The sequence below is a fragment of the Thalassophryne amazonica genome, chromosome 4 (genome assembly GCF_902500255.1).
Source record: "Thalassophryne amazonica chromosome 4, fThaAma1.1, whole genome shotgun sequence".
Taxonomy (NCBI): domain Eukaryota; kingdom Metazoa; phylum Chordata; class Actinopteri; order Batrachoidiformes; family Batrachoididae; genus Thalassophryne; species Thalassophryne amazonica.
This window is the reverse complement of record NC_047106.1, coordinates 29,123,975-29,398,720: the sequence shown is the minus strand read 5'-3', so window position 1 is coordinate 29,398,720 and position 274,746 is coordinate 29,123,975. Positions and strand designations below refer to the sequence as shown.

The window sequence follows — 274,746 nt, the reverse complement described above, 5'->3', positions numbered from 1 at the left end:
AGGGAGTCTTCCCAAGGGATCAGTAAAGTTTGATCTAATCTATCTAATCTCACAGCAGGAAGCCTGGATTGACCATGTTGGGTGGAGGCTGATACAGGACCTGTGTCTTCAGGTTGATGCGAAGACCAAGTTTATTGTAGACTACCTTGACAGTTTCAAGGATTTTCTAAAGACCTTGTTCCATAAAGGGATAACACACTGTTGTCATTGGTGTACTGGAAGTCCAGGAGTGAAGCGGTAGTGATTTAATTCTTGGCTCTGTCGGCTCAGCTGAAGAGCATTTCATCCATTTAGTAGCATGCAGCTGAACACCCTTCATCAACGGTGACTGTTAAAGTATTTCCAGTACATTAGACATGCTCGTATGCAGCCTAACAGAGTAATATTGGCACACTGTGTGAAGGGCCGCTCTCAACGTTTATCGTAGTTCTACACCATGATCGTGATACACTGATTATTATTATCCTCATCTGTTGACAAGTGAAATTTGTGTTGTGGGTGCGTGTGTGTGTGTGTGTGTTGGGGGGGGGGGGGGGGGGGCAAGGTTATGTATTTGTCTACAAATAGACACTCAGTTGGCAATTTAGGCATACCTAAAAACAAATGCACCCCTGTAGAAATGAAGGTACACTTTGAAAAATCTGTACCACCAGCCCACCACTGGTGATTACAAAATCAAAGCAATTAGGAACAAGCCTAGCATTAAGGAAAGTCGACATGTGCCACTTGATCCAGATCTGCATCAGAGATAATGCCTTCTTTTCTTATTGGTATAAGCCCCACACCTCCACCAAGTTTAATTCAAATTGGTTAATAGTTTTTGTCTAATCGTGTTAAGTATCAGAAAAAAAATGCTGTTGATCACATACTGTTCCACTATACTGTACTGCAGGTGAATATTCGGTCCTTGTACTTTTGGATCTGTCTGCAGGTTTTGACAGTGTTGATGGTGTTTTAATTGAGACATTAAGGACATGGGTGGGCATTTCTGGGTCAGCCCTAGATTGGTTTTTATCCTATCGCTCCAACAGGAGTTTATCAGTTGCTGCAGCTAAATATATGTCCTCTTCTGCCATTGTGTCCTGTGGTGTGCCCCAAGGTTCCGTTCTGGGACCTATTCTATTTGCATTGTACTTGCTCCCACTTGGACACATTTTGAGTTCTTTTAATGATGTCTCTTATTATTGTTATGTAGATGACATACAGCTGTATGTCTCCTTTACTCCACAAAATGTTTGTAGGGTATCTGTTCTTCAAAACTGTATTAATGTAATTAAAAAACATGGATGGCTGCTATTTGTCAATACAGCAAAAACTGAAGTCCTTGTTTGTGCCCCTGAGGAGTTTGTTCCCTCAGTGATGAAGAACCCTGGCTGTCTCCAATTTTGTTCACTCAGCAGTCAGAAATTTGGGTGTTACATTTGACCGGACTCTCATATTTGACGCACACGTTACCCATCTTGTGCAATCATGCTTCTTTCATTTACAGATCATTGCCCACCTTAGAAACATTGTGTCTCAAGCTGAGCTGGAACAGATCATTTATGCCATTATTTGTTCATGTCTTGATTACTGTAATTCACTATTCCCTAGCCTCACTGGACCACCTACAAATGGTCCAGAATGTGGCTGCAAGGCCCCTTACAATGTCATCTAAGTGGTCTCATGTAACACCCATTCTGTCCTCTGTGCAATGGCTCCCAATTCAGTTCAGACTGCAATTTAAAATAGTGGTGATGACTTTTAGAGCTATGCAAGGTCAAATGCCACTTTACATCAGTGAACTCTTGCACCCTTATGTGACAAGCAGGTATCTGAGGTCCTCGGACCAGAACCTGTTGGTTGTACCAAGGTCAAGGTAAAGGAGACAGTGCATTTGAGGTTATGGCTCCCAAACTGTGGAATGCTCAGACACTAAACCTATGTTCTGTGGACTCTGCTGGAACCTTTAAGGAGAAGCCTGGAGCTTCTCCTTAAAGGCTTGTACAGGCTTGCTTTTAAATAGTTTTATGTTATTGCTGTTTTTAGTTTGTGCATTTTTTTTATTTCTGTGTTTCTTAAATTATGTGAAGCACTTTGTTGTTTTATCTTGAAAGGTGCTATACAAATAACTTTACTAACTTATTTAGTACTGATTGATCCTTGGTGGCGGGAATAACAAATGAGAAATGTATAACACATATATCTGAATAATACTTTCTTGAAAGCAGCTGCAAATTGTTTAAAATCAACAAAAGCAAAACACATTAAAAACACAAAAAAGTAGGTGTCTAAAACTCAGAATCAACATGAACATAAGAAAACAGTCTAAAATTACAACCATAAGTCCAGAATCAGAACAACAGACCTCGAGTGCTGCCAAGACAGACTATTTTTCCAGTTTCATTCAACAGTAATAAGCACACTCCTAAATTTTCAAGACTGTGGTAGTCAGTCTTCTAACTTTTGGAATTTATAAACTCAAGAAGTTCTGGATTGTTAGAATGATAAATAGGAAATATTATATTTATCTATGCCAGAGTGTCCCTCTGAAATATGAAGGAGCAACAGTGATTCAAGATCGGCTGTGTCAGTTTTTGATGTTGTGTGTTTACAGAATCTGTCAGTGGTTAGAGCTGTGAAATGTACGGCCTATTTTCTAGATTCAATGCAGACTTGGCATGTTCAAGATCTCTGGGCATTATTTGAAATTTCAGTGGTGAATATTGTTACTATATTATATATACGAGGGCTGTCAATAAAGTAACGGTCCTTTTTATTTTTTTCAAAAACTATATGGATTTCATTCATATGTTTTTACGTCAGACATGCTTGAACCCTCGTGCGCATGCGTGAGTTTTTCCACGCCTGTCGGTGACATCATTCGCCTGTGAGCACTCCTTGTGGGAGGAGTCATCCAGCCCCTCGTCGGAATTCCTTTGTCTGAGAAGTTGCTGAAGACTGGCGCGTTGTTTGATCAAAATTTTTTCTAAACCTGTGAGACCACATCGAAGTGGACACGGTTCGAAAAATTAAGCTGGTTTTCAGTGAAAATTTTAACGGCTGATGAGAGATTTTGAGGTGGATTCTGTCGCTTTAAGGACTTTTCACGGTGCGAGACGTCACGCAGCGCTCTCAGGCGGCGTCAATCAGCCTGTTCAAGCTGAAAACCTCCACATTCAGGCTCTATTGATCCAGGACGTCGGGAGAGAACAGAGAAGTTTCAGAAGAAGTCGGTTTCAGCAGTTTATCCGGATATTCCACTGGTTAAAGGAAAAACACCTCCGTGTGATAACCATGTGTAAAATCCAGGCGGCTTTGATGGCTTTCAGTGGAGTGAGTATATGAGAATTGTTTAACAGGCAGGACAGTGTCCAACTTGTCCTTAAGGCTTTCACAGAGGTGTGTTTTTCCTGTGGCGGAGCGTCGCGGCGGCTGCGTCCTGACGCGCGGACCCGTCCGCACGTCTTTCATTAAAAAAATCTCCTTTAACAGTGGAATATCCGGATAAAATGCTGAAACCGACTTCTTCTGAAACTTCTTTTGATCAAACAATGCGCCAGTCTCTCAGCAACTTCTCAGACAAAAGGAATTCCGACGAGGGGCTGACTCCTCCCACAAGGAGTGCTCACAGGCGAATGACGTCACCGACAGGCATGGAAAAACTCACGCATGCGCACGAGGGTTCAAGCATGTCTGACGTAAAAACATATGAATGAAATCCATATAGTTTTTGAAAAAAATAAAAAGGACCGTTACTTATTGACAGCCCTCGTATATATATATATATATATATATATATATATATATATATTATATATATATATATATATATATATATATATATATATTGTTATTATATTGGCACAGTTTCTCTGGGTTGAAAATTGCCACAGTAAGACTTCTGCTTAAGAAACCTAACTTAGATCCACAGATACCATCAAATTAGAGGCCTGTTTCTAGTAGGTAAATTCCTTTGGCTAATCTCTTATTCACTCTGGGTTATCACAACAGTCTGGATGGATCAGCATATTTGGCACATGTTGTATGCCCGATCCTTTTCTTGATGCAACTCCACATGACATGGAGAATGGGCAGGTTCTCAGTTCTAGGTCCAATATTTCTCTCTATGTAGCAGCTCTTAGCCAGATTATTCATTGACGTGGGATTAATTTTCAATATTATGCCATGGAGACACCAATGTACATACCTGCTGTTGCAAGTAATATTTCGAATGTTGCAAAACAGAAGGCTTGTCTGACGGCAGTGAGATGTGGATATCTATCTTTTTTTTCTGAACAATCACTCATCTTCAACTGTTTATCCAAGATCACGTCACAGGAACTTCTGACCATTTATCTTAAGTTTACCTTTGATATGATAATGCATCTTGCCATAGAGCAAAAACTGTGAAAACATTCCTTTCAAAAAGACACATAGGGTCAGTGTCATGGCCTGCAAATAGTCCGGATCTTATCCAATTGAAAATCTTTGGTGGAAGTTGAAGAAAAATGGTCCATGACAAGGCCTCCAACCTGCAAAGCTGATCTGGCAACAGAAATCAGAGAAAGTTTGAGCCAGATTGATAAAGAGTACTGTTTGTCACTCATTAAGTCCATGCCTCAGAGACTGCAAGCTGTTATAAAAGCCAGAGGTGGTGCAACAAAATACTAGTGATGTGTTGGAGCGTTCTTTTGTTTTTCATGATTCCATAATTTTTTCCTCAGAATTGAGTGATTCTATATTTTTTTTCCCTCTGCTTGGTCTAAAAAAGTAACCGTTACTGACTGCCACAATTTTTTTTCCTGATTTCTTATAGTGTTTCTTAAAGCCAGAAAGTTGCCATTTGAAATGACTTTAGTTTTGTGTCATGTCTGTGATCTGCTTTTTTTCTACAAAATTAAACAACTGAATGAAAAGGTGCAGTTTTATCACACAGCACAATGCCACAGATGTCGCAAGATTTGAGGGAGCGTGCAATTGGCATGCTGACAGCAGGAATGTCAACCAGAGCTGTTGCTCGTGTATTGAATGTTCATTTCTCTACCATAAGCCGTCTCCAAAGGCGTTTCAGAGAATTTGGCAGTACATCCAACCAGCCTCACAACCGCAGACCACGTGTAACCACACCAGCCCAGGACCTCCACATCCAGCATGTTCACATCCAAGATTGTCTGAGACCAGTCACTCGGACAGCTGCTGAAACAATCGGTTTGCATAACCAAAGAATTTCTGCACAAACCGTCAGAAACGGTCTCAGGAAAGCTCATCTGCATGCTCGTCGTCCTCATCGGGGTCTCGACCTGACTCCAGTTCGCCGTCGTAATCGACTTGAGTGGGCAAATGCTCACATTCGCTGGCATTTGGCACATGGGGGGAGAGGTGTTCTCTTCACGGATGAATCCCGATTCACACTGTTCAGGGCAGATGGCAGACAGCGTGTGTGGCGTTGTGTGGGTGAGCGGTTTTGTGATGTCAATGTTGTGGATCGAGTGGCCCATGGTGGTGGTGGGGTTATGGTATGGGCAGGCATCTGTTATGGACTAAGAACACAGGTGCATTTTATTGATGGCATTTTGAATGCACAGAGATACCGTGACGAGATCCTGAGGCCCATTGTTGTGCCGTACATCCAAGAACATCCCCTCATGTTGCCATAGGTATTAAAGGCACTGCGCTGCGGTGGTTTGAATCATATTTGTCTAATAGATTACAATTTGTTCATGTAAATGGGGAATCTTCTTCACAGACTAAAGTTAATTATGGAGTTCCACAAGGTTCTGTGCTAGGACCAATTATATTCACTTTATACATGCTTCCCTTAGGCAGTATTATTAGACGGTATTGCTTAAATTTTCATTGTTACGCAGATGATACCCAGCTTTATCTATCCATGAAGCCAGAGGACACACACCAATTAGCTAAACTGCAGGATTGTCTTACAGACATAAAGACATGGATGACCTCTAATTTCCTGCTTTTAAACTCAGATAAAACTGAAATTATTGTACTTGGCCCCACAAATCTTAGAAACATGTGTCTAACCAGATCCTTACTCTGGATGGCATTACCCTGACCTCTAGTAATACTGTGAGAAATCTTGGAGTCATTTTTGATCAGGATATGTCATTCAAAGCGCATATTAAACAAATATGTAGGACTGCTTTTTTGCATTTACGCAATATCTCTAAAATCAGAAAGGTCTTGTCTCAGAGTGATGCTGAAAAACTAATTCATGCATTTATTTCCTCTAGGCTGGACTATTGTAATTCATTATTATCAGGTTGTCCTAAAAGTTCCCTAAAAAGCCTTCAGTTAATTCAAAATGCTGCAGCTAGAGTACTGACGGGGACTAGAAGGAGAGAGCATATCTCACCCATATTGGCCTCTCTTCATTGGCTTCCTGTTAATTCTAGAATAGAATTTAAAATTCTTCTTCTTACTTATAAGGTTTTGAATAATCAGGTCCCATCTTATCTTAGGGACCTCATAGTACCATATCACCCCAATAGAGCGCTTCGCTCTCAGACTGCAGGCTTACTTGTAGTTCCTAGGGTTTGTAAGAGTAGAATGGGAGGCAGAGCCTTCAGCTTTCAGGCTCCTCTCCTGTGGAACCAGCTCCCAATTCAGATCAGGGAGACAGACACCCTCTCTACTTTTAAGATTAGGCTTAAAACTTTCCTTTTGCTAAAGCTTATAGTTAGGGCTGGATCAGGTGACCCTGAACCATCCCTTAGTTATGCTGCTATAGACGTAGACTGCTGGGGGGTTCCCATGATGCACTGTTTCTTTCTCTTTTTGCTCTGTATGCACCACTCTGTATTTAATCATTAGTGATCGATCTCTGCTCCCCTCCACAGCATGTCTTTTTCCTGGTTCTCTCCCTTAGCCCCAACCAGTCCCAGCAGAAGACTGCCCCTCCCTGAGCCTGGTTCTGCTGGAGGTTTCTTCCTGTTAAAAGGGAGTTTTTTCCTTCCCACTGTAGCCAAGTGCTTGCTCACAGGGGGTCGTTTTGACCGTTGGGGTTTTACATAATTATTGTATGGCCTTGCCTTACAATATAAAGCGCCTTGGGGCAACTGTTTGTTGTGATTTGGCGCTATATAAAAAAATTGATTGATTGATTGATTGATGTTGCAGCAGGATAATGCACGGCCCCATGATGCAAGGATCTGTACACAATTCTTGGAAGCTGAAAATGGCCCCATTCTTGCATGGCCGGCATACTCACTGGACATGTCACCCATTGAGCATGTTTGGGATGCTCTGGACCGGTGTATACGACAGCGTGTACCAGTTTCTGCCAATATCCAGCAACTTCGCACAGCCATTGAAGAGGAGTGGACCAACATTCCACAGGCCACAATTGACAACCTGATCAACTCTATGCGAAGGAGATGTGTTGCACTGCAGAGGGCAAATGGTGGTCACACCAGATACTGACTGGTATCCCCCCCCAATAAAACAAAACTGCACCTTTCAGAGTGGCCTTTTATTGTGGGCAGTCTAAGGCACACCTGTGAGGTGGGATGGATTATCTCAGCAAAGGAGAAGTGCTCACTATCACAGATTTAGACTGGTTTGTGAACAATATTTGAGGGAAATGGTGATATTGTGTATGTGGAAAAAAGTTTTAGATCTTTGAGTTCATCTCATACAAATTGGGAGCAAAACCAAATATATATACTGTATAAAGAAACAATACATGTGGATTACATTGATAGCATCTCTCTAGGCATGCTGACAAAACTCTTAACGTCAACAAATAGCACAACCTGTTTATTTGATCCTATACCAACAAAACTGTTTAAGGACCTGTGGCCCACTGTTGGGCTGACTGTGCTGGAAATTATTAATCTCTCATTAACTTCTGGATCTGTTCCTAAATGTTTCAAATCTGCAGTGATTAAACCATTGCTTAAGAAACCTAATCTTGACCTTAGTGTATTGAAAAATTATAGGCTGATATCAAATCTATCATTTTGCACTAAAATTCTGGAAGAAGTGATTTCACGGCAGCTTGAGGACAACCTTACTGAGAATAAACTTTTGAGCCACTGCAGTCTGCTTTTAGAAAATATCATTCCACAGAGACAGCATTTACTAAAGTGGTGAATGATCTTCTGCTTGCAGTGGATTTGAACACCACTATGGTTCTGGTGCTGTTGGATCTCAGTGCTGTGTTTGATACCGTGGATCACCATATTCTACTCGATAGGCTGGAAAATCATTTTGGGATTACTAGGAGTGCTCTTTCATGGTTGACATCATACCTGCCCAGTCGTTCTCACTGAGTTTTGTACAATAACACTACCTCTAACCTTTTCTTCCTTTATATAGCACCCCTTGGGCATATATTGCAGTGTTTTGGGATTACCTTTCACTGTAATGCTGATGATACTCAGTTATACATGCCGATAACTGTTGGTAATCTCATTCACATAAAATCCTTAGAAGATTGCCTTGCAGCAGTGAGAAGCTGGATGTCTCGCAACTTCCTACTTTTAAACTCTGATAAGACTAAATGGTTCTGATGGTTCTTAGTCCACTGAGACTGAAATGATGGTTCTTAGTCCAGTGAGACTGTTGTGTGGGCCGCCAGAAGAGGAGGTACTGCTGGCCCACCACCAGAGGGCGCCCTGTCTGGAGTGCGGGCTCCAGGCACCAGAGGGCGCAGCCGCCTCACAGGAGCAGCCAGGGTGACAGCTGTCGCATCACCTGCAACAGCTGTTACCAATCATCTGATCGGCAGGAGTATATCAGCAGGACGACGTCTCCACCTCTTTGCCGAGATATCGTTTCTACCGAGAAGGTAATAATCTCAGCTGACTGCTTGACAGTAACTTTTGTGATTTTTGTGAGTGATTGCAGAACTTTCCAACGAGAGGTGGAGGCAGCTTACCTGCCGTTCGGATTCCTGGGTGCGAAAACCGCCCTCCTTTAATTGTTCTTTATTCCTCGCCAGCAGTACCAGGTCCGACACGCGGAGGCAGTGGCCACCTGGGAATTCGGGACATGGCGGCTCCAGTATTCCCGGGGTCTGGTGGCGGAGGAAACCGTGTGGTTCCGGTTCTACTTTGGAGAGGCGTCTCCTATCTTCGAGCCTGCCCACACGACACCTGTGTGAATTTGACTTTGTCCATTGTTGTAATCTGTTGTACTTGTTGTGCATATTCACAACAGTAAAGTGTGTTATTTGACCTATTCCATTGTCCGTTCATTTGCGCCCCCTGTTGTGGGTCCGTGTACTTACACTTTCACAACAGGATATCTCGGCCAACGTCATGGACCCCGTGGGGCGTCAACCGGCTGTTGAACGGCCAATGGAAGAACAGGGCGCACTGGCGTCCACAGGAGGAATGATCGGTGAGTTGCAGCGGATCCTCACCGCTTTCACGGCTCGGTTGGATTTAATGACCGAGCAGAACGTCCTCCTTAACCGCAGGGTGGAGGCTCTCGCCGCGCAGGTGGAAGCGCGCCCTCAGGGCGCTGCTGCGGCTCTCCCTCCTGTCGACCCTGTGCGTAACAGTGACGTTCCACAGGTCGTTCAACGACCCCTCCCACCTTCCCCTGAAGCATACATAAGCCCTCCAGAGCTGTACGGGGGTTGTGTGGAGACATGCGCGGACTTTCTTATGCAGTGTTCACTCGTCTTCGCACAACGTCCCGTCATGTACACGACTGATGCTAGTAAGATAGTTTATGTAATTAATCTGCTTCGCGGCAAGGCACGCGCTTGGGCTACAGCGCTTTGGGAGCAAAATTCACGGCTCCTTCTGACATATGATGGGTTTGTGAGGGAGTTCAGAACAGTGTTCGATCATCCAAATAGAGGAGAGACTGCTTCAGCTGTGCTGTTGTCAATGAGACAGGGGCGCCGGAGCGCAGCTGTTTATGCAGTCGACTTCCGCATCGCGGCTGCGAGGTCCGGCTGGAATAACACTGCCCTCCGCGCCGCCTTCGTAAACGGACTGTCGTTGGTCCTGAAGGAGCTCCTGGTGGCCAAGGACGAACCGCGGGATTTAGACGGGCTTATTGATCTCGTTATATGATTAGACAATCGGTTAGAGGAACGCCATCGGGAGCGAGGCGAAGGACGTGACCGGATACGCGCCGCCCCTCTCCCTTCCGGGTTCGAAAAGGGGCCACCCTCCCCATGCTCCACAGCCGCAGCGCTTTGTGGGGCAACAGCTCCTCTTGTTGACGTTGTTAGGGAAACGCACAGGGCCAAAATGGGGAGGCTGATCCGTGGAGAGTGTTTTCTCTGCAGCTCAACAGAGCACACACAGAGAGACTGCCCCAAACGGCCAAAACGTCAACACTCGCCCTTAGAGACTGGGCTAAGGGGGGGTCAAGACATTCAAGTGAGACACACACAAATTGCCACACGACTCCCAGTCACAATCCTGAGCGGGGATTTAACCCTTCAAGCCCGAGCACTGGTGGACACGGGGTCAGAAGGGAATCTGCTAGACAGCAGATGGGCAAAGGAGGTAGGGCTCCCTCTGGTGGCGCTTCCTACGCCATTGCAGGTGCGGGCACTAGATGGCACCCTCCTCCCTTTACTCACACACAAGACACCACCAGTAACTCTGGTGGTGTCTGGAAACCACCGGGAGGAGATTGAGTTTTTTGTAACTCCTTCTACCTCCCGTGTGATTTTGGGCATCCCATGGATGTTAAAGCACAATCCCCGGATCGATTGGCCGTCTGGGGTGGTGGTTCAGTGGAGCGAAGCCTGCCATCGGGTGTGTTTAGGATCCTCGGTTCCTCCCGGTTCCCAGGCTAAGGAGGAGGTCAAAGTCCCTCCCAATTTGACGGCAGTGCCGGTTGAGTACCACGATCTTGCTGACGTCTTCAGCAAGGATCTGGCACTCACCCTTCCCCCGCACCGTCCGTACGATTGTGCCATTGATTTGGTTCCAGGCGCTGAGTTCCCGTCCAGCAGGCTGTACAACCTCTCACGACCTGAGCGCGAATCAATGGAGACCTACATCCGGGACTCATTAGCTGCCGGGCTGATCCGGAACTCCACCTCCCCAATGGGGGCAGGTTTCTTTTTTGTGGGCAAGAAAGATGGCGGACTTCGTCCATGTATTGATTACAGGGGGCTGAATGAGATTACGGTTCGCAACCGATACCCGTTGCCATTATTAGATTCCGTGTTCACCCACCTGCATGGAGCCAAAATCTTTACTAAGCTGGATCTTAGAAATGCGTATCACCTGGTTCGGATCCGGAAGGGAGACGAATGGAAGACCGCATTTAACACCCCGTTAGGTCACTTTGAGTACCTGGTCATGCCGTTCGGCCTCACAAATGCCCCCCGACGTTCCAAGCATTGGTTAATGATGTCTTGCGGGATTTCCTGCACCGATTCGTCTTCGTATATCTAGACGATATCCTCATCTTTTCTCCGGATCCTGAGACTCATGTCCGGCATGTACGTCAGGTCCTGCAGCGGTTGTTGGAGAACCGGCTGTTTGTGAAGGGCGAGAAGTGCGAGTTTCACCGCACGTCTTTGTCCTTCCTGGGCTTCATCATCTCCCCCAACTCCGTCGCTCCTGATCCGGCCAAGGTTGCGGCGGTGAGAGACTGGCCCCAACCCACTAGCCGTAGGAAGCTGCAACAGTTCCTCGGCTTTGCAAATTTTTACAGGAGGTTCATTAAGGGGTATAGTCAGGTAGTTAGCCCCCTGACAGCCCTGACCTCACCAAAAGTCCCCTTCACCTGGTCGGATCGTTGCAATGCCGCGTTCAAGGAGTTGAAACGGCGCTTCTCGTCTGCACCCGTTCTGGTGCAGCCCGATCCTAGTCGCCAGTTAGTGGTTGAAGTGGACGCCTCGGACTCAGGGATAGGAGCTGTGCTTTCCCAGAGCGGGAGGACCGATAAGGTCCTTCACCCGTGTGCCTATTCTTCCCGCAGGTTGACCCCGGCCGAACGGAACTATGACGTCGGCAATCGAGAACTCCTTGCGGTGAAAGAGGCTCTTGAAGAGTGGAGACATCTGTTGGAGGGAACGTCCGTGCCATTCACGGTTTTCACTGACCACCGGAACCTGGAGTATATCAGGACCGCCAAGCGGCTGAACCCCAGTTAAGCCCGCTGGTCACTGTTCTTCGGCCGTTTTGACTTCCGGATCACCTACCGTCCCGGGACCAAGAACCAGAAATCGGATGCCTTGTCCCGGGTACATGAAGATGAAGTCAAAACGGAGTTGTCGGATCCACCGGAACCCATCATCCCGGAGTCCACTATCGTGGCCACCCTCACCTGGGACATAGAGAGAACCGTCCAGGAGGCCCTGGCACGAAGCTCGGACCCCGGGACTGGGCCGAAGAACAAACTCTACATCCCACCAGAAGCTAGGGCTGCAGTCCTGGACTTCTGTCACGGCTCTAAGCTCTCCTGTCATCCAGGGGTGCGAAAAACCATGGCAGTTGTCCGGCAGCGCTTCTGGTGGGCGTCCCTAGAGGCCGACGTCCGGGATTATATCCAGGCCTGCACCACCTGCGCCAGGGGCAAGGCTGACCATCGCAGGGCTTCGGGACTGCTCCAGCCACTGCCCGTGCCCCATCGCCCCTGGTCCCACATCGGCCTGGATTTTGTCACGGGCCTCCCGCCGTCCCAGGGCAACACCACCATCCTCACGATAGTGGACCGATTCTCCAAGGCGGCCCACTTCGTGGCCCTCCCGAAGCTCCCGACGGCCCAGGAGACAGCGGACCTCCTGGTCCACCACGTCGTCCGGCTGCATGGGATACCATCGGACATCGTTTCGGATCATGGTCCCCAGTTCTCCTCGCAAGTCTGGAGGAGCTTCTGCCGGGAACTGGGGGCCACGGTGAGTCTCTCATCCGGGTATCATCCCCAGACCAACGGGCAAGCAGAACGGGCCAATCAGGAGGTGGAGCAGGCCCTGCGTTGCGTGACAGCCGCGCACCCGGCGGCCTGGAGTACCCATCTGGCCTGGATTGAGTACGGCCATAACAGCCAGGTGTCGGCAGCCACCGGCCTCTCCCCTTTCGAGGTGTGTCTGGGGTACCAACCTCCTTTGTTTCCGGTGGTTGAGGGAGAGGTCGGTGTGCCCTCGGTCCAGGCCCACCTACGGAAGTGCCGTCGGATGTGGCGTGCCACCCGTTCTGCCTTGCTGAAGGCCCGGATGAGGACAAAGGCCCATGCAGACCGTCGGCGGACCCCGGCCCCTACGTACTGGCCAGGGCAGGCAGTGTGGTTGTCTACAAAGGACATACCCCTTCAAGTGGACTCCCCCAAACTGCAGGACCGGTCCGTTCAAGATCATCAAGGTACTCAGTCCAGCCGCAGTGAGGCTTCAGCTTCCGGCCTCACTGCGGTCCATCCCGTTTTCCACGTGTCCCGGATTAAGCCCCATCACACCTCACCCCTCTGTACTCCCGGTCCGGCACCACCTCCTGCCCGGATCATCGATGGCGAGCCAGCTTGGACTGTGCGCCGGCTCTTGGATGTCCGTAGGATGGGCCGGGGCTTCCAGTATTTGGTGGACTGGGAGGGGTACGGACCTGAAGATCGCTCCTGGGTGAAGAGGAGCTTCATCCTGGACCCGGCCCTCCTGGCCGATTTCTACCGCCGCCACCCGGACAAACCTGGTCGGGCGCCAGGAGGCGCCCGTTGAGGGGGGGGTCCTGTTGTGTGGGCCGCCAGAAGAGGAGGTACTGCTGGCCCACATCATACCTGCCCAGTCGTTCTCACTGAGTTTTGTACAATAACACTACCTCTAACCTTTTCTTCCTTTATATAGCACCCCTTGGGCATATATTGCAGTGTTTTGGGATTACCTTTCACTGTAATGCTGATGATACTCAGTTATACATGCCGATAACTGTTGGTAATCTCATTCACATAAAATCCTTAGAAGATTGCCTTGCAGCAGTGAGAAGCTGGATGTCTCGCAACTTCCTACTTTTAAACTCTGATAAGACTAAATGGTTCTGATGGTTCTTAGTCCACTGAGACTGAAATGATGGTTCTTAGTCCAGTGAGACTGTTGTGTGGGCCGCCAGAAGAGGAGGTACTGCTGGCCCACCACCAGAGGGCGCCCTGTCTGGAGTGCGGGCTCCAGGCACCAGAGGGCGCAGCCGCCTCACAGGAGCAGCCAGGGTGACAGCTGTCGCATCACCTGCAACAGCTGTTACCAATCATCTGATCGGCAGGAGTATATCAGCAGGACGACGTCTCCACCTCTTTGCCGAGATATCGTTTCTACCGAGAAGGTAATAATCTCAGCTGACTGCTTGACAGTAACTTTTGTGATTTTTGTGAGTGATTGCAGAACTTTCCAACGAGAGGTGGAGGCAGCTTACCTGCCGTTCGGATTCCTGGGTGCGAAACCGCCCTCCTTTAATTGTTCTTTATTCCTCGCCAGCAGTACCAGGTCCGACACGCGGAGGCAGTGGCCACCTGGGAATTCGGGACATGGCGGCTCCAGTATTCCCGGGGTCTGGTGGCGGAGGAAACCGTGTGGTTCCGGTTCTACTTTGGAGAGGCGTCTCCTATCTTCGAGCCTGCCCACACGACACCTGTGTGAATTTGACTTTGTCCATTATTGTAATCTGTTGTACTTGTTGTGCATATTCACAACAGTAAAGTGTGTTATTTGACCTATTCCATTGTCCGTTCATTTGTGCCCCCTGTTGTGGGTCCGTGTACTTACACTTTCACAACAGAGACATCAGCATCAATTTGACCAGATAATGCTTAGCCTAGGCTCGTGTGTCATACATCACACTGACAAAGTGAGGATCCTTGGGGTAATTTTTGGTCATACGTCATCCTTTGACCTCCACATTAGAGATATTACTGCTTTCTTCCACCTGCGAAATATATCAAATTCATCCTATCTTCGTTTATGGCTGATGCTGAGACCCTGATCCATGCATTTATCTCTTTTAGATTGGACTACTGCAATGTTCTATTTTCTGGTTTTCCGCAGTCCAGCATTAGGGCTCTCCAATTGGTTCAAAATGCTGCTGTCAGACTTTTGACACGAAGCAGAAAGTTCAACCACATTACACCCATTTTGGCATCTCTTCACTGGCTTCCTGTCCCTGTGAGATCAGATTTTAAGGTTCTGCTCCTAGCCTATAAAACTGTTCATGGGCTGGCACCTCCCTACCTAGCTGACCTAAATAAACCCTACGTACCGGCCTGGACTTTGCGTTCTTAGGGTGCAGGACTACTTTGTGTCCCTAAGGTGAATAAGAAGTCTGCGGGTCACAGAGCTTTCTCTTATCATGCCCCTGTTCTGTGGAATGATCTCCCTGCATCAATAAAACAGTCAGATAGTGTAGAGACTTTCAAGTCCAGACTTAAGATGCTCTTATTTTCCCTTTTGTATGGCTAGCATACTGGCATACTATGTTACTATGCTTTTTACACTTTTAAATTAATTTCATTCGGAAACGGAGCATGCTGCAGCCTCAGCTTTATTTAAATTATCGGTCTTTTAGTGAAGCTTAGGGCGAGTGGCCGGCGATCACCTTATTTTTTTTGTTTTTCTTGTTTAATGCTGACAAATTATACTGTATTTCTTGTCTTTCTGATGCCTGATCCTGTTTTTTGTCTCTGTCTTTGAGGTGCAGCTCCATCCAGAGATGAGTGTGTCTGTTTCTAAAACCCTCCTGTCCTGTGCACCAACAACATTTCCTGTATATTCGTTTTGTGAATTGTTATGTAATTTGTGTCTGTAGCATGGCCCAAGCAGAGGGTCACCCCTTTGAGTCTGGTCTGCTTGAGGTTTCTTCTTCAAATCATCAGAAGGAGTTTTTCCTTATCACTGTTGCCTGTGTACTTGCTCTGGGGGTTGGTAAGGTTAGACCTTACTTGTGTGAGCCGCCTTGATTCTTCTTTGTTGTGATCAGTGATCAGTAATCAGATTAAAGTTACTTCTTCAAGTCACTGTGCGTTACTATTATTTTTGCACTGTGGGTCGATAGCAGCATTAACCGTATAAAGCCCACCCTGTGAAATAATTGTCAGAAAATTCTAATTTTTTGAAACAAGAGTCTTTATTGGACCTTTTAACAAACCAGCCAAAAAAAACAAAAAAACAAAACCTTTTTGCATATATGAGTTTTTATTTGTATCATATTTGCTCCATTGGGCGTTCTAGCATAAAAACATCCATTTTAAATCCAGAGCAAACATAACATTTCAAACCTATAAAATGCTGCATTTTCTTAGGGAAATTACTGTGGATCACTTGGCCCTCTGATGCATAAGATACTGACATCTGGTGGTTTGTCTGTGCACTACAAGTATCTCAATGTATACGATGGGTTTTTTGGGGAGAAAATATCACACTGATGAAGCAGACATCTCAGAAAATCCTGTATCAAATATGATACACTTGGCATTATAGGGTTAAACTTGGTCCGTGGGCAGGAGGTTGGGGTTCGACTGCACTGAGCTTTGCAAAGACATTTTTATGCTTTTTTTTCTCCTTTATTTAGAATTCTGAGCTGAGCCACTCCGTATCTGCGTGCTAAAAACAGCTGATCCTCCGCGACTTGTCAACAACTAACACTATTTTCCACTCAAATGCACCTAAACTCTCTTTCTGAGGACCACACGATGTGAAAACACAATAAAACTTTCTTACCTGTAAATCTGGTCATGTTTTCTGCATAAATAAATGTTATCCATTCTTTGTGCTCAAATGCCAAAGCAGGGGCAAATCCAGATGGAATGGGGGCGTGGGGCAGGGATGTGGCCCCCCCCCCACACACACACAGCACCCCTAGATTAAAGGTTTGAAGCCTTCTTTTACTACAACTACTAATACTACTTATAATAATAATAATTTCGACAATTAAAATGTTTAGACAGAATTTAAATGTTAGAAAAATGTTAGAAAGAATTTAATAGTTACATTTATAAACAATGTAGGTTGGAAATTGCAAGTTTTATGGTTACAGTGCTGTCAACAGTTAAATATGAGGTCAAGAAAGGGGTCTTTATTTTACTTTTTATAAAACAAGTATTTATTTTCATTGAAGTCAAGAAAGGGTGACTATAAAGTGAGTTTTGGCCAAACAGGTATCATTGTCATGTTGAGGTGGCAGAGGGTTGTTGTGGGCAGCTGGGGAAAGTAACTAAAAAGTAACTAGTAATCTAACTTAGTTACTTTTACAATTGAGTAATCAGTAAAGTAACTAAGTTATTTTTTCAAGGAGTAATCAGTAATCAGTAATTGGATTACTTTTTCAAAGTAACTGTGGCAACACTGGTTGTGATTTGGCACTGTATGAATAAAATAAATTGAACTGAAATTCTGTCTACAGATGATGCTGACACATTAATTCATGCCTTTGTATCTCCAAGAATTGACAAACATTTTGTTTTTTTCTGGCTTGATGTGTGTTAGCATTAGAAATCTCCAGGTGACGGTTGATATGTGTATGACCCCTCACTCGTTCACACACTTTTTCTCTTCCTGGGCCAGCGGTGTTTTTAAATTCATAAATTTTTATGCTTTTTTAGTAACTATGCAATGACTATGAACAAGTAAGAAATAAAAGCCTTCTTTGGCTTGTTCTTATAGCTGCTAACGTGCAGGTGCCTCAATAGGGGGTGTGTGTATGTGTTGTAGTGCCGTAGAGCAGTTAGTCTTTCTTGCGAGACACAAGACACTCACTCAGAGGACACCAGGTCAGCGGCCCTCAAGTTGCAAGGCTGGTTTTCTACTACAAGATGATTGGTGGGAAAGAAAGAGTCACCATTCTCCCCAAATCAAGTCATCTAACCATTACAATTTCCCCAGATTGTATCATTAATGTTAAAATATTGCATAGTTCCACTGTAAAACATATTTTCTAGTGTTTATGATTGCTTAACTGGTTGTGGCATCATTTTATTAAATTTTTCTGTTAGCAATTTAAAATGAGCTGCACGCTTTATTTTGCGATGTTTGATTTGTGTTTGCATTTATTTGCAGTGTGCCAACGAGATTTGCATGTGCATTTGGATTATGTCCAACAGCCATTGTGTTTAATAATTCACAAATCTAACATTTAAAAGCATTAAAAAGAATTCTAGAACATAAAAAAATGTGCAGTTCAGCATACATTTTATTATTTTTTTTATGTATACGTCACTCTTTTTTGGCTGTTTTACAAGCTGGAAAATGAACAAAAACTCAAAGGTGGCAGTAAATGTTGCATTAGTACAGCTGCTAATTAAAATGATTCAGTAGCTATTATATGGAAAGATGCCGTGCCAACATATAGTACGTGTCAGATGGGTTTGGTGCTGGTCCAGTATGTCAGTGTGGGAAATTCTCCCCTGAGGTTTTGTAATGAGAATCCTTTGTTTCACACAGAGTGGCAGCAGATCTGTAAATAGAAACGGGTGGCTCTGTTCCAATCCATCCCACGTAAATCACACAGTAAAAAGATTACTTGTGATAAACTGCATTATGACATGTCACGACAACATGACACCCGTCAGAGGAACAGGTTAGATGCTCCGTGTGACGGTGACGGTAGAGGTGCTAATAGCGTTTTTTCTTCTTTCCTCTGTGTCCTGTGAGAATTTGAGTCTGATAGCTTTTGCTGAGGGCCAAACAGGGGAGACCATTAAGCTGTGTCACCAGGTACACCTCATCAGTCAAACACTCCCTGAAGGGGGGGTGGGGGGCAAACCCCCCTCTGATTCTGCTGGTATACATTATAAAAAGAGGAGGATAAAAGAAATCAGGATACTTTATGTACCAGACGGGTAAATGAGTGAGCAAGTCAGGTGGAATCTTTTCAGTCCACCTTAAAAGTCCTTAAAATACAACTTTTAAAGACTAATTTGTAACTCTTCATGAAGGTTGGGCTTTTCAACAGTGTTATTGTTTTGACAGCATCATTTTGACTAAAATATTACTTAGTTCTAGTCATAACTATTCATCTGAATTGTTTTAGTTCACAAAATATATGAGTTTACCTTATTTCCTTGATTAAAAGCCTGACCTTGAATCAGGGCCCGCCTCATTTATTAACCGGGTCCAATCTTCATCTGAAAAAATGAACGCCGGGCATTATGTGCATTAAAATGGATTACATTTGGTCGAGTTACTCTTTTTCTAAGTCCGCTGTGGAGTGGTGACTTAAAATCCTAAAGTCTGATTCATGATTTTACAACTCCCCAAGTCCGTAGCCACCCAGAGACATGGACGTGGCCCTTTTGAAGTTGGTGGGCGTCATAATGCTGGAATAGTAGGAGGTGCGACGTGACAGCACCAGTTCTTTATATCATCATCATCAACGTCCAAACCAACGTTACCGGTACATGCAATTTCCCTCCAAGAATTGCGAGTCATTTGACAGTCTTTCTAGTTTTTTGACTCCGTGTTGTAAAGTTCGTCATATTTGTGGTCTTGTCTGCCAAACCTTCCTCAGTTTGATCCATGGTTGAAATGTAATTGATGTGCACACAGCAAAACCTTTAAATCTGAGGGGAGAGGAAGGAGTGAAACCAGAAAAAAAGTGACTAATCACAGCCCTTGTGGTCTCCGTTGTTTGGGAGGTGCACATCAGGCTACAGAGAGGGTTTGCAGTGATGCATATGGCTCTGATCTGAAGCAGTTGTCTTTGGTTTGACACACCCAGGTATATGTGTGAAACTTAACAACATATTACAGTGCAGGTAGCAAGCGGCATTTTGTTTAAATATTGCTGGCCTTGAATATAAAGGCCTGCCTCTTTTACGTGCTGGCTCTGAGCACAGTTTGGAAAAAAATAAACACTGGGGCGTTTAATCAAGGACATGCAGCAGTCAACTAAATCTCCTGTACATTTGATAGTATTTGAGGTGATTCATTTGGGTTATTGTCATGTGATGGTAGGTGGTGTTTAGGCAGGTTGAAGGAAGCAGAGTCAGTGCTGACGTTAAACCTGGTGTTGCGTGTGGGGGCGCTGGCTCACCTGTCTTCATTAGCAATGCCTGCGTGAAGAGTCTTTGCTTTAGAAATGGTGAAACGCCTCCGTTGTGTGCACCACCACAGACATTTTCATATGTATTTATACTTTCTAAAACTGATCCTCCATTGTTGAGAGTGGGCTGGTTGCCTGGAACGAAGTGTGTAATTTTTGAGGAGTTTTGTTGGTCAGAGAGAAACACTGTAATGATGAGTGGAGCTGGTGGTCAGTCCCCCCCCCCCCCCCCCCCCCCCCCCACACACACACTTTCCCCAACAGGCAGGTAAGTCTCTTCCAGGTAAGGACAGGTCATGCTCAAGTTAAAATGCAAGATGCAGGGAGAGACACTAAGTTACGGGCTAGCTAGCATAGCAGTAGGTCTACTGGCTAGGAGGCTAATGTAGCAACATAAGATGGGCATAAGTGCCTCCACAGATGTTGCACTAATTGAATAATTAAAACAAGCTCCACATGAGACAGAAGCTGAACCTTTGTCCCTGAGGACAATCTGTATTATATAATGGCTGAGTGGATCCTTGTCATTTGATTGGTGCATTGTATGTCACATGACATGGATTAATTCATCCCATTTGTCTTGCATTGCATTTAGAGTGCAGCTTGGTTCCATTTAGAGTGCAAATTTGGTTCCATACATTTGGTACCATTGCACTCTGCACGCACGCGCGTACGTCCTTGTGCACGCACGCACACGTGACTGTGCACGCACATGTGGGCGCGCGTGTGCACGCGTACATGTGCACGAGCACGTGCGTGCTCACACACAGTCGCACATGCACGCTCCCACACACGTGCGCACGCACAATGCGCAGGGGCACACACGCACACACAAAACAATTCCACTGTGCTGTCTGGAGGTTGTTAGCAGGAAGAAAGAAACAAAAGCTGTACTCATTTCTAACGTGATTTTTTTTTTTTTTTTTTTTTGCTGCACTGAGGACGTACACAGTCGACCGAGCCGGTTGTGTGTGTGCGCGTGCGCAGGGGACAATGACACAATGATTTGATTGAGCTAACTGATGCTGCTTGTAACATACACACACACACACACACACACACACACACACACACACACACACACACACACACACACACACACACACACACACACACACACACACACACACACACACACACAATCCACTCCACTGCTGTCTGGATGCATGAAGACCTGTTCACATGAAACGCTGAGGTGATTTTTGCCTGGACTGAAGAACAACACAAAATCTCTTTTTTTTCTTTTTTTTTTTATGGAAGTCCAAACTCAGTGCACAGCATCACTGGACTACACGTTACAGTGGAACATAAAAATGTAAGTCCATTTTCTGTTGTTTATAAATTAATAAAATATCAAATGACAAGGATCTATTTTAGCCATTATATAAAACAATCAATCAATCAATCAATCAATTTTTTTATATAGCGCCAAATCACAACAAACAGTTGCCCCAAGGCGCTTTATATTGTAAGGCAAGGCCATACAATAATTATGTAAAACCCCAACGGTCAAAATGACCCCCTGTGAGCAAGCACTTGGCTACAGTGGGAAGGAAAAACTCCCTTTTAACAGGAAGAAACCTCCAGCAGAACCAGGCTCAGGGAGGGGCAGTCCTCTGTTGGGACTGGTTGGGGCTGAGGGAGAGAACCAGGAAAAAGACATGCTGTGGAGGGGAGCAGAGATCGATCACTAATGATTAAATGCAGAGTGGTGCATACAGAGCAAAAAGAGAAAGAAACAGTGCATCATGGGAACCCCCCAGCAGTCTACGTATATAGCAGCATAACTAAGGGATGGTTCAGGGTCACCTGATCCAGCCCTAACTATAAGCTTTAGCAAAAAGGAAAGTTTTAAGCCTAATCTTAAAAGTAGAGAGGGTGTCTGTCTCCCTGATCTGAATTGGGAGCTGGTTCCACAGGAGAGGAGCCTGAAAGCTGAAGGCTCTGCCTCCCATTCTACTCTTATAAACCCTAGGAACTACAAGTAAGCCTGCAGTCTGAGAGCGAAGCGCTCTATTGGGGTGATATGGTACTACGAGGTCCCTAAGATAAGATGGGACCTGATTATTCAAAACCTTATGAGTAAGAAGAAGAATTTTAAATTCTATTCTAGAATTAACAGGAAGCCAATGAAGAGAGGCCAATATGGGTGAGATATGCTCTCTCCTTCTAGTCCCCGTCAGTACTCTAGCTGCAGCATTTTGAATTAACTGAAGGCTTTTTAGGGAACTTTTAGGACAACCTGATAATAATGAATTACAATAGTCCAGCCTAGAGGAAATAAATGCATGAATTAGTTTTTCAGCATCACTCTGAGACAAGACCTTTCTGATTTTAGAGATATTGCGTAAATGCAAAAAAGCAGTCCTACATATTTGTTTAATATGCGCTTTGAATGACATATCCTGATCAAAAATGACTCCAAGATTTCTCACAGTATTACTAGAGGTCAGGGTAATGCCATCCAGAGTAAGGATCTGGTTAGACACCATGTTTCTAAGATTTGTGGGGCCAAGTACAATAAGTTCAGTTTTATCTGAGTTTAAAAGCAGGAAATTAGAGGTCATCCATGTCTTTATGTCTGTAAGACAATCCTGCAGTTTAGCTAATTGGTGTGTGTTCTCTGGCTTCATGGATAGATAAAGTTGGGTATCATCTGCGTAACAATGAAAATTTAAGCAATACCGTCTAATAATACTACCTAAGGGAAGCATGTATAAAGTGAATAAAATTGGTCCTAGCACAGAACCTTGTGGAACTCCATAATTAACTTTAGTCTGTGAAGAAGATTCCCCATTTACATGAACAAATTGTAATCTATTAGACAAATATGATTCAAACCACCGCAGCGCAGTGCCTTTAATGCCTATGGCATGCTCTAATCTCTGTAATAAAATTTTATGGTCAACAGTATCAAAAGCAGCACTGAGGTCTAACAGAACAAGCACAGAGATGAGTCCACTGTCCGAGGCCATAAGAAGATCATTTGTAACCTTCACTAATGCTGTTTCTGTACTATGATGAATTCTAAAACCTGACTGAAACTCTTCAAATAGACCATTCCTCTGCAGATGATCAGTTAGCTGTATTACAACTACCCTTTCAAGAATTTTTGAGAGAAAAGGAAGGTTGGAGATTGGCCTATAATTAGCTAAGATAGCTGGGTCAAGTGATGGCTTATTAAGTAATGGTTTAATTACTGCCACCTTAAAAGCCTGTGGTACATAGCCAACTAACAAAGATAGATTGATCATATTTAAGATCGAAGCATTAAATAATGGTAGGGCTTCCTTGAGCAGCCTGGTAGGAATGGGGTCTAATAAACATGTTGATGGTTTGGATGAAGTAACTAATGAAAATAACTCAGACAGAACAATCGGAGAGAAAGAGTCTAACCAAATACCGGCATCACTGAAAGCAGCCAAAGATAACGATACGTCTTTGGGATGGTTATGAGTAATTTTTTCTCTAATAGTTAAAATTTTGTTAGCAAAGAAAGTCATGAAGTCATTACTAGTTAAAGTTAAAGGAATACTCAGCTCAATAGAGCTGTGACTCTTTGTCAGCCTGGCTACAGTGCTGAAAAGAAACCTGGGGTTGTTCTTATTTTCTTCAATTAGTGATGAGTAGAAAGATGTCCTACTTTTACGGAGGGCTTTTTTATAGAGCAACAGACTCTTTTTCCAGGCTAAGGGAAGATCTTCTAAATTAGTGAGACGCCATTTCCTCTCCAACTTACGGGTTATCTGCTTTAAACTACGAGTTTGTGAGTTATACCACGGAGTCAGGCACTTCTGATTTAAAGCTCTCTTTTTCAGAGGAGCTACAGCATCCAAAGTTGTCTTCAATGAGGATGTAAAACTATTGACGAGATACTCTATCTCACTTACAGAGTTTAGGTAGCTACTCTGCACTGTGTTGGTATATGGCATTAGAGAACATAAAGAAGGAATCATATCCTTAAACCTAGTTACAGCGCTTTCTGAAAGACTTCTAGTGTAATGAAACTTATTCCCCACTGCTGGGTAGTCCATCAGAGTAAATGTAAATGTTATTAAGAAATGATCAGACAGAAGGGAGTTTTCAGGGAATACTGTTAAGTCTTCTATTTCCATACCATAAGTCAGAACAAGATCTAAGATATGATTAAAGTGGTGGGTGGACTCATTTACTTTTTGAGCAAAGCCAATAGAGTCTAATAATAGATTAAATGCAGTGTTGAGGCTGTCATTCTCAGCATCTGTGTGGATGTTAAAATCGCCCACTATAATTATCTTATCTGAGCTAAGCACTAAGTCAGACAAAAGGTCTGAAAATTCACAGAGAAACTCACAGTAACGACCAGGTGGACGATAGATAATAACAAATAAAACTGGTTTTTGGGACTTCCAATTTGGATGGACAAGACTAAGAGTCAAGCTTTCAAATGAATTAAAGCTCTGTCTGGGTTTTTGATTAATTAATAAGCTGGAATGGAAGATTGCTGCTAATCCTCCGCCCCGGCCCGTGCTACAAGCATTCTGACAGTTAGTGTGACTCGGGGGTGTTGACTCATTTAAACTAACATATTCATCCTGCTGTAACCAGGTTTCTGTAAGGCAGAATAAATCAATATGTTGATCAATTATATCATTTACCAACAGGGACTTAGAAGAGAGAGACCTAATGTTTAATAGACCACATTTAACTGTTTTAGTCTGTGGTGCAGTTGAAGGTGCTATATTATTTTTTCTTTTTGAATTTTTATGCTTAAATAGATTTTTGCTGGTTATTGGTGGTCTGGGAGCAGACACCGTCTCTACGGGGATGGGGTAATGAGGGGATGGCAGGGGGAGAGAAGCTGCAGAGAGGTGTGTAAGACTACAACTCTGCTTCCTGGTCCCAACCCTGGATAGTCACGGTTTGGAGGATTTAAGAAAATTGGCCAGATTTCTAGAAATGAGAGCTGCTCCATCCAAAGTGGGATGGATGCCGTCTCTCCTAACAAGACCAGGTTTTCCCCAGAAGCTTTGCCAATTATCTATGAAGCCCACCTCATTTTTTGGACACCACTCAGACAGCCAGCAATTCAGGGAGAACATGCGGCTAAACATGTCACTCCCGACATGAGAAAACTACAGAGTCCGACATTGTTTTTGCAAAGTTACACACCGATTCAATGTTAATTTTAGTGACCTCCGATTGGCGTAACCGGGTGTCATTACTGCCGACGTGAATTACAATCTTACCAAATTTACGCTTAGCCTTAGCCAGCAGTTTCAAATTTCCTTCAATGTCACCTGCTCTGGCCCCCGGAAGACAATTGACTATGGTTGCTGGTGTCGCTAACTTCACATTTCTCAAAACAGAGTCGCCAATAACCAGAGTTTGATCCTCGGCGGGTGTGTCGTCGAGTGGGGAAAAACGGTTAGAAATGTGAACGGGTTGGCGGTGTACACGGGGCTTCTGTTTAGAACTACGCTTCCTCCTCACAGTCACCCAGTCGGCCTGCTTTCCCGGCTGCTCGGGATCTGCCAGAGGGAAACTAACGGCGGCTAAGCTACCTTGGTCCGCACCGACTACAGGGGCCTGGCTAGCTGACGAATTTTCCATGGTGCGGAGCCGAGTCTCCAATTCGCCCAGCCTGGCCTCCAAAGCTACGAATAAGCTACACTTATTACAAGTACCATTACTGCTAAAGGAGGCCGAGGAATAACTAAACATTTCACACCCAGAGCAGAAAAGTGCTGGAGAGACAGGAGAAGCCACCATGCTAAATCGGCTAAGAGCTAGTAGCTACGCTAAGCTAGCGGATTCCTAAAAACACGCAAAGTGAATAATGTGTAAATAATTTAGAGGTGATTCAGCAGAGGGAGTGCTTTAGTTAAGGCACGTAAAGATTACACTGGGAAACAAATCGTAATCTAGATAACTAGATCAATCTAACTGCGCAGATTAAACAGCTAACAGATACAGAAAGACACCGCTGTGCTCCGGAACAGGAAGTGATACAATACCGCAGTGAGAGCCAACCACCAGTAGAGGCAAACAAATAATAATGTTTTTACATTCTTTCAATGGAAGGAATATTTAATTCGGTGAAAGCTGGAACACACCATTCAACGTACCACTGACCTCATAAACATTCATTATTTGTATGACAGAACATTAATTAAGGTAAATACCTCCACTACAGAGCCAAAGGTGCAGCTCCAATTTAAAAAACAGAGTAGGACTAAAGCCATCAGAGAGGTGATACATGCCCTGTGTGCACACAGTGACACCACCTCCTCATTTTTCACTCTCTAAATGTAACGATTTTCTTTCTTTCTTTCAGACCAAAGTTGACAACATCTACAGTTCTCTCAGTCTCTCCACCTCCCATTCAACTCCACCACCTGACTTGTCTCCTCACAGCTCCACTCCAGTTCTCCTCCATTTCCTCAGCTGATTTATTCAAACTGTTCAACGGCATCAAAACTCCCACCTGCACCCAAGAACCCATTCCTTCTTCTTTCCTCAAAACATGTTTTCCAATAATCTCTCCTCTGATCACAGCCATAATAAACTCTTCACTTTCCTCAAGTACTGTACAGTTATTGTCATGGGTTCTGGCTTGAGTCTCTCAAGCTGGCAGCTATCACCCCCATAATAAAAAAAACCTGGCCTTGACACTGATAATCCCAGTAATTTCTGACCTATTTCCAATTTACCATTTCTGTCTAAAATCCTTGAGTGTGTCATAGCTGCACAATTCAAACACACTTAAACTCCATCAGTTTATTTGAACCTTTCCAATCCGGCTTCAGACCAAAACACAGCACACAAACAGCTCTACTTAAAGTCACAAATAACCTCCTTCTCATCCTCCTGGACTTCACCGCTGCATTTGACACCATCAGCCACTCCAGCCTCCTCTTCCGCCTCAAGAACACCCTAAACATCACTGGACTGAAGTCTTACCTACATCCATATAAACAACTTCTGGTCCCCATTGCTTCTCTGTTAGAAGGTGTCCCTCAAGGTTCAGTGCTGTTCATTATCTACATACTTACCCTCGGTAACATCATCTGCTGCCATGGTCTCCACTTTCACTGCTATGCTGATGATATACAACTGTACATCTCCACAAAATCAATAAACACCACAACACAGTCCACACTCACTCACTGCCTTACAGAAATCAAAACCTGGATGAATCACAACTTTCTCAAATTTAACAGTGCCAAAACAGACATCATCATAATTGGACCCAAAAACATCATTAAATCTGCACACAACGTCACTCAGCACACTGACAACACCACTCTGTCACCGTCCCTCTCATCCGACACCTTGGTATATTTACTTTGATCCTCAGCTCACCTTCGAACACCACATTAAACAAATCACTCGGATTGCTTTCTTTTGTCTCAAAAACAATGCTAATCTCCGCCCGTCCATTTCATTTTCCTCAGCTGGAACTCTCATTCATGCTTTCATCACTTCCAGAATCGATTATTACAATAACATCCTCTATAGCATTCCATCCAAATCACTCAACAAACTTCAATACATTCAGACCTCTGCAGCCCGCATTCTCACTCACACCCACTCACATGAACACATGACCCCAGTCCTTCAGAACCCCCACTGGCTCCCTGTTCCTAACCGCATCCAATTCAAAGCCCTTTACAATCTGGCCCCTCTCTCCATACCTCACTGACCTGTTCATCACCACATTCCACCTTTTGTCCCTCTCCTGTAGGACCAATCTCTGAACCTGGTGTGAGAGAGCCTTCTCCATTGCCACCCCCACCCTCTGGAACTCACTGCCCCAACAGCTCCGCGACTGGCCAGACCTCCCCATTTTCAAGAAAGGACTCAAAACCCACCTGTTCAGATCTGCTTTTAATATTTGAATTGATTGTTTTTATCCAGTTTTATGGTGATTTAAATTGTACTGTACAGCGTCTTTGAGTGTTTTGAAAAGTGCTTTATAAATAAAATGTATTACAATTATTATTATTATTATTTGCTGGATTATGGAAACTTAATTTCATGATGTCTTTGGGATGTTATCGCAACATCACTCATAACATTCATTCATTTTCTAAACCTGCTTATTTCTGTTAAAGTCATGGGTGGCTGGAGCCTGTCCCAGAGGTCACTGGTCAAAAGATGTGTACAACCTCAACAGGCCGCCAGCCAATCACAGAGCCAGCACACACAGACAGACAAACACTAACCTGCATGTCTTTGGAAGTTTTGCATCACCTCCATATCCCTACTCTCATGGACTGTCAGGGCCCAGCGGTCAGAGCATTCGATGATCGTGCAAAAGGTCACTAGTCTGAATCCCATTTAGACCAATGGCTGGAAAGCGAGGAGGCGGGTGCCACCTTTCCCATCAGGCTATGTGACTACCTTAACCTTAACCTTGAACTTTGACCACTCTGCTCCAAACATTAATGATCAGGAGATGCTCTGTCAAGGAATAATCTTAGGACGCTTGGTGAAATCCGCTCACACACATGGAATTACAACATTCTGCACTACCGCTAGTGTGCAGGGTACCAAACACTACATACAGGGTACCAAACACTACATACAGGGTACCAAACACTACATACAGGAACCCAAACACTCATATCTGCATTTTTCATCCAGATCCAGCCCAGCTTTGTCAATACAATCAAGATAATGCTGGAGGATGATGATGAGGTTTTCAGTATTTGTTCACTGTATCACCAGCAGCATCTTGTATAAGAAAAATAAGTATGTCACAAAGCTGTCTGATATTTGATCAGCAAAATTCAAATTTTACACAAAATGTTTGTCTTCTCAACATGATATGAAAGCAGCTGCTATTTCACGTGATTTGATGTCATTTTTATGCACACTAACTGACATTAATAATAAATATGCTTTTGTTTGTTGGACTATTTTTAGTTGGTGTTGGTGTTTGTTTGAACAGTGCTAAGGCCCTGGGAAATCTGCTTCGGGCGTTCAACTCATTCACATTCATTACACCTGGAAACTGCTAAATCCAAATGCAGATCATTAGGTAGCCACCAAACAACTCGGCTGCAGCAGGTTCAGCCTCACTCACAGTAAACAACATCATTCAAACTGCAACTCGGCTGTAAAGAGGAAAAAACGAAACAAAAAATAGATTTTAAAATCATTCATGAGTGTAGACACACGGCAAACACTTGTGACATTCTTGTGGTACATTACAGGGTCTCATATCTTTTATTGGCCTTTTGTGTGTATGTGTGTATTTTAAACATACATTTCATGAGAGGTCAAGTAGCAGAGCAGTGTAGCATGCATCACATTTCTATTTCAGGCATATAATAACATTTAATCTCTTCAGATAAAAGAATGTACAGCAAATAATAATAACATGATTTAAATAATCAGTATAGAAAATTGCAAATATGTGGATATTGGCATCATCACATGATACTGCAATTAAAACATTTTGTGTTGCGCACACGTTCCAATCAGGATGGTTACAAGTAGAGCCCAACCAATGTTTTTTTTTCTTTGGTGGGGGGGATACTGACATTGGGAGTAAAAAAGAATATATAATGACAAGATATCTCCTGATATATACATAAAATGACAATGATTCCTAACATTTCATTATCAAACCCTTATCACAAACAAAAATAGCTGAGACTTGATGTTTTAATCCATCACAGCAATCCCTCGGTAGTGAGGAAGATCGTCAAGTGCGGGAGGATGCAGAAAAAAATCTACATCCAGGGTCAATCTTGAGGTGCCTGTTGCATCCAAACAAACACACAGTCCTTGACAGATCCTTAGCCTAGTCTGATGGCTGGGATATCTCAGATGATCTGGGTCTGAGGACCTGCTGCAGTCTTCATCCACCTTCACAACTGTTGGGTTACAATGCATCACCTCCTCCACTTGGTTACCATAATGGTCACGGGGCACACAAGGTCTCCACCTTATTTCATTATTTAACTATAAATATAACCAACAACTGGGCAGCATGGTGGATTAGTGGTTAGCACTGTTGCCTTGCAGTGAGAAGGTCATGGGTTCAATTCCCACCTGTGCCCTGTCTGTGTGGAGTTTGCATGTTCTCTCCATGTTTGCGTGGGTTCTCTCTGGGTGCTCCAGATTCCGGATTAAAAACTTTAAAATTCTCCGTAGGTGTGCATGTGGGAGTGAACGTGTTTGTTTGTCTATATGTGGCTGTACCCCGCCTCGCACTCTGAGTGCTGGGATAGGTTCCAGTCCCCCACGATCCTTAATTGGACTAAGCGGTTGAAGATGAGTGAGTGTATAACAAACAGCCAACCAACATACAGTGAGGAAAATAAGTATGTGAACAACCTGTGATTTTGCAAGTTCTCCCACTTAGAAATCATGGAGGGGTCTGAAATTTTCATCTTAGGTGCATGTCCACTGTGAGAGACATAATCTAAAAAAAACAAAAAAAAAAAACAAAACAAAAAAAAAATCCGGAAATCACAATGTATGATTTTTTTAATTTATTTGTATGTTACTGCTGCAAATAAGTATTTCAACACCTGTGAAAATCAGTGTTAATATTTGGTACAGTAGCCTTTGTTTGCAATTACAAAGGTCAAACATTTCCTGTAGTTTTTTACCAGGTTTGCACACATTGCAGCAGGGATTTTGGTCCACTCCTCCATACAGATCTTCTCCAAATCTTTCAGGTTTGGAGTTTCAGCTCCCTCCAAAGATTTTCTACTGAGTTCAGGTCTGGAGACTGGCCAGGCCACTCCAGGATCTTGAAATGCTTCTTACGGAGCCCATCCTTAGTTGCCCTGGCTGTGTGTTTGGGGTCATTGTCATGCTGGAAGACCCAGCCATGACCCATCTTCAATGCTCTTACTGAGGGAAGGAGGTTGTTTGCCAAAATCTCGCAATACATGACCCCATCCATCATCCCTTCAATATGGTGCAGTCGTCCTGTCCCCTTTGCAGAAGAGCACCCCCAGAGTATGATGTTTCCACCCCCATGCTTCACGGTTGGGATGGTTTTCATGGGGTTGTTCTCATCCTCTAAACATGGTAAGTGGAGTTGATTCCAAAAAGCTCTATTCTGGTCTCATCTGACCACATGACCTTCTCCTATGCCTCCTCTGGATCATCCAGATGGTCACTGGTGGACTTCAAATGGGCCTGGACATGTGCTGGCTTGAGCACGGGGACCTTGCTGCCCTGCAGGATTTTAAACTATGACAGTATCATGTGTTACTAATGTAATCTTTGTGACTGTGGTCCCAGCTCTCTTCAGGTCATTGACCAGGTCCTCCTGTGTAGTTCTGAGCTTTCTCAGAATCATCCTTACCCCACAAAGTGAGATCTTGCATGGAATCCCAGACCGAGGGAGATTGACAGTCATCTTGTGTTTCTTCCACATTCTAATAAATAATCATAACAGTTGTTGCCTTCTACCAAGCTGCTTGCCTGTTGTCCTGTAGCCCATCCCAGCCTTGTGCAGGTCTACAATTTTGTCCCTGGTGTCCTTAGACAGCTCTTTGGTCTTGGCTATAGTGGACAGGTTGGAGTATGATTGACTGAGTGTGTGAACAGGTGTCTTTTATACAGGTAACAAGTTCAAACAGGTGCAATTAATACAGGTAAAGAGTGCAGAATAAGAGGGCTTCTTAAAGAAAAATTAACAGGTCTGTGTGAGCCAGAATTCTTGCTGGTTGGTAGGAGTTCAAATACTTATTTGCAGCAGTAACATACAAATAAGTTATAAAAAAAATCATACATTGTGATTTCCGGATTTTTTTTAGATTATGTCTCTCACAGTGGACATGCACCTAAGATGAAAATTTCAGACCCCTCCATAATTTCTAAGTGGGAGAACTTGCAAAATCACAGGGTGTTCAAATGCTTATTTTCCTCACTGTATATCGCACTGCAGTCAGTCACACTGGCAGTGACTGTGTCGCATCGCTCAGTGTTTGCATAAAATAGATTTCTCATGTATTTTGGCCCAATCTAACTAGTGGCACAGAAACCACGTGTCCCTTATCATTGTCAAACACCCACTCTGATTGAAAATGAACAGCAGTTAGTTCCTTTGCCTCTGTCTCTTGTGGCTAATGTAACCAAGGGGTGATGTGGTCCCAGCAATGCTTGATAGCAATGTAATGTCAGAGCACCCTTTGATGGACAGACCATGCTATGACACCATTTCCAACAATCAAAGGTTTTTTTTCTGCATTTATTCAGTAAAATAAAAGTTTATTTTTGGCAAAAATAAGGCTGATACTGATATGTTCATGAAAGGCTCATATGGGCCGGTATTATCGGCCAACTGATATATCAATCGGGCTCTAGTTAGGAGCTCTTGTGTGTCTGTTTTAATTCTGCAATGAACACTGATATCTAGAAGAGCTGCAGGAAATGTATATTGTCCAAAGATAAAATGCGCACACACAAAAAAATAGCAAGTTTGCAATTTGTATGTGCATCATGTACATAGATGGATCCTTACATTACAAACACAATGATTTGTAGAGAACAATGTCACATTTTTCTTTTTCACCATTAAACATGTTGTCGCTATAGACAATTGTTGTTTTACATTCAATGATTTGGAGAACACGACTCCACAAATAATTCACATATGAGCCAACATGCCTTTCTGTCTGTTTTGCAGCCGCCCAGTTCTTTCAGCTTGCAAAAATTTGTTTCTCCTTGTTGCGTTTTCCCAAACAGGATGAGGTATTTGCCAGAAAAGATCACTCTCTTCATCAGTCTGATCAGATTCTACACTTCAACAGTGCAGGATCTTAATGAATGCTTTTCTGAACTCGATGTTAAAGGTGGTGTATATGATGGGATTTACAGCGCTATTCACGTATCCCAGCCATGTGAAAGCATTATACATCTCAGCAGGGACTTTGCATTTTGTGCAGTGGGTGTTCAAGATATGCGTAATGAAAAACGGCAGCCAGCATATGATGAACACACCTAAGGAGTCAGAAAAAGACAAATATTAGTGAAGCGCAGATGAGCAGTATAAAGGAAAGTCTGTTTCATTAGATACTCAAATGTGGGCGTTACACTGGCCACCACTGATCATAACTTTTTCCTGCTGTTGCATCATTGCTGGACTTGTCATTTCCACATTGAGTTGTTTATTTAACTAGAATTCATTGATCAAGCTCACAAAATGATGCATCGCTCTGCAATACTAGTAGCTTACATGTATTTTATGTCAGTGGTGGTAAGTCTTTTATGATGAAATAATTTAATTAACAAACTGGTCAACCTCAGCACATGTTAAATAATGACAAATAATTTGTATTAAAAACAAGTTCCGTTAACTCCCCTTGAAGACATCAAAATGGAAGTATTTTCCTTCATCAATAGTTTCACATTGCAATATTATTTAGTGATGAATGTTATTTCAAAAGCATTAAATAAAATGTTGCACATTAGGTTTTAGTTGTGAACAGGAGACAAACATTCACTTTGAGTGATTTATTTTGTTTTTTGTTTAGTGAAGCTATCAAGCTAGCTCAGCTTAATAAATATTGCTCATTAAGCTAGCTAGTTAGGCTAGTTAGCATCCTTGGTGTTTGTGAGCACATAATGTGTGTGCAGCAGCTGACTTTGTTATTTTAACTTTGCAGTTGTGGTCATATAATTATATATGCTAATTAGTGTGATGGAGGCCAGCAAAAGTCGCTGTGCTTGTGGTAGTCAGTAGGCCTCACTCCCCCAGCAGCCAAAGCATACTCTGGCCATTCAGAGCCCGGGTTTTAGCCGACTGGTCAGAGCGTCCACCTCCCATGCCGGAAATCATGAGTTTGCGTCCCGAAGAGAGCAAATGAGAGGCGTCAAATACAGCGCAGACCAAGCCGCTACATTAGCTCAACATTGTCGATATACTAGCCGCACTGCAACAATGCAAATATGATCCTCTATACTAATATATTTGATTTCAATTTGTGACAGAATGTTGTGTTTGGATTATGCTGAGCTTTTTACAGTCATTTATTAATAAAACATTTCCTTTCCTAAAAGATTTGACAGAATGCATAAAATAAAAAATTAGCATGATACCTTAAAAAAGCCTTAATATTATCAGTTATCAAGTTGTTCATAACCCACGATAGGCGAAATCCGCAAAGTAGTCAGTGTTATTTTTTACAATTACTGTAGATGTTTTAAGGCTGTAAAACCCCTCACTACACACTTTATACACTTTTCTCAAACAGGCATTAACATTTTCTCACTTTTCTCTCCTGTGTAAACACTCAAAGTTCAAACCTTAGTTGAAAAAAAAATAGAACGTTTTCCTGTAAATAATTATTATGGCTTTTAGAACTAACGAATTTAATTTTAACGATCAACCTACGAGGTTGGACACGTAAGAAATTATTAATAGTGACTCACCAGTATGTCACAGTTCCTCTGACCACTCCGCTTTCCGGATTGGCTGATTACTGAGGTGGTATGAAAAATATTACCCGTCCGCGAAAAGGGTGTATTGCTATTTATTATTCTTTAGTGTTTTATCCAATCATATTGGCGTATCATTTATAGGTATATGATAAGTAATTATATTCTATAGAAAAGTATTATTATTTTGTGTCTACTCATGTACTATATGGTGTATGTGATCATTCATTTAATTGTAATATTATTAAGTTGAAATAGAAAAACAGATGGCGTATGGCCGACATACCAAGGACGATGGCTAACATCTGAGTCGCCTTCTTCTCCTTCTGCTGGGAAATCTTCCTCTTGCTCATACCCCTCACGGAGGTCTGGGTTTTACCATTAGGTAAGGCCTGCGTCTGGAAGGCTTTGGCTACAACAGGCGCTGGATCCCTCACCACTTCTTTGGCGGGGTCTCCATTTCTTTCTGATCTTGCGTCGTCAGGAGGCGTCGGGGGCGTGGAGGTGGGGCTCGCGTTGGATTTGTTGGGCATCAGTGGTGGGTGGCTGGTGGCTGGCGTATCTCCGAGAGCACAGTGAGGCTGCGGCTTGTGTTTCTGGCTGCTGCCACTGTTCAGCTCATCCAGCTCCATATCTTCCCCCTCAATGGCTCCATCTTTGATGAAAATCTTTAATGAAAATAGAAGCATGGATGTGAATATGAAAGAGGTGTCAGACTAAAGACTAAAATGTGAGCTAATGAATACCTAAGTTATGCTTCAGTCATCCTTCGGTGTGGACTTTGTGTGTTCACAGCAGCAGAAAAGGAACTCTTTAAGGATTTTTTTTATTTCTTTTTGGAGTGCAAATGCAAGGTGACGGCTTGTGCCAAATATTGAACAGGCAAAACAAATTCTCCTTCAGGGAATCGGACTACTGAGAGGAAAAGAAAGTCTGAACAAAATAAAAAGAATGAAAACTCACCACTTTCTTCTTCTTGCCAGGAAAAACCCCATTAGACTTAATATTCATGGTGCAAAGTTGCACATCTTCAGGATGAGTGCACTTATCCTGGAATGAAAACAGCTGTGTTGGTTAAAAAGAGCGATAGGAGTCAATCAACTGCCAACTAAAAAGTCCTGCTGCCCACCGCACTGTACACAAAGATAAAACTGAGAAAAACATTTAATGCCAGCAGCTGTACAGATCTTCTTCTTTTTTTTTTTTGTTTAGTTTAATGAGCTTAAGGACATCAGTTGAGTCAACTTTGAGCCTGCACTTCTCCCATCCCCGAAAAAACCTGCGACTCAAGAGTGCATAAAGGAACGTGACAAAACTGAAACTAACAAAAGAAAAAGGAATGCGAATGCCGACCATGACATTTTAAACAAAATCCAAATGAACCATGCAAACGTGCGTGTACGTATGCACACAGCCTTTCCAGCCACAGACGGCTGGAACGTGCGTAAAGTAGTTGATAAAATGTTCTTTCCACGATTGTTTCTCTATAACAATGTTGCTTTTCATCTCACACATGGACAAGTCATGTTCAGCTCATCGGATCTTTAGTTATTGATCCGTTCAGATATCATCAACGTTCGTGCAAGACATTGGACGAAGTTGGATGACAGTCAAACAGAATGTTGACGGTATGGAAACTACGCAAACGACGAGGAACCGTCAAGACAGAAAGCAAAGCGGTATATGGATGAACTGAAGTTTTCACTGGAATTCGGTCACATTTTTCAACAGTTTGAAAATTCTGATGAATGTGGCAGCTACAGGAACAAAGCTGGACAACAGTTAAACGATGTCTCCGAAAGTCAACGTAAGTCCAGATTTCTTGTTTCGTTCTGGCTTCGGTGTCCTTCGTTAGTGTCGTGTGACCGGGGCTTTACATTGCAACCGACACTCTTATGTTGTGTACTTTTAAGGAGAAGTTGGAAATGTTTTATTTTTCACCAAAATGCCAATATATGGATATAGTCAAAAAGCTTACCTTCTGCTCAACATAAAGAGACCAAGCACAGCACTCTATGATGCTATGATTATGTCAAATAAGCTGGATACGTAAGGGCCGTCTTCACCTTTTTCGTGACGTAACAATCTGGGGTGACTTAAATTTTAAAATTCTTCTCTGTAATTACTCAGCAGTGCAGGATTTGATTGATTGGGTCCTGTCTATATTTTATGAAGTTGTCTTCGCGTTGGACCTTATTTTGTATAATGAACCATTGATAAACCTCATGTAATCTTATGTGATAATTCTGAAAGTCTCCTTAAATAATTCATGGATTTACTGCTTGTTTAACATGTTTGAACATTAAGCAGTTTTTAGCTTTTGAATGTATTTCAAATTAACAAGCTGTCATAAATATTGCTTAATTCTACACTTTCCCCCCCAGTGGACAGCTGCCATCAATTTTACTAAACTCAACTGAAAAATTCAGTGGATGTGTAATTTTATGGACTATGCCCTCCTAATTTGCCAATATGCTGCTGTATGAGCTCATTTAAGTAGTTTTATGTACATGTCCACGAAAACCCAAGTAAAGTTGTGCACTGCAACGCTTACAGCGAATCTGAAAAGTAGAGAACTTCACTTTTTTAACATTTTGTTATGTTACAGCTTTATTCCAAAATGGAGTAAATTCATTTTTCCCTCAAAATTCTATTCCCAACACCCCATAATGACAGTATAAACAGTATTTTTTTAATGTTTGCAAATTCACACTCTTTGCTTAGTAATTTGTTGATGTACCCCTTTGGCAGCAATTATAGCCTTAAGTCTTCTTGAATATTAATGTAAAAGCTTGGTGCACCGATCTTTAGGCTGTTTTGTCCATTCCTCTTTGCAGCACCTCTCAAGCTCCATCAGGCTGGTTGGGGAGCATTGGTGCACAGCGATTTTCATGTCTCTCCAGAGATGTTCAATCGTATTCAGGTCCAGGCTCTGGCTGGACTACTCAAGAACATTCACAGAATTGTCCTGAAGCCACTCCTTTGATATCTTGGATGTGTGCTTAGGGTCACTGTCCTGCTGAATGATGACCTGTCACCCTAGTCTGAGGTCAAGAGCACTCTGGAGCAGGTTTTCATCCAGAATGTCTCAGTACATTGCTGCATTAATCTTTCCCTCAATCCTGATTAGTCTCCCACCATCATGCTTCACTGTAGGGATGGTGCCTGGTTTCCTCCAAACATGACACCTGTCATTCATGCCAAAGAATTCAACCTTTGTCTCATCAGACCAGACAATTTTGTTTCTCATGGTCTGAGAGTCTTTCAGGTGCCTTTTGGCAAACTCCAGGTGGGCTGTCATGTGCCTTTTACTAAGAAGTGTCTTCCGTCTGACCACTCTACCATACAGGCCTGATTGGTGGATTGCTGCAGAGATGGTTGTCCTTCTGGAAGGTTCTCCTTTTTCCACAGGGAATGCTGGAGGTCTGACACAGTGACCATTGGGTTCTTGGTCACCTCCCTGACTAAGGTCCTTCTCCCCCGATCACTCAGTTTAGACGGGTGGCCAGCTCTAGGAAGAGTCCTGGTGGATCCAAACTTCTTCTGTTTATGGATGATGGAGGCCACTGTGCTCATTGGGACCTTCAAATAGCAGAAATGTTTCTGTACCCTTCCCCACATTTCTGCCTCGAGACAATCCTGTCTCAGAGGTCTACAGACAATTCCTTTGATTTCATGCTTGGTTTGTGCTCTGACATGCACTGTCAACTGTTTTATATATAGACAGGTGTGTGCCTTTCCAAATAATGTCTAATCAACTCAGTTTACCCCAGGTGGACTCCAATTAAGCTGTAGAAACATCTCAAGGATGATCAGTGGAAACAGGATGCACCTGATCTCAATTTGTATCTTCATGGCAAAGACTGTGAATACTTATGTACGTGATTTCTTTCTTTCTTTCTTTCTTTTTTAATAATTTTGCAAAAATGAAAAAAAAAAAAACTTTTTTCTCATTGTCATTATGGGGTATTGTGTGTCGAATTTTAAGGAAAAAAATTTTATTGCCCTACAGGGGGATACAGCTGCAAATGTCTTGGATGTAAGTAATCCTCTACTGTTTGAGTTTGTGATTTTACTGAGAGGAAATCAATCTTTTTCATGTTGGTACATCACACACTGTCATTGATCACTGTTAGAACATTACTGATCAGAGTTTCAAAAAGAAAATAAATGAACTCAAAAAGCAACAGATTTACTCCACGTTCTGTGATGCCATTTATTTTTCAACCGTCTGAAGCACTAAGAGGAGGACAGAATGACAAAGGCATTGACTTTATATCCAACAGTGCTGTAAAGTGGAACCATGTTGCTGCATTCGCTCACCTTCAGGGAATTGGTCACATCGGGGTCGGCAGCCTGAAAGACGCGCTGCTTTGGTTTGGTGTTGACACGTTTCCTTCGCTTCCTCAGCACCACATAAATTTGCACATAAACCAGCAGTGTGACGATGAAGGGGACATAGAAGGACACGATGGAGGAGTACACCACAAAGGCCGGGTTGGCGATCACACAGAGAGATTCATCACGAGTAGCTGGAGAGACGAGCACATCATCAATATCAGATGTGAGCCACGTGACTCCTGTGAGGCTTCTGCGGTAAACGGCGGCACCTCCTGTGCCTCCGTCTTACAAATCAAGAGCTGCTCTGCCATTGAGAAGCATATCTATTCTGAGCTTCAGCTCCTCTGGGGGTCATTCACACAGTCGCTATTACATCAAACCTGATTTCCACTTTCGTCAAATAACCCTCATTTTATGGCTGCTGCCACTGGCTTTCCATCTGCCCCGGAGATCACGTCATCCTAATTTTCCCCTCGCACACGTTGGCTGTTAATTTTCGATTTGAGCGATTCACATTTAAAGCTGAGGTCAATTTGCTACAGCAGCTGCTTTACTTTCCTTTTCGCACAGGACCACATGCTGAGATGACACTGCTGAAACAAGAACATCGCTTTCAGAATCTTGACTGAAGACCAGAAACTAAGTTCATTTAAATAAAAACTCACACTACACAGCTGCTGCTGTTGGCACTGAGGCGGATAGCTACTAAACATTAGGCGTCTTATTGACCTGCAGACCATGTCTATATTGTGTTTGTAGGGTCCATAGAACATCCCTGAGATGTCTGATGTTTAGTGGGTAGTGTGTTTGTCGACGGGGTTAACTGACTTTACTGTCCCACACTCTGCCACTCTACAGTCGTTTGATTAAAGTATGTTTAAGAAGGTACTCATCCCTCTGCCAAAACCCAACAGTCTGTCTGTCTTAGTTTATCTTTTTGTTTATGAAATATCTCAAAGTTATGACGGTTATGATCTGCCTCATGGGAAGATCAGGTCATGTCTGGGAGCAGGCACTTGTGCCACGTCATTGCATTCCACACACTATGGAACCATCTCTGGTCCAGGATGGTAATCGCTGAGGCAGACTACCAGTCCCTCGATCTGCCACAGATAGGTGGAAAGTGGGCATTTTTGAAACGGAGTGGCTATACACCCAACCATTGATTCAATAAAGTAAATACGCGCACATATACGCCCAACCACAACCGACCAATGAGGGCACTTGTAAGCTCACTTCTGGTTTCAATGCCGGAGAGAAAAAAAGGCAGATATTTTCTTGCCGGCTGGGGGAGGGTTCACAGCCCGTGGAGGGGCTGTGATCTAAAACGGTTCTGTTTGGCTCATCACACCCAGGGAACAGTGTCAAACTAACACCATCTTACAGCCAACAAGCAGCATTTTGTTCAAAATCTGTTTTGTCGTTAACAGGCTTCCGTTCAAAATACTTATGAAGTTTGTCTGTTTTGATCCATTGCGGTGTTTTTGCAGTAATTAAAGACGGCGCCGTTAAATGTGTCAAACATACGCCACAATAGAGCCTTAAAAAGTGGTGTAAAAAAACGTAGTTTAGATGCACCAAATGTGTCAAATACACGATCACGGTTGAGCAAATAAGATAAGACATTATATTTATCTGCCCAATGGTTGTGCATGTAATGTTCAATGTATGACTTATCTGCCCAACGGTTGGACGAATAAGGTAAGACATTATATTTATCTGCCCAACGGCTGGGCATGTAATGTTCAATGTATGACTTATTTGCCCAACGGTTGGACGAATAAGGTAAGACATTATATTTATCTGCCCAACGGTTGGGCATGTAATGTTCAATGTATGACTTATCTGCCCAACGGTTGGACGAATAAGGTAAGACATTATATTTATCTGCCCAACGGTTGGGCATGTAATGTTCAATGTATGACTTATCTGCCCAACGGTTGGACGAATAAGGTAAGACATTATATTTATCTGCCCAACGGTTGGTCATTTAGCCTTTGCCTTTTTGAAATGCTCTATAGCTGACATTAACAATACTCCAGTACTCCTCATCTGAGTTTTTCAAAGTAACCTCATTTCACACAAAGTAATTCCAGCATTATCTTGCTCCAAAAACATGTAGTCGTCAGCTCAGGTCGCTAGTTAGCATCAAAGTTCCACCACCATGCAGTCTTGGAATGGAATCTTGGAGTCTTGGAGAATGGAGTCTTGGTCTTTCAGTGTCAATAAGGCAGTCTGATACTCTGGAGACATTCAAGTCAAGACTCAAGACACATCTATTTCATCAGTGCTATGGTTAGGGCGTTGCATTCTTTTTAAATTCTTTTCAAATTTTATTCTTTGTGTTTTTTAAATTTGTTGTTTTTAAGTCATTATAAACTGTTTTTGAACTGTTAGTGTGAAGCGTCTTGGGGCGACGCTGTCGTGAGTTGGCACTTTTATAAACTAAATAATTGAATTGAAATTGTAATCACAAGGACCCTGAATAAATAGTGATTCTCAGGGTGAGCTGAAAGATTGTTGGTGTCAATTAGAACACTTTATTTGATGTTGGTTACCCTTTGACACCTTATGGTCTAGTGTATGTGTTTGTTTGCCTAAAATAAAAGTTAATACTCCAAGGTCGAGGATCAGGTTATTGACCGACTGATTGGATTATTATTATTAACCACTGAGTGATAGGGATCATTTTCATCACTTTAATCTATATTTCCAATGACAGTATATTCCTCAGAGTTACATGTAAATTATGCTCAATTCTGCCCTATTTCTCCTGTAACATTAGGTCCATCTGGGACCTGACCTGGGTTGTAGAATTTGTCAAATATTGATGACCAGTCTGAAATGGGTAACTTCAAGTGGTATGGCCTTCACATGAATTAGTACTACAAGCAACTTCATAATTGTACGTAAAATAGGCTGTTATATTCATTTCTCCTTCAAGGCCACTCATTCATCTTCTACAGCTTAGTCCAATTAAGGGTCGCGAGGCGGTCATAGAAAGCGAGGTGGGGTACACCCAGGACAGGACACCAGTCTGACGCAAGGCCACAAACAGACAAACAAACACAGACACACCTACGGACAATTTAAAGATTCCGATACACCTAACCCGCATGTCTTTGGATGTGGGAGGAAACCGGAGCACCCGGAGGAAACCCACGCAAACACGGGGAGAACATGCAAACTCCACACAGAAAGGCCAGGGGAATTGAACCCACGACCTTCTCGCTGTGAGGCAACAGTGCTAACCACTAAGCCACTGTGCTGCCCCGCCAGTGCAACATCTGGATTGTAAATGGAGTTTTTTGTTTGAATGTCAAATTGTGCATCATTGAAAGAAGGTTTTAAAATCCTTCTCAAGTATATAACGCAGAGGAAGGCATGACCTTGTGACTGTCAGGATGGAGTGAGTCATCTGGATTTCCTGGGTGGAAATCCATGTGTCCATAGCTGCCATATGTAGGAGCTGAGTTTTGGGTTGCTGTTGTTGGATTTGCCACCACAGATAGGAAACAGTTAAAAGTCCATATATGTTGCTGAAGCCACATTACAGGACAGCCATTATAGAGGATTGCTGAATTTCAAAGGGAAACCTCAGAACCTGGCCATCTTCTGCTAAAAACCCATAATCTGAACCTGAATTTACTGTTATCCCTCATTGAAGGTCCTGTTCTGTGGAAAAAAACCTATCTATGTGGCTCAGGCCAGCTCATCATAGTTATCATTTTGAACTAAGTTTCACATTGTGGTATGAAATAAGAGCTTTACTGGGACCATTAGGTCTATAAGCCTTCGGAAAATGTAATTGTGTTTCCGTAGCAGGTATTCACCTCGCAGGGACTCTGAATGGGCAGTGACATTTGAACATTCTGATTGGATAGTGTAATATTAAAATATGGACAAGAATAGCAGTAGGTATGTTTTTTACTGAACCGTGCTCGGAGTGTACAGCACAGTGCACGCGTGGTAAAGTATATGCTGTACCCCGTAGGAGATTTGCACACGAATAACCCAGCACAGCCAGTTTAGTCACAGCTGATGAACAAGTCTTGTTTGTGAAGGCAAAGGTGCATTTGTGTGCTTTCTCCTCACCTGTGTTATTCAGGCCAAACAAAACAGGGCATGATATGGCGAACGACAGCACCCATACCACCGAGATCATTACTGTGACCCTTCTCCTGGAGCTGTAGCGAGTGTTGTACAGCATCGGCATGGCAACCGCAGTGTAGCTGTCAGAGAAAAAGACACTTTTCATAGAAGTGCAGACATTTCACTTTTTATGAAACAGCAGGGAAAATATGACGAGACGTCAGTTCATGTGTCATAAATGTTTATTGCATCTAACTCATAGTCCCTTTTTAGTTTTCTTTGTTAATAATTTTAATTTGTTCTCTTAAAATAAAACAGATCATAACAGTAGAAATACCTACACAGTGATCCCAAAGGTCTGTTTAAGTGATCTTTTTCATTAGATTTGTTTAAAATAATTACCTGGTAAGTGCTTATTGGGCACCTGGATTAAAACAACTTGTCTACAGACATCTAATAAATTATTCTAATGTATGTAAATGAACAAATTAGCTCTTGTTAGGAAGAACAGAGGCTTGAACTCATAACACTATTTCTTTTGTTTTCTTCTCATTTTAAAAATCCTTCAGCGCTGTCTCAATTACCAATGTAATTCACTGGAAGTGGCTGGAGCTTTTGCATGTCATATAGATATCTGTAGCATTACGGCTGCATGGTTATCTATTTAAAAAAAAAATCACTAATTGGGTATTCAACTTGACATTACGCAATGAGCATGTATTCATGGAATACATTGTTTTCTCAAAAGTGAACTGAGGAGACTCATTTTTGAGTCAGTTCTACTGACGTTCGATGCCACCGATTTGCCTTTCCAATCTGATAGCGAGGAAAATTCAGGCTGGTATCGGCGATACTGAGCCGATACCGATACTTTGCACTGAATGTATGTAATCGCTCCAAATACCCTACAATAAGGGGATACGAACACTTGCTGTTTTATAACACTGATTGACTCAAATTGAAATTGCCAGTAAAATATTTAATCAAATAAATAAATGCAAAAATAATCGCACGTTTGTCAATACCTAATTTTTAAAATATTCATTTAAACAGTTAAAGCAAAGTAGATTGACTGTAAATAACAATTTTTATCCATCTTTTCTAAAATATATTTTTCTTAGTTCATCGTTGCTGTTTTATTACCTAGTCTATGTAATCCACTTTAAATGATCAGTTAAGGAAGGAAACCTTACCTGAATAAATCTTGGCTTTTTTGCCGATGTGAGATTATTTAATGTATTATTACTCCATGCTGAACTATTTGTTGAAGCATGTATTTGTATTTAGTTACTTATTTCATAACCATATTTATATTATGAACATAACCTTTATAAACATAACTCCTTTTGTACTCTGCCATTGTGTCAGAGTACACGCTGAGACTGAGTGACTGACTGACTGAGCAGCGTGCCGCTGCGCTTACATATTACTCACTTACCCAGGTGGAAGAAAAAGTCGTTCCCACCAACCGTGTGCCATTTAGACAATATCTCAATAGTTTAGTTACTTTCCACTGTGTTCCTGTTAATATTATACATTACTACAAATGACCGAAGTATCAAAAGTATCAATATTTTTATTTGAGAATCAATTTTAAAAAAGATCTGGTATCGGAGGTATCATTTTTCAGTATCGATCCACACATCATTAGTCATTTCCAAGCTAACATGGAAAGCTTACAGTGACTGGGCTGCTGCTAACTAGCACATCCAGCCCCAATAATATATGGAAAATTATGTGAAGTGAATGGATTGTTGCCACCTATTACCCTCATAACCTAGAATGCAAACTTTACCAATCTGTTTTTGAAAGAGATTTTCCTTTGGCTAATGCAACCTAGCGTCGCATAGGTAGCTAATATGTTAGAGTTACCACTTTCTAAGTTGCCTTCAACTTCCACCAGGTTGACACAAAAGTACTTCTTGCTCTTCAACTTTCAACAGCTACAGCAAAGACATACAGTGGGGAAAATAAGTATTTGACCCCCTGTCAGTTTTGCAGGTTTTCCCACCTACAAAGAATGTAGAGGTCTGTAATTTTTATCGTAGGTACACTTCAACTGTGAGAGACAGAATCTAAAAAAACATCCAGAAAATCACATTGTATGATTATTAAATAATTAATTTGCATTTTATTGCATTAAATAAGAATTTGACCCCCTAGAAAAACAGAGCTTAACAATTGGTACAGAAACATTTGTCTGCAGTTACACAGGTCAAACATTTCCTGTAGTTCTTGACCAGGTTTGCACACATTGTAGCAGGGATTTTGGTTCACTCCTCCATACAGATCTTCTCCAAATCTTTCAGGTTTGGAGTTTCTTCTCCCTCCAAAGATTTTCTATAGAGTTCAGCTCTGGAGACTGGCCAGGCCATTCCAGGACCTTAAAATGCTTCTTACCCCTCCTTAGTTGCCCTGGCTGTGTGTTTGGGGTCATTGTCATGCTGGAAGACCCAGCCATGACCCATCTTCAATGCTCTTACTGAGGTAAGGAGGTTGTTTGCCAAAATCTCGTAATACATGACCCCATCCATCCTCCCTTCAATACGGTGCAGTTGTCCTGTCCCCTTTGCAGAAGAGCATCCCCAAAGTATGATGTTTCCACCCCCATGCTTCACGGTTGGGATGGTTTTCTTGGGGTTGTTCTCATCCTTTAAACATGGTAAGTGGAGTTGATTCCAAAAAGGTCTATTCCGGTCTTATCTGACCACATGACCTTCTGTCATGTCTCCTCTGAATCATCCAGATGGTCACTGGTGAACTTCAAATGGGCCTGGACATGTGCTGGCTTGAGCAGGGGGACCTTACTGCCCTGCAGGATTTTAAACCATGACAGCATCATGTGTTACTAATGTAATCTTTGTGACTGTGGTCCCAGCTCTCTTCAGGTCATTGACCAGGTCCTCCTGTGTAGTTCTGAGCTTTCCCAGAATAATTCTTACCCCACAGAGTGAGATCTTGCATGGAATCCCAGACCAAGGGTGATTAAGAGTCATCAGTTGTCTTCTACCAAGCTGCTTGCCTGTTGTCCTGTAGTCCATCCCAGCCTTGTGCAGGTCTACAGTTTTGTCCCTGGTGTCCTTAGACAGCTCTTTGGACTTGGTGGACAGGTTGGAGTGTGATTGATTGAGTGTGTGAACAGATGTCTTTTATACTGGTAACAAGTTCAAACAGGTGCAGTTAATACAGGTAAAGAGTGCAGAATAAGAGGGCAAAGAAAAATTAACAGGTCTGTGTGAGCCAGAATTCTTGCTGGTTGCTAGGTGTTCAAATACTTATTTGCAGCAGTAACATACAAATAAATTATAAAAAAAATCCTACATTATGATTTCCGGATTTTTTTTAGATTATGTCTCTCACAGTGGACATGCACCTAAGATGAAAATTTCAGACCCCTCCATGATTTCTAAGTGGGAGAACTTGCAAAATCACAGGTTGTTCAAATGCTTATTTTCCTCACTGTATATCACACTGCAGTCATACTGGCAGTGACTGTGTCGCATCGCTCAGTGTTTGCATAAAATATCCATCCATCCATCCATTTTCTTTTGCTTTATCCGGAGTCGGGTCGCGGGGGCAGCAGCTCAAGCAAAGCCGCCCAGACCTCACGATCCACACACACCTCCTCCAGCTCCTCCGGAGGAACCCCAAGGCGTTCCCAAGCCAGCCGAGAGATGTAGTCCATCCAGCGTGTCCTGGGTCTTCCCCGGGGCCTCCTCCCTGTGGGACGTGCCCGGAACACCTCTCCAGCGAGGCGTCCAGGGGGCATCCGGAAAAGATGCCCGAGCCACCTCAACTGACTCCTTTCGATGTGGAGGAGCAGCGGCTCGACTCCGAGCTCCTCCCAAGTGACCGAACTCCTCACCCTATCTCTAAGGGAGCGCCCAGCCACCCTGCGGAGGAAACTTATCTCGGCCGCTTGTACTCGCGATCTCGTTCTTTCGGTCATGAGCCAAATCTCATGACCATAGGTGAGGATCGGAATGTAGATTGATCGGTAAATCGAGAGCTTTGCCCCCCTACTCAGCTCTCTGTTCACCATGACGGTCCGATACAGCAACCGCATCACTGCAGATGCTGTACCGATCCGTCTATCGATCTCACGCTCCATCCGTCCCTCACTTGTGAACAAGACCCCGAGATACGTAAAGTCCTCCACTTGAGGCAAGGACACTCCACCGACCTGAAGAGGGCAAAGCACCTTTTTCTGGTCGAGAACCATGGCCTCGGATTTGGAGGTGCTGATTTTCATCCCGGACACTTCACACTCAGCTGCAAATCGCCCCAGTGCACGCTGAAGGTCCTGATTTGACGAAGCCAACAGAACCACATCGTCCGCAAACAGCAGAGACGAGATTCTGTGGTTCCCAAACCAAACACCCTCTACACCCTGGCTGTGCCTAGAAATTCTGTCCATAAAAATAATGACCAGAACCGGTGACAAAGGGCAGCCCTGGCGGAGGCCAACGTGCACTGGAAACAAGTTTGACTTACTACCGGCAATGCGAACCAAGCTCCTGCTGCGGTTGTACAGGGACCGGATAGCCCTTAGCAAAGGACCCCGGAGCACTCCCCACAGGGTGCCCCGAGGGACACGGTCGAATGCCTTCTCCAGATCCACAAAACACATGTGGACTGGTTGGGCAAACTCCCATGAACCCTCGAGCACCCGATGGAGCATGTAGAGCTGGTCCAGTGTGCCGCAACCAGGAAGAAAACCACACTGCTCCTCCTGAATCCGAGGTTTGACCATCGGTCGAATTCTCCTCTCCAGTACTCTGGAATAGACCTTACCGGGGAGGCTGAGGAGTGTGATCCCCCTATAGTTGGAACACACCCTCCGGTCCCCCTTCTTAAACAGAGGGACCACCACCCCAGTCTGCCAATCCAGAGGCACTGTCCCCGATCGCCACGCGATGTTGCACAGGCGTGTCAGCCAAGACAGTCCCACAATATCCAGAGACTTAAGGTACTCAGGACGGATCCACCCCAGGAGCCTTGCCACCGAGGAGCTTTCTAACCACCTCGGTGACTTCGGCCTGGGTAATGGATGAGTCCGCCTCCGAGTCCCCAGTCTCTGCTTCCTCTTCGGAAGACATGACGATGGGATTGAGGAGATCCTCGAAGTACTCCTTCCACTGCCCAACAACATCCCCAGTCAGGGTCAACAGCTCCCCACCCGCACCGTAAACAGTGCTGGTGGAGAGCTGCTTCCGCCTCCTGAGGCGTCGGACGGTTTGCCAGAATCTCTTCGAGGCCGACCGATAGTCCTCCTCCATAGCCTCCCCGAACTCCTCCCAGACCCGAGTTTTTGCCTCTGCGACCGCACGGGCTGCGGCACGCTTGGCTTGCCGGTACCTGTAAGCTGCCTCTGGGGTCCCACCTACCAACAAAGATAAGTAGGACTCCTTCTTCAGCTTGACGGCATCCCTTACGTCCGGTGTCCACCACCGGGTTTGGGGATTGCCGCCACAACAGGTACCAGAGACCTTGCGACCACAGCTACAAGCAGCCGCATCGACAATGGAGGTGGAGAACATGGTCCACTTGGACTCCATGTCTCCAACCTCCCCCGGGATCTGAGAGAAGCTCTCCCGGAGGTGGAAGTTGAAGACCTCACTGACAGAAGGTTCTGCCAGTCGTTCCCAGCAGACCCTCACGATACGTTTGGGCCTGCCAGGTCTTACCGGCTTCCTACCCTCCCAGCGGATTCAACTCACCACCAGGTGGTGATCAGTCGACAGCTCTGCCCCTCTCTTCACTCGAGTGTCCGAGACACGTGGCCGAAGGTCAGATGATATGACTACAAAGTCGATCATCGACCTCCGGCTCAGGGTGTCCTGGTGCCACGTGCACTTATGGACACCCTTGTGCTCGAACATGGTGTTCGTGATGGACAAACTGTGACTAGCACAGAAGTCCAACAACTGAACACCACTCGGGTTCAGATCGGGGAGGCTGTGCTTCCCGATCACCCCCCTCCAGGTCTCACTGTCGCCGCCCACGTGGGTGTTGAAATCCCCCAGGAGAACAATGGAGTCCCCAGTCGGAGCGCTATCTAGTACCCCTCCCAGGGACTCCAGGAAGGTTGGGTACTCTGCACTGCTGCTCGGCCCGTAGGCCAAGACAACGGTGAGAGACCTGTCCCCGACCTGAAGGCATAGGGACGCGACCCTCTCGTTCACCGGAGTGAACTCCAACACTTGGCGACTGAGCTGGGGAGCAATAAGCAATGCGACCCCAGCTCTCCGCCTCTCCCCGTGGGCTACGCCAGAAAAGTGAAGCATCCAGCCCCTCTCCAGGAGTTGGGTACCAGAGCCCAAGCTGTGCGTGGAGGTGAGCCCGACTATCTCTAGTCGGTATCTCTCAACCTCCCACACAAGCTCAGTCTCCTTCCCCCCTAGCGAGGTGACATTCCACGTCCCAACAGCCAGGGGCTGTGAGCATGGACCGGGCCGCCGGGCCACCCGCCCTCGACCGCCACCCAATCCTCTCTGCATAGTGCATAAAATAGATTTCTCATATATTTTGTCCCAATCTAACTAGCGGCACAGCAACCACATGTCCCTTATCATTGTCAAACACCTACTCTGATTGAAAATGAACAGCAGTTAGTTCCTTTGCCTCTGTCTCTTGTGGCTAATGTAACCAAGGGGTGATGGGGTCCCAGCAATGTATTAGCATTGTAATAGCATTGTAATGTCAGAACACCCTTTGCTGGACAGACCATGCTATGACACCATTTCCAACAATCAAAGGTTTTTTCTGCATTTATTCAGTAAAATAAAAGTTTATTTTTGGAAAAAATAAGGCTGATACTGATATGTTCATAAAAGGCCCATATGGGCCGGTATTATCAGCCAACTGATATCTCAATCGGGCTCTAGTTAGGAGCTCTTGTGTGTCTGTTTTAATTCTGCATTGAACACTGATATCTAGAAGAGCTGCAGGAAATGTATATTGTCCAAAGATAAAATGCGCACACACAAAAAAATAGGAAGTTTGCAATTTGTATGTGCATCATGTACATAGATGGATCCTTACATTACAAACACACAGTCATCTTGTGTTTCTTCCACTTTCTAATAAATAATCATAACAGCTGTTGTCTTCTACCAAGCTGCTTGCCTGTTGTCCTGTAGTCTATCCCAGCCTTGTGCAGGTCTACAGTTTTGTCCCTGGTGTCCTTAGACAGCTCTTTGGTCTTGGCTATGGTGGACAGGTTGATTGAGTGTGTGAACAGGTGTCTTTTATACAGGTAATAAGTTCAAACAGGTGCAATTAATACAGGTAAAGAGTGCAGAATAAGAGGGCTTCTTAAAGAAAAATTAACAGGTCTGTATGAGCCAGAATTCTTGCTGGTTGGTAGGGGGCCAAATACTTATTTGCTGCAGTAACATACAAATAAATTATTAAAAAAATCACACATTGTGATTTCCGGATTTTTTGTTTTTTTTAGATTATGTCTCTCACAGTGGACATGCACCTAAGATGAAAATTTCAGACCCCTCCATGATTTCTAAGTGGGAGAACTTGCAAAATTGCAGTGTGTTCAAATACTTATTTTCCTCACTGTATATCATGTAAAAACATATGACAGGAAGTCTAGCGGGCAATGTAGTACATTAAGTTTCCTGTTCTCACGGAGGCAAGCAGGCAAAAATCAATGGACGCCTGTGATTATCTTAACCTCTCTTCGGGGTATATTGTTGGGTTTTCCCATTGAATTAATGCATGACTGAATGCTTCTGGCAACAGTTTAACATTTTCAAAAGCAAAATGTTTGTCATCAGATTGTTCGTGGCAGTGAACTGGACCTTTGCAAATACAAGCTTTGTGCTGTCAGCTGCACTCTGCATGAAGAGGTGCGACTGTGAGGCCGTGTTATCCTCCCGATGTCTCACAGGAAAGACATGCTCACTGAACCTAGGTACATTAGTTGACCTTATTAGTGAGCCAGCTACGAGCAACAGCTCTTTACCATTTGTGATGTGGAAATCAATTTCCTCTAATTATGTTTGAACGACTACATGCAAATCCGACAGGTGGGTTAGACTTTTCAATGACTGCTTTGTACCAATTTGTCCATTAAAACACATAAGGGAAGTCGAGATAAGACAGAAGTGATATTACTGATGATATTCTATCTATTGATTTGGGAGGAAGACGCATTACTGCAGATTGGTTTCCATGTGTAGAAATCGATAGATAGACTGAAAGCTTTCCGAATCCAAGTGGGCAAATGTGTTGTTACAGCAGCTCCCTTTGGTTGCCAAACAAGCCACAAAAAACAGTTAATGTGCAGGTTAAGTAGTATGTAAATAATAAATACAAGAGGCCTATCTTCCATCTGGAAGTGTTCTTGCAAGCTTCTACCTTTTAATGCCCAGCACTGTATCAATAGCAAGCTGAATTGTACAAAGTTTTGTACCTATGGGCGTGCTTTTCTTAAAATAAGGTGGGGACTATTGCTGTGCAGGTGTGTGGATGTCACCGGTCACAAAAAAAACATGGTGTAAGGTCCAGCACTCTGCATATGTGCTATTTAAATAGCAGCGTCATTACTTAGCAGCACAGTGGTACAAGTGGTGAGTATGCACAACTCCAAACTAGTACATCTCCAGTTTGAGGTCAACCATGACCCATTCTTCCTGTACAGGTCCATTTCAAAATATTATTATTGTTTGGAAAACATTCTTTTTTTTTTCTTCTGACTTGAATCTTCGACTGGACTGGGTTGCTTGACGCGAGGACGTTTCGCTTCAAATCGCAGAAGCTTCCTCAGCTAAAATTCTTGCTCTGGTAGTCTGACTTCTGTCTTGACTCTTGTAGAGAAGAATAATAGACAGCACAAAAGCTGGAATTTTAAACCTAACCAGACCCCTCCTACTGAGAGGCAGACTGCTATCAGCTAGTGACTAAACAATTGCTCTAATTAGCACCTACTGTGCTCTTGTTAGCACCCTCCTAATGACAGGGCAGCTGTCCCTCCTAACGATGGGACTGACGCCTCTCCTAACAACTCTCCTGATGATGTGAATGACTCATTACCATGATATTGGTCAGTGTGAGTGGGTTTTCTGTAAACCCCTATCTGGAGCTGCCTGTTCTCTTCAATCTTAACATCAGAGTCCAAGAAGGCTAAATGGTTGTTTCTGGCATCCTCACGTGTGAACTTGATATTGGAGTCCACCAAGTTCTGGCTTGAGTAACTCACTTTCTCCAGTTAAAACTAGAGTTGCATCAGAAAGGGCATCCGGCATAAAACTTGTGCTAACTACCAATGCGGGTCTGGCTGTATCCACTGTGGCAACCTTGAACACAATCAATGTCTCTGTCTGGGTCAGTCCACACAACCACAGTCATAAGGAAGACTGTTAACTTGACAATACCCCAGAAGACAGTTACTGGCACCCTCCACAAGCAGGGTAAGCCACAGAAGGCCATTGCTGAACAGACTGGCGTTTGCAGTGTGCTGTATCAAAGCATATGTGGTTGTAAAAATGCACAAGCGTCAGGGATGACTGCAGCCCTGAGAAGACTGTGAAGCAATGCCAATTCAAGAATTTGAGGGAGCTTCAAAAGGAGTGAACTGACAGAGCATCCATGCACAGGCGTGTCCAGGAAATGGGCTTCAAGTGTTACATTCCTAGTGTCAAGCTACTGCTGAACCAGAAAAAATGTCAGATGCATCTTACCTTGACTAAGGAGGAAAAGAACTGGGCAGTTGCTCAGTGGTCCAAAGTCCTTTTTTTCTGATAAAGGTAAATTTGCATGTCATTTGGAAATCAAAGTCATATAGTCTGGACTTCAAGCAGCTTGGATTCTGTGCCATTCTGCTCTTTCTCCAGTGTGAACTTTCCACAGTCATTGATGATTGCGGTGCCATGTCATCTACTAGTGTACACTGTGTTTGATCAAGTCCAAAGTTAACGCAGTCATCTACCAGGAGATTTTTAGAGCATGTCATCCTTTCTGTTTCCAGCAGGACTTGTCACTTACCCACAGTGCCAAAACTACAATTAACTTTTTTTTCTGACCACAGTATTATTGTACTTGCTTGCATCCATATACAACCCCCCATAGAGAATCTATGGGGGATTGTCAAGAGGAAGATGAGAGACACCAGACCCAACAATACAGATGAGATGAAAGCTGCTATCAAAATAACCTGTGCTTCCAAAACACCTCAGAAGTGCCACAGGCCAGTCGTATCCATGCCAAGCTGCACTGATGCAGTAATTCATTCAAAATGTGCCCCAAGCATGTATTGAGTGCATAAATAAACATATTTTTCCAAAGGCTGACATTTTTGGATTGTAAAACCTTTTTGTATTGAACTTATTAAATATTCTAATATTTTGGAGATTGTAGAAGAATTTTTAGGTCATTATTTGAACTATGATGAACTATCAAGTGTCCTGATCCCAACTGTATGTCCTCTGGTTGAACTAGCAGGTGTTCAACCCAAAAAAAAGGGGCTCTATTAGTCATTCAGTCTGTCAGGGGCTTTCCAAGGCCTGTTAGGTGCTTTCCCGCAGGCCACGTGCGAGGGGCCTCGGGCCAGCTGCACCTGTGGCTGAGGCCACATGTGGGGGGCCTCAGGCCAGCTGCACCTGTGGCTGAAGGTCTTTTAAAAAAAATCAGTTGTAAATCCTTCACGTTTTAATGGGAGCGTTTGTCACATTGAAATAATGGCCTAACACCTGCTTAGGGTTCACTAGAGGACGCTTCCAATAGAAAACCATGTCTTGGGAATGAAATAAATAAAAAAGTCGAAGGAGGAGCGATGCCCGCAGGTCTCCAATAAATAGATGAGCGCGGTTGTCATATTCAGTCTCTCTAGAGGACTCAGTTTGTCTAAGCTCTGTGTCAAAGGCTTAAATAAACTTAAAAACTCTGTGCATTTTATCTTGCTTAAGGCTGAATTATTCTAAAGTGTTGTGTCCTTTTCTAGCATATCACTTGCAATTAGTTTGTGTTATCTAAAAGACGACATCCCGAGAAGACTAAAGACGAGCCACGACAGAACTTGGCGAGCCAGCTTCAGGAGGGTCCAGGGGCATTCCGGCAGCCTGGGGCAGTCCAGCTCATCCCTCCAGACCGTAAATAACAGTGATCACGACTAAAAGGTAAGCAGAAACCTTTTGTAACTTCTGCACGATCTGGAGGAGTGAGTCGGGATTTCCGCCCAAGTTGACAGGTGATATTTTTAATTGCCTCTTACCCAAAAGAACTGTTGGGAAAGTGTAGGAACACGGACCCACAACAGGGGGCGCAAATGAACGGACAATGGAGAAAGTCAAATCACAAAGTTTTACTGTTGTGAATTCACACAACAAACACAACAGATTACAAATACAGCAGTAACCGAATTCCAAAGGTGTCGTGTGGGCAGGCTCGACGATAGGAGACATCTGTCCGAGTCGAACCGGAACCACCCGATTTCCTCTGCCACCGAACCCCGGGGATACTGGAGCCGCCAAGTCCCGAACCCCAGGTGGCCACTGCCTCCGCTCGTCGGATCCGGTACTGCTGGCAAGGAACAGAAACAGTCAGGTGTGGGTGCGGCTGCACCCAGCAACACACAGGGTGGAACACCACCTCCACCTCTTGTCAGGAAAACACTAAAGTGCAGGAGTGTGAGTACTTATCCAAATACTGTTTCCTGCTGCTCTTCTCTCTCTCTGTATAAAGGCAAAAGGTAATTAAGGTTGATATAATCGGCTGGATACGTTACCTCCTTGGTAAAGCGATATCTCGGCAATGAGGTGGAGATGCCGTCCTGCTGATATACCTCCCTGTTGATTGATATCAGCTGTCTCGTCTCAGGTGATGGGTGACAGCTGTCACCCTGGCTGCTCCTGTGAGGCGACAGTGCCCTCTGGTGCCTGGAGCCCGCACTCCAGACAGGGCGCCCTCTGGTGGTGGTGGGCCAGCAGTACCTCCTCTTCGGCGGCCCACACAACAAGAACCTGGACTAAGAAAATTGATAAGAAACTAAAAAAAGATAAGATTGAAAATTATCAGGCCTTGTAGATAAAATGCTCAGAAGGTGTGTGTGTTCCCGGGAAAAAGAATGTCTGTGTGAGTGAAAGGTCAGGAATGTTCATGAACTCTGGTGCGGAAAAGAGTGCATGGAGAATTAACCTGGATGCTTGGAGAATAATTGGTGTTGAAATTCGTTACTAACGTGCCGGCTGATAGCATGCGCTGTAGGGGTTAATTTAGGGGAGTATACTGACAAATAGATACAAGGTAATACAAGGTTATTTAAAGAGTTTAACAGAGACTGAAGTGAAATAAGTGAGAAAAAGAGTTTAACAGAGAATACATGCAGAGGAAGCACAAGATAAGCGCCTGAGGGGGCGCAGTAGAAATACTGTACGTGATAAAAAGAGAAAAGTGCAAAGTAGCACAGCTGACAGTAAGTAAAAGAGCTCAATAAAGGACATCATTTTTTAAGAAAAGAGAAAAACTATAAAAAAAATAAAATAAATAGAGAGTTAGTGCAGAATACATGAGAATTAATGAAGCAGAAAATAGTGCAGTAAGGCACCAAATACACGCTTGTGGGGCGTGGGAGAAGAATAAGTAATTAAGTACACAGTAATATGAGTTTTTTATAAGAAAAGAAAAAGAGAGTATTTTCAGTGCAAAGGCACATTAAGCTCAGGAGGAGCTCAGTAAGTGAAGAAAAAAGTAGAAGAAAGTGCAGAAAGGCACAGGATACGCACGCGAGGCACGGTAAGGCGTAGAAATAAATGAAATATTGTATGCTCAGAGAGGAGCTGGTGAAAAATAATATATTACGCACAGGATACGCACGCGAGGCGCGGTAAGGCGTAGAAGTAAATGAAATATTGTACGCTCAAAGAGGGCTTGTAAAAAAAATAATATACTCAACAAAAATATAAACGCAACACTTTTGGTTTTGCTCCCATTTTGTATGAGATGAACTCAAAGATCTAAAACTTTTTCCACATACACAATATCACCATTTCCCTCAAATATTGTTCACAAACCAGTCTAAATCTGTGATAGTGAGCACTTCTCCTTTGCTGAGATAATCCATCCCACCTCACAGGTGTGCCATATCAAGATGCTGATTAGACACCATGATTAGTGCACAGGTGTGCCTTAGACTGCCCACAATAAAAGGTCACTCTGAAAGGTGCAGTTTTGTTTTATTGGGGTGGGATACCAGTCAGTATCTGGTGTGACCACCATTTGCCTCATGCAGTGCAACACATCTCCTTCGCATCATCCGTGAAGAGAACACCTCTCCAAGGTGCCAAACGCCAGCGAATGTGAGCATTTGCCCACTCAAGTCGGTTACGACGACGAACTGGAGTCAGGTCGAGACCCCGATGAGGACGACGAGCATGCAGATGAGCTTCCCTGAGACGGTTTCTGACAGTTTGTGCAGAAATTCTTTGGTTATGCAAACCGATTGTTTCAGCAGCTGTCCGAGTGGCTGGTCTCAGACGATCTTGGAGGTGAACATGCTGGATGTGGAGGTCCTGGGCTGGTGTGGTTACACGTGGTCTGCGGTTGTGAGGCTGGTTGGATGTACTGCCAAATTCTCTGAAATGCCTTTGGAGACGGCTTATGGTAGAGAAATGAACATTCAATACACGAGCAACAGCTCTGGTTGACATTCCTGCTGTCAGCATGCCAATTGCACTCTCCCTCAAATCTTGCGACATCTGTGGCATTGTGCTGTGTGATAAAACTGCACCTTTCAGAGTGGCCTTTTATTGTGGGCAGTCTAAGGCACACCTGTGCACTAATCATGGTGTCTAATCAGCATCTTGATATGGCACACCTGTGAGGTGGGATGGATTATCTCAGCAAAGGAGAAGTGCTCACTATCACAGATTTAGACTGGTTTGTGAACAATATTTGAGAGAAATGGTGATATTGTATATGTGGAAAAAGTTGTAGATCTTTGAGTTCATTTCATACAAAATGGGAGCAAAACCAAAAGTGTTGCGTTTATATTTTTGTTGAGTGTATATGAAGTTGCTGGCAGCGCTGGAGAAGCTGTCTAACGTGAAGAAGAGATACATGCTTAAACAGAACACATTGGTGTTAAGTGAATAAAAAGGTTGTTTAAAGCCGCGGAGTAAAGGGTGGCAGAAGTCTAGATAGAGATATATAGAAAGTTGTTTTTAATCATTTTTGTGTATAAAGCTTTTGAAAATTGGTGTGTGGGAGAGTAAAAGTAAGCGGGGAGTTGCAGGCAAAGCTGTGAGGGCTTGCAGGCTGGCTGACATACAAGATTAATGTAAAGAGTACGAGAAGGAGGAGGCGTTTAGACCCAACAGGAGGACTTGGGAGGTGCATGACAGGCAAAGAGAAAAAGTGAGAAACAGAGACAGTGGGGAAAAAAAGACAGGAGAAGAGACTGCTATGTAAATACAGAGAAGGTAGATATTATTTCAAAGAAAGAAAACTAATAAACAAACATAGCAGAAAAAGACGAGAAGCAGAAAGTTAAAAAATTAGAAGGAAAATAGAAAGTCGGGAGCAAAGACATTAGGAAGTGTTAGGGTTGTAAGAGGAGTAAAGAAATAAAATTGGTTATAAATCAAAAGAGTTAAAGCTTAGATTATAGTGAAAAAGCTGACAGACTGATCAATGCTTGGGACAGTCATTGATGGGAGACTTAAGTGATGATGAAATAATACTCCCAGAACATTACTTGACTGACGGAGACATCGAAACCCAGGGAATCAGGACACATTTTTGGCTGGAAAGGACCTATTTTGACAGTGTAGGAGCAGAACATTGGCAGGACGAACAAGAGATCAATCAGAAATTATGGCAGATTACTAAGGTAATCAATCTGAAGCAAAAGAAAGAACAATTCCCTCTAATTAATTGGGAGCTGCTGATAAGACGTCTGTGGCATCAGGGTTTAACCCCGTGGCTGGAGCTGCTTTGTGCTGATCCTAATAAAGAAATTAGCATACCATTAAATCATTTAATAACACTGCCAACCGATCCAGGTGAAGAACTGTTTCCTAGGTTGACTCTGACTGTGGTCCCAAGGAAGGTTCGGTGGGAAACAGGTAAATTTTCGTATTTAGTTAAAGAAAAAGAAGACGGGCATAACAGTTGGAAATTTAATCCTTTTAAGGGTTTAAAATACAAAACAGGTGTTACAGCCGGCAAGTTATTGGTCTGGATCAGGACAGCCCCTGAGGGACTACCAGAACACCATAGAAACACCTCACATAGCGTTTGTCAGGGTTACATGGGTAACTCTCAAGGTCAAGGTCGGGAAAGTACCCCGCTAGACTTAGTACTAAGAAAATATCCAGGAAAACGCACTAAGGCCAACCAATGTATGAGAAAGTGGCACAAAAGGTCACATGGGGGCAGGCAATGGCCTTTGGTGGGATCATTTGATCTGGTGATGTGTGAAGCAGTTGCGGTAGAAATACAGAAAAAAGAAATTAAAGATCAGCAGAAGAACGTAAATAACAACAAAAAACGCACTGAAGAAAAAGAAGTTTTGGCCTTGTTCAAGCAGGAAGCGCAGAGGCTACAGCAGAAAAGAGAAAAAATGACAGAGGAAAGATCCAAAGACACTAAAGCCAGTGCACCGAGCTGGGAAGCAGAGCCACCCCCATATAAACGTCATGATATGGGAAAGACAGCTGGACAATTTGTATTAGGAACTCGTGAAGAGGACCAAGGCATGGATGTGGAGGGCAAATTCACACTGACACTAAAAGCTCGAGAGCCACAAGGAGACAGGTCCTCAGTCTGTCAAATGGATCATACAAGGTCTCCAAGTCCGAAAGTAAGTGGTCGCTCACCACGACCAGCAGGGGGGGCCACAAATAACAGTGACACGGAGGCATACGAGGATAAAGAGAGAGACCTGAAGGCTCCGCCTGCACATCGAGGTCCACTGAAAACCGTCCCCTCCCACCATAAGTCAGCCGACTGGACCTTCACAGGCTATAGAGGCTCCGAAGAGTGGCACAAGAGCTTCTGTGACACACTGGATCTGGCCAGAAGAGATAATGAAGAACTAGCTGAGCAGCTTCGGCTAGCGAAGGAAAGAATACAAAGACATAGGGACGCCGAGGAAAGAAGAATATTACAACAATCGACGCCCAATCAAGGGAATCACATTATAGAGCCACCCACCCGAAAAATTTCTGGTGAGATCGTCATTGAGAGTGCAAAAGAGGCCCGACTCAGGCAAAGACAACAATGTGTAGCCAAAGACATAGCGGCTTTAGAACAGAATATAACCGACTGGATGGACTGCCTGGAACCAGTCAGTCGCACTCGATCTGGAAGACAGTATGGAGCCCCCACAGAAGAAGAGGAGGACGAAGACCTCATATGCCCATTGGTGGTTAGAAATGGTCATCATGTGTATACCCCATGGAGCTGGACAGACATGGTGGGGCTGGCCAACAGGCTGCCAGACATCACCCAAGGAGCTGGGAGATGGATAACTGCCTTAGAAGAAGGCACTGCAGGGGTAACCTTGTCTTTAGGTGACATAAAAGCCTTGCTAATGCATGTCATGGGAAAACATGACACTGAAGAATTAGCAGGAAAGGTTGGACTAACACAAATGATGGGCACTAATCAAGATGATGAAGTCCCCTTTAATCGCTATAGAAACTCCATGTGGGAAGGACTGAGAAGAAAGTACCCTGAGGTCTTGGATCCCTCTAAATTGGATGATGAGGAGTGGACACCTGAAGAGTGCCCAAAGAAGTTCCTGCACCGATTGCAGAAGAGATGGGCGGAGGAAACAGGAAATGCATGGAACCATTCTCCAGCAACTGAAATCCTGTTTAAAATAACTGTAAAAAAGGCTCTACCAGATGAGGTTCAGAAAGCCCTAGATGGAGTCGTGGGACTATCAAAAATGAATTGGGCTTTATACTCTGAGCATATTTGTCACCATCTTGAAATCTACAAGAAAGAAAAACAAAAAGAAGAAGATGCAGCAAAATCCCTGACGAAAAAATTGGTGCAGATGCAGTTGGGAGAGCTAACCAAAGTCAAGAAAGAAAAAACAAAGACCCAGGCACCAATGATGACCCCTGTTCCTTCTGAGTCGGCAAGCACAGGCCCTACGGCAAACACTGCTGCCACCATACAGGCACCTGTGGTAACAGCCACACAGAGCCCCCAAGGAGCAGCAGGAAGCACTCCTACAGGAGAAGTCTCAGCACCAGTGGAGCATCACTATCACTACCATAGCACTGGCACACCCGGAAATGGACCCACCTACAGTCATGGGTGGAGAGGAGAGTCACGGAACTTTCAAGGTCAAAGAGGAGGGTGGCGAAGAGGATCTCGCCAACCTTCATTTGGAAGCAGATTCCAGAACTCAGCTCCCAGGAACAGTCAAGCGGGACCGCCTATGGGACCAACACCCCCAATAGGGGATCAACCCTCTAATGAGTGTTGGAGCTGTGGACAACCTGGACATCGAATGAGAAATTGTCCGGCCCGACCTTGGGTTGGACCCTCTGCCTATTGCCAATAGGGGGGCCTAGAGAAGACAGAGGGGGAAACGGTGGCATTGGCTATTTCGATGATACCTAAGGAAGAGCCAACCGTCACTGTTAATGTACAAAACAGAGATTTCCCTTTCATGGTGGATACAGGGGCAACATACTCTTGCATAGGGAAAATGGGCGCTCATCTCCCCCTCTCTGGGTCTGTAATTAAGACCATCGGCTTCTCTGGGAAAACTCAAATAATACCGTTTACACGCCCACTTCCTGTAACGATTGCAGGAAAAACAATTGAAGCACCCCTGTTATACTCACAAAATACACCTGTGAATTTGCTGGGAAGAGACATTTTATGTAAGCTACAAACCCAGATAGTGTGTACCCATCAAGGACTGCAAATACACTTTCCTGACAAAGCACTCACCAACATTATGGTGCTTATGGACATGGAAAACAAGGTCCGAACTGTGCAACCCATGGTATACTGGCTGAAGTTACAACCAGAAAATTCAAATCTTCAACTGGAATGGGAAAAATGGAAGCCCTGGGCAGAACAACACTATGAAGCAGTATATACACCTAGTTTACCTTTACATGTCACCCTGATGTTCGATGCCAAACAAGAACAAACTGACTATGCATGCTGCTGGGATGCATTGATGAATCAACAGCTGTTTCACATAACCACCACAGAAATTTATTTAGGCCCCCAAGGGGCCGCAGCTTCTGTCAAGCTAACTTCAGCTGAACAACAATGGTATCAAGTGCCGAATGCCACGCCTCATGTGACCCTTTTAGTCTCTGAAAAGCACGAATCCCATGACCTAGGTCCAATGGTAAAGACAGCCTCAGAAGTTGAAGAATGGCAAAACATGGAAAGTCCACAAGTACATCTGTCAAAAGACCAGCAGTTTATACGAATTAATTTAAAAGTAAATGATGAGGCTATAGCTCAAAAAGTGGAGCTCAATCCTAGACCAGAGGGACAGATGGTGTTATCGGCCCAACAAGAGAAATTGTTAGAGCAAATACCACCAGTGGTGTGGTCCAAAAGCAAAACAGATGTAGGACTAGTAAAAACAGCCTTACCAGTAAAAATAAAAGTAAAACCGGGAGCAAAACTGCCTCACCAAAGGCAGTATCCATTAAAACCTCAGGATATTGAAGGCATAAAACCAGTAATTAAGGGATTAATGGCAGCTGGAGTTTTAATAAAAACTGCAAGCCCATGCAATACTCCTATCTACCCTATCCCTAAAAACAATACCAAAGAGTATCGGCTGGTACATGATCTGCGTCCTATCAATGCAATTATAGAAATGGATGCACCTATAGTACCTGATCCGCATACTATACTATCAAGCATCCCTGCTGGAGCAAAATGGTACACAGTAATCGATCTGTGTTCAGCCTATTTCAGTGTGCCTGTGCACCCAGACTCACAACATTTGTTTGCATTCACATTTCTGGGACAACAGCTAACGTATACACGGCTACCTCAGGGACTGAACCTGTCCCCAGCCATCTTTAACAAAGTCCTGGCTGAAAATTTACAACACCTTGACATACCCAGTACATTGGTGCAATATATGGATGATCTCCTTATTGCATCAGAGACTCAAGAACAGTGTGAAAAAGATTCATTAACTGTATTGCATGCATTGGCAGATGGAGGTCATAAAGTAAGTAAGGACAAATTGCAGTTCTGCAAACAACAAGTAGAATACTTGGGAAGACAGTTGTGTGGGACCACGCGATGTATAGCCCCAAGCCAAGTGGAGGCTATAATCAAGGCTCCCAAACCCCAAACAGTGGGACAGATGTTTTCATTCCTTGGGATGGCAGGGTACAGTCGGCCGTGGATTTGTGATTATGCTATAAAAACTGCACCTTTGCGTGCCATGATTAGAGCAGTGGGGCAAACAAGCAATGCAGCTCTCCTTGTCTGGACAGATGAGGCAACGGGAGCTTTTGAGGCCCTAAAAACAGACATGCAATCTGCTCCCGCGTTAGGTAACCCAGATTATGGGAAACCTTTCCATTTGTATGTTACTGAAAAAACTGGATATGCATGTGCTGTACTAATGCAGGAAACAAATGAAGGAAAACAACCATTGGCCTATTATAGTACAAAGCTTGACAACATTGAAACAGGATTGCCACCATGCTATCAGGGTCTAGCAGCAGCTGCCTTTGCATTTCAAAAAGCATCATCCATAATCATGGGACATGCAGTAACGTTGTACACGTCGCATCAGTTACATGCCCTGCTAACCAGTCAACGTTTTGTCTTAACACAAGCTAGACGCACTGGATATGAAGTTGTGTTGTCCGCTCCAGAAATAACAATACAACGTTGTCACACGGTGAATCCCGCCACCAAATTGACCACACCGTTAGATGGTACTCCACATAACTGTGTGGCAGAGACAGAGAAATTTTTGAGAGCCAGAGAACATTTGTATAATCACGCCATAGATGCAGATCTAACCCTGTTCGTGGATGGCTCATGCTTTCGGGATGCCGCGGGATTGCATGCGGGTATGGGGATAGTTAAACTAAACACGGATGGCGAGACCTTTGAATTACTGGAGTCCCAAGGAATTGATCAGCCTTGTTCCGCCCAACTGGCAGAAATCAAAGCCTTAACTATGGCTTGCCAGATAGCTAAAGATCAACGTGTTAATATCTACATAGACTCAGCCTACGCTTATGGCGTATGTCATGTACATGCAAACATTTGGAAACAAAGGGGATTCCTGAGAGCAGATGGCACCCCTGTCACTCATGGAGAAGCGTTTTCCCAACTGTTACAAGCTCTCCAATTACCGTCTGAGGTAGCCATCATTAAATGTGCAGGTCATCAAAAGAATAATAATATCATAGCTCAAGGTAACAACCTAGCAGATGACGCAGCTCGCAAAGGAGCACAAGGAGAAAATATGTTTCCCCTGCTAACCATCCAAGATTGTGCCCCACTGGTTTCACTTGACGCACTGATAGTGGCTCAAAGTAGGGCCAGTGGAGAAGAAAAACGAATGTGGGTTAAACGAGGCGCTATTGAGACACGCAGTCAGGGGCCAGCGGACAAGCTGTGGCGCAGTAGTCATGGACATTTTGTGTTACCCACCAATTTATTACGACATGCAATCATTTGGGCCCACGGACCCGATCATTGTTCGCGAGTCCAAATTATGAACAAACTAAAAGCTGTCTGGTGGTCACCATATATGGCAGCTACAGTGGACCGTTTGTTGAATGAGTGTGAGGTATGTGCACAGTACAATGTCCAGAAATCATTCACAGCCCCTTTAGCCCACATTCCGGTCCCTGATGGGCCATTCAGACATCTTATGATGGATTTCATAGACATGGGAGCTGAAAATCGAGTTAAACGAATGAGAGATGTTTTGGTAGTGATATGCAGATTCAGCCGATGGATTGAGGCAGTAGCCTCTGCAAATCAAGACCATAAAACGGTAGCCAAATTCTTGTGCCGAGATGTCTTTCCAAGATTTGGCATTCCAGATACTATCTCATCTGACAACGGTAGGGCTTTTGTAGCCAAGGTTACACAAGAAACAATTGGGTATCAAACAGAAGTTTGGGTGTGTTTATCACCCCCAATCAAATGGGGCGGTGGAACGGGCTAATGGCATTTTAAAGAACAAACTAGCAAAAATCATAGCAGACAGCAATGGCAAACTAACCTGGCTGGATGCGTTGCCGCTTGCTTTATTGTCAATGCGCTCACAAACTAACCGACTAACCCATTTGACACCATTTGAAGCTCTTACAGGTCGGCCGATGCCTATTCCATACCTGAGAGGACCCTACGAAGGACCATCGCTGGAGCAGCTACAAGACGAATGGCATAATTATCTGAGACAGTTAACCCAAATACACAAAACTATCTTTTTGCAGGTCAAAGGTGCTACAGAAGACAGAGAAGCAGAGATTCCACTCGAAAATCAGAGCATCCAGCCTGGTGATCTGGTTTACGTCAAGGTGTTCAAAAAGAAGTGGGACAGGCCCCGCCGAGAAGGTCCTTTTAAAGTTATTCTTGCCTCACGTACAACAGTCAAAGTAGACGGTAAGGACACTTGGTTTCATTTAAACCACTGCTGTAGGGTTGGTGGCCCAGCGCCCCTGCGGCCTTGGCAAGCTCGTCTTGGCAGAGCCGCCGGGCCAAGGGGGGAAGCAAGAGAAGCCAGAGACCCTACAGCAGCACCGAGGGACGGCCACGCCTCCCTGCAGCCAGAAGAAGCACCGAGGGAAGGCCACGCCTCCCTGCAGCCAGGCGAACACCAGCCAAGGCGCTCACAGAGACTGATTGAACAAAGACGACGCACAGCTTCAGAGAGTAGTGGATCCCTGCCAGATAGAGCAGCGACAGACTCAGATGCAGACTCAGAAACAACTGGAGACGCAGGCCAACAGACAGACAGAAATACAGACCGACAGATAGACAGGCCACAGGAGACATCAGACTCGGACAGCAACTCAGTAGATTTACCGACAGAAGAACCGCAGGAAGTACAACCCAGACAAAGCACAGATACACCACACATCTCTAGTGACAGCTCATCTAGTGACGGCTCACTCAGTAGCACATCTAGTAGCACATCTCAACAGTCATCAGAGCAATGATTAAGGAATTATTCAAGGGATTGACAATACTACTGGTGGTCAGTATGGGAGAAAATAGACATCCAAAACATACAACGGACTGTGCCGTGGCCATGGCCGCAATAGCAGCTAAACAAGGCATTCTAAACACAGGAAAAACATATAATTTGGTATACATTAAATCAAAGCCTACAAGAACATAGGAATACAGGGAAAGCTGGGGGATTACATATTAGGCGAAGCCATTAGCATCAAATGTGAAGAGGAGGGAACACTCAACATAGAGGTAATTTGTGATAAAGGAGGATGCAGGGAAACCAAGCAAGACGTAACTGTTACAGTACATGAAGCCACAAAATGGGTAAAAATCAAACCAAGGAAAAAGAGGACAATTAGAAGCCAAGAAACAAGCAGTCACTTAGGGAGATGGGATCCCAGTACAGACCTAGCCCGCACACAAGGGTTGAAGACCAATTTATTTTACCAATGGTTGAAATTTTCGGCTAGGCAGATCAGTGAAAAGCCTTGCATAGCCTGTCACCGGAAAGGTGTGATACCTCAGGATAAACCCCTACCTGATATCAACAACTGTTATAGGAGCCCCCAACATAACTCAGACCAAGCAGAATGCTATACACAATGTGTTATGAAAATGGCAGTAGGTGATGAAAAATATGCTGCCGACAGTAAACTTTGTCCAGTGCCTCTAAGTACAGAAGGAACCGTTCCACCTATGATTAAAATAGAGAAAGGGATGATACACCCATTCTGTATAGCTAAAGGCTTAGTAGCACAATACATAAGTGATTGGCAGGTAGGGACGACCCAGCCAAAACACCACATACAGTGTATGCAAAAGCAGCAAGAATACAAACCGGCCAAAACAGCATGGAACATTACCGTCTGTCACACCCTGCCAGCAGCAGGCATACAGTGTGAACAAATAGTACCGGCCACAGGGGGGTCTGTAATTGGACTGAATCTCACCCATGCTTAATGGTTATCTACTCCAAATTTAGCTAAGGGAACGGTACCCTTAGCTGACATCTTTTGGATATGCGGACAAAGAAGGAAACTCCTGTCATCGCTGTCCCCTAATTGGAAAGGCCTTTGTGCTCCTGTGATGCTCACAGGAGCTATAACAGTAATTGAAATGCCAAATTCAATACAACCCATGCCACAGAAACTTCGTAAGAAAAGAGGAATAATGATGTTTAAAACAGACTACAACATCACAGTAAGAAACGGGATACCAGAAGGGATACCCCGACAATTAGAAGCCATAGACAGTAGCAGAGTTAAAGCAGATGAAGACGCGGATAAATGGGGATGGGCATTGGTGCTGTTCGGGGTTACTCCAAAAGTCCGTTCTAGGTTCCAGGAGGTGCAGTGGATTAATTACTTGTGGTATAATCAGCAAAGATACCTGAACTGGACATTGGCAGCAGTAGGAGCCTTAACCGAACAACTGCACGCCACCTCGCTAATAACAATGCAAAATAGATTAGCTATCGAGATGATGATGGCTGATGAACAAGGAGTTTGTATTATGATCAAAGCCACCGAATGTTGCACAGCTATTCCCATGCGTACAGGGGAAGACGGAAATTTGACAGAGCTCTTAATCACACTTGAAGAGATGCAACAGGAACTGTTAAGTAACTCCATAGGAGGGAGAAATGAAACTGACGATTCTGGATACATTGTAGGGAATGGAATGAATATTGGCCCACTATTTTCACTGTTTGGGACTCTAAGGAGAGGGTGGATATCATGGAAAGACTGGTTATACCAGATAGGTGTAGTCTTGGCACTAACAGGGGTGGCGGTCTTGCTGGTAATATGTTGTGGTATTCCCTTGATAAAATTTCTGGTCAATAAATTGATTTCATCCACAGTAGGACAGCTCCCACTGTTAGCCATCCGAGCCCTGGAAGAAAGCACAAACGAAACAGACAGAGAACCAGAATATATGGAAATGGATGAAATACCAATTATCCTCCCCGACAGCCCCCAGCTCCCTAATATTGTGGCGTATACCCCAGATAGGGAGGACTGGGATGGACTGTGCTTGGTGATATTGTAGACGAGGAAGAAGACATGCACGCACATTTACATTCACACACATGCACCCACAAAAATGAGGGATAGGATAGACAATATCTGAAAGAATGACATGGAGCTGTAATAATGAACGTATATGTATATTACTAGGACACAGGAGTATGGCTGAGAGACCAGACTCCCCTGATCAGGGACCTATGCCTGATCTGCCTCTATCAAGTCTGATTGGACTCTCAGAACTGTTTGGAGAAGAGGATATACAGGAGGGATGGTCGAGACACGATTGGTCGCCACAGCCGCCTTCCATCCAGCAGCTAAACCAGTTGGCAACAGAAGGATCTTCATCGTTCCAGCACCTGGCGATGACACCTTCACAGAATCTGCCTGCAGCAAGAGTCGGCCCGAGGACTCCACCATCACCTGAAGGACCCTTTGGACTCAGGAACACACCCCTTCCGCAGATGCCATGGAGACAGTCACATGTGCCAGTGGCAACGATACCCTCCAGGGGAGGCAGCCAAGGTCGGCCATATGCAGCAACTGCCCGAGTGCATCCTAGACCCAATTCACTGCTAGGACCTGTCCCCAGCTTTCCACCCCCAAGGCAGGAGAGATATTCTGATCAGCCCAGTACCTCTGGAGGAGGATCAGCAGGGGTGGACCTTAGTCGAACTCACCCACCAGGACAGAGGGGAGCTTTGTACAGGCTGCTAAATGCCCAGAGTGTCCCAACCACTTGCCTGTGCGACATCAACAATACTCCCCCCACACACGAAATGCCTTCCCCCTTGTACTTCCTGTCCCCTGGACTGCACAACCTTAATCTGGTCATGGTCACCCCACTGGACATGGCAATCTTGGTTCGAGAGCTTCGTCTTCCACAAGAGTCTGTTCCAAAAACCTTGGAGCAGCTCCTGCCCCTCACAAATCACATTCCCCATGGGCTATTTGAGGAAATTTGAGGCTAGCAGCGGCTACATCCGTGGCTGGCGGCGGAGGCATCGGTGGAGGCGGTTCATCCAGGCCGAGGCATCGGTGGCGGCGATACATCCAGGCCCGAGGCGTCGGCTACATCCGAGGTTAACAGCGGCTACGTCCGAGGCTAGCAGCGGAGGCATCGGTGGAGGCGGTTCATTCAGGCCCGAGGCATCGGTGGCGGCGATACATCCAGGCCCGAGGCGTCGGCTACATCCGCGGCTAGCAGCGGCTACATCCAGGGCTGGCGGCGGCTACGACCGTGGCTGGGGCGGCTGTGAACGAGGTTAGCAACGGGGAGGGTTGGGGTGCGGCTACCGGACCTGTGGTGGTGGAGGCTACTGGTGAGAATTGTTTTTGTAATCAATAGTGGCCATACTGAGCCACGACAGTCGGCATGGCACCACCCAGGAAAACAGATAAACTCGAGGAAGATATAGAGGAGATAAAGACCTCATTAAACCATATATCAAAAGACATGTCTAATCTAGACAAACTGATGGTGGAAATTAAAGAACTCCAAAATCTGGTTAAAGAGAAGGACAAGATCATTAAGAAACTTGAGCAACGTGTAGATGAACTTGAACAATTTACTAGAAAAGATGACGTTATAATATCTGGACTAGAAACAAGGCATCGGACATATGCAAGGGTGGTGGATTCTGGTGTAGCCAGTGGGGAGGATGCACCACCTGAAGAAAGACAATCATTGGAACAACAAGTTACAAACTTTTTATATCAAAAAGGTGTTGTCATCCATCAAGATACAATATCAGACTGTTATACTATTCCAACTAAAGATAGAAAAAATAAACTATCTAACATTGTTATACGATTTACAAGCAGAAAATATAAATATGAGTTATTAAGACAGGCAAAGAATTTGAAAGGAACGAGTGTCTATATAAATGAGCATCTAACAAAAAAAATGCAGATATTGCTAGGGAAGCAAGACTACTAAGAAAACAGAAACATATTGTTGCTACATGGGTCTGGAATTGTAGGGTGTGGATTAGAGTGAAAGAAGGAACAAACGGTATACAAATCAAAAACATGGAGGACCTTACGAAATACAGACCTGAATAGACAATCAAATATAACATCTGTTGGTAATTGGACCAACAAAAAATCAGATCAAACATGGAAACAGAGGATAAAATATATGACATAGACACTAATATTGATGAAAGTATATTTGACTTAAAAACGATTGGTTGTGAGTATTATACAGTAGAACAGCTGAATAGTGAAAAAATTGCAGAAGATACCCTGTCACTCATACATATAAACAGTCGAAGCTTGTATTGTAAAATGTCACAAATAAAAGATTATTTAAATCAGTTTAAAAATAGATTTAGTATTGTTGCAATCACTGAATCTTGGCTTAAAGATGATCTCATGGATGAAGTTCAAATGGAGGGATATGAGCTGTATTTTGTAAACAGAAGATATAAAAAAGGCGGTGGTATTGCTCTGTATACAAAAACAGATCTGATGTGTACAATTGTTGAAGAAATGACAATTATGAATGATGTCATAGAAATTGTAACAGTGGAACTTGTACATGAAACATCTAAGAATATTTTAGTTAGTTGTGTATACAGAGCACCAGATTCTTGTGTTGTGAAATTTACAGATAAAATAATTGAATTATTCCATCAAATTAAAAACAAAACGCTTTTTATGTGTGGGGACTTTAATATTAACATAGAAAGCTCCAGCTGCCAAAGATCAAGTGATTTTGTGAATACAATGTATAGTTTGGGGTTATTCCCCTTGATAACAAAACCAACCAGAATTACATCGCAAAGTGCAACGGTAATTGATAATATATTTACAAACAGAACAGATGAAATTATCAAGAATGGGATCTTCATGACAGATATTAGCGACCATTTACCAATTTTTTCAATATTTAAATATAAAAATAGGTACAACAAAAAAACTGATATAAACTTTAAAAGAGATAAGTCAGTAAAAGCCTTAGAGGCATTAAAATATGACCTTAAAAATCAAAACTGGGAAGAAGTTTATGTCAGTGATGTTAATGTAGCATATAACTCATTTATGAAAATATTGATGAAATCATACAATAAAAATTGTAAATTAATTGAAATTAGTAAGAAAAGAGTAAATAAACCATGGCTGACAAAGGGAATAAAAAATGCTTGTGCAAAGAAAAACTATTTATACAGGTGCTTTTTAAAATTGCAAACAAAGGAATCAGAACATAAATACAAAAAATATAAAAATAAACTATTAACAATAATTAGGAAACAAAAAAAAGATTATTACAGTGAAAAACTAAATAAGAGTAAAGATAATATGAGGGTAACATGGGGAATTATAAAAAGTGTGATTGACAGTGATGGAACGAAAGAAACTATTCCAAATTACTTTGTTAAGGAAAATAAAGAGATATATGATATAAAAGAAGTTGCAAATGGGTTTAATGATTATTTTTCAAATGTAGGGTCAAGTCTGGTGGGAAATAAACCAATAATAGAAGATAAATTATGTACATTGGTAAATACGGTCAATAGTATTTTCCTGGACAATGTGGAAAAAGATGAAATAAGAAATATTGTAAAAAACTGTGTAAGCAAAAGATCAACTGACCATGAAGATTTAGACATGATGACTGTAAAAAGTATAATAGAAATTGTTATTGAACCATTTACTTATATTTGTAATCTGTCTCTGTCAACTGGGGTTTTTCCAGATGAAATGAAAATTGCTAAGGTAGTCCCATTATATAAAAATGGAGACAAACATAATTTTTCTAATTACAGGCCAGTATCATTGCTTCCACAGTTTTCTAAAATTATGGAAAAAGTTTTTGTAACAAGATTGGATAAATTTATTGAGAAACATCATATTTTAAATAATGCTCAGTATGGATTCAGAACAAAACATTCGACAGCTATGGCAATTATGGAACTAATAGAGAAAATATCAACAACAATAGATAATAAGGATTATTTTGTAAGTATTTTTATTGACCTGAAAAAGGCTTTTGATGTTATAGACCACTCAAGATTGCTCCACAAGTTACAACAATATGGAATAAGAGGTGTTGCACATCAGTGGGTAAAAAGCTACTTAGAAAATAGAAAACAGTTTGTTCAGATAAATAATACCAAATCAGAATTGTGTAACATTATTTATGGAGTACCACAAGGATCGGTACTTGGACCCAAACTGTTTATTTTGTATATCAATGATTTTGTGAATGTATCCAATGTGCTTGGCAGCATTTATTTGCTGATGATACAACGCTGTTTTACTCTGGATCAGATATACAGGAAGTAGCACAAGTGATAAATACAGAGTTGGAAAAAGTTAAACATTGGTTTGATATAAACAGATTGTCACTAAATATTAATAAGACAAATTTCATATTGTTTAATGATAGAGCGAAAGAAAATAATGTGTCATTACAAATAGATGGAATGGATATACAAAGGGTAAAAGAAATGAAATTTTTAGGAGTCATGATTGATGAAGATCTTACATGGAAGTCACACATAAATTACATAAAAGGAAAAATAGCGAAAGCCATTGCTGTTTTGCATAAAGTAAAATATTCATTAAATAGTTATGGTTTATTAACATTGTACAATTCATTGATTGTCCCATATTTAACTTACTGTGTAGAAATCTGGGGATCAACATATACAACCTATATACAACCTTTATTTATTTTGCAGAAAAGAGCTTTAAAAGTGATTAGTAACAGTGGTTTTAGAGATTCATCTAATCCATTGTTTATTAAGTATAGGGTACTTAAATTTCATGATTTAGTTGATTTGAAAATATTACAAACGATGTACCAAGTTAATAAAAATACTTTACCAACAAACATTCAAAATATGTTTGAAAAAAGAGTAAGTAGTTATAAATTGAAAGGAATAGAAGTCTTTAAAAAACCAAGATTTAGAACCAAAGTAAAGGAAAGGAGTATTGCAGTAAATGGTGTCAAATTATGGAACAATCTTAATAAAGAAATTAAAGAATTAAGGTCGCTTAAATTATTTAAAAAACATATTAAATTAGATGTATTAAGTAAGTATGAAACTATGAAGTAAGTCAGTGGGCTGCAAGAAAGTCAAAAAAAAAAAAAGTAAACTGTTAATAATGTTTGGAGTGTCTTAAGTTTAAATGTAACCTGTCAGTGATGTAATCTATTAATTAATGGTCATAATTATGAAATGGGTCAGTGGTATGTGACAAGTTAAAGAAATGCAATCTGTTAAATAATGTTGACTATGATGCTGTATATTGAAAGATTGTATTGTTAAAAGGGGCAGAAATCATAAGACTTGTTCTTCTTTCTGCTCCTTTTCATTCTGGTATTGTGGTGCTTTTGTTTTTTGCTTTTCTGTTTTTCTTTTAAATGAATGAAATAAATATTAAAGAAGAAAGAAGAAGAAAAATCATGCCACAACTGAGTCAGACAGCTGCATACCTGTTAAGGATACACCGTGACAATGCCAACATCTCTTGTGCTCAGGAGGGCCTCCATACTCAACTGTGTGGTCTTCAGTCTAGTATGGACATGCTAGCCAGCATGATGGAGCATATGGAAAGGGAACAGCTATGGCTGGCCACCACCACCCTGAATGTGGGCAAGAATTCTCTGGGGGCACTGTACAACCTGGCCAAGCAGCACAAGGAGCTGGAAAGATCCATCAGAGAACTGCACGACTGTCTGAAAGCCAGAATTCCTGATCCTTCCCCCACTACCCCTGAAAGGCCAACCTCCCCATATTCCCCAACTTCTCCCAAAACTTCAGATGCTGAGTAAATGCTGAGGAGCGCGGACTGACGTAATGGCACTGAAAACGGACGATGACCTTGGTTCTTGAGTTTGAATTACGGACTGGTTTCAGAAATCTGAGTGTAAATAAAAATAAAAAAAAAACACAAAGAAGGATATATGTTAGTAACGAAGGTCGGGTAAATGTCTGTCCTTACCATCATCTGCATAACACAGATAAAGCTAAATGCATACACATAGATATCACATTGCAAAGTTATAAAAAGGGGACCCTTACATGGCGTGTTTGTAGATTTAGTAGTAAAGATGCACCATAGGGACCCCTTTTTCTTAAATTATAGCATGCCTCAAGAGACATGCATCGCCTAAATTTGGCGTCTGGCCAAAAATGGCATTAGAAAACAAGCTGAAAAAAGAAGAAAAACAAAGTGGAGAATGTTGAGAAATGGCCTATAATGAAAACCATTATATTATATGATTGACTAAGGCAAATGACTTAAGGACGGACATGAAGGGAAACCATTTATGGTGTTTATCATTTAACTAGACATAGCTGCGCTAACCTTAGAATAGTTTCTTGATTGGTTGACTAAATAGTGGTAACGTAGGGGTTATTTGATGCATTTAAATAATAAATGTGTGACGCTTTAACAAAATAATATGTAGAACCAAGTATAATGGGTTGGAGCCTCTGGTTGAGTGAGACAATAGATGCCAGAAGATGATTGGTTGCACTGATGTCAATGTAAAGCCTTTACTTTGCCATGATTAAGAGGTTGCTGTAACTTGTTTTATGTGGCCATTTTAAGTGCCTTGAATTACACCAAAACTCAATGTTTGAATGTCACCTTGCGTTGATATAATCCAGCTAATTGATCACCTTGTGCCTTAGTATGTAGGTTCACCTGCACTTCAATATATTTACCGTGTGAAGTATCACTTATATTCATATCCGCACCAGAGTTATCAGTAATGCGAGTGATGTGTTTTTCTTTTTTATTGCAATGCACAAGTGAGGATGTCTTGTCAGTAAACAACCCAAGAGTATAGTTGATGTAATGGGACTCTTTCGAGTCCCAGAGGAGGGACTGTAGAAGAATTTTTAGGTCCTTATTTGAACTATGATGAACTATCAAGTGTCCTGATCCCAACTGTATGTCCTCTAGTTGAACTAGCAGGTGTTCAACCCCCCCAAAAAGGGCTCTATTAGTCATTCAGTCTGTCAGGGGCTTTCCAAGGCCTTTTAGGTGCTTTCCCGCAGGCCACGTGCAAGGGGCCTCGGGCCAGCTGCACCTGTGGCTGAGGCCACGTGCGGGGGGCCTCAGGCCAGCTGCACCTGTGGCTGAAGGTCTTTTAAAAAAAATCAGTTGTAAATCCTTCACGTTTTAATGGGAGCGTTTGTCACATTGAAATAATGGCCTAACACCTGCTTAGGGTTCACTAGAGGACGCTTCCAATAGAAAACCATGTCTTGGGAATGAAATAAATAAAAAAGTCGAAGGAGGAGCGATGCCCGCGGGTCTCCAATAAATAGATGAGCGCGGTTGTCATATTCAGTCTCTCTAGAGGACTCAGTTTGTCTAAGCTCTGTGTCAAAGGCTTAAATAAACTTAAAAACTCTGTGCATTTTATCTTGCTTAAGGCTGAATTATTCTAAAGTGTTGTGTCCTTTTCTAGCATATCACTTGCAATTAGTTTGTGTTATCTAAAAGACGACATCCCGAGAAGACTAAAGATGAGCCACGACAAGATGTAGGCCATAATTAGCAAAATTTCAAATTAAAAATGCATCTAGAACTGGTGTGCCCATCCAGTCAATCACGATCGATCATCGATCAGTCTGAGTTCCAGGCTGAGTTCCAGTCGATCGCATGAAAAAAAAATCTGTCCCTGAACCCATCATAACATTATAATGGACTGATGCAGAAGTTGGCAGCAATGCACCAATAAGGATGCTGGCTGCTGTTAAATGCCATAGAAGAAGAAGAGCCCTTGCTCTTCTTCTTCTATGGCAGAGGATGTGGAGGAGACAAAAATTCAAAATTATGATTTTCATTCAGAGCAGGAGGAGGATTATTTTTCATTTATTCAAATGGCAAATCCATCTGTCCTATCTGCAATGTAAATGTAGCTTTACTGAAGAAAGGAAATATGGAGTGGCATTTCAAGACGATTCACAAGCGCTATGATGCAAACTTCCTGGCTAAATCACTTCTGTGCACCTGAAAAGTCCTTGAATTGAAAAGTCAGTGAGCAACACAACAGTCCATAAATATGGAAGATGTGATGGATATGGCTATCAAGATTGCATGTTCTGTATGGGCCAAGAGTCCGAGGACACATTTATACTGTGAACAGCTGGAGGAGACGTGCAGAACACACACATCTGCTGCTTGCACACAGAAGTAAATTTCTGGAATGGTTTTCTGAATTGTTGCCTGAAATTAAAGAATTCCTGAAACATTCAAACCATGCTGAATATGCACAGCTAGAAGGCAGTCAGTGGCTCTTGGATTTAGCCTTTCTTACTGATCTGACTGACAGCTTCGTGAACACATTTAAAAGGACGTTACACATGCTATCAAGCAGGCTGCAACAGTGTGATCTGTGGAACTTTTCACACATGGACACAGAACTTACGTGGCAGGGCAAAGACTGGGCGGAGCTTGAGAGTGCATGTTACAATGACCAAGTGCAGAGCATCTTGTCAGAATTTCACAGGCGCTTTACTGACTTTGCATCCACTGAGCCTGTTGTCAGTTTTCTCAGTTTTCTATTTGGGGAAAATGTAGATGTGGATTATATAAAGTCCAAAGTGGTATCATTCTTCAACCTGGATATCTGTGCTATTGAGAATGAGATCCTCACACTGAAAAATGGCATTAAGTTCAAATTCAGAGCAACACATGGCATGAAATGTCCAATTCTGGAATCTAATGCAGAAGCAGAAGTACCCCAAACTCAGACTGCACTTTTTGGATCATCATATTTGTGTGAGTCTGCCTTTTCACATACAATATGAAAATCATCAAGTCAAAATACAGATCCACCATGACTGATGACTTACCTTGTGGCCTGCTTACAGCTGGCACTCAGCTCCTACAGTCCTGACTATGAGAGACAAGCTTCCTCCTCTCAATGCCAGAAGTCCCACTAAGATAGGCAACAACGTTTTCAACTTGAGGCCAGTCCTAGGCCTTCTTGTGCTTATTCTGGAAAGCAGGCCGACTGGGTGACTGTGAAGAGGAAGCGTAGCCCTAAACAGAAGCCCTGTGTACACCGCCAACCCATTCACATTTCTAACCATTTTTCCCCACTCAACGACACACCCGCCGAGGATCAAACTCTGGTTATTGGCGACTCTGTTTTGAGAAATGTGAAGTTAGTGACACCAGCAACCATAGTCAATTGTCTTCCGGGGGCCAGAGCAGGCGACATTGAAGGAAATTTGAAACTGCTGGCTAAGGCTAAGCGTAAATTTGGTAAGATTGTCATTCACGTCGGCAGTAATGACACCCGGTTACGCCAATCGGAGGTCACTAAAATTAACATTGAATCGGTGTGTAACTTTGCAAAAACAATGTCGGACTCTGTAGTTTTCTCTGGGCCCCTCCCCAATCGGACCGGGAGTGACATGTTTAGCCGCATGTTCTCCTTGAATTGCTGGCTGTCTGAGTGGTGTCCAAAAAATGAGGTGGGCTTCATAGATAATTGGCAAAGCTTCTGGGGAAAACCTGGTCTTGTTAGGAGAGACGGCATCCATCCCACTTTGGATGGAGCAGCTCTCATTTCTAGAAATCTGGCCAATTTTCTTAAATCCTCCAAACCGTGACTATCCAGGGTTGGGAACAGGAAGCAGAGTTGTAGTCTTACACACCTCTCTGCAGCTTCTCTCCCCCTGCCATCCCCTCATTACCCCATCCCTGTAGAGACGGTGCCTGCTCCCAGACCACCAATAACCAGCAAAAATCTATTTAAGCATAAAAATTCAAAAAGAAAAAATAATATAGCACCTTCAACTGCACCACAGACTAAAACAGTTAAATGTGGTCTATTAAACATTAGGTCTCTCTCTTCTAAGTCCCTGTTAGTAAATGATATAATAATTGATCAACATATTGATTTATTCTGCCTTACAGAAACCTGGTTACAGCAGGATGAATATGTTAGTTTAAATGAGTCAACACCCCCGAGTCACACTAACTGCCAGAATGCTCGTAGCACGGGCCGAGGCGGAGGATTAGCAGCAATCTTCCATTCCAGCTTATTAATTAATCAAAAACCCAGACAGAGCTTTAATTCATTTGAAAGCTTGACTCTTAGTCTTGTCCATCCAAATTGGAAGTCCCAAAACCCAGTTTTATTTGTTATTATCTATCGTCCACCTGGTCGTTACTGTGGGTTTCTCTGTGAATTTTCAGACCTTTTATCTGACTTAGTGCTTAGCTCAGATAAGATAATTATAGTGGGCGATTTTAACATCCACACAGATGCTGAGAATGACAGCCTCAACACTGCATTTAATCTATTATTAGACTCTATCGGCTTTGCTCAAAATGTAAATGAGTCCACCCACCACTTTAATCATATCTTAGATCTTGTTCTGACTTATGATATGGAAATTGAAGACTTAACAGTATTCCCTGAAAACTCCCTTCTGTCTGATCATTTCTTAATAACATTTACATTTACTCTGATGGACTACCCAGCAGTGGGGAATAAGTTTCATTACACTAGAAGTCTTTCAGAAAGCGCTGTAACTAGGTTTAAGGATATGATTCCTTCTTTATGTTCTCTAATGCCATATACCAACACAGTGCAGAGTAGCTACCTAAAGTCTGTAAGTGAGATAGAGTATCTCGTCAATAGTTTTACATCCTCATTGAAGACAACTTTGGATGCTGTAGCTCCTCTGAAAACGAGAGCTTTAAATCAGAAGTGCCTGACTCTGTGGTATAACTCACAAACTCGCAGCTTAAAGCAGATAACCCGTAAGTTGGAGAGGAAATGGCGTCTCACTAATTTAGAAGATCTTCACTTAGCCTGGAAAAAGAGTCTGTTGCTCTATAAAAAAGCCCTCCATAAAGCTAGGACATCTTTCTACTCATCACTAATTGAAGAAAATAAGAACAACCCCAGGTTTCTTTTCAGCACTGTAGCCAGGCTGACAAAGAGTCACAGCTCTATTGAGCCAAGTATTCCTTTAACTTTAACTAGTAATGACTTCATGACTTTCTTTGCTAATAAAATTTTAACTATTAGAGAAAAAATTACTCATAACCATCCCAAAGACGTATCGTTATCTTTGGCTGCTTTCAGTGATGCCGGTATTTGGTTAGACTCTTTCTCTCAGATTGTTCTGTCTGAGTTATTTTCATTAGTTACTTCATCCAAACCATCAACATGTCTATTAGACCCCATTCCTAACAGGCTGCTCAAGGAAGACCTACCATTATTTAATGCTTCGATCTTAAATATGATCAATCTATCTTTATTAATTGGCTATGTACCACAGGCTTTTAAGGTGGCAGTAATTAAACCATTACTTAAAAAGCCATCACTTGACCCAGCTATCTTAGCTAATTATAGGCCAATCTCCAACCTTCCTTTTCTTTCAAAAATTCTTGAAAGGGTAGTTGTAAAACAGCTAACTGATCATCTGCAGAGGAATGGTCTATTTGAAGAGTTTCAGTCAGGTTTTAGAATTCATCATAGTACAGAAACAGCATTAGTGAAGGTTACAAATGATCTTATGGCCTCAGACAGTGGACTCATCTCTGTGCTTGTTCTGTTAGACCTCAGTGCTGCTTTTGATACTGTTGACCATACAATTTTATTACAGAGATTAGAGCATGCCATAGGTATTAAAGGCACTGCGCTGCGGTGGTTTGAATCATATTTATCTAATAGATTATAATTTGTTCATGTAAATGGGGAATCTTCTTCACAGACTAAGGTTAATTATGGAGTTCCACAAGGTTCTGTGCTAGGACCAATTTTATTCACTTTATACATGCTTCCCTTAGGCAGTATTATTAGACGGCATTGCTTAAATTTTCATTGTTACGCAGATGATACCCAGCTTTATCTATCCATGAAGCCAGAGGACACACACCAATTAGCTAAACTGCAGGATTGTCTTACAGACATAAAGACATGGATGACCTCTAATTTCCTGCTTTTAAACTCAGATAAAACTGAAGTTATTGTACTTGGCCCCACAAATCTTAGAAACATGGTGTCTAACCAGATCCTTACTCTGGATGGCATTACCCTGACCTCTAGTAATACTGTGAGAAATCTTGGAGTCATTTTTGATCAGGATATGTCATTCAAAGCGCATATTAAACAAATATGTAGGACTGCTTTTTTGCATTTACGCAATATCTCTAAAATTAGAAAGGTCTTGTCTCAGAGTGTTGCTGAAAAACTAATTCATGCATTTATTTCCTCTAGGCTGGACTATTGTAATCCATTATTATCAGGTTGTCCTAAAAGTTCCCTGAAAAGCCTTCAGTTAATTCAAAATGCTGCAGCTAGAGTACTAACGGGGACTAGAAGGAGAGAGCATATCTCACCCATATTGGCCTCTCTTCATTGGCTTCCTGTTAATTCTAGAATAGAATTTAAAATTCTTCTTCTTACTTATAAGGTTTTGAATAATAAGGTCCCATCTTATCTTAGGGACCTCATAGTACCATATCACCCCAATAGAGCGCATCGCTCTCAGACTGCAGGCTTACTTGTAGTTCCTAGGGTTTGTAAGAGTAGAATGGGAGGCAGAGCCTTCAGCTTTCAGGCTCCTCTCCTGTGGAACCAGCTCCCAATTCAGATCAGGGAGACAGACACCCTCTCTACTTTTAAGATTAGGCTTAAAACTTTCCTGTTTGCTAAAGCTTATAGTTAGGGGTGGATCAGGTGACCCTGAACCATCCCTCAGTTATGCTGCTATAGACTTAGACTGCTGGGGGGTTCCCATGATGCACTGAGTGTTTCTTTCTCTTTTTGCTCTGTATGCACCACTCTGCATTTAATCATTAGTGATTGATCTCTGCTCTCTTCCACAGCATGTCTTTTTCCTGGTTCTCTCCCTCAGCCCCAACCAGTCCCAGCAGAAGACTGCCCCTCCCTGAGCCTGGTTCTGCTGGAGGTTTCTTCCTGTTAAAAGGGAGTTTTTCCTTCCCACTGTCGCCAAGTGCTTGCTCACAGGGGGTCGTTTTGACTGTTGGGGTTTTTACGTAACTATTGTATGGCCTTGCCTTACAATATAAGGTGCCTTGGGGTAACTGTTTGTTGTGATTTGGCGCTATATAAATAAAATTGATTGATTGATTCTTTGCACTATGCAAATTTACTTCAATAATGCATTATTATTGTTCAATCTTTGTCTTTGTGCCAGAAAATTGTGTTATTATATTGGTGCACAATAAAGTTTGATAGTGCACGATGTTGGTAGATATGACCTAACTCTGTTATATAGGAGGCTTGATTCTTCTTTCAGCCAATCTCAATCAGGTAATAATAATAGTAAAGTAATGATATATTTTTCTGGCTCTTGTAGTGTAATGTAAACCCTCAGTTCATGAGCCTCAAACTTGCAGTTTGAGCATGTCCGTTTCCTGTTCATAATCACGGGTTTTGCTAATGTGATGCTTTCAGCCGCTGACTTTAATTAAATGTGTGAGCAGGAACCAAACCTCACATTGACATTTTAAAGTGAACCGACCAGACGGCACTTTCATGAAGCAAATCTCAATCTGACAGCAGCTTTCACACTTCAGCACATGCATTCGGCTCTTACAAACACTTTCCAGCTGGTAAAAACAGCCACAGTGTGGCACAAAGCCAGCAAATAAGCCAATTTTTTTTCAGCTGCACCTATATGACAGTTTTGCGACTATAAAACAAACACCTGCACAAAGCTGACTTCTCGTACTTACTGTAAATAAAGGCAACAAAAATATAAATGCGATTAAGAATGAATATGGCTAAGTGTTTTAATAGTCTTGTTTGTAAGTTAATTAGAAGGCATTAGGAATGAAATGTGGTTCTTATTTGTTTGTAAGTTGAGGGTCATGCTGGACATTTCCAGACCGCTGTGTAATTAGAACATAAACATGAGGTGTGGCCACATTAAATGATGTGATCGAAATGCAGACAAAAATATCGTTTCAGTCCAAAGACGAGGATATGTGATGGTACACAAGCTGCTGATATTGATTATCTGTAGAAGCAATAAAAGGCTGTGGACCCACATTTTCTGTAATTGCCAAATGCAAACCTTTTACCAAACCCGGGGTGGGGGTGGGGTTAGGGTTACTTCAGGGTCTATCCCCTGAAGCATCCATTTCCTGCAGCCAGGTGTAAGGTGGGTGCCCCCTTGGTAATGTTTTTTTCTGAGGAGTTAATTATCATTGTCGCTGAACACCAGCGGAAAGAGGTTGGGGAGGCAGGAAAGAAAAAGCCAACAGAATGTCACTATTCTCTCAAAGAATTAAGCTTTTCTGAGATCCTCTGGTGGGTTCACATGGAAGGGGGGAAATCAATCAATCAATCAATCAATCAACTTTATTAATCCCACAAGGGGCAATTTCATTTGAGCAGTCCGTTTAAGAAAAAATAAAATAACAATATATAACAACAATAAAACTAATAAAAAAACAAATAAAACAGACTTAAGAAGTTAAAATGAGTAGCAAGAATAAATAAATAAAAACATGGCAGACCTACGGAGCATTTAAAAGTCAAATTGCCGAAGGTATAAACGACTTTAAAAACCAGTTGGTTCTACACACCGGGGATGCATAACGGTGTCCTAAAGGAAGCAGAGAAAACTCTCCTAAAAGAACATGACCTGACATGGACAAGATGATTTCAGCCTTCCAGAGGATCTGTTGATTACAAAAAGAGTGTAAGTCTTTTTGCTGGATGGCTGTTAACAGGCAGTGTGCATTCCGTGGTATAACTCCATGGTATATGTTGTGTGGGCCGCTGAAGAGGAGGTACTGCTGGCCCACCACCACCAGTCGGCGCCCTGCTTGGAGTGCGGGCTTCAAGCATGAGAGGGCGCCGAGACAGAGAGTGACAGCTGTCACTCATTTACACCAGCTGTCACCAATCACCTGCAGCTCTACAAAAGCCGGATCATTACTCCACCTCCTCGCCGAGAAATCTACTACCGTCAAAGGTAATCTTCTCTGCTGTATCTAACGATATTATTATCATTATTATTCTGCTTTGCAGCCGTGTTCCTGCGTCTCAGTCCCTGCTGGAGTGGTATACAGTGAGAGTCAGCGACATCCTCGCCTCTCACTCCTCCTAAGGAAGCGACTGACAGGAGCTGCACGTTTGTTCTTTATTGGAGGTGGAGGTTCTCCCTCCCGAAGGAACTAGTTCCAAGGATTACTGGGTGTGTGGATACACACTCACCTTAACTGTTTTGTCATCTTCTGCCAGCAGTACCAGGGTCTGCAACAGAAGACGGTGACCACCTGGGGACTCAGGACTTGGCGGCTCCGGTGTTCTTCAGGCCGTTGGTGGTGGAAGCTGTGTGGGTCCCGGCTCTCAGATCGCCAGAGGTCTCCTATCTTCGAGCCTGCCCGCACGTCACCTTGTGTACAATTGGCACTATCTGTATCTGTATTTAGTTGTGCGATTCACAACATTAAATTGTTACTCTTTGTCTTATCCATTGTCCGTTCTTTTGCGCCCCCTGTTGCGGGTTCATGTTACGACCCTTTCCCAACAGGATTTCTCAGCCATTCGTCATGGATCCCGAGTGGCGTCAAGCACAGCTTGAACAGCCAATGGGAGAACAAGGAGCGCAGGCGTCAGCAGGAGGCGTGGTAAGTGATCTGCAGCAAATCCTTACCGCTTTCACCGCTCAGTTAAATCTGGTAACCGAGCAAAATGCAGTCCTCAATCGGAGGGTGGAGGCTCTCACCGCCAGAGTGGAAGCGCGCGACTCGAGCGCTGCTGCAGTAACTCCTCCTGCTGGCTCTGGGCCACGTACAGACGTTCCACTGGCCGTTCAACAAACCCCCCCACCGTCCCCTGAAGCTTACATAAGCCCTCCAGAACCGTACGGAGGCTGTGTCGAAATGTGCGCAGACTTCCTAATGCAGTGTTCGCTCGTTTTTTCACAGCGTCCAGTTATGTACGCATCAGATGCCAGCCGGGTGGCTTATGTGATTAATTTGCTTCGAGGTGAGGCACGCGCTTGGGCTACGGCGCTTTGGGAACAGAATTCGTGGCTCCTGACGTCATACGCTGGGTTTGTATGGGAATTCAAACAGGTGTTTGATCATCCCAACAGAGGCGAGACCGCCTCGAGCGTGCTGCTGTCAATGAGACAGGGGCGCCGAAGCGCAGCTGATTATGCAGTCGACTTCCGCATTGCGGCTGAGAGGTCCGGCTGGAATGATGTTGCGCTCCGCGCCGCCTTCATAAGCGGACTGTCTCCAGTACTGAAGGAGCATTTATTGGCTAAGGACGAACCGCAAGACTTCGATGGGCTTGTCAGTTTGGTTATACGCTTAGACAACCGGTTGAGTGAACACCGTCGGGAGCAGGCCGGGGGGCGTGGTCGGGCTCAAGCCGTCCGTCTCTCCTCCGGGTCCGAAAGGGTGTCGTCTTCCCCACATTCCACTGCCAGAGGGCTCCGTGTGGCAACAGCTCCCCCTGCTGACGAAGCTATGGACACGAGCAGGGCCAAATTAAAACCTAATATCAGACAAAAGAGACTGGCCCGCGGGGAGTGTTTTTTCTGTGGCTCTTGTGAGCACATGTTAAAAGACTGCCCCAAACGATCAAACTCCAACGCCCATCCTTAGGAACTGGGTTAAGAGTGGGTCATAATATTTACACAGAGAAAACCCATAAATCAGCACGAATCCCAGTAACAGTCCTGTATGGGGATTTAACCATTCATGCCCCAGCACTGGTAGACACGGGGTCAGAAGGGAATCTGCTGGACAGCAGATGGGCTAGGGAAGTAGGGCTTCCTCTGGTGGCCCTGCCTTCACCATTGAAGGTACGAGCACTAGATGGCACTCTACTCCCGTTGATTACACATCAGACACAGCCAGTAACCTTGGTTGTGTCTGGGAATCACAGGGAGGAGATTGTGTTTTATGTAACACCTTCTACCTCCCGAGTGATTCTGGGATTTCCATGGATGGTGAAGCACAATCCCCGGATTGATTGGCCGTCTGGGGTGGTGACGCAGTGGAGCGAAACCTGCCACCGGGAGTGTCTTGGATCCTCGGTTCCACCCGGAATCACAGCTAAAGAGGAGGTCAAAGTCCCCCCCAATCTGACGGCGGTGCCCGAGGTGTACCACGATCTTTCTGACGTCTTCAGCAAAGATCTGGCACTCACTCTTCCCCCGCACCGACCGTACGATTGTGCCATTGATTTGATTCCGGGCGCTGAGTACCCGTCCAGTAGATTGTACAACCTCTCACGTCCGGAATGCGAATCGATGGAGACCTACATCCGGGACTCCTTAGCCGCCGGGTTGATTCGGAACTCCACCTCCCCGATGGATGCGGGTTTCTTTTTTGTGGGTAAAAAAGACGGCGGACTCCGTCCATGCATTGTCTACAGAGGGATGAACGAGATTACGGTTCGCAATCGATACCCGTTGCCCCTGTTAGATTCGGTGTTCACGCCCCTGCATGGAGCCAAAATGTTCACCAAACTTGATCTTAGGAATGCGTACCACCTGGTTCGGATCCGGAGGGGAGACGAATGGAAGACGGCATTTAACACCCCGTTAGGTCATTTTGAGTACCTGGTCATGCCGTTCGGTCTCACTAACGCCCCCGCGACGTTCCAAGCATTGGTTAATGACGTTTTGCGGGACTTCCTGCACCGGTTTGTCTTCGTATATCTGGATGATATACTCATCTTTTCTCCGAACCCTGAGTCTCATGTCCAGCATGTACATCAGGTCCTGCAGCGGTTACTAGAAAACCGGTTGTTTGTGAAGGGCGAGAAGTGTGAGTTCCACCGCACTTCTTTGTCCTTCCTGGGGTTCATCATCTTCTCCAACTCCGTCGCCCCGGATCCGGCCAAGGTTGCGGCGGTGAGAGATTGGCCCCAACCAACAAGCCGTAGGAAGCTGCAACATTTCCTCGGCTTTGCAAATTTCTATCGGAGGTTCATTAAAGGGTACAGTCAGGTTGTTAGCCCCCTGACTGCCCTGACCTCCACTAAAGTCCCCTTCACTTGGTCGGATCGGTGCAAAGCCGTGTTTAGGGAGTTGAAACGCCGGTTTTCGTCTGCACCAGTTCTGGTGCAGCCTGACCCTACTCGCCAGTTCATAGTGGAGGTGGACGCCTCTGACTCAGGGATAGGAGCCGTTCTGTCCCAGAGCGGGGAGTCCAACAAGGTTCTCCATCCATGTGCCTACTTTTCCCGCAGGTTGACCCCCGCAGAATGCAACTATGACGTGGGCAATCGGGAACTCCTCGCGGTTAAGGAGGCTCTTGAAGAGTGGAGACACCTGTTGGAGGGAGCTACGGTGCCTTTCACGGTTTTCACGGACCATCGGAACCTGGAGTACATCCGGACCGCCAAGTGGCTGAACCCCAGGCAAGCCCGCTGGTCCCTGTTCTTTGGACGCTTTGACTTCCGGATCACCTACCATCCCGGGACTAAAAACCAACGATCCGACGCACTGTCCCGGGTGCACGAAGAGGAAGCCAAGGCCGAGTTGTCAGACCCCATCGAGACCATCGTTCCCGAGTCCACTGTCGTGGCCACCCTCACATGGGACGTGGAGAAGACCGTCCGGGAGGCCCTGACCAGGAACCCGGACCCGGGGAACGGTCCAAAGAACAGACTTTACGTCCCACCAGAGGCCAGGGCTGCCGTCTTGGACTTCTGCCACGGATCCAAGTTCTCCTGTCATCCCGGGGTGCGTAGGACCGTGGCAGTAGTCCAGCAGCGCTTCTGGTGGGCGTCACTGGAAGCCGACGTCCGGGACTATGTCCAGGCCTGCACCACCTGTGCCAGGGGCAAGGCAGATCATCACAAGATCAGGGGCCTCCTCCAGCCCCTGCCTGTGCCTCATCGCCCCTGGTCTCACATCGGCCTGGACTTCGTTACGGGCCTCCTGCCGTCCCAGGGTAACACAGTCATCCTCACGATAGTGGACCGGTTCTCCAAGGCGGCCCACTTCGTGGCCCTCCCGAAGCTCCCGACGGCCCAGGAGACAGCAGACCTCCTGGTCCACCACGTCGTGCGTCTGCATGGGATACCAGCAGACATCGTTTCGGATCGTGGTCCCCAGTTCTCCTCGCAAGTCTGGAGGAGTTTTTGTAAGGAACTGGGGGCCACCGTGAGTCTCTCGTCTGGGTATCACCCACAGACGAACGGCCAGGCAGAGCGGGCGAACCAGGAGTTGGAGAAGGCTCTCCGCTGCATAACCTCCGCGCATCCGGCGGCTTGGTGTGACCATCTGGCCTGGATCGAGTACGCCCACAACAGCCAGGTCTCGTCTGCTACCGGCCTCTCCCCTTTCGAGGCGTGTTTGGGGTATCAGCCCCCTTTGTTTCCACTTGTGGAGGGAGAGGTCGGGGTCCCCTCGGTCCAGGCCCACCTGCGAAGGTGCCGCCGGGTGTGGCGGACCGCCCGTTCTGGCCTGTTGCAGGCCCGGACGAGGGCTAAGGCCCATGCAGATCGCCGGCGTTCCCCGGCCCCTGTATACCAGCCTGGGCAGGAGGTGTGGTTGTCTACCAAGGACATCCCACTGCAGGTTGAATCACAGAAGCTCAAAGACCGGTTCATCGGACCCTTCTCTATACTCAAGATCCTCAGTCCGGCCGCAGTGAAGCTGAAACTCCCAGCTTCACTGCGGGTTCACCCAGTTTTTCATGTCTCTAGGTTAAAGCCATACCATGCCTCACCACTCTGCACTCCTGGACCCGTACCACCTCCTGCCCGTATCATCGACGGGGAGCCGGCATGGACTGTTCGTCGGCTCCTGGACGTCCGTCGGAAGGGCCGGGGATTTCAATATCTGGTGGACTGGGAGGGGTACGGACCCGAAGAACGCTCCTGGGTGAATAGGAGCTTCATCCTGGACCCGGCCCTCCTGGTCGATTTCTACCGCCGACACCCGGACGAGCCTGGTCGGGCACCAGGAGGCGCCCGTTGAGGGGGGGGGTCCTGTTGTGTGGGCCGCTGAAGAGGAGGTACTGCTGGCCCACCACCACCAGTCGGCGCCCTGCTTGGAGTGCGGGCTTCAAGCATGAGAGGGCGCCGAGACAGATAGTGACAGCTGTCACTCATTTACACCAGCTGTCACCAATCACCTGCAGCTCTACAAAAGCCGGATCATTACTCCACCTCCTCGCCGAGAAATCTACTACCGTCAAAGGTAATCTTCTCTGCTGTATCTAACGATATTATTATCATTATTATTCTGCTTTTTGTCATCTTCTGCCAGCAGTACCAGGGTCTGCAACAGAAGACGGTGACCACCTGGGGACTCAGGACTTGGCGGCTCCGGTGTTCTTCAGGCCGTTGGTGGTGGAAGCTGTGTGGGTCCCGGCTCTCAGATCGCCAGAGGTCTCCTATCTTCGAGCCTGCCCGCACGTCACCTTGTGTACAATTGGCACTATCTCTATCTGTATTTAGTTGTGCGATTCACAACATTAAATTGTTACTCTTTGTCTTATCCATTGTCCGTTCTTTTGCGCCCCCTGTTGCGGGTTCGTGTTACGACCCTTTCCCAACAGTATAACTCACAAGCTCGCAGCTTAAAGCAGATAACCCGTAAGTTGGAGAGGAAATGGCGTCTCACTAATTTAGAAGATCTTCACTTAGCCTGGAAAAAGAGTCTGTTGCTCTATAAAAAAGCCCTCTGTAAAGCTAGGACATCTTACTACTGATCACTAATTGAAGAAAATAAGAACAACCCCAGGTTTCTTTTCAGCACTGTAGCCAGGCTGACAAAGAGTCAGAGCTCTATTGAGCCGAGTATTCCTTTAACTTTAACTAGTAATGACTTCATGACTTTCTTTGTTAATAAAATTTTAACTATTAGAGAAAAAATTACTCATAACCGTCCCAAAGACATCGTTATCTTTGGCTGCTTTCAGTAATGCTGGTATTTGGTTAGACTCTTTCTCTCCGATTGTTCTGAGTTATTTTCATTACTCACTTCCTCCAAACCATCAACATGTCTATTAGACCCTATCCCTTCCAGGCTGCTCAAGGAAGCCCTACCATTAATTAATGCTTCGATCTTAAATATGATCAATCTATCTTTATTAGTTGGCTATGTACCACAGGCTTTTAAGGTGACAGTAATTAAACCATTACTTAAAAAGCCATCACTTGACCCAGCTATCTTAGCTAATTATAGGCCAATGTTCAACCTTCCTTTTCTCTCAAAAATTCTTGAAAGGGTAGTTGTAAAACAGCTAACTGATCATATGCAGAGGAATGGTCTATCTGAAGAGTTTCAGTCAGGTTTCAGAATTCATCATAGTACAGAAACAGCATTAGTGAAGGTTACATGATCTTCTTATGGCCTCAGACAGTGGACTCATCTCCGTGCTTGTCCTGTTAGACCTTAGTGCTGCTTTTGATACTGTTGACCATAAAATTTTATTACAGAGATTAGAGCATGCCATAGGTATTAAAGGCACTGCGCTGCGGTGGTTTGAATCATATTTATCTAATAGATTACAATTTGTTCATGTAAATGGGGAGTTTTTTTCACAGACTAAGGTTAATTATGGAGTTCCACAAGGTTCTGTGCTAGGACCAATTTTATTCACTTTATACATGCTTCCCTTAGGCAGTATTATTAGAAAGCATTGTTTAAATTTTCATTGTTACGCAGATGATACCCAGCTTTATCTATCCATGAAGCCAGAGGACACACACCAATTAGTTAAACTGCAGGAATGTCTTACAGACATAAAGACATGGATGACCTCTAATTTCCTGCTTTTAAATTCAGATAAAACTGAAGTTATTGTACTTGGCCCCACAAATCTTAGAAACATGGTGTCTAACCAGATCCTTACTCTGGATGGCATTACCCTGACCTCTAGTAATACTGTGAAAAATCTTGGAGTCATTTTTGATCAGGATATGTCATTCAATGTGCATATTAAGCAAATATGTAGGACTGCTTTTTTACATTTGCGCAATATCTCTAAAATTAGAAAGGTCTTGTCTCAGAGTGATGCTGAAAAACTAATTCATGCATTTATTTCCTCTAGGCTGGACTATTGTAATTCATTATTATCAGGTTGTCCTAAAAGTTCCCTGAAAAGCCTTCAGTTAATTCAAAATGCTGCAGCTAGAGTACTGACGGGGACTAGAAGGAGAGAGCATATTTCACCCATATTGGCCTCTCTTCATTGGCTTCCTGTTAATTCCAGAATAGAATATAATATTCTTCTTCTTACTTATAAGGTTTTGAATAATCAGGTCCCATCTTATCTTAGGGACCTCTTAGTACCATATCACCCCAATAGAGCGCTTCGCTGTCAGACTGCAGGCTTACTTGTAGTTCCGAGGGTTTTTAAGAGTAGAATGGGAGGCAGAGCCTTCAGCTTTCAGGCTCCTCTCCTGTGGAACCAGCTCCCAATTCGGATCAGGGAGACAGACACCCTCTCTACTTTTAAGATTAGGCTTAAAACTTTCCTTTATGCTAAAGCTTATAGTTAGGGCTGGATCAGGTGACCCTGAACCATCCCTTAGTTATGCTGCTATAGACTTAGACTGCTGGGGGTTTCCCATGATGCACTGTTTCTTTCTCTTTTTGCTCTGTATGCACCACTCTGCATTTAATTATTAGTGATTGATCTCTGCTGTCTTCCAAAGCATGTCTTTTTCCTGATTCTCTCCCTCAGCCCCAACCAGTCCCAGCAGAAGACTGCCCCTCCAAGAGCCTGGTTCTGCTGGAGGTTTCTTCCTGTTAAAAGGGAGTTTTTCCTTCCCACTGTTGCCAAGTGCTTGCTCATAGGGGGTCGTTTTGACCGTTGGGGTTTTTCTGTGATTATTGTATGGCTTTTGCGTTGCAATATAAAGCGCCTTGGGGCAACTGTTGTGATCTGGCGCTATATAAATAAAATTGATTTGATTTGAACAGCAGCAGCACCTACTTTACATTTTGTTGAGATGTTAACACACTTCATAGTGTCTTGTGGTATAAAACAGTCAATTTTCAGTTTGTATATCCAACAGCAGCTATATTAATTTTGTTGTTGGGATTTCCAGCAAGAATGTCCAAGGTTTGTTTCTGATCTGGTCCTTTCTGTGAGGAGTTTGCATGCTCTCCCCATTTTTGTGTGGGTTCCCTCTGGGAGCGCCAGCTTCCACCCACTTCCAAACACATGCAGGTTATGTGAACAGCTGACTTTACATTGGCCATAGGTGCAAGTGTCTGTGTTTGCCTATATGTGTCAGCCCTGTAACAGACTTCCAGCCTGTCCAGAATGTACACCACCTCTTGCCCAATGACAACTGGGATAGTCTCCAGCCCCGCTGTCACCCTTAATTTGAATAAGTGGCTTCAGAAAATGGATGAATGTTATGATTTCCCCATGATGTCATGACGGATAGAAGCATCGAGCAATGGAAAATAATTGTTTTAAGACACATGCTAATTATTGGAATTGGAAAATAAGTATGTATTTAGTATTTTATGAAAATTATAGGCAACAAGCGTGTTGCCTGTGGGGATTCACAGACTCTAGATTGGGTAGTGTTTATAAAATACTAGGTAGCTGACATTTTTCAATGGTGGTAATAAATTAAGCAATGAGTTGATTCCTTAGACCTCAACAATTTTTAGAAGAGGAATTCAACCCTTTTATTTTGTGTTAATTATGTAGTTTTTAAGGTTAATTTACTGTTTTAATGTATTTATAAATTGTTTAGGTTGCTGTTATCATATACACACTATTGTTGTTTTGTTGTTGTTATTATTATTATGATGATTTTATTACTTCTGTTTTGTCATTAGATTTTTAAATGGACCACAATGGAAATAAGTGTTTTCACTTTCTTGTGTCATCCATGTATTTTTAACATATTTACAATTTTATGCACTTACACTTACGCTTTCAATATAAAGATGATTTTACTGCCCCCTGCTGGAAAGACATGCGAGTCCAAAATGTAATTAGCAATGTTAGCTAATATTCGTAGCTTCTCTAAAACTATTAGTCCTAATCAGTGTTCTGTCTTGGCGCCATTCATCCTTGACCCAAAAAAACATAAGCATGCAAAACAGCAAATGCCAGGGGAGGTAATGGCCTAGTGGTTAAGCGTTGGGCTTGAGACCAGAGGATCCTCGGTTCAAATCTCAGTCTCACCAGAAAATCACTAAGGGCCCTTGGGCAAGGTCCTTCATCCCCTAGTTGTTCCCGATGTGTAGTTGGTATCCTTGCATGGCAGCAGCCTGACATCTGGGTGAATGTGACGCATTATTGTAAAGCACTTTGAGCATCTGATACAGATAGAAAAGTGCTATATAAATATATAAATGTGCAATATAAATGCAGTCCATTTACCATTTAATACCAGCACTGCTGCTGTAAGCAAGTGGTTTTAATTTAACAAAGAAACACAGTGGCTGAAGACCTTAAAACCTAAACATTTCACTCATGGTACCAACATGAAACTTTAGTCACTCATGGTAATAGCAACATGCGACTTATCTAAACTGACAAAACCAAATGAGTTACAAAAACACAATAAATCAATAACACTAACACACTAACATAAACGAACATAAACCACAATAACATGCAAAACCTCAAAACCCTGCATCCATTGTTTATAACACGGACTTGCTTTTGTTCTCCGCCATTGTGTCTTCATCCCGACGCGCGAATGCCTCCACACATCTTTCATTACAAAATCTCCTGTAACAGTGGAATCTGACGAAAAATGGCTGATGTCCACCTTTTCTGCCATTTCTCTGGTAGTCACACGACATCCCGGATCAATACAGCCTTCACTTTGGAAATGATCTGGTCATTTCAGCCTGTTGATGGCCGCTCAAAGCGCGGCGTGCCGTCAGCTGCTGTGGGCCATCTTTAATCCGGTTGTAATGCTCCTTAATCTGTGTGATGCCCATAGGATTTTCACCGAAAGCCATCTGAATTTTCTGAATGGTTTCCACCTGGCTGTCTCACACAGTTTCTTGAAAAATTTGATGCAGCGCTGCTCCAGCCATTCAGACATTTTCCTGACAATGAAAATCCGACGAGAGGGGTGGACCAGTGCTCACTCAAAGCCTGCCCACAGGCGAATGACGCAACCGACAGGCGTGAAAAAACTCACGCATGAACACGAAGGTTCAAGCTTGGCTGATGCAAGCGCACATGATTCAAATCCATATGGTTTTTGCAAAAAATAAAAAGGTCGGATACTTTTCTAACAGACCTCGTATGTTCGCCGTCATCTGCTGATATCCGCAACTGACAGGGATTTTTGGCTTGGCAGCGGACTGGGGCAGTGTGTAAAATGGATATTTTTTGTGCCCCTTATGTTCACATCACAAGCTAAAATAAGTTTTAGCGACTGCATACAGATTGGCCACGAATAAAGCATTTTTTTAGCGCATCTGATTTGCATCCGCCGCAAATCAGATGCAAAATCTGAGTTGCGGCGGATGCAAATCAGATGCGCTGTGTTCACAGCTGGACACCGTTCTTTGTTCTACCGGCTGCCACGCGCTCTACGCTGGATGCTGCGGACATAAAATAATTATTTTGTGGCGGATTACTCATTTTATTCTGCACATTGGCTGTTGAAAACAGCTCTAATCACCTCCTGAATCACAGAGGAAGCTGCAGCTGGGCCGTTCACGCGCGCGTGCAAAGGATTACTTTGGGAAACATTTGTCAAGCATTACAGTACAGAGTTATATTCACAAAACCTGAGGTTATCCTTGTCCAGAAGCAGAGTATACTTATTTGGACTTGGAGGTGAGGCATCTGGGTTGAACCATCACATAGTGGAAATGTGTATTGTGGTCACATGACTCAGTACTCCAGATCTGTTATTGGAAGAAAGGGATGCCATATTGTTCAGACCAGGCATGAAAACCAACATCCAAAACTAGGGATGTCCCGATCAGGTTTTTTGGCCCCGATCCGATTCCGAGTCATCTGATTTTGAGTATCTGCCGATACCGACGCATCTCACGCCTCTGACGCTTCTGATGCGTGAAAGGCCCATTAATCTGCAATAATAGCATGAAATAGCGCTGATCAAAATAATGAGGAAAAAAATCTATATCGGATTCCTGATTGGGATGCAACGTCCGATTTCGATCAAGTCTGAAACCATGTGATCGGGCCCTATTTCTGATCACGTGATCGGATCCGGACATCCCTATCCAAAATATTATCAGCAATAAGTGCAAAACCCAGGGTCTGTCATGGTATGGAGTTATGTCAGTGCCCTTGGCAAAGGTAAAAGTAAGTCCCTTCGGCTGCTCCCTTGTTTGCACTCGGGGTCACCACAGCAAATCCAAGGTGGATCTGCATGTTGAATTGGCACAGGTTTTACACCGGATGCCCTTCCTGACGCAACTCCACATTACATGGAGAAATGTGGCAGGGGTGGGATTTGAACCCGGAACCTTCTGCACTGAAACCAAGCGTTTTAACCACTTGGCCACCATCTAGGCAATTCCATGAGACTGTTATGTTATTACCACTTTCAATGGTCCTGCTGTGCATCAGTGGAACACAAATTGGCTAGATCTATTTCCCAAGACTGATATGATGCATACTGGTATATCAGAAACATATTTCTTCAGTCGTACCACTAAAACATGTCTGAGATTCCAAAGTAGGTTGCATAACATCATACTGATACTGATTAGAGCACACATTGGATTTTTAAAAAAATCCCATCATGCCTGCCATGTTTCCTCCTGAAATCATTTTTCAAAAATGCTTTCTGTGATTGTTTTCTTGGCTGTTTTAACATGACCCAGGTTCTATTTTATTACTATATATATACGAGGTCTATTAGAAAACTATCCTACCTTTTTATTTTTTAAAAAAACTATATGGATTTGAATGACGTGTGATTACACCAATCATGCTTGAACCCTCGTGCGCATGCGTGAGTTTTTTCACGCGTGTCGGTGATGTCATTTCCCTGTGGGCAGGCCTTGAGTGAGATGTGGTCCCGCCCTCTTGGCTGAATTCCTTTGTTTCACACGCTGCTCGAAACGGCACGCGTTGCTTTATCAAAATTTTTCTGGACCTGTGAGGAATATCCGAGTGGACACTATTCGAGAAATTAAGCTGGTTTTCGGTGAAAAGTTTAACGGCTGATGAGAGGTTGTGGAGTTTCTTTCGCTTTAAGGACAGCTCACAAAGCGGATCAGCATGGCGCGGTCTGAGGTGGCGTCCGTCTTGCTGTTTTGAGCTGAAAACATCCTAATTTAAGGCTTAATTCACCCAGGACGTCGTCAGAGAACAGAGAAGCTTCAGAAGAAGTCGGCATGAGGACTTTATGCGGACATTCCACTGTTTAAGGACATTTTTTAATGAAAGACGTGCGCGCAAATTGGCCGAGTTGTTTCCGTGACGACTCGGCAAATCTGTGTGCGCTGCGACAGGAAAAACACCTCCGTGTTGAAAACCATTTGTAAAATTCAGGCGGCTTTTGAAGGCTTTCAACAAGTGAGTAACTGAGAAATTGTTTAACAGCTTGGGCATGTTCCAACTTGCCCATTAAGGTTTCCAACGGAGGTGTTTTTCCTGTCGCGACCCCCCGCGGTCGGGTCCGGCCCGACATGCGACTCTGCCCGCACGTTCTTTTATTACAAAATGTCCGTTAACAATGGAATGTCCGAATAAACTCCTCATGCCGACTTCTTCTGAAAGTTCTCTGACAACTTCCTGGGTCAACAGAGCCTGAAATGTGGAAATTTTCAACTTGAAACGGCGAGACGCTGCCGCCTCGAAGCGTAGATCGCCGTCAGGCACCGTGGGCCGTCCTTACGGCGACACTACGAGACCAAAATCTCTCATCAGCCGTTAAAATTTTTACAGAAAACCAGCTGAATTTATCGAATGGTGTCCACTCAGTTGTGCCTTACAGTTTTGAAAAAATTTTGATCAAACAAAGCAGTAGTCTCTGAGCCATTCCTAAACAATGAAAAATGACGAGAGGGTGGACGACTCCTCACTCAAAGACTGCCCACAGGCGAATGACGTAACCGACAGGCGAGAAAAAACTCTTGCATGCCCACGAGGGTTCAAGCATGTCTGATGTAATCACACGTGATTCAAATCCATATGGTTTTTGAAAAAAATAATAAGGTCGGATACTTTCTAATAGACCTCGTATATATATATATATATATATATATATATATATATATATATATATATATATATATATATATATATATACACACACACACACACACACACACACACACACACACACACACACACACACACACACACACACACACACACAGTGGGGTAAAAAAGTATTTAGTCAGTCCCTGATTGTGCAAGTTCTCCAACTTAGAAAGATGAGAGAAGTCTGTAATTTTCATCTTAGGTACACTTCAACTGTGACAGACAAAATGAGAAAAAAAAATCCAGAAAATCACATTGTAGGATTTTTAAAGAATTTATTTATAAATTATGGTGGAAAATAAGTATTTGGTCACCCACAAACAAGCAAGATTTCTGGCTCTCACAGACCTGTAACTTCTTCTTTAAGAAGCTCTTCTGTCCTCCACCTGTTACCTGTATTAATGGCACCTGTTGGAACTCATTATCTGTATAAAAGACACCTATCCACAGCCTCAAACAGTCAGACTCCAAACTCAACCATGGCCGAGACCAAACAGCTGTCGAAGGACACCAGGAAGAAAATTGTAGATGTGCACCAGGCTGGGAAGAGTGAATCTACAATACTAGTCAAGCGGGTTGGTGTGAATAAATCAACTGTGGGAGCAACTGTAAGAAAATGGAAGAATTACAAGAGCATTGATAATCTCCCTCGATCTGGGGCTCCATGCAAGATGTCATCCTGTGGGGTCAAAATGATCATGAGAACAGTGAGCAAAACTCCCAGAACTACACGGAGGGATCTGATGAATGACCTGCAGAGAGCTGGGACCAAAGTAACAAAGGCTACACACTACACTGAAAAAAGAGAATGTTTGTACCAACTTAAAAAAGTGTTGCAATTTGTAAAAACCTCAATGAATTAAATTGTTTGAACTTAAGTTTGTAAGTTAGAGTTGATTTAACTTTCAAACTTAAGTTTAAACAACTTAATTCATTCAGGTTTTTACAAATTGTAACACTTTTTAAAGTTGGTTCAAACATTCTCTTTTTTCAAACATTCTCTTTTTTCAGTGTACTCAGAAAGGGACAGGCTGTTGGGAAGGTGTCGTAGCACGGACCCACAACAGGGGGCGCAAATGAACGGACAATGAATTAAGCCAAAAAGTAATAATTTAATGTTGTGATGATACACAACGAAATACACAAAATTAGCAAAGTCAATTGACACCAGGTGACGTGTGGGCAGGCTCGAAGATAGAAGACCCCCGACGAGAGAGAAGCCGCGTCCCACACGGCTTCCACCACCAACGGTCTGAAGAACACCGGAGCCGCCAAGTCCCGAGTCCCCAGGTGGCCTCTGTCTTCGGCTGTCGACCCTGGTACTGCTGGCAGAAAGCAGAGACAAGATGAATGAGTGTGAGTCCGCACACTCAGTAATCCACAGTCTGCACACAGTTAGGAGGGAGCACCTCCACCTCCAATCACACACTCGTGCAGCTCCTGGTTAACCACTTATCTGGTTTGGGGTGTGAGGCGAAGCCGTCGCTGTCACACCAAACGCCAATCCCACAGACAAGGCAAAACACCAGGAAAACGGCTGCAACAGAAGTTCAGATTATTACACAACGTATTAGTCAGCAGAGAAATTACCTCTTCAGTAGTCGATTTCTCGGCGAGGAGGTGGAGCTGCAGTCCGGCCTTTATGGTGACGATGATGATGATGATGAACGAGTGACAGCTGGTGCAGAGGATGAATGACAGCTGTCACTTCTTCTGGGTCTGGCGCCCTCTCGTGCTTGGAGCCCGCACTCCAAGCAGGGCGCCCTCTGGTGGTGGTGGGCCAGCAGTACCTCCTCTTCAGCGGCCCACATAACAGGACCCCCCCCTCAACGGGCGCCTCCTGGCGTCCGACCAGGCTTGTCCGGATGTCTCGTGTAGAAATCGGCCAGGAGGGCCGGGTCCAGGATGAAGCTCCACTTCACCCAGGAGCGTTCTTCAGGTCCATACCCCTCCCAGTCCACCAGATATTGGAACCCCCGGCCCTTACGACGGACGTCCAGGAGCCTGCGGACTGTCCAGGCAGGCTCCCCGTCAATGAGCCGGGCAGGAGGCGGCGTAGGTCCCGGAGCACAGAGGGGTGAGGTGTGGTGTGGCTTCAGACGGGAAACATGAAAAACAGGGTGAATCCGCAGTGAAGCCGGGAGTTGGAGCTTCACTGCGGCCGGGTTGATGATCTTGAGGATACGAAATGGACCAATGAACCTGTCTTTCAGTTTTGGGGAGTCAACACAAAGAGGGATGTCCTTGGTCGAGAGCCACACCTCCTGCCCGGGCTGGTATGTGGGGGCCGGGGAACGCCGGCGGTCCGCATGGGTCTTGGCCGTCGTCCGGGCCTTTAACAGGGCAGAGCGGGCGGTCCGCCACACCCGGCAGCACCTTCTGAGGTGGGCCTGGGCCGAGGGCACACCGACCTCTCCCTCCACCAGCGGGAACAATGGGGGCTGGTACCCCAAACATGCCTCAAAAGGGGAGAGGCCAGTAGCAGACGAGACTTGGCTGTTATAGGCATACTCGATCCAGGCCAGATGGTGACTCCAGGCCGCCGGGTGCGCGGAGGTGACGCAGCGAAGGGCCTGTTCCAACTCCTGGTTAGCCCGCTCTGCCTGGCCGTTTGTCTGGGGGTGGTACCCGGACGAGAGACTCACGGTGGCCCCCAGCTCCTTACAGAAACTCTTCCACACCTGCGAAGAGAACTGGGGACCACGATCTGATACGATGTCCAATGGTATCCCATGCAGCCGCATGACGTGGTGGACCAGGAGGTCTGCCATCTCCTGGGCCGTCGGGAGCTTCGGGAGGGCCACGAAGTGGGCTGCCTTGGAGAACCAGTCCACTATCGTGAGAATAACGGTGTTGCCCTGGGACGGCGGGAGGCCCGTGATGAAGTCCAGGCCAATGTGAGACCAGGGGCGATGAGGCACCGGCAGGGGTTGGAGGAGTCCCGAGGTCCTCCGATGGTCTACCTTGCCCCTGGCGCAGATGGTACAGGCCTGGACGTAGTCCCGGACGTCAGTTTCCAGGGACGCCCACCAGAAGCGCTGCTGGACTACTGCCACAGTCCTACGCACTCCGGGATGACAGGACAGCTTGGACCCGTGACAGAAGTCCAATACGGCAGCTCTTGCTTCTGGTGGGACGTACATTCTGTTCTTGGGGCCGGTCCCCGGGTCCGGGCTCCTTGCCAGGGCCTCCCGGATGGTCTTCTCCACCTCCCAGGTGAGGGAGGCCACGACAGTGGACTCGGGGATGATGGTCTCGGTGGGGTTCGACAGCCCCGCTTTGGCTTCTTCTTCATGCACCCGGGACAATGCTTCTGATTTTTAGTTTTTGGTCCCGGGGCGGTACGTGATCCGGAAGTCAAAGCGCCCGAAGAACAGAGACCAGCGGGCTTGCCTGGGGTTCAGCCGCTTGGCGGTCCGGATGTACTCCAGGTTCCGATGGTCCGTGAAAACCGTGAAAGGCAACGATGCCCCCTCCAGCAGGTGTCTCCAATCTTCAAGAGCCTCCTTCACCGCGAGGAGCTCCCGATTGCCGACGTCATAGTTCCGTTCAGCTGGGGTCAACATGCGGGAAAAATAGGCACAAGGATGGAGAACCTTATCAGCCTCCACGCTCTGGGACAGCACGGCTCCTATCCCTGAGTCAGAGGCGTCTAATTCCACTATGTACTGGCGATCAGGATCAGGCTGCACCAGAACTGGTGCAGTCGAGAACCGACGTTTCAACTCCTGGAACGTGGCTTCGCACCGATCCGACCAGGTGAAGGGGACCTTGGTGGAGGTCAGGGCAGTCAGGGGGCTAACTACCTGACTGTAGCCTTTAATGAACCTCCTGTAGAAATTTGCAAAGCCGAGGAACTGCTGCAATTTCCTGCGGCTTTTTGGTTGGGGCCAATCTCTCACCGCCGCAACCTTGGCCAGATCAGGGGTGACGGAGTTGGAGGAGATGATGAACCCCAGGAAGGACAAAGAAGTGCGGTGGAACTCACACTTCTCGCCCTTCACAAACAGCTGGTTCTCCAACAACCGCTGTAGGACCTGACATACATGCTGGACATGGGTCTCAGGGTCCGGGGAAAAGATGAGTATATCGTCCAGATATACGAAGACGAACCGATGCAGGAAGTCCCGCAAGACGTCATTTACCAAAGCTTGGAACGTCGCGGGGGCGTTAGTGAGGCCAAATGGCATGACCAGGTACTCAAAGTGACCTAACGGGGTATTGAATGCCGTCTTCCATTCGTCTCCCTTCCGGATCCGAACCAGGTGGTACGCGTTTCTAAGATCCAATTTAGTGAAAATTTGGGCTCCATGCAGGGGCGTGAACACTGAATCCAACAGAGGTAACGGGTATCGGTTGCGAACCGTGATCTCGTTCAGCCCTCTGTAATCAATGCATGGACGGAATTCCGCCGTCCTTTTTGCCCACAAAAAAGAAACCAGCACCCATCGGGGAGGTGGAGTTCCGTATCAGCCCGGCAGCTAAAGAGTCCCGGATGTAGGTCTCCATTGATTCGCGTTCCGGACGTGAGAGGTTGTACAACCTACTGGACGGGTACTCAGCGCCCGGGACCAAATCAATGGCACAATCGTACGGTCGGTGCGGGGGAAGAGTGAGCGCCAGATCTTTGCTGAAAACGTCAGCAAGATCATGGTACTCCTTTGGCACCGCCGATAGATTGGGGGGGACTTTAACCTCCTCATTAGCTGTCGTGCCGGGAGGAACCGAGGATCCTAAACACTCCCGGTGGCAGGTTTCGCTCCACTGCGTCACAACCCCGGACGGCCAATCTATCCGGGGATTGTGCTTCACCATCCATGGAAATCCCAAAATCACTCGGGAGGTAGAAGGTGTTACATGGAACACGCTCTCCTCCCTGTGATTTCCAGACACAACCAAGGTCACTGGCTGTGTCTGATGTGTGATTAATGGAAGCAGGGTGCCATCTAGTGCTCGCACCTGCAATGGTGCCGGCAGAGCCACCAGGGGGAGCCCTACTTCCTTTGCCCATCTACTATCCAGCAGATTCCCTTCTGACCCCGTGTCTACCAGTGCTGGGGCGTGAAGGGTTAAATCCCCACAAAGGATCGTTACTGGGATTCGTGCAGATTTGCGGGGTTTCCCCGCGTGCGTGTTATGGCCCACCCTTAGCCCAGTTCCTAAGGACGGGCGTTGTAGTTTGACCGTTTGGGGCAGTCCTTCTGCCGGTGCTCACAAGAGCCGCAGACAAAACACTCCCCGTGGGCCAGCCTCCTTTGTCTGATGTTTGTCTTCACTTTGGCCCTGCTCGTGTCCATAGCCTCCTCAGCAGGGGGAGCTGTAGCCACACGGAGCTCTCTGGCAGTGAAGCGCGGGGACGACGTCACCTTTTCAGAACCGGAAGTGGGAGGGACGGCTCATGCCCAGTCACGCCCCCCGGCCTGCTCCCGACGATGCTTGTTTAAATGGTTGTCTAAGCGTATAACCAAATCGACAAGCCCGTCAAAATCCCGCGGTTCCTCCTTAGCCAGCAGGTGCTCCTTCAGGACTGGAGACAGTCCATTTACGAAGGCAGCGCGGAGCGCAACGATGCGGAAGTCGACTGCATACTCGGCTGCGCTACGGCACCCCTGTCTCATTGACAGCAGCACGCTCGAAGCAGTCTCGCCTCTGTTGGGATGGTCAAACACTTGTTTGAACTCCCGTACAAACCCAGTATAAGACGTTAGGAGCCGTGAATTCTGCTCCCAAAGTGCCGTAGCCCAGGCGCGTGCCTCTCCTCGAAGCAGATTAATAACATAAGCCACCCGGCTGGCGTCTGACGCGTACATGATAGGGCGCTGTGAAAAGACGAGCGAACACTGCATGAGGAAGTCTGCACACATCTCAACACAGCCCCCGTACGGTTCCGGAGGGCTTATGTATGCTTCAGGGGACGGTGGGGGGGGTCGTTGAACGACCAGTGGAACGTCTGTTACAGGCCCAGGACCAGCCAGAGGAGTGGCTGCAGCAGCGCCCTGATCGCGCGCTTCCACCCTGGCGGTGAGAGCCTCCACCCTCCGGTTAAGGAGAACATTCTGCTCGGTCACTAAATCTAACCGAGCCGTGAAGGCGGTTAAGATCTGCTGCAACTCACTCAACACGCCTCCCGCTGACGCCTGCACTCCTGGCTCTTCCATTGGCCGTTCAAGCTCGGGTTGACGCCCCTCGGAATCCATGACGATGGCCGAGAAATCCTGTTGGGAAGGTGTCATAGCACGGACCCACAACAGGGGGTGCAAATGAACGGACAATGAATTAAGCCAAAAAGTAACAATTTAATGTTGTGATGATACACAACGAAATACACAGAATTAGCAAAGTCAATTGACACCAGGTGACGTGTGGGCAGGCTCGAAGATAGAAGACCCCCGACGAGAGAGAAGCCGCGTCCCACACGGCTTCCACCCCCAACGGTCTGAAGAACACCGGAGCTGCCAAGTCCCGAGTCCCCAGGTGGCCTCTGTCTTCGGCTGTCGACCCTGGTACTGCTGGCAGAAAGCAGAGACAAGATGAATGAGTGTGAGTCCGCACACTCAGTAATCCACAGTCTGCACACAGTTAGGAGGGAGCACCTCCACCTCCAATCACACACTCGTGCAGCTCCTGGTTAACCACTTATCTGGTTTGGGGTGTGAGGCGAAGCCGTCGCTGTCACACCAAACGCCAATCCCACAGACAAGGCAAAACACCAGGAAAACGGCTGCAACAGAAGTTCAGATTATTACACAACGTATTAGTCAGCAGAGAAATTACCTCTTCAGTAGTCGATTTCTCGGCGAGGAGGTGGAGCTGCTGTCCGGCCTTTATGGTGATGATGATGATGATGATGATGAACGAGTGACAGCTGGTGCAGAGGATGAATGACAGCTGTCACTTCTTCTGGGTCTGGCGCCCTCTCGTGCTTGGAGCCCGTACTCCAAGCAGGGCGCCCTCTGGTGGTGGTGGGCCAGTAGTACCTCCTCTTCAGCGGCCCACATAACACAGGCGTGTCCCCTGCTTAAGCCAGTACATGTCCAGGCCTGTCTGAAGTTTGCCAGAGAGCATATGGATGATCCAGAAGAGGACTGGGAGAATATCATGTGGTCACATGAAACCAAAATAGAACTTTTTAGTAAAAACTCAACTCGTCATGTTTGGAGGAAGATGAATGCTGAATTGCATCCCAAGAACACACATATCTACTGTGAAGCATGGGGGTGGAAAAATCATGCTTTGGGGCTGTTTTTCTGCAAAGGGGACAGGACGACTGATCCGTGTTAAGGGAAGAATCAACAGGGCCATGTATCATGAGATTTTAAGCCAAAACCTCCTTCCATCAGTGAGAGCATTGAAGATGCAACATGGCTGGGTCTTCCAGCATGACAATGATCCCAAACACACCGCTCGGGCAATGAAGGAGTGGCTTCGTAAAAAGCACTTCATGGTCCTGGAAAGGCCAAGCAAGTCTCCAGACCTCAACCCCATAGAAAATGTGTTGAGGGAGTTGAGCGACATCCCCAAAACACCACTGCTCTAGAGGAGATCTGCATGGAGGAATGGGCCAAAATACCAGCTACAGTGTGTGCAAACCTGGTGAAGTCACTGCCAATGTCAATGCCAACAAAGATTATGTTACAAAGTATTAAGATGAACTTTTGTTATTGACCAAATACTTATTTTCCACCATAATTTACACTAAATTATTTAAAAATCCTACAATGTGATTTCCTGGAATTTTTTTTTCTTGTTTTGTCTCTCATAGTTGAAGTGTACCTATGATGAAAATTACAGACCTCTCTCATCTTTCTAAGTAGGAGAACTTGCACAATCAGGGACTGACTAACTGTGTGGGGTAAAAAGTTGGTTCTGGTTCTCTCCCTCAGCCCCAACCAGTCCCAGCAGAAGACTGCCCCTCCCTGAGCCTGGTTCTGCTGGAGGTTTCTTCCTGTTAAAAGGGAGTTTTTCCTTCCCACTGTAGCCAAGTGCTTGCTCACAGGGGGTCGTTTTGACCGTTGGGGTTTTACATAATTATTGTATGGCCTTGCCTTACAATATAAAGCGCCTTGGGGAAACTGTTTGTTGTGATTTGGCGCTATATAAAAAAAAAATTGATTGATTGATTGATTGATATATATATATATATATATATATATATATATATATATGTATACTCAACAAAAATATAAATGCAACACTTTTGGTTTTGCTCCCATTTTGCATGAGATGAACTCAAAGATCTAAAACTTTTTCCACATACACAATATCACCATTTCCCTCGAATATTGTTCACAAACCAGTCTAAATCTGTGATAGTGAGCACTTCTCCTTTGCTGAGATAATCCATCCCACCTCACAGGTCAGCCATATCAAGATGCTGATTAGACACCATGATTAGTGCGCAGGTGTGCCTTAGACTGCCCACAATAAAAGGCCACTCTGAAAGGTGCAGTTTTATCACACAGCACAATGCCACAGATGTCGCAAGATTTGAGGGAGTGTGCAATTGGCATGCTGACAGCAGGAATGTCAACCAGAGCTGTTGCTCATGTATTGAATGTTCATTTCTCTACCATAAGCCGTCTCCAAAGGAGTTTCAGAGAATTTGGCAGTACATCCAACCAGCCTCACAACCGCAGACCATGTGTAACCACACCAGCCCAGGACCTCCACATCCAGCATGTTCACCTCCAAGATCGTCTGAGACCAGCCACTTGGACAGCTGCTGAAACAATCGGTTTGCATAACCAAAGAATTTTTGCACAAACTGTCAGAAACCGTCTCAGGGAAGCTCATCTGCATGCTCGTCCTCCTCATCGTGGTCTCGACCTGACTCCAGTTCGTCATCGTAACCAACTTGAGTGGGCAAATGCTCACATTCGCTGGCGTTTGGCACGTTGGAGAGGTGTTCTCTTCACGGATGAATCCCGGTTCACACTGTCCAGGGCAGATGGCAGACAGTGTGTGTGGCATCGTGTGGGTGAGCGGTTTTCTGATGTCAATGTTGTGGATTGAGTGGCCCATGGTGGCAGTGGGGTTATGGTATGGGCAGGCGTCTGTTATAGACGAAGAACACAGGTCATTTTATTGATGGCATTTTGAATGCACAGAGATACCGTGACGAGATACTGAGGCCCATTGTTGTGCCATACATCCAAGAACATCACCTCATGTTGCAGCAGGATAATGCACGGCCCCATGTTGCAAGGATCTGTACACAATTCTTGGAAGCTGAAAATGTCCCAGTTCTTGCATGGCCGGCATACTCACCGGACATGTCACCCATTGATTATGTTTGGGATGCTCTGGACCGGCGTATACGACAGCGTGTACCAGTTCCTGCCAATATCCAGCAACTTCGCACAGCCATTGAAGAGGAGTGGACCAACATTCCACAGTCCACAATTGACAACCTGATCAACTCTATGCTAAGGAGATGTGTTGCACTGCATGAGGCAAATGATGGTCACACCAGATACTGACTGGTATCCCCCCCAATAAAACAAAACTGCACCTTTCAGAGTGGCCTTTTATTGTGGGCAGTCTAAGGCACACCTGTGCACTAATCATGGTGTCTAATCAGCATCTTGATATGGCACACCTGTGAGGTGGGATGGATTATCTCAGCAAAGGAGAAGTGCTCACTATCACAGATTTAGACTGGTTTGTGAACAATATTTGAGGGAAATGGTGATATTGTGTATGTGGAAAAAGTTTTAGATCTTTGAGTTCATCTCATACAAAATGGGAGCAAAACCAAAAGTGTTCCGTTTATATTTTTGTTGAGTGTATATATAATAGAGAACTTCCATTATTCAATTTTTTAAATATGTTTTTTCCAGTTAATGGTGAAGATGGTGGTAGGCTGGGGAGGGGAGGGTTTTATCCCAGTGGTTTTTGGGCACGAGATGGAGTATATCTGGGACAATTTAATGTCACCAATTGACCAAACCTGCATGTCTGTGGAAATGGAAGGAGCCTGAGCAAGCACCCGTGTGGAGCCTATACAAACATGGGTAGAACATGTGAGCTCCACAAAAAAAGGGAAAAACTAATATAAATTTCTAAGCAGTATTGATCTAATGTATCTGTTTTCAATTCAGAAGCTGTCACTTTAACATATTTGCACACAACACCCTTAAAATCCAAAATAGGTGGCCACCAAAAAACAGAGTTCTATGACGACATGTGCAATTGAATGTTCTTCAGTATACGATGTAAGCCGTGCTTGGAAATTGAGTTTAGACAGTTTGGTCAGTTTAGTCTTTGATGGTCATGCATTTAAAAAACACCTCCATTCCAGCATCTCTGTTATATTATTTAGAAGGCATTGATTTCCACTGACAATCAGTGGAGGAAGCATCGCACACAGGATGAACCAATCTGTTCCGTGACAAACTCACCGGTCGATGCTGATGGCGCAGAGATTGAGGATGCTGGCTGTACACATCATCACATCCAGAGTGACAAAGATGTCACAGTGGATCTTGCTAAAGCGCCACTCTCCCACAACCTAGAAGAGAGAATCATTTTTTAAAAATTGGCAGTTTACACAGCAAAGGCAGTCGCACTTGTCAAGCGACACCTGTTTTTCATCCGATTACCACAACAGTAATATAAAGTTTAAAATGGTAGGAAGCCTGCTGGTGTCCACGGAAAAAGAAAGGCCGTCTGTGCATTTCAATGTGTTCTGTATTTACTTAATGAATGGTTTGGGTTCACAAATGACTTGCTGCCTCCCCTCTTCTGCTTGTTCATTGAGCGAGGAATCTGAAGAGGAAACATTTGGTTGTAAGGCTGTTTTATTTTATTAAACAGCCTTAAGCCTGTGTTTTATAAAAAGATTCTAAGAGTGCAGTGTGAGGGCATGGAACAGTATACAATCGTAAAGATGATGACTTCATGCCTTTTTAACTCTTTCTTGCAGCAAATGGTCTGTGTTAAATGACTAATTTGTGCATCATCCTCGGCGTCTTAAAAAAAGCGACCCACAGCATGAAAATCTAAAGAGCTGTAAAAATAGCAAATATGACTAATTACAGTAAGGTGGTTTGGACACATGATGAGAACAGATGGTGATTATGTTGGTGAAAGAGTAATGAGAATGGAAGCACAGAAGAGAAAAGGAGAAGGCTGAAGCTGAAGTTGATGGATAAAGATTAATACTGGGCTCCCACTGCAGATTTTTGGCCCCAGTTTGCATCTTAATTCCAAAAATGAGGAAATCGGGCTCGAGTTATGAAAATAGCAGGCAAGATATATGTTTCCTCCTATTATTGTGAACAACACCCCAGTACAGACGAGTCCCGTGACACGAATGCTTGTGTGCACACTCCACACAACGCTACTCCACTACTCCCACGTTTATTACCACTCAAAGCTCCTGCAGTTACTACCATACTTTACCACAAAGCTAAAATGTGTCTGTTACCATCTCAAAACTGTCTTCTGTTGAAGAATGCAACATGCTTTTGTTCATTTTTGTGGACATTTTGTTGTACAAAAGCTTCAGATATCTGTTGCTGAGATAGATCATAACTGGAGTGCAGTTTGAAGCAGAAACAAGGTGATAATCACTGAATTTCCACTGGCGCTCAGAAATGATGCTGCTGACACTCCGAAATGAAGCATGTGCAGTGAAAGCAGGGCGGACCAATTTTTTGGAGGACCGTTCAGTCGGTGACACCGGCACACAGTGCCATAGCAGACAGAAATTCCACAGGCTGCCTGAATAATTAAAAAACCCTAGACATACATGATACTGCAAAATGTACTGTTCCACTCACTGCTCTGGCAAAATGTGTTTTGCTCATTGCACAGACCTATACACTCCCGCTCCCCCGAGCATGCCACTGTAGATTGGCGTACTTATAATTGCTCCCCACTTTGCAGAAATTTCAACCTGTTTCAATGACATTGCTCACTGCTTGCTCCAAAACAGAAAACAATCTGCATTTTATTTTAATTTGACCTTAAATTGTTGCCTGGCATCAAAACTCCTGAGCAGGCAAATCCACAATAAAGCAGAAATTATTAATTTCAAGAACATATCAGGCTTGACTTGGGTGTTAAGGACCTTGTCCAAGGGATCTTAGTGATTGTCTGGTGTGGCTCGGGTTTGAACTGAGGATCCTCTGGTCTCATTTACAGCTAGTTGAACTGAGACTATGCAGATGAAGTGTCTTGTCCATGGACACAGACAGGTAGTATGACCAGGAATCAAACCCAAACTTACATATTGGGAGCACAGCTCTTCATCCCACTGAACTACCTGTTCTAATTTTCTAATTTGTTTAAACAACACAAAACTGACAGCAAGACTAACGCTTGAAATATTTCCATCACAGACAATTTCACAAGCAACACGCTGCAGTGAGGGTGCCAAGATATCCAGGCCCTCATCCAGTTCCACATCAGCACAACTCGCCAATCTGGCAACACTTTACTAGTGAAGGAGCTCAGTCGACTTTGTCCACTTTGACAAATATAACTGAACCACAATGGCCAGAGCAGAGCTTACAGCATCAGATCCACCATTCACTCTACAGCCACACAACGTTAAACGAGTGATTTGCAGTGTTAACTCCATGAAAACAGCAGGATCAGATAGAATTACTTGATAAGTGTTGAAAAGCTGCACTGCACAAACCGCAGAGATATTCACCAACATTTTCAACATACCTCTACCACAGGCTGCTGCCCCAGTATGCGTCAAAACTGGCACCAATTTTCCATCCCAAAGATTTCAGCCACTGTGACCCATAATGACATAATGAAGACTGTCTGAGCCACCTTTGAACCTCACCAGTATACATACAGTGCTAGAAGGATAGCATCCAGATAGGATGCTTTCACACCAGTTTAATACACCTTGAACACCCAAATATGTGTATCTGCAAGCTGTTCATTGACTACACTGCATGAGTCAACATAATAACCCCCAACAAACAGAACTTCAAGCTCGAGGACTTGGACCTCCACCAACACCTCAGTGCCTTGATTTAGACTTCCCGACCAACCAGTGTTAGTCCGTCAGATTTGGAATACATCACAGTTATTCTGAGCACTGGTGTTCCCCAAGGCTGCAATCTAACCTCCCTTCTGTTCTGTATACCAATGGCACCAGGACGATAAGACTGGTCACAGATGATGAAAAATCTGCCTACAGAGAGGAGTTCCAAAAGCTGGTAAGGTTTTGCTCAAGTTATTATCTATAATCACTTTTTACTGCTGTAATACTGGGAGCATCCTCACATACTGTACTGCGACATGGTACTCAACTACGCACAGGGAGTCACTGGAACCTGAGTCCATCTTCATCTCCTGAGTCCATCTACATCTCCTGCTTGGCAGAGACACCACAGTCTTCAACCACATGTCCTCCAGATGGTGCTATAAAAGTACCATGTCCTACACAAACATACTAAAGAACAGCTTCTGTGCCAGTACAATGAATCTCCTGAAGTAATCTGCCAAATAACTGCAGTTCATTGACTCATATAGACCATATTTATTGAACATACCTGCACATATGACAACACTACCATGTGAAGTTGCCAACACATGCACAGTACTGGAGTGGTCGCAGTAAATCCTACAATACTTTGCATATTATGTAGTATACTACTGCTGCTAATAGTTACATACTCCTCCTCCAATACTGTTGCAGCTGTGTTTGCATAAAACTACCACTGCCTGTGTGTCCCTTTATTAAAGTCATAATCTGCACCAAGACAAGGACCTTCGCTCAACTTCACACTGAGATACGAGGTCTATTAGAAAAGTATTCGACCTTATTATTTTTTTCAAAAACCATATGGATTTGAATCACGTGTGATTACATCAGACATGCTTGAACCCTCGTGGGCATGTGAGAGTTTTTTCACACCTGTCGGTTACGTCTTTCGCCTGTGGGCAGTCTTTGAGTGAGGAGTGGCCCACCCTCTCATCGATTTTTTCATTGTTTAGGAATGGCTCAGAGACTGCTGCTTTGTTTGATCAAAATTTTTTCAAAACTGTAAGGCACAACTGAGTGGACACCATTCGATAACTTCAGCTGGTTTTTGGTAAAAATTTTAATGGCTGATGAGAGATTTTTGTCTGTAAGTGTCGCTTTAAGGACGGCCCACGGCGCCTGATGGCGATCTGCGCTCCGAGGCGGCGTTGTCTCACTGTTTCAAGCTGAAAACCTCCACATTTCAGGCTCTGTTCACCCAGGTCGTCGTCAGAGAACAGAGAAGTTTCAGAAGAAGTCGGCATGAGGAGTTTATCCAGACATTCCACTGTTAAAGGAGATTTTGTAATGAAAGAACGTGCGGGCAGATTCGCATGTCGGGCCGGACCCGACCGCGGGGGGTCGCGACAGGAAAAACACCTCCATTGGAAACCTTAACGGACAAGTTGGAACATGCCCAGCTGTTAAACAATTTCTCAGATTCTCACTTGTTGAAAGCCATCAAAAGCCGCCTGAATTTTACAAATGGTTTTCAACACGGAGGTGTTTTTCCTGTCGCGGCGCAGACGGATCTGCGGCGTCATCATGGAACTGACTCGGCGAATTTGCCCGCACGTTCTTTCATTACAAAATCTCCTTTAACAGTGGAATGTCCGCATAAACTCCTCATGCTGACTTCTTCTGAAACTTCTCTGTTCTCTGATGACGACCTGGGTGAACAGAGCCTGAAATGTGGAAGTTTTCAGCTTGAAACAGCCAGACGGACGCCACCTCCGACTGCACCGCGCCGATTTGCTTTGTGAGCTGTCCTTAAAGCGAAAGAAACTCCACAATCTCTCATCAGCCGTTAAACTTTTCACGGAGAACCAGCTGAATTTCTCGAATAGTGTCCACTCGGATATCCTTTACAGGTCCTGAAAAATTTTTGATAAAGTAACGCGCGCCGTCTCCAGCAGCGTCTCAGATAAAGGATTTAAGCCGAGAGGGCTGGACCAGTGCTCACTCAAAGCAGGCGGATGACGTCACCGACACGCGTGAAAAAACTCACGCATGCGCACGAGGGTTCACGCATGTCTGGTGTAATCGCACATGATTCAAATCCATATAGTTTTTTTTTTTATAAAACTGCCGGTTAGTTTTCTAATAAACCTCGTACATTTATGACATTCATAGTGCCTACCCCCTTCTAATATACCATTTTAAGGGGAATTATGCAACATTTTTACCTTAATTTTACAGTAATTGCAATTGCTAAATAACTTGCTTTGGGTAGAAAGGGGGCTCTCTCTCTCTGGAAAACCAGCCTTGCTACTTCAGGGACACTAACCTGGTGTCCTTTGAACGAAATTCTCAGGTCTCGCGAGAAACACAAACTGCTTCACGGCACAGTGGGGCCACCATTGCATTCTTGAAACTGGCATTCACTATACCATTAACTAAACTCCCATTAATAATATTTCATACATATGGTGCCAATGTGGGAAAAACCTCTTTAAGAAGACGAGGTGAAATGGGGTCATTTGGAGAACCAGCAGGCTTCATAGGTCCAATAATATCTCTCAAAGATGGAAAACACAGACAGACTCAGACTTGTCAAAAACAGCTGAGCATGTCACAAAGATAGAAGGGTCATAAGCAGAAAACTAATGAGGGCCCTGATACTAACAACCTTTTTAAGAAAAAAGCTCATGAAGTTCTCGCACAATTCAGTGGAGCTCTCCAGATAGTCCAATTGTGGTACACTTAAAACAGAATTTACAATCTTAAAAAGAACATGAGGATTGTGACAGTTAGAAGCAATAACATCAGAAAAGTACTTAAATTTAGCAGCCTTCATAGTTTTCTGATAAAAACACCAGCTGTCACATGCAACCTCAATTCCAAAGAAGTTGGGACGTTGTGTAAAATGTAAATAAAAACAGAATACATGTGCGGGTGTCGGCCAACTCATACAAGCATGTTTCATGCATATTGCGGATGTTAAGCGAATATGAGCCAATTTTGTGCGCAATCCATACGCAAATCCCCCTAAACGCCAGTGGGACCGGGCCCTAAAATGTAAATAAAAACAGAATCCAATGATTTGCAAATCCTCTTCAACCTATATTCAATTGAATACACCAAAAAGACAAGATATTTAATGTTCAAACTGATAAACCTTATTGTTTTTGTGCAAATATTTGCTCATTTTGCAAAAAAGCTGGGACAGTGGTATGTTTACCACTGTGTTACATCACCTTTCCTTCTAACAATACTCAATAAGCATTTGGGAACAGAGGACACTAATTGTACGACAGAGAAGGCGGAGGCATTTCTGGATATTGTTGATGTATGGCTTTCGCTTTGCATGGTAGAGTTTTAACTTGCACTTGTAGATGTAGCGACAAACTGTGTTAACTGATAATTGTTTTCTGAAGTGTTTCTGAGCCCACGCGGTAAGATCCTTTACACAATGATGTCAGTTTTTAATGCAGTGCCGCCTGCACGGGCATTCAATGTTGGTTTTTGGCCTTGCCGCTTACGTGTAGAAAGTTCTCCAGATTCTCTGAATCTTCTGATTATATTATGGACTGTAGATGATGGAATCCCTAAATTCCTTGCAATTGAATGTTGAGAAACATTGTTCTTAAACTGTTGGACTATTTTTTCATGCACTTGTTCACTAAGTGGTGATCCTCACCCCATCTTTGCTTGTGAACAGCTGAGCCTTTTGGGGATGCTCCTTTTATACCCAATCATGACACTTACCTGTTTCCAATTAGGTGTTCTTTGAGCATTCATCAACTTTCCCAGTCTTTTATTGCCCAGTCCCAACTTTTTTGAAACGTGTTGCAGGCACCATTTCAAAATGAGCTAATATTTGCACAAAAACAAAAAAGTTTATCAGTTTGAATATTAAATATCTAGTCTTTGTGGTGTATTCAGTTGAATATAGGTTGAAGAGGATTTGAAGAGGATTTGCAAATCATTGTATTCTGTTTTTATTTACATTTTACACAACATCCCAACTTCATTAGAATTGGGGTTGTAGTAACTGGAAGGACATCTGAGACCTGTCCTTCTTCCGCTTTCACTCAGCTCTCCTACACTTGCGCCTGGCAGTGGACCCAAGGCTCAAAACATGGTTTGTGTTGTGAAAGTGTCGTGACACGGACCCACAACAGGGGGCGTTAATGAACGGACAATGGATAAGCCAAAAGTAACAATTTAATGTTGTGAATTGTACAACGACGTACAGACAATAACAATATAGTGGACTGTCAATTATACACAAAGTGACGTGTGGGCAGGCTCGACGATAGAAGACGCCTGGCAAGAGAAGAGCCGGGTCCCACACAGCTTCCACTGCCAACGGAGCTGAAGAACACCGGAGCCGCCAAGCCCTGCGCCCCAGGTGGCCGCTGTCTTCAGCAGTCAGACCCGGTACTGCTGGCAGAGAACAGAGACAGTCCTGATGAGTGTGAGGTCGCACACTCAGTAATCCCACAGTCTGTACACAATTAGGAGGGAGAACCTCCACCTCCAATCACACACTCGTGCAGCTCCTGTCTAACCACTTATCTGGTTGGGGTGTGAAGCGAGGCCGTCGCTGATCACACCAAACGCCAATCCCACAGATAAGGACACACCACAGGAAAACGGCTGCAAAGAAGTTCAGATTATTACTCAATGTTTTCAGTCAGCAGAGAAAATTACCTGGATGGTAGCTGATTTCTCGGCGGGGAGGTGGAGTTGCAGTCCGGCCTTTATGGTGGTGGTGATAAGCAGTGGATGAGTGACAGCTGGTACGGATGATGAGTGACAGCTGTCACTCCTGGTCGCTCCGACGCCCTCTCGTGCTTGAAGCCCGCACTTCAAGCAGGGCGCCATCTTGTGGTGGTGGGCCAGCAGTACCTCCTCTTCAGCGGCCCACACAACAGTTTGTAAGATCTCATTTTCAACGGAGCCACGGTATCCATCCAACAGCTAATTTGTATCTGTTGGCCCTGGTAGATTTTCTACAGCATGTTTTTTTGAGTGTGGGAGGAAACCGGAGTGCCTGGAGGAAACCCACGCAGACACAGGGAGAACATACAAACTCCACACAGTAAGGGCGGGAAGCAATCCCACAACCTTCTTGCTGTGAGGCATCCATGCTAACCACTAAGCCACCGTCCCAAGGAAAAACCTGTATAGAAATTGTGCCTTTTTTGTGTATGTGGAACTCACTTTGCCGCGCAGTGATTCCCTGTAAGCAGGTTTAACAACAGACAGGAGCTGTGCAAATCACAAGTGCACACCACAGCCTGTGCAGTGACTTAACATGAGGATTTTAAATTCCAAAATGCAAGATAGACAAATAAACATGCATTGTATAACTTATTTGATGCAGGTGGACCAAAAAATTAATCAGATATACATGGATTGCTGGCCAATGTCAACATGGAGAACATGGTACAGAGAGAGCAAGTGTAAAACCGTCTTAAGCTCTCATTCCTCCCAGTGTCCAGTTACTTAATAAGAATAAAAGACATGTAGGATCTTCTTAATTGGCAATTTAGCATTTGCAGTTATGTTTGTTTGTAATGCAACTATTTTTATAGCATTACAAATTTTAATCAGGAAAACTAATATTTCTTAATAAGGAAAAAGATATCAAATCAAATCAATTGTATTTATATAGCGCCAAATCACAACAAACAGTTGCCCCAAGGCGCTTTATATTGTAAGGCAAAAGCCATACAATAATTACAGAAAAACCCCAATGGTCAAAACGACCCCCTATGAGCAAGCACTTGGCGACACTGGGAAGGAAAAACTCCCTTTTAACAGGAAGAAACCTCCAGCAGAACCAGGCTCAGGGAGGGGCAGTCTTCTGCTGGGACTGGTTGGGCTGAGGGGAGAGAATCAGGAAAAAGACATGCTGTGGAAGAGAGCAGAGATCAATCACTAATGATTAAATGCAGAGTGGTGCATACAGAGCAAAAAGAGAAAGAAACACTCAGTGCATCATGGGAACCCCCCAGCAGTCTAAGTCTATAGCAGCATAACTAAGGGATGTTTCAGGGTCACCTGATCCAGCCCTAACTATAAGCTTTAGCAAAAAGGAAAGTTTTAAGCCTAATCTTAAAAGTAGAGAGGGTGTCTGTCTCCCTGATCCGAATTGGGAGCTGGTTCCACAGGAGAGGAGCCTGAAAGCTGAAGGCTCTGCCTCCCACTCTACTCTTCTACCCTGATCCTATCTAGATATATCTATGTAGATAGGATCTTCTTACTTGGCACTTTAGCATTTGCTTTTCTTTGCACACAGGCTTTTAGTGGAGCTATTTTAAAGGGTTGTGAATTTTATAGATAAGGTTATATTTTATTTAGGTTGTTTTTTAGGCAGGTTTTATACTTTGGTTTTAATGTTTCTTTTACTTTGTAATTTTTATCAATGCCGTATCTGTCTTTTTATGTCGTGACTTTATCAACGTCATATCTGTCTGTTTGTGCCATTTGTCATAATGGAGAAGTGAATGATGGATTTTGTTTTTAGTTATGGGGATTTGAATCACAAGTTTTGGCAAAACAAGAATGTCTGAAACCAAAGTGACAGTATTACCTGCAGAAGTCTGCTGAAAGTTATTTTATTTTTCACCATACCTGGTGTATGTTGACAACAACGGTTAAGGTCATCGCAAAACATAATTTCTGAGAAAAATCCATCTTTTACATCTCCAAAGAAATCCACTCCACTCATGCTGAACTAGTTGATCCATGGAAAAACATTGCTTGTGTGGCTTCCATGGTTTCAGCAATGCAGCACATGTTTTTTTTGTGGATTGCTTTCTGAAAAAAAAAAAAAAAAAAATCAACATTTACCACATCATCTCCACTCTGTCACTATGATTTATTTCCATGTAAATGTAGAAGCAACTTTTTGAAGTCCCTTTTCAGAAGGTTAAAGGTTGCCCTCAGATACAAGGATCGGAGCTATGCACTTCTCATGGCACTGTGCCAATTTTCATCAAAGATTCCCTGCATTTGTTACAGTTATTCTTATGATGCATAAATCAAGTATAAGTATAAGTATAAGTTGTCTTTATTATACCGTCAGGGGCAATTTGTTGTGCAGTCAGCAGTAGAACACATTCATACATACATAAACATAACATGATCCTAAATATGGCATGAAAACTCATGAAATTCATGAAACCATGAAATCTCACCAAACAGTAAACATAGTAACACAATAATAAGAAAACCTAGTTAAAAACCATTATGGATATCACAATTAAAGGTCAGGATCATTTGCAGCTGCCTCGAATGCCTTGTACACCTGTTACATTAACTATTTGCGCACACCGGTGCCTGAAAACCAGAGTACGAGGTCTGTAAAAAGTATCCGACCTTTTTATTTTTTTCAAAAACCATATGGATTTGAATCACGTGTGATTGCATCAGCAAAGCTTGAACCTTCATGCGCATGCGTGAGTTTTTTCACGCCTGTCGGTTGCGTCATTCACCTGTGAGCAGGCTTTGTGTGAGCAGTGGTCCACCCCTCTCGTCGGATTTTTATTGCGAATAAAATGTCTGAACAATTTGGAGCTTTGCTGCATCAATTTTTTCCAGAAACTGTGAGAGAACTCCAGGTGGTAACCATTCGGAAAATTCAGATGGCTTTCAGGGACGATTTTATGGGGATTACACAGATTAAGGAGTGCTCCAGCCAGTTTAAAGACCGCCTGCCATTTTTGTGTAAGTCAGACAACATCCCGGATCAACAAAGCCTTCACGTTGGAAATGATCTGGTTGATTCAGCCTGTCGATCGGCGCTCGGAGGGCGGCGCGCTCTCAGCCCAATAAATTTTAGACTGCCAACATATTTTTGCAGGCCTTGTGAACAAAGCTTTACAGTTACAAATATTTATAAAGTCTAAAATCAGTTGAATACCTATCTGTTAAATGGTTTGTAGTAGATGTGCAGTTCTGTTCTCTGCAAACAGAGAAGAGCTGGTTGTAGACGAAACCACTCTATCGTCCGCAGGCAAAGGCAAACTGGTCACAAAAACAAAAAACTAATTTCTTTTGACCCCATCCTGAGATGCTGGCAATATCACCCAAGTTATCCAGAGGCATACAGTTTTAACTTATGGTTAAAATTTTAACCAAACTAATTTCGGACAAGTTATTTAAATTAGCATCACGTCTGAAGTTTTATAAAGCGAAAATATCAGATATATGTTTTAGTTTTAAAGTAATACACTCATTCTGAAGTTTCTAGTGTGGACATGCTGTGTCCAGGTGCATTATGGGTAATCTCAGTACATTCACAACAGAAGAAATGCATTTGAGACACTCTGATGAGGCTCCACACGGGCAACAGCATTAAACTCACTCGGACTCACAAACACTCGGACAATCCAAATCCAAAACCCATACTGTCAGCTGTGGAGTGCCACAAGGGTCTGTCCTTGGTCCAACCCTTTTTACCATCTACATGCTCCCCCTTGGTCAAATCATCCGTAAACACAAGATTTCATTTCATTGCTACGCAGACGACACACAGTTATACATCAAAATGGACTCCACACTCTCCTCAGCTCTGCCGTCTGCCTTTCAGGCTTGCCTGCAGAAGATGGAAGCATGGGTGACTGATAACTTTCTTAAACTAAACACTGACAAAACTCAAGCCATCCTCATCGGTACCCCACATCAAACCCAGTCCTCCTCCCTCACCAGTATTCCCATTCTCTGCCACAACATTCCCCTGTCCACCTCCGTCACCAACCTTGGAGTCAGATTTGACCCACATCCCACATCCGCCACCTATGCAAAGTCTCCTTCCATCACCTCAAAAACATAGCCAAGCTCCGCCCCTCCCTTTCCCAACCAGATGCTGAGAGGTTGGTCCATGCTTTTGTCTCCTCCAGGTTGGACTATTGCAATGCCCTCCTCGTCGGGACCCCTGGTAAAAGCCTGCAAAAGCTGCAGCACATCCAGAACTGTGCTGCCCAGGTCCTGACGAGGAGGCGCAAGTTTGACCACATCACCCCTGTCCTCAGATCCCTCCACTGGCTGCCCATCAAATACAGAATAGAGTACAAACTCTGCCTCCTGACTTATCAGTGCATGCACGGAACTGCCCCTGCCTACCTCAGTGAATTCCTCACCCCACACACCACCTCAAGATCTCCCCGCTCCACCACCTCCTCACACTGCCTTCACCAACCCAGGACCAGACTCTCCACCATGGGAGACAGAGCCTTCCAGGCAGTGGCCCCTCGGCTCTGGAACTCCCTCCCAGAGACCCTGAGGGCCCCACAAAGTGTGGAGACCTTTAAAAAAGGCCTAAAGACATTGTTATTTCAAAAGGCCTTTTAGATATCTTATCGTTTGAAATGTTTTTTGAAATCTGTTTTAATTCTGTTTTTAAATCCTTGCTGTAGCACTTTGAGATTTCTTTGAAATGTAAGGTGCAATACAAATAAGATGTATTATTATTATTATAACTCTTTGTATATTGTGCCTAAAACTCTTGTGAATATATTATCTGGGTTTATAGACGTTATTATTGTGTTTGTTTGATGTAAAAATGCCAGAAGAAGCCCAGGTTGCTTCTCTCTCTATTTTCAATTGGAATCATTGCAGTCAATTTCTGTTTGCTCTATAGAGTCCTGCTTATGTCAAACACTGTCTGTCGTCTTTGTTCCAGAGTAATATATATAAGATGTCTGAAATTCAGTTTGCGTTTATTAAATTCCATGCATCTTAAATGTAGGAGACCCGGATTATCTGGAATTTTGTTTTGACAGGTTTTCCCGGTCTCTACTGCCATCTACTGGCCGGTAATGTTCATGGCAGTATGAGCGTCTGTACACCAGTAGATGGCAGTGTTCTATTTATTTTGACCCTGGTTATATCAGACGGTTGTCAAATCACAACTTGACTTTTTGGCTTTTTGCAAATGGCTTTTTTTTTTTTACAAATAAATAAACAGCATATTTTACAAACACACATTTATATGTAAACACCAACACACACACCTCACATTAACGTGTTGGTGTTTACATAGAATGAATGAGTCAACCAATCAGTATTAGCAGAGGCTCATTTATCCATAATCCCTTTGGCATCTGTCTGTGTTTGTTACAAAAGTTCAGAATTAGTGCATTATTTAAATTAAAAGATATGTGTTATATTTTAACTTTGTACAAATGACAGAAATGACATTAATGGAGTTATTCTATCTGGATTAATTTGATGATTTTAAATCAAAACCATAACTCAAAACTGCTTTATTTTCCAAGACCCCTGCTTCACTGCGGCATGGTGGTATTCTGTTAAGGACTAATGGCTTGTTTTGTGTGTAGAGTTGAGTTTAGTTCCTCTCAATTGCTTTGTTGCTGGAAGCCATGTAATAAATAGGAGCTTCCAGCAGTGGGCAGGACACACAAAAACAGAAGTACTAGTACTAACTCATTGTTTGGGTCTGTGGTCACCTTAGATGCTACCAGAAGTGATTGTGGTGTTAACACTCAAAATCAGCTTGTTAGTAATTGCAATTGTACCGGAGACAATACTGAAAGTTATGACTTACCTGTAGCTTCCGATAAATTTTTGGGTCGTTTATCGGTTTAGCTTTATAAAAGATAACTTTTCAGTTAGCTGATTAGCTGCTATCAAAGCTCACTTTTTGGTTAGCACAGCTAACCAAAAAGTGATTTGAAGTGGTTTTAGACCAGTCAAAATGGGCAGAATAGTCAGAAAAAAAATTAGTAAAAATCTGAAAATGTGTATGCTCTCCACTCAGTAGCCTCAATAACATAAAGTCCCCGTCTATCCTCATTGAGCTTTCACCATTATGAAGTCATATCTTATATTTATGTGGGAAATGGCCTCATCCAGATTTCTAATTTAGTATACAAGGGTATCTTTTTGATTACATTTTTAATAAACAGCCATACAGTGCTTTGGAACATTGACATATGTAAATGTAAATAAACAAAAGAGCATGAGATCATAATGACCTCATTTATGATGTTATAATATGATGTCATCATGTTGAATGACTTCATAGTCGGTAATTATAGGGATTTTTTTGGGATGTTGAAGAACCACAAAATACTTTTAAAAGGATGTTATGCAATCCAGGATAGGTGTTTTATGCAATTTTTTCAAATTTGGGGACTTGGGTTCACAATATAGCATTACGGCTCAAATCAGACTGTGCCTGTGTGAAAGGTTATTAAGGGGATTTTCGGTCGATAAAAGTCATGGATGAAGTCACATTCATTAAAATGATCCTCGCCATCCATCTGGAAATCAAATATTTCATTTTTTAATATCAGTGACTCGGAATTGAACTCATCTTTGCTCTCTTTTCCATCAAAGTCCTGCTCTTCATCAGTGTCTGATACACAAATGTCTGGTTTTTCAGAATTGCTGCAACCATTTCCATGGCAATGGAACTGAACAGAACAGACCTGACTTCTTGCAGCCACAACCTCTCACAACCACTCTTGCAATTGCAGGAAATCAAAATCTACTTGATATCTTAATATAATATATATAACTCAACAAAAATATAAACGCAACACTTTTGGTTTTGCTCCCATTTTGTATGAGATGATCTCAAAGATCTAAAACGTTTTCCACATATACAATATTACCATTTCTCTCAAATATTGTTCACAAACCAGTCTAAATCTGTCATAGTGAGCACTTCTCCTTTGCTGAGATAATCCATCCCACCTCACAGGTGTGCCATATCAAGATGCTGATTAGACACCATGATTAGTGCACAGGTGTGCCTTAGACTGCCCACAATAAAAGGCCACTCTGAAAGGTGCAGTTTTATCACACAGCACAATGCCACAGATATCGCAAGATTTGAAGGAGCGTGCATTTGGCATGCTGACAGCAGGAATGTCAACCAGAGCTGTTGCTCATGTATTGAATGTTCATTTCTCTACCATAAGCCGTCTCCAAAGGTGTTTCAGAGAATTTGGCAGTACATCCAACCAGCCTCACAACCGCAGACCATGTGTAACCACACCAGCCCAGGACCTCCACATCCAGCATGTTCACCTCCAAGATCGTCTGAGACCAGCCACTCGGACAGCTGCTGGAACAATCGGTTTGCATAACCAAAGAATTTCTGCACAAACTGTCAGAAACTGTCTCAGGGAAGCTCATCTGCATGCTCGTCTTCCTCATTGGGGTCTCCACCTGACTCCAGTTCGTCGTCGTAACCGATTTGAGTGGGCAAATGCTCACATTCGCTGCCGTTTGGCACATTGGAGAGGTGTTCTCTTCACGGATGATGTGAAGGAGATGTGTTGCACTGCATGGGGCAAATGGTGGTCACACCAGATACTGACTGGTATCCCCCCCCAATAAAACAAAACTGCACCTTTCAGAGTGGCCTTTTATTGTGGACAGTCTAAGGCACACCTGTGCACTAATCATGGTGTCTAATCAGCATCTTGGTATGGCACACCTGTGAGGTGGGATGGATTATCTGAGCAAAGGAGAAGTGCTCACTATCACAGATTTAGACTGGTTTGTGAACAGTATTTGAGGGAAATGGTGATATTGTGTATGTGGAAAAAGTTTTAGATCGTTGAGTTCATCTCATACAAAATGGGAGCAAAACCAAAAGTGTTGCGTTTATATTTTTGTTGAGTATATATATATATATATATCATTTTGAAGCAATTTTGTCTCTCAAACAATGAAGATACATATACCACTGCAAATAATTCAATGAGGAACATGTGTGAAACACTATTTTTGACATCCATGACACTCATGAAACTTCAAGGAGGATACATGGGGACTTTTAGTATGTTGTTTAGCATAGTTAAAGGACTGCATCCAGCAAATTTCAGCTTTCTACGAATTTCAGCTTTCTACGAATGTTTTCCGACCTTGGTTAAAAATGACCTAATATTGCTGGACTATTCTGTTCATCTCAATCTCAACAAAGAAAAACAAAAATGTACATGTGGATTTGGGTTAAAATGCTTCTTGTGCATTCATAGAGGTATGAGCTCAGCTGTCAGTTTGACAGTTTGGTTGTGAAATCTGGGTGGTAGAAGCAGATTATTTATTTATTTAGTTATTTTTGCCTAATCCTCATTACCACAACTTTTCATATTTTCTGGAGTATAACTTGTGTCTGAGTATAAATCACATGTCAAAAAAAAAAAAAAAAAAAAAAATCCTTGTGAAGAGGGGAAAAAATATGTCACACCAAAGAACAAGCTGCACCTTTTTCTGTATGTGGAGCTCATTTTGGAACAGTAGGAACTCAAGTGAAACACATGTGCACACCACAGCCTGTGCTTTTACTTAACTTTTAAGAAGTTTTAAATTCCAAAAACATGCAAGATGGGCAAATCAGTGTCTGTTGGACAACACTGGATGTTATTATGCAGTTTGGACAAAAGAAATCATCAGCTGGATTACTGGTGCACAGCAACATGCACAACAATGGATTTATGGAGGAAGCCCTCAGCTTGTGGTGTGTAACATAAGGATTGTTAAATTCCAAAAATAAACAAGATGGACCAAAAAAAAGTGTTTTGGAAACATACCCGATGTTATTTGATGCCGTTTGGGGAAAATAAATCAGGTGGGCACAGCCACACCATTGGAAACACTCCAAGAATAATTGATTTTTTTTTTTTTTTTTTTTTTTTACATTTTGTGCATTGTCATTTACATTTTATTATTGCTATTTATTTAGGTTTACATTTTGATTTTTGGGAAAGCCCTACATTATTTAGGGCCCCTTCACACATAGCATAAATAAGTACAAATCAGGGCGAATGACAGTGGAACAGCTTGTATGAGCGAACCATGAAAACATCGAGCTGACGGGCAGGCATGCACAATGCCGCTGCGACGATTTTGTGCGTGCTGGAACACAGTGCGAGCAGCTGCGGCATGTGTAACCACATCATGCAGCTGGTGTAAAACAAAAAAAATACATGTCACCCACAGGATTCGAACCTGCAATTTCCAAAAGCTCTGATTGCCGGCCAGAAACATTACCATTGAGCTACCATCGCTGTCCTGTAAAAGGTGTGGGAAAATGCCTGATATCAAGAAGGACATTGACTTATTTAAAAAAAAAATAAAACCACACACCATATAAAAACACCGCATTTTATTGAATCCCTCCAGCCAGCTGCACACGTGTCCTGCACGACACGTGTGTCTTGTCGACAGCGTGCAGCAGGACAGAAAACGCGTCATGTGGAACAGAGCTCACGTGGGTGGCGTGACATCAGTGGTGGATACAGTTCCGCTAATGTGCTAACAACTAATTATTGAAGCTAACATTTTTGTTAGCAGATTAGCTTTTCAGATAACTTTGAAAACCATCAGTGGACCAATTAGTTTCTGATAAAATTAGTTCCAGTAACCTTTAGACCGCTAACATATTTTTGGGGGCATAGTAAATAAAGCCTGGGTTCCATCGAATAATAAGCCATGAATAATGACCCACACATGGGTGTGTCAGCGATTATTCGAAGAATGATGCATGTTTTCATCTATCACGTATCCACTACTAAGGTGCCTCTATGTGTCTCTCTGTACCCCGCATGTGCCCTAGCAGCCTCTAGTGAGCCATGATCAACCTGTCATTAGAGCCTTGAATTGCTCGTATCAGCCACGCTAAGCCACATAGTGCCATGATAGCGCCATGATAACGCAATGTTGGCGCACGTTTAGGCATGTGTTTGGTCCAAACCTCCAGCCCTCCCACACCTGGTCCCTTTAAACTGTGGATTTTCAATTCACAGATTCACAGCGGCATTTAAAGATGTCACATTTTTTAAATGCAGTCCAAAAATAGATGCTCCAGTACAGTCCCGCGGTTGTGCGTGGTAGGTTGCTGTCCACCTGTAATGCACCAGACCAGCAAGAACCACACCTGGACAGCTGCCTCTGTGCTCCTCCCTGGCTCTGTGGCTCGCTAGCTTTATTTCTTCTGCGGATTTAAACACACATATCGTGATCCCACATTTAACTTTGTGTTTGTCCGTTTATTTCTGCAAAATCGCTCTTTTGCGCGCGCTGCTGTTCTCCACTCCTGGAGAGCAGCCTCTGTGCTCCTTCTCACTGGCTTCCTTTCCATCCATGGCTTGCTGGCTTTATTTTTTTCCCTGGCTTTAAACACAGTCATTTCACATTTAACTTTGTGTTCGTCCATTTATTTCTGCAAAATCGCTCTTTTGCACGCACGCTGCCATTCTGCATACACAATGAAGCAGCCGGTTTAATTATATACACCTGCTGCCGCAACTCATGTGGATCACTTTCAATATATATACATACACACACACACACACACATATATATATATATATATATATATATATATGTGATACAACTTTTAACTTTGTGTTATGTCTTCAAAATCATTCTTTTGCGCACTCTCCTTCTGTGTTGCTGCACAGCTCTGCACTGCTTTTAGCGGCTTCACTGGAGTTATTTCTTCCGTGGCTTTAAACACACATCCACGTTCAGGCAGTCATCCAAATTTTAACTTTGTGTTCATCCATTACTGACTGAAAAATCACTCTTTTGTGAGCAGGCATTCTGCCGAAATGCTCGTTTGGAGTGTGATGAGTCACTGCCTCAGTGCGCAGTGCGCACACAGAGCGGAGCTCATGTGATCCATTTTCAAGATATTAAATCAACCATAGACATACTTTTACATCTAGGAACTGTTTTATCAAGCTATAAAAACATTAAAAATAGCTACCTTAAGCTGTTCAAAATACATTCCACATGGAGCAAGAAAGAGTGGAAAAAAGCATCCAGATGAAACAGTCCTCTGTGATTCCAGAACTGATTAGAGGTGTTTTCAGCATCAAATGTTTGACAGAAAATGATTAATTGGAGCACTGAGCAGGTGGAATTGTATGCCCAGTAGGGCAGCTGCTCCAAAAATAGCCTCTCAGGTCCTGTGTAGTTGCCATAATGGGCTTTTAGCAGCCTCGTAAGCACCACGCACATGCCCCTAAAACCTCGTACACAAAATGCTCCACACTGTTGCTGCTAAATTTTGAACATCGTGAAATTAGCACCACACGCAGAGAGGAGCCTTGTTAACTGAAGATAATGCCTCTAAGACCCACTCAGAGCCACCATTCTCCCACGATAGTTAAAGAAACCCTCTCGTAACAAAGAAAACATGTTGCGTGGCTCATTATTCATCCTTCATTATTTGGTGGGATTAAAGCTTAAAGCTTAACAGTTAAAAGCATTTGTTCAATCTAAAATCAAAGATTTTAGTGCCTACCTGTTACATGTTTTGTAGCAGATAAACAACCATGAATGGCAGAGCTCAATCCTCTGTAACCCTTTGTAAGGCAGGTTCCCTGCACTTGTTGCAATAGAACTCGTGTTTCTGGACGATTGCGACAACATGCACATTCATATCGCACCATGATGTAGTGAGTTTCCAGCTTTTGGTTCATTGATTATTTTTTTTTTAAGACACCGTAAGCTTCAAGTCCTGCATAATGTGGACGCCACATGTTTTTGAAAGAAGGTACTCTGTGCAAACATTTATTTGGTTTAAAATTTCAGTCTGATTCTCAGAAAATATTGTTAATACAGAAAGACAATTTAATGGCCACAAAATCTGTACTCTCAATTAGCTCCAGATCAAAGTTTGTCAGTCAATAAAGGATCCTACATAATCCTCTCAAATATGAAATAAATTTGATCTTTTTTGACAGAGTTATGAATTTTTGAAAATTAATTCAATGTTAAAGACAGGGATTTCTCCAATTTTCCAAGATGTTTCCTGACTTTGACCTATGACCTTGAAAATTGAGCCACTTCTTGCCTATCAGTATATAAATCTAGTGTGAAAATTTCATAATGATATACAAAAAATTGTGGGTTCCAGGCTGTTCACAAATAGACAGGGGCAAAAACATAACTGCCTCCAGGTTCAGTGGTGGAGTTAATAACTGGTACTACTATTACTACTATTCAGCACAGATTACATAGTCCTTAATCTATTACTTCATGGTGTTAAAATGAATAGAATGATCAAGTCAATGGACACGTGTCCAGATGGTGACCTGCCCCAGTGTGCACTGGGATAATCTCCAGTTATCTGACACCCTCAAACAGAATAAATGGGGTAAATAATGAATGGCTGAATGGATCTGATGCATACAATAGTTTTGAATCATGATGGTGTACAATGTATAACCCCTCTGTGAGCATCCAACTGCTCAGCAAAAAGAGGATAATTAATGACTTTGATACACAACAGGAGACTGTCTTCAAATGTCGGCGTGTGTTTGTTTGTTTGTTGTCAGTCACTAAGATGACTCAACAAGCAGTAACGGCCAATATATACTGCATATTGCTTGAGATATTTTAGAAGCAAAACAAAGTTGTTTTAATTGATCAGTTGCATCAAAGTTCCACAGATGTGAATTTTTTTTGTTTTTTTTATGTGAGTTACAACATTATGTCATTAATTTAATTTTGAGTTTTCATGTTCACAAACTGGAGGGGATAGACTCATTGCATCATACAGGGTACATGCCAAGGCCTTGGAATAGGCTTTGAAGAAAAAAAATATGAAGGTTTGACTGGGCCTGATTTCCAGCGTGACTTTCAATAAATTCAAACTTCTTTCTTGTTCAAAGTGCATTCAAAGCTCACTGAGCTGTGATAATTATCACTGTGCTCAGATTCTCCATTATTACTGTATACAGCAAACAGGCACTCTGTGGATTAATACACTGTAATCTGAGCACAGTGATATTTGTCAGGGCTCAGTGAACACACAAGAGGATTACACTCCCTGTGGTCTTAGATTGGCTTTCTCTGCACCAGACAGCGTGACCTAAAGCCTGATGGTCAGAAATAACTTCATGACCGATAAGACTGATAGAAGAGATGAGCACAGACAGAGGGATAAAAAATGTTTTTCTGAGAGAAAGCCTACATCCTGGCTGGTATTGATTCAGCAGATAGAAGGAGATTGTGGAGTCTCTGTCGAAGGGGTTTGCAGGCACCGCCATGGTCACACCTGCCTTCAAATCCAACTCTACATCATGTGAGTTCACACTGTGTTCACAAATTCAGAGAAATTAATTATTCATAAATGCCTCAACTTTGACAGCGAAGAACAGATCTGACATTTTGTCACATCGAGCTGCCTCGCTGCAGATCTTTAACCATGTCAGGGTTAACAATTACAACTTTCACATCAGCCATAAACCTTCTTTTATCTTCAAAGTCAAAGTCAGCTTTATTGTCAAATATGCTATACATGCTCGACATACAGCACAGATGAAATTTCAGTCCTCTCAGACCCACGGTGCAGAGTATAGAATAAAAACTACTACTAAGCTAAGTAAAAAATTTACCTTAAATATTACTGATTTACAAAATAAAAATAATATAAAACAGTATAGGTTGTGTAAGTATAACAGTATGATGCTGTTGTGCAAATGGCAAAAGTGTACCATTGTAAACAGTATGGCATTAAATACAATGGTACACTGTCATCTTCATCCTTTGATCAACTCATAATTATAGACAGCTTATGTGCTTAAACATTTTCACTATAATTTAAAAGCCACAACACTGATCAGCCATGACATTGTGACCACTGGTAGGTGGGGTGAATAACACTGATTATCTCGTTACAGTGGGTGGGTTATACCAGGCAGCAAGTTAATGGTTAAATCAAATCAAATCAATTTTATTTATATAGCGCCAAATCACAACAAACAGTTGCCCCAAGGAGCTTTATATTGTAAGGCAAAAGCCATACAATAATTACAGAAAAAAGACCTTGAAGACCTTGAAGTTGACGTGATGGAAGCAGAAAACAGTGGAGATTCATAAAAATTTAAATGACTTGACAAGCGCTAAATTGTGATGGATAAATGACTGGGCCAGAACACCAAAACCAAAATTGAAGGTCTTGTGGCAGCTAACCGATTAATGATTCGATAACCATTCATCCGCTAACTGAAAAGCTAACTTTTATAACGCTAAACTGATAAACTGCTAAAAAAAATTAGTGGAGGTTGCCGCTTACAGCTAACTTTTAGTATTGACTCGGTCACGGCCATGTCGGATTACACTGTCGGCTACTAATAAGCCAGTTTTGAGTTTAAGTGCCACAGGGGCTGCTGGGTAAATTCAAAGCTCAAGTCACATAACCCGCGCATTCCCAGGATCACAAACACAAAACAAATGCACGAAAAATAAATAGATAAAAATTAAACCCCAATCACTGTCATCATCTTCATTAAAAGTAGTAAATTGCAGTATTAGAAGTCACAGTTTATCTCTATATTATATATTTATAAACCGTTAGCGGAGCTATGGCTCACCTTGATTGCATTCACAAATACAAAAGAAATGCACGAAAAATAAATAAATAAAATACTGACTTCTGAGCTGCTTGCATACCATTTTTGTCCACAATGTAACTTTCTTCAGCTCTGTGTTGCAACAGCAGCCGTGTCTTCTTACCAGCGCTTGTGTGCTTTGACCTGTGAACAGGAAGCTACACTCCACACACTAACTGTTGCAGACACACAACAGACAGGAACTAACATGATTTTATGGTTTACAAATGTTTTTGACTGTTAAACTTTACTCACTTTAACAGCAAAACAAAGAATGTTAGTGGACTGAAAGTTGGCGGAACTAAATTTAGCAGAAGCTAATTGGTCTGCTGATGGTTTTCAAAGTTAACTGAAAAGCCAATCTGCAAATAAAAAGTTAGCTTCACTAATTAGCGGTTAGCAGATTTGCGGAACTGTGCCCATGGGGTGCTCACACTCTGCAGTGGTGACTCCCTCCCAAAAGTGGTCCATGGAAGGAAATTCGGTGAACTGGCAACAGGGTCATGGACGGCTAAGGCTCATTCATGCATGTGGGGATTTAAGGTTGGCCCATGTGGTCTGATCCAACAGAATGATCTGCTGTCAGATATCACAGCACAAGTTGGACCTGCACAGAATTAGGAAGGTGGTCACAATATTATGGCTGATCAGTGTATATTGATATTTTAACCTCTGCTTACACAAACTAAATGTTCATATTTTCACATGAATCAGAACACCGGGGGTCTAAGTGAACCCCAGGGGTATATTTACTGATATATTTTCTGAGCCATTATACTTACTCAGTTGAAAGTTTATGAAATTGTCATCTACACAGTTATCTTCAATTTCACTGATTTTGATAGTTTGATTCACTCCACTGAATAATTTTCTTATGGGGTGTGCTTGGACCCCACAGTTTGATATAATGGTCTCTAGGCAGACTTCAATGCAAAATTTTGAGCTTAGTGTCAATTTTTCATAATTACAGAACTGTCAGCGCAGTTTTATTCAGGCTATTTGCATCAGAGCACTTTAGTCAGCAGGCGTTAAGTGCTGAAAAGCCATGCTAAAAAAACAAGATCAAAAGTCTTTTTATGTCCATTCGCCCTATTGAGATATCCCATAATGCCTTGTGCGGCAGAGAGTCACTGCAGTCAAAACAACACAGAGAAACCACATGACGACAATTGTAAATGAACATTATCCCACCAAAATGTAAATTTTTATGCTTTTCATCGCGTTAATAAGACACTGCATGCATGAGACCCTGAAAATGTGCTAAAACAAATATTCCAAATAATCCGTGTCTGCTACATTTAACCTGCGTGGAATTTAATCAATGCCAACCGAATTTCAGACATTTTACATATATATTACTCTGGAACAAACAGGACAAACAGTGTTGTAAAGGACAACAAGCAGGACGATAAAGAGCAAACGTCACTTTCCCCCAAAACGACATGAACAGGAAATGATCATGGCTTTTAGCAATTCCCATTGAAAATAGCGGAGAAACAACCTGAGCTTCTCGCAGGTTTACATAAAACAAACACAATAACACTGTCTAAAAACCCATATCATATATTCACGAGAGTTTTAGGCACAATATACAAAGAGGTTTATGTTGTGATGTTAATGCTGTTGTCCGTGTGCAACGGTAAAAGTGCAGTCTTATCACACCGTCTCATTGCGTTTCTCAATGTTACTGACATCTCGCAGAGCGACGAACTCTCCGATGTTTTGCCAGATTTTGCAGGATTTGAAACCTCGGTGGGGAGAAGTAAGTAAGTAAGTAAGCTTTATTTATATAGCACTTTTCACAGACCAAGGTCACAAAGTGCTTCACACGATATAAACAGACAATAAAAACAACACATACAAATATTGAACAATAAAATAAATTGACACTAAAATGCCAGTTTAAAAAAATGTGTCTTTAGTTGCTGTCTAAAAACATCCACAGAATCTAGTGAGCGAAGAGAACAGGGAAGCTCATTCCAGAGGCGAGGTGCCACAGCTTTAAAAGATCTGTCCCCTCGAGTTTTAAAACAAGTTCAGGGAACCATCAGCAGGTTCTGATTGGAAGACCTCAAACTCCTGCTGGAAACATAAGGCTGGATCAGGTCCTTAATGTATTCTGGTGCCTGCCCATGTAGAGCTCTAAAGGTCAGCACGAGGATTTTATAATTTATCCTGTAAAAAACAGGGAGCCAATGTAAAGACTTGAGGACAGGAGTAATATGCATTCTCCTGTGGGCGCGGGTAAGAAGTCATGCAGCAGAATTTTGCACTACCTGCAGGCGGGCCAGCTCTTTCTTACTGAGGCATGTAAAGAGACTGTTACAATAATCAAGTCGTGAAGAAACAAATGCATGCACAATCATCTCTAGCTCATTAAAAGCCACCATTTTGCGTAATTTGGAAATGTTTCGAATTTGGAAAAAACAGTTCTTAACAAGCTGCCTGGTGTGATGTTCCAAAGACATCCCTCCATCCAAAATACCACCCAGGTTACGCAGGCTGCCTTTAACAGAGCTGCTCAGATTACCAAGGTGATTCTTAATGACAGACATAGCACTATCTGGAGCTACAATCAATGTCTCAGTCAGCAGGAACAAAATCGGACCCAGGACTGAGTCCTGCGGGACACCCCACAAAAGATCAGCAGATTCAGACATCACATTGTTCACAGAAACACTAAAAGTTCTTACCAACCAAGTAAGAGCTAAACCACTCTAATACAGGACTGACATGCCAACCGTATCCCGCAATCTATTAATCAAAATGCCATGGTCAACGGTATCGAATGCAGATGACAGATCCAATAAAACCAGCACAGAACATTTACCACTATCAGCGGCCATCATAATGTCACTAGCCACCTTCAACAGGGCAAAAAATTCCCTCAGCATTTTAGTTGGTGGTGTATTTATATTGAGCACAGCGGTGTTCTGCTGTATCTGTTAGCTGTTTGAACTGAGCTGTTTGAGTTCTTTGAATTAACAGTCTTTTTCAAGACTTTTTTACTTTTTTACTTTTTTTTACTTTTTCACCGTGCTCCAACGCCTAAAGAAGACCTCTAACGGTCGAAGCATCGCGACGGAGCACTTTTATCAGCTAACCTTCATCAGCGTTGGCAAGCTAACTAGCTTGCTAACGCTTTCGTTTTTATTTTTATTTTATTTTTTAGCACTGTTGTCGTGCTGCTCCACAGCCTGCCTAGTGGATTTTTATTTTATTTTAGCGCTGTTGTCGTGTGTTACCTGTGCTGCTCCACAGCCTGCCTAGTGGATTTTTATTTTATTTTAGCGCTGTTGTCGTGCGTTACCTGTGCTGCTCCACAGCCTGCCTAGTGGATTTTTATTTTATTTTAGCACTGTTGTCGTGTGTTACCTGTGCTGCTCCACAGCCTGTCCAGTGGATTTTTATTTTATTTTTTAGCACTGTTGTCGTGCGTTACCTGTGCTGCTCCACAGCCTGTTCAGTGGATTTTTATTTTATTTTTTAGCACTGTTGTCGTGCGTTACCTGTGCTGCTCCACAGCCTGTCCAGTGGATTTTTATTTTATTTTTTAGCACTGTTGTTGTGCGTTACCTGTGCTGCTCCACAGCCTGTTCAGTGGATTTTTACCTGTGCTGCTCCACAGCCTGTCCAGTGGATTTTGATTTTGATTTTATTTATTTTTTTTTTTTGCACTGTTGTCGTGTGTTACCTGTGCTGCTCCACAGCCTGTCTAGTGGATTTTTATTTTATTTTTTACCACTGTTGTTGTGTGTTACCTGTGCTGCTCCACAGCCTGTCCAGTGGATTTTTATTTTATTTTAGCGCTGTTGTCGTGTGTTACCTGTGCTGCTCCACAGCCTGCCTAGTGGATTTTTATTTTATTTTAGCGCTGTTGTCGTGCGTTACCTGTGCTGCTCCACAGCCTGCCTAGTGGATTTTTATTTTATTTTAGCACTGTTGTCGTGTGTTACCTGTGCTGCTCCACAGCCTGTCCAGTGGATTTTTATTTTATTTTTTAGCACTGTTGTCGTGCGTTACCTGTGCTGCTCCACAGCCTGTTCAGTGGATTTTTATTTTATTTTTTAGCACTGTTGTCGTGCGTTACCTGTGCTGCTCCACAGCCTGTCCAGTGGATTTTTATTTTATTTTTTAGCACTGTTGTTGTGCGTTACCTGTGCTGCTCCACAGCCTGTTCAGTGGATTTTTACCTGTGCTGCTCCACAGCCTGTCCAGTGGATTTTGATTTTGATTTTATTTATTTTTTTTTTTAGCACTGTTGTCGTGTGTTACCTGTGCTGCTCCACAGCCTGTCTAGTGGATTTTTATTTTATTTTTTACCACTGTTGTTGTGTGTTACCTGTGCTGTTCCACAGCCTGTCCAGTGGATTTTTATTTTATTTTTTACCACTGTTGTTGTGTGTTACCTGTGCTGCTCCACAGCCTGTCTAGTGGATTTTTATTTTATTTTTTACCACTGTTGTTGTGTGTTACCTGTGCTGTTCCACAGCCTGTCCAGTGGATTTTTATTTTATTTTTTTTTAGCACTGTTGTCGTGCGTTACCTGTGCTGCTCCACAGCCTGTCCAGTGGATTTTTATTTTTTTATTTTTTTATTTTTTTTTATTTTATTTTTTACCACTGTTGTCGTGCGTTACCTGTGCTGTTCCACAGCCTGTCCAGTGGATTTTGATTTTTATTTTATTTTTTTTAGCACTGTTGTCGTGCGTTACCTGTGCTGCTCCACAGCCTGTCCAGTGGATTTTTATTTAGCACTGTTGTCGTGCGTTACCTGTGCTGCTCCACAGCCTGTCCAGTGGATTTTTATTTTTATTTTATTTTTTAGCACTGTTGTTGTGCGTTACCTGTGCTGCTCCACAGCCTGTCTAGTGGATTTTTATTTTATTTTAGCACTGTTGTCGTGCGTTACCTGTGCTGCTCCACAGCCTGTCTAGTGTCGGATTCCCTGTTTGGGAATCCGCTAGCTTAGCGTAGCTACTAGCTCTTAGCTCTTAGCATGGCGGCTTCTCCTGTCTCTCCCGTACTTTTCTGCTCTGGGTGTGAAATGTTTAGTTATTCCTCGGCCTCTTTTAGCAGTAACGGTACTTGTAATAAGTGCAGCTTATTCGTAGCTTTGGAGGCCAGGCTGGGCGAATTGGAGGCTCGGCTCCGCACCGTGGAAAATTCTACAGCTAGCCAGGCCCCTGTAGTCGGTGAGGACCAAGGTAGCTTAGCCGCCATTAGTTCCCCCCTGGCAGACCCCGTGCAGTCGGGAAGGCAGGCTGACTGGGTGACTGTGAGGGGGAAGCGTAGCCCTAAACAGAAGCCCCGTGTACACCGTCAACCCGTTCACATCTCTAACCGTTTTTCCCCACTCGACGATACACTCGCCGAGGATCAAACTCTGGTTATTGGCGACTCTGTTTTGAGAAATGTGAAGTTAGCGACACCAGCAACCATTGTCAATTGTCTTCCGGGGGCCAGAGCAGGCGACATCGAAGGACATTTGAAATTGCTGGCTAAGGCTAAGCGTAAATTTGGTAAGATTGTAATTCACGTCGGCAGTAATGACACTCGGTTACGCCAAACGGATGTCACTAAAATTAACATTGAATCGGTGTGTAACTTTGCAAAAACAATGTCGGACTCTGTTGTTTTCTCTGGGCCCCTCCCCAATCAGACCGGGAGTGACATGTTTAGCCGCATGTTCTCCTTGAATTGCTGGCTGTCTGAGTGGTGTCCAAAAAATGAGGTGGGCTTCATTGATAATTGGCAAAGCTTCTGGGGAAAACCTGGTCTTGTTAGGAGAGACGGCATCCATCCCACTTTAGAGGGAGCAGCTCTCATTTCTAGAAATCTGGCCAATTTTTTGGGATCCTCCAAACTGTGACTGTCTAGCGTTGGGACCAGGAGGCAGAGCTGTGGTCTTATACACCTCTCTGCAGCTTCTCTCCCCCTGCCATCCCCTTATTACCCCATCCCCGTAGAGACAGTGCCTGCTCCCAGACCACCAATAACTAGCAAAAATCTATTTAAGCATAAAAATTCAAAAAGAAAAAATAATATAGCACCTTCAATTGCACCACAGACTAAAACAGTTAAATGTGGTCTATTAAACATTAGGTCTCTTTCTTCTAAGTCCCTGTTGGTAAATGATATAATAATTGATCAACGTATTGATTTATTCTGCCTAACAGAAACTTGGTTACAGCAGGATGAATATGTTAGTTTAAATGAGTCAACACCCCCGAGTCACACTAACTGTCAGAATGCTCGTAGCACGGGCCGGGGCGGAGGATTAGCAGCAATCTTCCATTCCAGCTTATTAATTAATCAAAAACCTAGACAGAGCTTTAATTCATTTGAAAGCTTGTCTCTTAGTCTTGTCCATCCAAATTGGAAGTCCCAAAAACCAGTTTTATTTGTTATTATCTATCGTCCACCTGGTCGTTACTGTGAGTTTCTCTGTGAATTTTCAGACCTTTTGTCTGACTTAGTGCTTAGCTCAGATAAGATAATTATAGTGGGCGATTTTAACATCCACACAGATGCTGAGAATGACAGCCTCAACACTGCATTTAATCTATTATTAGACTCTATCGGCTTTGCTCAAAAAGTAAATGAGTCCACCCACCACTTTAATCATATTTTAGATCTTGTTCTGACTTATGGTATGGAAATAGAAGACTTAACAGTATTCCCTGAAAACTCCCTTTTGTCTGATCATTTTTTTATAACATTTACATTTACCCTGATGGACTACCCTGCAGTGGGGAATAAGTTTCATTACACTAGAAGTCTTTCAGAAAGCGCTGTAACTAGGTTTAAGGATATGATTCCTTCTTTATGTTCTCTAATGTCATATACCAACACAGAGCAGAGTAGCTACCTAAACTCTGTATGGGAGTTAGAGTATCTTGTCAATAGTTTTACATCCTCATTGAAGACAACTTTGGATGCTGTAGCTCCTCTGAAAAAGAGAGCTTTAAATCAGAAGTGTCTGACTCCGTGGTATAACTCACAAACTCGTAGCTTAAAGCAGATAACCCGTAAGTTGGAGAGGAAATGGCGTCTCACTAATTTAGAAGATCTTCACTTAGCCTGGAAAAAGAGTTTGTTGCTCTATAAGAAAGCCCTTTGTGAAGCTAGGACATCTTTCTACTCATCACTAATTGAAGAAAATAAGAACAACCCCAGGTTTCTTTTCAGCACTGTAGCCAGGCTGACAAAGAGTCAGAGCTCTATTGAGCTGAGTATTCCATTAACTTTAACTAGTAATGACTTCATGACTTTCTTTGCTAACAAAATTTTGACTATTAGAGAAAAAATTACTCATAACCATCCCAAAGATGTATCGTTATCTTTGGCTGCTTTCAGTGATGCCGGTATTTGGTTAGACTCTTTCTCTCCGATTGTTCTGTCTGAGTTATTTCATTAGTTACTTCATCCAAACCATCAACATGCTTATTAGACCCCATTCCTGCCAGGCTGCTCAAGGAAGTCCTACCATTATTTAATGCTTCAATCTTAAATATGATCAATCTATCTTTGTTAGTTGGTTATGTACCACAGGCCTTTAAGGTGGCAGTAATTAAACCATTACTTAAAAAGCCATCACTTGACCCAGCTATCTTAGCTAATTATAGGCCAATCTCCAACCTTCCTTTTCTCTCAAAGATTCTTGAGAGGGTAGTTGTAAAACAGCTAACTGATCACCTGCAGAGGAATGGTCTATTTGAAGAGTTTCAGTCAGGTTTTAGAATTCATCATAGTACAGAAACAGCATTAGTGAAGGTTACAAATGATCTTCTTATGGCTTCGGACACTGGACTTATCTCTGTGCTTGTTCTGTTGGACCTCAGTGCTGCTTTTGATACTGTTGACCATAAAATTTTATTACAGAGATTAGAGCATGTCATAGGTATTAAAGGCATTGCGCTGCGGTGGTTTGAATCATATTTGTCTAATAGATTACAGTTTGTTCATGTAAATGGGGAATCTTCTTCACAGACTAAAGTTAATTATGGAGTTCCACAAGGTTCTGTGCTAGGACCAATTTTATTCACTTTATACATGCTTCCCTTGGGCAGTATTATTAGACGGTATTGCTTAAATTTTCATTGTTACGCAGATGATACCCAGCTTTATCTATCCATGAAGCCAGAGGATACACACCAATTAGCTAAACTGCAGGATTGTCTTACAGACATAAAGACATGGATGACCTCTAATTTCCTGCTTTTAAACTCAGATAAAACTGAAATTATTGTACTTGGCCCCACAAATCTTAGAAGCATGGTGTCTAACCAGATCGTTACTCTGGATGGCATTTCCCTGATCTCTAGTAATACTGTGAGAAATCTTGGAGTTATTTTTGATCAGGATATGTCATTCAAAGCGCATATTAAACAAATATGTAGGACTGCCTTTTTGCATTTACGCAATATCTCTAAAATCAGAAAGGTCTTGTCTCAGAGTGATGCTGAAAAATTAATTCATGCATTTATTTCCTCTAGGCTGGACTATTGTAATTCATTATTATCAGGTTGTCCTAAAAGTTCCCTAAAAAGCCTTCAGTTGGTTCAGAATGCTGCAGCTAGAGTACTGACGGGGACTAGCAGGAGAGAGCATATCTCACCCATGTTGGCCTCCCTTCATTGGCTTCCTGTTAATGCTAGAATAGAATTTAAAATTCTTCTTCTTACTTATAAGGTTTTGAATAATCAGGTCCCATCTTATCTTAGGGACCTCGTAGTACCATATTACCCCATTAGAGCGCTTCGCTCTCAGACTGCGGGCTTACTTGTAGTTCCTAGGGTTTGTAAGAGTATGGGAGGCAGAGCCTTCAGCTTTCAGGCTCCTCTCCTGTGGAACCAGCTCCCAATTCAGATCAGGGAGACAGATACCCTCTCTACTTTTAAGATTAGGCTTAAAACTTTCCTTTTCGCTAAGGCTTATAGTTAGGGCTGGATCGGGTGACCCTGGACCATCCCTTGGTTATGTTGCTTTAGACGTAGACTGTGGGGGGGTTCCCATGATGCACTGTTTCTTTCTCTTTTTGCTCCGTATGCATCACTCTGCATTTAATCATTAGTGATCGATCTCTTTTTCCTGGTTCTTTCCCTCAGCCCCAACCAGTCTCAGCAGAAGACTGCCCCTCCCTGAGCCTGGTTCTGCTGGAGGTTTCTTCCTGTTAAAAGGGAGTTTTTCCTTCCCACTGTCGCCAAGTGCTTGCTCATAGGGGGTCGTTTTGACCGTTGGGGTTTTTCTGTGATTATTGTATGGGTTTTTCATAATTTTTCATAATTATTGTATGGCCTTGCCTTGCAATGTGGAGCGCCTTGGGGCAACTGTTTGTTGTGATTTGGCGCTATATAAGAAAAAAGTTGATTGATTGATTGATTGATTGAAGCTAATGTTAGCCTATTAGCATGACATTTTGAGATGACCATTAACATCGTGTTTTGTGATGCTAGCAGGTCTTCATGCTAACATTAGCATGTTAGCACCACGTTATGTCACACTAGCATGCTTTCAAGACAGGCCAACAATTAAATCCATCATGAATCATTGCTTTAAAGTAGACCTGCACTGAAATAAATGTGGTCAGATTTCAGAAAGAAATAGCTGATATGTATTTATAAGATCCTTGTGAATGCAGTAAAGTAAATCTGTAAGCCCAAATTTGTAATTCAGCGGAGAAATCTTCGTTTAAAAATGACAAATTTGCAGCTAAAATTTAGCCCTCTGTGAAAACAGTTTGTACAGCCGTATCATTTCCATGACGTCAGGGACAAGACGACGCGCTCCCGCCTTCAGTCCGATCCCGCATTGAAACTGATTTTATCTGTTAGTAATGTTACTTATACACGTCCTGGTTTCAATATCCAAAAGTAAGCTGCAATGAATGTGAGATACAGATCTGTGTGCTCAGATCAGCAACGACATCGACAGCGGGCGCCGTTCTTCCTCTCCCGCTCTCTGCCTCCGCTGTGCTTATTAAGTCTGCGGGCTCGTTAATGAGCTTGTTAACCGCCGACGCGGGCCACTCACACCGCCCGTGTCTGCTTTGCAGCCGGTGTTGTGCCAGATTCAGCGCACAACACCGGCATCACCTCTCTGTCTATTGAATGGAGCTGCAGCACACTTGGCACAAGTCCTGAGATTACGCTCGCTGTTTTAATGTGCAGCGGCCGGTACACCTGTTGCTGCAAGGACAGACGTCTTGCGGCAAAATCCACAGCACCGCACGTCTCGGCAATCGGAGCCCCAGAACTCCATGGACGCTGAGAGAGGTTTATATATTTTTAATGACTGGGATTCTTTGCGGGTCTCGCCTCCATATCCCGCGATGGCGAAAGACAGTAGATTTTCATTGCGACACCACTCAATCAAACGGGCGTATGAAAAAGTCCCCCAAAATAATTTTCAAGCATAAATAAAAGAAATGTGTACTCACCAAACGTGCCGCAAGACAATATGAAGTTTTAAAAAAAAGTAGATCGTTCTGTATAAGACAAGAAAAAGGTGCAGATGCAAACTGACGTAAATCCACAAATTACAATTGGCGCAATGCATGCTGGGAGAGAGGGTCTTGTCCGTGACGTCTCGGCAGCGTCCATGATGAGAGGGACAATTTGCGGAGGGCTAAATGTTAGCTGTAAATTTGTCATTTTCAAATGAAGATTTCTCCGTTGAATGACAGATCTGGGCTTGCAGATTTACTTTACTACATTCAGAAGGATCTCGTGTAAATGTAAGTCATTTTTTGTTCAAAAAATCTGACTGCATTTTTTTCAATGCAGGTCTCCTTTAAAGAGCTCCACTTGCTCCACACCACATGTATTTTTTAAACACATTATAAATCCCATTGCTCATAATGGAGGCACTCAGCTCATGTTAACACGAGGTGCAATGTCAAGGTCTTGACATTGCACCTAACACCAAGCCAACTGGGCACCGCAGTCTCATCTGAGGGCAGGCGTTAAAGGGGTAAATTATGATGCATATGATGTAATCTCTCTGCTTCTGGGGACTAAAACAAGGCAATTTCTCCGAGCAAATTACATGCAAACAAAGTGAAAATGCAAAGAAAAATTGGTGGTAAAGTGGACATGTGTTGCGATGACCCGGAGCACAAACATGTCGAGGTGGTTTTGCAGGTGACAGAACAAAGCTACTCTGGTTAGCTGTGTAGGCTAACACTTGCCGACACGACCTCTCACATTTGCCTCGTCGTCCCTTCTCCACTGGGAACTGAAAAAAAAGCCCTTTTCGCGATTGCATCCGTGATTGCAGCCGAAAACAAAACAGTACACCATTTTTCCTTGTGAAATTATGCTGTGTATTTATTGCACAACGGGAGCGGCTGTTCCCATAAGGGGTCAAATCCTGCGATATCATGCGGGGTTCAAACGAGATTGCGGTGCCCCATTATACAACATATACAGACTGTAGCTTTACTGAAACAGTGCTGTAACGCAATGGCAGCTAATTATGAACTTGAACTGAATTAAACTGATGTAATTTAGAAGCACCATGGAACATGTTTCTCAGTATTTTCCAAACAGCTGCTATAAGGAATGACTGTGATCATAATAAAGTATATTTATCAACTCATGTCATAAATACTATGACTCAAGAAACTTCCTGAAATACTTAGCTATTGTTAGTTTCAAGATTTGATATACTTCATTAATGCAATAAATTTATTAAGTATTTTTATTTGGGGAATTTTGGCTAGATGAGAGTGGATATTATTCACGGGTCTGCACTCGTCTTGGTATAAGTGGCAGAGATGGATGTGGCTTGTCAGTAAACAGGCCTGATACTCCACTGTTAACCCGCAAAAAGAAAATGAACAAGGTTCTGCTCTTCTTTTCATTTCAGTGTTCTTTGCTCTGTGACACAACCAGACACTACACACTTGCTCTGTATCATCTTTAAGTTTTCTGTCTGCTTCGCTTTTTTGGAGGGGGCACAGGGGCTTCTTTGAGGTCTTTGCAGACATACATTCTGTACGTGTGCCAAAGCAGAGCACATTCAATGAACTGATACAAGCACCAAACAAACAAGTCCCTTCCTACTGACAAATTCAAAGAAACATTGTTTCAGAATCTAATTCTTCATTTCAAAATACTAAATAAAACAACTCCTTCAGGACATTATTCATTATTTTGAAAATTGGGGAACCCTCCTTTCCAGCACTCTGGAGAAGACTTTACCAAGGACACTGAGTCGTGTGATGCCCCTGTAATTGGCACATACTCTCTGGTCCCCCTTTTAAAATATGGGGACAACAACCTCAGTTTGCCACTCCTTAGGCACTGTCCCAGACCGCCACACAATGTTGAAGAGACATCTCATCCAAGACAGTCCCTCTACACCCAGAGCCTTCAGTATTTCTGGATGGGTCTCATCAACCCCTGGGGCTTTGCCATTGTGGAGTTGCTTGACTACTATTGATGATGATCCCCCATCAGCTTCCAGCTCTGCTTGTACCATAGAGGGCATGCCAGTCTGATGCAGGAGTTCCTCAAGGTGTTCCTTCCCGTGCCCGATTACCTCCTCAGTTGAGGTCAACAAAGTCCCATCCTCATTTTTCCTATGCTGCAAACTCCTCCTACACCTGCTGCTTTGCCTCCCCCGCAACAAAGGCTACTACCCTTCGGGCCTGTCAATATCTTACAATTGCCTGCAGAGTTCTCTGAGATAACATATCCTGGAAAGACCAGGGTGTTCGAGGGGTGCCGCCCCTTTAGGCTCCCAAGACCTTCAGGCCACAGCTCCCTGCTGCGGCTACAGCAATGGAAGTTTTGAACATTTCTCATTCTGGTTCAATGCCCCCAACCTCCACAGAGATGCCAGAAAAGCTCCGCCGGAGGTGTGTGTTAAAGATATGTTGGACTGTGAGCTCCCCCAGATGTTCCCAGTTCACGCAGACTATCCGATTAGGCTTACGAGGTCTGTCCAAAGTCCTCCCCCATCCTCTGATCCAACTCACCACCAAATGGTGATCAGTTGACAGCTCTGCCCATCTTGTCACCCAAGTGTCCACAATATGCAGTCTCAGATCAGATGATATGATCATCAACCTTTGGCCTAGGGTGGTCTGGTACTATGTACACTTATGAGCATCCTTATGTTTGAACATGGTGTTCGTAATAGATAGATCATGAATAGCACAGCAGTCCAACAACACACAACTGCTCGGGTTTAGACATTATTATTATTATTCAGTTAGTTGATGTGTTGAATGAGAAAGGTGTTTGTAGGATTTTTGACCTTCCTTAGTGTGTGACACGGGGCACATCTTTCGAAGGAGGCTCATGCCCCTGTAGTCACCATCGCAAGCTTGTCTTGGGGAAGTGGTGGCCTAAAGGTTGAAGAAGCAGGCTTGACCAGAAGGTAATAGGTTCAATTTCCCTGTCTGACGGGACAATCAATAGGTTGCCTTGGAGCAATGCCTAAATCCAAGTTGCTCCCGGTGTGTCGTTGCGTGGCAGCACCCTGACATTAGTGTGAATTTGAGGCATGTAAAGGGATCTGAATGTCTGCATCAGATGGAAAACTCTTGTACAAATCGGTCCATTTGCCATCATTGGCTCCGCACCTTAATGCCTCTCTAATGCCTGTTAGCATTAGCACTGGTATTTTCTTAAATCAGTGTGTGACAACAGACAGTTGCAATGGCAGATGTTTGATGGAAAAACAGGAAGATATTACATGCTTTAAGCTACTGATCACGCTGTAGGTGGCTTCTTCCACAGAGCCCCTTTCATGGAAGATTTCAGTTAAGGCAGGTTCACATATAAAATACTTTTAGCAGGTGTTGACATCTTGCTGGACAGATCCTGCAGTTCAGTGAAAGTGATGTGGTGCACTGCTGATTTGAACAGATTCTGGGTCTACGGCTGCATGATATATCATTTGGGCATCGCCATTGCGATGTGCATGTGTGAAATAGTTGCACCCGCAATGTGGCATAATTAAATTAAGCATGCACGTTTACATTGCCAAGTGATAAGGGTAAAAATCCGCTTTTGTTTTTCATGACTGACCAACAGAAGACCCTGGTAATGCAAGCATGTGACATGCACCTTCTCCCTTGATGCGCTGCATGCATCAATCATGTTCTCTCAGCTGAAAAAAGAAGAAGCATGCGGTTCCCACGCAAGTTGTCTTGTTTTCGGTGGCCCAAAATAATACTTTTTGAAAATGGGTCCCAGAGTGGATAAATCTGAATACTCTAGATTTGCAGTTTCATGTGGACAAGTAATATGGAACGTTTCTGAAATGATGATGTCATAACCCTGCCTCTGTAACCTCAGCCGCTCATAATTAATGACATGATGTTATTGTTAAGTGTTATTTAGCATACTTTTTTTTTTTTACCTTGGTGGATTTTTTAATTTTTAATTTATTTTCATTTATATAGCACCAAATCACAACAAAGTTGCCTCAGTGTCCTTCACACAAGTAAAGTCTAAACTTACCAACCCCCAGAGCAAGCACACAGGCGACAGTGGTAAGAAAAACTCCCTCTGAGGAAGAAACCTCAAGCAGACCAGACTCAAAGGGGTGACCCTCTGTTTGGGCCGTGGATCATTAATGGGATTTATTTTCATCGCTAGCAGAATGCTGAAGAGAAGAAGGATGGCTGTGGTGAATGCTGATTGTGAATAAATGCTTGGGTAGGATGAATAAATCCAATCACTTCTCCATCTCAGAGTTACAGAGCAAGCTAAAAGTTAATAGGCTAACTTTGGTTCAGGTGGTTATTAAATCATATTTTTGAGAACTTGATGGATGTTTTCTTAACACGTGGCTTGGCTGTGGGTATTAACTGGATTAACTGGACATATCATCAGATTATCAAAAAAGACAGATGCAGTTCTGCACAACAGCTAGCCGCTGCGGGCAGCACTCCACTCAGTGGCACACACCGCCTGTCACTCAGAGACCACACCCCTAATTATACATACCTTTATGGCTTAAAACGTCTTAAGCTAATAAACTATAAATAAATAAATAAATAGTTGTCATGGAGGGAGAAACTATCTGTACAAGCCAAAAGTGTTTGTTTGTTTTGTTTGTTTGTTTTGTACCAGGCTGTAAACATGTATATTTCTGCTTTAACTTTGGACAGTTTAACATGGCCTTCTATGGGAGTCTGCTTCCTTTTGGAGATCCTCAAGTGGCCAGTCAAGGAACTGCACTGTTTCCTGTTCAGAGTGATTTAACTTTAGAGGGCCAGAAGCTGACGCTTGGCACAGATCTGTTGGTATTTGGCACAGGTTGTCCACTGGATGCATGATTTGAGTTCTACAGGGAGGAACATGGTCACAGTTCCTGGTTCCCAAGCAGTCTCCCAGCCAAGTACTGATCAGGACCTACCCTCTTTCACTTGTGAGATATGACAGGATCAGGTCTGCACCAAGCAGAACTCGGCTGTAATTCATGTTACACTGAAAACACATCTATGATTGAGTAAATATAATTACTTGGCACCATGGACACTTTTCACTTTGGACCATGTGCGATAGATCCTCAACATAAGTTGTGTTTTTCATTTATAGCTCATCAGTGCAACCTCACGATGATTTATTTCCCATATTCATGCCTGGATCTTAATCTATTATTAGACTCTATTGGCTTTGCTCAAAAAGTAAATGAGTCCACCCACCACTTGAATCATATCTTAGATCTTGTTTTGACTTATGGTATGGAAATAGAAGACTTAACAGTATTCCCTGAAAACTCCCTTCTGTCTGATCATTTTTTAATAACATTTACATTTACCCTGATGGACTACCCTGCAGTGGGGAATAAGTTTCATTACACTAGAAGTCTTTCAGAAAGCGCTGTAACTAGGTTTAAGGATATGATTCCTTCTTTATGTTCTCTATTGTCATATACCAACACAGAGCAGAGTAGCTACCTAAACTCTGTAACGGAGTTAGAGTATCTCGTCAATAGTTTTACATCCTCATTGAAGACAACTTTGGATGCTGTAGCTCCTCTGAAAAAGAGAGCTTTAAATCAGAAGTGTCTGACTCCGTGGTATAACTCACAAACTCGTAGCTTAAAGCAGATAACCCGTAAGTTGGAGAGGAAATGGCGTCTCACTAATTTAGAAGATCTTCACTTAGCCTGGAAAAAGAGTTTGTTGCTCTATAAAAAAGCCCTCCGTAAAGCTAGGACATCTTTCTACTCATCACTAATTGAAGAAAATAAGAACAACCCCAGGTTTCTTTTCAGCACTGTAGCCAGGCTGACAAAGAGTCAGAGCTCTATTGAGCTGAGTATTCCATTAACTTTAACTAGTAATGACTTCATGACTTTCTTTGCTAACAAAATTTTGACTATTAGAGAAAAAATTACTCATAACCATCCCAAAGATGTATCGTTATCTTTGGCTGCTTTCAGTGATGCCGGTATTTGGTTAGACTCTTTCTCTCCGATTGTTCTGTCTGAGTTATTTTCATTAGTTACTTCATCCAAACCATCAACATGCTTATTAGACCCCATTCCTGCCAGGCTGCTCAAGGAAGTCCTACCATTATTTAATGCTTCAATCTTAAATATGATCAATCTATCTTTGTTAGTTGGTTATGTACCACAGGCCTTTAAGGTGGCAGTAATTAAACCATTACTTAAAAAGCCATCACTTGACCCAGCTATCTTAGCTAATTATAGGCCAATCTCCAACCTTCCTTTTCTCTCAAAGATTCTTGAGAGGGTAGTTGTAAAACAGCTAACTGATCACCTGCAGAGGAATGGTCTATTTGAAGAGTTTCAGTCAGGTTTTAGAATTCATCATAGTACAGAAACAGCATTAGTGAAGGTTACAAATGATCTTCTTATGGCTTCGGACACTGGACTTATCTCTGTGCTTGTTCTGTTGGACCTCAGTGCTGCTTTTGATACTGTTGACCATAAAATTTTATTACAGAGATTAGAGCATGTCATAGGTATTAAAGGCATTGCGCTGCGGTGGTTTGAATCATATTTGTCTAATAGATTACAGTTTGTTCATGTAAATGGGGAATCTTCTTCACAGACTAAAGTTAATTATGGAGTTCCACAAGGTTCTGTGCTAGGACCAATTTATTCACTTTATACATGCTTCCCTTGGGCAGTATTATTAGACGGTATTGCTTAAATTTTCATTGTTACGCAGATGATACCCAGCTTTATCTATCCATGAAGCCAGAGGATACACACCAATTAGCTAAACTGCAGGATTGTCTTACAGACATAAAGACATGGATGACCTCTAATTTCCTGCTTTTAAACTCAGATAAAACTGAAATTATTGTACTTGGCCCCACAAATCTTAGAAGCATGGTGTCTAACCAGATCGTTACTCTGGATGGCATTTCCCTGATCTCTAGTAATACTGTGAGAAATCTTGGAGTTATTTTTGATCAGGATATGTCATTCAAAGCGCATATTAAACAAATATGTAGGACTGCCTTTTTGCATTTACGCAATATCTCTAAAATCAGAAAGGTCTTGTCTCAGAGTGATGCTGAAAAAATTAATTCATGCATTTATTTCCTCTAGGCTGGACTATTGTAATTCATTATTATCAGGTTGTCCTAAAAGTTCCCTAAAAAGCCTTCAGTTGGTTCAGAATGCTGCAGCTAGAGTACTGACGGGGACTAGCAGGAGAGAGCATATCTCACCCATGTTGGCCTCCCTTCATTGGCTTCCTGTTAATGCTAGAATAGAATTTAAAATTCTTCTTCTTACTTATAAGGTTTTGAATAATCAGGTCCCATCTTATCTTAGGGACCTCGTAGTACCATATTACCCCATTAGAGCGCTTCGCTCTCAGACTGCGGGCTTACTTGTAGTTCCTAGGGTTTGTAAGAGTATGGGAGGCAGAGCCTTCAGCTTTCAGGCTCCTCTCCTGTGGAACCAGCTCCCAATTCAGATCAGGGAGACAGATACCCTCTCTACTTTTAAGATTAGGCTTAAAACTTTCCTTTTCGCTAAGGCTTATAGTTAGGGCTGGATCGGGTGACCCTGGACCATCCCTTGGTTATGTTGCTTTAGACGTAGACTGTGGGGGGGTTCCCATGATGCACTGTTTCTTTCTCTTTTTGCTCCGTATGCATCACTCTGCATTTAATCATTAGTGATCGATCTCTTTTTCCTGGTTCTTTCCCTCAGCCCCAACCAGTCTCAGCAGAAGACTGCCCCTCCCTGAGCCTGGTTCTGCTGGAGGTTTCTTCCTGTTAAAAGGGAGTTTTTCCTTCCCACTGTCGCCAAGTGCTTGCTCATAGGGGGTCGTTTTGACCGTTGGGGTTTTTCTGTGATTATTGTATGGGTTTTTCATAATTTTTCATAATTATTGTATGGCCTTGCCTTGCAATGTGGAGCGCCTTGGGGCAACTGTTTGTTGTGATTTGGCGCTATATAAGAAAAAAGTTGATTGATTGATTGATTGATTGAAGCTAATGTTAGCCTATTAGCATGACATTTTGAGATGACCATTAACATCGTGTTTTGTGATGCTAGCAGGTCTTCATGCTAACATTAGCATGTTAGCACCACGTTATGTCACACTAGCATGCTTTCAAGACAGGCCAACAATTAAATCCATCATGAATCATTGCTTTAAAGTAGACCTGCACTGAAATAAATGTGGTCAGATTTCAGAAAGAAATAGCTGATATGTATTTATAAGATCCTTGTGAATGCAGTAAAGTAAATCTGTAAGCCCAAATTTGTAATTCAGCGGAGAAATCTTCGTTTAAAAATGACAAATTTGCAGCTAAAATTTAGCCCTCTGTGAAAACAGTTTGTACAGCCGTATCATTTCCATGACGTCAGGGACAAGACGACGCGCTCCCGCCTTCAGTCCGATCCCGCATTGAAACTGATTTATCTGTTAGTAATGTTACTTATACACGTCCTGGTTTCAATATCCAAAAGTAAGCTGCAATGAATGTGAGATACAGATCTGTGTGCTCAGATCAGCAACGACATCGACAGCGGGCGCCGTTCTTCCTCTCCCGCTCTCTGCCTCCGCTGTGCTTATTAAGTCTGCGGGCTCGTTAATGAGCTTGTTAACCGCCGACGCGGGCCACTCACACCGCCCGTGTCTGCTTTGCAGCCGGTGTTGTGCCAGATTCAGCGCACAACACCGGCATCACCTCTCTGTCTATTGAATGGAGCTGCAGCACACTTGGCACAAGTCCTGAGATTACGCTCGCTGTTTTAATGTGCAGCGGCCGGTACACCTGTTGCTGCAAGGACAGACGTCTTGCGGCAAAATCCACAGCACCGCACGTCTCGGCAATCGGAGCCCCAGAACTCCATGGACGCTGAGAGAGGTTTATATATTTTTAATGACTGGGATTCTTTGCGGGTCTCGCCTCCATATCCCGCGATGGCGAAAGACAGTAGATTTTCATTGCGACACCACTCAATCAAACGGGCGTATGAAAAAGTCCCCCAAAATAATTTTCAAGCATAAATAAAAGAAATGTGTACTCACCAAACGTGCCGCAAGACAATATGAAGTTTTAAAAAAAGTAGATCGTTCTGTATAAGACAAGAAAAAGGTGCAGATGCAAACTGACGTAAATCCACAAATTACAATTGGCGCAATGCATGCTGGGAGAGAGGGTCTTGTCCGTGACGTCTCGGCAGCGTCCATGATGAGAGGGACAATTTGCGGAGGGCTAAATGTTAGCTGTAAATTTGTCATTTTCAAATGAAGATTTCTCCGTTGAATGACAGATCTGGGCTTGCAGATTTACTTTACTACATTCAGAAGGATCTCGTGTAAATGTAAGTCATTTTTTGTTCAAAAAATCTGACTGCATTTTTTCAATGCAGGTCTCCTTTAAAGAGCTCCACTTGCTCCACACCACATGTATTTTTTAAACACATTATAAATCCCATTGCTCATAATGGAGGCACTCAGCTCATGTTAACACGAGGTGCAATGTCAAGGTCTTGACATTGCACCTAACACCAAGCCAACTGGGCACCGCAGTCTCATCTGAGGGCAGGCGTTAAAGGGGTAAATTATGATGCATATGATGTAATCTCTCTGCTTCTGGGGACTAAAACAAGGCAATTTCTCCGAGCAAATTACATGCAAACAAAGTGAAAATGCAAAGAAAAATTGGTGGTAAAGTGGACATGTGTTGCGATGACCCGGAGCACAAACATGTCGAGGTGGTTTTGCAGGTGACAGAACAAAGCTACTCTGGTTAGCTGTGTAGGCTAACACTTGCCGACACGACCTCTCACATTTGCCTCGTCGTCCCTTCTCCACTGGGAACTGAAAAAAAAGCCCTTTTCGCGATTGCATCCGTGATTGCAGCCGAAAACAAAACAGTACACCATTTTTCCTTGTGAAATTATGCTGTGTATTTATTGCACAACGGGAGCGGCTGTTCCCATAAGGGGTCAAATCCTGCGATATCATGCGGGGTTCAAACGAGATTGCGGTGCCCCATTATACAACATATACAGACTGTAGCTTTACTGAAACAGTGCTGTAACGCAATGGCAGCTAATTATGAACTTGAACTGAATTAAACTGATGTAATTTAGAAGCACCATGGAACATGTTTCTCAGTATTTTCCAAACAGCTGCTATAAGGAATGACTGTGATCATAATAAAGTATATTTATCAACTCATGTCATAAATACTATGACTCAAGAAACTTCCTGAAATACTTAGCTATTGTTAGTTTCAAGATTTGATATACTTCATTAATGCAATAAATTTATTAAGTATTTTTATTTGGGGAATTTTGGCTAGATGAGAGTGGATATTATTCACGGGTCTGCACTCGTCTTGGTATAAGTGGCAGAGATGGATGTGGCTTGTCAGTAAACAGGCCTGATACTCCACTGTTAACCCGCAAAAAGAAAATGAACAAGGTTCTGCTCTTCTTTTCATTTCAGTGTTCTTTGCTCTGTGACACAACCAGACACTACACACTTGCTCTGTATCATCTTTAAGTTTTCTGTCTGCTTCGCTTTTTTGGAGGGGGCACAGGGGCTTCTTTGAGGTCTTTGCAGACATACATTCTGTACGTGTGCCAAAGCAGAGCACATTCAATGAACTGATACAAGCACCAAACAAACAAGTCCCTTCCTACTGACAAATTCAAAGAAACATTGTTTCAGAATCTAATTCTTCATTTCAAAATACTAAATAAAACAACTCCTTCAGGACATTATTCATTATTTTGAAAATTGGGGAACCCTCCTTTCCAGCACTCTGGAGAAGACTTTACCAAGGACACTGAGTCGTGTGATGCCCCTGTAATTGGCACATACTCTCTGGTCCCCCTTTTAAAATATGGGGACAACAACCTCAGTTTGCCACTCCTTAGGCACTGTCCCAGACCGCCACACAATGTTGAAGAGACATCTCATCCAAGACAGTCCCTCTACACCCAGAGCCTTCAGTATTTCTGGATGGGTCTCATCAACCCCTGGGGCTTTGCCATTGTGGAGTTGCTTGACTACTATTGATGATGATCCCCCATCAGCTTCCAGCTCTGCTTGTACCATAGAGGGCATGCCAGTCTGATGCAGGAGTTCCTCAAGGTGTTCCTTCCCGTGCCCGATTACCTCCTCAGTTGAGGTCAACAAAGTCCCATCCTCATTTTTCCTATGCTGCAAACTCCTCCTACACCTGCTGCTTTGCCTCCCCCGCAACAAAGGCTACTACCCTTCGGGCCTGTCAATATCTTACAATTGCCTGCAGAGTTCTCTGAGATAACATATCCTGGAAAGACCAGGGTGTTCGAGGGGTGCCGCCCCTTTAGGCTCCCAAGACCTTCAGGCCACAGCTCCCTGCTGCGGCTACAGCAATGGAAGTTTGAACATTTCTCATTCTGGTTCAATGCCCCCAACCTCCACAGAGATGCCAGAAAAGCTCCGCCGGAGGTGTGTGTTAAAGATATGTTGGACTGTGAGCTCCCCCAGATGTTCCCAGTTCACGCAGACTATCCGATTAGGCTTACGAGGTCTGTCCAAAGTCCTCCCCCATCCTCTGATCCAACTCACCACCAAATGGTGATCAGTTGACAGCTCTGCCCATCTTGTCACCCAAGTGTCCACAATATGCAGTCTCAGATCAGATGATATGATCATCAACCTTTGGCCTAGGGTGGTCTGGTACTATGTACACTTATGAGCATCCTTATGTTTGAACATGGTGTTCGTAATAGATAGATCATGAATAGCACAGCAGTCCAACAACACACAACTGCTCGGGTTTAGACATTATTATTATTATTCAGTTAGTTGATGTGTTGAATGAGAAAGGTGTTTGTAGGATTTTTGACCTTCCTTAGTGTGTGACACGGGGCACATCTTTCGAAGGAGGCTCATGCCCCTGTAGTCACCATCGCAAGCTTGTCTTGGGGAAGTGGTGGCCTAAAGGTTGAAGAAGCAGGCTTGACCAGAAGGTAATAGGTTCAATTTCCCTGTCTGACGGGACAATCAATAGGTTGCCTTGGAGCAATGCCTAAATCCAAGTTGCTCCCGGTGTGTCGTTGCGTGGCAGCACCCTGACATTAGTGTGAATTTGAGGCATGTAAAGGGATCTGAATGTCTGCATCAGATGGAAAACTCTTGTACAAATCGGTCCATTTGCCATCATTGGCTCCGCACCTTAATGCCTCTCTAATGCCTGTTAGCATTAGCACTGGTATTTTCTTAAATCAGTGTGTGACAACAGACAGTTGCAATGGCAGATGTTTGATGGAAAAACAGGAAGATATTACATGCTTTAAGCTACTGATCACGCTGTAGGTGGCTTCTTCCACAGAGCCCCTTTCATGGAAGATTTCAGTTAAGGCAGGTTCACATATAAAATACTTTTAGCAGGTGTTGACATCTTGCTGGACAGATCCTGCAGTTCAGTGAAAGTGATGTGGTGCACTGCTGATTTGAACAGATTCTGGGTCTACGGCTGCATGATATATCATTTGGGCATCGCCATTGCGATGTGCATGTGTGAAATAGTTGCACCCGCAATGTGGCATAATTAAATTAAGCATGCACGTTTACATTGCCAAGTGATAAGGGTAAAAATCCGCTTTTGTTTTTCATGACTGACCAACAGAAGACCCTGGTAATGCAAGCATGTGACATGCACCTTCTCCCTTGATGCGCTGCATGCATCAATCATGTTCTCTCAGCTGAAAAAAGAAGAAGCATGCGGTTCCCACGCAAGTTGTCTTGTTTTCGGTGGCCCAAAATAATACTTTTGAAAATGGGTCCCAGAGTGGATAAATCTGAATACTCTAGATTTGCAGTTTCATGTGGACAAGTAATATGGAACGTTTCTGAAATGATGATGTCATAACCCTGCCTCTGTAACCTCAGCCGCTCATAATTAATGACATGATGTTATTGTTAAGTGTTATTTAGCATACTTTTTTTTTTTTACCTTGGTGGATTTTTTAATTTTTAATTTATTTTCATTTATATAGCACCAAATCACAACAAAGTTGCCTCAGTGTCCTTCACACAAGTAAAGTCTAAACTTACCAACCCCCAGAGCAAGCACACAGGCGACAGTGGTAAGAAAAACTCCCTCTGAGGAAGAAACCTCAAGCAGACCAGACTCAAAGGGGTGACCCTCTGTTTGGGCCGTGGATCATTAATGGGATTTATTTTCATCGCTAGCAGAATGCTGAAGAGAAGAAGGATGGCTGTGGTGAATGCTGATTGTGAATAAATGCTTGGGTAGGATGAATAAATCCAATCACTTCTCCATCTCAGAGTTACAGAGCAAGCTAAAAGTTAATAGGCTAACTTTGGTTCAGGTGGTTATTAAATCATATTTTTGAGAACTTGATGGATGTTTTCTTAACACGTGGCTTGGCTGTGGGTATTAACTGGATTAACTGGACATATCATCAGATTATCAAAAAAAGACAGATGCAGTTCTGCACAACAGCTAGCCGCTGCGGGCAGCACTCCACTCAGTGGCACACACCGCCTGTCACTCAGAGACCACACCCCTAATTATACATACCTTTATGGCTTAAAACGTCTTAAGCTAATAAACTATAAATAAATAAATAAATAGTTGTCATGGAGGGAGAAACTATCTGTACAAGCCAAAAGTGTTTGTTTGTTTTGTTTGTTTGTTTTGTACCAGGCTGTAAACATGTATATTTCTGCTTTAACTTTGGACAGTTTAACATGGCCTTCTATGGGAGTCTGCTTCCTTTTGGAGATCCTCAAGTGGCCAGTCAAGGAACTGCACTGTTTCCTGTTCAGAGTGATTTAACTTTAGAGGGCCAGAAGCTGACGCTTGGCACAGATCTGTTGGTATTTGGCACAGGTTGTCCACTGGATGCATGATTTGAGTTCTACAGGGAGGAACATGGTCACAGTTCCTGGTTCCCAAGCAGTCTCCCAGCCAAGTACTGATCAGGACCTACCCTCTTTCACTTGTGAGATATGACAGGATCAGGTCTGCACCAAGCAGAACTCGGCTGTAATTCATGTTACACTGAAAACACATCTATGATTGAGTAAATATAATTACTTGGCACCATGGACACTTTTCACTTTGGACCATGTGCGATAGATCCTCAACATAAGTTGTGTTTTTCATTTATAGCTCATCAGTGCAACCTCACGATGAGTGGCATATCTATACAGCTGTTTAGTACAGTTTTACAAACCTACCTCCATGTACACGACCCAGGGCATAACGAGCGTGGCCAGCAGAAGGTCGGCGACAGCCAGGCTGACGATCAGGTAGTTGGTGGTGGTCTGCAGAGCCTTTTCCCTGGACACAGCCATGCAAACCAGCACATTGCCGAATACAATGACGAAGATGAGCAGTGTGAGGAGCATAGCGTAGTAGTTATACGGGTGCCTCCCCTCCTGATCCGTTTCATTGAAGCTCGCCGTTCCATTGTCATAGAGGCTGTCGTTGTAGGCATACTGGGTAAAGACATCCATTAGCTCTGAGTGACGAAGGCCAAAAACAGGCCCTGCAAAAAAAAGGTCCAGAGACACAGACAAAAAGAACATATGTAGTTGTAATCACGAGGAAAAATATGCGTATAATATGCAAAAAGAGGAAAAAGGAGAATAGACTGCATGAAAATAGTGCAATACAGCTGTTTCAGCAGGAACAGCTTTGGTGTGCCCTCTGCTGTGTCTGTTATATGGAAACTCTGCTGCACACGGTAATGGCTCCATCTTTGTAAACATATGTTGTGTGGGTAAACATTTTTCAAACCAGCGGGACTTTTGCATGACCTGAGCATCTCATCCCCCCCCGAAACAAAAAGACAACCTGCACAGAAAACGACATAACAGATACTACCAATTTAACCAGCCCATGTAAATCATGGCTTCTAGAGTCACATATCCACAACATTTCCTCAAATGTCACCAATTCTTTAATAAAAACTTAAAGATGACATTAAACTGCACAAACTTGAAATAAAGATTTTCTTTCATATATCTAACTGGCAAGCAAGCCATGCAACTGCTGAGGTCCTCCCAAGAACTGACAAGCTTTGTCAATGTCAAATGTGTAAAATTTGTAACCAGACTCCGCTCTGTTGCAAAGTGATTCAGAAGAATCTCAAAAAACAAAAAGAAATAAAAGCAAGAAAGTGGTAAGTGGATCAGATAACAATATGTTCCCATTGAAAAGTTGCATTTGAGGAGTTCTAATTATATAACATGAAAGCATTTGAAATGGGTGTTATTAATGTATTATCATTACAAGTATCAAATACTACACAACGTTTCCTCTATATACAAGTGGTGAGCAGGTATATCGAAGTATGATGTTTTGCAAACTCACACACACAAACTGACACAGTTAATCCTATTGATACAACTTAGTCATTTTCTTTGAGAACTACTGTAACATATTTGTTAATCTTCTTATACAGTAGCATTACTGTAAAGGTATAGGGTCACTGAGCTGCGTGAGATCGACAGACGGATCAGTGCAGCGTCTGCAGTGATGCGGTCACTGTATCGGACCATCATGGTGAAGAGAGAGCTGAGTAGGGGCAAACCTCTTGATTTACCAATCGATCTACGTTCCAATCCTCACCTATGGTCATGAGATTTGGCTCATGACCGAAAGAATGAGATCGCGAGTAAAAGCAGCCGAGATGAGTTTCCTCCGCAGGGTGGCTGGGCGCTCGCTCCCTTAGAGATAGGGTGAGGAGCTCAGTCACTCGAGAGGAGCTTGGAGTCGACCCCGGGGAAGACCCAGGACACGCTGGAGGGACTACGTCTCTCTGCTGGCTTGGGAACGCCTTGGGGTTCCCCTGGAGGAGCTGGGGGAGGTGTGTGTGAATAGGGGGGTCTGGGCAGCTTTGCTTGAGCTGCTGCCCCTGCGACCCGACTCCGGATAAAGCGGAAGAAAATGGATGGATGGATGGGCCACTGAGCTCAGAAACCACGGCAGTTTCTGAGTAAAACGAAGATGTGTCTCATATAACATGTAAAAGCTAGAGAGAAATGGACCCTTCTGAAATGAAAAATTCTGTTTTTGTAACCTGATAACACCTCTGGGGTGATTTCACAGCCGCCAGCGTCTCGCATCGCATCAAGGTAACTTCCGGTCTTTTTCTGTTATTGTGGTTCATGCAACAATGACACCAGATTAAATTCCTTCTATGCAGTGGTGGGCACTGTTCAGCTTATCCGATAACCGATAATTATTGAAGCTAATGTTTTTGTTAGCGGATTATCTTTTCAGATAAGTTTAAAAACCATCAGCGGACCAACTATCTTCCGATAAATTTAGTTCTGCTTTCAGTTCACTAACATTTTTTTTTTTTTTGCTGATAAAGTGAGCAAAGTTTAACGGTCAAAAATGTTTGCAAACCCTAAAATCAAACATTTTAGTCCCACTGGCTGTCGCTTGCTGATGACGTCATCATTAAGCGCAAGACGTGATTGGCCGGTTGACACAGAGAGCATTGTGGGTAGTGTAGTTCAGCTTCACTTTGGACGTTACACTGTTACCGTTCGCTTGACACAAACAAAAAAGACAAATTTTAACATTATTTTATTTTATTTCTTTGTGGTTGACCGGATAATTTAATCGCCAAGACTTGGTGGAAGAGAGGAGCTCTCACAGCGCAGGTGTGTTACAGAGGGACCTTTCTTCACCATTTTAGACACCATTTTGGATAATCAGGACGCTTTATGTGGATTATTTTCTTCATGAATCCCACTGAATCTAACAGGTAAAAATTGACATTTACGACGTGTCTTTTACTCTGCCAATCAATGCATTAATTTTGTCAATTTAGTGAAATTTGAGTGGCCCTCTAGATTTAATGTGACATATGTTCTTATCGTCTAACACACATTGAATCACTTTCCTTTATCACTTCTAAATGTGTTATGTTTGTACTCAGTATAAGCAAGTCGGGTAATTTTGTTAAAATTATTATTATGTAAAGTAGTATTGAACTCTGCTAAGGCTCTGTGATGGTAATAACAAGACGAGGGCGGCACTTATAACAAAATGTGATAAACGCTTGTTGGAGGGGCCCCCTGTGAATTTTTGCCTCGGGACCGAACACACTCCACATCTGCCACTGTTAATTAATACAACAGGGTTATTCATGGAAGTGTGCTTATTATGTGGCTGCATAATTAGCTGAGTATCACCAACATGTTTTTACACCAGCAGTATTAAAGAAAGAAATGCAGCAGTTGACAGTTTTGACTGGGTGCTAAACTTGATATTTTTTTACAAAGAAATATATAAAATATATATAAAATATATAGAATTTCAAATCATATTAATTTTAACTGATTAAAATAAATGAAATCATTATTCCTGTTTTTCAAGGTCAGAGCTGGGATCATCATGCCACCGCATCCACAGCACTACAGAATCCCCTTGGGTCCTGGATGACAACCACCTAGACTTACAACTGGTCCATCCTCACCTCTCAATTAAATGTATTTATACAGTGCCAAATCACAACATAAGCCACCCCAAGTTGCTTCAGGAGTGTAAGGTCTAACCTTGCCAACCTACCCCTATCCTGGTTTTCGGGATCCATAGAATGGCATGTTACCCGAGTCTTCCTGCACTAACTGGCATGTAATGAGCTGGATCAAGTGTCTTCCATTGTAAAATCAGCTGTTGACTGACTGAACACACCTGACTGAGCTGATTGGTTCTGAGTAGATGAGGGATAAATATGTGGTACTCCGGGTTCAGAGGACCAGGATTGGGAAACACTGGTCTATCTGGCAGAGCCAGGAGAAACATGGGTGGTCCCTGAACCTCTTCCAGCTGCTGAAGTCCTCAACACTGAAGCATCTGCATGGTGGTTGACGCCCACAGAAATGTGACACATGTCCAGATGTCATGGCTGACATTCCCTCACAATGCATTTGGAATGCGTCATCTCAGTTTCTCGAAGTAACCGTCCAGTTGCCACAAAGTCAGCGTCAATAGCAAGGGACTTGCTTGATTTTGTGCAATATTTGCTGGGTGTTGCAATTCCCTCTCTTGAGCTGCAGGGCATTGCACTTGTCGTGTCTGGATTTTGAACAGTTCAAAGTTGGCGAGGTGACAAGGGTCCTCACCACATAGTCCCACACACTTCCAGAGCTACTGCAGGTTTAGGGAAGCCCTCTAAATGTAGTCCCCACAATCATGACATGTGAGAACTGTGAGAGAACATTGTGAGGGGTTGACAATGAATAAAACAATATTATGAGTGATTGGAGACAAAAATGAGGATCTGACATTCACTATGGGAGATGATCGGAGAGAGATGGATGATCGGAGAAAGACTGCACTGTTGGAAGAGGCCAAGGTCATCCAGCAGCCGTGGCTCAACTGCTGACCTGCGTGCACATATGGTCAGAGGGCTGGACATACGTGTCTGCAAGAGCTGGGATTATCTTTAATTAATATATAGAGATCTACAACAGGAGCCTGTGCATAGCAATGGGCTTCAGCACAGCAGTAAATGAATACGGGTCATTCCCAAGAACTGAGGCAGACATCTGTCCAGAGGAGGATGTTGCATATGGATCCATGCGTGATGGTGACAACCAGGACCTCTTTCCGCACAACATTACATATTTCATCCAAGTCTAACAACCATACAGTAAGGCAGGTAGCACCAGGACCCTAAAGACTTAAAATTTGTTGTGCTGCAAAGATATCTGCATCACCAAACACCTCAGTCCAGCGACCTCACTACTACTTAAGCGCTTGTTTGGTGTCTCTCAATCTCAAAGGTCGGGGACCCAGAGACATGAATATTTCTGACGACATAATTTGCAGAGTGAATTTCTCAAGAAGTTCAACACTTTCACAGCATACAGACACACTTCTGATGGCTGAGTCCAGGTCGTCGAAAGCCTGAATCTTAGGATCCAGGACATTCACAACCCCAGACACTCTGACTCCTCAGCAGTACACCTGTTCATGCAGCTATAGCAACAATCATGTTGGACCACCTACTCCACATAAGGTACCAAAGGTGTAAATATGGGACCGAGCCAGAAATCCAAAATAAAACTCACTGACATGCAAATAGAATTGAAATATTGGTTTATTTATTTTCAGCTTTATTTTGCTGTGCATTTCCTTGCAGGTATACAGTATAATTTGCAGTTTGTTGACAGAATCATTTCTCATTGGCTGATGATGTCATGCAATAAACAGGTTGTGAGGTTTCTATATTCAGTCTGTGACTCACTTTTAATCAAAATAGCTATAACTAGTGTTGAGCTGCCTCAGTGTACAGTATATGGAGCGTTTCACTGCATAATTTATCTGTTTATGATACGTGGTGATCTGTAATGGCTTGCTGACAAGGTGCACATATAACTCCCATAATTAACCAGGAAATACACACATAACTACAATCAGTTTCACTTTCAGTTTTCAGTTTCAGTTTATTTGCCATTTGCAGTAAAACTACATTGGAAAAAATGTTGCAAGAGCTTAGTGTGCATAAACATACATTTTAAAGACATGCACACAAAGACATAAGCAATAAATTAATAAATAATACTTGCCACAATAAAAGCAATAAGAGATAATTAAAAAACAGTAAAGTGCTTGTCAGTCAGTGTGCACAGTTCAAAGCCATCACAGCTTGTGGAAAGAAGCTGTTTACATGGTGACACGTGCTGCATTTAAGGGAACGATAGCGTTTCCCTGAAGGAAGGAGCTCAAATATGTTCTTAGCAGGATGGGTGGAGTCATTAATGATCAGTAATGCCCGAGAAAGAAGCCTGCCTTTAAAAATGTCCTCCAGGGCTGGCAGCTCACAGCCTGTTACCCTGCGAGCAGAACGCACCACTCTGTTTAAAGCTTTTTTTTCTTTACATGTAAGATTGCCAAACCATGCAGAGATACAGATTATAAGGAGACTTTCAACAGCACAGTGATAAAAGTTTAAAAGAATGTGCTTATTTAGAGTAAACTCCTTAAGTTTGCGTAGAAAATAGAGCAGCTGTCTGGACTTTTTGGCAATAGCTTGAGTGGTAACATACCAGCTCAAATCATTAGAAAGGGTCACACCAAGAAATTTCACACTGTCAACCCTCTGTACCTCTGTGTTGTTAATAATAATAGGCAAGTGAACATTACTTTTCCCAAAGTCAATAATCAGTTATTTTGTTTTGGAAGTGTTAAGAACTAAATGATTTTGTTCACTCCACTGGACTACATACTGAACCTCTGACCGATAGAGTCATCACCATCTGAATTAACAAGACCAATAACAGTAGTATCATCTGCGTATTTGATGATCATATTATTGGGAAAAGACGCAACACAATCATATGTGTACAAAGTGTAGAGCAGAGGACTTAAAATACATCCTTGCGGATAACCTGTATTCACAAGAAGTACATTTGAAAAACTGTTGTTAATTTTAACCCTCTGTGGTCTACCAGTTACCAGCCCTAACTGAGCTGCAGGCTCAGTTAGGGCTGAGCTGCAGGCTACTAATCGCGTCCTCAGGTGGCGGATAGAGTATCGGCCTTCAGATATGGAGGCTAGCTGCGAAATAAGCTGGTACTTTTACCTGACGAATAAGCAGTCGCGGACCCACAGCGGCAGAGACTATCAGAGTGTGGATGCAGTAGTTGAGTGGTGTCGCTACTGCTACAAAATATCCACAGTACTCTATGACGGTCTCTGTGACATGGCGAGTCTGAGCAGCCATTATCAAAGCTCATACACACCCATGTCGAGATCACGTGACAGACGGAGCTTCCGGCAGATCTCTGCAGCCATAGTAAGCACCGGTCGTCTTGGACTCACGTTCCTTGCCATCGGGTTCATGCTTACATGGTCAAGTCTGTGGACTAAGGATTACCCAACCTTTTCTCCACATTAAACTTTCTCTGCGTTAGTACTTTATGCTACTGTTTTCTTTCTACTGTTTTTTTTTTCCTCAACTAAGCCCTGTGGCGATGGGTTCATGGACGATGGAGGCAGGTTCAGGATGGGACTGGAAGCCTCTAGCCCATGGCCTGCACACAGGCAACTCTGGGGTGATGATCGCTGAATTCTGGGACCGGAACAGCAGGCAACTTCGGTAGCTCCCAGAATGACTGAGCAGCCCTATTTAGGATCCGCACAGCTCACCTCACATGAGGAGGGGCCTAGAAAAGGTGGCCTAAACATTGTTCGTTCCTCCTACACCTGGATGGGTAGCCGCACCCATCTAGCATCCCCATTACTGCGGTCGAAAAACTCGTACACAGAATAAGCAGTCTCTACAATTTGCTACCTGGAATATTCGCACGCTGATGGATAATGACATATCTGAAAGACCTGCTCGCCGAACTGCTTTAATAGCTGCAGAACTTTCAAGGTATAACATCGACATTGCTGCTCTATCCGAAACTCGTTTGGCAGATGATGGTTCATTGACTGAGATTGGAGGGGGATAACTTTCTTCTGAAAGGGTCTACCTCATGACATGCCCAGTATACACGGTGTTGGCTTTGCAATACGCATGTCACTGCTTTCCAGAATCAATGAAACGCCGATCGGTATCAGCGAATGCCTTATGTCGCTAAGAATCACATTGGCAAAAGGGCATTTCATCACTGTCCTTAGTGCCTATGCTCCAACACTAGTTGCAGATGAATCCACTAAAGACTCTTTTTACAGTTGTCTACGTGAATTTCTTCAAGCGGTCCCTCAAAACGACAAACTGATAATACTTGGCGATTTCAACGCCCGTGTAGGAGCAAATCATCACATATGGAATGGCGTTATTGGAAAACATGGTATTGGGAAGACAAACAGCAATGCCATACGTCTTCTAAATTTGTGTTCCGAGTTCGAACTCGTCATTACAAACACTCTCTTTCAGCAAAGAAATCAGAGAAAGGCTACATGGATGCATCCAAGGTCGAAGCACTGGCATCTTATAGACTACGTCATAACCAGATCTAGAGATGTTGCTGATGTTTTACATACAAGAGCTATGCGTGGTGCAGAATGTCGGACTGATCATCGACTAGTACTATCCAGACTATGCATTAAACTATGTCCAACTATACGGAAAAGAGCTCCAACAAAACGACTCAATGTGAGGGCATGCAATGATCCCGTTGTCCAAGAAGCCCTACAGAAGAAAATTTCTGATGTGCTGGAATCTCATCAAACCAGCGAAGCCACCACTTAGTTTAAATGTCTGACAAGTGAATGGTCCACCCTTAGCAGCTGCATCATGGAAGCAGCTACTGAGACACTTGGCCACACTTCCAAAAAACATCAAGACTGGTTTGATGACAACTCTACAAAGATCCGTGAACTTCTGAAAGAAAAGAATGCTGCTCATGATGCAAAGATCCGCAATCCAAATTTTACAACACTATTAAATAATTGGAAAAAAACTTTGAAAACAGACACAACGAGAACTCCGTCGCATGGAAAACAGCTGGTGGATTCAGAAAGTTGAAGAGTTCCAGAGATTAGCGGACACAAACGAAACACAAAAATTCTATGAGGCATTAAAGGCTGTCTACGGCCCAGCACATCACGTGGTCTGCCCTATAAAGTCGAAGGATGGTAACACAGTCTTCAAGGATCATTACAGCATCCTCTCTCGTTGGGCTGAACACCTACGTGAACTACTTAATAACATCAACTCAACCGATCCCACCTTACCTGACGACATTCCACAATTACCAATCATCAAACAGCTAGATGACCATCCACCTGCACTTCATGAGATCGAGACTGCTGTCAAAGGATTAAAAAAATAAAGCTGCTGGACCAGACGGCATACCTGCTGAAATTTTCAAACATGGCGGGCACCAGCTCCTTCGACGCTTACACCAGTTCATACTACAGACGTGGAATACTGGTCAACTACCGCAGCAATGGAAAGACGGCAACATCACAATGATATACAAAAAGAAAGGCGATAGGCAAATATGCGGCAACAGTCATAGAATCTTCTTGCTTTCGGTTGCTGGTAAGGTTCTTGCACGAGTTATGCTCAGAAGACTACTAACACAAGTAGTTGACATTGTCATGCCAGAATCTCAGTGCGGTTTTCGTTGAGGCAGGGGCACTATAGATATGATCTTTGTCGCACATTACTCCAAGAGAAATGCCGTGAACAAAACCGGGATCTATATCTTGTGTTCACAGATCTGACCAAGGCTTTCGACACGGTCAACAGAGACCTGCTCTGGAAGATCCTAGGCCGCTTCTGCTGTCCACGAAACTTTGTAAAGATCATCCAAGAATTCCATGACGGCATGAAAGCCAGGGTCGTCCTTGGTGGCCGATTATCTGACCCCTTTGACGTACTTGTCAGAGTAAAACAGGGGTGTGTTCTGGCTCCTCTTGTTTTCAATCTTTTTCTTGTTGTTGTTACTCTGGCATGTCGATCGAATCTTCCGTCTGATGCAGGCATACCATTCATATACCGTCTTGATGTGAGTCTGTTCAACATACGTCGACTAAAAGCTAAGACAATGACTTCTACTGACAGAGTTTTCGAGCTCCAGTATGCTGACGATGCTGCTATATCTGCTCATTCTGCATTCAGATGGGCTTCAAAACAATCTCGATATATTAATCAGCACCTACAGTCGTGCCGGGCTCATTGTCAACACGAAGAAGACCGAGGTTCTGTCCTTAGCCTCCAACCGCAGCTGCAATTCATCTCCATTCTTTGCAGCGGGCGATGTCGTACCGGCAACAAACGACTTCACATACCTGGGAAGCATTATATCCGACAATTGTAACATCGACAAAGAAATTGAACATCGTACTAACGCAGCATCTTCATCTTTCAGCAGACTACTACATTGAGTCTTCATCAATCGCAACCCTAAGACTTCCACAAAAGTAGCTGTTTACAAGGCTGTCTGTATATCAACGCTTCTATACGGATGTGAATCGTGGACGCCATATCACCGCCATATAAAAGCGCTTGAGGCCTATCATATGCGCTGTTTGAGAAGCATTCTCCATGTACGATGGTGACATAAAACACTGAACACCAAAATCCTTGAGATGGCTGACATAACTTCAGCAGAGTACCTGCTAGTACAGAGGCAACTGCGTTGGATTGGACACCTCATCAGAATGCCAGGAAATCGCCTTCCTCGATGACTGCTGTATGGCGAACTGTCATCCGGGAAACGTGCAGTGGGTCGTCCAAAGAAGCGATTCATGGATTGCGTACGTGAAATCCTGTGCAGTTGCACCATTGCAGCAGAAACACTTGAAAGTTCAGCCAGCGATAGGGAAGCGTGGAGGGAAGTATCTCAAGCGGGCCTGACGTATTTTCATGGCGAGTGGCTGCGTGTGGAGGAGGAGCGTCACAGCAAACGACACGAGGCCTTACTCAAGCCGAAGGCCGGCCCATGCTGTCCGACATGCGGCAGACAGTGTGCCTCGGATTTTGGTCTCTGAAGCCAAGCCCTAGTTCATACATCAAAGACAAAGACTAAGAAACAGTAACATGAACGTCGTCGTCGAAATCGACGGACTACACAAGGACAAGGACAAGGTCTACCAGTTAAAAAGTTTAAAATCCATTTGCAAATGGCATCACATAAGCCAAGAGTTTTCAATTTGTAAATGAGCTGCACTGGAACAAGGGAATTAAAGGCAGAGCTGTAATCTATAAAAAGCATTTGGACATAAGATTTTCCTTTATCCAAGTGCTTATACACAGCGTTCATTGTGAAGGAGATTTGCACTCCTGTTGCGTCTGTAAGCAAATTGGAGCGGGTCCACAGACACTGGTATTTGACTTTTAATATAGTCCAACACCAGACGCTCAAATGTTTTCATTAAAACAGAGGTTAAGGCCACAGGCCGATAGTCATTAAAACAGGTCACAGGCATCTTCTTAGGTACTGGTATTATGTCTGACTTTTTAAAAGATAAGGGGACAGTGCAGTACCTCAGTGATAAGTTAAAAAGGTCTGTTAAAACACAGAGCTAGTTGCTCTGCACACAGTTTGAGCACCCAGGGTGGGATTCTGTCCGGTCCAGGGGCCTTCCTCACATTGGTCCTGAACAAAACCCTTTGGACTTTCTCCAGAGTGATGGTAAGTCCACTCTGCTCAGTTGAAAAGACAACAGACTCAGTGTTCCCAGTTTCAAATCTACAATAAAACTGATTAAGATCATTTGGCAATGAGGGATCAAAGTCAGTAATGCTCGCTCCTTTAGGTTTCCAGGAGGTTGCAGCATTCAGTCCCTCCCACATTAGATGTGGGTCATCTGCATTGAGGTAACCTTCCATTTTGTCACCCCAGGAGCGTTTTGCGGCTCTGATAGACCACTCCAAAGAGAATCTGGCTTGCTTGCAAGCAGCATGGTCACCAGATTTAAAAGCCCCAGCACACTCCTTTAATTTTTGTCTCACATCAGCATTAATCCAAGGTTTCTGACTAGGATGATGTGTGATAACCCTCTGTGAGAAACATATATCGATGCAAAAATTAATATATCCAGTAATGGCATCGCAATATTCATCCAGATCCTCTGACTGGAAGACAGACCAATCTGTCGCATCAAAGCAGCCTTGGAGTTGAACCTCACTGTCCCTGGTCCAACACTGTACAGTGCAGGTTATTGGCTTCAGTTGTCTATTCCTCAATGTATGAAGGAAGCAGAAGAATGGAGGAGTGATCTGACTTGCCGAAGGGGGGTCTAAGTAGGGACTTATAAGCTGATTTAACGTTCCTGTAACAGTGGTCTAAAATATGTGCCCCCCTTGTGGGGAGTTTCACATGCTGATAATAGTTAGGTGAGACCGTTTTAAAGTTACTTTTATTAAAGTCCCCAGCCACAATAATCACTGAGTTTGGGTGAGAGTTTTCATAAGTATGTATAATGATGTATAATCATAGTGAAAGAAAAATAAAATGATTACTTCAGTTAACTAGATTCAGATTATTTTATTAATCCCAAAAGGGAAATTCGTTTATACAGTCAGTCCATCCATAATTACAGAATAAATATGATAAAAAAGAGAAGGAATAAATAATAACCATTTAACATCCACAATCAAACATAATCACAACAACAATAATCACAGTAATCACATTCAGTGACAGCACAGCAAAGCAATATGCAAAATCACCCCAATTCATCTTCATACTTGTGCATTTAGCAAACGTATGCAACCTTTGGAATGTTTCATTTTTTTATACAATCATCATTCTCCAAACCAACGAGCCACAGAAAGCCCAGTGTCTTGCATGTTTCTATGCAGCTGAAGAGGACTTTCTCCTCCACATAGCACTGAAATGTCACAAGACTTACTTTTCACATGGCCTCACAAAATAAATCCCAAAATGCCGCTTAGATGGTACAATCTGCACTGCTCCCATTAATATCAACTCAATCAATCAACTTTTTTCTTATATAGCGCCAAATCACAACAAACAGTTGCCCCAAGGCGCTCCATATTGTAAGGCAAGGCCATACAATAATTATGAAAAACCCCAACGGTCAAAACGACCCCCTATGAGCAAGCACTTGGCAACAGTGGGAAGGAAAAACTCCCTTTTAACAGGAAGAAACCTCCAGCAGAACCAGGCTCAGGGAGGGGCAGTCTTCTGCTGAGACTGGTTGGGGCTGAGGGAGAGAACCAGGAATTATTAATATACAAATAAGGAATGTTTATGAGTTCAGTGGTACGAATAATTCATGAGGTGAAATCTGGAACATACATGTCACAATTTGGACTTTGGTTGATTGAATGATTGATTCAGCAATAACATTTGTTACATTACATAATTCAAAATTTTATTATTATTGCCAAGGATAGCGCAATAAAGCCAGAAAGCTTATTTCCATTGCGGTCCTCTTAAACCAAACATGGTACATGATAAAACACAATAATATAAAAAACAAACATAACATAAAAAAACATAAACACATGAAATGAAATACTAGAATAAATGACTAATAAAAAAAAAAAAATCACTGTGGCTATCGTTTGACATAACCGACAAGAAGTGGCTTTGCATTCTTTTTTTGAAGAGATTCTTTGCACTCGAGAGCCGAATTGAGAGTGGTAATTCATTCCACAATTTTTACCGGTGTGATAAAAGGACCGAGAGCTAAAAGTACCTTCCCTGTTTACAGTGAAAGATGATTGGTTGTTTCTTGTTCCTAGATTGGGAACATAATTGAACAATGGACTTTAGCAGCAGTGGAACACCAAAATTTAAGTCCCTTTTCTGTTGTTTATAAATTAATAAAATATCTAATGACAAGGATCTATTTTAGTTGTTATATAAAACAAACAATGAATGTTTTTACATTCGCCTTGTTGAATGGTACATTCCAGCTTCCACCTGATGAAATATTTGTTCCATTGAAAGAATGAAAAAAAACATTCATTATTTGTTTTATATAACCGCTAAAGGTGACATTCCATGTCCCAACAACCAGGGGCTGTGAGCATGGACCGGGCCGCCGGCCACCCGCCCTCGACTGCCACCCAATCCTCTCTGCACCCGACCCCCATGGCCCCCTCTGCAGGTGGTGAACCCACAGGAGGTGGGTTCCTCAGTGGGTTACTCCTCCACATCGAAAGGAGTCAGTTGAGGTGGCTCGGGCATCTTTTCCGGATGCCCCCTGGACGCCTCGCTGGAGAGGTGTTCCAGGCACGTCCCACTGGGAGGAGGCCCCGGGGAAGACCCAGGACATGCTGGAGGGACTACATCTCTCAGCTGGCTTGGGAACGCCTTGGGGTTCCCCCGGAGGAGCTGAGGGAGGTGTGTGGATCGGGAGGTCTGGGCGGGTTTGCTTGAGCTGCTGCCCCCGCGACCCGACTCCGGATAAAGCGGAAGAAAATGGATGGATGGATGGATGGATGTATTTATACATGTTCCAGCTCAACAAACTTTGCAATAGTTTGGCTAAATCTGCTTTACTGGCCGCACACTGGTCTCACCTTACCCAACGCATATGGGTGATTCTTAGACTACGGGCACTTATTATGTCCTTTGATCATATTGTATGAAAAACAGAAAAAAGGGGAAATTTAACACTTTTATAGTTATCTTTACAATGAAAGTGTATTAAGAAATTTGTTCTAGTAGTCTATGATGACTTTTTCACCTTTTTTCAGCATCATTATATGCAAATATTGCCGTTTTGTGCTTGTCCCGCACCCAGACTTTTGATCTTCAATGATAAAAATGAATGGTAAAGAAACATTTTTTCTAATGTTTTAAAATATCTCTGAATAAAATATCAGTAAAATAATCAAAACATAATTGGGGTATTCAATGTCATACAACTGTTGTGATTTTTTTAACAAAATGTAGTTGTCCCACACTATTGCCGTAATTTCCACCACAACACTTTGTATGAAAGATTGTTTGGGTAGTTTCTATGGAGATAAACAGTGACATCAGAGCACATGTATATAGCGCCAAATCACAACAAACAGTTGCCCCAAGGCGCTTGGTGGAAATTACATTTACAAGGCCAATAGTGCCCGTAGTTAAAGAATCACCCATATACTGTATTTGTGTCCCACTTACGATGTACAGTACATACAACCCCAATTCCAATGAAGTTTTGACTTTGGGACATTGTGTGAAATGTAAATAAAAACAGAATACAATGATTTACAAACCCTCTTCAACCTATATTCAATTGAATACACCACAAAGACAAGATATTTAATGTTTAAACTGATAGACTTTTTTGTTTTTGTGCAAATATCTGCTCATTTAGAAATGGATGCCCGCAACATGTTTCAAAAAAGCTGGGACCCGGGCAATAATGTTCAAAGAACACCTGTTTAGAACATTCCACAGGTGAACAGGTTAATTGGAAACAGGTGAATATCATGATTGGGTATAAACGGAGCATCCCCAAAAGGCTCAGCTGTTCACAAGCAAAGATGCGGTGAGGATCACCACTTTGTGAACAACTGCGTGAAAAAATAGTCCAGCAGTTTAAGAACAATGTTTCGCAATGTTCACTTGCAAGGAATTTAGGGATTCCATCATCCACAGTCCATAATATAATCAGAAGATTCAGAGAATCTGGAAAACTTTCTACACATAAGCGGCAAGGCCGAAAACCAACATTGAATGCCCGTGACCTTAGATCCCTCAGGCGGCACTGTATTAAAAACATCATTGTGTAAAGGATCTTACCACGTGGGCTCAGGAACACTTCAGAAAACCAGTGTCAGTTAACACAGTTCATCGCTACATCTACAAGTGCAAGTTAAAACTCTACCATGCAAAGCAATAGCCACACATCAACAACATCCAGAAACGCCGTCGCCTTCTCTGGGCCCGAGCTCATTTGAAATGGACAGACGCAAAGTGGAAAAATGTACTGTGGTCTGATGAGTCCACATTTGAAATTGTTTTTGGAAATCATGGATGTCGTGTCCTCTGGACAAAAGAGAAAAAAGATCATCCAGATTGTTACCAGCGCAAAGTTCAAAAGCCAGCATCTGTGATGGTATGGGGGTGTGTTAGTGCCCATGGCATGGGCAACTTATACATCTGTGATGGCACCATCAATGCTGAAAGGTACATCCAGGTTTTGGAGCAACACATGCTGCCATCCAAGCAACGTCTTTTTCAGGGACGTCCGTGCTTATTTCAGCAAGACAATGCCAAGCCACATTCTACACGTGTTACAACAGTGTGGCTTCATAGTAAAAGAGTGTGGGTACTAGACTGGCCTGACTACACTGGCCAGACCTGTCGCCCACTGAAAATGTGTGGCGCAAAATATGACAACGGAGACCCCGGACTCTTGAACAACTGAAGTTGTACATCAAGCAAGAATGGGAAAGAATTCCACCTACAAAGCTTCAACAATTAGTGTCCTCAGTTCCCAAACGCTTATTGAGTGTTGTTAGAAGGAAAGGGGATGTAACACAGTGGTAAACATTGGTAATATCTTGTCTTTGTGGTGTATTCAATTGAATATAAGTTGAAGAGGATTTGTAAATCATTGTATTCAGTTTTTATTGACATTTTATATGACCCAACTTCATTGGAATTGGGGTTGTAGTATGATAGTACTGATTTGCCATGCCTTCATATTTGTTTGTCATTTACAAATTTTACTCTGCCCTGCTTTTGCATAATTCTATTACCGTTGTTGTGACACTGCAGATATCCCCATGTGGGTCTTATCTTATAATATCAAATATCTCAAATGTGATCTTCACTCTGGCCACATAATCAATCAATCAATCAATCAATTTTTTTATATAGCGCCAAATCACAACAAACAGTTGCCCCAAGGCGTTTTATATTGTAAGGCAAGGCCATACAATAATTATGTAAAACCCCAATAATAATAATAAAAATAAATATATATATAAATAAATAAACCCATGGTAAAATTGCCTCACAGCGGGAAGGTTATGGGATCGATTCCCACCTGTGGCCTTTCTGCACAGCAAATTTTTCACTCTACAGGGACAATGGATCCCACTCCAAAAAGAGTAAAATAAATTCTGTTGTAGTATGAAATCAGCTCTATCATCTTGTCAAACCAAATTTTTCAACTGCAATGAGAGTCATTCACAGCATGATAGAGTTGATTTAACACTAATAGAGTTTATTTTAGTCCATTTGGAGTGGGACCAAATGCAGTTCCGTTAGAGTTTGTTTATTTTTCTCAAAATTTACTGTGTATATGGAATTTGCATGTTCTCCCCGTGTTTGTGTGGGTTCCCTCCTGGTGCTCTGGCTTCCTCCCACCTCCAAAGACATGCAGGTTAGGTGGATTGGAAACTTTAAAGTGTCCGTAGATGTGCATGTGTGTATGTGAATGTGTTTGTCTATATGTGGCCCTGCAACAGACTGGCATCCTGTCCAGGGTGTACCCCGCCTCATGCCCTATGATGGCTGGGAAAGGGTCCAGCCCCCCTGTGACCCTTAATTTGGAGTAATTCTTCTGGCGTAATGATTCATTGACCTCTGTAGGTCATTTGAGGTCCGCTCCAGGATGCTTCAACATCTGAAAATAAATATTAGTTAATTTAGAATATAAATTTAGAATATGTGTGCCAAATCTGGTGTTTTTTTGACAACATAAACAAATGTTATGGAAATTTTAGCTAAGCTGCACCACTACCACTATTTCACTGAGTAAGAGTAAATAAAAAAAGTGACTGTATAACGCCTAAATAGAGCCTTGTCATTTGATTGGTGGTTTTTATGTCATGTGATCCGTTCAATTTGCTATTGTGTTCCATTGACCATGCAAATTTGGTTCCATTTACTGTGCAATTTTGGTTCCATATATTTTGTACCATTGCACGGAACCACCACCACGCGTGATTGCACTAGCGGTGACAGCGCTTCGCTTAAACACAAACATAGCAGGGTTTGTTTTATTCACAGTGCTCATTCTTGTAACACAAAAAAAATGAACTGAGTATGCTGTAAACCGTCTGGAGGCATTTGCAGTATTCACTGGGACGTTTCTACCTGAAGTACAAACGCTGTCAGATTAAGATTTCTGTCTCGATTTTTCACTGGACTGAGGAAAGCAGACGGCATTCTGTACACAAAGAAGTCAATACACGGCATCAGGTATGTACTAGATTGTCAGGATTGCTAGGCGTTATATAAACCAAATAATGTTTTTTGTTTCATTCATGCAGTTGCCTCATTGAATGGAACATTCCATCTTTCACCTCATGAAATGTTCTTACCATTGCACTCATAGACATTCATTATTTGTATATTATTGCACAATACGACCCCTTTAAATTGAGAAGAGTTTCAACATTGTTTTTTCCACTTGAAGAAAATGGACTTCAGAGAGGAGAAAGTGCGAGAGTAAAGGAGTGAGTGAGGAAGCAGTAGCTCTGGGGCATCACACTGTGTTTGTGCCCTGCAGATGTCCCGCTCCATTTATTTCCTTAGTGACAGTACGTGACACGATTCTCACTGCTCTCCGGGACACAGAACCTTGTTTTCTTTCCATGCCGCCTTCTGTAGATTACATTCTGCAAGGGCTTCCTCTGTGAAAATAACAATAAATAAAATGAAAATAACAATGTCCTCCACGGTAAGGTCAGAGGTCAGACTCACAGGCACAGCACAGATATATAAATGTGCCGAAGCCATTTCATGTTGTGCTGGGTTTCATTATTGTGGAGGAGGGGATCGATCCCCACTCTTTGACCCAGAGTGCAAAATTTCACACATCAAACTAGAATGAGCACTCAGAGAGTGTCCATTCGAGTGCCCATTTTTTTAATAAAAAAAAAAAGAAATAAATTTAAAAACTTCAAAATGAGCACTCAGAGAGTGTCCATTCGAGTGCCCATTTTTTAATTAAAAAAAAGAAATAAATTTAAAAACTTCAGAATGAGCACTCAGAGAGTGTCCATTCGAGTGCCCATTTTTTAATAAAAAAAAAGAAATAAATTTAAAAACTTCAAAATGAGCACTCAGAGAGTGTCCATTCGAGTGCCCATTTTTTAATTAAAAAAAAGAAATAAATTTAAAAACTTCAGAATGAGCACTCAGAGTGTCCATTCGAGTGCCCATTTTTTAATAAAAAAAAGAAATAAATTTAAAAACTTCAAAATGAGCACTCAGAGAGTGTCCATTCGAGTGCCCATTTTTTAATTAAAAAAAAGAAATAAATTTAAAAACTTCAGAATGAGCACTCAGAGAGTGTCCATTCGAGTGCCCATTTTTTAATAAAAAAAAGAAAGAAATTTAAAAACTTCAAAATGAGCACTCAGTGTCCATTCGAGTGCCCATTTTTTAATAAAAAAAAAAGAAATAAATTTAAAAACTTCAAAATGAGCACTCAGAGAGTGTCCATTCGAGTGCCCATTTTTTAATTAAAAAAGAAAGAAATTTAAAAACTTCAGAATGAGCACTCAGAGAGTGTCCATTCGAGTGCCCATTTTTTAATAAAAAAAAAAAGAAATAAATTTAAAAACTTCAGAATGAGCACTCAGAGAGTGTCCATTTGCGTGCCCTTTTTTTAATAGAAAAGAAACAAATTTAAAAACTTCAGAATGAGCACTCAGAGAGTGTCCATTCAAGTGCCCATTTTTTAATAAAAAAAAAGAAATAAATTTAAAAACTTCAGAATGAGCACTCAGAGAGTGTCCATTCGAGTGCCCATGTTTTAATAAAAAAAAGAAATAAATTTAAAAACTTCAGAATGAGCACTCAGAGAGTGTTCATTCGTGTGCCCAGTTTTTAATAAAAAAAAAGAAATAAATTTAAAAACTTCAGAATGAGCACTCAGAGAGTGTCCATTCGAGTGCCTATTTTTAATAAAAAAAAAACTAATTTAAAAACTTCAGAATGAGCACTCAGAGAGTGTCCATTCGAGTGCCCATTTTTTAATTAAAAAAATAAATAAATTTAAAAACTTCAGAATGAGCACTCATAGAGTGTCCATTCGAGTCCCCATTTTTTAATTAAAAAAAAAAGAAATAAATTTAAAAACTTCAGAATGAGCACTCATAGAGTGTCCATTCGAGTGCCCATTTTTTAATAAAAAAAAAAAGAAATAAATTTAAAAACTTCAGAATGAGCACTCAGAGAGTGTCCATTTGCGTGCCCTTTTTTTTTAATAGAAAAGAAACAAATTTAAAAACTTCAGAATGAGCACTCAGAGAGTGTCCATTCGAGTGCCCATTTTTTAATAAAAAAAAAAGAAATACATTTAAAAACTTCAGAATGAGCACTCAGAGAGTGTCCATTTGCATGCCCATTTTTTAATAAAAAAAAGAAATAAATTTAAAAACTTCAGAATGAGCACTCAGAGAGTGTTCATTCGTGTGCCCAGTTTTTAATAAAAAAAAAGAAATAAATTTAAAAACTTCAGAATGAGCACTCAGAGAGTGTCCATTCGAGTGCCCATTTTTTAATTAAAAAAATAAATAAATTTAAAAACTTCAGAATGAGCACTCATAGAGTGTCCATTCGAGTCCCCATTTTTTAATTAAAAAAAAAGAAATAAATTTAAAAACTTCAGAATGAGCACTCATAGAGTGTCCATTCGAGTCCCCATTTTTTAATTAAAAAAAAAATAAATTTAAAAACTTCAGAATGAGCACTCATAGAGTGTCCATTCGAGTGCCCATTTTTTTAATAAAAAAAAAAGAAACAAATTTAAAAACTCCAGAATGAGCACTCAGAGTGTCCATTCGAGTGCCCATTTTTTAATAAAAAAAAAAAATAAATTTAAAAACTTCAAAATGAGCACTCAGAGAGTGTCCATTCAAGTGACCATTTTTAATTAAAAAAATAAATAAATTTAAAAACTTCAGAATAAGCACTCAGAGAGTGTCCATTCGAGTGCCCATTTTTTAATAAAAAAAAGAAAGAAATTTAAAAACTTCAGAATGAGCACTCAGAGAGTGTCCATTCGAGTGCCCATTTTTTAATAAAAAAAAAGAAATAAATTTAAAAACTTCAAAATGAGCACTCAGAGAGTGTCCATTCGAGTGCCCATTTTTTAATTAAAAAAAAGAAATAAATTTAAAAACTTCAGAATGAGCACTCAGAGAGTGTCCATTCGAGTGCCCATTTTTTAATAAAAAAAGAAATACATTTAAAAACTTCAAAATGAGCACTCAGAGAGTGTCCATTCGAGTGCCCATTTTTTAATTAAAAAAAGAAAGAAATTTAAAAACTTCAGAATGAGCACTCAGAGTGTCCATTCGAGTGCCCATTTTTTTTTTAAAAAAGAAAGAAATTTAAAAACTTCAAAATGAGCACTCAGAGAGTGTCCATTCGAGTGCCCATTTTTTAATAAAAAAAAGAAATAAATTTAAAAACTTCAAAATGAGCACTCAGAGAGTGTCCATTCGAGTGCCCATTTTTTAATTAAAAAAAAGAAAGAAATTTAAAAACTTCAGAATGAGCACTCAGAGAGTGTCCATTCGAGTGCCCATTTTTTAATAAAAAAAAAGAAATAAATTTAAAAACTTCAAAATGAGCACTCAGAGAGTGTCCATTTGCGTGCCCATTTTTTAATAAAAAAGAAACAAATTTAAAAACTTCAGAATGAGCACTCATAGAGTGTCCATTCGAGTCCCCATTTTTGAATTAAAAAAAAGAAATAAATTTAAAAACTTCAGAATGAGCACTCAGAGAGTGTCCATTCGAGTGCCCATTTTTTAATAAAAAAAAAAATAAATTTAAAAACTTCAAATGAGCACTCAGAGAGTGTACATTTGCGTGCCCATTTTTTAATTAAAAAAGAAACAAATTTAAAAACTCCAGAATGAGCACTCAGAGTGTCCATTCGAGTGCCCATTTTTTAATAAAAAAAAAAAATAAATTTAAAAACTTCAAAATGAGCACTCAGAGAGTGTCCATTCAAGTAACCATTTTTTAATTAAAAAAAGAAAGAAATTTAAAAACTTCAGAATGAGCACTCAGAGAGTGTACATTCGAGTGCCCATTTTTTAATAAAAAAGAAACAAATTTAAAAACTTCAGAATGAGCACTCAGAGAGTGTCCATTCGAGTGCCCATTTTTTAATATAAAAAAGAAATAAATTTAAAAAATTCAGAATGAGCACTCAGAGAGTGTCCATTCGAGTGCCCATTTTTAATAAAAAAAAGAAATAAATTTTAAAAATTCAGAATGAGCACTCAGAGAGTGTCCATTCGAGTGCCCATTTTTAATAAAAAAAAAGAAATAAATTTAAAAAATTCAGAATGAGCACTCAGAGTGTCCATTCGAGTGCCCATTTTTAATAAAAAAAAGAAGAAAGAAATTTAAAAAATTCAGAATGAGCACTCAGAGAGTGTCCATTCGAGTGCCCATTTTTTAAAAAAAAAAGAAATAAATTTAAAAAATTCAGAATGAGCACTCAGAGAGTGTCCATTCGAGTGCCCATTTTTAATAAAAAAAAGAAATAAATTTTTAAAATTCAGAATGAGCACTCAGAGAGTGTCCATTCGAGTGCCCATTTTTAATAAAAAAAAGAAATAAATTTTAAAAATTCAGAATGAGCACTCAGAGAGTGTCCATTCGAGTGCCCATTTTTTAATATAAAAAAGAAATAAATTAAAAAAAATTCAGAATGAGCACTCAGAGAGTGTCCATTCGAGTGCCCATTTTTAATAAAAAAAAGAAATAAATTTAAAAAATTCAGAATGAGCACTCAGAGAGTGTCCATTCGAGTGCCCATTTTTAATAAAAAAAAAGAAATAAATTAAAAAACTTCAGAATGAGCACTCAGAGTGTCCATTCGAGTACCCATTTTTTAATAAAAAAAAGAACTAAATTAAAAAACTTCAGAATGAGCACTCAGAGAGTGTCCATTCGAGTGCCCATTTTTTTAATAAAAAAAAGAAATAAATTTAAAAACTTCAGAATGAGCACTCAGAGAGTGTCCATTCGAGTGCCCATTTTTAATAAAAAAAAGAAATAAATTTAAAAACTTCAGAATGAGCACTCAGAGAGTGTCCATTCGAGTGCCCATTTTTTTTAATAAAAAAAAAGAAATAAATTTAAAAACTTCAGAATGAGCACTCAGAGTGTCCATTCGAGTACCCATTTTTTAATAAAAAAAAGAAATAAATTTAAAAACTTCAGAATGAGCACTCAGAGAGTGTCCATTCGAGTGCCCATTTTTTTAATAAAAAAAAAGAAATAAATTTAAAAACTTCAGAATGAGCACTCAGAGAGTGTCCATTCGAGTGCCCATTTTTTTAATAAAAAAAAAGAAATAAATTAAAAAACTTCAGAATGAGCACTCAGAGTGTCCATTTGAGTACCCATTTTTTAATAAAAAAAAGAACTAAATTAAAAAACTTCAGAATGAGCACTCAGAGAGTTTCCATTCGAGTGCCCATTTTTTTAATAAAAAAAAATAAATAAATTTAAAAACTTCAGAATGAGCACTCAGAGAGTGTCCATTCGAGTGCCCATTTTTAATAAAAAAAAGAAATAAATTTAAAAACTTCAGAATGAGCACTCAGAGAGTGTCCATTCGAGTGCCCATTTTTTTAATAAAAAAAAAGAAATAAATTAAAAAACTTCAGAATGAGCACTCAGAGTGTCCATTCGAGTACCCATTTTTTAATAAAAAAAAGAACTAAATTAAAAAACTTCAGAATGAGCACTCAGAGAGTGTCCATTCGAGTGCCCATTTTTTTAATAAAAAAAAAAAAATAAATTTAAAAACTTCAGAATGAGCACTCAGAGAGTGTCCATTCGAGTGCCCATTTTTAATAAAAAAAAGAAATAAATTTAAAAACTTCAGAATGAGCACTCAGAGAGTGTCCATTCGAGTGCCCATTTTTTTAATAAAAAAAAAGAAATAAATTAAAAAACTTCAGAATGAGCACTCAGAGTGTCCATTCGAGTACCCATTTTTTAATAAAAAAAGAACTAAATTAAAAAACTTCAGAATGAGCACTCAGAGAGTGTCCATTCGAGTGCCCATTTTTTTAATAAAAAAAATAAATAAATTTAAAAACTTCAGAATGAGCACTCAGAGAGTGTCCATTCGAGTGCCCATTTTTAATAAAAAAAAGAAATAAATTTAAAAACTTCAGAATGAGCACTCAGAGAGTGTCCATTCGAGTGCCCATTTTTTTAATAAAAAAAAAGAAATAAATTTAAAAACTTCAGAATGAGCACTCAGAGAGTGTCCATTCGAGTGCCCATTTTTAATAAAAAAAAAGAAATAAATTTAAAAACTTCAGAATGAGCACTCAGAGAGTGTCCATTCGAGTGCCCATTTTTAATAAAAAAAAAGAAATAAATTTAAAAACTTCAGAATGAGCACTCAGAGAGTGTCCATTTGAGTGCCCATTTTTTAATTAAAAAAAGAAATAAATTTAAAAACTTCAGAATGAGCACTCAGAGAGTGTCCATTTGAGTGCCCATTTTTTAATAAAAAAAAAGAAAGAAATTTAAAAACTTCAGAATGGGCTCTCAGAGAGTTCAACACCCACACCTTACATCTCTCACAGCGATTTATTACGTCCTCCAAAAACGTCATAAAATCATCAGCATTTGTTTATTTATTTGTCTGTCTGTCTGTTATCAGGATTACGTGCAAACTACTGCACAGAGTTTGACAAAATTTTCACCACAGATAGATATTAGGCCATGGAAGAATCCATTAAATTTTGGAGGTGATCCATTTCTGGATTCGGAAATTGGGATCAAGTTTCACTTTATATAGGCTTTGAAGGATTACATCGAAACTACTTCACGGATTCTCACCAAATTTGCAACACAGATGGATATTAGGGCAAGGAAGACCCCACTTAATTTTGGAGGTCATCTGGATCCAGACTGGTGGACGTCAGGAATGTCTGATTGCTCTTGTTCAAATTAATTCTTTATGATTCATTGATACCAAAACAAATGGTTCTGTGTGGCCTTCACATTTCCTCAGTTCCACCCAAAACTGAACCACTTTCTCCTTCAACTGAGTCAGCAATACTGGCTCCAAATTGTTTAACAATAATTCCGTAGAGTTTGAGCTTTTGAAGTCAAAGGTTATATGTCTGAGGACGTTAATATTTAGCTTCATAATGGCCTTTATCTGTATCTATAACCATTTCCTCAACATAGCCACTCGAGGTGAGTTTGTCCTTTCACGGTCACCCAAGCTCAAAGGTCATGTGGAAAAAATTACAGATCACCTTGTATTGGTGTTTCATAATAATAATAATAATAATAATAATAATAATAACTGTTGTTTCTGAGAGAAAGTTGATATATGGCTTCATATCATGCGTCATAGTAATCGTAGTTGTATCTGTAACTGATTCTATAAAATGGCATTCTGACTGTTTGACCTTTCAATGCCAACAGAGCTGAAATGTCATTTTGTCAATAAAAAGGTGATATATGATTTCATATTAATGTTTGATAACCATTGTTGTATCAGTAACCAGTTCCACAAAATAACGTAAATTTGCTTAACATGTTAAAATACACTTTTGTTGTGCAACAGTGAATAGAATATTTACTCTCATTGCAATATACATGATTGTAAAGTGCAAGAACAGTATAACAAATTAAAAAGTGCAGCAGCATAAGTGTGTGACCTGCATTCAGTATAAACAACCATATTCACTGTTTCGCATTTGTGAATCTCATGCTGTCTCGCGGTCCGTGACTCACGCGAGAGGTCAGTTTCAGCAGAGTTCCGCATCAGGGCACAATGTAAACACACCTCATGTAGTTTGGACAACAAGACAACATCAGGGAACAGCAGAAGTCCATCACAGGTGCTACACCTCCTCTAGACCCTCTCATCTTGAGAGAACGTGTCATCATCATAATCGCTCGTGAACTCGCTGAATTGGCACCATCCACATCCTCGCTAGCCATTGTTTACAAGGCTTTGAAATGCCGGAACTCTGCTGGCGCTGGGGTGCATTCTGGGAAGCGCAGGGTGATTATGGGAAATGTTAAAGTACCGAATTTGCAAGCAGCCAAATTAACCTGAAACCAGTATTGCAATGTATGGTATGAGCAATTGTACACATTGTAATTTGTGTTATTTGCAGATACTTGGGCAATTAGAATGTCACTGTGCTCATGATGTGCCATTTTGGAAAGTGCATAGGTTGTGCAGCTTATTTTTATGGGAAAAAAAAGAGTTTGTGTTTCTGCATGCCTCACGTTTGCCTCACAATACCATGACGTCTGAAGGGCAAAAAAAATCTCAGGGAAACACTGTGACAGTGTTTAGTCCATTCCTTCTCATTTGTGCAGGACTGCATCAGAGGTTGGACGAGGTCAGCAGAAATATACTCGGGTGCATGCATGGAGGCACTGCTACAGGACGGCACCAGCTGTGAGGTGCAACGTTTGACTTCAAGCAGGAGTTTGGCTGCAAATATATATAAGTAAGTCCCTTTGGCTGCTCCCTTGTTTTCATTAGGGGTCAACACAGCAGATCCATGTTGATGCATGTTAATTCGGCACAAGGTTTACACCGGATGCCCTTTCTGATGCAACTCCACATTAATACCAGTGTTGTAGACCGAACGGTGCCTCCCTAAAAATTGGTCCGCCTGCCTTGACTGTGCATGCATCATTGTGGTCCACAGCAGCTCGTCTGAGTCTGACTCTTTTCAACCAAAGTAATTAAATGGATTAATGGGATTATTAACCATCAGATGACACGGTGAAACCACTTAAATCATTCTAAAGTCAGTTTTAAGCAGAAACAAGACCGTTTTAAGCAGAAACGAGGCAAAACTCAGTGGCGCTTTGAAATGACCGATGCACAGTGAACGCATCAGCTAGCAGCTCATGTAGCCGTGGCGCTGTGATTGCTTCCTCCGTCTTTTATGATGAAATAATGCTGAATTTTTGTGGAAATGATTGTTGTACTAAAGCTTCAGATATCTGTCGCTGAGATAGATGATGACTGGAGTGCAGTTTGAAGCAGAAACGAGGTGATAATCCGTGAACCACGGCTAATAGCGTATGTGCAGTGAAGGAAGGGCAGACCCATTTTTAGGGGTAACCGTTCGGTTGGCGACACCGGTAATCATAATAAAAGAAATAAATAACAAAATCTAACTATTGTAGTAATTTTATTTAATTTTATTTTGCAATTCTTGGTCTCCATTGCTTCAAGCAAATGCTTCAGTTTTGCATACAGACTGAGACTCAGAACATTTACTCAATGACATCAGACACCTTTAGCTCTTACACACAGGGGTGTTTACGTGTTAAATGCGGTATCTCAGCCACAGCTTTTATATTACACATACCGCCACACTGCACTCCAGGTGGGAATCCAGCATACCTTCTGAATCGGAGTTATCAATCAATTCAATCAATCAATTTTATTTATATAGCGCCAAATCACAACAAACAGTTGCCCCAAGGCGCTTTATATTGTAAGGCAAGGCCATACAATAATTACATAAAAACCCCAACGGTCAAAACGACCCCCTGTGAGTAAGCACTTGGCGACAGTGGGAAGGAAAAACTCCCTTTTAACAGGAAGAAACCTCCAGCAGAACCAGGCTCAGGGAGGGGCAGTCTTCTGCTGTTATGAGACAGCCAAGGACATTAAACTGCTGACGCTGATCCCAGGTCTGCGTCTAAATGCTCAGCTGACGAGACACCCGGGAGTGCCATTTATCCAATAATGCCCCTGATGCGCTGATCAAGCGCAGGTAATTCTGAGCAAGCTTTTCCCCCTCCATATATATATATATATATATATATATATATATATATATATAAGGTACCTCTGTGGTTGACCTTCATCTACATGGCATGGTTGGTGGAAACTGGCCAAAGGACCTGAGCTGAGTAGGAGAACAAACATATAATATTGTAAGATATAATAGTGAGTTTGTGTCCAACAATAATTATGAATGTTTTTGTGAACAGGAACAGGTTGAAATTCCAAAAATAAAGAAGAAGAAGGAAAAAAAAAACTAAGAGGTTCTTTTCTTTAGAATTATCATGCAGTCAGTATATTAAAAACCGCAGACACTTGAAGGCACACAGTTTTTTAAGGTTTAATCTTATTAAACAGGTGGATGGCATGCTTGGAGTAGGACCCCGCAACCAGCCACCTGACCTCTGAATTTTGAGCAGCTGACCTGTTCTGGATATAACTCTTAAATAGCATGACCTCACTTTCTTCCCTCTGTGCCGACCTCTTATTCTCAGACAGCCCCGGCACTAATCTACCAGAGCAGGAGGCTTTTTCTTTTTTTTTTTTACTATCTGCGTGAGATAGGTTTAGTCTGTAACATACAGACTAAACCACACCCACTGCAACGCCCACGTTGTACAAAAGTGTTGTGCGAAGACCCAGGTCTAGTTTTCAATGTGACTTTCAATAAATCCAAAATGAGGAATATATCAAATGCAAATCAAATAAAAACCGTTTGAGTTGCACTGTGTATACACACACACACACACACACACACACACACACACTGAGGACTGAAAACAACCCCCCACAGCCTGCAGGTGTAATAACCATATTCATTTAAAATAAATTAATTGGCTGTAATATCGTTAACTCTGCTGGTAATATTTTAATATTTGTTGTTTTTACAATGTGGTTCCTGTGCTAATGTGTGGTAATCACTGTGGAATCTCCAAAGGCATTAAACTGTTTGTAAATTGGCTGCAGGAGAAAAAAGTAGTAGTCAGTCACATTCCTCATAGAGGTTTTGTCCTACCTAATTATTCATGAGCAATAAAACCATCAATTTATTAAACAGTGGAATAAAATGCACTGTTAAACTTCCAGAAAAACTCATTACATCAACATTTGTCTTGTAATAACGCTCACAGAAGATGTAGAAGTAGTACACAAATGGTGTAATCTTAGTTATCGCTGCAACCCAAGCAGCACAACCAGACCTTTAGAGTTTAGAAATAAAACAAACTGACAAAAGAGCCCATTTTATGCTCTGTGCAACTTCAGCCAAGCTTGCTCCTAATTTCCATCACTTCTCAAAAAGTCTAATCTGGACCCTTTTTTTTTTTTAACTTTGATGTCTCCCATCGAGAGTTATTGTAAAAAATAAATGTAAATTAAATTAGAAAAAAAGCTTCTGTTTACGTTTTGCTTCTGGAAACACGAGTCTGACATGTGGTTTTTGAACGTACAATGTGTGTGAGAACATACGAGGTATCTTATAAAACTAACCAGCAGTTTTATAAAAAAAAAAAAAAAAAACTATATGGATTTGAATGACATGCGATTACACCAATCATGCTTGAACCCTCGTGCGCATGCGTGAGTTTTTTCATGCGTGTCGGTGACGTCATTTCCCTGTGGGAAGGCTTTGAGTGAGCACTGGTCCCGCCCTCTCGGCTGAATTCCTTTGTTTGAGACGCTGCTCGAGACGCCGCGCGTTGCTTTATCAAACTTTTTTTAGGACCTGTGAGGGATATCTGAGTGGACACTATTCAAGAAATTCAGCTGGTTTTCGGTGAAAAGTTTAATGGCTGATGAAAGATTATGGGGTGTTTCTGTCGCTTTAAGGACATCCCACGGAGCGGGATGTCGCGCAGTGCTCCCAGGCGACGTCGTCTGGCTGTTTCGAGCTGAAATCATCCTAATTTAAGGCTCTGTTGACCCAGGACGTCGCGAGAGAACAGAGAAGATTCAGAAGAGGCCGTCATGAGGAGTTTATGCGGACATTCCACTGTTAAAGGTCATTTTGTAATGAAAGAACGTGCGCGCAAATTCGCCGAGTCGTTTCCGTGACGACGACGCAAATCTGTGTGCGCCGCGACAGAAAAAACACCTCCGTGTTGAAAACCATTTGTAAAATTCAGGCGGCTTTTGATGGCTTTCAACAAGTGAGTAACTGAGAAATTGTTTAACAGTTGGGCATGTTCCAACTTGCCCGTTAAGGTTTCCAATGGAGGTGTTTTTCCTGTCGCGACCCCCCGGTCGGGTTCTTTCATTACAAAATGACCTTTAACAGTGGAATGTCCGCATAAACTCCTCATGCCGACTTCTTCTGAAAGTTCTCTGTTCTCTGACAACTTATTGGGTGAACAGAGCCTGAAATGTGGAAGTTTTCAACTTGAAACAGCGAGACGCTGCCGCCTCGGAGCACAGATTGCCGTCAGGCGCCGTTGGCCGTCCTTAAAGTGACACTACCAGACCAAAATCTCTCATCAGCCGTTAAAATTTTCAACGAAAACCAGCTGAATTTATCGAATGGTGTCCACTCAGTTGTGCCTTACAGTTTTTGAAAAATTTTTTATCAAACAAAGCAGCAGTCTCTGAGTCATTCCTAAACAATGACAAAATCGACGAGAGGGTGGGCCACTCCTCACTCAAAGACTGCCCACAGGCGAATGACGTAACCGACAGGCGTGAAAAAACTCTCGCATGCCCACGAGGGTTCAAGCATGTCTGATGTAATCACACGTGATTCAAATCCATATGGTTTTTGAAAAAAATAATAAGGTCGGATACTTTTCTAATAGACCTCGTAAATCGTGCGCTCTGAACTTTTACATCGTGCGGTTTTGTCATACAGTTTGAGCTGGAACCGAGTACAGTGATTGAAAATATCAGCTCAGCTTCAGGGCCAATACTGCCATGAGCACTACTGGCCAGTAGATGGCAATAGAGACCGTAAAAACCTGCCAAAATAAAATTCCAGATAATCCGTGTCTGCTACATTTAAGAAGCATGGAATTTAATAAACGCAAACACAATAACAACGTCTATAAATCCAGAGAATATATTCACGATAGTTTTAGGCACTAGAGTTTAATGCTGTTGTCCGTGGAGCCTGATCAGAGTATTTCAAATGCATTTCTCATGTCGTGAACATACTGAGATTACCCTATCCTTCGCAGAATGCACTGGGCACAGCATGTCCACACTAAAACCTTAAAAAAATAATGCATTACTTTAAAACTAAAACATATATCTAATATTTTCACTTTATAAAACTTCAGACGTGACATTAATTTAAATAACTTGTCTGAATTTAGTTTGGTTAAAACTTGAACCATAAGTTAAAAATGTATGCCTCTGGATGACTTGGGTGATATTGCCCACATATCAGTATGGGGTTAAAAGAAATGAGGTTTTTTTGGGGGGGGGGGACGAGTTCTCCTTTCCTCCAGTTCTCCAGATCGCGTGGACTCTTGAGTTACGGTCAGAGGCTACGAGAGGAGGAGTCACTGGACTCGGTGGCTGTCACTCAAAGCAACCACGCCCACAGTTCTACAGAACTTTAGAGATTTAGAGATCTATCAACACCAAAATTCCTCATTGTACCAAGCTGTCAACATGTTTATTTCTGCTCTAAAGTTGGACTTTTTAAAATGGGCTTCTATGGGAATGTCCTCTGTTTTGTCTCAAGTGGCCAGTCAAGGAACTGCACTTTCAGTGTGGGGTCAAAATATGGGCTTGCGTGTGTCACTTGGTGACTTCAGATAATGGATGGAACTTATGTTGGATTTTCAAGATAAAACTGCTTCAGAGTCATGAAATATTCAATCAGTTACTTACAACTCAAGTTCCAATGACAGCAGACTAGTTATTTTTATCTTATTTTTTATATTTAAAATTTTGCTCTAAATTTTTTAATTTTAAAATCTTGTCTTTCATCAAAGTCCATGTTTATTTTTAAGTTAATGATTTTTATGAGTGATGTTTCTGTTTTTAATATTGTATTTTAATTTTGTTAGTACTTTGTACATATGATTGGAAAAATACTATATAAATAAATGTCTTTGTTATTATTAAACCACTTAAATCACTTGTACACACTATTTATGAACAAATCTGTTAGTATAAGCAGCGCTTGAATATTCTGAATGCAAGGATTTCATTCAACAATCAGTCAAGCCTGAGTGTGTCTCTGCATCCAGACAAATTTACATTTGCAGAAAAAATGTTCTTGATCTTCACATTCGTCTCCATTCATGTTGTTCATAATACATCGCAAACTGCTTTCACATATTCGTGTTTTAATCTCAAACACATTCGTGTTGGCTGTAAATCAAAATAAACTATTTCATCTTGTTCCAGTTATGCAGAGAAGCCTATAAATGAGAAAGATGAAGGAGAGGAAGAAATGTTTTCTGCATCTGTTTGTCAAAGAACTTCTAGTTTTGTGAATAAATAAGTACGAGTTGAACTATCAGTCTGAGGAGATGACGGAAAAGCTGAAGGTGCGCTGTTGATACAAAGGGTTTGATTCGAACCTGCCACAGCCTCGGCTGGAATTAGTTTTCGGTCTCCCGCTATGCTCTGATTGGCCGGGTCAGAATCATTCATCCCAGTCAAAGTTAGTCACTATCTTCTGACTTGTCCTTTTGTTGTTCTGTGAGTGAAGACCAAAGTCTTTGTGATTTGGAGACGTGTAGGTGGAAGCCGCTGTGACTTTTGCTGTGCTGAAAATAAATCTGCTCATTCAGAGCTGCAATTACCGTGTCATTATCTATAACCAGCTCCCAATTCAGATCAGGGAGACAGACACCCTCTCTACTTTTAAGATTAGGCTTAAAACTTTCCGTTTTGCTAAAGCTTATAGTTAGGGCTGGATCAGGTGACCCTGAACCATCCCTTAGTTATGCTGCTATAGACTTAGACTGCTGGGGGGTTCCCATGATGCACTGAGTGTTTCTTTCTCTTTTTGCTCTGTATGCACCACTCTGCATTTAATCATTAGTGATCGATCTCTGCTCCCCTCCACAGCATGTCTTTTTCCTGGTTCTCTCCCTCAGCGCCAACCAGTCCCAGCAGAAGACTGCCCCTCCCTGAGCCTGGTTCTGCTGAAGGTTTCTTCCTGTTAAATGGGAGTTTTTCCTTCCCACTGTTGCCAAGTGCTTGCTCACAGTGGGTCGTTTTGACCGTTGGGGTTTTAGGTAATTATTGTATGGCCTTGCCTTACAATATAAAGCGCCTTGGGGCAACTGTTTGTTGTGATTTTGGCGCTATATAAATAAAATTGATTTGATTTGGCATTGCAATTATGCCCCTCTTCTCTCTGCCTGCATCATCTGGAATAATTTACATGAAGGAGCACTTGGTTTGGATCAGCACTCACCTCAGATAAGTACAGGAAGGAAACGTGGACATCTGCTTTTTGCAAATGACACATCAAACAGATCTTTTCAGGACGTGTTCATAAGACTGTCACTAATCAAGTTCATAAGAGAGGAACAACTAGAATAAAAGTGCACTGAGGGCAGAGTTACGCATATATTCAGTGTTTTTACTAGAGGTGGGTGGATCAATCCTAATATCGATAATATCGATACCAACGCTGGTATTGATATTGAACGATCCTCGTGTAAAAAGATCGATACTTAAGCTTTTTAAGCTTTTAAGCACTGACTGCTGCGCACGCAGATTCATCAAAGTCTACTCTCTGTCTGTAAGAGCAGCGTTGCGCTGTGTCACACAACACGGAGCAGCGCACCCTCCCCCCCTGGTCTTTTGTTGTTGCGCAGTCACGTGGCTCAGTGGCACCAGCCAATTTTGTTGTAGTGTGTTAATTCTGTTGTATTGTGGTTTGTCAGCCCTCTACCTCAGGAGATTTTGTTTTAAGTTGTGTTGAGCGATATTTTTTAAACAAAAATGTTGATTGTGATAAAGTATTTTGTTGTCACGTACAATGTTTAGCGAAATTCTATCCGAGGTCTTTTGGATCCTTTGGATCTATGAAGTTTAAATATGAAAAAGTATCGGTATCGATATTGGCGATACTGGGCCTGTATTTACTTGGTATCGGATCAATACCAAAATTCCCCGTATCCCTCACCTCTAGTTTTTACTAGGTTGGGACTACAATGGTATTTTACGATTGATATGTGAAATAGTTATGCTTTTTATGGTTACAGCACTATGATGTGCAAAGACAGTGATACAAAAAATTAGATAACATACCAATCTCTGTTTTTTTCCTTTTTTTAAATCAACTACTGCAGTGCAATAGGAAGTTTGTATTCCTATAGAAAATTGGGAGCTAAATAAATCAATTAAAAAAGATCATCACTAGATCAATACCACATAATCATGCCAAATACCACCACCAGACCAATTGAATTCTAAATAAAGTGTTGTGAAATGCCATCACCAGTATGCAGCACTTTCAAATGCCACCAGTTGTACTATAAATAATAAAAATCATAACCAATGAATATACCTGTACAGTGTTTATCACACTGCTTAAATTCTTCTCAAAATATTTTATTTTACAAACTATATCTTGTCATTTTTAAATGGCTTATCTATTAAAGAGTAAAAATGAAGGAGATCAATTGTAAGGGCTGAAAGAAGTTTCTGTAGGAAGTATTTTAGCCATAAGGTCAACTGAGAAGGGGAAGTGTTGGCTTTTTAAATACTTGAAAGACACTGGACTCAAACAGAGGATTTAGTACTGCTATAATAGACTGATGCAGAAGGTTACAGCAATGCAACAATAAGGATGACAGCTGCCATTAAATGCCACAGAAGAAGAAAGGGTACGCTTGATTTTATCCAAAGGGTCACATCTTCCATTCCAGCTTATTAATTAATCAAAAACCCAGACAGAGCTTTAATTCATTTGAAAGCTTGTCTCTTAGTCTTGTCCATCCAAATTGGAAGTCCCAAAAACCAGTTTTATTTGTTATTATCTATCGTCCACCTGGTCGTTACTGTGAGTTTCTCTGTGAATTTTCAGACCTTTTGTCTGACTTAGTGCTTAGCTCAGATAAGATAATTATAGTGGGCGATTTTAATATCCACACAGATGCTGAGAATGACAGCCTCAACACTGCATTTAATCTATTATTAGACTCAATTGGCTTTGCTCAAAATGTAAATGAGTCCACCCACCACTTTAATCATATCTTAGATCTTGTTTTGACTTATGGTATGGAAATTGAAGACTTAACAGTATTCCCTGAAAACGCCCTTCTGTCTGATCATTTCTTAATAACATTTACATTTACTCTGATGGACTACCCAGCAGTGGGGAATAAGTTTCATTACACTAGAAGTCTTTCAGAAAGCGCTGTAACTAGGTTTAAGGATATGATTCCTTCTTTATGTTCTCTAATGCCATATACCAACACAGTGCAGAGTAGCTACCTAAACTCTGTAAGTGAGATAGAGTATCTCGTCAGTAGTTTTACATTCTCATTGAAGACAACTTTGGATGCTGTAGCTCCTCTAAAAAAGAGAGCTTTAAATCAGAAGTGCCTGACTCCGTGGTATAACTCACAAACTCGCAGCTTATAGCAGATAACCCGTAAGTTGGAGAGGAAATGGCGTCTCACTAATTTAGAACATCTTCACTTAGCCTGGAAAAAGAGTCTGTTGCTCTATTAAAAAAAAAACCTCCGTAAAGCTAGGACATCTTACTACTCATCACTAATTGAAGAAAATAAGAACAACCCCAGGTTTCTTTTCAGCACTGTAGCCAGGCTGACAAAGAGTCAGAGCTCTATTGAGCCGAGTATTCCTTTAACTTTAACTAGTAATGACTTCATGACTTTCTTTGCTAATAAAATTTTAACTATTAGAGAAAAAAATTACTCATAACCATCCCAAAGACGTATCGTTATCTTTGGCTGCTTTCAGTGATGCCGGTATTTGGTTAGACTCTTTCTCTCAGATTGTTCTGTCTGAGTTATTTTCATTAGTTACTTCATCCAAACCATCAACATGTCTATTAGACCCCATTCCTACCAGGCTGCTCAAGGAAGTCCTACCATTATTTAATGCTTCGATCTTAAATATGATCAATCTATCTTTATTAGTTGGCTATGTACCACAGGCTTTTAAGGTGGCAGTAATTAAACCATTACTTAAAAAGCCATCACTTGACCCAGCTATCTTAGCTAATTATAGGCCAATCTCCAACCTTCCTTTTCTCTCAAAAATTCTTGAAAGGGTAGTTGTAAAACAGCTAACTGATCATCTGCAGAGGAATGGTCTATTTGTAGAGTTTCAGTCAGGTTTTAGAATTCATCATAGTACAGAAACAGCATTAGTGAAGGTTACAAATGATCTTCTTATGGCCTCAGACAGTGGACTCATCTCTGTGCTTGTTCTGTTAGACCTCAGTGCTGCTTTTGATACTGTTGACCATAAAATTTTATTACAGAGATTAGAGCATGCCATAGGTATTAAAGGCACTGCGCTGCGGTGGTTTGAATCATATTTATCTAATAGATTACAATTTGTTCATGTAAATGGGGAATCTTCTTCACAGACTAAGGTTAATTATGGAGTTCCACAAGGTTCTGTGCTAGGACCAATTTTATTCACTTTATACATGTTTCCCTTAGGCAGTATTATTAGACGGCATTGCTTAAATTTTAATTGTTACGCAGATGATACCCAGCTTTATCTATCCATGAAGCCAGAGGACACACACCAATTAGCTAAACTGCAGGATTGTCTTACAGACATAAAGATGGATGACCTCTAATGTCCTGCTTTTAAACTCAGATAAAACTGAAGTTATTGTACTTGGCCCCACAAATCTTAGAAACATGGTGTCTAACCAGATCCTTACTCTGGATGGCATTACCCTGACCTCTAGTAATACTGTGAGAAATCTTGGAGTCATTTTTGATCAGGATATGTCATTCAAAGCGCATATTAAACAAATATGTAGGACTGCTTTTTTGCATTTACGCAATATCTCTAAAATTACAAAGGTCTTGTCTCAGAGTGATGCTGAAAAACTAATTCATGCATTTATTTCCTCTAGGCTGGACTATTGTAATTCATTATTATCAGGTTGTCCTAAAAGTTCCCTGAAAAGCCTTCAGTTAATTCAAAATGCTGCAGCTAGAGTACTAATGGGGACTAGAAGGAGAGAGCATATCTCACCCATATTGGCCTCTCTTCATTGGCTTCCTGTTAATTCTAGAATAGAATTTAAAATTCTTCTTCTTACTTATAAGGTTTTGAATAATCAGGTCCCATCTTATCTTAGGGACCTCATAGTATCATATCACCCCAATAGAGCGCTTCGCTCTCAGACTGCAGGCTTACTTGTAGTTCCTAGGGTTTGTAAGAGTAGAATGGGAGGCAGAGCCTTCAGCTTTCAGGCTCCTCTCCTGTGGAACCAGCTCCCAATTCAGATCAGGGAGACAGACACCCTCTCTACTTTTAAGATTAGGCTTAAAACTTTCCTTTTTGCTAAAGCTTATAGTTAGGGCTGGATCAGGTGACCCTGAACCATCCCTTAGTTATGCTGCTATAGACTTAGACTGCTGGGGGGTTCCCATGATGCACTGAGTGTTTCTTTCTCTTTTTGCTCTGTATGCACCACTCTGCATTTAATCATTAGTGATTGATCTCTGCTCCCCTCCACAGCATGTCTTTTTCCTGGTTCTCTCCCTCAGCCCCAACCAGTCCCAGCAGAAGACTGCCCCTCCCTGAGCCTGGTTCTGCTGGAGGTTTCTTCCTGTTAAAAGGGAGTTTTTCCTTCCCACTGTCGCCAAGTGCTTGCTCACAGGGGGTCGTTTTGACCGTTGGGGTTTTTACATAATTATTGTAGGGCCTTGCCTTACAATATAAAGCGCCTTGGGGCAACTGTTTGTTGTGATTTGGCGCTATATAAATAAAATTGATTGATTGATTGATATCCAATGATCTGTCACTGCTTGTCTCTGAAGCAGTTTGGAGCGTCTATCTCCTCTCAGCTTATGTGTGTTGCCTTGTTGATCGTGTTTGTAGCAGTGATGGCAGTGTTGTGTAGCTTTCATGCTCTGCATTGGTAAACCGGAAATGTTGCAGGATTGTGATAAAATTCTTCCAATAAACGACTTAAGTCGACACATTCTCACTTCCACTCATCATGTATTTAAGCTCATCACACGGGGAAATTAGTTTTTGGACAACGGCGTCAGAGAACAATCATCTGTGTTTGGGCCTTGGTTTTGATCATGTTAACATTTCCCCTTTGCATCACAAGGGGAAATACACTGCTCCCACATAGTGAGAGCACCCACCAGACAGAGGAACCAACCTTGGTCCTGAATGGCAACCACCCAGGCAGACAACCGGTCCATCCCCACTTTTCAAAAGGAACCATCTATCTGCCAAGCAAAACATGGCCATCCCCTTCGCCGTCTCCAAATACTGGAGTCCTCAACATTGAGACACCTCCTGCTGGATCATGCCCAGAAAAACACACCACATGGTCAAAATGTTGGAGCATGTTGGACCTTTACAATGCAAGTGATACTCCCCATGAGTCTCCTTAAGATATAGATCATTTTAAACAGTCATTCCTGCAGTACACAAAGATTCTCCTCAGAGACCTAGTAGCAAAGATATCTAGTGGGGTCAGATTCTTCTGAAAAAAATTCACAGGTGCTCCTACACCGCAGATATGTAAAAACCCAAAATATTAGGTCTGTATCTCAAATAGTGTTGAAGCCACAGCCCCTGGAAATTGTAGTTAATTTAAATGTTATCAAACGAGGCACTTTCGGTGCACTTTCCAGCATGAATATCTCCAGCAGTATAGAATGCACAACTTTGAAGGTCAGTCCTAAGGCTACATTTTTCTTTAGAATTTGAAAATCTCGTCAGATTTTGCATATCTTTTGCCATTTTCCCCTCACAAGGCTCTGAAAATGGTTAACAATTAAAAATGCAAGAAAATGCTACCTTTAAGCACTTATTCCTCAATTCCTGAAGAGACAGCTGAGATTCCCGGACATCATTGCAGCAACATCACGCCGGCCAGACATGGTGTTGATGTCCGGGGAAAGCAAGCAGGTAACTGACCCCTGAGAAGAACGGATGGAGGAAGCGCAGGAGGGGAAGAGGGCCAAGTATGCTGATCTGGTGGCTGAGTGTCGTAGGAATGGGTGGAAGGCCCGTTTCTCCATTGAGTCCTGGGATTTCTAGGGATCTGTGGACTGCAGAGACGAAGGACCTTGAAAAACATCATGGAAGCTGCGGAAAAGGCTTCACGTTGGCTCTGGCTGAGGAGGGGGGATGTGCAGTGTAGTACACTACCTGGACACAAGTCAGGGCTTGATCACCACCGGCTGGATCACCCAGGTGAGGGTGTCTGATGTAAGACCCGAAACACCCCGTGACCCCCGGTTATATCGTTGAAGATGTGTCCAGGCTGCAATACAAAAATTATGCTACATAAAGCACTATTTTTTATAGTTAGTTTTGACATATTAGACCACATCTATAAGAAAGCCAAACCTATTGCTATTTCAGGAGTGCCAGAATAATTTTTATAAATACGCTCGATTTGGAATTTTTCTAAAAATGGTCTGTTTTCACATCCTCATTTGGCCATGTGGCCAGTTAAATCACAGTTTCATATCATCTCTGAAGATGATATGATCAAAAGATTGTGTTCTTATTGGCTTTTCTTCTGGAGTTATGATTTTTTTTCTGTAATGATGGAGGTGAAATGATTCAATTAAATTAGAAGTTCCTCCAAAGTTAGGTGATTTGAGATGTAGTGACCTAGTAGTCACTTTACCATCCAAGTCTTAAAGCCATACAGTAAGGCAGGAAGCACTAGAACCCTGAAGACTTGGACCTTCATTCTCCTGCAAAGATATCAGCATCACAAAACACCTCTGTCCAGCGATCACATGACTCCATGTGCTTGTCTCTGGCATTTCTTGATCTCACAGGCTGACGATCCAAAGACTTGAGTGCCTCTATTGAGATATGCAAATGTCTCTACAAGTTCATACAAAAGTTTATACATCGAGCATGTTTATAATTAAATTGCTACTCAAGCACAAAACTGTTTACAGGAACACCAAGTTCTTCATAGTTCTAGCCTCATAATTTTGTTTTTTAAGTGCACCAGCATGTTAAACTGCAAGTACATCTTCTTCCAGTGGAGCATGACCTCTCTAGAGGATCAAAGGTTCACCCACTGTAATTGCAGAAAATCCTGTGAGAAACACTGAAGACCTCACATAAACTGTCACTTCTCCAAGTGAAAAGAATGCTTTATTGGAAATAAAAAAGAGTTATGTGTGTCCACACGGTGAAATGAGCAGCAGCTGCTTCTAAGAGTTTTGCAACCACAAAATCAGCAAACCACATTGAGACACAAAGACGCAACTAGTGGCCCGGCGGCCGCAATCAGCTCATCAGCCCACATCAATTGAAGGTGACAAAAGATATGGCAGTGCCGTCTCATGGTTGCCATTTTTTTTTAACCAAGTGATCAGTCAGAGAGACACATGAGACCAATCCAGGGTTTTGAAGGTATGATAGATGTGGCGAATGGAACAAGCGGGAATCAATCTGTGCTCCACATTAAACCACCAATCCACTGCTGTTTTAAAATTCTGATCCCAGGGTGCTTTTCATTAACACTTCACTTCATGTAGATGCACTTACTGTAGTTGGACCTATGACATGAAGCAGAACGTTTGACCACATTACACCCATTTTGGCATCTCTTCACTGGCTTCCTGTCTCTGTGAAATCAGGTTTTAAGGTTCTGTTACTAGCCTATAAACTTGTTCACGGACTGGCATCTCCTTACCTGGCTGACCTAATTAAACCCTACATACCGGCCCAGGCTCTGTGTTCGCAGGATGCAGGACAACTTTGTGGCCGTAGGGTGAATAAAAAGTCTGCGGGTCACAGAGCTTTCTCTTATCGTGCCCTAGTTCTGTGGAATGATCTCCCTGCATCAATAAAACATCCAGATTCTTTAGAGACTTTCATGTCCAGATTTAAGATACAGTTATTTTCCCTTTCGTATGGCTACCATACAGGCATAATATGTTACTGTGCTTTTTATTAAAAAAATTTTTTTTACTCTTTTATTCTGCTTTTTAATCTTTTAATTCATTTTGTTTTCTGAATGGTTTTGTGTGAAGTGCCTTAAGGCGACTCTGTTGTGATTTGGCACTGTATAAAATTAATAAATTGAAATTGAATTGGGGGGGGGGGGTCATATGATCTGAGGGTGTAACTCAAAGAACAGCCACACAATAAAATTTCATTTAATTTATTTGGGCCTATTTATTGGAGGACAATGTTGCCAAAAATTTAGTTGTATCTTTTTAGTGTCGTCTCCAACTGACAGTCAGAAATTTGCCAAATCAGAGTATAATATTTATGAAAAAAAAAAATTCCCAGAAAATTACTGTCAACTCTAAAATGCAGTGGGTGAATTAATGAATCCCCTCCAGGTTGTTAACACAATAACTCAAAAACAGTGAAAGGCATCAAAGGGCTCATGCATGCCCTGTGCACTCTACACACCAAGATATAAAGGTTCAAGTAAATACACTACTCCAAAATCTAATCACCTCTAGATATCGATCCAAGGAATATTCCCACCAGGTTTGGTCCATCTGAGCTTCTTGATTGTTGAGACATACAAAAAAGGGTATTCTTCAGAACATGATTTTCTTGATCTTTATCCAAACTACTCCAAAATCTAATCACTTCGAAATATTTATCCAAGTAACATTTCCTCCAAGTTTGAAGGAAATCTGTCCAGCCATTTTTGTATAGCCCTGCTATTGTCACTTCACCGATGTGCAGCATAAGAAATGCAATTATCTTGTAGCACACCTGTTAAAAAACACCATAACGTGGACAAACCATTTTGCATGGTGAACTAGTTCAAATTAAAAAGCATCTTTCCTTTGGGAGATGATGGTTTAAAAGTAACACTGGTGGGCTTGAGATCACAGCATCAGACCAGAAAATCACCAAGGGCCCTTGGCCGAGGACTTTAATCGGCATGTTGCTCATAGTGTGCAGTTAAACACCTTTTATGGCAGCACACTGACATCACTGTGTGTGTGAGTGTGAGGCATCAGCGTAAAGCACTTTGAGTAACTACGTCAGATGGAAAAGCATGACAGAAATGCAGTCCATTTATCGATGAAATATCATGTGGATGATGGATTAGAAACAGGTGTAACAAAAGACTCCCACCCCCAAACAAATTTGAACCTCTTGTCTTTCTTTTGGACATATTTTACCTTTTAAGCCTTTTCCTGTTTGATTAATTGTTCAATTATTTGTACTTGAAGGTTCATCTTGGTGTTGTTTGGATCAGTGTAACTCTGAAGTCGTAAAAGTATGACATCGAGAACATTCTGGTTTTTGTGATTTAATATCACTGTTTCTCTCACTCTCTTTCTCTCTCTCTCTCTCTCTCTCACACACAGGTTTTCCCGGTGTTGCTGGGACCACGGTGCATCAAGCTGAAATTTGGTACACAGTGGTCACCTCACTAAGACCTTAGACAAGTTGATTCTAAATGTGGCCACCAGGGGGCAGAGACTGTGAAGCCATAACGCAATATTTTCTTCATGGATCATGATCAAATGTGTTACTATGGATTGTTAAAACCCTGCACCAATTTGAGGTTGGGCTCCACGGTGCATGACAGATAGAGTCAACTGGAACTTATCAAAAGTAACAATATTTTTGTTGAACTATTTCAATATGACCAATTATTATTGAATTATTACTTGGTTTTGGCAATCATCTAGGCATACAGCCTGTAAAATGCAGTAAATAAGTCCATCCCCTCCAGTTTGTTAACATAATAATTAAAGATAATAAATACTGTCTTGTCATGCTTAGGAGCTGATGTGGTTGAAGTTACATGTACCTTGAAATGAGTTTATCAGTTTATTGCTATTCCAAAGCCTAGGACTGGTAGCCACCCAGGACACAGAGTTGAAAAGTGTGTAGTGTAACATTGGAAGATAAGGGCCCTGTCCCACTGGGGAGAGGATTAATTGCGCATGAATTGAGTACACAAATTGCGGGCGTTCGTTGTCGTCTGCAACAAAAATGGCCAAAAATGACAAATGTCCCAGTATGAATTATGGATATATTAATAATATATAGCGAATATATGATGAACAATCACGGTTATATAACGCATGTCGTGAGGAAACTGATCCAACACATTGAGATTATGACGGCAGTATTACGGGTGTATTATGAATGCATCACGCACGTGTTGCGCGTGCACGGCATCTGCATTGCGGTCATAAAATAAGCGCACCCGGGCCGTCGGCATCACTATTCACACCAACAGTACAAGCTCTGGAGCATTTGCTGGAATTGGACAAGTTGATCACAGAGTTAATGTTCATTTTTTCATGCGAGGGTTAACTGTTCATGAGTTTGGGGAGCGGGAGGGGGGAAGCCACTTGGGGTGTGAGACCGTGTTTTTCTTTTCTTTTTTTTTTGAGTGTCACAGAAAACAGACTTCAGCGTGAGGTGTGGCTAAACAGCAACTCTTCCTTTTGTTGGTTGCCGACTCATACATGCATGTTACACAGATATTGTGGATGTTTGGAGAATATGGGCCAATTTTGTGTGCAATCCATACGCAAATCCTCCTAAACGCCAGTGTGACAGGGCCCTAACCTCTGATATCTACTGCAGCAATTTTTTGAGAATAACCAGTTAAGGCAGAGACTCTGAGCATTTCTTAGTGAAAACTGGTGATTGTCAGGGATGTGTTCTGGGTCATACACTGTTCAGTGTTTGCACAGACAGGCTGTTGTTGGGTAGAGTTGTGTAGACCAGTGGCTTGTGTGATTGTGTTGTGTTGGAAAGATTTACTGACCTTGACTTTGTGGATGATGCAGCGATCTTTGCGTAATCACTACTTGACAAACTGAGTGATGTTATTTTCCCCTGGCTCTTTCTGTAACACTGCCCCTCACAAAGTACATATTTTAAATTTATTCAAAGCCACAGTGAAAAATCAGGCCTGGATTCTGAAGAACTTCTCTCACAGACGAGATCTGGTCTTTCTAAACCCTGAACAATGTGACACAAACAGTTTTTATAAAACACAATATAGGCGTGACAAAGGCGGACCTTATTTTGCAAAATCCTTTCCTTATTGGTCCCTGTGGGCATTCAAGGGAGGTCCCACCCCCTGCCACTGACCCGCACAATAACGGGACATGTATGATTTATGATGTAATCTGAATCTCTTTGTCCTAAGTGGTAAAATGGTTAAATCCAGCTCGACATGCACATTCCAGCATGAGGCACATTCCAAAAGAGAACAGAGAAAAATATATAAAACTAAGGATGCAAAATAACGACTTTAATACCAAAACAAGTTAAAAAAAAAAAAAGCAATAATTAAACACACAAATATATCTAAAAGTGAGGAATGAGAGCATCTGGGTTTCCAATTGTCCTGGATCAAGATCCAGGCTTTTAATAACTTTCTAGACTCAGTCATCAAAAGTGCATCTGTATGTCGCAACAGTACTGAACTTGTGCAGGTAATAACTTGTCTCAGCAGTGAAATTCATGAGATGGAGAGACACCTGGGAAGAGATTATGGAGTCAGAAGGTCACTGGACAGCGGTGTGTGGAGATGCAGATATCTCTGCAGGAGAATAAAGGTCCAAGTCCTGAGTGATCCAAGTCTGTCTGGGTGGTTGCCATCCAGGACGCAAAGTGGTTTCATGGTGTCGTGGATGTGGCAAAGCCCGGCACCAGCACAGGCTCTCAGACATGAATTAAGTGCACATCAGCACATAGAAAACCATGAAAACAAAACACAGAGAAGTCACAAGAAGAATCCTGACCCCTAATCATTATTAGTAAATGTGCAGGACCTCAGACTAAATTAGGCTGCACATAATTTTAAGTACTGTGGTGAAACTGTACATGTGAAGCTTAGAGGTGGGAGCATTTTGCTGTAATGATGCTTCTGTCCTGCTGACCTGTGAGAGTAAAAACAACGGAGCAAATTAGAGGGAATGTTTTCTAAGAGAAAGCTATAATATTGGAAAAGCTGTGATTATCAACAAGACTTAAAGTCACATGTAATCAGGAGCAGCTTACACAGGACAATATTCAATATCCTGTCTAGATCTCAACCCAGATGACAACGATCGCTGTGTGGCAGCTGCATTTAGTGAGACACGATCAGCTCATCAGCCCACATCGACTGGTGGTAAAGCAATGGCAGTGCTGTCTCACGGTTATCTTTGTTTTTTGTTGTTATTGTTGTTGTTGTTGTTTTTGCCATAAATTTTTCACATTGATTTCAAGCAACTCTGTGATCACTTAGAGAGACACATGAGAAAGCAATCCAGAATTCTGAGGGTAAGATGGAAGGTAAGTGACTAAGGTATGGGAGTGCATCAAATTGAAATTAAGAAATCAATTTCTGCTGCAGGTAAACTCACCACCTACTGGAGAAAATGACAAATAAGACATACTGCCCAAAGAGAGTTCTGTATTTGTAATTTCATATTTTAGTATAAGGTTTTGTAAATAGGTGTATCACCTAGTAATCAGTAAATGGTGTAGGATCCTCCAGTTAGAAAGGCATCCATAGATTCTTATTAAACAAACTGTTGTCAATGTACATTTCAGTCATAATTAATCTCATATAAATGTTTTCTTTTTTTTTTTTTTTTGCTTCATTTGTTTGTACACTGAAAAAAAAACCAACTTAAAAAGTTGTTTCAGTTGGTAACAAAATGAATTAAGTTGTTTGAACTTAAGTTAATAAGTTAGACCAACGTAAACTTACACACTTACTGTAAGTTCAAACAACTTAATTCAGTTAGATGTTACTAATTGAAACAATTCATTCAAGTTGGTTCAACTATTCTCTTTTTTCAGTAAACATAATATATTCAAAAATACACATTTTCAAACTTCCAATAAATTGTGGTTCTTATATTTGTATCTAACTTTAACCATCTGGGGCCGACGCCGTCGTATATGACGGCTAAGACCAAGCTTTACTAAATTATAAATAACGTTTTAATGATATGAGATAGAAACTTACTTTTTTTTGCTGAAAGGTTAACTCCGTGGACTTTCGAGCCAGCCATCGGCCATCTTTGTACCCCTCATACGAGGTCTATTAGATAATAAACCGACCCTTTTATTTTTTTTTTAAACTTTATTGATCTGAGTCACGTGAGATTGCATCAGCCAACCTTGATCCTTAGTGCGCATGCGTGAGTTTTTTCCTGCCTGTCGGCTGCGTCATTCGCCTGTGAGCAGCCTTTGTATGGGGAGTGGTCCTGTGCGCTCGGCGGATTTTTCTTGGAAGGAAAATGGCGGAACGATTGGAGCAGCGCTACTGCATCAAATTTTGCCAGAAACTTGGCGACAGCCTAGTGGAAACCATCAGAAAAATAAAGACGGCTTTCGGGGATGACACTATGGGCACCACACAGATTAAGGAGTGGCACAACCGGTTTAAAGACGGACGCGTAACGGTGGAGAGCGCGCCGCGCTCCGGCCGACTATCGACGTGCCGAAATGACGAGATCATTTCCAAAGTGAACGCTGTGGTGATGCGGGACCGTCGAGTGACCATCCAAGAAATTGCAGACGAAGTGGACATCAGTACTTTTTCGGCACATTCAATTCTTACAGAAGATTTGGGCATGAAGAGAGTGGCTGCGAAGTTCGTGCCGAGGTTGCTGACGGCGGAGCAAAAGCACCTCCGTGTGGAAGTCTCACAGGACATGCTGGACTCCAATCACACTGATCCCAGCTTTATGGACAGTATTATCACCGGCGATGAGTCCTGGGTGTACGGGTACGACCCGGAAACAAAATTCCAGTCGTCACAGTGGAAGCATTCCACGTCGCCACGACCGAAGAAGGCGCGCCAAGTGTGCAGCAACGTGAAGGTAATGCTGACTGTTTTTTTTTACTCCTGCGGTGTGGTACACCACGAGTACGCACCACAGGGTCAAACAGTAACAAAGGAGTATTACAGGGATGTCCTCCGTCGCCTCCGTGAAGCTGTACGGCGCAAGAGACCGGAGTTGTGGGCCACAGGAAATTGGCGCCTCCACCACGACAACGCGCCAGCTCATTCCTCCAACTTGATTCGGACTTATTTGTCTAAAAACCAAACTCCTGTGGTTCCACAGGCTCCATACTCTCCTGACATGGCCCCTTGTGACTTCTGGCTGTTCCCAAAAATTAAAAGACCATTAAAAGGAACACGTTTTGAGACGAGGGAGGACATCATGGCTGCAACGACGGCGGAGCTGCGCGCCATCCCGAAAGAGGCGTTTTTGGAATGCTTCCAACAGTGGCGACACCGCTGGGAGAAGTGTGTGGAGTCCCAAGGAGTGTACTTCGAGGGTGATTAGGTTTCCAACCCTCCAGGTAAGCCAGTTTTTTTTTTCCCGGCCAAAGGTCGGATACTTTTCTAATAGACCTCGTAGAAGCTGTGTGATGACGTGCACAATGTGAGTGTCCAATCAGAATTGGTTCACCATCACATGGTTTTCCAAAATCCAATCCTAGGGCAGATTTACCTCACGTGAAAAGCCAAAGATCGTTTTCAGGAGTGATGTGTTACGAGTTGGCCCGTTTGAATAGCCCCCTGGGTGCTCCAATGAGTACATACTATTAGTACATACTCAGTGCACCCTGCGCCATTACGCACAGCGATCAGTGAAAGCAGGAGCACACGGAGAGTCTCTGATGACAATCTCACGTGCTCAAACAAAGAGTGTGTAACTATCAGGATTGGTCCACTAGTTTGCATGTGAATGTTACTGGATAACTCTGTTGCTTTCTCGGTGTAAAGCACTTGTTTATGATATCAATGGAGTGAGGGGGAGGGCCGCTCCTCAGACTGTAAGGAGTTAAAGTGTGAATGAAAGCTGCTTTGAGCAGCACAGAACAGTCCAAAACACAGTAGAAGTAGACGTTTGTGTTGTAACCTTTGTGTAATAGCAGACAGAAACTGCTTTGAGATGAAGACAACAAAACGTATAGACCGTATATTGTTCAAAATGTGCATTTGTGTTTATTGTTTGAACCTTTTTGTTGTACAGACTTTCACACAAGACCTCAAATTACCTTCATAAAGTGTGAAAACAGTTGTTTATTATCGTTTGCTGTGTGTTTTGAATAAATGTGTGTGGAAAATTATTTTCCGCTTTACTTTTTTCTTTCTTATTTTTGTTTGTAAACCTTTATTACACTTATAAAACACAACAAAAGCATATACATTCTGAAAGCACAGGCTTTCCTGAAAAAAGAGACATAAAACTTGATTGTGGGATGCAGGGAGAGTTGTTAACAGCAATAATAATACATTTATGCCAGGCAAGTGAACTGTCCAAAAAATGCCCTCGGACCCCAGAGGGTTCAAAGCCTCATATTTGCAAACACACTACACTGAAACAGAATGAAATACACTGAAAAAAGAACCAAGTTAATTGAATTTTGTCAATTGGTAACACCTGAATGAATTAAGTTCTTTGAAATTAAGTTAACAAATTAAATTAACCAATTGACACAATTCATTTAAGTTGGTTCAGTGTATGCTGCAATGCTGCTTCTCCCATGCTGGCCCTTTAAGGCCTCTGGTGGTCAACCAGTGTCAAGTCGAGGAGCATGCTCTGGTGTTGGGCTTCACCATATCCACAACACCACAGAAACACTTTAGGTCCTGGATGGCAACCACCCAGCCAGACAACCAGTCCCAAATCTCTAAGATAACAGTCTGTCTGCCACAATCAGGTGAAGTGTGAGCGTCCCTTGGACTTCTCCATGCACTGTGGTCCTCAACGTTCACACACAGAGAAATGCATCACATGGCCAAAATGCAAAAGCTGATTCTCCCTCACAATTGAAGTGATACTCCTCATGTTAGTCTCCTTAAGTATCCAGTTGTTTGACACAAAGTCATTCCAGCGGTACCCAAGGATCCGCCAAAGACATCCAGTCATCATCTTATGTCGCTGGTTAGCATCCAAGTTGCACAACCACGCAGTCAGACAGGCAGCACGCAGAACTCTAAAAACTTGAACCTTCGTTCTCTTGTAAAGATATTGACATCGCCAAATATCTCGGTCCAACAACCTCATGACTCCAGAATCTCTTCCAGGTATCTCTGATGGCTGAGTCCAGGAAGTCTTTAAAAGCCAGGATCCTATTGTTAATCCAGGACAACTGCAAACCCAGACACTCAATTTTTTTTACTCAGCTTCTCAAGTGCTGTAATCATGATATCCATTGATTCCACAACAATCACAGTATCATCCGCCTTGTCAAGGTCAGTCAATAATACCATAATACCCAGTCCATAATACCCAGTCCATGCATGCGTTGATCAACGCAGGAGCTAGAACAGATCCCTGAGGAACACAAATGTTTATTTATTTATTTTTGACCAATAATAGTTTTAAAAAGCCAACTCTGGTATTCGGGCAGTGTGGTGGCTTAGTGGTTAGGACTGTTGCCTCATAGCAAGAAGGTCATGGGATTACTTCCCACCTAGGGCCTTTCTGTGTGGAGTTTGCATGTTCTCCCCGTGTTCCCTCCAGCTGCTCTGGCTTCCTCCCACATCCAAAGACATGCATGTTAGCGTGGGTGTGAATGTGTTTGTTTGTCTATATGTGGCCCTGAGATAGACTGGCATCCTGTACCCTGCCTCACGCCCCATGACCACTGGGATAAGCTCCAGCATCCCCATGACCCTTTAATAGGAGTAAGTGGGTTCAGAAAATGGATGGATGGAACCCTGGTATTTTTTTCAATCTGGGCGAAATATGAATTTATTGAGTGCAGTGATGACTTTGAACTCAAACACAATCATGAGCTAACCAGCTGCATAACGTAAATGTATGTAAAACAAAAACAATTACAGTGAACCGCTTCTTGTCAATGGAAGCATCTGGCAGCATGGAGAGGATCTAAACATGTGCATGTTTATTTCACTGTTAAAAAAGTAACACAAAAAAAAATAATTTATGTCCATTTGGTGGCGCTGGTGTCCGCTGGACAAGCTAATCACCACCAAGCTCCTTATCAGCAATCAACTTGTCTAACAGGTTTCACCAGTCACAGCAGGAAAAGCATTTAACTCCTTCAGAGTTGTCCTTGTGTCTTGGTGGCTTCCCACACTATCCTTCTTGCGCGGTCACGGTTTTAGAGAAGTGCCTCCTCCAGACACATTCACCATGCAGTACCATACGTGTACTTCTGAGTGATTCATGCAAATTAAATCCAAGATATATTCAGGGACTTGGAAATGTTCATGTACCCATCCTGACTTCTCGAAATAAGTCCGAAAGGGTTAAAAGGCATATTGTTTAACCCCTAGAATCAAAGCTGAAAGTTTAAAATACTACCCACATCTTGTTTTATTTTAAAAAAGTGGGGCAGATCAATCTCTGCCTGACAACTCATTGCAGGTGGCAAAAGGTTGTGTCCTTTCTACTAAACCAGGAGGTTATTTATGTGACATTATGACTCATAATAGACCAGCATTAAAAGCAGCAAAGACATTTAACCCATCAAACATGATTTTCTTTTCTTTCTTTTTTTTGAACAACTACCAACAATAATCATCTCTTCCGTTACTGAAGATCTGGCTACTGATTATATCAAAGACGAGATGTGCTTTTCGGTTTTCCAGAGATTAGCAGCTCCTCTGAAAGAGCATTTGAACAGAAGACTAAAAGGTCACACAGACACGGAGATCTGCACTTCCTTTGTTCACCTACAAAACACTGTCGGAGTCTTGAGGAAAATGTCAAATAAGCTGCCACGGAAATGCTGTTTAGTACAATACCTGCTTTCACTACCACTCGACACAAAAGATCGAAAGAAAACATCTCAAACAAAGCACGAATCATGCCCTTCCTAAGCGGTCGGTATTTATCAAATCCCACATGAGTGTTTGTTTGTTTTCTTTTTTCTTCTTCTTACCACTGTTAATTTTTGGACTTCAAGTGATTCATGGAGACTAACAGCTCATTATTCTGAGGTTCTGAGCAAGAGTATTAAGATTGGTGAAGAGAATTTGTCAAATGGATGTGCTTTGGACTGATAATAATAAATACCACTCTGTTAAAACTTACTGTCTCTATTACAGTGACACCAGAGGTAGGACAAAGTCATTCTCAAGTCATGAATCAGCAAGTCCCAAGTCAAGTCTCAAGTCAGCTTGCAAACAATTGGTGGTCAATATGATTTGAGACTTGACTTAGGACTTGCTGATTCATGACTTGATGGTGACTTAGTCCCACTTCTGTGTGGCAGTATCACTGTAGTTAATGGCACCAAGCTATTGATACATCTTAGTTAGCACCAGTGGTGGGCATAGCTAACGAAAAAGTTAGCTTTGATAACAGCTAATTAGCTAACTGAAATGTTATCTTTTATCACAATAAACCAATAAAAAAATTTATCGGAAGGTACAGCTAACCGCTAACTGATAACTTTCAGTATTGTTTCCGGTAAACTCTCAGCTACGAAAAAGTGGATTTTGAGTTTAAACACCACCAATGCTTCTGATGGAATCAAAGGCAATCACAAACCCAAGCACAGCCAATGAATCAGCACTTCTGTGTTTGTGCACCCTGCCCACTACTGTAGGAAGACATCATTTACTTTGACAGCATACAGTGGTCCAGCCATGAGGCAGACATCTTGTAAAGGAAAGCAGGTTTGACTTATGGTTTTGATTGATAAATCAAATTAATCCGGATGAATAACTACATTAATGTCAACTCTTAAAAGGTACAAAATGAAAATATAAAACACACCTGTTAATTTTAAAATAATGCACTAATTCTGAAGATTTGAAGATTAACACACAGATGCCCAAAGGGAGTATGGGTAAACTGAGCCTCCGCTCATACTGATTGGTTGACTAAATCATTCTATGTAAAAACCAACACAAGTTCATGTAATGTGTGTGTTGGTGTTTACAAATAAATGTGCTTTTGTAAAATATGTATTTTTTTTCAATTGTTAACAAAAGGCATTCATAAAACTGAAAAGTTGTGATTCAGGTTGACAACTGTGATATAACCGGGGTCAAAATGCACAGAACACTGCCATCTACTGGCACCCGGTGTATTAATGCAGTTAACTACACAGCAACCCATATTACCTCAGATACTCACAATAAAATGCTTCGAAAATACAAACACAGTAAGTTAACAACAGCTCGCAGCCACAGGTGGTGGGAGTCCTCAACCTGGCACACAAGTCATCACGCAGAGTGACCATGCTCTTAATTATTTGTAACTTTATAGCTTAAAATTACTTAAATGATGAGTTTTATATATACACTATACAGGAGCTAGCTATTCAATAAGCAATCTTAAGAGTGTATGTGTCCGATGTGTGCAAGGAAGGCAGCTCTGACAGTGTAGTGGCGTGTCGCCGCCACCTCACATGATGAAGAAACTGCACCACATGCTTCTTAGATGATCTGCCTTTCTGTGTGCGTACACCATCACTTCACTCAACAGAAAGCCATATTATTCTCAAGGTCGGTGCCCACGACACTGGTCAAGTGGCCAATCCGAAGGCGAGAATTTGTGCTCCTGTGACTGGCCGCTCAGTGACAACATGCTCCGGCTCTATGCTGCTCTATTCAAATCAGCCGGTATTTTATTGTCTCTAACTTGCTACTAACGGCCAGCTGACAGCTATCATTGCCTCAAATGGTGATATTTATACACTAAGATAACCTGAAATGAACATTAAATTGATTAAAATACATTAAATTGACTTTATTGATGAGTTTGACCCCTTTGAAAAGTGACCAAATGACATGTATTTGTATTGAGCTCTGCGATGTTTCACTGACAAAACCCACCCCTCAAGGTTAAATGCCCGGATGACCAACCTTGAGAATTACAGATATTTGAAATAAAATGCTCACAAAGGAGCCATTCACTCATGCTAACATTAGCTGTTAGCATTGTACTATGTCATGCTAGCCACTTCTAAAACATGACATTGTTTTAAAGACATGCGAATGATTAAATTCTTCACGAATCACTGCTTTACAGTGCACATCTTGGTCAAGTCATCCAGTCTGAAAATAATCTTAACACTTATAGTTAGTGTCCCTTGTTTACACTTGGAGTCATCACAGCAGATCAGAGGTGGATTTGCATGTTGATTTGGCACAAGTTTTACACTGGATGCCCTTCTTGATGCAACTCCATATTATGGAGACTAAGCAGGGGTGGGTTTGAACCAGGAACCTTCCACACTGGAAACGTGCACTTGGCCATCACCCATGCCCTAAGATAACCTTAACACATACAAATAGATCAAAATAAAACTTCTTCTTCTTCTTCTTTGCATTTATCGGCAGATCACTACCCACCTTTCGAGGTGCATACTGCCACCTACTGCATCTGAGTATGTGGACAAAATGAAAAATAAAAAAGAATAAAAAATATACTACAAATATCTTAACACTATTATGAACCAGCACATTAAACAGCATAAAACTCCTTTTTAAAGCACATCATCAACAAATATCAAAGCCTGATTTTTATATTACATAACCATGGGAATTTCTGCCAGTACAATGAAACCATATTTTGTACCAGATTGTATATGCTTATTGCTTCTGTAAATTTGGGGATTTTAACATTGGCTCCTATGGTGATTGGCTTGCCTTTGCAGCCAGCCTCAAGTGGCCACTCAAGGAACTGCAGTTTTTGGCACTTACCCTTTGGCTTACCTTATCCACACCTGCCACGTGGATAAATTATCTTGGCAAAGGTGAAGTGCTGAGTCGCACTAATGTTCACAAATTTGTGAACCACAATCAAGACAGAGGTAGCAGGACAATCACAAGTCAGAATTTCAATACATCCACTTGGGAAATGATTCAAAATATTAATACCAGCATTTTGGCATCAAAATGAATCCTATATCTTGAAAATAACCCCCCACCCCTTGAATGTAACAAAGTATGGTCTATTTTCAGTTATCTGGCTATTCCGCTATGTGTAAAGTTTGTCCATGCTCTTCAAAAACTTTATAAACACAATTCTTTCACAAAGGTTTTATTTCAGTCACACTGTGTGAATAACAGAACGTAGGAGGAGGCCATGCTCTTCAAAAACTTTAAAAATCTAAACCATTGTCAAAGGTTTTATCAAATTTTTTAGCCTGAGATCTTGTTTTTGGCTTGGCCATGACACTTGATTTACTACAACTTGCCATGCTGTGACTTGAAATTACATGTGTAATTGCATGATCACTGTAATAATATCAGTACTTATGTAGCTTTTGTGAATTCTCTAAAACAAGTACTACCAAGTCAGGAGCGTTATATATCACAAACTTGAATGTTGTGTTCAATGAAGGGTTCATCAAAACTAATCATGAAGTCAAAACAATTACATTCTAATATTTTGAAAGATGTTAAAATTACAGTACAGTGGTCCCTTGCTATAACGCGGTTCACCTTTCACGGCCTCGCAGTTTTGCAGATTTTTTTTTTTTTTTGTGCAATTTTGCATGCTTTTTTTTTAACAGCGCATTGTGTTCTGCGTTCTTATCAGGCGGGCCGGTTGTGGCACTGGTCAGCATCACCGCGATTGCTCTCACTGCCTCCGATGTGCTTACTGAGTCTGCGGGCTCTGTAAACGCAGCAGCGGGCCACTCACACCGCCCTTCTGTCTGCTGAGTGGAGCTGCACCAAATCTGGCAACAGGTCCAGAGACTACGCTCGCTGTTTTGATGCGGATGTTGAAAGCAGCCGCAGAGCTCCGTGGCCACCGAGAGAGGAATTGGATTCTTTGTGGGTCCCGCATCCGTACCTCCGGAGGCAGTGAGCGAAGGGAGAGTTCTGCGTGTGTCTGTTTATAATCTTCTCACTCAGAAGAAAAAAGAGAGTGTTTACACAGGAGAGAAAAGTGAGAAAATGTTAATGCCTGTTTGAGAAAAGTGTATAAAGTGTGTAGTGAGGGGTTTTACAGCCTTAAAACATCTATAGTAATTGCAAAAAATAGCGCTGACTACTTTGCGGATTTTTCTTATCGCAGGTTATTTTTAGAACGTAACTCCCACAATAAAGGAGGGACCACTGTATATATCGTAGTTTTCTTTTTTGCATGGGGTGGGGGTTTTTTGTCATGGTAGACACCCACTTCCTATATGGATTATCTCCCAAATTACACAATGCACAATCTCTGAAGTGGATGTAAGCATATTTGAAAAAAAAAAAAAAATTTCTACCATTACCACCTCCTGCTAACAGAGGGAGTTTTTCTTTACCACTGTCACCTGCGTGCTTGCTCTGGGGGTTGGTAAGGTTAGACCTTACTTGTGTGAAGTGCCTTGAGGCAACTTTGTTGTGATTTGACGCTATATAAATGAAATAAATTGAACTGAAGACAGAGAAGACTTTTGTGTGCATCGAGGGAAATCTTATCAATTCAACTTTATTTATCCCACTAGGGGCTATTATTCAAAGTAGATCATCAATACTTTTGCAGTCATTCTGACAACATCCAGCATAGGTGCTGAGAAATAAGAAAGGAAATACAAAAATGTATTAAAAGACATAAAAAGTCACATAAAAATGCCACTACAAGGTATATAACAAGCAAATTGCTGAGGGGATAAAGGACCTAAAATGCGAGTTTGGTCTGCACAGGTAAAACATACTGTCACCCAGATGGCAGTCCAGCTGTAGAATTAATTTCTCAGTTGCAAAGTGTTGACAGATCTCTTTATTTTATGACAACAATCTTTGGACAGATCTTTAATAATACTGTTCAAACTCTTAATTCATCTTGTAATGTCAAGCTGGGAAACCATCAGATAAAGTGATGGAAGATTCTCAATAAAATTTTGATGAATGATTTTGAACTACTGGACTGACAGCAAAGGAATTCAGTTTGCAGTGTGTTCTTTTTTCACATTTACTGTTCATCGTCCTCCCCTGTTGCAGTGCACACGTGGACGCGTACGGACATCCTCTGTCAGTGCAGCCTAACGGGAGCTAAAGCACTTTCACGCTTCTCAGGGGACTGATGTGAGTGGATCAGTGAGACGGGGAGCCGGTGGTTCACTCTTCATGTTTCAGTATTCCAGGGCCAGTCGGATGTTTTGCACATTCAAAATGTGACTCCTGCTGCATTTTAGAGGAACACAGCGACATGTGCGTTGAAAGATATAGTATGCTTTTATATTAACTATGCTAATGTTAGTTGTTTATTTTCACATATGATGTGTGTTGTTTGAATTAGTTTATAAGTGCTTTTATTTGATTTCCATATATTCATTAGGAATTGCTGGATTGTCATATAACCTTGTGAAAGTGTTTCCATGGGTTGTTAGTAGGGGTGCCAGAAAAAAATTGATTCACGTCCGAATCGCGATTCTTATTTATTAAGATTCTGAATCGATCCAAAATGTCCAAGAATTGATTTTTAAAAAGCATTTTTTAAAACATGTTCTTACTTACTCGCTGTGTGTACTGGTTGTCAGGCAACGGCCTCCATACAACAGCGTCTCCACTAGGGGAGGGTCCGGTGTGCTTCAAACATTCGTGAGCTGCAGCGTAGCATGGTGGACGAAGAGATAATTCAGCCAGCACCATCTCTGCTGAAGCCAGATGTTTGGGCGCATTTTGGATTTTATTATTTGCTGCGTAAGAAGGAGCTTGACATGACTTATGCAGTGTGCAAAATCTGCAAAATGAAAGTCAAGTACTTCAGAAACACTTCAAATCCGCAAGCCCACATGCTACGCCATCATCCGGAGCTAAAAGAAGCGTAGCAGTGGTCTCTGCTGACAACTGATCAGCACACACTCCATCACTTCACTAAACTGCCAGCCAACTCTGAACAAGCAAAGCAGATAAGTAAATTTACGTCTTTAGAATCACTTGATTAACCTTGTAAAGCTGCATTTTCTTAAACGTAATGCTGTGTTTACACATAACGATGACAAGTCACGAATGCCACGAAGTACACATTCTTGGCCGCTGATCACGAATGTGATTATTCGGGGCAGAGGTGTCAGGTGTCCTCAGGAACTGCTGCAACCTGTTACCACAAGTTACAATTAATGGCACGAGTTGCTGGAGAATTATCAGGAACCATTACGCACGGTCAAGAATAGTGTTCTGCGTTGTTGCACGCTATTGCACGTAACAGCGCATCGTTAAGTTCTGTCATATTGTGAATGAGGTGAATTGTCTCCATACACACACCCATATTCATCCAACCGAATTCAGATCGCTCCAGTTTTTCAGAAGAACTTTGTGACTGCATGCGTAGTTGGGTTCTGTGCCATGGAGTGGTGCAGAGAGGAGGAGGAGGACAGAGCCAGATGTGTGGCTTCATGCGGCTATCGTCTCACGCATTTTCCCAAACATCAGGCACATGCAGCAGGTGGAACACCTCCAGGAGCGCGCTGAGGAGCACTGAAATGAGACTTTTAGCCGACTTGGTGTCTGCAGTCAAACTGAATGCGGTGCATCAGGGTTTAATTGTGCGCACGCTTCTTCCTCCACCGGACTGGAGGAGGTGCAGAGATGTCTGGCTGCACGTGAGTCTCCTCTCGCTCCTCTGGTTCCTCTGGCTCAAACTCATTCTCCCGCTCATTGGTTACAACAGCAGGTGGAACACCTGCAGGAGCGTCCTGAGGAGCTTCAGCAGGAACTGAGGAACAACATTTGGAGCCGAGTTTAATTGTGCGCACGTGACAGAAAACTGATTTGTCGTGGCGCGCAGTGAAATGTGACGCCGTGTTACAAGTCGTGTCAAAACTTAACAGTTTCTTTGTCACTTCATAATAACGCGTGTCAGTTTGGTCTCCAGGAACCATCACAGGAACCACTACGAACGTTGTCATGTTCTATTAAGGATCACTATTCATCAAGACGGATCAATACGCTCAGTTGCGACCTCCACGACGTAAGACGAAATGAGGATGATGTGTGACATTCGTGGAAGATTTTTTGACAGGCAAAAACATGCTCCATGAATATCAAGAATATCACGCACCAACACGCACTATTAAGAGACCTATTCAGATGCGTTAAGTCACATTAAGAATGTCAGGAATGTGTCACAAATGGCAGAAAAATGACATTCGTAACGTGTCTTGCTTATGTGTAAACGCACCTTAAACATTTTTTTAAGTAATATAACTATTTCTCAGAGCTCTTTCAATCGAAAATCAATTCTGAATCAAATAATCACCCCAAGAATCGGAATCGAATTGAATCGTGAGTTGTTGTAAGATTCACATCCCTAGTTGTTAGGCAGAGAGGAATGTGAAAAACAAAGATGCGGTGAAGGTTAGAAGGATTAAAGGATTCAAAGGATTCAAAAGAATTTTATTGTCATATGCCTTACAGACATAAGGACATGGATGACCTCTAATTTCCTGCTTTTAAACTCAGATAAAACTGAAGTTATTGTACTTGGCCCCAAAAATCTTAGAAACATGGTGTCTAACCAGATCCTTACTCTGGATGGCATTACCCTGACCTCTAGTAATACTGTGAGAAATCTTGGAGTCATTTTTGATCAGGATATGTCATTCAAAGCGCATATTAAACAAATATGTAAGACTGCTTTTTTGCATTTACGCAATATCTCTAAAATTACAAAGGTCTTGTCTCAGAGTGATGCTGAAAAACTAATTCATGCATTTATTTCCTCTAGGCTGGACTATTGTAATTCATTATTATCAGGTTGTCCTAAAAGTTCCCTGAAAAGCCTTCAGTTAATTCAAAATGCTGCAGCTAGAGTACTGACGGGGACTAGAAGGAGAGAGCATATCTCACCCATATTGGCCTCTCTTCATTGGCTTCCTGTTAATTCTAGAATAGAATTTAAAATTCTTCTTCTTACTTATAAGGTTTTGAATAGTCAGGTCCCTTCTTATCTTAGGACCTCATAGTACCATATCACCCCAATAGAGCGCTTCGCTCTCAGACTGCAGGCTTACTTGTAGTTCCTAGGGTTTGTAAGAGTAGAATGGGAGGCAGAGCCTTCAGCTTTCAGGCTCCTCTCCTGTGGAACCAGCTCCCAATTCAGATCAGGGAGACAGACACCCTCTCTACTTTTAAGATTAGGCTTAAAACTTTCCTGTTTGCTAAAGCTTATAGTTAGGGCTGGATCAGGTGACCCTGAACCATCCCTTAGTTATGCTGCTATAGACTTAGACTGCTGGGGGGGTTTCCATAATGCATTGAGTGTTTCTTTCTCTTTTTGCTCTGTATGCACCACTCTGCATTTAATCATTAGTGATTGATCTCTGCTCCCCTCCACAGCATGTCTTTTTCCCGGTTCTCTCCCTCAGCCCCAACCAGTCCCAGCAGAAGACTGCCCCTCCCTGAGACGAATGCTCCTCCAATGTTGCACTAACTGGTTTTCATAAAATCTTTATCAAAATAGCTCTGTTTATTTTGTTTATTTTGTGAGCCAAATAAAATCCATTAACAAGTAGCTTGGATGGACTTTAATGGGCTCACAGTGTGCCCTGTGCAAGTGTATTATCTCAGAAAATACAAGTATTGGATGAGGACTCATATTAATAAATAAATTACTTTGATCAGCAACAGAGCACAAAAAGAAAACCTTTATTAGGACAGCCCCCATAAAAAGACAGCTCTTGCAAGAAATTTTGCTGTCATTAAAATATTTGAGATCACAAAGAAATGTGTGTTAGTGTCGCCTCCCTTTACCAATTTGTGATGCCCGACTGTTTTTGTCTGTCTGTTCACCCCACACACACCCACACCTAATAGGACTCTGTGGCCACAAGGCCAAAGGCTGGGATTTAACTGAGCAATAGACGGGTATGGATTGTGTCAAAAGCATAACTTTTATTTATGTCTGTTGTTAAAATTTCCATTCACCCATTGTTTCGGGGTGTATTTCTTCCAGCAGCAAAGGATGCAGTGGCGATATACAGTATTACACTGCAGCAACAAAAACGTTATTAGTTCACACATCTGTTGCTGGAGTTTTCTCCCTCATGAAAATCTTTAGCATCACTGGAGAAGCCTGTTAGAAGACTGCAGATCAGATCAGAAGCACAAGTAACTTCTGTTTCTATCTATTATTAACCTCTCCGTGTGCAGTACTGTTTTGTGTTGTTTTTCTGCAATAAATGACTAAGTACAGTGTTGAATAATAGCAGCAGTGGGAGTGTTATTAGTTAATATAGCGATTGCCGGACATTTGTCCCTCGTGGAAAGCTTTACGGTAACACGGAATAGTCTGTTGGATGACTTCACAGCCACAGCTGCATCAGGCAAACTGTATTTGTCACTTGTTAAGTTCTGCACATACAACACCGTTTTGAGGTGTGTTTGTGCGTGGAGGCGTTCGGCAATAAGCATAGTGTGTACACAGTGTTAAACAAGAATTTTATTAGTGAGCACAGCTGTTGCAGAACTTTTCTCTCTCATTAAAACCTTTACATGACAGAAAAAAGTTGCAGTAGATAAGTTCTTCCAACTCCTCTGTCCAAGCCAGTCTTTGAGGATGGAAGGGAAAACTATATGGGCATTAAATGAGATCAGTTTCAGCATTCTTAATTTGCTTTCTACAGTAAGGAGCGCCCCCTGCTGTTCCGTGAAGTTGACATATTTCAACAGTTAATTATGCAAAGAGATGACTAAAGCATCAGACTGTGGTTCTTGCTCATGGACATGCTAGAATACACAGAATTAACTGATATTTCAACCTCTGCCCCATAATTTAACTGAAAATCCTCTCTTTGCACCAAGTTACAGCTGACCCCAAGCATACATAGTAAGTCCCTTCAGCTGCTCTCTTGTTTTCACTCGGGGTTGCCACAGCGGATTCAAAGTGGATCTGCATGTTGAATTGCACAATATGGCTAATCTTATTTTATCAGCCACATCAGGACTAACACAAGTTAAAGAGATAGAAGTAATGATTCATAATCTGGTATATAATTTTTTTTTTAAAGATAGTGTTGACTGGAGTGCAATATGCCCTTTACCTTAGAAGTAAGCAATTACATTAATTTTTTTAAAAGCTGATCCAAAGTATCATTTTTTTTTTCAGAGAGAGGTGTTTGGCAATGCCGACACTTTTGCAGGAGAACGATGGTCCAAGTCTTTGGGATCTTGGTACTTCCTGTCTTAAAGGACATATCACATGTTTTTTTTTACATCCCAGTTAGCAAGACAATATAAAATGATTATAGGTCTCTCTGCACACATATGCTAATAATCAGTGGAACGGTTTGCAGTCCATTTACCATTCGATCGCTGATGTATTTTATTCCTCTCACTCTGAGCGTTAGGTGAATTTCCAGAAAACATCTCACTTGGCAACTCTCACCATTTTTCAGCGTGTGACGCACATTTTAGAATGAGCAGAAACATCCCGATGACTGACAGACAGAGGGAGACGAACCTGCGCCGTCCGAAAACGAAACGTCTGAGCTTTCGTTTGAAAGTGATGGCTCGGATTTACAGAGGATTTACAGACGGGAGACGAAACACTTCACACTGAAACTCTTAACTTTTTCAGAGTGTCAGATTTTGGAACCTAAAGTGTGGTGACGCGCTGTTTGTGGGGATGCTGGCTTACTGAAGCTGTGTACATGGACGTGGGAATATCTGACACTTTTTAACAGTTCTCACTTAAAAAGTAGTCGTCATAATACAACATCACACTTATGTAAACTGTGGAATTAATCTGTGGCTCAGTTCTTAATGTTATCAACTACATTCCATTGAAGCGCAGGCTGGGATACTTCTAATAGCTATGTCACCTGTCAGAAACACGAATACTTTGTTTTCAGAAGTTTCCTTAGCTGATTGCTGCAAATGCCGTATACTTTGAAACTGGCCACAGAAGTGCACAAAGTAACCCTGGTGGATCATCGGATGGTCACTAACAGCCTAAATCTTAATTGTTATGATTTTGATGGGACATGTCCTTTAATGTATGTTTATGCTACTTGCATTTTGGGAGAACATCACTTGTGCCATTTTGGCCTTGTAGTGCGTTTCTTGAGGTATGCAGCAAATAGATAGCTACTTTGAGAGGCGGGAATGGACCGTTGTCTGCATCAGGACCAAAAGCAGCCCGGTATTGTGGTGGATATGATGAATTGCACCGCAGGCACATGTCCTGGTGCATAACCGGTTCTTAATGGATTTGTTATTGGGTTTTTGGAGCTGACCGTCTCCTCATCCTAGAGATGGTTCCTTTTTGGTTTATGTATTTTCACAAGAGGCACAGACAGCTGGCCATACGAGTATATTCAGAGACCCAATACAATTAAATTATGCACCTGTCAAAAAAAATAATGGTGCTGTCTGAACCAACACACACTTTTAACACACAGCACACACTGTGATTATGTGCTTCTGGACATTCTGGAGACAAACAAAAAATGTGTTTGTGATTTAGAGGCCACTTTGTGTGCACAGTTAGGATGAATTAGGCTCTGCTGAGAAGATAAACTATTTATATGTCATTCTGGTTTGTTTACATTTCAGCCAGAAGCGCAAGGAAAGGTCACTGAAGCTCCGCTGACCACTGAGTTCCATTTTTTAAATTCTGGTCCAACCACTATCTCTTCCTAGTTTTTTTCTTTTTACATAAGCCCTTTGACATCTTATCCACAAACATTTTATTTGTGTATCATGATAAGAATAAACTTGTCCTATATTTACATAAACACTAATAAGGCAAAAAAAAGGGAGTGGGAGGAGAAATTATTGAGAATTTAACTATTTAGAAAATTGCACATTTTACATGATTTCCTGCTTTTTAAAAAACTTGATACTTGAAGCACATCTGTCCAACACATCAGGCATGTTCTTCAGATATTTTTTGTGAAATAAAAAAATTATAGACTGCATCAACTGCAGGAGTACCATTAAAAAACATTATTAAACAATCAAACTGTGAGATGTGTTTGTAAGAAAACTGACAAATGACGGTTTTACACAGAACCTGAAGAAATTGCTTCAATTGGTAACATTCAATGCATTAAGTCTGTTTAAATTAACAAACTGGCTTAAAAAATTGGTTAATTTGGATTCAAGTTCTTCATTTGAGTGTTAAGCCCCCGTCACACATACCAAGAATGTGCAGGAACCAGCCCAACACGGCAAATATTACCAGTGGTGGACACAAATAACCAAAAAATTAACTTGGATAACAGATAATCAGATAACTGAAAAGCTATCTTTGATAAAGATAAAACAATAAACCACCCAAAAATGCATTGAAGGTGTGATTCATGTTTATTAATGCTGTCACAGCCTGGCACAACAGTTCCATGTCATATCTCCTACAGAGTTAGAAGGTGATCATTTATTACAGTGGTGAGAACCATTCAGCTCAGAGCCTGACGCATGCACCGACACGTTACTGCACGAGACCACAGAGAGGCACAGCTGCCCGTGGTATATAGAGATATGATGGAGACAATAGTTCACATTATTTACACCACACATGGGCAGGAATGGACAAATATCTGTACTGTAAGGTCTGTTGTGGATATAACATCCTGTTCAGATTTGCGGCGGCGTGTGCACAGTAGCGCATGGTGCTTTTGGTTTGATAGCCGCTGTTCACATTCACTGTACTTGATTATAATGATTCATAATTATTATCATGATGAAGTGTGCCACACACATATAAACAGCTACTTTGCGCTCCGGGGGAACATAGGAGGTGGACATTATTATACATGGCACGTGCAGGTCATAGCGGCAGGCTTTGCCGTGCCAGAACCTTCTCAAGGTTCCCTCGTATGCCCTCAAATCGTTTCAGATCCTGTCTTGCCACCATCAGAATATGTAAATTGTGGTCAGATGGTCCTCAGATTGCACATGGACCGCCGTCGGATACGTGTCCCATCTCGATGGCACCCGGAGGGTTTTGAAAATGTGCATCACACTCTGAGCTACCGACCAATTTTGACCATCTGTGTGGACTCTCGCAGATAGGTGTCAGAATGTTTTCAGACTGCAACTGGACACTTTTCGGATGTGCTTTGAATCGTCATTCTGACGCCAATCGGCCTCAATCCAGCTATGTGTGACGGAGGTATTAGCAAGTGTAGCCTGTTTTTTTTTTTTTGTTTGTTTGTTTTTTGCTCTAACAATTCTCTTTTTTCAATATACAGTGAGAACAATTTATTGATTATATTTATTTAGTACAATAATGCACAAAATACAAAAAATATGGTGCAGATTAAAATAGTTGTATACCACAAAGTGTAAACCCTTTATTCCATCTTTTTGTGTAAATTTAAAAGGCAGCACATACCTGTTTAGTGCAAACAAACTCCTCTCTATGGACCCATTTAAATGTCAGTGTTGGTTTGATAATCTGCATCTAATTCTGGACATTGTGCTAAACGTTTACTCATACTTGTTATAAAGCACATGAGAACATGCTCACACTTGATATCACACCTTCCGTGCACTGCTTCCAAGCATTCTTTGTGCATGTCCTCCAAAATGAATATGCTTGCATAACATGCAATACTTGGCTCACCCTCAGAGGGCAGTAGAACTACTAAGGTATAACCCCCCCACCCCCAAAAAAACAATAGCCGAATGATATGGATTTTTTTAGGGGGGGGGGAGATACCAATAATAAGGAGTAAAAAATATTAAAATATCCATATATAAACAGATATATAAAGTGTTTAAATGCCACAAATATAAGAGAAAAAGACAGATTTATACAAATATACAGCTGTCTGGGAACATATTCTGCCATCTTGGATTATTTTGTTTGAGAAACCAACTAATGTACAGGGTGACACCCCCCCACACACACACACCACCACCACCACCAAAAAAAAGAACCTATAAAAATTTTAATAAATTCTACCAAGGTCCAGCAAACCAAGACATTTTAGGGTTGACTATTGTTCCAATCATCTTCCCAACATGTTTTGGTCAACCAAGGAAAAGGAAGCCTATATCGCCAACAAATCATACCATTTGGAGCATAATTTGGAAAGAACATGACTTTTATGCAAAGCAACCGAGATAACTGAAACTTTGGGGAATGATTGTACACAGACTGAAGTTTGTTTTCTGGACCTTTGTAGGAGTCATTAGCGACCACTTCTCTTGTCACTGTAAAATGCCCACTGATTGAAAATTAACAGCAGCTGGTCATTTTGCCACTGTCTCTTGTTGTTAATGTGACCAAAGGGTGATGGGGGTCTCAGCCATGCATGACAGCAAACAATGCCATTAGAGCACACTCAGTGGTCAATCTATGTAATGACACCATTTCCATCAGCCAAAGTGTTTTTTCTGTAAAGTTAAAGTTTTTATATCCCATTAATAATAATGTTCATACTCATATCTTTGTGAAAGGATCGTATTCGCTGATATTGTCAACACAAAAAACAACACACAGAAGGAATAGCCCAGCGTGAGTCCTTCTATTTGTATCATCAGGTTAATGTCAACTATGACACTACACCATGAGGAGCACTTCCTTGATCATGAGTCAGTGCACAGTTGCCTTATGGATGTGGGCTGCCAAACAGAACCCAGAGCAGGTTTGTCATTCTGCAGCACTTTTCCAACTGATGCAGATGTTCCAAGCACTTTACAATGATGCCTCACATTCACACCCACCAGTGTCAGGATGCTGCCATGCAGTGCACTCAACTGCACAATGGAAGCAACTTGAGGATTAAGTACTCTGCTCAAGTGCATGATCCCAGACCTGACCTCTGACCTGACCGTTGTTCACATTACTGCAGTCTTGCACTCTGTGTCGCATTGACCTACAAAGATCTTTAGTATTCTAAAACTTTTAGCATTCTCCTACTTTGTATCCATGTGCTAAACAGTGCTAGCATTTGCCCAACAGTTTGTGATGGCATTTTGAAAACTTCAAAAGGGTTTTACCATTTTTACAAAATGGGCAAATTCCCACAAAGGTTTATGTATTTTACTTTGGTCTTGACAGGCAGCTGTCAAGACCAAAGTAAAGAGGAAAGCATTGAGTATATTGTGGAACTCTGCTCACCCTCATTTTAGTGATTTTCAATATTTACCTTCTGGCTCACAGCTCAGGTTTCCCTCTGTGAAGGGTAACAGATTTAAGTTCTCTTTTGTTCCTGCAGCCATTGCTGCTCTGAACGCAGGCCAAGGAAGGAGTTAAAACTGGAATCATTTTAATGGACTGTATTTTAATGTTTGGACTGTAATTGTTAGTGATGCTGCACCATGGTAATGGTACTGGTGTGTGTTCTGTGTGTCATGTGCTTTTGATGTATTCTCAGGCTGCAGAACTGGTTGCCCCATGGGGGACACAAAAATGAAAATAAAGTGAAGCTTTTTTTTTTTCTTGCAAAATTCTAGAAATTCCAACATGTCTTATTAACATTGGCCTCACCTTTGTTGTGAGTGCAGCCTGCACCTTATTCTTTGCTCTTTGGCTGCACATAACATTTAACTGCCAAAACACTACAATTTATACCACTTAACCTCCGCACAGCTGTTGCAGTGCACAAACATGATGGAACAAGCTCAAAATATAATTTGCTACAATTATATGAACACAGCTTCACAACTGACTGCAAATTAAATGTGTCTGTTTTTACAACAGTCTATTCTTTCAAAGGCAGACTTTATAAAAATTGTATTAGGCATGATGTCCAGCGAATAACACGGTCAATTAGAGTTTGGATTTAATAGCTCTGCCTGCTTGACACCAGTTCCCTTCTTGCTTGTCACGTAATGCTCGGCGACCCACAAATCAGGCAATATTTAATGACACTGGGTTAAGTATAGCAGAGTTCTGCTGCTGAGCAGTTTTAAAGGAGTGTTCCTTTTGTGCACCACTTTGATTATCCTTTTAGAAACAAATCAATTTCAATGTAAGAGGATACCAGTTTTTTGTTTTGTTTTGTTTCAAGTAACTGGAGCTGAGATTCTGTTCACCCTCCCCAAGAACTGTATCTTTCCTGGAGATTTGAGTCATTGGATCTGTCTGCACCAAGCAGCTCCCTTTGTCGAGTGCTGCATCAGGCAGTTCTGCCCGTGGCTGTTTTACCCAAACTGTGGTACAACAGCTCAGAGGAGAATCCACATGGGTGAACAAAGTGTCCGCAGACAAAACAGCAAACAGACACGACGTAATCGTGCTGTTTTAGTTACGTTGATTGAGCTTGGAAGCATCCGTAATTATGTAAATTCTGAAAACCTTAGTTATATTTAATCAGACTGCAAAGATCTCAATCACTCACTTTTCATATATTTTTTAGGTTTTTTTTATTAGTATGTAAAAAAAAGACCAACTTGTAGCCTGGAAATGGTGATTTGAAAATGAAACAAATAGTAGACTGACGTTTTATTAAATAAATCAATATTTTCAGATTGATTAAAGCTTGATTGCTTTGTAGGTTTACAGGAAACATGAAATATTGTAGTAATCAGTCAATAACGAAGCGGTACATTGTGATGATATTCACAAAAAGGTTTTGAAAGGTAATTTTTTTTTTTGTCTTAAACCATTAATACAGATTATTTGATATCTATTATTTTTGTTTAATTTATGAATTTTCTTTTCAGTGCTCAGTTTTTAATTTTACACTTTGTTTGTTCATGCTCAAAAACGGAATACACTAAAAAAGGTACCAGCTTGATCTTTTTAAGTAATTCCAATTCATGACTGAGTGAATACCATTAGAGGTTTACACAGTAGGACGAACTAATTCAAGTTTAGTGAAGCGTTCAATTAAGTAATTTGGTATATTTGACCTGCTCCATCCACCACAACAGTAAATAAGTTGAACCAACTACCTTAAAAGGTTTTGATGTTATTATATAACATATTTTTTTCATTTATGTTATTCTAACTACTTTATCTTAGAAATCCATCATTTTTCTAAACCCAGATTATTCCAGTTATGTCCAAGCAAACTGTTGCCTTAATTTCACTTGTCAGAATAAATTACACGTAGCAGTTCCAGTTTTATGACCAAAGTTTTTATTTTAAAACCATTGTCAACCTACATCCAAGTTTGTAAACCTTTAACAATTTTGTGGCAACATCTTGTAATAAATTGTCAGTTTACTAAAATTAGCATATGTTAAAAGATTATTCATTCATTCATTTTCATGGCGAAAAGGTTATTCAGTTTAACCTGTATACACACACAAACCCGACATTTTTTAGACAGGTTCAGGGTTTGGACACAGAGCGAAGCCTTATCCATCCATCCACCCATCCCCCCCCCCCCCCCCCGTGCGCACTGGACAGGTCACCAGTGCATCCCTGCACTCGCACATGCACACACCTACAGGCAAATCTGAGTCCTCATATATGCCTAAAGATTCTGTATGTTTTAAACACCGGAGCAATCGGAGGACGCCCGCGCAGACACGCGAACGCAGACGCGCGGAGTACGCTTGCAGGAGGACGTGTGCTGGGCGCGCCCTCCACGGTCCACCAGCCACCAAACAGTGCTCCAGATCTGACCAGCAATATAATCACCATGTTGTGTCTGTTTGGTAAGTGACAAATGAACCAAAATGATAAAAAAAAACGCCTCAGTAAAATTAAGTTTAAATGAAGCATGGAACTAAATTATAATGCGCATTTTACGCTCCGGAACAAAACATCAATAAAACATTGACAGGTGTGACAAAGCTTCATGAGCCAACCGTAAAATAAAGTGTTCATGCGCATCAAAGTTTTAAAAAGACAGCAGTATCAAATATTTGTGCATTTTATTACAAGCTATTCGGTCTGTATAGTTTTGGAGCTACTGTGCATGCAGTCACCTGCTCCTGCAAACCCAATCGCCGGGGACGTCGGGGCTGCTGGATCCGGATCATCCGGAAAAGACACCACGGTCACGTCGGCAGAAATAAACTGCAGAATGAGTTGTTTTTGCAATGAAATGAATGACTCAGGAGCGGAGCATTAACCGTTACGCACTCCTCCAAAATAACTGCCGCATGTGTGACTATCATTCACGCGCGGACGCATGCACACTCTCCGCACTCAGAGTGGAAACAACTAAAAGGCGTCTGCTGGAACTGCGACCCCACAGAGCAAAGTTAGTATTTCTGCAGCATCACCTCGAAATCATCAGGCTGACCTGGATCAGTGATCTTCACGGGATCAAAGCGCCTTAATAATGTGGTGTGAAAACGCTGATTGGATACTGACCAGCGTTGCTCTTTTTAAACTTTGGAGTATCACAGTGTCACAAGAAAAGCATGGCTTACCTTCACGCCATAAGTTTGATGGAATCTTTTTTACAGGAGCTCGTGTGTTAAATCCAAGCGCGTCCACAGCGTGCGTCCACTACATCCTCTTTTTGCTTTGTACATTGTTTGCACTTAAGGAGAAAAAAAAACAGCCCCACGGAGTTGCACCTTGGTTACATGAGTACCCAAGAGGATGCAAGAAAAAGCCGCGCTGTTGTGAGCCAATAATAACAATAATGATAATTTAAAAAATAATAATAAACTTGTGTTTCTTGTGAGTCTCGGGTCGGCTGTGCCTTCGTGTGGTTTCAGTCTTCACGGAAATAAAGCTGGTTGTAACTGTGCAAGTCTCTCTTGTGCGCAGGAGCTTTACGCACGGGGTTACCTTCGCAACTGGCGCAGGCAGGAGACGCGGTGACTGTGAAGAACTGGAAAATTAAGGCGGGGTTACGGTGGCTTAAACCACTGTCTGCGTTTCGTTCAGTGTGACGAATTGTGTATAGCGCGCTCTCTAATTTGCGCGCTGATACGCACACGTGTCGCCAGGCGATAAAAAGTGATAAAAAGGCAAGCATTTATGGAATAAAAGTGGATGTCATAAATCTGTTCCTTGCTGCGCGGGTTTGCGCCGAATTAAAATGGAATATGGAGTTAGTTTGGTGATATGTTGGAGACATTCCTGGGAAATGTAATTACAGAGAATTGAAATATGCGTAATTAAAAAACTGTTCATTTAAACAGCAGCCCTGTCTTTCCATCCCCATAAGTGACATGTCATGTCACTCTGCTGCCCCCAATGCAGTCAGGAGCTGATTCACACGAGACGCGTTTTGCAAGCAACTAAGGAGCTGAAAGAAGAGGAAACCACAGGAGCAGAACTCAGAGTGTGAATTTCACTGTTTTTTGTACCTATTTAGAATAATCAAATAATGTTTGCTTTGTCACAGAGCCTGCAGTTTATCCACCATCTTAGCTGGCAAAAAAAAGCTTAGAAGATGAGGGAAAGGAAAATACACACTGAGGCATCCATCACATCACACAACTGGCCTCAGTCCTGGATGGAAACTCCCCAGCCAGACAATTGGTCCATCCAAACCTCTCAAAAGTAACCATCTATCTGCTGCAGCCAAATGTGGGTGTCGCCTTAATTGGCTGGTTCCTGTCCCTTGGGTCCTCAGGCAGCTAGAACATGCCAAGAGAAACGTGCTACATGACCAAAATGTGTAGGCTGAAATAATGGTAAATGGACTGCTTTTATAGTGCTTTTCCATCTGTATCAGACACTCAAAGCGCTTTACAATTATGCCTCACATCCATCCACTCACAGACCAAAGTCAGGGTGCTGCCATGCAAGGCGCTCGCTGTGCACCGGGAGCAACTTGAGTGATTTTCCAGTCAAGCTGGGGCTTGAACAGAGGATCTTCTGGTCTCAAGCCCTATGCTTAACCACAAGACCATCACCTCCCCTTCATTTGACACATCATTCCATCAATGCATAAGGATCCTCAGAAGAGACTCGGTACCAAAGATATCAACATCACCAAACACATCTTTCTACTTTTCCATTTCCATTTCATTTCCATTTCATATATTTGTGCAAGGACAGCATACAATTACATTATGCTCATTGAGCAGAGATGTTTGTACCAGATTACAACTGCTACAGCTAATTTCCATCTGTAGTCCTTGAGGGTCAGGGGGATACACATAGGGCTATTAAATACAACACAAACAACACCTACAAATTATATAATTCTAAATTCATAAAATATGTAATACTAAATTCATATGTCATTCATCTCTAAAATACTGTGCCATAACAGAACATTTAAAACAATCATTCATAATTCATCCATGTCACTCATGTCATGCAATATCAAAACATCAAAATTATCAAGACATTTAGAAATTCATCTAGGTCACTCTCTCAATTACTGTACAATATCAAATCATTTATAAAAGATATTCACCATTCATGCAGTTCATTCATCTCTCAATTACTATGCTAAGTCAGAACACTTATTATACATGTTCCATGTTACCTTTAGCAGTGCTATATATTTAGTGCCTGCATCTTTGGTTTTAGAGGAGCCATGATTTTACCTCTACAGAAAATGTCTTAAAGTCTGGTTGTGTTTGGACCAACTGGGGTCATACTGGGAGTCATACTGACCGCATGACTCCTTAAACTCTTCCCAGGCATCTCTTGATTTCAAAGGAAGATGATCCAGATGTTGGGAAAGTGTAGTGACACGGACCCACAACAGGGGGCGTAAATGAATGGACGATGGATGAGCCAAAAACAATAATTTACTGTTGTGAATGTGCACAATGAAATACAGACAATCACAGAATTTGCATGCAGTCAATATACAAAGGTGACGTGTGGGCAGGCTCAAGGATAGAAGACGTCTGTCCAGAGAAGAGCCGGGTCCCACACGATTTCCACTGCCAACGGGTCTGAAGCACACCAGAGCCACCAAGTCCCGAGTCCCCAGGTGGCCACCGTCTCCAGCTGTCAGACCTGGTACTGCTGGCAGGAAGCAGAAACAGTTAATGTTGGGTGTGTGTGTACACACCCAGTAAACATTCAGCAAAAAGCGTTCTCTCTGTAGTCGGGTGGGAAAAACACCTCCACCTTTAAACCCAGTTCACAGATAGTGCAGATACAATCTCCTACTTAACGTAGTTCGGAGTGAGGAGTAAAATCCATTCACAACTCAACCATCCATGAACCCCAGCCACTGCTGGAAGTAGCGAGCTGAATCACCTGCAAACAGAACACAAACGAGAGATGCACAGTACGTGCGTAGGCACAACTACGGCTGAGAGTGTTACCTATTTGGTAGACGATATCTCAGCAGCGAGGTGGAGATGCTGCCCGGCTTTTATGGTGGTGGTGGTTGATGAGTGACAGCTGGCGTTGATGATGAGTGACAGCTGTCACTCCCAGTTGCTCCCGTGGGGCGGATGCGCCCTTTCGTGCCTGAAGCCCGCACTTCAGGCAGGGCGCACTCTGGTGGTGGGCCAGCAGTACCTCCTCTTCAGCGGCACACACAACACCAGAGACACAAAGGTCACTGCTGAGATAGGTGAATGTCTATCTAACTTCAATACTTTCACCATACACAGATGCATTTCTGATGGTTGAGTCCAGGAAATGTAGTGTAGTGCAAGTTCTGCTGGGAAGACTTAATTTTCAAACTTTCATTCAGATTTACAGAATCAGTAACAGCTATATCTCTAATCAGAAGCAGCTGGTCCTCAAGATAATTATATAATCATCAACCTCAACAAATAGGACATGTCAGAGCCATTTAAAGATGCCAATCCTGACTCACTGCCGTGCTGATTACAGTCGCTGACTGGGACTTTGCCTCATCCACCCGGCCGCCACCAGTTGGTCCCTGTGTGATGTCCATGTTGCTGGCCAGGCCTGTACCCTCCTCCACCCCACCACCACCAGTTGGTCCATGTCTGACGCCAGGGATAGGTTCTGCCCCTGCCTCCTTCTGACATCAGGATTCAAGTTTAAAGGTCTCTTCACGCATAACACTAAGTTGGGCGAAACAGGCTAAATCAGGCTAAATAGGCCAAACCTGATAAATTCGAGCCTCAGTCGGAAGGGACAGACATTCGGGCAGGTGCAAATGAATGGCGTCTGACTGCCACCCAAATACCCAGAATGTGGCATGAAGCCAGCTTGAATGGATTGGGCAAATTCAGACACCATTTTTGTTGCATTTAATGCAGCTGCCATTCAGGGGGAGGCACCCAATGGCCGTTCATGTTGCTTTTTGGTGGGGGGCACACGAAACACCCGATGGCCATTCGTGTTGCTCGGGGGGGGCACGACACGCTCGAATGCATGCGTGTTGCACTCGACCGCCATTTGGGACAGGGACTGGTGTCTCACAGGTGTGATCCATTTCATCTGTGCCTACCCACAACATTTGGCCACAGTCTGTGGTGGCTGGTCATTGCAATTTGTCACCTGGCCCTGTCCAGACTATTTTGACTGTTGTTGGGGTGTTGTTCCAGCCACCTTGGCTGCAGGCAGGCTGCAGTGAGACAGCTCCTCACCCGCCCTGCAAGCTTTCGGCACCTCAACCGCACCCCAATTGTGATGTCATGTGCAATACTTTCAAGCTGGCGGTGCGAATGGGCCCGGCTGTTGTAAGTGCACTGCGACTGCTATTGGAGGATTGCATGTGAACTTTGGCCAAGTGTGGGTCCATTGGCCATTTGGGCGCCATTCACCCTCATTCGTCCTGTACTGTGAAGGCTGGCTCAATCATGACTTTCAGCCAGGATTCAGTGTGGCCAAACATTTTGGACAGCTCCTCGACCGTAGTCTGAAAGGTCCACCTTGCGTACGACTTGCCGTATGAATGTTGTGACTGTAATCAGATGGCAGTACAACCTCATCTCGACCGCTTAACCTTAACATACCTCAACTTTGTCAGGAGCAGGATCAGCCCCAAAGACTATCACTTGTAAAAATCTATCTCCAGAGTAAATGTTTAGCAGTCTCTAGACTCCTGGGTCTTAATAATAGAAGTCACTGATACCATGGTGTTTGTCTTATTCTGTGGCAATTCCAAATCTAGTTAAGACTTCAGCTAATTTACCAGGTTACTCCAACTAGTGATCATTTTGCCACATACTGTTCCTTAGCTTCAGAGTGTTTTTAGAGAGGGACTGATTTGTGCTTGTGCTTTGCTTTTCTGGTATTCATAGGAACACCTGTGCACTGAGCAAGTGAATCTTTCATCTGTTTTGCCAAATAACATGTTGATGTTGGCACCGAATGTCACGTGGCTGCATAGGGCCTATGTGCCAACAGTTACAAAGAGGAATGCAGGGAGCCACATCAAAAATTCAAATTTGTTGACCTTTTTAACATACAAGTGCACATACAGTCCCTTCACTGACTGTAGCGTTTAAATACGAAATTAATATTTTGATCAGGATGCACATCCAGCAAGTGCCAGTGTTCAGCAGCAAGCTGCTTTTTCGGTTGAAAGGGTGCATCCACATGAATTCACCATCTAATCAGCCCAATCATTATCTGCTGTTTTAACACCAGAATGAAAGTCAGTGAACAATGCAGGTGAATGAATGAGGAATCCGTTAATAATGCAACTTTTCCCTTTTTTTCCATTGTTACTTTAGTACTGGTTATGCTCATGCACTTGTATTTTCTAATGTTTCAGCACCAGATGGTCAGTGGTGGGCACAATGAATCGAAAAGAGTTAGCTTTGATAACCATTAATCTGCTAACTGAAAAGTTAACTTTTAGAATGCTAAACCCATAAACCGATAAAAAATTAGCGGCAATTACTGCTAACCGCTAACTTTTAGTATTAACTCGGTTGTGGCCACATCTGTTGGCTACTAATAAGCCAGTTTTGAGTTTAAGCCCTGTAGCGTCTGTCTGTCATCATCTTTATCAAAGGCAGTCAGTGTCAGAAGTCACAGTTTATCTCTGTATATATGTACGAGGTCTGTTAGAAAAGTATCCGACCTTATTATTTTTTTCAAAAACCATATGGATTTGAATCACGTGTGATTGCGTCAGCCAAGCTTGAACCCTCGTGCGCATGCGTGAGTTTTTTCATGCCTGTCGGTTGCTTCATTTGCCTGTGAGCAAGCTTTGAGTGAGGTGTGGTCCACCCCTCTCGTCTATTTTTTATTGCGAATAAATGTCTGAACGATTTGCATCAACTGTAAGAGACCTCCAGGTGGACACCGTTCGAAAAATTAATATGGCTTTCAGGGACGATTTTATGGGGATTAAACAGCTTAAGGAGTGATCCAGATGGGTTAAAGACCGCCCACAACTGCTGAGAGCGCATGAGCTGAACATGCCAGAACATGTCCCGTGAGGCTTCATCACGGCGTTTGTTTGCGCCGAGCGGCTGCACCATGACGCGCCGAAATCCTCCGCACGTCTGTCTTAATGTGCCGGAAAAGTGCTGATGTCCACGTCTTTTCAAAATTCCTGTGCTAGTCAGAGGACACACCGGATCAAGACAGCGTCCAGTTTAGAAATGAACGGCACATTTCACTGTTACAGGAGTTTTTTTTTCATGGAAAAAGAAGCCGAGGGACGCGCCACCGTGCCGCTCTTGATGCGGCACAAAACCACCTCGGTCGGTGTTGGTCTCTCAGGACGGCTTAAAGGTGGATTTCAGACGGATTCCGGTTGCTTTCCAGTCATGTGAATATCCGATTGTGATTGTGCATGAGCTGGACAAGCCCCAGCATGTCCTGTGAGGCTTCATCACGGCGTTTCTTTGCGCCGAGCGGCTGCACCACGACGCGCTGAACTCCTCCGCACGTCTGTCTTAATGTGCCAGAAAAGTGCTGATGTCCACGTCTTTTCACAATTCCTGTGCTAGTCAGAGGATCAAGACAGCGTCCAGTTTAGAAATGAACGGCACATTTCACTGTTACAGGAGTTTTTGTCATGGAAAGAGGAACAAAGGCGGAGGAATTCCGCGCGTCACGGCGGAGCTGCATGGTGAAAATAAACGCCGTGATGAAGCCTCACAGGACATGTTCTAGCATGTTCAGCTCATGCACAATCACAATCGGATATTCACACGACCGGAAAGCAACCGGAATCCGTCTGAAATCCACCTTTAAGCCGTCCTGTGAGACCAACACCGAGGTGGTTTTGTCCCGCGTAATGAATGGCTCCATGGTGCGTCCCTCGGCTTCTTTTTCCATAAAAAAAAAAAAACTCCTGTAACGGTGGAATGTGCCGATAAAGTGCTGATGTCCACATCTTCTGCCTTTTTGTGAAAGTCAGACGAGGTCCCGGATCAACAGAGCTTTCACGTTGGAAATGATCTGGTTGTTTGTGTGGGGTGTCAGCCTGTCCATTGGCGCTGGGAGCGCGCTGCGCTCTCAGCAGCTGTGGGCGGTCTTTAAACCGTCTGGATCACTCCTTAATCTGTTTAATCCCCATAAAATCGTCTATGAAAGCCATATTAATTTTTCGAACGGTGTCCACCTGGAGGTCTCTTACAGTTTCTGGAAAAAAAATTGATGCAGCAAAGATCCAAATCGTTCAGACATTTATTCGCAATAAAAAATAGATGAGAGGGGTGGACCACACCTCACTCAAAGCCTGCTCACAGGCAAATGAAGCAACCGACAGGCATGAAAAAACTCACGCATGCGCACGAGGGTTCAAGCTTGGCTGACGCAATCACACATGATTCAAATCCATATGGTTTTTGAAAAAATAATAAGGTCGGATACTTTTCTAACAGACCTCATATAAACCATTAATGGAGCTGCTTTCACAAATAGACAGGAATTTACATGTATAATTTTAGGCTTTATAAACATTTTTGACCATTCATCTTTACTCACTTTACCAGCAAAAACATGTTAGCGGACTGAAAGTTAGTTGAACTAAATTTAGCCGAAGCTAATTAGTCCGCTGATGGTTTTCAAAGTTTGCTGAAAAGCTAATCTGCTAACAAAAAGTTAGCTTCGCTAATTAGCGGTTAACAGATTAGCAGAACTGTGCCCACCACTGCAGAGGGGCACATGAGTTGGAAAATTCCAAAACATTTGTTTCAACAAACTTGTTGACATAATGGAGCTTCATCAGCACGCATAATCTTTCTTTTGATAGCAAATCTGGAAAATATTTTAGAATTATGGGTGTTGAAGGTTTCATCCATTCTTTAATTCCAGTTTTGCTTTCCTGTTCTGTTGTATATTCAGTTATGTTTTTTTGTCCAGGTAGTGGTTGTGAGCTCAGCTTGTTAGCTGACCCTCACATGAAGGCAGATACCAATGTGCAGACAAGCACGTGATGTGCCTAGTATTCACCTGGTTGGCAGACAAATTTAACTACAGCTGTTCCATAATCCACTCACTGTCCTGCGGGTGGCAGACAAATCTCAGGTGATATCACATAGGCAAAACAAAATTGTTTTTTCATTTGATCTGGCACATTAAAGTTAACCAATATCGAACAATTTAATCTTAATTATTTGCTCTTTTAACTTGGTGAGTTTACAAATTATAGCATTAATTGCATTTGAGTTATTGCTTATACAAACTGGCTGGGATGGATGAATAAGACTCACTCTTACTCATCGACACATTTTCATTTGCCGTAAGAGCCAGACACTGCTTTTATGGCAGCGTGGTGCGCTGAGAGTACCCGCTTTCCAGTGACACACACATTGGGCTATCACGGTGATATTTTCATTCTCAAACTAGAAGCATTCGGAGAGCGCAAACCTCCGCCAAGGCCATAGGGTTACTGATGTCACATGGAATACCCTTTGGCAAAGAGACTTATTCCACATCATTTCACGCATCTACCATCATATTTCAGATTCAGTGGTTAACCCTCTGGGGTCAGAGGGCATTTTTTGGACAGTTCACTCGCCTGGCATAAATGTTTTATTATTGCTGTTAGCTCTCCCTGCATCCCACAATCAAGTTGTATGTCTCTTTGTTAGCAGGACAACCTGTACTTTCAAAATATATATGCTATAGTTGTGTTTTAGAAGTGTAATAAAGGTTTACAATCAGAAATAAGAAAGGAAAAAGTAAAGCAGAAATAATTTCCCACACATTTATTCAGAACACACAGCAAACTATAATACGAGGTCTGTTAGAAAAGTATTTGACCTTTTTATTTTTTTCAAAAACCTGATGGATTTGAATCACGTGTGCTTGCATGAGCCAACCTTGAACCTTCGTGCGCATGCGTGATTTTTTTTCACGACTGTCGGTTGCGTGATTTGCTTGTAAGCAGCCTTTGTGTGAGGATGGGTGGAGTCTCTCGTCGTTTTTTCTTTGCAAGGAAATAGCGGAACGACTGGAGCAGTGCGACTGCATCAAATTTTGCCAGAAACTGGGTGACAGCCAGGTGGAAACCATTCAGATTATTCAGACGGCTTTCAGTGATGATCCTCTGGGCATCACACAGATTAAGGAGCGGTACAACCGGTTTAAAGACGTCCGCACAACGGTGGGCGGCCATCAACATGCTGAAATGACCGGATCATTCCAAAGTGAACGCTGTGGTGATGTGGGACCGCCGTGTGACTATCCGAGAAATTGTGGAAGAAGTGGACATCAGCACTTTTTCGGCACATTCCACATTCCACCATTCGGAAGATTCAGACAGCTTTCGGTGGATTTTCAGTTGTGTGACTATCCAAGAAATTGTGGACGAGCTGGACATGTTCCAGCTTCTGAGCATTTATCAGGAGCAGGTGAAATCAGTGAATTTCCTCATGTTTATGACTTAATTTCTCAGGGCATATGGCACCAAAAATAAAACAAAACACATTGATATTTTCATAATTCTTTATTTATTTAGAAGAGTCAGCTCATTTAACATTTTATTTACTAGTGATACACACTTTAAGTGTTCAACAGAGCACCTTGTCACCAATCCTGTTTGTGATATTCATGGTGGGGGAGGGGAGCAGGGTTTACAGTTTGGTGGGCTCACAGTCTGCTTGTTGCTGCTTTTTGCAGATGATGTGGTCCTGTTGGCTTCATCAGCCTGTGACCTCTAGTACTCACTCCGGTTCACAGCTGAGTGTGAAGCTATAGATTGTCCCCTCACTCGTGAGATTGGCGCAGCAGGGACGGTGTTGCATTTTCCTATACCGTATTGTTGTAATGAAAAGGGAGCTGAGCCAATAGGCGAAGCTCTCAATCTACTTGTCAATCTTCGTTCCTACTCTCACCTATGGTCATGACCGAAAGAAGATTGTGGATACAAGCGGCCGAAATGGTCTTCCTCGGGGGGGGTGGCTGGTGTCTTCCTTAGAGATAAGGTGAGAAGCTCGTTCATCTGTGGGGAGCTCGGAGTAGAGCTGCTGCTCCTTGTCATTGAAAATTGCCAGCTGAGGTGATTCGGGTATCTGTTAAGGGTGCCTCCGTAGGGAGGTGTTCCAGGCACATCCATCTGGGAGGAGACCCTGGGGAAGACCCAGGACTAGGTGGAGACATTATATCTCCACACTGGCCTGGGAACGCCTCGGGATCGCCCAGTCAGAGGTGGTCAATGTGGCCCTTGAAAGGGAAGTCTGGGGTCCCCTGCTAGAGCTGTTGCCCCACGACTTGATCCCAGATAAGCAGTTAAAAATGAGTGAGTGAGGCTCTACAATTTTAAAAAGTAAGTCCCTTCCACTGTTTTCACTTAGGGTCACGACAGCAGATCTGAGCTCGATCTGCATGTTGATTTGGCACAAGTTTTACGCTGTATGCCCTTCCTGACAGAACATGACATTACACTGAGTAATGGGCAGGGGTGGACTTTGAACTGGGAACCTTCCGCACTGAAACCAAGTGCACTAAACCACTTGGGCACCACCCCTGCTTGCACGCACTATTAATTGTCAAACTAGCAGCTCAATTTAGAATAATCAGTTATAGGCTCTATAACTGATTAATCTAAATTAACCTGTTGTTTTGACAACCATAAGGTACACTATGGAATTAAGGACATCACATTCTTGTGATAACTTTATAGTGCTCTCTGTTGATAGCAAATTGTTTACTGTGCAGATATTCTTTTATTTTAGTCTCATCATATTACTTATCTTGTTAATTTTATATTATTATAATCTGTACTGAACAAAAGTGTTTATAGCAAAATAAATAAATTAAAAATTCAATTATTTGAATATAAAAGCCTGAAGGGCCGGTCCGACAGCTTGAACATGAATTTGCTTGACAGAGCGATGATTTGAATGTTGCTTTATTTTCCACCTTTCTTTATCTCCAAAAAAAAAAAAAAAAAATCTATTTATATGAGATTTCAGATTGATTTTTGCATCCATGTGCGCAACAAACCCATCATTTTGAAAGTTTTGGGAGAGTAAAACCATGCATCCAACTGTACTAAGATGTGTGTGTGTGTGTGTGTGTGTGTGTGTGTGTGTGTGTGTGTGTGTGTGTGTGTGTGTGTGTGTGTGTGTGTGTGTGTGTGTGTGTGTGTGTGTGTGTGTGTGTGTGATTTGCAATGGGATCAATGTGCAATCATGCTGCTATTGGAAAAAATATGACTGTCAGTCAGAACCCTGGGACACTAAATGTGGCCACTCTTAGTATGTAGGCACTCTAGTTCTGAATCAGTTGGGTGTGCCAGAGGCCTGCTAGGGGGTCAAGAGGCATCCAATCCAGCTCCCTAGAAAAGTTTCGAAATCAATAAGAATCTGGGAAAATAAATGCTGACTGAATACTGTCACTGTTTTCATACACAACTTTTCTTTTAAATACAGGGAATCTTCTACGTCTACATGCAGCAGTGTTCATCAGTCAGCATCTGTTTATGCAAGTCCCTCACCATATTTTGTGATACCTTTGGTCAGCAGCTGGTGGTTGTGGGTGGGGTAGGGAGGTGTTGCAACCCCCTTAAAATACCTCTAGATCTGCCACTGTGTGTGCAGTTTGTAAAAGTACATATTCATTTCTTATACCCACTTACTCCCATCAAGGGTCACAGGAGGGATGCATTCTATCCCAGCAGCCATGGGGCAAGGACAGGACAGCAGTCTGTTGCAGGGCGACATACAGACAGACAAGCACCTGCAGACCTACAGTCAATTCAAAGTTTCCAATTACCAAAACTGCATGTCTTTGTAAGTGTGAAGAAGCCAGAGCACCTGGACTTGAATCCACACAAACACAGGAAGAACATGCAAACTCCACACAGAAAGGACAAATGGGAAGCGATCCCACACCCTTTTTACTGTGAGGCAACAGGGCTAACCACTAATCCACCATGCTGCCAAAAAAATACATGTGAAAATTAAAAATGCCCACAACCCAGCTGTATAATAAGATGGTAAGATGGGTTAGGGGTGGAATGATACATTGCGTGTCGTAATAATGTTGCAATGGGAACTGTATTGAATCACAACTTCTTTTTTTTCTTTTTCCAGTGAGTATCACGATACCATGAAAGATCAGCTACCACATGGAAGACATAATGACCTCTTGCAGAAGAATCAGAAATTATTTTTAAAATATACAAACAGGAAACAGATCACCTTTGGGTCTTTAAAGTTAAACATTCACCACAGATTACTTTCTATGCAATTAGTGCAAACAGTGATGGAATTATTGTGAGAGGTAGTACATCGTGATACATTATCACATTGTGGAGATCGTGTAACATTCCACCCCTGCTGTTAGCTGATGTTAACAACAGGAACAAAATGACGAAACAAGAGCAAACAATAAGTTTCTGATATCCGCCAGTCCGGATTGGGATCACCTCCAAGATTCAGTAGACTCTTCCATGCCCTGACATCTATCTGTGGCGCAAATTTGTTGAGAGTCCGTGAAGTAGTTTTGACATAATCCTTCAAAGCCTAAAGGCAATGTTGATCCAGATCAACTCCAAAATTCAGTAGAATCTTCCATGACCTAATATGTATCCATGGTGAAAATTTGGTGAGAATCTGTGAAGTAGTTTTGACATAATCCGTCAAAGCCTAAATAAAATGAAGCTTGATCCAGATCACTTCCAACATTTAATGGAGTTTTCCATGTCCTAATATGCAAGGTTGGGTAGGATTACTTTGAAAGAATACATTTGGATTACTTGTAATCTGATTACTTTTGGATTACATTTCAAAGTAATCTTACCCAACCTTGCTAATACGAGGGCTGTCAATAAAGTATAGGTCCTTTTTATTTTTTTCAAAAACTATATGGATTTCATTCATATGTTTTTACGTCAGACATGCTTGAACCCTCGTGCGCATGCGTGAGTTTTTCCACACCTGTTGGTGACGTCATTCGCCTGTGAGCAAAATTTTGATCAAACAAAGCGCCAGTCTCTCACTGGCGCTTTGTTTGATCAAAATTTTTTCTAAACCTGTGAGGCACATCGAAGTGGACACAGTTCGAAAAATTAAGCTGGTTTTCGCTGAAAATTTTAACGGCTGATGAGAGATTTTGAGGTGATACTGTCACTTTAAGGACTTCCCACGGTGCGAGACGTCGCGCAGCGCTCTCAGGCGCCGTCATCAGCCTGTTTCAAGCTGAAAACCTCCACATTTCAGGCTCTATTGATCCAGGACGTCGTGAGAGAACAGAGAAGTTTCAGAAGAAGTCGGTTTCAGCATTTTATCCGGATATTCCACTGTTAAAGGAGATTTTTTTAATGAAAGACGTGCGGACGGGTCCGCGCGTCAGGACGCAGCCGGCGCGGTGCGGCGGCACAGGAAAAACACCTCCGTCTTGATAACCATTTGTAAAATCCAGGCGGCATTTGATGGCTTTCAGTGGAGTGAGTATCTGAGAAATTGTTTAACAGCTGGACATGTTCCAACTTGTCCTTAAGGCTTCCAACAGAGGTGTTTTTCCTGTGGCAGAGCATCGCAGCGGCTGCGAGCCGACGCTGCAATCCGTCCGCACGTCTTTCATTAAAAAAATCTCCTTTAACAGTGGAATATCCAGATAAAATGCTGAAACCGACTTCTTCTGAAACTTCTCTGTTCTCTCACGACGTCCTGGATCAATAGAGCCTGAAATGTGGAGGTTTTCAGCTTGAAACAGGCTGACGACGGCGCCTGAGAGCGCTGAGCGACGTCTCGCACCGTGGGAAGTCCTTAAAGCGACAGTATCACCTCAAAATCTCTCATCAGCCGTTAAAATTTTCACCGAAAACCAGCTTAATTTTTCGAACTGTGTCCACTTCGATGTGTCTCACAGGTTTAGAAAAAATTTTGATCAAACAAAGCACCAGTCTCTCAGCAACTTCTCAGACAAAGGAATTCCGACGAGGGGCTGGACGACTCCTCCCACAAGGAGTGCTCACAGGCGAATGACGTCACCGACAGGCGTGGAAAAACTCATGCATGCGCACGAGGGTTCAAGCATGTCTGACGTAAAAACATATGAATGAAATCCATATAGTTTTTGAAAAAAATAAAAAGGACCTATACTTTATTGACACACCTCGTATGTATCCGTGGTGAAAATTTGGTGAGAATCTGTGAAGTAGTTTTGACATAATCCGTCAAAGCCTAATACATTTACTTGTAATCTGATTACTTTTGGATTACATTTCAAAGTAATCTTACCCAACCTTGCTAATATGTATCTGTGGTGAAAATTTGGTGAGAATCTGTGAAGTAGTTTTGACATAATCCTTCAAAGCCTAAATAAAATGAAGCTTGATCCAGATCACCTCCAACATTTAAAGGAGTTTTCCATGTCCTAATATGTATCTGTGGTGAAAATTTCATCAAAATCCGTGCAGTAGTTTTGACATCACCCTGCTAACAATAATCCTTCAAACCCTAAATAAAGTGAAACTTGATTCAGAATTGGCATCCAGATCACTTCCAAACCTGCTAACAGACAGAGGGACAAATAAATAACTAAATAAATGCCACCGATTTTTATTATGTCCTTGGCGGACGTAATAATCAGAATCACATGTCAAAGAATGTTTCTGACTGTGTTTTTATATATATATATATATATATATATATATATATATATATATATATATATATATATATATATATATAAAATAAAGGTACACCTGGAACGGCAACATAAAAACAAATTAAACTTGGAGTTAAGTGTGATTGCAATCATTTAATGCACTTTTGTTCAGACTCATTTTGGAGGAAAATTAATGAAACAGTTTGATCTGAGAATGATCAAGCTTTCTTAAAATGTAAGAGTCTTATCTCTGCATCCCCACAGAGATAAGACCCTGAATGATTTTTACTTAATTCCAAATTGGCTGATAGATGGTAACACAACAGTGAGCGTAATCTATAGACCCTGTTCTCATTATCAGAGGGGAAAAAACAGAGTGTTGATCTGTCCTGTCAGGTCCTCCCAGAGTTACTCATTAGGTGCTAGCTTACACTTTAAAAATATCAACTTAATCACAGACAATAAGTAAACAAAGAGACTCATGAGAAAGAAGTGGAGCTCGCTCACAGAGCGTATACCTCTGCCTAGTCTATTTGTCAAGGAGAACGTCTCCTGAGAGCTCACGCACTCATCTTCAACCGAGTACTCCAATTAAGGGTCGCGGGTGGCTGGAGCCTATCCTAGTAGTCTTAGGGCACAAGGCGGGGTACACCCTGAACAGGATGCCAGTTTGTCACAGGGCCACAACTTTGTACCTTGGAAAAAACATTCAAGCTCAGAGTCCTGTTCGAAGTGGCTTTTCATAAGCTAAAATATAGATCAAAAGGGCTTCTCAATGTTAAAATCAAATATCTGCTAAATCCGCAATACAGATCAGGTGGGGCTCAAACACTGAGAGTGCCAGTTTGCACGTCATTGTTACAAATGAGAGTGATTGAGGCACTTTTGATTGAGATATAATTCAAAATATACAATAACTGGGAAAGAGGGAAAAAAGAAAAATAACTGGTGCAACACAGAAATAACTGCCAGAAAATTTAATAAGGTGCTGAAAGCAAAAATGTACAACGGGACTAACGTTTCGATGTGAGATCACATCTTCCTCAGAGTCCTGCAAAGACATAGATGGTTCAGCTTAAATACTAATAAGAAACAGGTGTCCTGATGCTTCCAAAGGGGCATGACCATCCGTCAGACGCAACACTCACTCAATTAGTAATCAATTCATGATTAGAAACACACTGTCCCAAAGCACACAAAACTAAAACCAGACTAAAAAACAATTATTAAAGCAAGGAAATTTTCGATCTTCATTCAGACCAAAAGGTTCCAAAGTGCCTAAAGTGTAAATCCAAAATGCTTCGCTACATAAGAGTTTTTTAATAATATCACCACCTCTGGGTGGAGCTGTGATTCTCTCAATCCCCCCAAATTTTAAAGATGCTGGAGAACCATGACTGGCCTGTTTATAGTGCCGTGCCATGGCATAAGTTAAATTCTGAGTACGGATTGCTGTTTTATGTTCAGCTATCCGTAATTTAAGTTGACGTTTTGTTTGGCCAATATATTCCAATGCACAAGGGCATTTTAAAATATATACTACATGAGTAGTATTAGAATTGATAAATGAAGAAATAGGATACTGCTTACCAGTGCGAGGATGAGAGAAACATGAAGCATTAGTGGAATTTGATCAATGTGCACAATTACCACATCTGAAGAAACCTTTTGGTGGGCTGGAGGGCCAGGCAGTTGAGACGGGAATGATCATATCTGAATTAACAAGTCTATCATGAATATATTGGGCACGCCTAAATATAAATTTAGGCGGTTCAGGACAGATGACTTTAAGTGTGGGATCACTCTTCAGAATGTGACAATATTTATAAATTATGTTGTGTGTGGGTTTTTTTTTTTCTTCCCACAAATGGAGTATAGCAGGTAGAAAAAAACAATTTAGATGTTGGAGAAGATTTAGATTTTTTTTCTTAAGTAAAGAGGCACAATCAGTATTTAGAGCTCTGTCCCATGCTTTACCAATGTTAGTTATAGATAGATAGATGGATAGATGGATAGATGGATGGCTAGATAGCTTTTATTGTCATAACTACAACTATACTTCTACTATAACCACGTTGTAGAGAAGCTTGAATCTTCGACTGGACTGGGTTGCTTGACGTGAGGACGTTTCGCTTCAAATCGCAGAAGCTTCCTCAGCTAAAATTCTTGCTCTGGTAGTCTGACTTCTGTCTTGACTCTTGTAGAGAAGAATAAATAGAAGCCACAAAAGCTGGAGTTTTAACAAAGGAACTCCCAAGGACCTGCCAAATGGCAGTTATACCTTTAAATCCCAAGGCGCTGCCAAATGGCACTCCCTGGATTTACATCTCAACGACCCCCTTTCATGAGCTAATACACAGTAGCACCTTATTCAGCTTGCGCATTTGTCCTCTTTGTGTCAGCAAAATAAAAAATAGTTTCAGTTGCATTTGTAAGAAGTAACTCTAAAGACAGAACCCAAGTACATAAGAAAAAACAGATGTTTAGTTATAAAGAATAAAATAAACTTTTCAACTTTATCAGATTCTTTGACCATAAAGACATACCCATAGCTTTAGGAATGATATTTGTACCACTATTACTTCAATAGTTATTGTGCTAATGTTTTATTTCTATATTCTTATTATTTCTATTGTTACCAGGTGACATTTGACCTAGTTTGTTTGAACGCACCTGGCACTGCCACATCTCCTTTCTGTGAACTTGTTACAAAAAACACAACACTTAGTAGAAGAAATTTAGATTCAAGATTCAAAGCTTTATTGTCATATGCACAGTACTTTGCTGCCCACACTGGATGTCCAAAATATCTTATATGCTCTGTGCTATAAAGCTTAGCCATCTCTGCGTCTCTCAGTCAACAGAGTGAGTATGTGTTGTGAGCTGGCTTTCCAGCACTTGCACATTCTGATCTAATGGCCCCTATGTACATAACAAAATATGGCCTAATGAGATGTAAAGTACCCCAGTGCTGCCATTTGGCAGCGCTTGGTAGATAGAGGAGTAGTGTAGTGCTGCCATTTGGCAGCGCTTGGTAGATAGAGGAGTAGTGTAAAAATGCTGGTAATCCCAGTGTTAAACCTAACCAGACCCCTCCTACCGAGAGGCAGACTGCTATAGGCTAGTGACTAAACAATAGCTCTAATTAGCACCTATTGTGCTGTAGTTAGCACCCTCCTAATGATGGGATGGACGACTCTCCTGATGATGTGAATGACTCATTACCATGAACAAAAGACTGAAACTGCTTTGACCTGAGTACCCCATTGTAAACAGGGGACAACGTGTGTCTCAGACCCCCTCCCCGGTTAGGGCTGGGTATCAACTGTTTCACAAAGAATGCCTCCTTGACCCCTCTCTCAAACCATTTCTTCTCTCTGGCTAAGATTTTAACTTCCTTGTCCTCAAACATGTGGTTAGTGTCTTTAAGGTGCAGATGAACTGCAGACTGAGGTCCACTGGCGCCCTCTCTGCAGTGCTGGTATAGCCTTTTGTGTAAAGGTTGCTTAGTCTCACCTATGTAGTGTTCGTTACAGTTTTTCTGACATCTGATAGAATACACTACATTGCTCTGTTTGTAACTAGGGATCCTGTCCTTAGGGTGAACTAATTTCTGTCTCAAGGTGTTCACAGGTTTAAAGTAAACTGGGATTTTGTGCTGTCTGAAGATCCTCTGTAGTTTTTCCCCTACTCCTGCTAAATAAGGGAGAGACACTCCTCTTCTTCTTGTCTCCGTCTCCTGTCTATCTGGTCTCTTTGTTCTCTGGGACTTCTGCACTTTGTCCAGGGACCATCGTGGGTACCCACATACTGTGAGGGCTTTCCAGACAAGTTGTTGTTCTTTAGCCGTTCCCTCTGCAGTTGTGGGCACCTGTAGGGCGCTGTGGTGAAGAGTCCTGATCACCCCGAGCTTGTGTTCAAGGGGGTGGTTTGAGCCAAAGAGCAGATATTGGGAGAGATGAGATGAGATGCATACAAAACAGTGTTATTCCCAAATGCATGAAGCAAAAGGAAAAGATCCAGCACAGTTACCTTAGGAGAATTTTGGGTCTTAGAATTAGAAGGCTTCATTTTAAAATATTAGACCTCCAAAATAATCTTGATAGTCTTCACAAAAGGTTAGAAACTTTAGTGGGGGAAGAGGCCCATAATAAGATTACAAAGTTCATAGTTAAAATTCAAATGGCTGAGCATTTAAAAAGTAAGGAGCGGCAAATCAGGAAAGTTTCACAACCTTTTAGTGCAGAAAAGGCATACGTTCAGTGGGAGTAGTTTTAAACAATAGTGGGCACAGATGACCAAAAAATTAATTTCAATAACAGATAATCAGATAACTGAAAAGTTATCTTCGATAAAGATAAAACAATAAACCATCCAAAAATGTATCGGAAGTTACAGATAACCGATAAATTCCAATATTATCTCTCGCACATTTATAACTACTAGTAAAACAAATTTAATAGCTTCTAGTAATATTAAAAATAAAAACAGACCCAAACAATGACACCACACATTTTTCTTTCAACATTCTGCCCCTGCTGGAAGCTCTTGTTTACTACAGCGCTCCCAGGACATAGGCAACCCAAGAGAAGCCATAAAGTCAGCTCTCTATCGATTACAACACTCCGGTCAGGCGGAGGTCTTAAAAAATAAAGTCATGCTGAGTTATGGTTTTGATTTATAAATAACATTAATACCGATAGAATAACTCCATTAATGTCAATTCTGTCATTTGTACAAAGTTAAAATATAACATATATCTTTTAATGTTGAATAATGCACTAATTCTGAGGTTTTGTAACAAACAGACAGGTCGCAAAGGATTCTGGGTAAAAGTGCCTCTGCTAAACACTGATTGGTTCAGTCATTCATTATGTAAACCAACATGTTAATGTGACGTCTGTCGTGTGTTGGTGCTTAAAGATAAATGTGCTTTTGTAAATATTCCATTTTTTTATTTGTAAAAACAGGCATTTTTACGGAGCCCTGGAAGTGTCATCGCAAAATATTTTGCATGTGGAGAGAATGTGCGCACGTTTTATGATGTTGTAAAACGTGCTTTACACTGTGCGAGATGATTTTTCATGCAGGAATTTTTTGGACCGAGTTTCAGGTTAATTGTGCGTCCTGCATTGTGTAGTGTACATGGAGTATCAAGCTGCGGTCAACATCTGACGACCACCTCCTGATCGCCGATCGTATGGTCGAATGAGAGTCAAACCTGTTTGATATATTATTGTGGTTGGCGGCCATTGTGAGGGTTTCCTGCTGCTGAAAAGCTACAAGCATCCAAATGCTTGCACTGTGCCTGTGCAAACACTGCAGAGCTGGCTTGTAATGTTATTGTTATTATAATTATTACTATTATTATTATTTTGCTTTTGTTTTGTTTTTAAACTTCATTTGGGTAAAAAAAAAAAAAAGCCATTTGCAAAGCCAAAAAGTTGATTTGACAATCATCTGATATAACCGGGGTCAAAATAAATAGATCACTGCCATCTACTGGTTCCCAGACGCTTATTACTTAGGGCGAATACTGCCATGAACACTACTGGCCAGTAGATGGTAGTAGAGGCCTTGAAAACAAAATTTCACATTATCCCTGTCTGCTACATTTAATATGCGTGGAATTTAACAATTTCATGTTCCAACTATAGGGGGATCACACTCCTCAGCCTCCCCAGTAAGGTCTATTCCAGAGTACTGGGGAGGAGAATTCGACCGATGGTTAAACCTCGGATTCAGTAGAAGCAGTGTGGTTTTCGTCCTGGTTGCGGCACACTGGACCAGCTCTACACGCTCCATTGGGTGCTCGAAGGTTCATGGGAGTTCGCCCAACCAGTCCACATGTGTTTTGTGGATCTGGAGAAGGCGTTCGACCGTGTCCCTCGGGCACCCTGTGGGGAGTGCTCCGGGAGTACGGGGTCCGGGCTCCTTTGCTAAGGGCTATCCGGTCCCTGTACGACCGCAGCAGGAGCTTGGTTCACATTGCCGGTAGTAAGTCAAACCTGTTTCCAGTGCACGTTGGCTTCCGCCAGGGCTGCCCTTTGTCACTGGTTCTGTTCATTATTTTTATGGACAGAATTTCTAGGCGCAGCCAGGGTGTAGAGGGGGTCTGGTTTGGGAACTACAGAATCTCGTCTCTGCTGTTTGCGGACGATGTGGTTCTGTTGCCTTCATCAAATCAGTACCTTCAGCGTGCACTGGGACGGTTTGCAGCCGAGTGTGAAGCGTCCAGGATGAAAATCAGCACCTCCAAATCCGAGGCCATGGTTCTCGACCGGAAAAAGGTGCTTTGCCCTCTTCAGGTTGGTGGAGTGTCCTTGCCTCAAGTGGAGGAGTTTAAGTATCTCAGGGTCTTGTTCACGAGTGAGAGACGGATGGAGCGTGAGATCGATAGATGGATCGGTGCGCATCTGCAGTGATGCGGTCGCTGTATCGGACCGTCGTGGTGAAGAGAGAGCTGAGTAGGGGGGCAAAGCTCTCGATTTACCGATCAATCTACGTTCTGATCCTCACCTATGGTAATGAGATTTGGCTCATGACCGAAAGCACGAGATCGCGAGTACAAGCGGCCGAGATGAGTTTCCTCCGCAGGGTGGCTGGGCGCTCCCTTAGAGATAGGGTGAGGAGCTCGGAGTCGAGCCGCTGCTCCTCCATGTCGAAAGGAGTCAGTTGAGGTGGGTCGGGCATCTTTTCCGGATGCCCCCTGGACGCCTCGCTGGAGAGGTGTTCCGGGCACGTCCCACTGGGAGGAGGCCCCGGGGAAGACCCAGGACACGCTGGAGGGACTACATCTCTCGGCTGGCTTGGGAACGCCTTGGGGTTCCTCCAGAGGAGCTGGGGGAGGTGTGTGTGGATCGGGAGGTCTGGGCGGCTTTGCTTGAGCTGCTGCCCCTGCGACCCGACTCCGGATAAAGCGGAAGAAAATGGATGGATGGATGGATGAAATTTAACAAACGCAAATACAAAACCAACGTCTATAAACGCAGAGAATATATTCAACAGAGTTTTAGGCACTAGAGCAGGGGTGGCCAAGTTCGGTCCTCTAGAGCCGCATTCCTGACACTCTTAGTTGTCTCCCTGCTCCAACACACCTGAATCCAATGAAAGGCTCATTAAAAGTCTGCTAACGAGTCTTTCATTGGATTCAGGTGTCAGGAATGTGGCTCTCGAGGGCCGAACTTGGCCACCCCTGCACTAGAGTTTAATGCTGTTGTCCGTGGAGCCTGAACAGAAAGTCTGAAATGCATTTGTCCTGTTGTGACATACTGAGATTACATCATCGTACCCATAATGCACTGCGGGGCACATCATGTGCTCACAAAACCTTAAAAATTAGCACATTACTTTAAAACTAAAACATATATCTGATATTTTCACTTTATAAAACTTCAGACATGACAGTAATTTTAAATAACTTGTCCAAAATTAGTTTGGTTAAAATTTGAACCATAAGTTAAAAATATATGCCTCTGGATGACTTAGGTGATATTGCTAGCATATCAGTATGGTGTTAAAGGAAATTTTTTTTTGTTGTTGTTGTTGTTTGGCAGTTTCTCCTTTGTCTACAGAGGATTGAGATGCTTTTCATACGAGCAGTTCTCTTCTGTTTGCAGAGGTTATAACTGTGCGTCTGTTACAAAACTTTTAACAGGTGGGTGCTGAACTGATTTTAAATTTTAAAAATGCTTGTCGCTGTTCAGCTTTGTTTACTTTGTTTATCAGTTTAAAAGCTATCGGAAAAAAATTAATCGGAAGATAATTGGTCCGATAATGGTTTTTAAAGTTATCTAAAAAGATAATCCGTTAATGAAAACATTATCTTCGATAATTATCTGTTATTGGATTATCGGAAGTGTGCCTACCACTGGTTTTAAAGATACACCCAGACAAATTAGTGACAACAGGGAAAACTGGGTAAAGAGTCTCTCTGACAGGGTTCTTACACAGACAGAAAAGGATGTGCTCGCTAAAGGACTAAATTTCTCAGTGACCCCTAAACATATACCGACAGTAGATTACATCACTGCAGTAGAGTCAGCCATTAAACATAACAGTTTGTCAGAGTCAGAAGCTGGGGACCTCCGACTAAGAGTCACAGCAGTGCTGAACAGTACTAAGCCTCCTCCCTCCAACATCACAGGAGAAGAACGGAAAGCTTTTTCAGCACTGCAGAACGACCAAAGCATCCTTATCCTGCCAGCGGATAAAGACAGATGCACGGTGGTCCTGAACACATCGGACTATGAGGCCAAGATCAGCAACTTGCTCAGTGACTCCAATACATACGAACATCTGAAGAGAGACCCCACGAGCGGCTATAAGAAGAAAATCATTAGCTACCTCCAAAACATAGAGAAAGAGGGACTCATCAACAGGCAGGCATACTACAGACTGTACCGTGGGGATGCCACTCCATGCATCTATGGACTGCCCAAAATCCACAAACAGGACATGCCACTCAGACCTATTGTATGTAGCACAGATTCCATCACATACAATTTGGCCAAGCACCTCAAGTGGATTTTGGCTCCTCTAGTGGGTAACTCAGACCACCATGTAGAGAACACACAAGATTTTGTGAACAAGATCAAGGACCTGCAGCTGGAGGCAGATGAAACTATGGTGTCATTTGATGTGACATCGTTGTTCACCTGCATCCCCACCGCTGAGGCCGTCTCAGCTGTGAGGCAGAGACTGCTGGAGGATGTGTCTCTACTTGAAAGGACCAAACTCACACCAGACCACATCTACCAACTCTTGGAGATCTGTCTTAACACCATGTATTTCCTATTTAGGGGGAATTACTACAGGCAGATCCATGGTTGTGCGATAGGGTCTCCGGTATCCTCCATTGTGGCCAATTTGTACATGGAGCAAGTGGAGAAGAGAGCCTTGATGTCTTTCACAGGCATCCCTCCCAGTCACTGGTTCAGATATGTCGATGACACATGGGTTAAAATCAAGCAACAGGAGGTTGAGGACTTTACAGAACACATCAACTCGGTGGACTCCAATATAAGTTCACACGTGAGGATGCCAGAAACAACCACTTAGCCTTCTTGGACTGTGATGTTATGATTGGAGAGAACAGGCAGCTCCAGACAGGGGTTTACAGAAAACCCATTCACACTGACCAATATCTGCTCTTTGGTTCAAACCACCCCCTTGAACACAAGCTCGGGGTGATCAGGACTCTTCAACACAGAGCCCTACAGGTGCCCACAACTGCAGAGGGAACGGCTAAAGAACAACAACTTGTCCGGAAAGCCCTCAAAGTATGTGGATACCCACGGTGGTCCCTGGACAAAGTGCAGAAGTCCCAGAGAACAAAGAGACCAGATAGACAGGAGACGGAGACAAGAAGAAGAGTGTCTCTCCCTTATTTAGCAGGAGTAGGGGAAAAAACTACAGAGGATCTTCAGACAGCACAAAATCCCAGTTTACTTTAAACCTGTTAACACCTTGAGACAGAAATTAGTTCATCCTAAGGACAGGATCCCTAGTTACAAACAGAGCAATGTAGTGTATTCTATCAGATGTCAGGAAAACTGTAACGAACACTGCATAGGTGAGACTAAGCAACCTTTACACAAAAGGCTATACCAGCACCGCAGAGAGGGCGCCAGTGGACCTCAGTCTGCAGTTCATCTCCACCTTTAAGACACTAACCACACGTTTGAGGACAAGGAAGCTAAAATCTTAGCCAGAGAGAAGAAATGGTTTGAGAGAGGGGTCAAGGAGGCATTCTATGTAAAACAGTTGAAACCCAGCCTTAACCAGGGAGGGGGTCTGAGACACACTTTGTCCCCTGTTTACAATGGGGTACTCAGGTCAAAGCAGTTTCAGTCTTTTGTTCATGGTAATGAGTCATTCACGTCATCAGGTGAGTCGTCCGTCCAATCATTAGGGGGGCAGCTGCCCTGTCATTAGGCGGGTGCTAACTAGAGCACATTAGGTGATATTTAGAGCTATTGTTTAGTCACTAGCCTATAGCAGTCTGCCTCTCGGTAGGAGGGGTCTGGTTAGGTTTAAAACTCCAGCTTTTGTGGATTTTGTTTATTCTTCTCTACAAGAGTCAAGACAGAAGTCAGACTACCAGAGCAAGAATTTTAGCTGAGGAAGCTTCTGCGATTTGAAGCGAAACGTCCTCGCATCAAGCAACCCAGTCCAGTCGAAGAATCAAGCTTCTCCACTATGGAAACCACCTGGACAACTGAGAGCCTACACAGAAACATATAACCACGTTGTTCAGAGTTGCAAGATCGGCTGCTTTTGACATGAAGTCCGTGATAGAACTACAATTTCTTCTAACTCGCAAAAACTGACCCACTGGTATGTTACGAACTAAATGGGGCGGATGATTACTATCAGCTCTCAATAAAGTATTTCTGCTAAGAGGTTTACGGTAAATAGTTGATTGCAAAAATTATTGACATCCTTATAAATGGTGAGATCTAAAAAATTTTTGGAATGAGGATTATAGTTCATAGTAAAAGATAATCTGTGGTAGAATTAATATAATTCAAAAATTGATGTATGTCATATGTGCCCCTCCAATATTTGTCTGAGTATTTAAAAAAATTATTTGATAAGAAAATCTCAACCAATTTAATCAAAAAATCTGAAGGTGGCAGCACATCAATAGACTGTTCATCAAGATAGAAGGAAATGGCTTCTAAGCCTATGTGGTGAGGTATGCATGTATATAGACTTTGTACATCCAAAGACACAAGGATATCATCACTTGCACAATTCCAATTATTAAGATTTAGAACATCAGTGGTATCCTCAAGGTACGAAGGTAATTTACGAACAAACTTTGCCAGAAAGAAGTCAACAAATTGTGAAAGGTGCTCAGTAAGACTCCCTATTCCAGAAACAATAGGCCGTAATGGAGGATCATCCAATTGTTTGTGAATTTTGGGTACACCATAAAATACTGGACAACGAGGGTATTCACTTAAAAGGAAGGCCATCTCTTTTCTGTTATCCAGCCCTTCTTATGAGATGAGTCAATAAATTCATGAATCATACTATTAATATTAGAAGTGGGATTGGAAGATAAAAGTTGACAGTGTATGGCATTATTCAACAGTTTCAATATACCATTTTCATACTTGTCCAACCCCATAACAACAACAGCACCCCCCTTATCGGCAGAGGTGTCAAGTAACGAAGTACAAATACTTCGTTACTGTACTTAAGTACACTTTTTAGGTATCTGTACTTTACTCCTTTACTTATTTTTCTGCCTACTTCTGACTTCTACTCATTACATTTTCACACAAGTATCTGTACTTTCTATTCCTTACATTTTTAAAACAAACAGCCTCGTTACTCTTGGCTTCAGTTTAATATTTATATATATATATATATTTCACGTCATGTGCGCCTGTAATCAACTTTTCTGCAGCACGGCTTTGCTTTGAACCGTGAACCAATCAAAGCAGTGGTTCGCAGATTGAATGCTTCGACCTATTGCTTCGTTTATTCTTTCTTTCTTTCTTTCGCTTAATTTTCCCCCACTAAAATCCTAAAGAGCATACTTCTGTGAGTATTATTTACCTTTTCTACGTTAAACCGACCTGTTATGGTCTTCTGAAACAGCTGATAGATGTATTTTATAACTTAAAAACGGGAGCGACGCTAACGCGTTAGCATGTCTATGGCGTTTTCAATGTTAAAAGTTAGCATTAAGCAATTGCAGCTCTCATCACGTTCGGGTGCATTTGTTTTCAAATTGTAATATTTCTTAAATTTATTTTTGTTTATATATCAATAATCTAATGATTATTATATACAATTTTAGAGAAAGAGGCAAAAAGAACCTCAATAGAAACACAACAGAAAATATAAAAGCAACTAACAATGAACATACATAAATACATACATAAATAAGTGTTTCCTGTGAACACCTAGTGACTCTTACACCTCCACTTCATCCCTGTCTTATTTAATGACAGTTTGTTTCGGTCAAACCATATTTTCAATGTGTTAATTTCTTCAGTGATTTCCTCCAGAACTATCTGCCAAACTAGAAAACTGCTGCATCCTTGTAAGAGCAGAATACTACTGGAATGAATTTGAATAAGGAAAGTTGTGTTTTTTGTTTTTTTTTTTTCTTCCTTCACTAAATGGATGCTGCACTCACTGCAGTTTATTGTCTGGAATAGTCCCAGATTGCATTTCAGAGCTTCTAGAATTGAAACATTTTCGTGCAGGTGGTGTTGGGGGGTAATTTTGGGTTTTGGGTCTTGGGCCACATGTAGAACGAATCAGATTTTAAATTAAGCTTTCAATTCATATAGTGGCATCTACCTTTTTTTTTTTTTTTTTTTTAAAGGTTACTTTATACTTTTATACTTTAAGTAGGTTTTGGAGCACATACTTTTTCACTTTTACTTGAGTAAAGAGGTCAAGTTGATACTTCAACTTTTACCAGAGTGTTTTTAAACTGCAGTATCTATACTTCTACTTAAGTAACAAATGTGTGTACTTTTGACACCATTGCTTATCGGCGGGGCGAATGATGATATCCCGTCTGGATTCCAAAGATCGTAATACATCCAATTCACTCTTTGTCATATTCTTATTTTTAGATGGACATAAAGCCCCTAATTTAGCCCCTAATTATTTTTTTTCTACCTGCTATACTCCATTTGCGGGAAGAATAAAAAACATAATTTATAAATATTGCCACATTCTGAAGAGTGATCCCACACTTAAAGACATCTGTCCTGAACCGCCTAAATTTATATTTAGGCGTGCCCGAAATATTCGTGACAGACTTGTTCATTCAGATATGATCATTCCCGTCTCAACTGCCTGGCCCTCCAGCCCACCAAAAGGTTTCTTCAGATGTGGTAATTGTGCACATTGTTCAAATTCCACTAATGCTTCATGTTTCTATCATCCTCGCACTGGTAAGCAGTATCCTATTTCTTCATTTATCAATTCTAATACTACTCATGTAGTATATATTTTAAAATGCCCTTGTGGATTGGCATATATTGGGCAAACAAAACGTCAACTTAAATTACGGATAGCTGTGTTGGGAAGGTGTCGTAGCATGGACCCACAACAGGGGGCGCAAATGAACGGACAATGAGTAAGCCAAAAGGTAACAATTTACTGTTGTGACAATACACAACTAAATACACAGAAATTGCAAAGTCAATTAACACCAGGTGACGTGTGGGCAGGCTCGAAGATAGAAGACCCCGACGAGAGAGAGGCCGCATCCCACACGGCCTCCACCACCAACGGTCTGAAGAACACCGGAGCCGCCAAGTCCCGAATCCCCAGGTGACCTCTGTCTTCGGCTGTCGACCCTGGTACTGCTGGCAAAAAGCAGAGACAAGATGAATGAGTGTAAATCCGTACACTCAGTGGTCTACAGTCTGTACACAGTTAGGAGGGAGCTCCTCCACCTCCAAATCACACACACTCGTGCAGCTCCTGATCTACCACTTATCTGGGATGGGGTGCGAGGTGAAGCCGTCACTCTCACACCAAACGCCAATCCTCCAGACAAGGCAACACTTCAGGAAAACGGCTGCAACAGAAGTTCAGTTGGTTACACAATGTGTCAGTCAGCAGAGAAATTACCTCTCGGTAGTCGATTTCTCGGCGAGGAGGTGGAGTTGCAGTCCGGCTTTTATGATGGTGATGATGATGATGAACGAGTGACAGCTGGTGCAGGGGATGAATGACAGCTGTCACTTCTTCTGGGTCTGGCGCCCTCTCGTGCTTGGAGCCCGCACTCCAAGCAGGGCGCCCTCTGGTGGTAGTGGGCCAGCAGTACCTCCTCTTCAGCGGCCCACATAACAGGACCCCCCCCCTCAACGGGCGCCTCCTGGCGCCCGACCTGGCTTGTCCGGGTGTCTTCTGTAGAAATCGGCCAGGAGGGCCGGGTCCAGGATGAAGCTCCTCTTCACCCAGGAGCGTTCTTCAGGTCCATACCCCTCCCAGTCCACCAGATATTGGAACCCCCGGCCCTTACGACGGACGTCCAGGAGCCTGCGGACTGTCCAAGCAGGCTCCCCGTCGATGAGCCGGGCAGGAGGCGGCGTAGGTCCAGGTGCACAGAGGGGCGAGGTGTGGTGTGGCTTGATACGGGACACGTGGAATACCGGGTGGATCCGCAGTGAAGCTGGGAGTTGGAGCTTCACTGCGGCCGGGTTGATGATTTTGAGGATTGTGAAGGGTCCGATGTATCTGTCTTTTAACTTGGGGGAGTCCACACAGAGGGGGATGTCCTTCGTTGAGAGCCACACCTCCTGCCCGGGCTGGTACATGGGGGCCGGGGACCGTCGGCGGTCTGCTTGGGATTTGGCCCTCGTCCGGGCCTTCAACAGGGCAGAGCGGGCGGTCCGCCACACCCGGCGACATTTCCGAAGGTGGGCCTGGACCGAGGGCACACCGACCTCTCCCTCCACCAGCGGGAATAATGGGGGCTGGTACCCCAAACACACCTCAAAAGGGGAGAGGCCGGTAGCAGACGAAACTTGGCTGTTGTGGGCATACTCGATCCAGGCCAGATGGTGACTCCAGGCCGCCGGATGTGCGGAGGTGACACACCGCAGGGCCTGCTCCAAATCCTGGTTGGCCCGCTCTGCCTGGCCGTTGGTCTGGGGGTGGTACCCGGACGAGAGACTCACGGTGGCCCCCAGCTCCTTGCAGAAACTCTTCCACACCTGTGAAGAGAACTGGGGACCACGATCCGAGACGATGTCCGACGGTATCCCATGCAGCCGCAAGACGTGGTGAACCAGGAGGTCTGCTGTCTCCTGGGCCGTCGGGAGCTTCGGGAGGGCCACGAAGTGGGCCGCCTTGGAGAACCGGTCCACTATCGTGAGGATTACGGTGTTGCCCTGGGACGGCGGGAGGCCCGTGATGAAATCCAGGCCGATGTGAGACCAGGGGCGATGAGGCACTGGCAGGGGTTGGAGGAGGCCCGTCGTCCTCCGATGGTCTGCCTTGCCCCTGGCGCAGATGGTACAGGCCTGGATGTAGTCCCGGATGTCGGTTTCCAGGGATGCCCACCAGAAGCGCTGCTGGACTACTGCCACGGTCCTACGCACTCCGGGATGACAGGAGAGCTTGGACCCGTGACAGAAGTCCAATACGGCAGCTCTTGCCTCTGGTGGGACGTACAGTCTGTCCTTGGGGCCAGTCCCCGGGTCCGGGCTCCTGGTCAGGGCCTCCCGGACGGTCTTCTCCACGTCCCAGGTAAGGGCGGCCACGACAGTGGACTCGGGGATGATGGTCTCGGTGGGGTTCGACAGCCCCGCTTTGGCTTCTTCTTCGTGCACCCGGGACAAGGCGTCTGATTTTTGGTTCTTGGTCCCGGGGCGATATGTAATCCGGAAGTCAAAGCGCCCGAAGAACAGAGACCAGCGGGCTTGCCTGGGGTTCAGCTGCTTGGCGGTCCGGATGTACTCCAGGTTCCGATGGTCAGTGAAAACCGTGAAGGGCAACGAAGCCCCCTCCAGCAGGTGTCTCCACTCTTCAAGAGCCTCCTTCACCGCAAGAAGTTCCCGATTGCCAACGTCATAGTTCCGTTCAGCTGGGGTCAACCTGCGGGAATAAAAGGCACAAGGATGGAGAACTTTATCAGCCTCCACGCTCTGGGACAGCACGGCTCCTATCCCTGAGTCAGAGGCGTCCACTTCTACTACGTACTGGCGATCAGGATCAGGCTGCACCAGAACTGGCGCAGTCGAGAACCGGCGTTTCAACTCCTGGAACGCGGCTTCGCACCGATCCGACCAGGTGAAGGGGACCTTGGTGGAGGTCAGGGCAGTCAGGGGGCTAACTACCTGACTGTAACCTTTGATGAACTTCCTGTAAAAATTTGCAAAGCCGAGGAACTGCTGTAGTTTCCTGTGGCTTGTTGGTTGGGGCCAATCTCTCACCGCCGCAACCTTAGCCGGATCAGGGGCGACGGAGTTGGAGGAGATGATGAACCCCAGGAAGGACAAAGAAGTGCGGTGGAACTCGCACTTCTCGCCCTTCACAAACAGCCGGTTCTCCAACAACCGCTGTAGGACCTGACGTACATGCTGGACATGGGTCTCAGGGTCCGGGGAAAAGATGAGTATGTCGTCCAGATATACGAAGACGAACCGATGCAGGAAGTCCCGCAAGACGTCGTTTACCAAAGCTTGGAACGTCGCGGGGGCGTTAGTGAGGCCGAACGGCATGACCAGGTACTCAAAGTGACCTAACGGGGTGTTGAATGCCGTCTTCCATTCGTCTCCCTTTCGGATCCGAACCAGGTGGTACGCATTTCTAAGATCCAATTTTGTAAAGATTTGGGCTCCATGCAGGGGCGTGAACACTGAATCCAACAGAGGTAACGGGTATCGGTTGCGAACCGTGCTCTCGTTCAGCCCTCTGTAATCAATGCATGGACGGAGTCCGCCGTCTTTCTTGCCCACAAAAAAGAAACCAGCACCCATCGGGGAGGTGGAGTTCCGGATCAGCCCGGCAGCTAAGGAGTCCCGGATGTAGGTCTCCATTGATTCGCGTTCCGGACGTGAGAGGTTGTACAACCTACTGGACGGGTACTCAACGCCCGGGACTAAATCGATGGCACAATCATACGGTCGGTGCGGAGGAAGAGTGAGCGCCAGATCTTTGCTGAAAACGTCAGCAAGATCATGGTACTCCTCTGGCACCGCCGATAGATTGGGGGGAACTTTGACCTCCTCATTAGCTGTAGTGCCGGGGGGAACCGAGGATCCTAAACACTCCCGGTGGCAGGTTTCGCTCCACTGCGTCACAACCCCGGACGGCCAATCGACCCGGGGATTGTGCTTCACCATCCATGGAAAACCCAAAATCACTCGGGAGGTAGATGGTGTTACATGGAACACTATCTCCTCCCTGTGATTCCCAGATACAACCAAGGTCACTGGTTGTGTCTGATGTGTGATTAATCAATCAATCAATCAATCAACTTTTTTCTTGTATAGCGCCAAATCACAACAAACAGTTGCCCCAAGGCGCTCCACATTGCAAGGCAAGGCCATACAATAATTATGAAACACAGTCTACGTCTAAAGCAACATAACCAAGGGATGGTCCAGGGTCACCCGATCCAGCCCTAACTATAAGCCTTAGCGAAAAGGAAAGTTTTAAGCCTAATCTTAAAAGTAGAGAGGGTATCTGTCTCCCTGATCTGAATTGGGAGCTGGTTCCACAGGAGAGGAGCCTGAAAGCTGAAGGCTCTGCCTCCCATTCTACTCTTACAAACCCTAGGAACTACAAGTAAGCCCGCAGTCTGAGAGCGAAGCGCTCTAATGGGTAATATGGTACTACGAGGTCCCTAAGATAAGATGGGACCTGATTATTCAAAACCTTATAAGTAAGAAGAAGAATTTTAAATTCTATTCTAGCATTAACAGGAAGCCAATGAAGGGAGGCCAACACGGGTGAGATATGCTCTCTCCTGCTAGTCCCCGTCAGTACTCTAGCTGCAGCATTCTGAACCAACTGAAGGCTTTTTAGGGAACTTTTAGGACAACCTGATAATAATGAATTACAATAGTCCAGCCTACAGGAAATAAATGCATTAATTAGTTTTTCAGCATCACTCTGAGACAAGACCTTTCTGATTTTAGAGATATTGCGTAAATGCAAAAAGGCAGTCCTACATATTTGTTTAATATGCGCTTTGAATGACATATCCTGATCAAAAATAACTCCAAGATTTCTCACAGTATTACTAGAGATCAGGGAAATGCCATCCAGAGTAACGATCTGGTTAGACACCATGCTTCTAAGATTTGTGGGGCCAAGTACAATAACTTCAGTTTTATCTGAGTTTAAAAGCAGGAAATTAGAGGTCATCCATGTCTTTATGTCTGTAAGACAATCCTGCAGTTTAGCTAATTGGTGCGTATCCATTATTGGAATAATGGATACGAAGAATGATTAATGGAAGAAGAGTGCCATCTAGAGCTCGCACCTGCAATGGTGCCGGCAGAGCCACCAGAGGGAGCCCTACTTCCTTTGCCCATCTGCTGTCCAGCAGATTCCCTTCTGACCCCGTGTCTATTAGTGCTGGGGCGTGAAGGGTTAACTCCTCACAAAGGATTGTTACTGGGATTCGTGCCGATCTGCGGGGTCTTTCCGCGTGTGTGTTATGGCCCACCCTTAGCCCAGATTCTAAGGACGGGCGTTTGTAGTTTGACCGTTCAGGGCAGTCCCTCTGCATGTGCTCACAAGAGCCGCAGACAAAACACTCCCCGCGGGCCAGTCTCCTTTGTCTGTCAGTTAATCTTACTTTGGCCCTGCTCGTGTCCATAGCCTCCTCAGCAGGGGGAGCTGTAGCCCCACGGGGCTCTCTGGCAGTGAAGCGTGGGGACGACGTCGCCTTGTCGGAACCGGAAGGGGGAGGGACGGCTCGTACCCGGTCACGCCCCCCAGCCTGCTCCCGACGATGCTCATTCAAACGGTTGTCTAAGCGTATAACCAAATCGACAAGCCCGTCAAAATCCCGCGGTTCCTCCTTAGCCAGTAGGTGCTCCTTGAGGACCGGTGACAGTCCATTTACGAAGGCGGCGCGGAGCGCAACATTATTCCAGCCGGACCTCGCTGCCGCAATGCGGAAGTCGACTGCATACTCGGCTGCGCTACGGCGCCCCTGTCTTATCGACAGCAGCACGTTTGAAGCGGTCTCGCCTCTGTTGGGATGATCAAACACTTGTTTGAACTCCCGTACAAACCCAGTATAAGACGTTAGGAGCCGTGAGTTCTGCTCCCAAAGCGCCGTAGCCCATGCGCGTGCCTCTCCTCGAAGCAGATTAATAACATAAGCTACCCGGCTAGCATCTGATGCGTACATGACAGGGCGCTGTGAAAAGACGAGCGAACACTGCATGAGGAAGTCCGCGCACGTCTCGACACAGCCCCCGTACGGTTCCGGAGGGCTTATGTAAGCTTCAGGGGATGGTGGGGGGGTTTGTTGAACGACCAGTGGTACGTCTGATTCAGGCCCAGGACCAGCCAGAGGAGGAGCTGCAGCAGCGCCCTGATCATGCGCTTCCACCCTGGCGGCGAGAGCCTCCACTCTCCGATTAAGGAGGACATTCTGCTCAGTCACTAAATCCAACCGAGCTGTGAAGGCGCTTAAGATCTGCTGCAGCTCACCCAACATGCCTCCCGCTGACGCCTGCGCTCCTGGCTCTGCCATTGGCCGTTCACGCTCGAGCTGACGCCCCTCGGAATCCATGACGATTGGCCGAGAAATCCTGTTGGGAAGGTGTCGTAGCACGGACCCACAACAGGGGGCGCAAATGAACGGACAATGAGTAAGCCAAAAGGTAACAATTTACTGTTGTGACAATACACAACTAAATACACAGAAATTGCAAAGTCAATTAACACCAGGTGACGTGTGGGCAGGCTCGAAGATAGAAGACCCCGACGAGAGAGAGGCCGCGTCCCACACGGCCTCCACCACCAACGGTCTGAAGAACACCGGAGCCGCCAAGTCCCGAATCCCCAGGTGACCTCTGTCTTCGGCTGTCGACCCTGGTACTGCTGGCAAAAAGCAGAGACAAGATGAATGAGTGTAAATCCGTACACTCAGTGGTCTACAGTCTGTACACAGTTAGGAGGGAGCTCCTCCACCTCCAAATCACACACACTCGTGCAGCTCCTGATCTACCACTTATCTGGGATGGGGTGCGAGGTGAAGCCGTCACTCTCACACCAAACGCCAATCCTCCAGACAAGGCAACACTTCAGGAAAACGGCTGCAACAGAAGTTCAGTTGGTTACACAATGTGTCAGTCAGCAGAGAAATTACCTCTCGGTAGTCGATTTCTCGGCGAGGAGGTGGAGTTGCAGTCCGGCTTTTATGATGGTGATGATGATGATGAACGAGTGACAGCTGGTGCAGGGGATGAATGACAGCTGTCACTTCTTCTGGGTCTGGCGCCCTCTCGTGCTTGGAGCCCGCACTCCAAGCAGGGCGCCCTCTGGTGGTAGTGGGCCAGCAGTACCTCCTCTTCAGCGGCCCACATAAGCTGAACATAAAACAGCAATCCGTACTCAGAATTTAACTTATGCCATGGCACGGCACTATAAACAGGCCGGTCATGGCTCTCCAGCATCTTTAAAATTTTGGGGGATTGAGAGAATCACAGCTCCACCCAGAGGTGGTGATATTAAAAAACTCTTATGTAGAGAAGCATTTTGGATTTACACTTTAGGCACCTTGGAACCTTTTGGTCTGAATGAAGATCTAAAATTTACTTGTTTTCTCTAATAATTGTTTTTTTAGTCTGGTTTTAGTTTTGTGTGTTTTGGGACAGTGTGTTTCTAATCATGAATTGAGTACTAATTGAGTGAGTGTTGTGTCTGACGGATGGTCATGCCCCTTTGGAAGCATCAGGACACCTGTTTCTTATTACTATTTAAGCTGTACCATCTCTGTCTTTGCAGGACTCTGAGGAAGATTTGACTCTCACATCGAAACATCTGTGTTGCACCAGTTATTTTTCTCTTTTACAAATTAGTCCTATCTGGTTGCACCAGATTTGTTTGTGCTATACAGAAGCGCGGTGAACTCTGTTTTTGTTATACAATAAATGGGCTTTTCAATATTAAATTCAAATGTCCACAGTTCAGATCAGATCCAGATCAAACATTGCCAGGTGATAGTGAGTGCCAGTCTGCACCTTATTTTCAAATATAAGAGTGATTGAGGCGCATTTGATTAAGGTATAATGTAAAATATACATTAAATGGGGGTTTCAATGTTACATTTAAATGTTACATGTAAAATTGCCACAAAGACTGTAACCCAGATCATGATCAAATTTTGTCAGTCGATAAAGGATACCATCCTACATAATGCTGTCAAATATGAAAGAAATTTGATCTTTTTTGCCAGAGTATTGAAATTTTGAATATTTATTCAATGTTAAAGATCGGCATTTTTCTTGAATTTGACCTTTGGTCATGAAAATTAAATCAGTTCTTGCCTATCAGGATATGAATCTTCAGTAAACATTTCATCATGATATATGAAAAATTGTGGGCTGCAGACTGTTCACAAACAAACAGGGGCGATAACATATGGTAACCTCCTCCGCCCCTGGAGGAAACCCACGCAAACATGGGGAGAACATGCAAACTTAACACCCAAGACCACAGGTGGGAATCGAGCCCATGAGCTCAGGGAAGCGCGGCACATGGACACGTGTCCTCCTGACATTCCCTCACAACACCAGGATTGAAGGAGAAGCAGTTGTCTCCGCTTCCATTCCACATTGTACTTGTGAGGCCTGTGTATACGGTGACGCTGATGTCCAGCAACTTACTGGGAATCCCGCAAATTCTCAGCATGTATCAAAATTAGCCGAATCAAATGTTTTGCAAAAATTAATATAGGCCACAACGAAGCACTGTCGATAGTCATGCTAATGTTCAGTGATTACTGGCAGTGCTAGGATATGGTTCATGGTTTACTCCTTGATATAATTAGCCCTATGATCCCTCAAGAGCAAAGTGCCATGTACTAAGTGTCATTTGTTTTTCCACCCAGTGCCGTTGCATTTCTATGCCCCGCGTGGTGCTTGCGCCGCGAGCCGGCGCATATAGCATCCGGGTTGTCCGTCCTTCCGTCCGTCTGTCCAGCCGCAATGTAGCTCGGCACCTATTGTTCGCATAAACCTCATATTTGGTGGGTACATGCCTTGGAGGAGTACGTCGCATGGGTTCGAAGGCTGGTGACCTTGACCTCAGTTTCAAGGTCAACAGAGGTTGCATTTGTTTAAAGGCTGTTTTGAATGACTTTTTATGGTCACTGTTTGTCACATCCTCGAAATAAATATTATGCCAATCTTCAATTTTTTTCATTGTATATCTCAGTTTACATCAAACACATAAGGCTTCAACCAAATACCCACCCCATACAAGTACATATTACTGCACTTTGCATGGAAAATAATACTGTGCACGGGGCATTTTGTGATGAATGTCTCTAGTTCACATCCAGTGCAAATATCGTTTCAATCGCAATGACAGTTTCTCACTTGTGTGTTGGCCGAAAACAAAGGTGTGGTCAGGTGCTGTTATGGTGAATTGTTATCAGTTAATGCAAAGATTGGATGTCTTTGGTACTTGGTCTCTTCAGAGGATGGTCTACACGTGAAACTACACTCAAAGAGCACATACCTCGACCAACATGTAAAGTGCTATACCGGGCACCAATTTTTTTAAGTTGGAAAACAAAAAATCCTGGAACTACTGCTTAATTTACATCTACTGTACTTCAAAAGTCATCTTCATATATCTCTGTGAAAAAAAAATTGGATGTTAGCAGACAGATAAACACAAAACATTCCTTTAGTGAAGGTAATGACATTGTGTCAAATGAACGGTTTGGGAGACCAAGATAAGAAATGTCACCTGCATTGTGAGTGTATGTCAACGACAACATTTTAACCATTTGTCGACTTTCTCTGTGTATGACACACTGCGCAGGTGCAGCAGTGTTGAGGACTTTAGCGCCTGCAGAAGGTCAAGGGGTCGGCCACGTTTCACTTGGCTGCAGCAGATAGATGAATGGATTGGCTGTTTGCCTGATTACCATCCAGGACCAAAGGCTGTTCCAAAGTATGGCGGATGCAGTGATGTGGCACCCATACCTGACCTGAATCTGACATGTGTGCTGGCAGAGTTAAAAGCAGTTCCACCAAATAAAATACATCAAAATAACAAATAAAATCCCGCCATTTAACTGATATATCCAAAGTGTGTCATTGTCCTCACATGTAATAGATTTTGTCAGCTTTGTCTTTTTTTTTTTGTGGGGGCATCTGGACCCTACAAAAGTAGTCAAATCACAGTTTGTTCTTTCACACTTGGGCATGTGTAAACACACACAGGCGCACACACACACACACACACACACACAGTCCTCAGGCTTTTTGTGGGAGGCACACACATCAAATCTGACTGTCATGAGGGGCATTGCAGCCTGCTGCTGTCTGATATGGCCTCTATTAACTTACGCTGAAGACTGGATGTTGGCTGAATGCTAAACAAATTACAGCAACTTTGATGACTGTGCTCGCTTTACACGAGTCCACACCACACTTTTATGGTGATGGAATGCCTTCCAGTGGAGAAGTCCACATTTACTCCCAGTCTTCATATCAAGGGGAGAGACCAGGTTCACCTCAGGACTTTGCCTTGGCTTTATTACATGTGGTAGGCAAAGCTAAGCTAAAAATTAGCTTTGTTAGCCGCTCATCCAAAAACCACTAAAACATTTAGCTGAAGCTATCGGTAACTGCTAAACTTTATGATATGAATTCTTGGGAGTTTTCTAACTCTCAAACTTAAAAAAAATACACCTGTAAAGCTGAAATTTAGTAAGTTGCTGCGTACATACGTATGTCGGTTCTCCAAAAAAGATTAAGCACATCAGGATCATATAATGATGATGTACATAAATAATTAAATAAACCAGTGAAACTAAAATGTCATTTATATTCAACAGATTGTATTCTAAAGGATTATTAATGGAGCACGAGGCAAGCGAGGTTAATTGTTTATTATATAACAGCTGAGTGGATCCTTGTCATTTGATTGGTGGCTTATATGTCATGTGACATGGATTATTCGTGCCATTGTTTCATTTACCGTGCAAGTTCTTTTTAGCGTGCAATTTTGGTGTATATGAAATGTGCTATTGCATGGCCCGACCACCGTGCATGCTCACACTACCGTACACAGCATTTAGCTAAATGTGGTGGAGTTTGTTTTGCTGGCGTCAATGATTTTACATGGATTGGATGCTGCGAATTTTTCCAACACAAAAAAAAAAGCAAAAAACAAATCCACAACGCTTGTAAGCCGTCTGGAGGCATAAAGAGCTGTTAGGATGAAAGGCTGGACAAATTTCTGATGTGATTTTTCACTGGCCTGAGGAAGTACACAGGTTTTTTTGGAAGTACACAAAGTCGGTGCACGGCATCACAGACTACATCATCACAATTATTTTTCAACTATAACTATTTGTCCAACTTGACTGAGAACAATTTTGGACTGTTAATGTCAAAGTCCCTTTTCTGTTGTTTATAAATTAATAAAATACCAAATGTCAAGGATCTGTTTTAGCCATTATATAAAACAAATAATGTTTTGTTTTCATTATTTCAATGGAACAAATATTTAATTCAGTGAAAGCTGGAACATTCCATCTTTCACCTCATGAAATATTTGTACCATTGAACTCATAAACATTCATTATTTGTATATTATATGGCTGGTCAGAGCTGTGTTTTCATGTTGTTGGTCTTTATTTTGCATGTCCACTTTGAACACGTTTGCTGTTAATTCCTCAAATTCAAACTCGTCAGTGTAATAAAATTTGAGAATGGTCCTCATCATCGCTTATAATTTCTTTGTTTTGTTGTATTTTGCACCATGAAAACTGTAAACAAAGTCACAAATCTGATACGTGAGCCAGACCAATTGTCATGTCTGATATGGGAAAATAACAGACTGGAAATCAACCAATCAGAGCGCACAAATGAATATGAGATTTTAAGAAAGAAATACACGTGGAAAATTTTAATAATCTAATTAAAGCATTTAGTCTGGCTGGACCTCCTGTTCCTCAGGCTCTTGGATGTGCTGTTTGCTGGCTTTGTGCGAAGTGTAAATTTGTTACATGGATTGGATTAGATCCAACAGGAACAAACGTATGGTTTTTGGGTTCGCAAACATTTTGACTGTTAAGCTTTATTTTAAAAAGCGTGAGTTGAACTAAGATTATTAGAAGCTAATGGTTTTCAAAGTTAGCTGAAAAGCAAGTTTGTGTGTCAGAAAGTTAGCTTGGTTAATTAGCTAAACTGTGCCCACCACTGGATGTTAGCCACATCTTGAACATGCAGATTCAAAACGCACAGATTTTTCTCAGCCTTGCCAAGGCAGCAGATGCCGACTTGAGACGAGCCTGGCAAAAGCACAGAGCCATCAAAACGGAAGCTGATCTAACCTCAGTCAAACCATAGTGCAATATTCTAGAACATTCACTCCCTGAATCGAATTTAACACATCAGCAGTCGTGCAGAATTTGAAACAGTGGCCGGGCGATGATTTGCCCCATCATATGCTTGACAGTCACGCATGCTGCTTGGCATGGACACTATAACCTGACATACTGTCTGCTGAATGAAAGATGGAGACAAGAACAGCAGAATTTTGGCACAGTGGAAGACAACGGCAGTTGACACACTCCAAAAAGGAGATAAGGAAAGAGGAGGAGGAGGAAGAGAGACTTTAGAGAGATGAAGGAATTGGTAGAAGTGAAGAAGTGTGTGGGATGTCTGCTGTAACAACAAGTTGTGTGGGAGCTGTAAATGTAAGTCACACTCTCATTTGCCTCCATATACCTATATGGTGTTGTACAACAGAAGGGAAATGATATGATTAAGATCATGTTTTAGTCATTTACCCAACACACACACAGAGATTATATCATATATATATATATATATATATATATATATATATATATATATATATATATATATATATATATATATATATATATATATATATATATATATATATATAGATAGATACCTGGTATGTGATATATAGGCCCAACACCATAGTAGGAGAAAGATGCCCATATCATGATGCTTGCACCACCATGCTTCACTGTCTTCACTGTGATTTGGCGCTATATAAGAAAAAAGTAAAGTAAAGTAAAGTTTGGGGGTCGTCTCACAAACTGTCTGCAGTCCTTGGACCCAAAAAGATCAATTTTACTCTCATCAGTCCACAAAATATTCCTCCATTTCTCTTTATGCCAGTTGATGTGTTCTTTGGCAAACTGTAACCTCTTCTGCACATGTCTTTTATTTAACAGAGGGACTTTGCAGGGGATTCTTGCAAATAAATTAGCTTCACACAGGCGTCTTCTGTCACAGCACTTACAGGTAACTCCAGACTGTCTTTGATCATCCTGGAGCTGATCAATGGGTGAGCCTTTGCCATTCTGGTTATTCTTCTATCTATTTTGATGGTTGTTTTCCATTTTCTTCCATGCGTCTCTGTTTTTTTTTTTTTTTTGCCCATTTTAAAGCATTGGAGATCATTGTAGATGAACAGCCTATAATTTTTTGCACCTGCGTATAAGTTTTCCCCTCTCCAATCAACTTTTTAATCAAACTTCGCTGTTCTTCTGAACAATGTCTTGAACGTCCCATTTTCCTCAGGCTTTCAAAGAGAAAAGCATGTTCAACAGGTGCTGGCTTCATCCTTAAATAGGGGACACCTGATTCACACCTGTTTGTTCCACAAAATTGACGAACTCACTGACTGAATGCCACACTACTATTATTGTGAACACCCCCTTTTCTACTTTTTTTTACTAATAGCTCAATTTCATAGCCTTAAGAGTGTGCATATCATGAATGCTTGGTCTTGTTGGATTTGTGAGAATCTACCGAATCTACTGGTACCTTGTTTCCCATGTAACAATAAGAAATGTAGTCAAAACCTGGATTAATCTTTTTAGCCACATAGCACTACTATTATTCTCAACACTACTGTGTGTGTGTGTGTATATATATATATATATATATATATATATATATATATATATATATATATATATATATATATATATATATCCTTTAAAAGGAAGGGAGTCACCCATAGAAGCCCATGTTAAAATCTCCTCCTTTCCCCATTCATGACAACTGTTCAGGGGGTGATTTATTATATAAGCATTTTTAGTGATTTTAAGCCATAAAGTTAATAATAATTGAGGTTCATAATTGCTTCACGTCACAGCTAGCTGCAGTTGGTAGCTTCTGTGGACTCAATTGTTTTGTCCTTTCTGGCCACTTTATTACAAATATGAGATAATACAGTTGCTGTTCAGTTAATTCCTTGGAGTTCTAATAGACATCTCATTTAAGTTGGACAAACAGATCAGTTACGTGGTTAAAGCTAGCTTTTTTCAACTGTGAGTCCTAATCAAGGTGAAACCTTACCTCACCCTCAAGGATTTTTGAGCGAGTTGTCCACACATTTATCACGTCACGACTCGATTACTGCAACACGCTGTACTGCGGAGTAGACCAATCCTCCCTTACCGCTTGTGCAGAATTCTGCTGCTCGCTTGCTGACGGGCACCAGGTGCAGTGAACACATCGCGCCTGTTCTGTTATCTCTGCACTGGCTCCCAGTCAGCTATCGTATTGATTTTAAAATTTTGCTCATTGTATTTAAATGCCTGAATGGTTTGACTCCACGTTATCCTGCTGAGCTGTTGTCTTTTTATGCTCCCCCAGGGATGATGAGGTCCACCAATCAGCTGCTTCTAAACATGCCAAGAACACGTTTAAAAACCAGAGGAGACAGGGCCTTTTCTGTAGTTGCTCCCAAATTGTGGAACAGCCTTCCTTTTAATGTTCGATCTGCGCCTTCTTTAAATGTTTTTAAGTCATCATTGAAGACCCATTTCTTTGTACAGCGGAGTTGCACCTTTGTATTAAATTTTATTGTATTTATTAGTGTTTGGATTTTGTATTTCTTATATTTTTTTTATTCTGTCTGTGAAGCACTTTGGGCAGGTTTGGTTGTAAATGTGCTACACAAAAAAAATCTGACTTGACTTAATTGTACTCCAGGCAATCTAAGAAGTCTGTGCTCCAGTATTTAGTTGAATGAAATTTTAGTATAACTTAATTTGTATGTTAGCACCATTAGGGCAAATTAGCAGGTAATGATAAGTTTGATATTAACTGTAGCACTGATGGTGTTACAGTTAGTGAAGTAATTTTTTACTTCCTGCACCCAGGCCACCTCTTATAAAAACTACCAGCTGTTTAGAAAACCCATGAATGATGTCACTGAGGGTTTGTCCTCTCTGTATACAGCCTGTTTGGCCACAGTGTTGCTTCCAGTAGTCTCAGGGTTCCAAACCTATCTGTCCCACAATCTCCCTGGGTTACACATTCTTACTCCAAACTCATATGTTGGTCAGTACCCCGTCAACATGGGGCACTCTGGGGACCACCTTATTTTGTGTGTGACACGCAGGGTAGCAGGTTAACATACAGCAGCCTAATTTCTCTCTGAAATATTTATTACTTTTTAATATAGCCGCTCTTCAGTGTTGCAACCACTCAACTTTTAATTTCCTGAGTCCTATTATCTTTCCATGACTTTATGGGGGTGACCATGTATTTCATGGACCAACTCAAAGTTCAACCTCCCACAGGATCTCTTGAACATTTTCCTCACCGCAGCCAATGATTCTGTTCTGTGCTCCTCCACCACTATGTATTTTGGATCTGTGAGCAAATGGGAAGAGAAATGTTTCAAATAAACTGTCAGGACAGCAGAGCAGATAGAGGTCCACCTGCTCCCACCCCTTCGGGACTTCCACATTTTCAGGGTCAGGAAACGTGCGAGTAAAATCATTGGTAACACCTCTCACCCAACATGCAGTCTGCACATATTTCCCCAGGCTGGTCCTTCAAAACTCTGTATGCCAGAACAGCACAACTCAGAGACAGCTTCTTTACACTGTTTCCATCATGGGCAGCTACAAGAACATCATACTGAAACATGCATAACCAGCATGTGCTAAATTGCTTCATACTAGCTGTATAGAAGATGTGTATTATTTGTCAATGTATATTATTATGTCCGCCAACGATGCAGTAAAATCATTGACATTTATTTGTCTGTCTTTTAGCAGGATTACGTCAAAACTACTGCATGGATTTTGATGCAATTTTCACCACCAATGCATATTAGGCCACGGCAGACTCCATTAAAATTGTGGAGGTGATCTGAATTCTGGATCAAGATTTCACTTTATTTAGGCTTTGAAGGATTACGTCAAATCTATTTCACAGATTCTCACCAAAATTGCACCACAGATTAATATTAGGGCATGGAAGACTCCACTGAATTTTGGAGGTAAACCGGATCCAGATTGGCGGATGTCAGAAATCTCAGATTGCTCTTGTTCCATATGCAGAGGTATTTGGCAGGCGAGTGAAGGCCCATATCTTTTGAGTCCCTGTGCTTCCTGTATGGTTGTGAGGCTCAGATGCTAAGCAGTGATCTACGGTGACGACTGGATGTCTTTGTTACTAGGTCTCTTTGGAGGATCCTCGGATACTGCTGATTTGTGTGTAATGAGTGGTTACTTAAGGAGACACCAATGAGAACAATCAAACTTCAATGTGAGGGAACATCAGCTATGACATTTTGGCCATGTAGAGTGTATGTTTGGGCATGGCTGAAGAAGGCCACTGGGATGCCAATATTTCACTTGGCTGCAGCAGATAGCTGGCCACTTTTGAGGTGTGAGGATGGGCCGGTTCTCTGCCTTGATGGTTCCCATCCAGGGCTGAAGGCAGTTCCATAGTGTGGTGGATACAACAGCGCGTTCCTCAACCTGACCTGAAATGATCCTTTGTGTGTAACAACCTACTTTTACAGAAACATCTGGTTTTGGCTCTGATGGTCTACACTTGTATCTTGAAGGTTTCATCCTGGTTCTCAAAAAGTCTTCAGTTTCACAAATGATGTTATCATCATCTTGAACATGGTTTGCATTCCACTTTGTTCATCACGTTTGATGAAAAGGTCGATGCCAGCTCATGAAAGCTCATGGAAGGAACTGCATTAGTTTGAAGCCACATTATTGTGATCTAACTATGGCTTGAACCTTTGTCAACTTTCCCAGACCTTTCACCTTTGAAATCTCTCAATGCTTCTGCACAAAACTGAGCATTCTACATTTATAGTCTGGAACTTTTTTGGAGGGTCTTCCACAAATACAGTGCAGTTTGCAGCCCTGAACCAATGGCATGACTTTCCCAGCAGAATGTTGGTCTTCTTCCAATTTGGACAACATCTTTGGTTTCACAGTCTGGATTGTTTAGTCGTCTCTGGCTCAAACACTCGCTGTGCAGCACAAAATGTTCAACAAAATACTTCGAATTGTGCCTTGATGTGATCATTTCTGAGGCATTTCTGATCAGAAATCAGTAGGCATGGCTTAGGCAGGGAACATTTGCCATTCCAATTTCTTTTGTCAGAAGTTCTTTCTTAGAAGATGCCAGCAGCAATAGCACTGTAGCGAACAGCAAGTTGTTTTTAGACCATCACCATGTGGAACGCATGCTCAGTCTTTTCCTGAGGCCGCCTCCTCATCTTGGCTTCTGTTGTTGAAGTTTTCACAGTTACAAGAAAAATAAATAAATAAAAATCAACATTTCCTGAGCTATGAACCAAATGGTCTCAGATTTGAATGAACAATTTCAAATTCACTTAACAGCATGACTTATTTTTCTACACAATCACTCCCCCAAAGTTTTATAATCTTCACTCGAACGTCAAATGGATTCAGAACAAAACAAAACAGTCCAGATTTCTCTATTTGACTGACTTGAGCTTGTACAGATCATGTGATTTGTTTAAACTGTTGATCACAACAGAATAAATTGTTTCCATAACAACTGGTCACCGAAGTTGACCCCTCAATAGAGTGTGCATCTGTTTATTCAGACAAAACCAGTTTAAGTTAGATTAAATATTATGTCTTTTTTTGTTTGTTTGTTTGTTTGTTTGTTTGTTTGTTTGTTTGTTTTAGTCGATCTGGCATTAATAGAAATCAGTGACTCACTAAATACAGTGCATTTTCCTCTGCCCTTCACTTCCTGGTTGTTTTTCAGTCACCAGTCACTGTGATCACTGGATTCGCAACCCAGTCTCACGGCATGTGGTGATTCAGCAGCACGAAATATACATTAATCTATTGGTTCGTGATATTGTCATGCAAAGCGCCTAATCTTCGTCACGGCAACACAAATTCATTCTAATACATTCCGTGATGGCTGCACGAAATTAAAAGTGAAGTGGGGGGGTCAGGGTTCGTTAGGGTTGGGGGAAGGAGTAAGGTAAGTAATAGTGAGTTAAAAAAAAAAACCCGTCACGAAAATTTGAATCATTTCGTGACTGGAGCACGAAGAAAAAAAAAAAAAAAAAACGTGAGACTGGGCTGGGATTCGATATGTACAACCCCAATTCCATTGAAGTTGGGACATTGTGTAAAATGTAAAAAAAAACAGGATACAATGATTTGCAAATCCTCTTCAACCTATATTCAATTGAATACACCACAAAGACAAGATATTTAATATTCAAACTGATAAACTTTATTGTTTTTGTGCAAATATTTGCATAAACGCTTATTGAGTGTTGTTAGAAGGAAAGGTGATGATGTAACACAATGGTAAACATACCACTTGTCCCAACTTTTTTGAAACCTGTTGTCGGCATCCTTTTCAAAATGAGCAAATATTTGTGCAAAAACAATAAAGTTTATCCGTTTGAACATTAAATATCTTGTCTTTGTGGTGTATTCAATTGAATATAGGTTGAAGAGGATTTGCAAATCATTGTATTCTGTTTTTCACATTTCACACAATGTCCCAACTTCATTGGAATTGGGGTTGTATTTTTGATTGCTTATCTGCAACATTTTTGTCATTGTATCTTCTGATAATATGTTGTTGTGCTCTTCTTTTTATTTGTTCATATGACCTCACTGGATCTGGTCTGCTTGAGGTTTCTTCCTTTAATCAAAAGACACCAGAGGGAGGTTTTCCCTTACCACAGTCATGGATGTGCTCACTCTTGCTCATGTGTTGCACTATGGCATGACTTATTTTGTGATGTGTTGTTGTATACATAAATGAGCTTACATAAATGGTAGAAGAATAACAAGTCCTCTCCAGAGTTTGAGGTCCATTGGCGTTCATCCTTGGCTTCAGTAGCTTGAACAACTGCTCCTGGATGGGGTGCCAGTCCAGCACGTTCCCTGCAAAGGAGGGTAACCATTTGCAGTTGGTTGGACTGAGACAATGCAGATGAAGTTTCTTGGTCATTGATGCAGACAATTAGCATGGATTTGAAATTTGGGCTTAATGCTGGTAGCTCAACTCCTTATTCCCCGATCTCTCTGCTCTACCATATACCATGCTGTATATAAATAGGAAACTGGTTGCAACTCAATTGAAGTTAGGAGGATGACAATGACTTTGATTTTTATTGTTATTATTTTGCTGTGACATCTTATGATCTCAGAAATAGAAAATAGTGTACACCTCCACTGGCATATTATTGCCAAGCAATTCATACCTCTACTGGTGGTCAGACATTATAAAGGAAGAATATCAATAGACAGGATCAAATCTGGGAGTGTTAAAGAAAAAAAAAGAGAAAATGGAGCATTTTGATGCAGACTCCAGTCATCACAAACGTTTGCTCTACTGTTTTATGCCCCAGAGATCATGACACAAAATTTCATTATCGTTCATGAATCAGCGTTTGAATTTTGGCATCTGAAAAAGGGGGACTGCATGACCTCTCTGCAGGTTAGGTGAAGTGGAAGCTTCAAATTATCCATAGGTGTCATGATTTTGGCCTGATCAGGGCACTGAGCCCATTTTTTCCCTTTTCTGTTGTTCTCTTTCTGCCCCAGCTTTGAGTTATTAGTTGTTTATTTTCATCCTGGTTTACTCTCTGTTATGTTGTCACTCTTCTTTGTTACTTTTTACTCTGGCCTTTTGTTCAGTTCTGTTCTAGTCTTCTTCAGTCAGTTGTGTTTTCATTTATTGTTCATTAATTTATCACTTGGTTATCCAGTTCCTCTCATTTGTAACATTTGTTGTGCTTTACTGTCAGGTTTTGTTTTCTGTTATTGTTTTGTCACTGCTTTTCTTATGGCTTGTTTTACCACCTTGTTTTCTTAGTCAGTTTCTGTTCATCTTAGTTTTAGTATTTATTTATTCTCATGTAGTTTTCATGAGGTTATCACATTTTGTTGTTATCATTCCTTCCCACTGTCCCAGTGTTCCTTCCCACTGTCACCAAGTGCTTGCTCACAGGGGGTCGTTTTGACCGTTGGGGTTTTTACGTAATTATTGTATGGCCTTGCCTTACAATATAAAGCGCCTTGGGGCAACTGTTTGTTGTAATTTGGCGCTATATAAATAAAAATTGGTTGAAAATTGATTGATCATTATTGTCACCCATACATGTCAACCCCTTTGAGGGTCCACCTGTATAACCAAGTGAGAAAATCCATAAAATCAGCACAAAATCCTTATAACCTCCAAATCGCACCAAAATCAGTTTTATTACAGGACACACAACTGCATAGCGGTATCACGTAACTGGGTTTTTGTCCACATATTATGAGTTGCCACAATGACATTAAAGTCAGGATCGTTTCCATCGTTTCCTCCACAGATGAATTTCAAACAATAGAGATCAAGTATTCATGTGTCAAGCTGAATTTTATAGAACTGAATGTGTCAAATTTAGTTATTTTTTTACAGAAACAAGAACTGTGTGTCACTAGTGGAAATAAAATCATGAAAAATAAATCGAATATAATGAACAAAATAAAACATACCTCAGAACTTCATCAAGTGTATTGAAAATCACCTCGCCAGTGCCTATGTTGCAGACTGGCATCTCAGTGATCCTTGACTTCGCCCCGTGTGTTTATTAGGGATGGGTATCGATAAGATTTTATTGATACCATTATCGATACCTCTTGTGAATTTTTTGTGTACTAAAGTTGGCTTTGCAGCTTTTCTATGTCAGCGGGTCAAACAGCTTTTTCTTATCATGCACCTGCTCTGTGGAACGGTCTTCCTGCGACCATGAGGCAGTCGGAGTCTGTGGACATTTTTAAGTCAAGCCTTAAAGCCTATTTTTATTCTCTTTCTTATGAATAGTTTTTATTTTTTTATCTGTTTTATTCTTTTACTTCTGTTTTTAATTATGTATTTGGTTTTTTATTTATTTATTTTAATTTTTTATGTTGAACTGTTCTATGTGAGGTGTCTTGAGATGGTTTTTGTTGTGATTTGGCGCTTTATAAGCTGATTAAATTGAAATTGAATTGAACAACATTTTATTGAGTCTTAAAGTAAATAAATATGAAATTGGACACTGGATCCTTAAACTTTGGACATAATAAACTCTATATGGTGGATCCTTGATCTCTGGACATAAACAGAAATAAACAAAATCTGTAGTTTTTGTCAAAAGCATTTCCTTTCAGACATTTTGGCATGAATGTCTTTCCATATATCTGAGCTGAGCTCTTACAGCTGGCTGTGCTGTATGTCAGCATCAGTTTAATTCATAAAGAACACAGGACAACTCATTTTGGGAAGAAAAAAAAAACGTTTTAGTCGATTGTAGTTTATTTTCTGTATTACAGTGTTTGGAAAGAGGTGTCATTTTATTTAAAGCGGCAATTTTTTATCAACAGAATGGAGGATGATTCTCGTTTCTTGACTACAACATGACAAGAGTCCCAGTTAGTGACTTTAACCTCCTAGGCCCTGGCAAGGTTAATCCACACAAAAGAGACACAATATTTTAATGGCTTTGAGAGGAGTTAGAAGTGGACTTGCCGCTTCTGAAGAGCAGCGAATCAAAGAACCATGAACCAGTGGTTTGAAGCATTGCTTCAATGGCTCACGCATCAAAGTGTAGTCACGCTGCAGAAACGGCTGATTACAGACCCGCTGCAGACCAAACCCTGAATATCTGTAAGACTTTATTTGTACGTCCGTATCACTCCGAAACTCGGAAAAATCTGTATAATTTACGTACAATCCGTAGGTTGACATGTATGGTCACCAGTTATACTTACTTATCAGGTTTTGCTTTCTGTTAATTATTTAGTCTTTGATTATTTGTTCTGTCATCTGTTTATCTCCTCGGTTCGTAGTTCCCTGTTTCCCTCACACCCATCCGATTATGTTCTCACTTCACATCTCTGCACCTGCCTGCAGGTCTTTGTCTTTCACATTGTTTCTGTCTGCTCTGTGTTTTCTTTCACTCTCATTCTTGGCACCTGCTCACGCATCTTTGTAGCCTACGTTACTTCACTTTGTGTACTCTCTTCCTCCCCATCTTGCACAGTGTTTAATCTTCGAGATTGTTCCTCAGGTGCACCTTGTTAACTCCTGTTTTATTTAATCTCCTCCCAGCCACCACACTCCTGCTCGTTTGTTGTCTTTGTACACTCATCAGCTCTGTATCCAGTCCTGTTTTTGCTTTGCCGTGTATCCAGATGCTGCTTCGTATTTTTGACTGCACCTTTTGCCTCATCTCTGATGTCTGTGTCTGCTCGTGCCTCTGAACACTGCGTTTATGCCTGACCCTGTTTGTGCTTCTGCTACACTGACTGATCACCTGTGTACCGTACCTGAGCCCAAATTAAAGACCATGATTTCTTTTACACCCAAGCCCAGTCCAGGAGTCTGCATTGTGGGTCTGTGAATGTCTGTCTATATGTGGCCCTGCAGCAGACTGGTGTCCTGTCCAGGGTGTACCCCACCTCACACTGTAAGCAGGTATAGATAAATGGATGGAATGGATGAATGAATGGATGAATGGATCTGTTTATGTGTTCAAAATAAAGTTTTCATTCATTCTTTTTTTTTTTTTTTTTAGAGTCCTGATCAAAAGGAAGATGTGATGTTCTGTGCAAAATGAGGCCTTATTACATCACAAGCTCTTTCAAAAATGTTTTGAAAAGTTCATTTTCCCCTTCTGGCATTGAAATATAATAAAACACAAGTGCGTGAACTGATATTGCAATGTTTTGCCTCATAAAAATTAATAATCAATAAAAAAATACATAACAGCTGCATTATTTCTGAGTTGAACCTCTGCGTTGCTCACTGATTTTGATTTGGTTGTTAAAACAACAATAAACTACAGAAGCGGTGGTTGACTTTGATGCAAATCAACTGAAAATACAGATTAGTTTTATCTAAAATATAAATCTCCTTGACGCTTGCTGAATGCTTCAGGAAACTGCATTCATGTGCAATTCATTTTTTTGAAAATCAGTGGTCATGGGGAGATTGGATGGAGCCTATTCCAGCGGTCACTGCGCAAGTGGTCACCAGTCCATGGCAGGGCCTGTTCATCCATATCAAATGATGAATTTCATATTTAATAGCTCCCGTCAGCATATGGTCTGTATGTGCACTGGTGTGCAAGGTTTCTTGTGAAGAACAGAGAGAAAAAAGAGTACCGGCAAAAAGAAGGTTTAGAGTAGAAATCTTAAATTACCTACAAGGAAACCCACTGACTCCCCCACAAAGTTGTTGAACTTTTGTTTGCTTTAACACATCTTGATGTTGCCTGTGTGCTCCTGCAGAGACGTTACACTGTTTACAAGACATTATGGAAGAAATATGCACAGTGTCAACATGAGACAGGAGCAGCTTTCTGCAGGCAGCATTATCTTTATTTTGTAAGTAATTATACTATTTCCAGTGTCTGATTTAACATCGCTCATTAACATAACATCGAGCTGATTAACATAACATCGAGCTGAGTGCAGCTTTATAGTGTGCTCTTCTCATTATGCTTCATTTTTACCTTTTATGAAATACTGCATAGCTGCAGGTCGACAGATAAAAAAATATAACACAATACGCAGTATGAGCATTGTGTTCTTTGTAATTTGCAGTTGTTTACAACCCCAATTCCAATGAACTTCAAACTGATAAACTTTACTGTTTTTGTGCAAATATTTGCTCATTTTGAAATGGATGCCTGCAACAAGTTTCAAAAAACTTGGGACGGACAACAAAACACTGGGAAAGTTGATGAATGCTCAAAGAACACCTAACTGGAAACAGGTGAGTGTCATGATTGGGTATAAAAGGAGCATCCCTAAAAGGCTCAGCTGTTCACAAGCAAATATGGGGCGAGGATCACCACTTTGTGAACAACTGCATGAAAAAATAGTCCAACAGTTTAAGAACAATGTTTCTCAATGTTCAATTGCAAGGAATTTAAGGATTACATAATCTACAGTCCATAATATAATCAGAAGATTCAGAGAATCTGGAGAACTTTCTACACGTAAGTGGCAAGGCTGAAAACCATCATTGAATGCCCGTGACCTTCGATCCCTCAGATGGCACTGCATTAAAAACTGACATCACTGTGTAAAGGATGTTATCGCGTGGGCTCAGGAACACTTCAGAAAACCACTGTCAGTTAACACAGTTCATCGCTACATCTACAAGTGCAAGTTAAAACTCTACCATGCAAAGCAAAAGCCATACATCAACACCTAGAAATGCTGCTGCCTTCTCTGGGCCTGAGTTCATTTGAAATGCACAGACGCAAAGTGGAAAGGTGTGCTGTGGTCTGATGAGTCCACATTTCAAACTGGTTTTGGAAATCATGGAAGTTGTGTCCTCCGGACAAAAGAGGAAAAAGACGATCCAGATTGTTACCAGCGCAAAGTTCAAAAGCCAGCATCTGTGATGGTATGGAGGTGTGTTTGTGCCCATGGCATGGGCAACTTATACATCTGTGATGGCACCATCAATGCTGAAAGGTACATCCAGGTTTTGGAGCAACACATGCTGCCATCCAAGCAATGTCTTTTTCAGGGACGTCCCTGCTTATTTCAGCAAGACAATGCCAAGCCACATTCTGCACGTGTTACAACAGCATGGCTTCGTAGTAAAAGAGTACGGGTACTAGACTGGCCTACCTGCAGTCCAGATCTTTGCCCATTGAAAATGTTTGGCACATTATGGCCACAAAATACGGCAATGGAGACCCCGGACTGTTGAACAACAGAAGTCATACATCAAGCAAGAATGGGGAAAGAATTCCACCTACAAAGCTTCAACAATTAGTGTCCTCAGTTCCGAAATGCTTATTGAGTGTTGTTAGAAGGAAAGGTGATGTAACACAGTGATAAACATACCACTGTCCCAGCTTTTTTGAAAAGTGTTGCAGGCATCCATTTCAAAATGAGCAAATATTTGCACAAAAACAAAGTTTATCAGTTTGAACATAAAATATCTTGTCTTTGTGATGTATGTTCAATTGAATATAGGTTGAAGAGGATTTGCAAATCATTGTAATCTGTTTTTATTTACATTTTACACAATGTCCCAACTTCATTGGAATTGGGGTTGTAATTAATTATGCAGATCCTATTGTCTTACATACAAATTTGTACATGTTGAAATCAAATCATCATTTGTTCATGTTGTGCAAATCAAGGAATATTTGTAGGTCACCCTCTGTGTATTTGCACATATTGAGACAAATTTAACTCCATAGGAAGTTAGCTTTGAGATAGCGTGCAAGCTGACATCCACAAAATGCCTTGTAAATGACACCTGAGGTGTTATCAGGTTACAAGGATGGCATTTTCAGTTTCAAATGTTTATTTCTCACTAGCTTTTACATAATATACCAGAAACAAAGCAAGTCGCTAAACTAGGAAGTGACATCACCATGCTAAGCTTCGTAAAATGTCATAAGTTCAGAGGTGTTAATAGGTTCCAAAAACAGCATTTTGGTTTTAGAAGTATTTATTTCTCGCTAGCTTTTCCATAATATATGAGAAACATGTATACTATAAACACACAAAAGGAAGCAGTTTAGGAGAGACCAGCCACTGACATCACTGTATAGCTCTACTCTAATTGGCTATGACACCAGAATGTGAGATTTTAACCTTTCAAAATACCTCTTAAAATATATCAAGGTTAGCCATCTTTGAACCTGTCCAAGATCTGTGTCCCAAGAAAGTTCCCTGTGAATTTGAAGACTGTGGCAGTAATAGAACTGGACTTATGCTGAACACAGACAGACGGACGGATGGACGCCAGGTCTTCGCAATACCCGATGGCCATATGTTGGTCTTGGGAAAAAGGATGTGAGAGAAAATGAATGAAGTGTTAAGTCCAACCCCAGGATAAAATGTGAAGGAAATAGACAGTTTGATTTTAGAAAACATTCCATCCCTTGTCATCATTTTACCATTTGAGAGGAAAATCTAACAGAATATTTGCTGAATGGCTTTGTGGGAACACACGGCGCGAGAGGAGAATTCAGCGAAAGCAGTCTGGTGATTGTGAAGCTCAAGGTCAGCTGGTGCCGAGGCTGCCAAGCTGAGCAGCATGTGGACAGCATGATGGGACGCTGTGGAGTTGCTTTGCATTCACAAACAAGCTTGTTAGCCGTATGGTCACCCATGACTGAGTATAACAGCGTTTGCGTACAATAAATTTGTGAAGAAGCTTTCATGCCTCACACTCCCTTTGTGCTTGGAAGTGATTGCGGACTGATTTAAATTTAAAAATGCTTCTCCGTCTGCGAGTTTAGAATGATTACGTGCATTCGAGTGAGCAAATAGAAATGTGGCTGTTGTATTTCTGTTTGTATATACACTGAAGCAGCAGAGTTTCCCTGGTGTATGACAGTAAGAGCATGTGAGGGAGGGAAACAGACATAATTGGCACAACTGATTGTTCCTTTTATCGCTGAGAGGTAATTAGACTGTGCTTTAATTCTATTTTTTTTTCTGCTATATGTGTGAGGCAAATACATAAAGAAACAGTAAAAGTAAGACCCTTTGGCTGCTCCCTTGGTTGCACTCGGGGTCACAACAGCAGATCCGAGGTGGATCAGCACACTGAATTGGAACAAGTTTTACAGCGGATGACCTTACTGATGCAACTCCACATTACATCAAGAAATGTGGTAGGGGTGGGGTTTGAACTGGGAACCTTCCGCACTGAAACCAAATGCTCAACTCACAAAATCAAAATTGTTGTCCATCAATAATGGAAGGTCAAACCTCTGACTTGCTGAAAAATCATACATTTTTGACATTCATAAATACCTGTTTGACTGAATTTTGGGTTTCAAGTAGGAAATCTAACAGAAGCCCTGAAGTGCTCACACTAGGTGGCAACAAAAGCTGCTCAAACATGCAACTGTTTATTCGTTTGAGAACTTTTAGTGAAAATAAGATGGACTGTCAACCAAAAATAAGCTTACAGTTGTGTGCTTTGTCCTTTGTAGAAATCTGAAAATAGAGA

At 42.5% G+C, this 274,746-nt stretch overlaps 1 protein-coding gene across 1 annotated transcript; it reads right to left on the bottom strand.

The window, feature by feature from the left end:
• Positions 1-32,134: 32,134 nt before the first annotated feature.
• Positions 32,135-220,511, bottom strand: drd2a (dopamine receptor D2a). The gene is made up of 8 exons (XM_034169314.1): positions 220,321-220,511; positions 152,090-152,400; positions 105,487-105,596; positions 42,765-42,901; positions 38,652-38,860; positions 35,292-35,378; positions 34,615-34,996; positions 32,135-32,891 (listed from the first exon to the last, which is right to left on the bottom strand). Exons 2-8 carry the CDS (start codon positions 152,366-152,368, stop codon positions 32,695-32,697), a joined length of 1,401 nt encoding a protein of 466 aa, XP_034025205.1. The 5' UTR covers positions 152,369-152,400; positions 220,321-220,511; the 3' UTR covers positions 32,135-32,694.
• Between the last annotated feature and the right edge of the window lie 54,235 nt (positions 220,512-274,746).

Coding starts and splice junctions, on each gene's coding strand:
- drd2a (XM_034169314.1), bottom strand. CDS start 152,368: ATGGATGTCTTTACCCAGTATGCCTACAACGACAGCCTCTATGACAAT. Junction 105,597..152,089: donor CCTGGGTCGTGTACATGGAG/GTAGGTTTGTAA, acceptor TCTCTCTTCTAG/GTTGTGGGAGAGTGGCGCTT. Junction 38,861..42,764: donor GTTTGGCCTGAATAACACAG/GTGAGGAGAAAG, acceptor TCGTCTCTCCAG/CTACTCGTGATGAATCTCTC.